The sequence below is a fragment of the Arvicanthis niloticus genome, chromosome 18 (genome assembly GCF_011762505.2).
Source record: "Arvicanthis niloticus isolate mArvNil1 chromosome 18, mArvNil1.pat.X, whole genome shotgun sequence".
Taxonomy (NCBI): Eukaryota; Metazoa; Chordata; class Mammalia; order Rodentia; family Muridae; genus Arvicanthis; species Arvicanthis niloticus.
The window spans coordinates 36,879,027-37,163,481 of record NC_047675.1 but is presented as its reverse complement, the minus strand read 5'-3'; the positions used below and the strand labels follow the sequence as shown (position 1 = coordinate 37,163,481).

Here is a 284,455-nt window from a genome sequence, read left to right as displayed (position 1 = left end):
GACTGGCTGGTGTTGTTGCTTCTGGCCCACGTGCTGGTAATTGTGTGGATCTCTGTTGTCACAGCTACCAACAAGTAGTAGCAGCATTTTGGGTTATCCCTTTATGAGATGGTCTGGTATCTCTTTCCTGCTAGGAAGACCGGCTCTTATAGCTGCATTAGAGGCACTGTATTAAAAGAAAGACCACTGATGTATAATAGACAGTAGTGCCTAGCACGTGTTTCCATACATCACTGGGGCTGGCCTGGCTACTGCTGTTTCTTTTCCTTGTTTGTTTAAGACAAGCTCTGTCTACATAGCCCTATACATAGACCAGGCTGGCCTCAAATTTAGTCATGTGCCTGCCTCTGCCTACCAAGCCTGGGATTAAAGGCATGTGCTACCAGTTACTGGCTTCCTTTAACCTTATCTTACTGTTCTCCTTATCAGGTTCCCTTTGCTGTATCATCCAGCTGCTGGGGTCTTTGCATGTTGTCCTAAGTATTCTTGGTGTCTGGTTTTAAGATTTATGTATTTAATATGGGTGCGTGTTTGCATGTGTGGATGTACATACATATATATGGGTATATATGGTATAACTTGTGTGCCTGGTGCCTACAGAGGGCAGAAGAGAGTGTAGAACCCCCAGGAACTGGTTGTGAGCCTCCAAAAGATTGGTAGAAATTGAACCAGGGCTCTCTGGAGGAGTAATCCATGCTCTTAACCACTGCAGTGTCTTGGCCCTGGCATACTGTTTAGGCTTTGGTTTTTTAAGACAGGATTTCTCTATGTAGTCCTGACTGTTTGGGAACATGATCTGTAGACCAGCCCGGCCTCAAATGCTGGGATTAAAGGTGTGTGCCGCCACCGCCACCACCACCTTGCACTGGCTCAACTGTTTGAACTTTCACATTTTTTTACCCTAACATCCATGTTTGGCGTATATGGGCAACTTGTAGTTTTTACTGTTGGGGTTTGAATTAAGTTTATATTGTGACACAGATGTGGGGACATGTGATGTTGATATTTCTCCATAACTGAATTTGGAATGCTACAGAGTAGAAGGAACACATGACTTGCCTGTGGGGTAATTAATTTTTAGACAATAGTTAGGCCAAATGATGTTTCCATGCCTCAGATATTTTTACAGAAAAATTACATTATTGGACTTTATGTAATCTTGGATATGCTGGCCTTCCTTATTGGATAAGGCTTCCTTATGAAAATATAAACATGTAACTCTGTTATTAAAGGAGCTGTAACAATAAAATGACCCTTGTTTGCAGTTTGTGCTCTTGTGCTCTCTGGCCTTATCCTCTGGTGTCTGTATCAGTTCTTCAGCATTCGTCAGGAGAGTGGCTTTGGCCGCGGCTCACATTTTACCCTGGACCTTTGCTGTCACTGTCTGCTAAGCTAACTCTCACCTCATTAGACTCTATTACCAGTGTGAAGTGGGAAACACCAACCTACAACTCTAAGGGCCGTTCTGAGCACCAGGAGACACAGCCCTAGTCTTCCTTGGTTACTACCTGTCTAGCCCACAAGCCTCATGCTCTCACAGAGTTGTATTTAATGAGGGAGAGTAAGTACTATTTCATGAGTGCTTCTGTGTGGCACTACTGGTGTATTCTTCCTGCATTGTCTGATAATAGTCTTTCTATAGCCATATGAGGTAGACATTCCTAGTAATGTAACAGATGGGGAAATCTGGCTTTCGATCTGTTCCTGGAGTCTGGATTCCCTTCTGGATAGTTGTGTTGCTTAGTTTACAGTTGGTTACAGGTGATTGGGAATGTCTGTGCTAGGAGAAGGTCAACGTGTCAAGGGAAAGGGTTCCTTAACCAAGGTCTATAACATCAGTGTTGTGGGATAGGCTGTGTTCTGAGGAGATGTCTCTGCTCAGTAGACAAGTGGCAGGAACTTTACCAGTTAGAGAGACAGTGCACACAGGTCCTGGGCATGGAGGAGAAAGTTAAGCCTGATTTGTTTGAGGAGTTACCAGTAGTCTACTCCAGCTTGGTGAGAGTTTGAGATGCAAGAACAGTGAGGCCAGAGATAGCCAGCTTGTGAAGGGCTACACTACATATTAAGGATCTTTGACTTCTTCCTGCAAACATCAGCCCTCACTGGAAGGTTGTGAGAAGGGTGGTGAAATAAGATGTTCATTGTGCAAGACTGTTCACTCACGACTGTCTATGGACTGAGGTCTGTGAGAGAAAAGTGTGCATTGAAAGTAGGAGCTACAAGCCTAGAAGCTTCCACATATGTTGGCAGGGGATTTGGAGAGAAATAGATGGATGTGTGTGAGATTTAGGATGTACACTAGACAAGGGAGGTCCTGAGAAATGACTGGAGAAGAGAAAGGGAGAAACCAGGTGACACTCTGGATTCTAGTCTGAGGAGCCCTTGGGGACAGACACAGTGTGGAAGGATGGGGGTGAGGAGGTGTTTGCATTTAGATGTGCTGGGTTTTCCCTGTGGGATCAAGTAGGTGTGGCCATTCTCCACCTGATAAGAGATCTGAAGCTCAGGGTACGGGATTCTTGGGTCAGGCCATGCATCAAGGTGACACTAAAATCGGGAAAGCTCAGGGCAGAAGACAGGCTCCAGCAAAGAGCTGTGACCCAGGAACTATAGAGGAAACCAGGAAGCTGTGTTCAAGTAGGAAGGAGTGGTCTATGGTCTTAGTGGTGTGGTATGTGAGAGATATCCTCTAAACCCAGCATATTGGGTGTTTTTGGTGAGAGGTGTCAGTATTGTGGTAGGGTCAAAGCCCTGCAAGGTGACTATTAAATGAAGAAAACAAGGACTACATGTGTGATGCTTTGTTTAAGGAAGTGTGCAAATGTCCCCTTTTAATAAAGCAGAAACTGCCCAGATTGGTTACCTTCATAGGGCAGGTGTGCCAGGGTTGGGAGCAGTAGGAGTGTGGACACTTACTGTTTACTTTGTGTAGTTCTTTTTGTAGTGCCAGGTATGAAACTCGAGCCTTGTGAACAATAGGCAAGTCCTCTACCACTGAACTATATCTTCAGTCCCAGTTGGTGAGATTAAAGCAAGCACATATAAGTCCCTCTAGGTAAGTAGCAGACACTGTGACCACTAAAGGTGATCACTGGCTCATATGCACAATCCAGGTAAGCTGTGGTATCAGGAAACAAACACAGTCAAGGAGGTTCTATCCAGCTAGTCCTCTGTTGAGGGTTGGTCTGTTGCTATGTATTGTAATGCTAAATGCTGGCCCCCTAGGTCTGGTTGCCTCAGGGGTGTGGACATCTTCGTGTACACCAAATGATGCTGTACAACCTGGATCCTTATCTTAAAACTATTGGTTGACTAAAGATGCTTATAGCTGGGCAGAAGAGAGGCTTCAGTTCCTGGGCTTGGAGTCTGAGGTGAGAACATGAGAAGAAAGGAGACAACGCCACGGGGTAGGTGGATTGTGAGAACATAGCCAGTTGGAGTAGAAGCAGCCAGGTGAAGGTGGCAAGTTCTATCTCAGGGTTATTGACAGGAAAGTAGATAAAATAGCTTAGAGGGCTGATATCTGCACAGCTCTAGTTAAAAGATTATTATAAATATAAAAGTTTTGTGTCTTAAATTTGGGAACTAAGTGGTCTAAGATGGGGAAGAAAAACCCAATTAATTTTTATTACATTTTGGCGGACCAACAGTGTGGTGAGAATTTACTTTAACCCAAATTGAGATTTCAGATTTCTGGATAAAAGACAGGCTGTCCCTTTAAGATAAAAGTCATGATGGTGGCTAGGGAGGCAGGGAGATTTCTTAGCAGTGTCAGTTTTACCCCAAGCCATGGTTCAGACAAGGGTTAGAATGCATGCTGGTTTGGTTCTAGAGGCTCATAGTGTGTGCTAGGATAGGCCTGCCCCCTCCATCCCCCCACTCCCATGCCAGGCGCTACAAACAGCAGGCTTGTCAGGAAGCATCTGTATGAGTGTTATTTCTGTCTGTATGCATCCTCTAAAGCAACTAGGAAAATGTGGAGCCTTGAAACTTACAGGTGACTGAGATTAGCTTTGTGAGAATGCCCAACTGGGACTTGGGTGTGGATGAGTGATAGAATGCATGCTTAACACATACAGGGCCCTGGGTTCAATCACTTGCCCCAAGACAAGTTTCTGTGTTTTCCTTTCCCCCTAAGCAAGGTTTCTCTGAGGCTGTGGTTGTCCTGAAACTCACTCTGTATACTGGCCTCATACCTACAGAGATCCCCCTGCCTCTGCCTTCTGACTGCTGGAATAAAAAGAGCACAGCACCACACCCAGCTCTGTGCATTTCGTATACTCACACCCAAATGCTGAGGCAACGGGAATATGGAGATTCAACCCAATACACGATGCCTTTAAGGTAGTTGTGATTCTGAATCGTAGCAACCCATTGAATACAAAGAGATGGCAATTTTTGGTGATTGTATTTCATTTTGGTGATTGTCTGATGCAAACCTGGGGAGACTATAAGGAAAGAGATCAGGGAGTGGAGAGCCCTCTGGAAGGGTCAGGGGTTGATGTATACAGAGCTAATGCTTCCCGTGAAAATTCTGTATTTGGTAACTTGTATCCAAGCTCCCTTTGGTTATGGAAGAGTGCTTGAGCAGTCAGGATTGTAGGCTTGCGGGCTACATAGAATAGATTCTTTTTCAAGTAGGTCCGTACTTCAGTTGATGTAGACTTTATGGTCTCCTTCAAGAGGGGATTTAGTCTGTGGGTCATAGATGGATGCAAGCAACCAAATCAATAGCAATCAGAGGAGCAGTTAGCAGACTTGTGCAGCTCTATCTAAGGAGTTGGTTTGGGATACAGTCTTACTTTGTTTCTTCAAGACTGCCCTGGCAGTACTGGAACTAATTCTGTAGATCTCAAAACTGAGGGATCCGCCAACCTCTGCACCCCCAGGGCTGGGATTTAAAGGCATACACCACCACTCTTAGCAACAGTTTTAAGTCTTGTGAGCAGTAGCCTAAGGTGGCTGCCAGCTCACTATGCAGCTGAAACTGGCCTTCAACTTCTGCCTTTCAGATGTTGGCATTACAGGTGTATGCAAGCATGTCTGACTAGGTACAAGTTTCAATCCAGTTAGGTCCACCAACAGGTAAGCCGTTCTCTGGCTTGTGGGACAATTGGGTTTATCTTTAATCTTTGTGGGATGGAATAAGTTGAGAAAATTCTTTAAAATTAGGTTAAAGTGAGCTGCCTTAGCATGTAAAAGTGCTAGGACCAGAGTTCAATCCCCAGGAGCCCTCATGGTAGAAGAGAATTGGCAATTTGTCCACAGACTTTCACATGTACACTGTGTGTACAAATACTAAATGTAAATTCCTTGAAATTCTGTTTAGGCCTGGGGCAAACTGGAAGACGTTTCAAGTCTTTTATATTGAAATTTTGAGAAGTTGTTTGAAGAGATTTCTTTTTAGTTAAACGGTTCAGTATTTATTAGGAACACGAAAGTTCTATAAAATACAACTTTCAAGAGCCCCAATATGGTATATTGTAAGCAAAGTAAGTATATGCCTTGGTATGTAAAAATGGCTTTTTTTGTTTGCTTTGGTATTTTTGTTGTTATCATTTAGCTGATTGTTTTGTGACGGGGTCTCTGTACATGTAGCTCTTGCTCCTGAAACTCACAGAAATCCACCTGCCCAGTTTTACTTTACTGTCTTTAAAGACATTTGATCATTTTTACCTTGAAAGGTACAATTAGGCAAGGCTACAATTAAAACTTAGTGAAACAGTCCTTTTTCTTTTCCTCCTTCCCCCACCCCCCAGCAGGGTTCTCTGTGTGGCCCTGGCTGGCCTCAAACCCAGAGATCTGCCTACTCTTACCTTCCAAGTACTAGGATTAAAGGCGTGCACCACTACTGCCAGGTCAAATAATCATTTTAAAAGCATTTTAAGTTTCTCAAAGAATTCTCTTCTTATATTTATATGGACGACAAGTAACTATTGAAACTTCTGCCTTTGCCACTTCCCTAGTGCCAGGATCTCAGGTCCTCACTACTGTGTACAGTTTAACCAGTTTCTAGTTTATATGGCCGACTGAGATCAAAGGCACATTATTTTAAATAGTATTTTTCTCTGGGAGAGGACTTCCCAAACTCCTTTTAAAATAAAACTTTTAGAATGTATTTTTTTGTTTTTGTTTTGTTTTTTGAGACAGGGTTTCTCTGTGTAGTCCTGGCTGTCCTGGAACTCACTCTGTAGACCAGGCTCAGAAATCCACCTGCCTCTGCCTCCCAAGTGCTAGGATTAAAGGCGTGCGCCACCACCGCCCGGCTAGAATGTATTTCTTAATGACTATTTTTTTTTCTTCTTGGAATACTTGCCCAATGAGCTTCTGATTTATTTTGCAGGATGTTACCAGCTGACCTCAGTGGAATCATGTATTTCCAATATTTTGTTATTTGTTACCCTTGGCTCCCCTGCCAGCATAGTGAGGCATTGTATCCCCACTGGGCAGAGACTGGTGTCTAAGACATTTGTAATTGGGACTGGAGATGGCTCAGCAGTTAGGAGCACTGACTACTCTTCCAGAGGTCCTGAGTCCAATTCCCAGCAACCACATGGTGGCTCATAACCATCTATAATGTGATCTGATGCCCTCTTCTGGCATATAGGTATACATGTAGATAGATATATGTAAAATAAATCTTTTTTAAAAATTGAAAATTGTTTAAGGTTTTAGCTACATCATTTTAGAATTTTGCTATTAACCATATCTCCAGCTAATTAACCCTCTGTTCCTTTTACATAGACACGGGCTTGCTTACATGCATGAGGTAGTGAGTGAGTCATGTTCATTCTTACCCAGAAGGTATTCTTTCCAACATCCATACTACACATAAGCCTGTCTCTTTCTCACCTTGATTCCCAAACCCTTTAGCATCAGAGATATAAATGGCTTTATTTTATCCTTTGAGAAGGCAAATAACATGTAACCAAAGGTCATTTAAAGGACATTTCACAAATGAACATTACAATAGCTATGAAAACATCTTTTTATTCATTTATACACCTAATACATGAAAAGAAAATCTCAATTCAAATCCAGCCATCTAGAAATAATTCTGGTCATAAAATACACAATTACTCCATGTGTCCAAAGTCGGCTGAGTTTACTCTTAAGAGAAGTGTTTATTTACTCCAATATCTAGAATGTCCTCAGGACCACATGCTGATACTACACAGAAACAGAAGGGAGCTAAATGCAAATGTAAAGTCCTTTACAGCAGCTGCACTGGTGTCTTGTGTATCTTAAACATTGACCAGAGAGTTAAGTATGAGCTAGAAAAGCTTCCAGTGAAATGAGCTGCAGAACTTTTTATTTACCCCACACCTAGGTTATTCTGAGCAAGGAGGGCTGATGTGGGGGATGAGAACCTACAGACTGAACCTTCGGCTTTCTTCCTACCTCCGTCCGATGCTGGACATCCTGGAGTGTAAGGCACTAGAACTGGCCTGAGAAGTGCCCCAAGCTTCAGTTCTTGGTGTGCAAAAGAAATCTTGGCATAGATCTTTTGAAACATGATAAAAATAATTCCCCCTCCTCTTATAATCTGTCATTCACAGACAAAAGACAAGGAGGTAGATGTTTGCAAAGATTAAAAACAGGTGACTCAAAATATGAAGAAAGGGTGTATAATTATCCAGATATGGACAACTGCTTAGAGGCCAAGAGTCTTATACAAGGAAATGCTGATGTGTGACAGACTGAGACTGCAAAAGGTGAAAACGCTTGATCCTTGGTGAACAACAGTACCTGCGAGAGAAATCCCCATGTTGACATGAAAATGGGGGCTTACAGATCAGCACCTTGGAGACCACACAAAAAAAAAAAAAAATGGCAGAAGGGAGGTGCTGCCAAACCACCTACAGCTCAGCCAGAGCGGAGCTCAGCTCTATCACTCCCCACCTGCTTCTCAATCTGTGTGCCTATAGATGGAAGGACAAGGATGAATATTCTCCAGCATAAGGAAAGTGTCCTTGTGTTGATACTACACTGCTTATCAACATGTGTTGAGGTGGGTGTGTTGGGATGCACAAAATGAAAAAATGACTGGTTGTTCTTCATTGTCCTAAATATAGATCCGTTAGCTTGGCCAAGAAGTTAACCAAGAGGTACAAAGATGAAATTTGTAGTTCACCCCTGCAAACAGGATGATGGAACTGCCTATCCAGGCCAGTCTTCAGGGCTAGTACCAATACTATAAGGTATGCAGTTCTCTCCAAGGATGGTAAAGAACTTTTCCCGAGCTAGCAAATGTGTTCATAAGGTAGAAGACAACCTGAAAATCAAAGCTGTCACCCATATCCAAAAACAGAGCAGTTAATACTGAAATCTACATATTTGTTTTTCATGTTTAGTTTCTTTTCTTGGGTACAACAGCCTAGAATATATTGGTGTAGAGGAGACAGGCCAGAGCTAATGTACTTTCCAACAAGTGGCAAAATGAAGTGGCTAGAGCCACTGCTGCATAAATGGGCTCTTGGAGACCAGATTCAAGCTAGGGTTTAGAATTGTGCTAAATGATCCTGGACTAATAAGTCCAGGACTAATAAGACCTATAGAAACTCACAAGAACCAGAAATGCAGTGGGGAATTCTCACAATTAAGACTTCAAGCCATTCCTCCTTGTCCCTCTTTGCAAGTTCAGTACCTATGTCATGGAAGGGAACTCTGTTATAAGGTTGAGCATATTTCAAATGACTGTGGTAGTTCTGAGAAATAGGCTTTGCATGTGGTATATGAACAGCTAAGAAAAAAGAAAGCCTTTATAATATTTCAATAAGGATCACAGAAAACTTCCAACTCTAGGTTTTCTATATACTTTGTTGCCTTGTTCAAAGAGATTTAATTGCTTCTATAATCAAAAAACATAAAACCCCTCAACTCTAGGAAGCAGATGTCACCTAAAACTGAAGTGTTTACAATCCCTTAAAGCTAACCGGTTCCCCAGTGTGTGTTGTCATACAAGGCAAGCCAAGGTAGCCTCACTGTCCACAAACTTGACATGTGACACAAGTGAGGATGTACAGTGATTATTCCTCTTTAGTCCCTAGATTTTCAGTCATGCCTCTAGAGCAGTGATTCTCAACTTTCCTAATGCAGCGACCCCAACCATAAGATTATTTTCATTGCTACTTCATAACTGTAATTTTGCTACTATTATGAATCATAATGTAAATATCTGTGCTTTCCAGTAGTTTAGGAGCCCTGTGAAAGGCTCAGGTCATTTGACCCCCAAAGGGGTTACAACCCACCAGTTGAGAACCACTGCTCTAGACCTACCACATCTACTTCTTTTTTTGTTTGTTTGTTTTTTTTGAAACAGGGTTTCTCTGTGTAGCCCTGGCTGTTCTGGAACTCACTCTGTAGACCAGGCTGGCCTTGAACTCAGAAATTCACCTGCTTCTGCCTCCCAAGTGCTGGGATTAAAGGCGTGCGCCACCACCGCCGGGCTTACATCTACTTCTGAGAAGCCCAGTAGGCTCTGCCAACACTGGTGGATCAGATATTCTAGGTAAACAGCTCCCTTGACTATTTAAGGTACTTATGACATCAAGCATAGAAAAAACCTGCAGCAAGACAAGCACAGTCTGTAAGCTCTGCTGATATCAGCAACAGCCAGAGCTTCTAGCTTAAGACTTACTAGAAAGCTGCTGTTTCCCTCCAACTTAATAGTTAATTAGCTAGAGATTAACAAGTGCAGAAAAGAATCAAAAACTATGCTGAAAATACTCTTGATGACATTTGTTTCTGAATAATATACTATGACGGTGGTATACACAATTGCAAACTATACTGTTTTGGAAGTTTTTCTGATTTGGAACTTAAGTGGTAACACTTCCATATTTAAAGAGTAAACCTACTGCTTGCTACATTTTTTACTATTGATACATAGGTCAAAAATGTATTGTGTATTCAATTCCAAATAAACTTTCATTTACACAGACTGGAATGTTACAACCAACAGCCATATCTGAGTGAGCACACACTACCTGGAGCTATGCGTGTCCACTCCAGCTCCTCAGCGGCTTACTGCCGCTGCCTGCTCAGCTCTCTGGTGGAGTGTTTCTTTTGCCTAGAAACAGTTCCTCTCGTCTCATTAAATATGTATTTTTTCCCAAAATACTAATTCGTCTCACACCAAATTCTAATTGTGTGTCCTTTTAATCCATTAAAATCTTGGAAGCCAAGTAGGAGTGGCCTAGCTGGAGAAAATAGCAAGAAATGTGTTAAAAGAGCAGGGCTGAGTGGGTAACAGTTCTACAGAAACATCAAAGACGACACTTGAGAACTTTGAGCTGCTCTAAAGAAATGAAAAGATATCTGTTAATATCAGTTTATCAGAACCAATGGTTCCAGGTTACTGAGAACTACAGTTGAATTAAAGGCTTGCACGTGCATGATCGAGCTAGCAGGCTCTCTCTCTCTCTCCCTTCCCCTCTCCCTCCCCCACTCCCCTTCCTGGTTTTTCAGGACAGTGTTTCTCTGTGTAGCTCTGGCTCTCCTGGAACTCACTCTGTAGACCACGCTGGCCTTGAACTCACAAAGATCCGCCTGTGTCTGCCTCCCAAGTGCTGAGAGAATTAAAGGTTCTCAAAAGACTAGGGCAGTTTGTATATGAGAGCAAACAAATTCAGTGTTGATGTTATATACAGCAGCCAGGACATCCAAGTTTCAGCTTCAGAAAACACTGTCACCGCACCTGAAATCCCAGTGCTCAACAGACTAAAGCAAGAGCATCACTGAAAATCTGAGGATAGCCTGAGCTCCAGTGTGAAACAGCAGTACCATGAAATGTGTGGTGCATTTGGTAGGTTCCCCACTCACTTCCCATTCCAAAGATTCTATCAAGATGGCTGGGGGTGGGAGTGTAAGGGAGGGGAACTTGGAAAGAAAAGATGGGAAGCAGTCTCTGGCCTGTACTATACTTTCAGTACTCAGTTGGTTATCTGTTTGTGGCTTTGTTCATGCTAAGGATGTAAAGCTTGGGGCTCTGGTAGCTCTCTGGGATGCAGTGTGAACAGCATGGTTTACTTAATCACCCAAGACAACCCACCTAATCCCCTCTTCCTCTTCTAAAAGGCTAAGAATGGAGGTTGAGGTTGTGGGCAGGCTATGCAGGGCACAGATGAGGCTAGTCATCTGAAGAAATCAAGAAAGGATCGCTTGCTGACCTATGATTGGCTGAAAGAAAAGCAGCACTCTTCTCTAATAGTAGGAACTCAGCATCAGAGTTCACACTGCACCTGCTGGGAAAAGCAACACAAAAGGCAGCATGGGTTGTTTTTCCTTTCAAATGCTGGCATACCTTTTACTCAGCTAAAAAACAATATCATAAGATAGCAGAAAATAAAACTGCAGGCAGGGTACCCTGGCACAAACATCTAAGGACAAAGTTGGGGGACACAGGGTGCCAGATAACTATTTCTCCCTTCCACACAGCAGACAGTATCCATACAATCCCTCTCATTGGTGAGGTAGATGGTTAAGAGGTATCAGGTGGCAACCTCAGCACAGTGGAACAGAATCATCTGCCTGGTTAAGACACAAGTGATTCCCAGGGCTGCATCAGACACAAAGTAATGTACCAAAATTAGCAGGTTACTCTAAGAGTCCAAGCCGAAGGGAAATGGATTTTCACCCTAAGGCTTAAATAATACCAACTTGCCTTACAATGAATTTAAAAATCAGTCTGTCACCTGAATACAACTCCACAAGTGGGTTCTGCCTGCCACTGTGGGAATGTGAGCCTGCTGGAGGGGTGAGAAGAGCCTGGATTACTAGGAGGGGTAACAGCAAATGAGAGAAAATGGGAAGACGAGGTTTTCAAGGAAAAAAGTTTAGGTCAAATTGAAAACCTAGGAGAGGCAAAGGTACCTTCAATGAGGAGACGGACAGAGGGAAATGAGCTCCCAGAATGACGCTCCTCGTGGAGAGAGGATGGGAGGAAGGGAGAAGGGCTTGCATTACTTCCCATGAAAGTCACTCAGCTCCACATCATCCTTTCTACGCTTGTGAGTAAAGAAAGAGGTGACAGGGTAGAGCTTGGCCTTGGCCTGAAAGCGATGTCCTGCAATGTCAATTTCATATTCTCCTCGGTTGATGAAATCCGCTGTCACCACCTGCTCTTCCCCACTGTCCTCAGAAAAATTGTGTACATAACCCAGGCATACATGGCGCTCAAGAGTGTAGCTATAGGCACTACTGGTGGTCTTGCCAGCATACTTTCCGTTCCGGTAAATGGGTTCTCCCCACCAAGGCCACAAGTCCAGGTCTGTGTCATGGTCATCCAGAATGAACATAGCAAGGCGCTTGTATACCCCGGTCTGCTTTTGCTGGAGCAGGGCATCCCGACCGATGAAGTCTATGCCCTAGGAAAGAAAAAAGGGAAAAAGCCCTGAGATACCAGTCGACAAGATGACCCCTGGCATGTAAAGGTGGAGAGTACATGGTATGCAGCATAAACATTTAGCTAGCTTTTACTAAATGAGGTTTGAGGGAGGCATTGTGAAAAGCTGTGTATACAGTAGAGACACCAAAGAACTGTTTTTTAACAGCAGAAGTACATACTTCTGTGAATAGATTTCAATCTCAAGCCTACACGGAACAAAGAATGTTAGAAAAACTGAAAAGTTAAGAATACTTGCTAGAGGGATGGCAAGATGGCTCAGCAGGTAAAGGCTATTACCACATAAGCATAGAAACCAGAATTTGAGCCCCAGAACCCAAGGAAAGTTGGCAGCAAAGAACCAATTCCACAGAGTTGGAGGTAGGTAACCGTCATGTATTTCCAACAAAAAGTCCCTGCATATGTATGTACCAATATACTTATATATGCAGTAAACAAACTTAATAGTGATTATCTCTAATTAAAATACAGGTTATTTTAAATAAGTTAACATTTTCACAGCACACCAAAAAAATTGTAATTTTTTTATGTCTAGTTATATGAAGTGGACAAGATAAGTAAATAATTGAATAAATAAGTACTATCTGGGCATGATGGCACACAGCCTGGGCTACACACAAAGTTCCAGGTCAGTCAGGACAACATAGTAGGACCTTGTCTCAGGAAAAAAAAAAAAAAAGACACTACAGGTGTACCATCAGGGAACTGCCAAATACATTGTTGTAAGTAAAGCAAGGTACAAGTTTAACACCATCTAGGTTGAATCTGAGCAGGGGAAATCATACATTGGCATACTTGCACATTCTAACACTCTAGAATGGAAACAAACTGCTGCTTCTGAGAAGACACTGGTTGAGGTTCCAAGGTGGGAAGACTGTAGAATAACCTCTTGAACTACAGTTTTCTAAGTAATAATACCTGGAGCTAGAGAGATAAACATTCTTGTAGCTGACCCAAGCTCTATTCCCAGTGTCCTCTTTTGGCAACTGCATTCAAACATATATACCTCATGCAGACATACATGCATTCACATAATTAAAAGTTAAAAATGTATTTTAAGAAAAAAAATGGCAGCTGGCTATAAGATAAATATGGATAAATAAGATAAATATGGATAAATATTGTGGTATATTCACAATATATTTGTGACCACAATTGACTAAAAAAACATACGCCAGTGTAAACCGGTGTTGTCAGGGTATTGGGATTTTATCTGAAATATGCATCCCACAGGTAAGTTTCCTGTTCTGAGGATACACTATTCCTTGTGATTTACCTGATGCTAGCTAGCACTTCCCTCCCTTTCCTTCTCTTCTCTATTTGTTCAGCTCTTCCTATCTTAGACACATCACAACTGTCTGGCTAAGAAGCACAAGGGAGATCTGGATAGATAATACCTTCTCTAACTTCACTCGAGACTCTCCTCCACATTCCAGGGGCGTGGTGAGGGTGTTTAAGTCCTGACCCCAGAAAGCAAAAAACTTCTCAATTCGGAGACTTCTGAGGGCGTAATACCCAGCATTCCGGATTCCATATTTCTGTCCAACACTCATCACCTCATTGTAGACATGCAGAGCATACTATATGAAGAGAAGAAGAGTTAGCAACTAGTGAGCTTTCTAGTTAACTGAAGTGGTGCATCCCATTGGTTATTAGGTAGGCTGCAAGAAAAGGATTTTATCATTTTTAACAGTTAATTTTGAATAGATATATTCACATTTTTAAAAAAGATTTATTTCATGTATGTTAGTACACTGTAGCTGTCTTCAGACACACCAGAAGAGGGCACCAGATCCCATTACAGATGGTTGTTGTGAGCCACCATGTGGTTGCTAGATACTGAACTCAGGACCTCTGGAAGAGCAGTCAGTGCTCTTAACTGCTAAGCCATCTCTCCAGCCTAACATATTCACATTTTACAAACAACCTTAAAGCTGCTGAAGACACGCAGCTCAGTTGGCAGACAGACGATCTTCTTAGCAGTTGCAAAGCTCAGTGGTAGAATACTTACGCGCCCAGCATGCATGTGACTCTTGGTTCAGTTCTGGGTAATACACATGCAAAAACCTCACACCATATATCAAATGACAACCTAGAAAAAGGTATCATGTATGGGAGAGATGGGTCAGTGGTTAAAAGCACTCGCTGTTCTTTGCAGAGATCCTGGGTTCAACTCCCAGCACAACTATCTCCATCTGTAACTCTAATTCCAGGGGATCCAATGTCCTTTTCTGACCTCCATGGCCACTGCACCCATGTAGTGCAAAGACCTACATGCAGGCAAAACACCCATACATTATAAAAATTGTATGTTCAAAATATTTAAAGTACCTAGAAATATAAATTAATTTCTCTGCTTCTTCACAATGGATGCAATGTAACTAGTTACAGTTCTGCCACCATAATTTACTGTCCACTGGACAAAACCACAACAACAACAACAAACATGTTATCCCAAGGTACTAAGTACTCCCCCCTTCCCTGTCTTTGAATTTACTTGCATATACATCAAAATTACTGATTAGAAATTAGTAAAATAATGCTACTACATTAGGTTGTTGTTGGTTGATGAGAACTAGTTATGAAGGTGATGATCAGTTTTTATATACATACCTGATTTTATAAGGTTTAAAATATGTTAGTATTCGACTTTTTGGTTATGAGCCTAGACTTTAAACTGAGCCATCTGGATCCCACTGTGTTGGTTTTTGAGATTCCTAGAGTCTCCTGTATCCCAGACTAGATTGAAACTCCTGCTTCTGTTCTCTCAGTGCTAGGATATGGGCATGTGTTACCATGCCCAGTTGATACAGTACCAAGGACCAAACTGAGGGCTGACTGACATGCTAGAAAAATAGTATGCTAAGTGAGCTACATCCCCAATCAAGTTTTTACTTTTTAAGATGTTTAAACATTTTATTTCTATTCCATGTATGTGAGTGTTCTGCCTGTATGTATGCCTTGTATGTGCCTGGTGCCCTTGGAGGTCAGAAGTGGGCAGTATATCTCCCAGAACTAGAGATACAAATGGTTGTGAGCTGCCATGTGGGTGCTGAGACAGAACCCAGTATTCTGTGCTCCCTCCCTCGTTTTTATTTTAAAATGCATGTATCACTTCAACATTAACTATTAAAAATGACGAAACTTCTTCCCTGCAGCCTGCCCAAGACTGGATGAGATACACCATTCTAAACCTGTTGGTACTCAGGAATCTTGGGATCTGGTAGCCCTGCCCAGAGCCCTCTCACCTCTATGGGGATATACAGCATGAATCCTGGCTCTCCTGTGTGAGTCATACTCATCACCCGGATCCCATTGGCATAGCCCACACTCATCTCCTGCAGAGAAAAAGCAAGCAGTCAGCACTAGTCCCTCATGAGTCAGAAGACTGAGTCCCCGAGGGGAACCCTGTCAGTACCTACCCTCTCTTTACCAACTTGTGCTAAAACATTTAAGTTCACCAAGCAGCATTAGAAACAATGAAGACCACTCAGGTGTCTTCTCTGGGGGGACTCTGTAGGCCAACTTCAGGCATCTGACACATGAAGGACAGTGCCCGCAGAATAGAATCCATGTACTCTGATACCAGACTCAGTTTCTAATGCTACAGCTGCTCAGGTGCCTTGAAAGGGTCACTGATACAACTACTGCTCACTCTATAAAGGGAAATATAAGTCCGAGACAGCACTGAAACAAGGTACTTCCACATGAATTCTGACAAGGTAAGGCATTTGCGAGTCACAGGTGTATGGGTTGGATCATTTTTTAAAGTTCAGAGAAGACGTAGAGGGATCTGTTCAGCAACATGTAAGTTTTCTGTTGTTTTTCTCTGCTCAGGAGAACAGAGGAAATTGTTAAACAATTTGCTCTGAAAATCTCAACTCAGGTTTGAACTAAGTTCCTCCATGCATGGTGCATTTCCAAAGTGGCTGCATGATTGCTTCCTGCAAAGCATTCAGTTACTCAGCTGTAGTGTGCGCCAGGCAGCTGGTTGTTTGTTGTATAGGGTTCAGCTATACCATTTCTTCCCTGAAGATGGCACAAGTACAATACTATGTGTATAAAAACAAAAACAGCAAATGTAAGGAGAAAAAAAAAATCTGACCTCAGCGTGCATTTATTGTTACCTTAAGTTTAATTCAGGGGCTACAGAAACCAGTAAGTATATACACCTGACATTCAAAGAAATTAAATATACTTCCGGGAATACTCTAATCCTTACTAAATAAAGCAAGCTTGAAAGTAAAAAATAAAATTTGGTCATTTTGCTGGCTGATTAAAGGTCAAAACACTGTTTAAGTATTAACACCATATTAAGAATATGAACCTGCCATCACAATAAAAAAAACATCTTTAAAAAACAGAGCTGCTAGGAATGTGGCTCAGTTGGCAGAGTGCTGGCCTAGCATGGAGCCATCAGTTTGATTCTCGGCACCATATATACCAATTACACATACACCTGCATTCACAGCACTTGAGCAAGAAGATCAGAAGTGTAAGGTCATCCTCAGCTACATGACAAGTTTGAGATCTGCACACACTACATGAGACTCTGATCACAAACAATAAATGACTAGCACCTACCTTGCAAAACAGAGTTGGAAAGTGGTCTGGAGTCATAGGGGCATAGGACAACTCAGATAGCACATCCACAGCTCGAGGGCCAATCAGATTGAGGGCTACAGGGTAAAGAACAAGAGATGTCCAACCTCTCCAGAGAACAGTCTGTCTCTTCTGAACTTTCCACTGTCCTTGTTTCTTTACCTACTACTGTCATAAATACACTGACAAGGGTTAAGTATAGTTTTCTAGTTTACAGTTCAAGGTCAGTCCATCAAAGCAGGATAGTGAAGGCCTCAGAAGTGTGCAGCAGCAGTTGGTCACCTGACATCCACAATTGGGTACTGGCAAAGGCACGCTGCTGCTTAACTCCCTTTATAGTACAGGATCCCTCTCAGGAAGGCTGCCACCCAGCCGGTGGGTCTTTCTACCACAACTGATATGGTAATTTCCCACAGGCAAGTACATTTATCTCGCAGGTAAGTCTAGATTTTTTTTTGTCAAATTGGCATTTAAATTAACCGTCATATCCACTTAGGACCTGGTCTACAGCTGGTGAATCTTATTTTTAAAAAGTCCCTTTATTTAAGGACCCAAGGTTCAGTGGTAAGTACCTGGACTCTGGCTCACAGTCCACTGACAGACCTGCTGAATGCAGCTGCTGACTGACTGGTGTGAAGAGCCTGGCTAGTGTGGTTCTTCTTGAAAGTTCACCAGAAACAAAAGCAGCGAGATTAGGGTCACGAATCCAAGACCTAACCAAGCGATCACTTCCAGGGCTGGCCATATACAAAGCACTATAGTTCTCTTTCTCTTCCTACATGATGGAAGTAATCCCTATCCCAAAACAGGGTCTGGAGAACTGTCTCTCCACCCTAGACTCTACTGCCTGTAAGTGATCTAGTACAGGCTAGAACGCAGCCAGTGCTCAGTAATATTCTAGACTTTGCCCAGCCAGCATCCAGAAGCTAATCATAACTGCTGCTGTGAGAACGAAGGCCTAGGTAAGATGAATGCAAATCACTTTTCTCCTTCCACCGTGTGGTTTCCAGGGATGGAACTGAATAAATAAAATTAACTGAATGATCAATTATCTGTGTTCACAGTGTCCTATTTTTCTATATTTTTTAAGGGGTATACAGTTTGTTTTTGTGAAACAGCTCTGGCTGTCCTAGGACTCATCATGTAGACCAGATTCACGAAGATCTACCTACATCTGCCTCCTGGTGTTGTGATTAAAGCCAAGCATCATTCCACGTAGCTAAGGATGTTTTACATATATCTGTGCCCCACATGTACGTAGTACCCATGGAAGCGAGCTGCAAGTGAACCAGAGTGCTCTGAAGAACAGGCAGCTTCTCTTAACTGAGCCATCTCTCCCCAGCCCCAAAGATGTTTTTATTTTTATTTTATGTATAAAGATGTTTTGTCTTTATGGATATATGCAGATGCAAACTGAAGCCAAAAGAAGGCATTGGATCTCCTAGAAGAGGAGTTATAGGCAGTTGTGAGTTGCCCTCTGGTGATGAAAACAGAAACCTGGTCTTCTACAGGAGCAGAATGTCATGTTTCTAAGTGCTGAACTATCATTCCAGCTGTGGCATGTTTTTTTTTTTTTCCTCTAAGATTTGTTTATTTTATGTGAGTACACTGTCACTCTCTTCAGACACACCAGAAGAAGGCATCCGATCATTACAGATGATTGTGAGCCACTATGTGGTTGTTAGACTTGAACTCAGGACCTCTAAAAGAGCAGTCCGTGTTCTTAACCACTGAGCCATCTCTCCAGCCCTACCCCAGCATGTCTCTTTAACACTAATTCTGATGCTCATTTGTAAAGTCAAATATAAATAAAGTAGAAGATAATCTGCATCTGCTTCTTTATTGGACTGCCCTGAAAAGGCTGATTGATTACCTGTGTATTTCCAGGTGACATCCTCCAGCAACAAGTTGCTGTCTTTCGGCAAGTACTTGTTAAGCCAGGCCCAACAGTGGACCTGCTGATCGGTTGGAGAAATCATGAAGAAACTGAAAATGAAAACCCCAAAATAATCAAAACCAAAAGGCAGAAAAAGAATCGAGAACTTAGAAACAATCTCTTAACTTTCGGGGAGGGTATTTCACCATTCTAGATTCTATACCAGTAACAGATTTAGTAACATTCATAAGGAATCCTTTCCCATTAGGGTGACTACACCCAGTTTTACACAGTACAACTTCTTTTGTTCTTATGTTTTTAAACAGTGAGTCTCACTCTATAGGCCAAGCTGGCCTGGAACTCCTCATGTAGCCCAGGTTGGCCCCAAACTTGTGTTAAACCTTCACACTCGTGACATTATAGGTGACCCTGGTTTCTTTTCTGTTTGCCTTTGATAATTTGTTTACAGGTGATTAGTGATTTAGACAGGAGTTTATGAAATGATTTCTGGGTCCTTAGGACAGTGGCCTCCTAGTATTAAGTTCTCTATGTCCAGAGCCCTTGAAGTATCAGTTTAGTGGAAGAAGGGCACAGCAGCTCAGCTCACCTGTGTTTGGTCAGGCGTGCAATGCTGCAGTCGTTTTCGTAGCCTCCGTATTCATTGAGCATGCCAGTATGAACAATGTGGCCTACGGGCACATCTAGGTCGTTGGAGAAAAGGTACTGCAGACTTTCTAATGCCTGATCCCCAGTGGACTGCAAGGAAAGAGTGGCAGGGACAGTAAACACAGGAGCACCTGACCATATAACCATGTAGCACTGCCCGACTGAGGAAACTCAATAATACAATACCTATGTGACACCAGTTGCAGGTTTACTTTCCTGTAAGATGCCACAAGGAAAGCTAACCATCAGTACTTAAGATAAATGTGTCTTTCTAGGTTAATTAAAAACTACTATAGGAGCTAAATTTCAGAAATATGATTATACAGATGAAACACTAAAATAGTGTAGAGTTCTTTCAGAATCAGTTTTGAAGTATCAGATGAAAAACAGGTATTTGGGGGCTGGAGAGGTGGCTCAATAGTCAAGAAAACTGCCTGCACTTCCAGAGATTGTTAAGTTCAATCCTAGCAACCACAGGGTGGCTCACAACCTTCTGTAACTAGAGCCCCATGAGATACAATGTCCTCTTCTGGTATGCAGATACATATGCAGACAAAACACTCATATACACAAATAAATCTTTGCTGGGCTGGTGGTGCTCACCTTTAATCCCAGCACTTAGGAGACAGAGGCAGGCAGATCTCTGAATTGGAGGCCACCCTGGTCTATAAAGTGAGTTCCAGAATAGCAAAGGCTACATAGAAAAACCCTGTCTCAGAGAAAGAAAAAGGGAAGGAATGGAAAGGAAAAGAGAAAGGAAAGAAAGAAAAGAAGGATGGGAGGGAGGTAGGGAGGGAGGGAAGAAGGGAAGGAAGGAGGGAGGGAGGGGAGAAAAAAGGCCAGATTAGACCAACGGCCATTTGGAGGCTGGAGAGGTGGCTCATTGGTTAAGAGCACTGGCTGTTTTTCCAAAGGACCTGGGTCAATTCCCCAACACCCACATGGCAGCACACAGGCATTTATAACTCCAAAGCCAAAGCCGCTTTCTCAGGTACTGCATGCACACGGTGCACAGGCATACACTGAAGCAAAATAACTAAACGTATAAAATTTAAAAATAACATGAAAAATACATGAAAGAAAAAAAATTGAGTAAGTAGAAAATGTTTCCCCAGACTTTAATACTTACAGTGATCTCAAACTTTGTGAAAGAGGACATGTCAATGACACACACAGCTTCCTTACAGCATTTGACTTCAGACTCTACAATCTCAAACCAGTCTGGCTTGTAGAAAGTCTTGCTCTGTTCTAATGCAAGAAGGTCTAGAAAACAGAAAAAACAAGGTGGAAAGAAAAGAGTTTTGACACTGAGAAGTCCCCATATATTTGATTATGGCCTACAGACTCTCTTCTTCCTTCGGGAATACATTCTAGCCCCAGGCACTTATAAATACCACTTTTAAGATAGGAGTAGGTGCAACCGTCTCAGTAGTTGAAGTGCTTGCTATGCACACATGAGGGAGGACTTGAGCATTAGGATCCCCAGCATGCATATATAAAGCTAGGTCTGACAGGGAGCCCCTCTGATCCCAGCAGTGATAGGCAAAGACAAGAGGCTCCTGTGGCTTGCTGGCCAGCAGTTTAGCCAATCAGTGAACTCCAAATTCAGTGAGAAAATCTGTCTGAAAAAGTAAGGTGGAAAACAACAGAGAAAATACTCAAATCCCTGGTCTATACAAGGGTGCACATATACACAGACACACACAGCCAAGTGTGTTGGTTTCTGCCTATAATCCCAGCACTTGAGATGCTGAAATTAAGAGGATTGATGAGGATTCAAAGCTGACCTGAAATATAAAGTAAGTTCTAGGCTAAAATGTTGAGATTCTGTCTCAAGAAGACAGACAGACAGACAGACAGACAGACAGACAGACAGACAGACTCACTCATTCACTCTTACCCTTGTTGGGTGGAACAAAGTACTTTGGCCTCTCAAATCCATGTTTCTCCATCCACCTGGCTCCTTGAGCATCCAGCCGGTCATAAAGAGGAGATGTACGTAACTGCCTTCCAGTCTGAAAATCCCAACGGGGAACCTTCAGATCGTATATCAGAGCTAGAGCAGAGAAACAGTCTGTCAGCTGGACCTGGAAGCACAGGCTTACAATTCCAGAGACCTGGGTGGCTAAAGTAGAAGGACTTCAAATTCAAGGTGTACCTGGGCTACCAACCAGGTTCCAGCCAAGCCAAGCCTGGGCAACTTGTGGTGATATGAATTAGAATGGCCCCCACAGACTCATAAATTTGAAAGTTAGGTTCCCAGCTGGTGGAGCTCTTTTGGGAAGGATTAAGAGGCGTGGCCTTGTTAGAGAAGGTATGTCACTGGGGGGTGTGGACTTTGAATTTTCAAAAGCCCACATCAGGTCCAGTGCTTATCTCTCTGCCTCCAACTTGCAGATACAAATCAGCTACTGCCGCAGGGTGGTGATACACGCCTTTAATCCCAGCACTTGGGAGGCAGAGGCAGGTGGATTTCTGAGTTCGAGGCCAGCCTGGTCTACAGAGTGAGTTCCAGGACAGCCAGGGCTACACAGAGAAACCCTGTTGCGAAAAACCCCCCCCAAAAAAAAAAAAATCAGCTACTGTTCTAGTTCCAGTCTTGCCTGCCTGTTGCCATGCTCCCCACAAGTCTCCATCTCAGAGTAAAAAATCAAAAACAAAGCAAAAGACTGAGGCAGATAGACTTGCTTAGCATGCATGAGGCTCTGTCCCCACTACCATACAAAAGGGAGTGGGGTAAGAACGACATCTCTGCAGGTACAGGCCCTGGCTGCCCTTCCAGAGGACCTGGGTTCATTTTCTAGCACCTACATGGTGGCTCACAATTGTCCTTTAACTCCAGTTCCAGGGGATCTGATGTCCTCTTCTGGCCTAGGTATCAGGCATAAAAGTAGTACACAGGCATACACAAAAGCAAAATATGCACACACAAAAAATTTTTAAATAAATTTTAAAATATTTTAAAGCCAAGTGACAGTAATGCACACCCCTTTACTCCAGTAGGTGCAGGTGGATCTCTGAGTTCAAGGTCAGCCTGGTCTAAGGAACATGGTCCAACAGTGAGGACTGCACAGAGAAACTAATTAATTAATTAAAGTAGTGTTCATGATAGTCTCTCAAAATCCAAAGTCACAGACTGAACTGAGAAGAACTGAGCAACCAATTCTATAAAAGCCTGGGATTATTCCAATTCAAAAGAGAATAACTTACAGGGGAATATAGCTCAAGTGTCAGATAACACCCAATGGAACATGTCTGGTTCAGAAGAAAGAAAAATGTATAAATACTGGTACTATCTTGCTAACAAACACTAGGAAGTAATTTACACCTGTTTACATTTTTAGTTCCAAATTAGTAGGCAGAAACAATGGGAGAAAAGTCATGGGTCTAAATCTTGCAAAACTCCAAAGCATAGATGAAGGCTCTATCTTTTTGAGGAGGTGGGGAAGGTGGGATTTTGAGACAGGGTTTCTCCATGTAGGCCTGGCTGTCCTTGAACTCACTCAGTAGATCAGGCTAACCTCAAACTCACAGAGATCCGACAGCCTCTGGCCCGCTCCCAAGTGCTGGGATTACAGGTGTGCACATAGCTTGACGAGGGCTGTATCTAAAGGGGACACAGGAAATTTTGTTTTGTGTGTGTGTGTGTGTGTGTGTGTGTGTGTGTGTGTGTGTGTGTGTGTTCAAAGACAGGTATGTTCCTCTCAGTACCCAAGAAGCAGAGGCAGAAAGATCTCTGAGTTCTAGGCCAGCTAGGAATATAGTGAAAAGCTACCTTGGGGAAAAAAGCAGGTTAGAGGCCAGGCTAGCCAGAACTACCAAAATGTGGTAAAAAAAAAAAAAAAAAAAAAAAGGCACTTGATTCTTTGCTTGTGCTTCGGGGATCCTCAGGGCCTACAGACTTTACCTTTAATGTGTAACCTCTTTTCAAGAGAAAGGGTTAATGACACACCTTCATTTGGTGGTTCTGAAATCTGAGAGGTGACATTATTCACATAACAAAGCTAAAATCCAAATTAATCTCTGTCTCTTTTTTATTTTAAGATTTTACTTTTGGAGCTGGAGAGATGGCTTAGTATAACAGCACTAACCACTCTTCCAGAGGACCTGAGTTCAACCCCTAGACACCTGTGTAAAGGTAGGAGAGGCCAACTCTACAGAACTGTCCTCTGACCTACATCTGCCCTGAGCTGTGACATGTGTACCCACACTACATACCAGACACACAACTATAGAACAGATTTTGAAGGGGGAGAGGGAAGGAGAGAAAGGGAGGGAGAGGGAGGGAGGAAGAGGGAGAGAGGGAAGGGGGGGCAAGGACTGGTGGCATGCACCTGTAACCCCAGCATGTAGGAGGGAGAGGCAGGAAGGAAGATTAGGAGTTTAAGGCAATATAGCAAGTTAAAGACAGCCTTGATTCTATGAGACTTCATCTCAAAATAGTGACAAAACTACCCAATGATCTCAAAACCTAGGTGGGAGGCTGAGGTAGCATTAAGGCCAACTGAAAAGGCTGCACTGCTAGCAGCACACAGGAAGCTGCAATATATTAGCTTGCAAGTCGTAGTCTCCTTTCCTATTCCTAGCATGGTTCAATATGCTGACAGTGCTCCAAGTGTCAAGTGGAGCCTGAGTCCCCATCCTCTGACCTGAAATAGCCACAGAGGAGAAACCCAATTCTAAATAGTTATTAGAGAGGTAAGGGAAAGTCCTGACTGATAAATCAAGCCACTTAAAGACTGCAGAGCCTGGGCTGGAGAGATGGCTCAGTGGTTAAGAGCACTGGCTGCTCTTCTGGAGGTCCTGAGCTCAATTCCCAGCAACCACATGGTGGCTCATAACCATCTGTAATGAGATATGATGCCCTCTTATGGGGTGTCTGTAGACAGCTACAGTGTACTTACAAAACAAACAAAAAAAAAAAAAAAAAAAAAAAAAACTTTAAAAAAAAAAAGACTGCAGAGCCCAATTAAAAGAACACTTACGCATAACTTCCATGACCCGGTGGCGCAGAAAGGTGCGGCTGCTCTGGAGGGCTCCAAAGCGCTGCAGGTCCAATTCCCAAACATTTTCAGAAGGATAGCCATATACCATCCACTCAGCTAGGAACCTGTTTAGATGGAGACAGAAAGCTGTTGGGCCTCAGATGGGACAGACAGAACAATTCAAGTCATATACAATCAGGAACCAATGGAACCACGAGTCTGTGCTGCATAGAAGCTGACCAATTCTAGACAATTTCCTCACATTTTCTAAAACAAACAAACATAGATCCAAGTACTATTCTCATAGAAACACAGTGAGGATTTTTTTTTTTTTTTTTTTTTTGATAGAGTCTCTATAGATAAGCCCTGGCTGTCCTGGAACTCTTGAGGATTCAACAACACCTGGCCACCATAGGCACCTGCACTCATGTGCACACATTTATATATATATAGTTTAAAATAAAAACATATTTTAAAAGAGAAAAACAGAGGGGCTGGAGAGATGGCTCGGTGATTAAGAGCACTGGTTGCTCTTCCACAGGACCTGAGTTCCAATTCCCTGCAACCTCATGGCAACTTACAACTGCCTGCAATCCAGTGCCAAGTGATATGACACCCTCACCCAGACAAATATGCAGGCAAAAAAAAAAAAAAGTGCACATAAAGTAAAAATAAATAAATTATTAAAAAAAGAAAAAAGGAACTAGGTGGTGGGAGTATGCACCTTTTGTCCCAGCATCCAGGAGGCAGAGGCAAGTGGATCTCTTAGTCTGTGGCCAGCCTGGTCTACATAGTAAGTTTCAGGAGGATCAGGGCTACATGAAGAAACTCTCTCTGGAATCCCCACCCTTACAAAAAGGTATACCAGAATGTATCAAATACATATAAATAAGTACTATTTACTAGCAAAATATATCCAAATATATTTTAACATATAAAAATTTCAAATTAGTTTTTTGGGGGATGGGAGGTGGATTTGTTGGGGTTTTTCGTTTTTCTAGACAGAGTTTCTCTGTGTAACAGCCCTGGCTGCTCCGGAACCCGATTTGTAGACCAAGCTGGCTTCAGACTCACAGAGACCCACTTGCCTCTGACTTCTGAATGCTGAGATAAAGGCATATGCCACCATGTCAGGTCCCACTTTCTCACTCTTAACTCAGGCTCAACAGAAATCACTCCGTAGTCTAGGCTGGTCTCAAACTCACTGCAGTCCTCCTCCTTCAGTCCCCTAAGTGCTAGGATTACATCGCCACCATATCCAGATAATCAATTTTTTTTTTAACTTGAGAATAAAGTGTCCTCTGCTGTTGACACAGACTTTGAATTCCTGCTCCTCCTGCCCTTCACCTCCCAAGAGCTGGAACTGTATGCACACAGCTGATTGCCACTGCTCAGTGTGGAGTCAGACACATATGCCCTGCTGTGTAGCCTCTCACAGGCCACTTAGGAGCTCATCCATCCTGCAGAACTGAGAGAGCAGACCTATCTAACATAACTCCACACCTTCTCTTCCCCAGCAACCACTATTTTTCTTTCTGTTTCTATGACTACCCTAAATACCTCATATCCTTCTGTGACTAGTTTATTTTTTATTTTCAAAACAGAGTCTTACTATGTAGTCTTGGCTGGCCTCAAATGTACAGAGATCTACCTGCCTCTGCTTCCCCAGCTGGGATTAAAAGAATTTTTTTTCCACAGGTTGTGGCTAACTAAATGACTAAGTTCCCAAAATATTGTATTCAGTAACACTTATGAAATATGAATAAAGTCATTACCTTGAAGATACTATACTGCTATTTGCTATTTACATTACTATCTGGTCACAGAACATATTAACAATGAATAATCTAAAAGGGAAGAACCTAGCAAGCTGAAGTGTCCACAGGTGACTCTACGTAAAAAGACTTACTTTCCAGCTCCTCCACCCAACGACAGGCCAGCAGAGTTCATCCCTGCCAGGACAAAGTAGCCCTGTACTACAGGAGACTCGCCCATGATGCACTTCATGTCTGGTGTGAAGGTCTCAGGGCAATTCACCAACTTCAAAATCTCCAGAGTCTCCAATCCTGGCATCCTACGCAGGAGGGAACTCAACAGGGGCTCTGAGCAATCAAAACAAACCCAAACAGAGTCCTCACCTTCAGGGAATTAAACTTTTTCAAGTACTTATACTTTTTACTCCTCCTTCCAAAAAACTCTTTAGAGGAGATTTTTCTAAGAGTCATTTGATTATTAGAAAGATGAAAATTTGTAGAATTACAGAATACGCCTGGCATTCAGAGTAAGAAAAATCATACTTTACAAAGGCAAGGAGCCACACAACAAAAGGAACAGAGAAGGCAACAAGCAGTAATCTTACAGGGGTCAAGGTGTGTGGGAAAGGTCTTAAACACCACCTGACGTCTCCATGAAGGATAGTGCTTCCTATACTGAGACGAATATAACACAGGTTTGCACTTTGTTCTATGCTATCTCTGGCCACATCCCATGGGACAGCAGTAACAGATGGAAACAGGATTAACTGGTTGATGGGCACAGGGTTTAGTTTCCCATAAGCAGCGGTTTGTTCTTTTAAAATTCCACCAAGGATAGAAGAAAAATTAGGAGATCTTTTCATACCCTTTCAAATTATAACCATGTAACTATAATAATTATTCAAAAAAGACAAAATTATTTAAAGTCTTAATAAAGACTATATTAGCAAAACAATCTACTTTCACAATTCTCCTGCCTCAGCCTCCTACACGATGGGATTACAAGCAGGACTACATCACAGCATGCCCGGCTTTGTAGAAACCTCTTCAATTTCATTAAGTCTTACTAAAACAAAGTCCTCCTTCTAGTCTAAAGTTTCAGCAGTGATTTAAATAAATACACGATAAGTCAAGTTCATTAAGCAAGCCTGTAGACCCTGCCTCCATGACTGACCAGTGACCACATCCTTAGTTCAGCTCTGGACTACTCTTCATGATTACTGTTGCACTTCCTGGAGCTGTCTTAAAGATACATAAAAAGCTATTCATGAAAATACCTTGAAAATGTAACATCTCAGAGAAGCAGAAGACATTGTTGTTATAATTTACTTCACATACCAAAGTGATCCCAATCTTCACGAAGGTTCTGAATTTCCAACTGGTTCTTGCCTTCAGTGAAAATAGGTTTGGGGTTCTTCTCAAAGCCTCCAGACAAGATGCCACCCTGCCAGTTCCTAATGTAAATTCTTCCATCAGCATCCACAATGGCTGAAGAGAGAAACAGCAAAGAAGTGGGACAAAGGAGAAAAATAAGGGGTTAGAGACCAGGAAGATTTCTAGATAAAGAAAATGGCTTGACCAACAGCACAGCATCAATAAATACAGGCCTCCATTAGTCTTAAATACCACTGAAGCGCAGGCAGCGGTGGTGCACGCCTTTAATCCCAGCATTTCAGAGGAGGAGGCAGGTGGATCTCTGAGAGAGTTCCAGGACAGCTAAGACTACATAGAGAAACTCTATCTCAAACAAACAAACAAACAAACAAACAAAAAACACTGGAAGTCAGGGGGAAGGCTCTTCCCACTCAAGATTTTCTCTGATTATCCCAAACATTAAAAGGAAGCTAAAAGCTTTGCCAATACCTCACGGTCAAACTATATTAACACCACTGTTAATAGCCTAGCCAAAGTTTAACAGGAAAGGGAGGTGTAGAGTTCATTCCCTGAAATGATATCAAAACCCTTCCAAGCTCAGTAAGCCTGCCTCTGCCTCCAAGCCCATGAAAGTGAGTTCTAGGCTAGCCAGGACTACACAATGAGACTGTCTTTAAAAATAGCCAGGCAGCAGTGGTGCACAACTTTAATCCTAACACTCAGGAGGCAGAGGTAGGTGAACCTCTGAGTTCAAAACCAGTGTGGTCTACAGAGTGAGTTTTCAAGGATAGGCAGGGTTATTGTCTGCCTCGAAACATGAAAGGGGGGGAGGGGGAGAGGGAACAAGGGGGGGGGAGGAAGGAAAGGAGTAACATAACCCCATCTTTTCTTCCTCCCATGGTTTGTGACCATCAAACCATTAAGTATATGGACTGTCTGTTCACCTTTTTTTTTTTTTTTTTTTTTTTTTGGTTTTTCGAGACAGTGTTTCTCTGTGTAGTCCTGGCTGTCCTGAAACTCACTCTGTAGACCAGGCTGGCCTCGAACTCAGAAATCCAGCTGCTTCTGCCTCCCAAGTGCTGGGATTAAAGGGTGTGCCACCACCGCCCGGCGTCTGTTCACTTCTACAACTGATACCATTTAAGTTAAAAGCACAAAAGTTATATTCCAAATTCTCAATGAACTACATTAGGAATTAAAATCAGCTTAAAAAAAAAAAATCAAACAAAGAAAGCAGGGTAGTGGTGGCACATGCCTTAAATCCCAGCATTCAGGAGGCAAAGGCTGGGTCTGAGGGCACTCTGAGTTTGAAGCCATCCTGGTCTACAAAGCAAGTCCAGGACAGCTAAGACTATTTCAGAAAAACCCTGTCTCGAAAAAACAAACAAACAAAAACCAAAAAGCAAAAAACGTTCTTAATGGCATCTTCATTTTGGCTATCTTTTCCTAAAAAAGTCATCAAAGAAAAGTTAAAATTAGATTTACCTCCCTGTAACATGCTCCAGAAAAGAAAAAAGTCCTCTAGACATAATGTCTCCATAATGAAGTTTTCCTTTCAAAGGACAAAATACTAGCTAGTGAAGAGATAAAATTATTTTTAAAAAGAAGAATGAAAGAAAGAAAAAATACAAGTCCTCACTTGGTGAGTTGCTCTGCAGAGGGGTGTCCCAGGGACGGGTCAGAAGGTAGAAGTGTTCACAGGCATGTAGCGGGATACTAACCGGCTCCTCGTTGGACAGTCCCAGCTCATATGCCCACTACAATGGACAGTTTGTGGGTGAGAAGAGGAACAGAAACACAGTCAGCAGCCTTCTGACTAGCACGGTACTACTTTACCCAGCGTGGAAATAGACTACCAGTAGCTGTATCTGAGGACTAAATATAGGTTTTTGGTTTAAATACAATTCTAGATTATCTAGTCCAAATAAGCAGTATAGTATCTGGTGTCTCAGTAAAATGATAATCTTACATATCTACAGTAAAAAGTACAAATTTAAATAAAGTCATAAACCCAGTAGTTCTGTTGCCAACATACCTGACCAGCACAGTTCACAAAATACTGGCATTCAATCTGTCCTTTATCTGTCTCCACACCAGTAACTTGACCTTTTTTGATCAGTACATGAAGAACACTTGTCCGGTCATAAATCTGAACACCTATTTCAAAAAAAAAAAAAAAAAAAAAAAGAAGGCGGCAAATTATCAGCTAGGCAGTGATGGTGCAGGCCTTTGATCCCAACAGATCAAAAGCCTGTTTGGCAGGCAGAAGCAGGCGTTATCTCTGTGAGTTCTAGGCCAGCCTGATCTACAGAGCAAGTTCCAGAATAGCCAGAGCTACACAAAGAAACTGTCTCAGAAAACCAAAAAGAAAAAGAAGGCAAATTATTTCAAATTATTTGTTGTTAAAAAATTAATGTCTCTGGGGGGCTAGAGAGATGGGTAAGCCATTAAGAGCACTGACTGTTCTTCCAGAGTCCCTGAGTTCAATTCCCAGCAACCACATGCCAGCTCACAACCATCTGTAATGGAATCTGATGATACTCTTCTGGTGTGTAGGCGTACATACAGATACGGCACTCATATACATTAAATAAACAAATAAATTTTTTAAAAAGTTAAGTTCTCTGAAGCAGGCTCTCTACTCCAGAAAGGTACTGGAGAAAGTGGGTCAATACTTTAACCTAAAAACAGAACCTCAGCATAGTATGGTGACATACAATGGTAATTTCAGCACTTTGGAGTCTAAGGTTTGGCTACATGGCAAGTTTCAGGCCAGCCTGACCTACATAGTGAAACCCTACTTCAAACAAACAAACAAAAGAAAACAAAGACAATACAGCTCAGTAATAGAACATCTGCCTGGCATGCCCAAAGCACTGGGTCCAATTCTCAGCACTATAATAAATCATAAAGTATATGTAACACTCTGAACATTAAGTCTTTCTCTGATTTACTCTGACCATATTTAAGCTATAGATTAAACTCCCAAATCATTCTCTAGCCTTGGCACTTCTCAAGTCCAAGAGCGGGGACTCTCATAAGTCTGAGAGTATGTATTAATCAGCACAAGTAGTTCCTTAGAACAAATGGATACTATTTAAAAACACAGTATATTAGGGTCTAGGTAAAATATTAAGGCCTAGGTAACTGTTACCTGGCTAGCCTGCCATTATAAGGAAACCTTCTCATATGTTTCTGCTGTTACTAGGAAACTTTCTCACGCCCAAGTTGATTACATATTCTGTTATGTTCTGTACCCTTGGAAACCAGTCAAGATAGAAAGAAGTTAGTAGAACTGCACTGTATAGTTACCCACAATAAGCTTGGACCCAAACCAGCCGCCCAGTGGCACTTCCTGCACCTCTGTATATAAGCTTGTACAGTATTTGCTTTTATAAGCTACCCCTGGGATGGACCCTAACATAAGAGAGACACCTGCACCAATATAAGAAACTATTTGGAATAAGACTTTCACTTTGAGTAGGGGTCGAGTAAAGTTTAAGTTCCCAAGATCTCCCTGGGAAATGACATCCTAACTTGGCAAATGAGACGTATGTGGGCAACTGACACCATGGTTGGTGAGTTAAGACATGAATGTTGGACAAGTTTCCTCCTGGTAGACAAGTTAGAACATGAATATTAGACAAGGCAAGTCCCCTGCCTCAGTTGAATACCCCAACCAATGGGAGCAGGATAAGTGTTCCTTACAACAAAGATATGTCCCTAAGAAAATCTCCTATCCTGAAGTCCTGACTGGTGGAATAACTTGGCACAGTGTTTGTAGATTTTAGGCTTAAAAACCTATAGAATCTTAATTCAGGATCACGGTTCAGTTCCCAAATCTAGACCATGAACCTGACTGATCAGTCCTGGGGTGTATGCTCAATAAACTATCCCTGTCTGATTGAGATCGGTGTTCGTGTGGTTTGTGAAATGACTCCTGGACCCTAACACAATGCAGTGGTCAAAACTGGAAAACTGAGTATCTCATAGCTTTCTTTTCCCATACCTAAGCTGGTCTTAGTACCTACTGTGATACACGCGCTTAGATGCTTAGATAACTCCTTCTTTCTAAACTCATGCAAAATAATAATAAGAAGAAGAAGAAGAAGAAGAGGAAGAGGAAGAGGAAGAGGAAGAGGAAGAGGAAGCAGCAGCAGCAGCAGCAGCAAATATATAAACAAACAAAAACCTACTCACCATTCTGGGAGGCAGCACTTGCCAGGGCAAGAGCCACATCAGCAGAGGACACTACTGCATCCTCAGGAACATGCATGGCCCCAACCAAATCATGCACATTGAGGAGAGGGTGAAGTTCAGCCACTTTCTTCGGGGAGATGATCTCAGAAGGGATACCTACAACACTGCCATAGAACACAAGTGGACAATGACATTTATGGGCTCTCTGGCAGAGGTCAAGTATGCAAAGTTGGGAGGGGTGTGTAGTCTTAGTCTAAGAGTATGTAGAGCTCTTACGTACTTCAGCCTTGAGCTGATACGCTTCAGAGAGATCAACCGGTCCTGAGTTTGGGCCAGAGACATTGAGCCTGTCCTTAAGTAACCTGTAAGAAAAGTCAATCAGATGAGCAGGCCAGTGGGATCCACTGGACTATTATAAATCATCTAGCAAAACTTAAACACATCAGAGACATAACTACTCACAGCTCTAGTTGAGGGTCAACTAGAATGCTAACATATATAAAAGCATTCAAAATGATAATGAAAGCTACTATGGCTTTTGCTAAGGCAAGAGCCCATCCCTGTCCTTACTCATGTTCCCTTTTAGTCTTGGTGGGAGTACATTCAGTAGTGAAAGCCATCCGTAACTTTGCTTACCAGAGACAGTCAGATTCCCACCTTCCCCAGTACAGCCAAACAACAAGCTGTTACCTAAACACAGGCAAGTGGGCCTTCTTAGAACATTCAGTCTTGAGTAAGCGGAAGAATGGCTGGAACATTCTCATGTCCTGCAGAAGCAGTAATGTCTGGACAGCTTAGTCATCTTCCCTATATCTTGGCTCCCTAGCCTTCCTACAGCTGGGAGGTTCCTGGAATTAAGTGATTTAATAAGTTTTGATTCCTCTTGAGTGGGAAGGTTTTTCTGAAACCAAGACACAATGCCATCTCTACTTCACCTTCTTTCATGTTGATTTTTTTTCCTTAAAAAAAAAAGTTTTTTATAGCCAGACCTGATAGTACATGCCTTTAGTCCCAGCACCTGATAGGCAAAGACAGATGAATCTCTGAGTTCAAGGCCAGTAGGGTCTACACAGCAAGTTCAAGTCTAGTCAAGGCTATATAGTGAGACCCTGTTGGGAGCCACAGTGAGCGTGTCAACATTCGCCATTACAAGATGGCGCGGGCATCCTGTCCTCCCACTAGAAATGTGCTTACCAGAATTCGTCTCTTGTTTTCATTGTTTCTTGTGAGAAGAGGGATAAATCTAAGACCCAAAGACTTTACAATAGTCTGTGGGCTAAAAGTTATGATTATGCTGGAGAAATTAAAATTATGTCTACTTCCCTCCATGAGTATAACTGTACCTGCTGATAAAATATGGTTCAAATTGTTTTAATTCCTTTATATTCAAAGTTGTTAAAAATGAGATGCCTTGGATTCCTCTAATATATGTAACAATTATTAGAGAATAAGGTTGGCTTTTATCCGATATTCTCATTGGCCAAAAAAAAAAATGATTGGTTATTAAATTAATCCAAAATAAAGTTCAACTTTAAGATTTATATAGCCTAACTTGCCTACTCCAGCTGCCATTTCAGTAAATGCTTATATAAAAGATGTTTTATACCTTCCCTTTACATTTCTGGTAAAGGTGAGAGATTTACAGTTAGTAAATTTATTCATAATTTTTAAGAGCCCATGAAGCGATATTTGTTAAAAATAATTGCTTCAGAAAATGGTTAATCGTTTTACATTTTATATATATAAATATTGTTGTTGCTTTAATACAAAAAATTAAGAGGTTAAATCTTTTAGTGTATATTATTCATTGTGTGATACTTCATTAGTGGATTTCTCTAAAGAAGTTTTCTACAAGCCATTGCTCCAATATAACGAGCTTTAAAAATTTCTTGGACTACTTGTTGCTCCAGAAAGGATTCAAAGGCAGTGTCTTTTCAATATTTGAGACAAGTTGGGGCTAGAGAGATGGCTCAGCCGTTAAAGGCTAGATTTACAATTTAAAATATAAAGGCTGAATTCCCAGCAACCACATGGTGGCTCACAACCATTTGTGGTGGGGATCTAACGCCATCTTCTGACTTTTAATCTTGATTTGCTCTTAGTGATTTTTAAAAGTTGTTTAGAGATATTAATTGGCTAAAACCTCATCTTAAGCTTACCACAGGAGGATTTAAACCTCTGTTTGATATTTTCAAAGGGATGCAAGTCCTAAATTAAATCATATGTGTATTTTTTTGAGTTTATCCTGCTTCAACGCAATTAAATTATGTGTTGTAGCCACTGTTTAGAATGTTAAAAAAGGGTGTATCTGCCTTTGTCTTGTTGAATGGTATATTTCATGAAACACAAAATGTTTCAGCTACATGATCTAATATCTCTAGCCATTTGGATAACATTAAAATTAATAAGGTGTTTAAGAATGCGTCTGCACAACCGGTGTCGGTGTGTGTGGATCCTCCATTTTTCTTTATGTTATCCAACTTTCAGAATAATCCTGATATCTTGGATTGTAAGAATGTTACATGCCTTTTGGCACAATGCTGGAATGGATCACTAGACCTAGCTTTGGTTGTGCACGTGCCTACCTTTGTGCCCATCCCAGTAGAAGCTGATCCTGAAACTCTCCCTACTACATCATTATTGAGACATAAAAGAGACTTTGGCATTACTGCAGCCATTGTCACTGCTATTGCCATCTCTGCAACTGTGACAGCCGACACAGGCATGGTTAATCAAGTTACAGCAGCTACTGTTGTTAATCAAATTTCAGAAAAGACCTCTAAGGCTTTGACCATTTTACAGAAAGTGAATGCGTATCAGGCATCCTGTTGATCAATCAGAGTTGATTTGCTCCAAGCCCATGTGGAGCAGCTCACAGATGTGGTTCAAATGAGCTGCGTGTCAGCAACCCCACATCCAGGTATTACACCTCTGAGATTTGTGAATGATACATTTATTCAAAGCCATAATCTTTCTGCTTATTTAAAAGGGAAGTGGACTAGGAAGTTGGACCAGGTGCAGCAGCAATTGCAGATCCGGATTTTGAGCCTTGATGGAGCGCGGATGGGATGGACCCTGTTACCCTTGGCGATCTTACTTCTTGGCCTACCTCTGCTTTTTCCTTCTTTCTTTCTTTCTTTCTTTCTTAAAGGGTGGGGATAGGCCTGTTTGGTGCAGCCCTATGTTGTGGATTGGTGTTCATGATGGTTGGTCTGTAAGCTCAGAGCCCAGCAAAAACATGACAAGGCCGCTATCGCCCAAGCACTCGCAGCCTTGGAGCAAGGATCTCCCCCTGAAATTTGGCTATCTAGGCTAAGAAAGTAGCCGATGACTGAGACCCTCAGTCGATGCACCCCAAGGGTTCAGCCCATTGCACTGGGTCAATGAGAGGTCTAAGTCCAGCCAGCCCTTGCCTGAATAACTGTGGTACCTGAATATTTAGAGGTGTTTGCGAGTGGGTACTCGACAGGGAATGTTCCACGAGTGTGGATAGATTTCCCAAAAGTATGCCTGATTGCACAAAGGTTTGATGCCAAGAAACCTCCCCTGGTGGCGCCCCAGGGTGGAGGCTCCCTTTCCCCGTCAAAAGGCATCGAGATGGGTATGGGAAGTAAACCCATTACAATATCTCATTTTGCACAGAGGATCAGGCCTCTGCTTTCCCTCACTGAGTTGGTGCTGCCCTTGATAGGCAATAGGCTGTTCCATCTTAAATATATAGATAGGGGGAGATGTTGGGAGCCGCAGTGAGCATGTCAACATTCACCATTACAAGATGGTGCGGGCATCCTGTCCTCCCACTAGTAAACAACTGACTGCGCAGGTGCAAAAGGCAGAAAGCGCGCCAAAGTCACTGCCCATCCCGGGGCGTAATATGGGGTGATGAGTGAACAGCCAATCAGAAGTGAACACGTCACTCTAGGGTGTATTTAAGCTGTGCCTCTTCCTGTCTTTTCGTCTTTCCGCTTCTGCTTATACAAGAAGTAAAGCCTCGTTGTAGTAACCACCCAAACACTGCCTCTCGTGTCTCTCTTCCACAGGCGACGGGGATACGGGAGGTGTGCGGAACAAGACCCTATCTCAAAACAAAACAAAACAAAACAAAACAAAACAAAACAAAAAAACAACAACAACAACAACAAAAAAAAAAAAACCCACACAAAAGTCTCATTAATGTATATAGCTGAGTGGATATATAAATGCCACAGCATGTGTGTGGTAGTTGGAGGACAACCTTCTCAGAAGTCAGTTCTCTCCTTCTACTATGGGTTCAGCAAGAAGTTTTAGCTACCAAGCCATTTCACCAGCTTTCTCTTGTGGGGATACTGTTTTTATGATCCATGGGACGACTGTCTCTGTAATACACAAATGTTGATTTCTGAACCAGCAGAGATCTGATTTCAGGCAAAATTTTGGTACTGTTAAGCATCTCCTGCCCTGGTATTTTGTAAACATTATTCTCCATCACCTTCTGATTGGTTAAAATAAAAGTTTATGGCCTATAGAATAAAGCAGAATAGTAAGGTGGGACTTCTGGACAGAGAGAGGAACTCTGGGGGAGAGAGAAGCACGGGAGATTCAGCTACCAAGAAGTAGATGGATGGAACTGAGGAGCAGCAACCAGCCATGTAGCAAAACTTAGGAGAGTATAAACTGAATAATTGAGTTACGAGCCAGTGAAAAACAATGCCTAGCTATAAGGCCTAGGCATTCATAAATGAATATCAGCCTCATTGTCATTCAGAACTAAGGAAGGCATAGAAAAGGCTCACATGGCTACATTCTCATATTCTCTCTTTCTCTCTCTGAAAAAGCAAAAAAAAAATGCTCGTGACCATTCAACTATCTCTCCAGCTCCCTGTTCTGTTTTTAAAACAAAGTTGTTCTGGAATTCACGGCAATACTCATCCCTGCTTCAGCCTCCCAAATAATGAGATTATAAGTATGAGCTACAGCTTCTATCAGTATTTTAACCTACTGATTTTTTTTTTTTTTTTGATTGTCAACCTGACAGGATTTAGAACTTCCTAGAAAACAAACGTCTAGAGATATCTGTGATATCTGTGAGGTCATTTCCAGGGAGGCTTAATTAAAGGTCAAGACCAATTCTGATGTAGAAGCACATCCCATGGGCTGGGGTTCCACATAAAATAAAAGAGGACAAGTACGACAGCAACACTCATCTCTTTCCTAACTGTGGACACAAGGTAAGGTGACAAGTCACCTCGTGCTGCTGCCACCATGCCTTCCTCACTCTTGTGTACCCACTATCTGTGCCCTCACACCATATGATAAAACAGACCCCTGAGTGGCTTGTCAGGCAGTCTGTCACCAGCAACAAGTAATACACCCTCCTTCTCCAACACCAAAATGCCTGCTTCTCTTTATCTTAATGTATTTATTCTCCAGTTACTATCATATATTACTCATTTGCTGAATCCAAAGATAAACAGAAAAAAAACAGAAGTGTCCACATCTCCTCAGGAAACAAAACTGCTAATTCAGGGTCAGGTCTATCAAATGTATCTATCTTTAGGTTAAGAGGGAACAGTTGACATATCCTAGTCAAGAATGGGCATGATGCGATGCACCTACAGTCTCAGAGAGACAAGACGCTAGGGTGAGGGGGTCACTGGAGCCTGAGCTCAAGTCCAGCTCAAACATAGAAATAAAAAAACATACCATGGTCACAACTTCCCTAGTCTAATTCTTTTACCTTACTTTAGTATAATAGTTACCCACTTAAAATACTGTTGGTCTCTTCCCATCCTTCCAAGACTTTATATCTGAGTATATAAATGTTAAAATGATTCAAAAGTGACGCTGGAAAGATGGCTCAGCAGTTAAAAGCTCTTGATATTCTCTTCAAGGACCTATGATCAGTTCCAGAAACCTACATGTTGCCTTACATCCACCTGTAACTCCAATTCTAAGAGATCCAACAACCTCTTTTGGCCTCCACAGGCACCAGGAACATACATAGTACATATACATACGTATACACTTACAGCAGGCAAAATACTCATATAATAACATGGCAGTCTGAACGAGAATGGTCTTCACAGACTCATATATCTGAATGCTGGATTTGGTTCCCAGTTGGAACTACTTAGGAAAGATTAGGAAGCATGGCCTTGTTGGAGAAGGTCTCACTGAGGTTATTGGGCTTTGAGGGTGTTTTGTTGTTTTTTGTTTTTGTTTTTGTTTTTGTTTTTGTTTTTGTTTTTGTTTTTCGAGACAGGGTTTCTCTGTGTAGCCCTGGCTGTCCTGGAACTCACTCTGTAAACCAGGCTGGCCTCCAACTCAGAAATCCGCCTGCCTCTGCCTCCCAAGTGCTGGGATTAAAGGCGTGCACCACCACTGCCCGGCTTGAGGTTTTAAAAAAGTCCACACCACACCAAGTCTCACACTCTCTCTTCCTCCATTTTGCAGATCAGATGCAATTTCCCAGCTACTGTTCTAGTACCATACATGCCTGCATGCATGCATGCCTGCCTGCCTGCCTGCCTCCTGCCATGTTTCCTCTCAACTACACACTTTATTTTATAAATTACCTTGGTCATGGTCATGACTCACAGAAATACAACAATTACCTGGACATACACATAAAATAAAAATTAATCTTGAATATATATATGTGTGTGTGTGTGTGTGTGTGTGTATATACACATTCATATATATATATATATATGAATGAATTTGAGGGGCAGGGGTCTCATTATGTAGTTCTGGCTGTCCTGGAACTCACTCAGTAGACCAGCCTGGCCTTGAACTCACGAAGATCCACCTGCCTCTGCCTCCCAGGTGCTGGAACTAAAGGAATGCACCACTACACCCAGCTACATATAATTTTTTTAAAGGATTTATTTATGCATTTTATGTGAGTACACTGTCGCTCTCTTCAGACACACCAGAAGAGAGCATCAGATCCTATTACAGATGGTTGTGAGCCACCATGTGGTTGCTGAGAGCTGAACTCAGGACCTCTGGAAGAGCAATCAGTACTGAGTTGAACTATGATTTAACTGCTAAGCACCTCAACATACGCTTTCTCCTTCTCTTTAAGAGCTAAGTGCTTCCACTTACTATACTTAAATGAGTGAAATATACTAACGACTTTCATATCATGACAATAATAATAGGATTTGCAGACCCTGGGTTCAGTACACTCCCTACTCCCCCCTCCCCCAAAAATTATAGAATCTAAAAATGACCTGAGATTACTGATTGCAATCTCTTCATTCTGTAGGTAAAGAAGGTGAAAACAAGCTACATATGACCTGCCGAAAGGAATACTCTGGCTTGAGGCAAATTCTCCAACACAAGTTTGTTTGTTTGTTTGTTTGTTTAGATTTATTTATGTATATGTGTACATAATAGCTGTCTTCAGACACCAAAAGAGGACATCAGATCCCATTACAGATGGTTGTGAGCCACCATGCACCATATGGTTGATGGGAATTAAACTCAGGACCTCTGGAAGAACAGCCAGTGCTTTTAACCGCTGAGCCATCTCTCCAGCCCCCTCCAACACAAGTCTTAATCATCAGATCAGACAGAGTACAGAACCAGAGATGGTAACTACTGAGTAAAGGTTTAGAGACAGGAAGACCAATAAACAACAGATTACCTGCTTACCTGTTTGGATCCCAGTTTCTTGTTCTAACTGATGGTAGAGTTTGTTTGAATAGTCAGCCATCTTTTGTTCAATGCTTGAATGCCTAGCAGTGCTTAGGATGCCAGCACAGAACCTTGTTGAGCCAGCAGCCAGCCTGCAGCACAGAAACAAAATACTGTTAGAAAGACTCACTTGTATCTGTGGATCTAAGTTCAGGTTCCAGAACTAGAGAAGTCTCAGCAGATTAACAGCAGTGGTTGTTCTTACAAAAGAGCCAGGTTTAATTCCCAGCAACCACACACTATCTCACTATTGTGGCTCACAATCATCTATAACCTCAGCTAGGCAAGGAACCACATGCCTTTAATCTCAGCACTCTGGAGGCAAAGGCAAGTAGACCTCTGAGTTCCAGGCCAGCCAGAACAACACAGTGACATTCTGTCTCAGCAGTTAGGACCCTGGTTTAATTCCTAACACCTACACAGTTGCTCAGAGCCATCTGCAACTCTAGTTGCAGTAGGTTATCCAACACACCCTCTTCTGGCCTCCACAAGAACCAGGCATGTATATACTATATATATATAAACACATAAAAATAAACAAAAAAACAAAGGCCTGGGGAGGTGGCTCAATAGTCAAGTGAACTTGCTGTTCTTCTAAGAGAACTGAGTTTAGTTCCCAGCACCCACTCATAGCTTACAACTACCCGTTAACTCCTGCTTATTTGATTCCTCTAGCACCTGCCCTCATGTATATGTATACACACACACACACACACACACACACACACACACACACACACACGAACGATTAAAATAAAAAATCCCGGGCTGGAAAGATGGCTCAGCGGTTAAGAGCACTGACTGTTCTTCCAGAGGTTGAGTTCAATTCCCAGCAACCACATGGTGGATCACAACCATCTGCAATGGGATCTGATGCCCTCTTCTGGTGTGTCTGAAGACAGCTACAGTGTGTTCATATATATAAAATTAAAAAAAAAAAAAATCCTTACCCATCCCCCCAAAAGTAGATGAGAGAATCATACATATACACCCCACACACATATAATAGTATTTTTAAATTTTAATAATTTATGTGCATTGGTATTTTGCCAGCATGCATGTCTGTCTGTGTGAGGGTGTCATATCTTGGAGTTACAGACAGTTGTGAGCTGCCATGTTAATTTTTAAAAACTTATTTTTATGTGTATGGGTGTTTTTTTCTACATATATCTACATATATCTGCATACCACATGTGTGCTTCATGACCAGAGACCAGAAGAGGGTATCGGATTTGCTGGATCTGAAGTTACAGATGGCTATAACCTACCATATGGGTGCTGGGAACCAAACCTGGGTCCTCTATAAAAGTAGCCAGTGCTCTTAACTGCTGGGCTGTCTCTTAAGTCTTGTAAATCTAAAACTATACTGAGTCAAACCAACATTAGTAAAAGACGATGGGCAGGCTGTAAGCACTGTTGTTCAGCTCATGACCATGGGACACAGCTGTGCTGTGAAGAGGATGACGACAGAGAGGAAGAGGAGCTGGGCCGTGAATTCCTGTCCCTTTAAGACACTGTTGAAATTTGCTACCTCTCTACACTGCAGAAAACATGAGTGCTAGAACACAGCTAACCACAGGGCAGACTTCATCCTGGGTCTTCTCACACCAATGAGCAACATCAGATTAGCTATGGGGATGACATTATGAAAAAGACTTGGAGCGACGAAGCCAAACCCCAAGGCAAGTCAATTTGATCCTTACCTGCCCTGCTCCAAAAGGACAATATCTTGCCATCCCATTTTGGAGAGGTGATAAGCCACAGATGTACCCATGATTCCACCTCCACAGATGACCACCTGGGCCTGGGCAGGCAGAGCAATAGAATGTGCCTCGGTAGTTGATGAGCTGCTTCTTGCTGATGACCAGGTCTGCCATCCTGGGCTAGTTCTTTGTCTTTGGACAATAGACAGCAACCGGTAAAGCATCACCACCTGGAAGATGTATTTTCACTCAGCTGAGAAGATCCAAAGAATATGAACTAGAAAGGAAAAAAAAATCATTCCATGTAAGTCAGTTCTCAGGACTAATGAGAAAAAGATTTAACAAAGAACAACAGCCTTCATTTGACATATATTTGAAGACCTATGGTTCAAATTCTGCTAGAAAGAAAGAAAGAAAGAAAGAAAGAAAGAAAGAAAGAAAGAAAGAAAGAGAAAGAAAGAAAGCAAGCCAGCCAAGCATGGTGGCACATGTCTTTAATCCCAGCACTCTGAAAGTAGAAGTGGGCGGATCTCTGTGAGTTCAAGGCCAGAGATTTCCAGGACAGCTAGGACTACAATGAAACACTGTCTCAAAAATAACACACCCACACACACAAAGGTAAACAAAAAACAAGCACAAAAAAAATCTAAACAGGGCCTAGCAGCACAAGCCTATAGACCTAGCGCTTGAGAAGTGGAGACAGGAGAATGCCCAGAAGTTAAAGTCATCCTCAGCTACACTGGAATTTCCAGGCCAGCTTGGGGTGGAGATCTTGTCTAAAGATACTGACAGAAAGACACAGACAGAAGAAAGAATAAGAAACAGTGAGATGGCTTAGTAGGTGAAGGACTCTGCCACACAGAGCCTTATAACCTAAGTTCAACACCTGTAATCCATTAAAAAGAAAGGAAGGAAGGAAGGAAGGAAGGAAGGAAGGAAGGAAGGAAGCAAGCCCAGTGAAAGGTCAGGAAGGTGAGGCATGGGAATAACACTGAAAGATAGAAAGAAAGCAGCTATATGAATGTTTAGACAGAGAGGGCACGGGCCCTCCGCCGTCTCTCTCTATCTGCCAGTTCGAATCCCGCTCCGTCTCATTCGTCTCTGCCCGAGTCTCGGGGAAAAAAAAAAAAAAGTTTGGCCGGGTGGTGGTGGCGGCGGCGGCGGCGCACACCTTTAATCCCAGCACTTGGGAAGCAGAGGCAGGCAGATTTCTGAGTTCCAGGCCAGCCTGGTCTACAGAGTGAGTTCCAGGACAGCCAGGGCTACACAGAGAAACCCTGTCTCGAGAAAAAAAAAAAAAGAATGTTTAGACAGAAGGAATAAGTATATGTAAAGCCCCTGAAGTAAGGCAAACCAATTTGACGAACCCCACCCCTTCAAAAAAAAAGGAAGGCAGTGGCTATAGTATAGTGATGGAAAATGATTAAGATAAACCTGAGAAAAACAGGCAGGAATCAATTCTATAGTACCTGAATGCCATAATAAACAAACAAAATCACTACAGCAAGGTAATCAAGTGATCTTGTATGTTTTTCAAAGGTCATTCTGGCTCCACAGTGGAGAGTGGATGGTAAATGAAAGAAAGATGAGAAAGGAAGATACTCCAGCAGTTCAAGCATACACAATGACTTAGACTGAACATGGCAGGTAACTCAGAAAAATAAACATATTGTTCTGGAAGCAGAAATGACAGAATTAAGCCAGCCATGATGGTGGCACATGTGACCCCAGCACTCCAGAGGCTATGGCAGGAAGATGTCAAGGTCAAGGCAAACCTTAGCAACAAAGAGAGACTTGTCTCAAAACAAAGAGTATGCTCCACTTTTGATGTGAATAGTGCAGCAGAAGAGGCAGGGCAATGCTGGTACAGGAACTGAAGGAAGAACCCAGCCACAAGAAACTCTCAGTATCTGATCTGGTGTAGCCCAGTAAACAAGTCACTACTGGCTGAAAACAAAAAAGGTAGGGTTTTGACAAAATCTAACAGGAATACTGTTAAATCTCAAGAAACTAAAGGCTGACCTACTGGCAGATTATGCCAGCATTAAAAAGCTTAAGACACAGGGTGGCAGGTATGTGGCAATCAGAGAAGCACACTGCCAATAAAGCTGCCACCACCTCAACTACCAGCATCTGGTCTTAGACTCCCCATTTGGACTCCTCTAAGACCAAAGACACATACACACTATCAGAGAGGATTCTCAGAACTGCAATCTTTTTTTAAAACGACTTAGATTTATAAGTGTGTGTGTGTGTGTGTTTTGTCTGCATGTATATCTGTGTACCGTATGTTTGCATGATCCCTGAGGAGATCAGAACAGGGTGTGAGATCCACTAGGACTGGAGTTATAAATGGTTGTGAGCCACCATGTGAGTGCTGGAAATCAAACCAAGGCCTTCTATAAGAACAGCTCATACTCTTAACCACTGACCATCTCTCTAGTGCTCAGAACTACAATCCTGGCAAATGGATTGTAGAAAGAAATCTCATGCAAGTGGGGACCAATTATCATTTCTGCTTCCTATGAGGCTCTATCTTAAGGTTCTTAGTCTGATATAGGGACACACAACTATGGCCCAGCACTTGGGAGGCTAAAGCAGGATTCTGAATTGCATAACAGCCTGGGTTCTGTATAACCATGTCTCAAAACAGTCCAAGACAAAAAAGAACAACAAAGATACAAACTTCTCTGTAGAAGTACATGATCAGTTTCCTGAAGAATCATCTTCATATAACTTTAAATATCTATAACCCAACCTCACCTCAAATTCTCCACTAGGCCCTCTAGTTAAATACACACCCCTTTATTAACGTTCTCTCCACCTCCAGTCCCAATGGAAACACAACTCTTACTAGAGAATTATCTGAGCCCTGTTCTACTGACTGGACATCTTACTTCACTATCAACCATTGCCACCTGGCCATGCTTGGAAAAGACCCTTGGACTCCTTGGTTTTACATCAACTTGACACAAGCCAGAGTCATTTGGGAAGGGGGACTCTCAACTGAGAAAGAGCCCCATCAGATTAATCTGTGGTAACTCTAAATTTATTGGGATTCTGACACAGGACAAACAGCTGTGGCCCCTCCCCGCATCCCTCAGTCCCTATGTGGCATACCCCGCCCTCTATCTTAACTTTCCAGCCCAGGAGCTGGAATTCTTCTCCTTCACCAGAGGCTCTTTCCTATATAATATAGACATTGTGGTCTCTTCCCTCTTCTCTTCTTCCCACCCCCCTCTGCATTCTCATAAACTCTCAGATATTCTCTATCTCTCTCTGCAAACCCACACTCTTTCTTTTCCCCCTTCTTTCTGTCTCCCTTCCAATGGTGACTTTCCTAGCCTTGATCCTTGGGACCAGGGAACCCATCTGAGAGCTGCTTCCCAATAAGCCTGCCTTTATCCACTCTAATCGACTTAAATTGGCTAATTTTGCTGCCAGAAAAATAACTTGTCAATATTTTCTTGATTAATTATTGACATGGGAAGGCCCAGCTATAGACACTGCCACTACTGGGCAGGTGGTCCTAGGTGTTTAAAGAAAACAGGCTGAACAGCCAGGCATGGTGGTCCACAACTTTAATCCCAGCACTAAGGAGGCAGAGGCAGGTGTGTCTCTGTGAGCTCAAGGCCAGCCTGGTCTACATAGCAAATTGGCAGACAGCCAAGACTATAGAGTAAGACTTGTCCCAACAAAGCAAAAGCAGGCTGAACAAGCTATGGGAGTAAACCAAGCAGCAGAACTCATCCGTGGCTTCCACATCAGTTCCTGCCTTTAACTGCCCTGACTTTCCTGGACAATGGACTTGAGATTTGTAAGATGAAATAAATCCTTTCCTCCCCAAGGGTTTGGTTATAGTGTTTTATCACAGCAACAGAAACCCAAAGACATCCCTGCTCCTCTGTGACTCAGGTTAGCTGCCGGTATCAGCCCTAAGCATCTCTACTCATGATTCTGAGCCCACATGCTCTTCTCTCTGCCTCCTCCCTACCTGCTTTCTTCCCTCACTAAGCAGCCTCTCCCAGTTCATTCCTGAAACCTTCAGTAGGCTGAGTGTAGTCTCTCCACAAGTGTTAGAACCCCTTAGCCTTCCTTCTCTGCACCCCAGCCCAATCCACTGGCCTCTTTTACACCCTGGAATCAATGATTCCCTTCCATTTGCCCCTTCTCCTCAAGCCCCTCCTAGGTAATCTAATAAAAGAAACAAAAGATCCCTATTATAATTTTTATTTCAAAAAATTTTAAACTGTACAAACTAGTCTTTGCAAAAAGTCAGAGAGTTCCCATTTCTTAGAATTTTATGTCTTCCACCATCCTGTTGGAAGAGGTTTTTATTTATGCACTGTGTATTCAAAGGCTGATTTCTGTACACAGAGATCTGGTTGCAGGCCAGCATTGTCAGGTTAGAACAAGTTAGTGAAGTGGACATTTCTGGTTTCTTCAGAAAGTCGGCTAATGATCAAATGATGCTAAATGCTAAAGTAGGCACAGGTAAAAGAATGTTTTGCTATAGCAGACACACGCGTGATGTATAAATATGACCGCACAGACAGTGGAATCATCAAACATTGGTTCGCTTTGCTCTGCCTCACTGTTCTTCACTGAGGACAAGCATGCATTGGCTTGCCTTACATTGCATTACTGAGCTTCATTGTGTTGACTTCATAGAAACTCACAAAAGAACTTTTAGTGAGGTTCCTGTGGCTTCTTGCCACTTCAGGACTCCAGCCAGTTGGTGAGTCTCGGGGTTTCTACTGGATTGAACTGCAGTTGCTGATTTGTAGTATCTGCCGAGTGGACTGGTCTCCAGCTACTGATTCATGTTTAGTGTTTGCTAGTGGACTAGACTGAGAACAACGAAGATTGGAATTGCCCTAAAGAACTATTTCTCAACAGGTCAATTTCCCCAGTATCCTAATAACCTTTCTTTCCCACTACCTCTGGTTGGTAGTAGGCTAGAGAAGAAGGAGGTTAAAAAATATATATATATATATGTACATATATATACATATATATGTATATGTACATATATATACATATATATGTGTATATATATATATATGTATATATATATATATACACACATACACACACACACACATCTTAAGAATCTGTCTAGCTATAGTGCCTAAAGATTTCAATAAATATAAAGAACTCTGGGTCATTATTCAGAGCAAGGGCAGGCATAGAAAACCATACTTTTACCCCATCCAAGCCCTGAGTTCCAGTTTCCTCAAGCCTTAATGACTAGACAATGGCTGAGATTTTCATCCTTGTTCTTTTTTTTCAAGATTTATTTATTTTATATATGTGAGTACACTGTTGCTGTCTTCATGCATACCAGAAAAGGGCATCAGATGCCATTATAGATGGTTATGAGCCACCATGTGGTTACCTGGAATTGAACTCAGGACCTCTAGAAGAGCTGTCACTGCTCTTAACCACTGAGCCATTTCTCCAATCTCGTTCCTTTGTGTTTGTTTGTTTTGTTTCATTTTTGGATATTTTCTCTATTTACATTTCAAATGTTATCTATCCCCTTTCCAGGTCTCCCCTCCAGAATTCCCTATCCCATCCCCCCTCCCCTGCCTCTCCACAGCCCACCCACCCACTCCTGCCTTCCCACCCTGGCATTCCCCTACATGGAACATCGTACACCCTCAGGCCCAAGGGCCGCTCCTCCCACTTATGTCCAACAAGGCCATCCTCTGCCATATATGCAGCTGGAGCCATGGGTCCCTCCATGGTGGCCCAGTCCCCAGGAGCTCCAGGGAGTCCAGCCTGTTGACACTGTTGCTCCCCCCTACTCCCCCGCATAGGGCTGCAAACCCCCTCAGCTCCTTCAGTTCCCTTCTCCAACTCCTCCATTGGGGACTCCGAACTCAGTCCAATGATTGGCTGCAACCATCCACCTCTGTATTTGTCAGGTTCTGGCAGTTTCTCAGGAGACAGCCAAAAAGCACTTTCTGGCATCCGCAACAGCATCCGGATTTGGCTACCGTATATGGGATGGATCTCCAGGTGGGACAGTCTCTGGATGGCCTTTTCTTCTGTCTCTGCTCCACACTTTATCTCCATATCGCCTCCTGTGAGTATCTGTTCCCCTTCTAAGAATCTGAAGTTACAGACTGTTGTTGATACCATGTGGGTACTGGGAATTTAACCTTAAGCACTTTGGAAGAGCAGTCAGTGCTCTTAACCATTGAGCCACCTCTCCAATCCCCAAATGAAGTTTTTAAACAAAAATGTATTCTTGAGGGTGGAAGTGGTGGCACACACCTTATTCTCAGCACTCAAGAGGCAGAGGCAAGCAGATCTCTGGCGCTCTTTTGTTTGAGGCCAGCCTGGTCTACATAATGAGTTCTAAGATAGTAATGGCTATGTAGAGAGATCTTATCTCAAAAAAAAAAATCTTGAGTAAGTAAATTTTGTTGAGAGAACAAACTATTGCCCAAACTTAAGACCTTGTGTTTCGCCAGGCAGTGGTGGAGCACGCCTTTAATCCTAGCACTTGGGAGGCAGAGGCAGGCGGATTTCTGAGTTCGAGGCCAGCCTGGTCTTCAGAGTGAGTTCCAGGACAGCCAGGACTACACAGAGAAACCCTGTCTCGAAAAAAGACAACCAAAAAAAAAAAAAAAAAAAAGACCTTGTGTTTCAGCACTATATTAAAATTTTTTGCTGGGCATGATGGCACCACATCTTTAACCCCAGCACAGTTAGGCCGGCCAAGTCTACACTGTCAGGATTATATAGTTGAGACCCTGTCTCAAACAAACAGACAAGACTTTCAAGAACCCATCTTTCATTTGACAGTAAATTATTAAACAGAAAACATCCCTTGTAACAAGAACAGGGCTTTAGCCCTACCACAGCACTGACACCTCTCACCAAAAACACCCAATATGCTGGGTTTAGAGGATATCTCTCACATACCACACCACTAAGACCATAGACCACTCCTTCCTACTTGAACACAGCTTCCTGGTTTCCTCTATAGTTCCTGGGTCACAGCTCTTTGCTGGAGCCTGTCTTCTGCCCTGAGCTTTCCCGATTTTAGTGTCACCTTGATGCATGGCCTGACCCAAGAATCCCGTACCCTGAGCTTCAGATCTCTTATCAGGTGGAGAATGGCCACACCTACTTGATCCCACAGGGAAAACCCAGCACATCTAAATGCAAACACCTCCTCACCCCCATCCTTCCACACTGTGTCTGTCCCCAAGGGCTCCTCAGACTAGAATCCAGAGTGTCACCTGGTTTCTCCCTTTCTCATCTCTCTTCTCCAGTCATTTCTCAGGACCTCCCTTGTCTAGTGTACATCCTAAATCTCACACACATCCATCTATTTCTCTCCAAATCCCCTGCCAACATATGTGGAAGCTTCTAGGCTTGTAGCTCCTACTTTCAATGCACACTTTTCTCCCACAGACCTCAGTCCATAGACAGGCGTGAGTGAACAATCTTGCACAATGAACATCTTATTTCACCGCCCTTCTGACAACTTTCCAGTGAGGGCTGATGCTTGCAAGAAGTCAAAGATCCTTAATACACAGTGCAGCCCTTCACAAGCTGGCTATCTCTGGCCTCACTGTTCTTGCCTCTCAAACTCTCACTACTGGTAACTCCTCAAACAAATCAGGCTTAACTTTCTCCTCCATGCCCAAGGCCTGTGTGCACTGTCTCTCTAACTGGCAAAGTTCCTGCCACTTGTCTACTGAGCAAAGACATCTCCTCAGAACACAGCCTATTCTACCACTATCTCAGTGCAGCCTTTGGGTAAGGAAGTCTTCTGTTTTCTCCCAGGATATTCTACTTCTCCCAGAACTTTTCCTACTCTCCAATTATCTGTAAGGCACTTGAGTGGAGTAGTAATACAGCAACCCAGTGGAAGAATCCAAGATCTACAACACATGTAGATATCAAGTCTCCTTATATCTTACTACCTGAACAACTTTGACCATGTTTTGGTGTCAGGTTCCTTATCTGTTAACATGGGTTAGAAATATCTTTCTCCCATGGTTGTGGAAAGCCTAAATCAAACAATACAATAAAAAGGGTAACTGATGTCAAAGCAGCATTCAGAAGCTAGGGGTGGGGTGGGGTGAAAGAGAGAGATGAAGGAAGAATGGAGATGGGAGAGAGAAAAAAAGAATATTGGGCTGGAGAGACAGCTCAGTGGTTAATAGCACTGACTGCTCTGCTAGAGGTCCTGAGTTCAATTCCCAGCAACCACATGGTGGCTCACAACCATCTGTAATGTGATCCGATGCACTCTTCTAGTGTGTCTGAAGACAGCTACAGTGTACTCATATAAATAAAAAATAAATAAATCTTTTAAAAAAGAGAGAGAAAAAGAATATCATTCCCTCAATAATAAGAACCCCTAGGCCAGTAGACAACTGTATCCTAGCAGTGAGAAGGCAGAGGCAGAGGAGCAGGAATTCAAGATCATCCTAAGCCGTGTGGCAAGTTCAGACTAAAGGAGGCCCTATCTCAACAAACATACATAGGGCTGTGGAAGATGGCTCAACAGGTAAAGCCATATGCATATACTTACATATAATAAATAATAAAAACCTTTGGGCTGGAGGAAGCCAGACAGGAGCAAGGGGAAGAAGGGGGAAAAAAAAAACCTACCACTTATAATTGATACTGCTACTGCTCTCTCACAGGCGTGTTCGTTCTCTCTTTCGTTCTCTCTCTCTCTCTCTCTCTCTCTCTCTCTCTCTCTCTCTCTCTAGGATGTCACTTTGTAGCTAACGGCCTAAAACCTGTTATGGAGACCAAGGTGGCTTAGACCTCAAAGAAATCCACATGTCTGTCCCCCCCATTGAGTTCTGGGATTGAAGGTATGGGCCTGCTTAAACTGCATTTCAAAGAAATCCAGGTGAACAAAGGGTAAAGGGCTGTAAAGCAGAACCAGAAGCTCTTTCCCTGGCTGGAAAAGGAGACCTGCAAAGGGAAAGAGACATAACAGAGAATTCCTCCCTGAGAACCCCTCCCATTCTCCAGTCCTTTGTCACTTTTTTCTCAATAAACTTATGCTCACTCTGCAAGAGAGAAAGAAAAGAACAAACAGGAGTTTCAGGAAAGAACAAAACATGTTTAATGCCCAGCCTGATAAGGCCAAGAAAAAGACTGTTGACTGTGTGATCATCGTGACCTTCAAGAGTGAAGAGACAAGGGCAGAAAAGACTTAAGTACACCAGGAAGGGAAGGCTAGAAAGATGTCTCAGTGGTTAAGAGCACATAATGGTCTTGCAGAGGGCCTGAGTTCGATTCCCAACTCCCACATGGAGTTCACAATCTTTAACTTCAGTTCCAGTGAATTCAATGCCCTCTTCTGACTTTTGTGGACATCAAGCACATGGTGCACAAACATACACATAGGCAAAACACTCATAAAATAAAATGAAAATTACACACACACACACACACACATATATATACATATATCCCTCACTTGAAGGTAGCTAAAAAAAAGAAAAATTTACACCAGGAAGAGAAGTTGTGAGAGTCTACTCCTGAAGGTCTGGCAGCAAAACCAAGCAAGTTTCAGAGGTAAAGCCAGCAAACTCGTTCAAAAGGAAAGGTCAGGAAGTTTTGTATTTACTTGAAATTCGTGAACATAACTGTGTATCTCTACTAGTAACTTCTAAACAACCTTAAAACCCAGACTGACTGCACTCAGATCTTACACCAACAAGGTGGCAGCTCAATCTTGGAGCAATGCTCACACCTGCAATTCCCACCACACTGGCTACTGAATCAGGAGTAATGCCCCAGGCTCCAGGTGAGCCTGGGCCACAGTCGAGACTGTTTTTAAAAGACAGTGACAGTTCTAACAACTCCCGAATTCTTCCTCTTGTTAACAGCATAAGCCACAGGTCACAAAGAACGAAGACTAAATAAATGTACACTGATGCATCCCCCACATATAACTCAGGGGAATCACCAGGACAAGTATAAAAGCAACAGAACACTCTGAACAGTCCTCTGAAACAAAAGCCTCTGAACAGTCTGAGCCTGCAGGTTCAGGATGCAGTATTAACAAATGCACCAATGCTCAAAAGTGTTTTTGAGAAAATTATACAAGTCCCTGCCGCCAAAAAGAGGACCCTTAAAGGACAGACCCTCGACCACATCGCCATCCCTACAAATCAAGATTGCATAAATGTTCGATGTGGGCTTGGAGATCGTGGACTCGAACCTCGGTATCATACACAACAGTCACCCCAAGTCACCCACTGGAAACCCCACCGCCCTAAGTCTCTGACAGGAGTTGGTAAAGCACAGCCGGAACGCAGGTTTCAAGGTGGCAAAGCATTCCACCTGCAGAGATGCCGGGCCACAGCTGGCCGTGACAGCAGCTGCGTGCCCGACCGAGCCGCAGTCCGCCCCGAGGCCCGGCCGCCCTGGGAGAGCCCGCGCGTAGGCCCGCACAGCTCCGCTGGCTGAATTCTGCCGCCCGACCGGTGGCACCGCCTCAGACACCGGGAGGAATAGCCGGGAGCCCGAGACCAAAGCTCAGACGACAGGGGAGTGCGGGGCGCAGGAGTTCACGGGACCAGAAGGCCGCCAGGACCGGCAGGTCCCAGCCGGCTTCCTACCTCACGGGCCCGCGACTTGCGGGCAGCGCGCTCAGCAACGCCCGGCGGAAGTGAAGGGCAGCACAACCGCTGAAGAGGGTCTGCGCCGGCCGGAAAGGGGACGGGGCATGGGGAGGGGGCGGGACGCAGAGCGCAAAGTTCCGGGAGCGCAGGGGCCCGCGACCTTCCGCGCTTTACGGCCCGCGGCAAGGGTAAGGCGGGCGCGCGCGCCAACGCGCCGTGACGTCACTGCGACGGGCCGGCCCGCACGTGGGCTTGTTTGGGTCTCGCCAGGCCCCGCCCCTCCCGCGACGCCTCCTTCTGTGCCTGGGTGGCGGCGTGCGTGCGGGATGCTGCCGCCCGCCTCGGTCCCCGCTCCCGGCCTCCCGCCGCCCTCCGTCGGTGCGTAGAGCCCGGGCATCGGAGCCGGACCAGAGCCTCGACCCAGTGTGAGCAGTTCGGGTGATCTGAGGCCTGAGCCCGGGTCCTGCGCGCTGGGTCCGCAGCCCAGAGCCAGGTCTCTGCCGGTGGTCGCTGTTCTCCGTCCCTACACGTCGCTTAAGGCCTTTCCGTGCTAGACTTTGGCAGAAGTTGTTCTGCGGGCCTGGCCGCACCCATCTCACTCAGGCGGCTGCCCAGAGGGAAAAGCAGTGTTTACTCGAGCCTCAGAAACATCTTCTACCTTCCATCCCCTCCAACTCCCAGTCACATCCCCCAGTTTTCACACAACTCATCACTAGCTTAAATATATGTGTCGCTACGTTCCTTTACACTGGTGTAGATGTGGCCCTCTGATCTCTTGAGGACCTAACCTTACTCAGGTGCAGCTTCTCAACACCTTCAACCCGCGCGAGCACACCATCCAATGTATCCTTCTTTGCACAGACAGCAAGAGAAATGGTGTATCTTGGACTGTGTTCTTTAGTTACCATTCTCTGGGCCAATCCTATCTTGTCTTATGAGCTAGTCTTGAACATTATTGCTAGGCTGTGTACCTTGGTGCTGTCTTGAGTGATCTGGCTAGGAACAAGAAAGAGGGGCTTCTGCTCCTAGTGGCAGAGCTGCAAAAATCTCCTTATCATGATGCCATTCATTCCCCTGCTTGCTTGGTTTATACCCAACTCACTAGGTATAAATTTCTCCAAGACTGCCCAGATGAGATTTGACAGTAAGACTCAATTCTACCCGGCTCTCTCTCTCTCTCTTTTTTAAGTTTATTTGTTTTACTTAAGTCTGTATGTTTTTAAAGGCAAAGTCTCAGTCTAGGCTGGATTCAAATAAATAGCGGATGACTTAGAACTCCTGGTCCTCCTGCCACCACCTGCCAAGTGGCTTGCTTCACCATTCACCCAGTTCCCCCTGTTCTCCTGATACATTAAGCTCAGGACATTTGGAAGCCCCAGCTAGATGAATTCTTTCAAATTTTTGGTTAAGTATTTAATGATACCTATCCAAAAAAAAAAATGAAAAGACACTTACCTATCAAAAATATTTGTGGATAGGTTTTTTTAATTTGGTAATCTGAGGTTTTGAGGTTTTTTTTTTTATTGGTGGTGGTGGTGGTTTTGTTTTGTTTTCTGAGCCATATGCCTACTTACCACTTCCAGACATACAAACTTTGAAGAAACCTAGTTATTTACAGCAAAGAGTGAGTGAGATGAGATGGTGTGTTATATATGTGTCACATGCAGTAAGTGCTTCTCCCTCCCCTAACAGTTACTGACTCTTATTAGAAATTGCTAAATCTATTCAAGTAGTGATGGCATATGCCTTTAATCCCAGCACTTGGGAATCTCGATGGGTCTGAGGCCAGCCTGGTCTACAGAGGGAGTTCCAGGACACCCAGGGTCTACAGAGGGAGTTCCAGGACACTCAGGGACATCTGAGTGAGATGGGAAAAATAACATTTTTTTTAAATCTTTTATTCTTGAAACACTGTCTCAAAAATAAAAGATTAAAAAATGTTAAGTCTAACATCTCTTTGTGTTGTCCATGGTAAGATTTGGTTTTTGTAATCTCTTACTGAGTGCATTCAAAACTAGTGAAGTGGTTTTGGTTTTTTCTGGGGTTTTTTTTTCTGGTACATGGGATTGATCCTAGGTCCTCACACATAAAACCCACTCTCACTGAATGACAGCTCCAGCTATATTTTTATAGTTTTGTCTTCTCTCTCTTTGTTGCCCATAAATCATCAGAGGTGTTCCTTGATTGGCTTCTGACTTCTCTTTGCTGAAAATCCCTTGGAGAATCAATTATTTGGCAATGAAAAATGTATGTTGGGAGATTTGAATGCAGTTAACATCTTGTCCTTTGAAAAGACTTGGCATCCTTGATAATCTGTCAAATACAGAGACTGAGAGAGTGGGAAGATATTTTTAGCACTTGTTTCTAAAGATCCAGGCCAGGGTGTTCTCTGAATAGCAAGAACTGGAATCAGGGCGCCTTTCCATGGGTTGGTTCTAGTGCCTTGCATTCGAGAATGTCAGGTGGCTGCAAATAATAAAACCAAGAAAGGAGGAAAGTTTATTTTGGACTGTAGCCCCCGCCCCTCCTCAGCCCTATGTACAGTCCTTCCTTCCTCAGAACAGATGAAGTTGAAAGCTATGCAGCTTATTTCATGAACAGTTTTCTAGTTTACACTTAACTCTCCGGTCAAATCTTGGTATGTATCAGACACCACTGTAACTTCTTTGTACTTCTGAGTGGTGTTTGCCCTCAGCCCACTTCTGTTCCTGTGTACAGTTGGCATGTGGCATTGAGAACATTCCACATTCTTGAGTAGATGGAATAAAGAAGCTAGCTTGCCAAGCTGGATGTAGTGACTCAAAAGACAGAGACAAGCAGATCTCTTTGAGTTCAGGGCTAGCCTAGTCTACATAGTAAGTTCCAGGATAATCAGGGCTCTATAGAGAGACACTGTCTTGAAAACAACAAAACAGAGGCTAGCTGACTGTGCACACAGGATAACTAAGCATTTCTGCCATCTCTGAATGTGATATTAGCATTGTATATTACTACCAGCCTTCTGGGCTTCATTTAAGATTTTTTTCCCTATTACTAGATGTAAAAATGCATAAATGAATATTTCACATCTTTTGTCATGTTTACTTCAAAATGTCCTATATAGTATCTGATTCTCAAAGGATACCTGTAGCCATCAAGCAGCCATGAGAAACTGGGTTTCCCTGAAAGGGGGGGGGGGGGCTGGAAATGAAAAAAGGTAGGCAGGTGAGAGAAGGATGAAGCCAAGACAAAGTTCTGATCAAGGCTCAAAGTTTAATGTTCAGTTCTGCATTTATAAAGGGAAAAACCACAAACCCATCCCTGCTTCAGCTAGAGTAGGTTGTAGAGCAAGGTCAGCACAGGCTGCCAAAACAGCCAAGTTCCCATGGGAACCTGCAACTGCAGCCGAGGCAGATGCCTCAGTCCAGGCTGATAAGACCTGTCATGGCAAATATTCAAGGTCTGCTTAGCCTGCTCAAGGCGGGAAGGGCCTGCTAGCAAGGCCACAGATCCTTTGTCCATAAAACCATTTGCACCTTGATACTAAAGTGTAAGGTTTGGAAACCAAAGTAAAGAAGATACACATGTGTGTCCGACTCTCCATGCAGTGTTGATCTGGCTGTGGAGAAGGGAGCATCTCCCTTCTTCCTTCTGCAGCTAGCATTACTGCCAATAAATACACTTTATTCCAGTTTACCCCTGACTTACGGGAAGGGCAGAGGAGACTCAGTCCTGTGTATATGTCCACCCCTGTCCTTGTTGATGCTGAATGGAAGGTGTGTGTATTTTCTGCCAGACTCAAAGAAGAGCCTTGTCAGAAAGAAGTAGCTGGTATACATTCGATACAGTAGCTTCCACGTGATCTACAGGGCATTGTGGCAGCACCTGCTGGGTGCTGGGTATCTGTTGCCTAGAGTCTGTGTCCAACTGACTGATGGCCTACAGATGACCATCATCTCTACATCTGTGGCTTCATGGCTTCATGGCTTTTCCCCTTCCCATCTCTCTCCTGGGGCCCATGTAGCCCAGGCTGGCCTTGATCTATTTTTTGAGTGCTGGGATCACAAGCATGAGCCACTATGCCCAACACTCCTAGTAATTTTTTTTTGATAAGGATACCAGTCTTAATTGGATTAGGGCACACCTAAGGACCTCATTTAACCTTAAATACCTTTTTAAAGACCACTTCTCCAGCCAGGCTGTGGTGGCACATGCCTTTAATTGTAGCACTCAGGAAGCAGAGGCCAGTGTGGCCTATACAGCAAGTTCTAGGACAGCCAGAGCTGAAACAAAAAACCCTGTCTCAAAATACAAAACAAAAACAAACAAAACAAGTACACACTTCTCCAAATATTGGCACTCTAGATAATCTAGGACCATGTGAGATGATACTAGGGTCTGGGGTTAGATCTAATCTAGTTCTCTGTCTTAGAGCTGCCTGGAGGAATGTCCTCTTGACAACTTTCCTTCTGTGCTGTGGAAACTTCTGAACATAGAATCTTTTTTCCCTTGTTTTTCTAGACAGGGTTTCTCTGTATAGTCCTGGCTATCCTGGAACTCACTGTGTAGACCAGGCTAGCCTCAACTTCACAGAGATCCACCTGCCTCTGCCTCCCAAGTGCTGGGATAGAGGTGTGCACCACTCTGCCTGGCTGAATTCAAAATCTTAAGAGGCCAGTTGCCTCTACAATTTTTCTGGAAAGACCCTTTCCTCTCTTAAATACTCCATATTCAGTCCATGAACGTTGATGGAACATTTCCTTTCCAGGGAACTGGGGTCCCTTGGTGTTTTCTTTTCTTTCCTTTCTATTTAAAAAGCTTTTTAGGGGGCTGGAGAGATGGCTCAGCGGTTGAAAGTACTAACTCCACTTCCAGAGGTCCTGGGTGTAGATCCCAACAACAACATGGTGGCTCATCACTATCTGTAACTCCAGCTCCAAGGGATCTGACACCTTCACATACACACATTCATGGAGGCAAAACACTAATGCACATACAGATAATTTTTTTTTAACTTTTTAGATTTAGTACGTGTATGTATGTGTATGTGTGTGCATCTTCATGTGTGTGTGTCTATGTGTGTGTGTGTGTTTCCTGTAGGATCCAGAAAGGATATTAGATCCTCCAGAACCAGAATAATAGATGGTTGTAAGCTACTATGTGAGTTCTGAGAACCAAATTTGGATCCTCTGCAAGAGCAACAAATACTCTTAACTGCTGAGCCATATCTCCAACTCTCCTTGCTTTTTTGAGACAGGATATCACTATATAGCCTTGGCTGACATAAAACTCCCTAAGTAGACAAGACTGGCCTTCAAATCAAATCGATCCACCTGCTTCTGCCTCCCAAGTTCTGGGATTAAAGAGACATGCTCCATCACCCCTAGATGTTGCATGAACGTTTCCAGAGACACAAACATCTATTTACCTCAGATAGGGTTATACATGGTTATACATGACACACCAAAGTAACGATGCCACCAAAGTCCAACTGGGCAAAGAAATAAACTTGTCTTACTTGCAGAGTGTGGTTGAGAGGTTACTTACAGGAACTTAAATGACCCCCAAAAGTCTCAATGCAGCACAGGTGACTCCCCCATATCAGAATAAATGGCATTACCTTTTAGTTACTTCCAACCTTAGTAGACCCTCAGCACCTCCCGACACCATGAGGCCTCTTGCAGCTGGTCAGAATTACCTACAGCTGACAAGGTTGTGCAGGAAGGAGCAGCTGGCATCTCAGGTGAGGGCATTTTAAAGTTTATTAAAAGATCTTAAAAGATCGTTTGCCAATCTTAACTGATTAACTGTAATTGGCCCACAGACCAGATGGGACTTGGTTCTGCCTATGTCCGCCACTAGGTGGCGCTGGGGCTTGTGGATTGAAGTGACCTGGCCGATTACTTGGAAACCCAAATCAGACTAATAAAATCCGAATGAAGGCTGATAACTCAGAGTGACTGCTATAGTAGAGAAGGATCAGGGATGAGGAATCCTTAAAAAAGAGAACTGTAATCCCAACAACTCAGTAGGCTGCTGCAGGACTAAAATTTGCTTTGTTGCTATTGTTTTGTGTTTTTCTTTGTTCTTGTTCTTGATAAGGCCATAAAGACAAGGTCTCTTGTAGCCCAACCTGGCTTCTAATTTGCCTTATGGTGGAGGATGATCTGGAATTCTTCATCCACCTCCAGAGTATTGAGATTACAGGCATGTGCCACCACATCACCTTTATGTGGTGTTGGGTATTGAACCTAGGGGTTCATGCATGCTTGACAAATGCTGTAACCACTGAGCTACATTGCAAGGCCAGTCTGGGAAATTCAATGAGACTGTCTCTAAAGGGTGAAAAACAACAAAAGCAGCAAAAACCTAACAAACAAATATACAACAGCAAAACGTGGATGGGAAGACTGGGGATATAGTTCAGTGGTGGGGTTTCCCTAGCCAACATGAGGCCTTAGGTTCAATTCATAGTTAAAAAAACAAAACAACGCCGAGCTCTGTGTGGTTACTTAGACCTGTAAGCCAAGGACTTGGGAGGACAAGGGGATTGTGGTAAGTTTGAGGTGACCCTCGGCTACATATTAAATACCCAGCCAGCCATGACTAAATAGTAAGACCCTGGTGTGTACACGCACACGTGTGCACGCGAACACACACACACACGAGGGCTATTGTGAAAGCATGAGAATACAGGTTCAAAGTCTCAGAACCTACATAAAACATAAAGCTAGACATGGGAGCGTATCTCTATAACCTCAGCACCGGTGGAGACAGCTGGGAAGCAGAGACTGGAGACTCCTCAGAAACTCATGGGCCAGCTAGCCTGGAATACACAGCATTAAAAATAAAAGAACCTGTTTTGAACAAGTTGGAAAACAAGGATTGGCACAGGAAGTTGTTTTCTGACCTCCATACACATACATGCCCTAGCATTCAAATGCCCACATTCACACATAGGGCTACACACAAAAATAAAGGATGGAGTTGGGGGGTAGGGATGGGGGTGGTGCACACTTTTAATCCCAGCACTCAGGAGACAGAGGCAGATGTATCTCTGTGTTCCAGACCAACCTGGTCTACAAAGTGAGTTCCAAGAGTGCAAGGGCTACACAGAAACCCTGTCACACACACACACACACACACACACACACCAAAAAAAAAAAAAAAAAAGGCTGGAGAGATAGCTCCATGGTTAAGAGCACTGGCTGCTCTCCAGAGGGTTCTATTCCCAGCACTCACGTGGTGCCTCATAACCTTCCGTAACTCTAGCTCCTGATGCCCACTTCTGGCCTCTTTAGACACTAGGCACACATGTGGTGCACAGACATACATGCAGCTGAACATCCGTTCACCTAATACAAATTTGGAAAAAAAAATTAAACTAATAAAATGAGAATAGGCCAGGTGTGTGGCTCATGCTTCTAATCCTAGCACTAGGGATGCAGAGGCAAGCAAATCTTCAAGGCCAGCCTGGTCTAGTAAGTTCCAGGCTAGCTGGAGATAGATAGCAAGACCCTGTCCCAAAAGAAATTACAGATAGAAATGAGGATGTGCCATGTCCTCAAGTACATGTGTTTCTCATGTGTTTCCTACTATAGTTATGTCTGGGATGACCCTAACTTTGGACTTGATTTTACCTGGACCTGAGCACAGGTGTTGCCTTCCCCCTGCGTGTGTGTTCTTTTTTTTGGGGGGGGGGGGTTCGAGACAGGGTTTCTCTGTGTAGCCCTGGCTGTCCTGGAACTCACTCTGTAGACCAGGCTGGCCTTGAACTCAGAAATCCACCTGCCTCTGCCTCCCAAGTGCTGGGATTAAAGGTGTGTGCCACCACTGCCCGGTTCCCCTGTGTGTTCTTGTGCCAGGAAACGTTCATAATCCCATAAAAAGACCACCAAGGAGCCGAATCCAATGCAATAGCATTAGGGTCTCTCTATTCAAGCTCGAGCTTAGGATCCCTCCCAACCCTGATACAGCAAGAAGGTGGAGCCCTGGGCCTAGTTTTAGGCAAGCATTTATAGAGGCAAGAAAGGGGAATCTAACCTGGTACACATCTGATTGGGGTCGCCATTATGGCCTTTAACATAATTGGCTGGTGCTGGGAGACAAACCATAAACTTCTGCTTTCCTCCTGATTGATGGTTGTTAGGAAGTGAAGTGGCAGGAGCGGGTTTGTAACCTTGGGGTGCAGATTTGTTGGAGAATAACCTGTATATTGGTGCTAGATGCAGGTTTTGTTGGGGGGGTGGGTAACCTGGAAACTGGTGTTAGACACAGGTCTTATCGGGGGTTAGCCTGAAAACTGGTGCCAGGTACCAACCTGTTAATTAACTTGAGTTCAACCTCAAGTCAGGTTCTCTAAGATGGAGTCTGAACCCAAAAGATTTGGTCTCTCAGTGTGGTCTTAGGATTAGCTGGAGAGTTCTTTAGAACTTAAAGCCCTTACGCCAGCTGACATTTGTAAATGCTCCATTTGTTTGTTAGGGCTGCCATAACAAATTACCACACGTTGTTATTCAGCTTAAATATAAATGTTATTTTCTCCTAGTTCTGATCATTTAAAGGTCAAAACCAAATTACAGACATAGTTGGCTTTTCTGAGGATCTCGATCCTCAGCTTGCAGACAGCCATTTTTTCCCTCAGTAACTGTGTTCTAATCCTTTCTTCTGAACTGGAAGAAAAGATTTACTTTTACTTAACCTTAATTAACCCTGTAAAGATCTTAAATAAGTCATGTTCTAAAATACTAGATTTAGAAATTTCAGCTATTGGGGATGATAAGAATTAATCATGACAAGGACTCTGCGATTTCATTGCCTATCTATCTATCTATCTATCTATCTATCTACCTACCTACCTTAGATAAGGCCTTATTATATAGCCCAGGCTAGCTTCAAATTTGTGTTAATCCTCTAGCCTTCTAGAATACTGGGGTCAGAAATATGAGCTACCATACTCACCTGAGGAATTTTATTTCTAGTCATAAGTTTGTTGAATTTTTTTGGTTTTTATTTCTGCTTTTTGAAACAGAGTCTCTTTACATAGCCCAGACTATAGTCCAGGCTGGCCTCAAATTCACAGAGATCTGTCTGCCTCTAAAGGGCACCACTGCCTAGATGTAGTATGACCAGACTAAAGTGCTGGGTGTACTACCACATCTGTCGGATAATTTTTACAAAGTTTTGTGTTGAGTTTTCAGTTTGTTTGATACAGGGTCTTACTACATTGCCCAGGCTGGTGCTGACCTCCTAGACTCGAATAATCTCTCAGCTTTAGCCTTCAAGGTGACCAGGACAATAGGTTTGCACAACTTCACTGACTACTTTTGGATTTTATCAAATACTTTTCCTGAGCCTGTACCTAGGATCCTTCTTGTTCTAGGCAAGTACTTTATACCCAGCTCAAATGCTTTTTTTAATATTTTATTTGTTTTATGTATGAGTGTTGCTGCATGTCAGAAGAGGGCATCAGGTCCTTTTATAGATGGCTGTGAACCACACCACCTGGGAATTGAACTCAAGACCTCTGGAAGAGCAGCCAGCGCTCCAGCCCCCTCAAATACTTTTTTCTTCTTTTTTAAAGATTTATTTATTTTATTTACATGAGTACACTGTAGCTGTCTTCAGACACACCTGATGAAGACATAGGAGCAACCATGTGGTTGCTGGGAGTTGAACTCAAGACCTCTGGAAGAGCAGTCAAGCAGTCAGTGCTCTTAACCAATGAGCCATCTCTCCAGCCCTACTTTTTCTATCTTTGAGATGACCTTGTGGGTTTTGTCCTTTACATTATTAACCCAGAGTTTCAATTAGTAAGCTAATCTTGCATTCTTACATTAAGTACTATTTAATCATGGTGTTTAATCTATTTTATATGTTGCTAAGTCAGATTATATAGTCTGTTGAGAGAAGATCGAGTCTGTATTCATAATGAATGCTAACCTGCAGTTTCTGCAGTTTGTGAAGTCTACACCTGGCTTTGGTGTTACTACTGACATTCGTAGGTTAAGTTGGAAAGTATTTCTACTTGCATTGGCCAGAGTTCACTGCTGTGTCAAACTACCTGGGATTCTAGGCATGGATCACAAACTCTGGGCTACAAATGAAAAAAAAAAGTTCCAGAGAAACACTGTTGGAATATGAATGTCATCGTGGATGCCAGGCAGTGGGGGAAAGGTCAGGCAGCCAAGGTTGTACAACACCCAGAGCCTTCAGGACTTCTGCCTCAAATAGATGGCCTGACAACTTAAAGCTCATCACATTTAGGAGAGATGGCTCAGCAGTTAAGAGCACTGGCTACTTTTCAGGAGGGCCCAGGGCCCAGTCTCAACAGCAACAGGCAGCTCACAACGGTCTGTATCTCCGGTCCCAGGGGATCTGATGCACTCTTTTGACTCTTCGGACATTTCACACACATGATACATTGGCCATACATATAGGCAAAAACACCTACAAACATAAAATAAAGGGAAAAGCTTTAAAGTTGTTCCATTGGTAAAAATTTCCCTCCTATGCAACCCAAAGCCAAATGACAACAAGCCGCTGGAACCCAGGAGCAGGAATTGAGTTATTTATCACCAGTGTAGAACAGAACTATTGAAAATTGAACTCTAACAGAGCCACCTTGTATGTAAATTAAAACCCTGGAAATGTGAATGTAGAGACCCTAAATTCCAGGTACTGGAATGTACCCGGGACAAGTCCCTGAGACACACTGTATCCTGCTTCTCTAACTGCGGGATGGTATTAGTACCAGGTTGTGGTGATACAAATAAGTTACATTTGTAAACATGCTTTGTAAACTCTGTTAAAAGGGTGGCTCCCAGGCTGTCTCAGTGGGAAACCTTCTTTGCCACCAAACTTGACTGACTCTCTCTCTCTCTCTCTCTCTCTCTCTCTCTCTCTCTCTCATCTCTCTCTCTGACCTACACACACACATGATGTAGCTCCCAGACACACACACACACACACATATATATATAATAGCAATAATTTTTTTTACAAATAAAAATGCAGCTATTACCAATCATGGCTAGGACATGCTATGGTGAGCTCAGGCCATCTACCTGAAGCAGAAGATCCTGGGGCTTTGGGTATTATTCAATACTGTATACCTTGCTGCCTGGCCTTGTCCCCACTGCCTGAAATCCATAATGACATTCATATTCCATCAGTGTTTCTCCAGAAATCCATGCAGACCACCTGTACCCTAGCAGAATCTCCAAGGAGGTGACATCTGAGAGCGTGCTGACTCTAGGATCAGGGACCACACCAGCTTCAGAAGGAGAAAGTATTAGCTTGTAAGGCCATGCTTTAGAATGGCTGAAGTAACCTTTGTGGGCATTTGACTATGGTCTACATGTCAGCCTTTGATTTGGCTGTGCTAGAAATTCAGTAATTCTGGTGGGATGACGTAGACTTCAGCTAGGCCCTAAATACCAAGGTAATTTGCTGCCTTCCTGCTCCACTGCTTCAGTTTGTCTAGAGGCAGGCTTGTTCACAGCAGGACTCAAGTCAGCCAAGGGCATCCATCACATGCCCTCCTCTCTGTCTGCCTTGCCCCAGTCTTAGCCCAAAGTCACATGGGTAAGCATGATGGGCCCTGGGGCTAGCCTCATCCTCTCACACTGTCCAGACATATAAAGCACACCTTTCTCCCTGAAGGTTCAGCCTCAGCTCTCTCCTCTATGATCCCACCAGTGACATCTATCTAGTGAATAGTTACTTCCTTCCTGCTTCATGTTTAATTTATGACTTGGGGTTTGGGATGAGCTTCCCAAGAAAGGAGAGAACTCCCCTGGGGTCTTGCCCAGTTCCTGCCTGCTTTACTGGCCCACTGCCAAAGTCCCAGCCTCCTCCCCATGACTGGGATTGGGGAGTAGAAACTGTCCATGGGCTTGGAGGACATTGTCCCTGCCAGGGTACAACCATCAGTCGCTAATCCTACAGCCCTGGAATGTCTGTAGGCCAATCAGCAGGGTCTTTGGGGGCTCCCTCAGGGTGCTAATAATCCTATAATGATTAGCAGGGGCCACAGGGTCAGTGCACACTGCCCTGCTTTCTGTTGTAGAGCAGGCTGGCCAGACAGAGGCTGGAGAAAGGAAGCCTTTAGAAGGACGGTTCTATGTCTCTTTTGAAGCCAGTGTACCATGGAGGGGAGGCTGTTTGGACACAGTGATGATTCACTAGCCTCCTCCTTTTGTCTGGCAGATTAGCCTGACTCCCTGAGACTCGTGAATAGCTTCACGAAGCCTGGGAGGCTAGCTGGACGGCTGTGAGAAGCCATGTCTGCTGCACCAGGCAGGCCAATGATTCGGCCGGAGCCCTCCCTGGGGTCAGGAAGCCAGAGCCGGTGGCTTGGTCTCTTGCTTCTGCTCCTGTCTCTCCTTGGGATCACCCAGACAGAGGTGCAGCCACCCCAGCTGCCAAAACAAGCTCCCACTCTTCAAGGTAAGGGATACCTGGGCAGAGACAGTAGAGGTGTTGTTGTGAGCCTGAGAAAGGGTAGCAAGGGATTTCTAGGAGTCAGATACCCAGGACTGAGCCCCGCATTATGCTGATGTGATTTGATTGGGGAACCCATTGGGAGGATGGTGGGGAGGATGGAAAGATACTGGGAAGGAAGAAGGATGAAGCAGATGGGTCCAGGGTTGAGGTTTAAGGAAAGATACTGGTTAGAGCCTGTAACTAAGACCTCAGAAGAAACACATTGGTAGAAAGACCTGCTTCTAAACCAGGGCTGAGTTCCTCATTCCCCCAACCCCACCCCCCACCTCCTGTCATCTTCCCACCCCCAAGCCAGTCACTCATGCCATTGCTCTATACTTGGTCCGTCCTCGCCCATCTTCCTGTTTTTCTCCTGGCCTCCCTCCATCTCCATAGTGATGGAAGTTCTCCCCTACACAGCTACCACTGCCCCTCCTCATCTCAGATCTGTGTCCTTGGGGTGGGGTCACCCTCACCTGGCTATGGCAATATCCCAGAAGCCACTGACCATCAGCCTAACCTTCTCTCCTGACCTCCAGCCCCAATCAGGAAGGAGAGTTTCTTAATCCTCACCACGCACAACCGTCTGCGCAGCCAGGTCCACCCTCCGGCAGCCAACATGCAGAGAATGGTGAGTAGACCCAACTGCTCTGGGTCTAGAGGACTGCCAGAGGGGCTGAGCTCCAGAGTGAGCTCAGGAGGTGTTGCCAGTGCCAGAGGCCCTTTGGGGGGTGGGGGGGAGCGCACCTTGATCTTGGTTACTGGGGAGCTACATGCCTTCTTCCTTGGGGGTGGGGGGGAAGCCATTTGTATAAGAGGTCAGGGCCTTCAGCAACTCACAGTTGCATTGAAGACAGATCTGCCTTTCCTCGCATCCTGTCGCCACGGAGATCAACAGATATGGTTGGAGCCAGGGTCTCTCCGTCCCCGTCTCCCTCCCCCGAAAAAGGAGCTATACAAAGGAATCCAGCAGAAAGGGAGAGATGAAGAGAGAGAGAGAGAGAGAGAGAGAGAGAGAGAGAGAGAGAGAGAGAGAGAGAGGAATCCTGCTGGGCTTTGGGGGGACTGGTTTGTGACCAGGGTTTGTCTAGCAAGTACTGGAAGATCTCTCACAAGTTCCTCACTCATTCACTTACTCACACTTTAGAACCTCCATGATGGAGGCTGCAGCAGGGTTGGTTGAGGCTGGTCATCCTGGAGGCTTAGACATGCTGCCTTCATAGTCTGGGAGGTCCCTTCTCCCCTCCCCCATAGCTGAAGCCCATGTGAACAGGCCTGGGAACAAGGGTGGAATGGGTAAGGGAGGGCAAGGTTCCCCATGGCTGCCTCCTATAAAGTCCTCATAGGTGGACAGCCATAGTGGGTGGTGACCTGGAGAGCTCCGGGGTCAGTTTCCCAGGAGGTGGGGGAGGGTCTGCTTCTCTCCTCTGCTCTGCTCTGTCTCCCGGTGGTGCCCACGTCCTGAGCAGCCGGGATTTCTTAAGCTGTAATACCTAGCAGAACCCTGCAGCCTGGGGTTAGATGCTATGATTAGCTGCCTGATAGTTTGTTCCTTTCTTGGGGACCATTGCTTAAATGAACCTGGAAAAATCACATTTGGCCATGTGGGAGCAGCAGAGTTGTTCTGACTGTGCCTAGGGGAAGCACTCTTAAAGGAAAACACAGCCAAACCAGCCTGCAAGTCTAGGCACTGTCTAGGCTCAAATTATTTGACGTGGAACATGACATCAGAAGTCCATCCCCCTTGCCTGCTATTTCCTAGGCAAGGCCAAATACTCAAGATGGAGGCACAATTTTCTTTTCCAGGCATGCCTTAGGCAACTCCAGAGCTCCTCTCTGAATGAAATTGTGGTTCTGTACAGTGAGGAAAACTGCTCAATCATTAGGCAGGCGAGCATGACCCTTTTACTCCATGTGACCTGGCACCCCATGGACACACAGAAACAGTAAAGAGATGGCTGGCTCAATGCCCATTTGCTTCTGTGCTATCCAAAGGCCAGTTGTAGTGGTTAGTTTTGATCTTGCCAACCAGAATCATCTGGAAAAGGAATTTCACTGAACAGTAGTCTAGGTTGGACTGTGGACACATCTGTGGCAGACAGTCTTAATTATACTAATTGATGTAGGAAAACCCAGTTTAAAAATGAGTGGCACTGGTGGAGCATAGTAGTGCATGCCTTTAGTCCCAACACTTGGGAGGCAAAGGCAGAAAGATCTCTGTGAGTTTTAGGCCGGCCAGGTGTGTATATTGAGTTACAAGACAGCCAGGGCTGAATAGAGAGACCCTGTCCCCAAAACACCAAGGAAAAAAACCGGGTGGCACCATTCCCTGGGTTTGAGCCCTGGACTGCAGAACCAGGGAAAGGTGAGCTAAGTACAAGCAGGCATGCCTTCATTCTCTCTGTGCTCCTGGCTGTGGGTGTGACTAGCAGCTTCAAGTTCCTGCCACCTTGATGTCGCTGCAGTGCTGACCTGAAATTGGGAGCCCAATCTATCCTTTCTCCCCTGGGTTGCTTTTGTCTCATAGCAACTGGCCAGGGAACGAATCTATCACCTGAGGATGTCTTGTTTTTGCCACTCCCAGGACTGGAGCGAGAGCCTGGCTCAGCTAGCTCAAGCCAGGGCAGCAGCCCTTTGTGGCACCTCAGCCACCCCAAACCTGGCATCTACCCCACAGCACACCCCACATGTGGGCTGGAATGTGCAGCTATTGCCCGTGGGTTCAGCATCCTTTGTCGAAGTGGTCAATCTCTGGTTCGCTGAAAGGCTGCAGTACAGACATGGGGACGCTGAGTGTGCCCCCAATGCCACCTGTGCCCACTACACACAGGTGAGTATATTTAAGATAAGGCTAGGCTAGGGCACGGTCTCCCCAGTCATCTTACAAGAGGCTATACTTTATCCTTAAAGGGACACTGTCTAGATTTAGATGTTACACACCAGAGGCCTATGCCTCCTATTCTCCTGATGTTCCTTCCCAGATGAACCTCTTTCTCAAGTTCAGATGCATCATTCTTAAGAAAGTTCCCTTCTGCTGGGCAGTGGTAGCGCACACCTTTAATCCCAGCACTTGGGAGACAGAGGCAGGCGGATTTCTGAGTTCGTAGGCCAGCCTGGTCTACAGAGTGAGTTCCAGGACAGCCAGGGCTACACAGAGAAACCCTGTCTCGAAAAAAGAAAGAAAGAAAGTTCCCTTCTATTTCTCCTCTATTCAACAACTATGAATACTTGTTGAGTGTTTTTTACATACCTGACACTGTGTAGTAACCAAGCACAACACTGAATAACACAAACAAAATTCTCAACATGTTTTAATACCTTTAGTATAAATACAATGATAGTGAAGTTGACCCATGAAGTGAGAAAGACTCTTTGTCTCATTTCCTGTTTTCTGGAATAATTTATGATATTTGTTATATAATCTTTCCTTTTTTTTTTTTTTTGTTTGTTTGTTTTGTTTTTCGAGACAGGGTTTCTCTGTGTAGTCCTGGCTGTCCTGGAACTCACTCTGTGGACCAGGCTAGTCTCGAACTCAGAAATCCGCCTGCCTCTGCCTCTCGAGTGCTGGGATTAAAGGCGTGAGCCGCCACCGCCCGGCATAATCTTTCCCTAAAATTATTGAGTCTTATTCCATTCTGTATTTGTGTGTTTTTTATGTGTGCCTGTGTAAATAGACTACTTTTAAATGTATTTTGTGTGTATTGGTGTTTTGCCTGCATGTTTATCTGTGTAAGGGTGTCAGATATTGGAGTTACAGACAATTGTGAGCTGCCACTCGGTTGCTGGGAATTGAACTAGGGTCCTCTGGAAGAGCAGTCAGTGCTCTTAACCACTGAGCCATTTCTTTAGCCCCAATTCTGTGTATGTATAATGCTAGTGATTCAAACTAGAGTCTTGCATTTGACAGGAAAATACTTTACCACTGAACTATAATTCTAGCTCTAAAATTATAAACTTAACATGTATATTGCATAAAGTAAGACATGGTGCATGCCTGTAATCCAGGCTCAGGATTACCTGCCTATTCAGGAGGTAGAAACTGGAGAATCAGCAGTTCAAAGTCCTCCTTGGGTTCATGGAGAGTTTGAGGCCAGCCTAAACAACAATCTTCCCTTTACTAACAAAAGAGTATGAGCCAGTGGACTGGGGGATGTAGCTCATTGGTAGAGCACTTGCCTAGTACATACCAGGCTCTGGATTAAGTCTCCAGCATAAAAGAACAATGTATAAACATGTGAGCATGGTGGAACATACCCTTGATTCTGACATCTGGGAGGCAGAAACAGGTGGAATTCTATGAGTTTGAGGCCAACTTGTTATACATAGTGGTTTCCTGGCCAATGATGCTGCATCCTGCTTAGTAAGACCTTTTCTCTCTCTGTCTCTCTGTGTGCATACACACACACACACACACACACACACACACACACACACACACATATAGAGAGAGAGAGAGAAAAGTGAAGGCTTGTGGCCATTTTCTTTTTCTTTCTTTCTTTCTTTTTTTTTTTTTTTTTTTGTTGTTGTTGTTTTGTTTTGTTTTCTTTTTTTGTTGTTGTTGTTTGTCTTTCGAGACAGGGTTTCTCTGTGTAGTCCTGGCTGTCCTGGAACTCACTTGGTAGACCAGGCTGTCCTCGAACTCAGAAATCCACCTGTCTCTGCCTCCCAAGTGCTGGGATTAAAGGCGTGCACCACCACTGCCCAGCAGGAGGATTTCTGAGTTCAAGGCCAGCCTGGTTTACGGAGTGAGTTCTAGGACAGCCAGGGCTACACAGAAAAACCCTGTCTCGGAAAAAAAAAAAAAAGACGTGCATCACCACTGCCCGGCTGGCCATTTTCACAATCTTACATAAGACCCTTAATATCTAAGTCTTTCTTTTGTCACTATTTCCACCTGTCCATAATCGTCCCTCCTTTTAACACCTAGTAACCCTCAAACTCTACTACCCCCTCCATTCAGAAAGCTTCCATCAATTCTGATGGCTGTGTTCAGCATAGCCACTGCTCCCGGCGTCCCAGGCAAGTAAGGAAGCCATCTGTCCGGCTACTGGAGGCCAAACCCTCCCCAAGTGTGCACTGCCTGTACTGTGATCCCTCAGATTGAAGTAAAACCTGTCTGAAAGGGTTTCTGAGTCTTGTGTTCTCTACAGCTTGTGTGGGCCACCTCCAGCCAGCTGGGTTGTGGGCGGCAGCCATGCATTGTGGACCAGGCAGCCGTGGAAGCCTTTGTCTGTGCCTACTCCCCTGGGTAAGCCCCTCACCACAGGCTGGGTGGTAGCTGGAAGTGGGGTCAGTGAGAGGACAGGGAGGCTGGGGCTGAAGACGGGAGGGGTGGATAAATGACTTTCAGTTAGGATGAGATATGAGCCAAGCCACCCAAAATGCCTTCACCCCTTGGTCTGCATGGGAGACAAGAGGATGAAAGGAAGAAGATGTAGATTCTGGCCATGCAGAGCGGGATTGGTTCATGAATTCTCCTTCCTGGTTGTGCGACCCTGCTCAGAGGGAATGTATCCAGAAAAGTCATCTCTTGTTTCCCAACTGACCTACCACATCCTGAATCCCTAACTGGGCCAGAAGTGCTAAGGGGGCCCATAGGGAAGGGAGCCAGGAGCTATTATTGCCCTGCCCTGGGTCCTTCAACTCTGTCCAAAGCTCCTGCTCCTGCCTTGTCCAAGGCCAGATTCTCCAGACCCTCTGATGCTTGCTCTCACAGAGGCAACTGGGATGTTAATGGAAAGACAATCGCTCCGTATAAGGAAGGCACCTGGTGCTCTCTCTGCACAGCCAGTGTCTCAGGCTGCTTCAAGGCCTGGGATCATGCAGGGGGGCTCTGTGGTGAGTACTCCTCCTCCTGGAGCAGCTGGCACATGAGGGTTTAGAATTGGTGACCCTGTGGTGGGAACTAGCAGTCTGAAGGGCTATCCCTGAAGCCTTGGCCTCTACACCTAGAAAAGTGTCTGCCTGGCCTGCTGGAAGGAGGCCTCTTCTCAGAATTACCTACTCTTCTTACCAGAGGTTCCCAGGAACCCATGTCGCATGAGCTGCCGAAATCTCGGACATCTCAACATTAGCACCTGTCGCTGTCACTGTCCCCCTGGCTACACAGGGAGGTACTGCCAAGGTGAGGACCCAGGGCCCATTCGGGCTGCCCTGCAGGGTAAGCCTGAGGGAGATTTGCCTGTCTTGTGGTGTGAACTGGTATAGTGAGATAGCTGGAGGGCTGGGGTGGCTGGAGACTCAGATGTTCTGAGGGAGTCTGGGTGCATTAAAATTATTGACTACTGGGCTTATGCATTCACTCAATAAAAGCTCAGTGAGCCCCAATTGTGCGCTATTCATGTGATTTAAAATGTTCAGGGCTATAATCCTAGTACTTTGGAGACTTAGGTAGCAGGACTGTCATGAGCTCCAGGCCAACATAGGCTATATAGTGAACGCTAGGTTAGCTCAGGCTATACATAGAGTAACACGCTGACTTTAAAAAGAGAGAGAGGGGGTTAGATTTGGCCCTTTAAGCTATCTATTGGAACAAAGATAGAATTAGGAAACATAAGGGGTCTCTCTGGTCCCATGCCCACTTTCCATGACCTTCTGTCTTAGCTGTTGTTTTGTTGCTATAAAGAGACACCATGACCATAGCAACTTTTATAAAGGAAAACATTTAATTGGGGCTGGCTTACAGTTTCAAATGTTCAGTCCATTATCATCATGGCAGGAAGCATGGCAGCCTGCAGGCAGACATGGTGTTGGAGGAGTTAAGAGTTCTACGTCTTGATTCAACGGCAGCCAGGAGAAGACTGTCTGTGTGTCACACTAGGCAGAGTTTGAACATATATGACCTCAAAGCCCAGCATCCACGGTGACATACTTCTTTCAACAAGGCCACTCTTACTCCAGCAAGGCCACACCTCCTAATAGTGCCACTCTCTGGGCCAAGCATATTCAAACCACCACACCTTCCAAACCGCAGTTTGCTTCCTCTACAAGAAGAATCAAACCAAAGCAGCCAAGCATGGCAGTAGCTGGAAGCCCCATTGTGGGCTGTTTCATCATCTCTGTCTCTGAGAGAGTAGTCTTGCCATAGTTGGCTTGTTAGGGGAGCATGGGGCCCAGGTGGTTTGAGACTGACTACTCCACCTGTCTGCTCTGTCCTGGCAGTGCGGTGTAGTGTACAGTGTGTGCACGGCCGATTCCGGAAAGAAGAATGTTCCTGTATCTGTGATGTCGGCTATGGGGGAGCCCAGTGTGCCAGTGAGTTCCAACTCGAGGTTGTTCTCAGACCCCTCTTAAGTGGGGTGCTGGATCTGACTTTATCAGCTCATAAGAGTCTGTGTGTCAATCGATTACCTACTCTTTGTTTAGGAAAACCACCGTAATATTCTGGAATTGACCACAGTGGGGTATTTATACCAGTGGAATTAGCAAATGCTATAAGCTATGGATCTTTTTTTTTAATGACATTTTATTTGTGTGCATGTGCCACAGGGCAGGTGTTGATGTCAGAGGACAATTTGTGAAGGTTAATTCTCTCCTTCCACAATATGAATCCTGGGGACTGAACTCAGAACATCAGGCCTCTGGGCAGCAAGTACTTTTACCTACTGAGCTATGGTCGCCCACCCTGGATTCCCCAGACCCAACCCCTCTTGAGAGATCTCATGCTTGCAAATTTATCAGCACACTATTGACTTTTGTCCACTTCTAGTTTGGAGTAGTTAACCAGAGGTCGGGGTACCAGAAGCATAGTTCAGCCTGATGGAGAGGGTAAGGATTCTAAGGTCAGCACACAAACTCAACTCTTCCTGTTGCTCCCGGCAGCCAAGGTGCGCTTTCCTTTTCACACATGTGACCTGCGGATTGACGGAGACTGCTTCACAGTGTCCCCCGAGGCAGACACCTATTATGGAGCCAAGATGAAATGTCAGGTGAGGGCCGACCCTTCCCTTCCCAAGGTCTCAAACAGGGTGGCAATGGAGCGGCTTTGGACCAAATTATAGTTCCTTCAACTTCCCCTGGTCTCACTCTCTTTCTTAGTATAAAGCAGGAGTCATAGATTCAAGGCGCATACAAGCCAGGGTCCCACTTAACAGCCAGGAACAAAGCCCCACTCCACTCCTATCCTAGGAGCCGCCTTGACTGAGCTTTGGCTGGTGAATGGCATGCTGGGATGCCAGGTCAGGACGACTAGAACTCGGGCTTTTCTAAAGCCAGAAACCAATATTTTCCTGGTCTTTCTTGACTTGCTAAGGTTGACAATTGATCCGAATCTAGTTAATACACAGGTGATTGAGACAAGTCTCCTGAGAGCAGGAACCAGGCGTGACCTATAAGCTGCCAACTGGGCCATGTGCACACACAGAGGGAAGTCTGTCAAGGAGAGGATGAGGAGAACCTCCATTCTCAGAGGCAGGAACGTGTTGAGGGTGGAGATCAAGACAGCCCAGCCAACACACATATCTGGAATCCTGGCCATGGTGGGGCAACCGAATGTGTAGAAAGTTCTGGGTCTGAACCCTACAGTCTGTCCCATATGACTCGGAGTGGGATTACAGGGAAAAGGTGGGGTGCTAGCCCAGATTGAGAGCCAGAAAGTGCAAGACATCCTTGCCTTCTACCTGGGACGCCTGGAGACCACCAACGAGGTGACTGACAATGACTTTGAGACCAGGAATTTCTGGATCGGTGAGTGCATGGCGGTGGGAGGGTGCTGTAAAGTGGGAGGAACTGGAACCCTACACGTCTCCAGGAAACACAGACTGCGCATGCACTAACAGATAGCAAGGGCATGGATAGGGCTTGGAGCGTGGGTCAGCAGTCAAGACAATCTCCTTCCCTGGGAAGAGTGAGGCAGGGAGGGAAGTACCACGGGGTGAGGAAAATTAACAAGTGGGAGCTTAAAAGGCATTATTAGGCAGCAGGCTTCTGGCTCTCAGATAGTAGGCAACCTTGGCTACCCTGGTCCAGGGCTCACCTACAAGGCAGCTAAGGATTCCTTCCGCTGGACTACTGGAGAACACCCGTCCTTCACCAGTTTTGCCTTTGGACAGCCTGACAATCAGGGGTGAGTCCGGGATATTTACCCTCCTTTGGGGCCACTTCCCACTTGGGCCTGGTTGAGCTTCAGATGCCACTGAAAAACCTTCACCCAGCCTATACAGGTCTGGATCTTACCTAGTTTTTGGTGCCAGGGAAGCCTGGACCCAGTTGATGCAGACACAGGTAAGGGAGACACAGAAGACACAATACATAGAAAAGGGACCCGAGAAGTCTCCATCCATCTATCATTGCCATTTGCACTTGGTATCTATTCTCTACTCCCTCACCTGCCTACTGCCTGCATCAATCCATCATTTCTGGTACCCACCCATCTGCATCCTTCATGCATACCTCCATCAGCTGACCCACCTGCTGTCCTGTACAGAGAACACTCTGGTTATGTGGCATTTCCCTGGTCTTCAAAGCCCAGGAGTGCCACAGAGGCATGGAGATCACCATCTATAGGATCTATTGGAGTCTATAGGATCAACAAGGTCTCCAGATATTCCCCCCAGCACACCCTCACTGCAGTCAGCACTGACTGGACTTCCAGCATATATTTTCTTGGTGGCAGAAGGGTGTGGTCCTGTATATTCCTGCTGTGGCTAAGTGCCAGACTGGAGTGCATGGAGGGTTACAGAGAAGACCTCCCAGCTTCCCTATGGAGAGCTGCAGTGTATGGGGGACACGGAATGGACACTAGCTCCCAGCAGCCCCTTCTGCATGTGATGCACCAGGGCCTCACAGATGCAGGTGGCCTAGTGGGATGAAGGGTTTAAGACTCTACTAGATCCCTACTTTCATTCCTTCACCTAAGCACTCTTTATCCCGGCCCCACAGGTTTGGGAACTGTGTGGAAATGCAGGCATCTGCTGCCTTCAACTGGAACGACCAACGTTGTAAAACTCGAAACCGTTATATCTGTCAGTTTGGTGAGAGCACGCTCTCAGCTCCTTTCCTCTCTTACCTTTCTCCTGATGTGTTAACAGCCTGATCCATGCTACTAGGATATCCAAGCCATAGATGCAGAGTGTGTCTGAGTGCAGAGTTAGCGATGGCTTCCTGCTCAGGGCCTTGTATTTGCAACTATCTCAAGCCGAGGGACTGATGACGGCCCCGCTTTGAATGCCATGTTCATGCAGAGAAACAAGACTGGATCCACATCTTGCTTGGGAGTTTTCCAGGGTTCCTCTCCTTCTATCATAAAAGCTACCACCTGGGGATCTGTCAGATCCCCACTGTGCCTAAATTACCTACAGCCCAATAAGATGGGGGGGGGGGGTGAGAGGCGGCAGAAGGGAAACCTGGGCCAGCATCAGCTCCCAGCATTCATCTGTTAGAATCTGGAGTTTCCCAAACGATCACAGGCATGATGAGTACAGCAGAGTCCTGTGGAGACAGGAGGACTCACTCTATTATGCTTCCTTTCCAGCCCAGAAGCACTATTCCCAGTGGGAGCCAGGGTTCTGAGCCTGGACAAGCAGTTCTTCTGCCAGCCCCTGGATGCACAGATCAGTTTGCTTGACTGCTCACCGGTGTGAAATAAGTGCCTGGCTGGGACTGAATGCCCAACCTCCCAAGAGGTCTCAGGCCTTGCACAATGCTGGATGTTGGGTAGGAAAGTAGTGTAGCCCATGGGAAATAAATAGGGGTCCTAAAGGAGCCTAGCATGGGAAGAGAAGCGCCAGGATCTAAGGATCCTGCTTTTGATGGGAAAGATGGGCTTTCATGGGCTCCTGAAGCAAAGCCAGAGCCAGTGGTCAGAAGAAGCTGTTCTGCTCCATCCAGACCAAACTCCCTTGAGCGGCTGGAGTTTTCCAGACTAGTGGCTTTATAAAGGATTAAATGATGTTATGAATCAGCTGGTTTTGCAATTCATCAATTTTTTCTTTTTTCTTTTTCCCTCTGTGTATTTCGTTTCATTTTTGTGTCGTTGTTGCAGTTATTGTTTTGTTTCTTTGTGTTTACCAAGTCCAGGCTGGCCTTAAATTCACCATGTAGCCCAGCCTGGCCTCCTTCCTAAGCTTCCCGAGTACTGGGATTTCATGCATATGCTATCATGCCTAGCCAGCTGGTGGCTTTGAAGGGCGATTCAGATGGTGGAGATGATCCTGGGAAGACCAGAAAGGGCTGGTGCTTCCCTGTCCCTTTCCTATTCGTCCTCCGTCCCTCAGGCCTGGAAATGTAAAGATGAGATTCTCTCTGCTTCAGTGACTTCTTCTCTTCCTCCTCTTCTCTTTTTTTTTTTTCTCCTAGCAGCTTTCAGCATTGTGCCTCAAGCACAATCTCACTATCTCACATCACCTTATCATCAAATATCATCTTACAGTTGAAGAAATGCCAACAGAGAGGTTGAGTAACTTGCCCAAAGTAACACAGCTGAGAAACAAACCTAGTTAGTTTGGCTATCATTTAATTCTTCGATTTTCTTTCACTGATAGAACCTGTTTAATGAAGTCAGGGCGGGAAGTCAGGGAGGCACGGAAGAAAGGCTGCGGTTCCTTCACAGTGTGGACATACGAGGGGCTAACCATATTCCTATCTTTGTGGAATTTCATCTGGGGACTTAATTTTTCTTAAAGATGGCAAACTCTTCTAGGCCAAGGTATCTGTTTTCCCCAGTCTATAAAAGTTCATTATGTATGTGGTCATGGCTGCCAGGACAGGCCTCAAGCATTGCCCACTGTTTCAGATCCCTGCCTGGACATAGAAGAGCCCTTTCAGATCCCTGCCTGGACATAGAAGAGCCCTACGTTCTTGCCTTAGCCCCGGTCTGTAGTTAGAGTCATATTGGAGGAGGCAAGCAACTTTTTTGGTTTTTCGAGACAGGGTTTCTCTGTGTAGTCCTGGCTGTCCCGGAACTCACTGGGCGTGCTGTTTAAGAGTTAGGTACCAAAATAAACTCCCACTTGGAACCTTGTCCAAGCACCGGAGGCCCCGCCCACTACCCTGGCCCCGCCTCATCCGTGTGGGATAGTCCTGCCCACTTCCCACTTCTATTGGAGTTTGTCACCTGGCCCAAGCTCTTCTGCAGGGAATTGATGGGGAAGTGGCACTTCTGTTGCAGGGTGGGTCCTCCAGGGGAAACCTCGTACGCCAGACACTCCCACCCCAATCTCTGTGCTCAATAGACTGGGCTGCCAGAGGTGGCAGATGTCCAGCAGAAGCATAGTCACTGCTAGGGTTTCAGAGGTGTTCAGATATATATCCTACATAGCCATCAGCCCTAGGGAAATAAACAAGTTTTTCAATAAACATATATTGGCTAATGCATCAGAAAGATTTTGTGCTTTGTAGTAGATTTTCATAGTAAGTTCTGGAAAACTTACAGAACCTTGCTTACCATATGCCTGTCTGTATTTCCATACAGATTTCATCTGGGAACTTTATTTTTCCATGATTCGGAAAATAGGTCTGGGTTTTTTCTCCCCAGACTATTTGGACTGCCGGGCGGTGGTGGCGCATGCCTTTAATCCCAGCACTTGGGAGACAGAGGCAGGCGGATTTCTGAGTTCGAGGCCAGCCTGGTCTACAGAGTGAGTTCCAGGACAGCCAGGGCTACACAGAGAAACCCTGTCTCAAAAAACAAAACAAAACAAAAAGCAAAAAACCCAAAACAAAACAAAAACAAACAAACAAACAAACAAAACCCCAAAAAACCAGACTATTTGGATTCCAGGTGTGGGGGCTCAGTCCTCTAATTCCAGTACTTAGAAGCTGAGGCTGGAGCAATTCAATTATCTCAGGGCCAACTTGGGTTGCATAGTAAGTCCAAGGCCCGTGTGGACTAAAGTGTAAGACTCTGTCTTACAAATAAATAAATAAATTGGGGCAGTGATATAACCCAGCCGATGAAGGTACTTGCTGCCAAGTCTGGTGACCAGAGTTCAGTATCTGGGACTCACAAGGTAAAAGCAAATAACTGACTCCTCTGACTGACATGTGCACACATACATTAAATAAATATAAATAACCATAGTGCTGCCTTTCTGTGTTGGGAGAACCGACAAGAAGCAAGGATCTGGTTCTTTCAGAGTTTCTGCAAGTAGCTTGGGTTTAGTGTTATATAACTGTTAGCTCAGTGTTCAAGCATTTAAGGCAAGGAGATTCTGCATTCTGGGCCAGCCTGAACTACATAGTAATTGGGTTGGGGAGGCTTTAGTTTGCCTTTCCAGGGATAGGAGGGAGATAACAGCAGCTGAGTGTGGCCCAAACCCAGAGTAAGCAGTTCATGTCCAAGAGCAGAGGAAGAATGGAGAACAGACCATCCGGGCTTCTCAAGAGAAAGATATGTTTTCCTTGGAAGCAAGCAGATACCTCCTTGGTATACTTTCTGGCTTAAGCTGCTATTCTAAATGTGGTTCTAGAAGGTCCTTTCTGGGCCAGAAGCCTGGTGGCTTTGCAGGTTTGGTTTCAAGCATCCGTCTATAAAAACCTGAACATGCTTATATATTTGCTAATGAATTGTGTCCATATAATGCAGTACTCATATGATACATATATTACAAAAGAGGCATAAATAAAGACCCCAAGGAGTAAATATAACGAGGAATGTAAATGTCTTAATTAGTTTTTTTTCCCGGTACTGGAGATAAACCTCTCACACATGCTAGGCAAGCACTTCACTGAGCTGTGTTCCCAAAACACTTACTAATATTTTTGCTTTGCACCTGATGAGACTGTCTTGGGGTGCTTGGGCAATGTTCCATGCTTCCTGGAGACCATATAGATGATCTTTACTAACTAGGGCACTGTGCCCTTCCCCCAGGCCTGAGCAGGCCTGCAAAGTCATTTACCACAATAGACCAAGCAACAGTAGGACCTAGGAGATGCATTGCATTACCAGCCTTGGCGCCTTGGAGCCTGCTACCTGAGCTAAGAAGAATGGACTGTCTGCTGAGCTAGCCTTGACACCTTCCGGACTGCTATCTCCTTGCCCAGCCCCTGGGCTGAACCGAGAAGAGACTCTGGGGGGTGGGGCTTCCCCTTTATATGTGAAAGCAAATTATTAAACTTCGGGCCTTGATCAGAATACTTTGTCTTGGCCCCACGTTTCTCTCGCCCTCCATTCCCGTTCATTCCTAGGCTTCCTCTCAGGAGAACCCGGTAACCTATAGCTGCAGGCAGCTACAGGGCACTAACAGATGGGGCTCTCCAGGGGGCATCCCTTAACTCTATAGCCATTAGCACAACCATTCTGACTTGGCTTCAGTATGATCTCTGTACTTTTCTGGCAGGACCCATTAGGTCCGGCAAAGCTTTGCCTTTGCTGAGCTCTTTGTTCTAAGGGACCATGGGATTAACTGTCTTACCACAGCATGCCATGGACTGCTGGAGTTTCTTCCCTTAATACTAGCTGGATTTTCACTGTCCTCTGGCTACTGACAAGCCTTAGTCTGCCCACTATTTCTGCAGGGCTTCTTATCACTCCATGTATTCTCAGTCCTGAATTTGTATGAATCTTGGTTGTAAGCTACAGAAACCAATTCTGACAATTCTAAGCAGGAATGAGTTTGTGGAGGACATTTGTCAGCCCCCGGGGCTGTGGAAGAGTAAGAGACTCAGGTCTGGAAGAGATGACGTGGCATAGCTGGCTTCGTGAAAAAACTCACTGCCTCTGTAGCTACAACTGACTAAAGTGGGAGATGCCACCATTTTGAAAGCTGGGCCCTTAGGTCTGATTGGAAGTCCTAAGTCATGTGCCTTAAAGCCTGACTTTAAGGAAGGCTGGGAAAGAAAGGTAGAGAGAGATGTATATTCAACTTCTTTCAAGGATGTAGGATCTGTTCTAGTTTGGTTCCATGTGGTGAGAAACAGACTCCTACAAGTTCACATGCACAAGTGTGAAGATATACGCACACACATGTACAAGATAGATAGATAGATAGATAAATAAATAAATAAATAAATAAATAAATACCAAGTTAAAAATTAGAAATGGAGCCAGGCATGGTGGTATATGCCTTTAATCCCAGAACTCAGGAGGCAGAGGCAGGAGGATCTCTGTAGGCTGGAGGCCAGTTTGGTCTACAGAGTGAGCTTCAGAACAGCCAAGGCTGTTATACAGAGAAACCCTGTATTGAAAAATCAAAAAATAAATAAGTAAATAATAAATAAATAAATAAATAAACAAACAAAATAAACAAAAATGAAAAGAATTTTAAAATAACAAGATTTGAAAGTTCTCCTAATGGGACTCTTGTGTGACTGCACAGGTTAATGACCACCAAGCCTGCCCTTGCATTTGGGAATATGGGATGGGGTCTCATCTGTTTTGGCTATCGTTGCACACCAATGGGTCAAAGGAGTCCCAATTCAGACCCTTCGTTGCCTATACTACTATCAATGTGAATTTAAACAATGCTGAGGAGACTTGAGTCCCTTGTTGGACAGCTGCCTCCCAGGTCACAGTAGAATCTGGGTCAGGACTGAGACCACACCCTCCAGCTCCCATCTGCGTGATGATGAGGGGAACCCAAGGTCCATAGCACCCTCCTCCCAGGCTTGCCCCAATCCTCTGCTATAGTTCCTACTAAATCCACTGAGCTCAGCTAGCCCACACGATCTTTCCATGGTTTCAAGGAAGATACGTGATCCTTCTGTCCACAGTACCAGGAGGCAATGTAACCATAACAACGACTGAGGGCTCTTTCTCCAGATAGAACTTTGTTCTCTTTTTCCTTGACCCTGGCATATCCATCAGGAGCAGTCTGCAGAACATGGGGCTCCTTGTATGTTCTTTAAACTGTTTTCAGCTGACACTTGACTGGTATGTTTAACTGGCAACCCTAACATGCCTCATAACCCTTCTTTTACAAATGCATGTTGTAGGGTAGAAGAAAGATGGCTCAGTGGATCGGAGTGACTCCTGCAGTTCCAGATTCTTGCAAGCATCACGGCAGGCAGGAGAGTGAACCAGGAAGAGGTGAATATGAAAACTGGGTTCAGCCCACCTTACTCAGCCAGGCTGGACCAAACTTCTAGATCTGATACCAGGTGGTTTATTGTAAACATAATAAAAATAGAATTTTAAACATAAACACAATAGAATTTGGAAAAGAAAATTCTCAGGCAACAATAATTCCAGTTTAAGGTGTCCAATAAAGTTTAAGGCATGGCTGCTCAGAAACTCCTTTGTGAGGAGCAGGTGGTGGTGACGTAGGCCTTTAATTCCAGCATTTGGGAGGCTGAGGCAGGCAGATCTTTGAGTTTGAGGCCAGCCTGGTCTACAGAGTGAGTTCCAGGAAAGCCAAGGCTACACAGAGAAGCCCTGCCTTAAAATAAACAAAAGAAAACAAAACAAACTTAAAAAACCAATCAACCAAACAAACAAAGAAACAAAAAACCTCATCTTTGTAAAGGCCTAGGACAGTGGTTCTCAATTTTCCTAATGCTGTGACCCTTTAATATAGCTCCTCATGTTGTGGTGACCCTCAACCGTTAAATTATTTTGTTGTTATTTCATAACTTTAATTTTGCTTCTGTTATGAATAGTAATGTAAGTATCTAATATGCAGGATATCTGATATGTGACTCCTGTGAAAGGGTTGTTTGACCACACACACACACACACACACACACACACACACACACTGAGAACTGCTGGCCTAGAATCTGGTGTGATCTATAACCAAGATAACACAGAGGTTAGCAGGCTATAAAGTACAGTTGACATCTCCCCTAAGGATGGAGTCTATTGACTGAAAGTTAAAGATAAAAGTCTATTTGAGGGAGAGTGTGGGATGACCACTCTGAGAGGATCTGAGTGAGGTCTGGCTTTACTGATGGCAAAGGGTCACCAGGTTGTTGCTAATACCCACTCCCAGCGCTCTGGCTAGAATGCAGCTATTTTATTCCCTCCTCTGAGGAGTCAGTCATTTGAATGACTTGAATGAATTGTTTACATTTGCATCCCAGCAGCTACATGAAAAAACAACAACAAAACCAGTCACCTCCTTATAACCCCAACACTTGGGGGTTGGGAATGGGAAAATTGCTGGCTGCCAATCTAGTTCCAGGTTCAGTGAGAAACACTGTCTTAAAGGCATAAGATAGAGCTGTGCAATGTGAGCCAAGTCATTTTGAATTGAAAATTTTTCTTGGGCCGGGCGGTGGTGGCGCACGCCTTTAATCCCAGCACTTGGGAGGCAGAGGCAGGTGGATTTCTGAGTTCGAGGCCAGCCTGGTCTACAGAGTGAGTTCCAGGACAGCCAGGGCTACACAGAGAAACCCTGTCTCCAGAAACAAAAAACAGAAACCCAAAACCCAAAAAACAAACAAACAGAAAAATTTTCTTGGTATGGTGGTCAATGCCCGTGCCTTTCTGGTGGTTGACTCACTAAAGAGGGTCATGAATTAGAGGTTGGCATGGTCTACTAAGTAAGACTGTCTTACATAAGCAGGAAGAAAACAAAGAAAGGAATGAATGGACAAGAGGAAAGGTGAGAGGCCCAGAAGCAGAGTCAGCACAAATGTCATCCTGTACAAGTTGGACTATGGGGCTTGATTACACATGGGCAGAAGCAGCCCCAACTCTTAGGTGATTAGAAAAGCCAGTAATGTTTATGAAATAAAATTAAAATAAATTAAACAGATCTGTAGTCCAGGCTGTCCCTAAACCCTCCGTTCTTGCCCTGTCTTCAGAGTGCACAGTCATGTGCCCTCTTTGAGTTAAAAATACATATACATCATATACATCACATACATATACATCATATCATATACAAACACATCATATCATATACATATACATCATATCATATACATATTCATCATATACATATACGTGTGTGTGTGTGTGACTGAAATTTGGGAGGTTATTTATCTGAAGGCAAAAATGAATTTAAGATTTTTTTTTTAAATTCCTTTTTGAGGCCAGCAAGATGGCTCAGTGGGTAAATGTAACTGGCTGGCCAAGCTTGACAAGCTGAGTTTTATCCACATGACTCCAGCAAACTGTCCCACCTCCATATGCACTCTTGTTATGTGTGCCCTGCCCCAATAATAAAAAAGAAACTTTAAAATTCCTTTTGTTTCTGGCTCCCAGCAACTCTGGCTCTTTGAAGCTTAGCACAGAAGCAGGTGCTGGACGTGGGCCTGGCAGTGGTGGCTAGGGCCAGGGTGGCTGGCCCAGTCACTCTCCATCCCTGCCTGGTAGCAAGAGGACATTAGGTCCAGGGCTGGTGTCTTCTCAGAGGACACAAGAACCATAGACATTCTTCCTCCTGTGTTTTGATGGTACCTAAACTCCAGGGCCTGGGCAGTGAGGTTAATATGACTGTGGATTTGGGTCTGAAGGAGATAGGGCAACCTTTCCAGCTGTAGGACATTTTGGTTTTGAAAAAATGAAAAGGGGACACTTTTTCTCTTTGTTTTAGGGAACTTCCAGGATGACTCTCTGGAGCTTGAGCAGACAGCCCTAGATAGAGGCTGCTAGGGTTTGTCCAAGGCCAGGCTGAGCACTGACCCATGCATGTGACCCACCCTCTTACGACCCTTTTTTCACCCCCTTACCTCTGCCATACCCCTCTCTCTCCATTAGATTGAACATGGCTGGAAAGCCCAGGTCTGCAAGTGTCCATCTAAGCCCGAAGAGACCACGGGACAGGATCATCTTCTGGTGAGTCTATCCTGTCTGCAAGGCAGGCTGGTTGTCTACTTGTATGCGAAAAAGGAATCTAAAAGGTTTCCTAAGCATGCTGCCCACCCAGCATCCCAGCATCTAAGACTTATTCCAGAGTCTCGGGCTTTGTCTCTAAGTGACATAACCTGACATCCTCCTGACTTAGGAGGGTCCTCCTTTTCTAACCTGGAGTCAGGGAGTCCATCAAGGAGAACCTACCTCGTCTGTGGAGGAATCAGAAACTTTTTTCTAAATATAGATGTTTGGGAACCTTTCTAGATGACATCTCATCCTTACTTTGGCAAGTCTAAAACAGTTTTTAGGAAAACCTCTTTTTTGTTGTTGCTTTAGAATTTTTAAAAAATTATTAATTTGCATATGTGCATTCATGCATGAATACGTATGTATATATGTATGCATGAAAGTGCACATGTGTGTCAGCACACACAAGGGCACATGTACATGTTTCATGGCTTCTGGGTGGACGTCAGAGGACTACTTGCAAGAGTTGGTTCTCTTCTACTGTATGGGTCCTGAGGAGGATCAAACTTGGGCTGTCACTGTTGGTGACATGCTCCTTTACCTGCGAGGTCACCTTACCACCCAGTTGTTCTGTTTTGTATGTGTGTGCATGTGTGTTTATATACATTTTTATTTATTTTGAAGACAATATTTTTGATTCTTTAAAAGTTCCATATAGCCGGTCGGTGGTGGCGCACGCCTTTAATCCCAGCACTTGGGAGGCAGAGGCAGGCAGATTTCTGAGTTCAAGGCCAGCCTGGTCTACAGAGTGAGTTCCAGGACAGCCAGGACTACACAGAGAAACCCTGTCTCGAAAAACCAAAAAAAAAAAAAAAAAAAGTTCCATATACATGTATACAACACACACTGATCGTTCCCATCCACCCCCAATCCTCCCATCCCGCCTCTCTTCCTTCCTCTTATTTATTTATTTATTTATTTATTTATTTATTTATTTATTTAACTTTTAGACAGGATCTCTCTGTGTAGCTCTGGCTGGCCTCAACCTTGCAGAGATCGTCCTGCTGCTGTCTCTCAAGAGCTGGGATTGAAGATTTGGATACACCCACCCTTCCTGGAGACAATGGGTGGAGTAGGGACTCCCTAAACCACATGTAATTTACTATGTAGTGCTTGGATAGAGGACATATCAGATAATAAAACAGTAACTGGCTGGGCATAGTGGAGTTTCTCTTTAAACCCAGCACTTGAGAAGCAAAAGCAAATGGATCTTTGTGAGTTTAGGCAAGCCTCGGCTACATAGTGAGTTCCAGGACAACCAGAGCTACACAGTGAGACCCTGTTTTGAAAACAAAACAAAAATAAAAAGAGCCCGGCAGTGGTGGTTCACGCCTTTAATCCCAGCACTTGAGAGGCAGAGGCAGGCGGATTTCTGAGTTCGAGGCCAGCCTGGTCTACAGAGTGAGTTCCAGGACAGCCAGGGCTACACAAAAAAACCCTGTCTCGAAAAAGAAAATAAATAAATAAATAAATAAATAAATAGATAAATAAATAAATAGAATGATAACTTGAATTCAATTACTGAAGCCAAGGACACTAGGCTTCTCTGCTAAAAGGCTCAGAAGCAGTCGACCATGCTTATTAACATGGTCATCGTGGGGTCAGTTCTTGTGGTCCACGCAGAGGGAATGAAGTAGGGAAAGGCGGGGTTGGTTTTTGTCTATAGAGACACCTACAAAATGGTGAATTTTTGGGTTTCTTAATTTCTCTCTTCTTCTTCTTCTTCTTCTTCTTCTTCTTCTTCTTCTTCTTCTTCTTCTTCTTCTTCTTCTCTCTCTCTCTCTCTCTCTCTCTCTCTCTCTCGATTTATTTATTTTATGTATATGAGTACACTATTGTTTTTTTCACACACACCAGAAGAGGGCATCAGATCCCATTACTGATGGTTGTGAGCCATCATGTGGGTGCTGGGAATTGAACCACTGGAAGAACTGTCAGCACTCCCAACCACTGAGCCATCTCTCCAGCCCCTTTCTTACTTTACTTTCTCTTTCTTAATTTCTCTCTCTCTCCCTCTCTCTCTCTCTCTCCCCCTTCCCTCCCTCCCTCTTTCTCTCTTCTTCTTCTTCTTCTTCTTCTTCTTCTTCTTCTTCTTCTTCTTCTTCTTCTTCTTCTTCTTCTTCTTCTTCTTCTTCTTTCTTCCTCTTCCTCTTCCTCTTCCTTTTCCTCTTTCTTAAATTTTCTCTTAATTTCTTTAATTTTCTTCTTCCTTTCTTTCTGTGTGTGGGAAGACTGACGATTTTAGATAGACTGCCCCTGTTAGCCCTGGTGCAACCAGATTGCTCCTCTTGGAGGAAAAAGGAAAAGCCAAAAAGTAGGGTCGGTGCACTCCATTCAATTCAGGGAGGGGCTCCTTCTTGCAGTCGAGGTTGAGGCTGCAGAAGTACAGTCCAGTCTTGTTTTATTTTCCATCAGCTGAAGTTTTGAGTTTTTTAATGCGCTCTTTTCTGATTGTTTGAGAAAGCTGTTTAAGAAAAGTGTGCATTGGCCGGGAATCGAACCCGGGCCTCCCGCGTGGCAGGCGAGAATTCTACCACTGAACCACCAATGCCTTCTTGCAAAAGTACTCTTCGCTGGTTCAGTTCAGTTTCTGAGGGTCTAGTGCACGTAGCATCATTATTTCAGAGATCTTGTATCTGGGGCTCTGGATACAACACTCTTCAAATCTGATCTACATTGCTGGAGAGAGACGCGTGCCTTTTCCACGGTAACCTGCGCTTGCCGGATTTTTCTTTCTCCTACCGGCCGGAATCCGAAGCAGCCCCGAGTGTAACCGCCCACCCAGACCTCCAGATGCCAGGAAGCAGAGGTGGCCGGAAATCTCATCACAATTGTGGGGACCCTGCAGGCTGTAAGGGCAGATGGGCATCCTATCCTTCATTTCACGGAGTCGCACTAGAGCCGGGCACGTAAGGCGACAGCACCAGGAAGTTTTTTTTTTTGTTAACTTTAGACCCGACTCCAACTCTAGGAACTCACCGGCCTCAGCCCAGGCAGGCCCTAATGCTTTGTGTATTCGCACCAGCCACTCATGCTCTGGAAAAGAGACCCAGTTGTCTGCATAGACACTTCATCCCTCTCCGTATGGAAAAGGGGTGGGACCGCCCTTAAGAGCCCGGCATCTTTTCGGAGCTCGACCTCTTCCATGGCTCGCAACCAAGGGCAGGCAGGTGGCTTGGTGGCAGCCTTAACCTTTCTTACTAGCCTCTCATATGCTGACCTCTGCATTCTGGCAATTCCCACGCTAGGATTAAAGTCTCCACACCCACACTGCAACCTTGGGCTCTGGTTTATCTCCCCTTTCATCCTTTGCCGAACAAAGATCCTGAAGATCAGCAGTGCCTGGCTCAGGCAGAAGAGCCTTTGGCTTGGCGGGCCAGGCTCTGGCTGCACAACCGGCTGGGTTGTCGCCCTGCTGCTACTTGGAACCTGGTGTGGGGCGAGGGGGCGGGGAGCGTGGTGGTGGCGGTGGTGGTGTTAAGAGTCCAATCAGGGAGAAGCTGGTTTGTTGTGGTCTCCCAAAATGACTTTGGGCAAGAGCCTAGGGTGTCTTCTGAGGAAGAGTCCTGACCTTCAAAGGAAGAGCTGTAGGTGTAGGCAGAATGGGCAGGAGTTCAAAGTGAGCCTTAGCTACATAGAGGTTTGAGGCCAACAAGGGCTACATAAGAAAGGGAAAGGAGGGATTGAGGGAGGGAGGGATAGAGGGAGGGAGGGAGGGAGGGAGGGAGGGAGGGAGGGAGGGAAGGAGGGTATACTTTCTTCCAAGTTCAGCCAAGGGCCAGGCCGACTCTGGATTTCCCTTACCTGTGAGTTGAACTGAGTCGAATAGAGAAGGCATACACTATTAGTTAGTGTATACCTATGTCTCTGGGGTAGGGGCTGGATAACTTGACTGCTCCCGCTTCTGTCTCTTTAGGGTGGATGAAAGCAAGAGGACCCCTCTACTCATCAGTCAGGTGCCAGCCAAGAGCCGAAGGACCTATCTAAGTACAGAGGTCAAGAACACCTACAACACTCACAAGACCTGCAGGAACAGTCATCTGCCCCTGGCGCAGATAAAGTGTGAGTAAGGGGCCCAGCCCTCACCTTCAGTGCTGGGGAGGAGCTGGGTAGCCTTATCTGAAGTGAGGGAAGGTTGAAAAGCCAGGATGGTGCCTGCTCTCAGTCCCCGTGGCCATGTGGGCATCAACTCTGCCCCCTCTTAGCAGACCAGACTGAGGAGCTGGATTCCATCCGGAGGGAGCTGAGCAAGATCAAAGCCCAGGTGGACAGCCTGTTGGAGAGTCTGGAGTCCATGGAGCAGCAGAGGGACCAGCACGTACGTGAGGCAGGTACTCTAGGGGGTGCCCAGGCCACACCACACTCTCCATGGGTCCCAGTTTTTCCTGCTTCTGAAGATACCAGGGTATTTGGGGTTCTTCTATTTGTGGCTTTCTCTGACTGTAGGTCTCCTTTACCTACATTGGACTTCATTTCCCTTGGCTGTTCCCATGGCCAGGGGACCTCTGTGACCTCTAGGTTGTCCTGGTTCCCTCCAGATGTCTGGGGTCAGAAGAGCTGTGTCATTCTCCCTCTTGTTCTTTGGAGTTCTAGATTACTGCTAGGCCCCTGACTGAGTCAGCTGGGACCTCTGAACTTAGACTATTGGCTCTCTAAAACAGGAACAAAGGACGTGAAGGAACAGTGAAGGGAACAGGTGTCCTGGGAGTGAGGGCTCTTCATGCCAAAATAAAGAACCCCAAGTGTCCAGGGGCCAGAAGGCATACCCAAGAGGCAGGCAGCTCAGTCAATACACAGACAAGGGGTAACCAGGAAGTGTTCTGCTCTCCTTTACCCTACTAGGGTCCTTGTGGCCTCTCTACGAGCAAAGTCAAAGCCCTTGGTTTATGTAGGATATAGAGTAAGGAGTAGGGTGCAGCTGGGCTTACAGCCCATACCTAAGAGCAGTGCCTAGGACAGCCACATCTCCTTTCTCTGCTTTTTAGCCCCTTGACTCTGGGCTTCGTTGGCTCAGCTCTACCAGGATCTACTGCCAGGTATTTGGACACTTGGGTTGTCAGCTCTTGGTTGAGATATCATCTCCTGGAAAGGAAGCAGACTTTGTACAGTACCATAGGTTTGCTCCGTATGCAGAGCCTCCCCTCCCCCCCCTTAAGCTTGTTAAAATTTGATTTCTTAAACCAGGAGGTGGTGGCACGAACCTTTAATCCCAGCACTCAGGGAGTTAAAAGCCAGGTGAATCTCTGAATTCAAGGCTAGCCTGGTCTACAGAGTTCCAGGATAGCCAGAGCCACACACTAGAGAAACCCTGTCCCCAAATCACAACAAAAAATTGAACTTCTTCCCCCTTTCTGGCCTCATCCCATTGGTGGCTTCCCCAGGGCTGTGGCATGCTAACAATGTTCCTAGGGGAAGACAATCCAAATGTGGACTGATAATGGCCCTGTGTGTAGCAGTGAAGGACCTTCAATTTTCTCTGTCCTCCCCTATCTTCCTCCATTATCAGTGAATTCCCTCATAATACCCTGCCTAACTCAGGCTGGGTGGGCTCAGGAAGGTCCTTCCTGCTGCCTATGGCCTGAGTCTCCCTGCCCTGGAAAAATAATATACTACTTGGAGAATGTCTGCTCTTGCCTGCTGGCTCTGCGTTTCCAGGCTTTAGCTTTAGTGTTAGTGGGCATGCTTAGACCGGACACTCTCCAGCACCCTTCGCATCCCCCAAAGAATCTAGAATAGCCTCAGACTTCCCAAAGTTCCCAAAGCAGGGGAAGGAGAGGAGTTGGAGGAACAAGATTTTAGCAGGTGGCCGTCTTTCCTGGGCTGTACCTCCCATCCTCTAAGCGATCTCATTTTCTACAGGTGAAGAATCAAGCATCGGACCAATATAGCCAGTAGGAGGTGGGAAACCTTCCAGACTTTCTTCAGCTGGTACTTCTTGGGTACCTTGTTTCCTTGCCTTGTATTTTTGGAAGGTCCCTAGTCACTCCCATGCAACTTGAAATCACCTTTCTGAAGCATGGTTCTGGTCCAGGCAGCCCACTCAGAAAACCTCCCAGCGAAACGTGGGTTTAACTCTTTCCCACAAGTCCTGTTGTGGGCAGGGTAGGGAAGCTCCACAGACCAGCAGTATCTCACTACTCTCATTCAACTGTGGTGGTCTTGCAGGAGGCACCTGACAGGGCCCCAACCCAAAGAGCACCATTAGCTCTCACAGAATGAAGACTGCCTCTTTTCCTCTTTGCTCACGCACCACTAAACCTGGTGGTGTGGAGACTTTCCTGCAGCCACAGCAGTGAAACACACTTGTATCCCTGCAGTGACTCTGAGCTATAAGGTTGTGTGTGCCCACCTAACTCACCTCTTCTGGTTAAATCCACCAGGTACCCTACAAAGCCGTAAGCCATCCTTCAGAATAGGGGAGCTTTTATGGCCCTCTATCTTGATTCTCACTAGTATAACACTAATTTTGGATCTGCTCTAGACAGTCATGTCAGAAGGGGAAAAATAAAATGTGTATTTCTTCTTCTTGGTCAAGAGTTCTTACTCTGTTCTCATAAGCTGAGCAGACAGACACCCTGGAAGACTTAAGTTTCACACAGCTTCCTCCAATTCAACCTTAAGAGAAGAACAGGACAAGTCCCTATACTGTCAGTTAGGCCTGCTCTGCCTTAAGGAATAGCCAGGCTGTAAATGGTGCCACAGTATATAGGCGGTCTCCATTTGAGCAGTCCATTGCTGCCCAGAGCCTTGTTCCCAGGAGCCAAGCCTGGACAGGAGCCACCAGGATGGGACCTGGCTTCCTTCCAAAACATGATGCTTTTCAGTTACCCAATGCCTAGTCATTGTTTTGTTCTAAACGAAAGGATAGGGTGCACCTGGGCTTCTCCTTTTAACTCTCCCCAGTTTATTTTTTTTCCTCGAGACAGGGGTTTCTCTGTGTAGCCCTGGCTGCCCTGAAATCTCCTCAGTCTTGTCCCCTCAGCAGCTGCCCTAGAAAAACGTTCGAGGGGTAGGAGGTTTCTTCTCCAAAGTACATAACCCTTTCTTACTTACAGTGGGCTAATAGGAACATTTAAGGCAGTAAGCGAGCCCTTGACAACACATGCCCAGTTCAGAACAGCATTGTTTCTAACTCTAGTATCAAGAAAACAACCACAACAGATGTATTTCCAGGCATAAAAAAATGTCTTTATGTTTTACTTCGAGTAGTGAGAAGGCAAAGTCCCCTTGTCCATCCTCTCAAAAGAAACAGTTTATTATATATTGGAGCCGATGGCTGGCCTGCACAGGGTCCATCCCTTACAAGACCATAGTTCCAGGTCTCATTTACTAGGTAAATCCAGCCCAAGTCCTTTCCAACTTAGGAGTATGGCTGCTTTCAAATTTCTCCAACTAGTTCGTGTTCCCAAAGGCCTTTAAAACCCTTCCGACACAGCTGTGCAGCTCTGGTTCTGTGTGCACCACTGCCCCACTCTCGTCCTCAGCTCAGCGACGTCAGGCGACCATCAGCGCTGGTCCTTTTGGGAGAGAAGGGCGATAGCTCCTCCGCATCCTCGTCGCTCAGGTTTTCCAATCAGGGCGGGGCGGCGGCACCCCTCCGGCGGGCAGCCCGCACCAAGCACTGCTGCAGCACCGGGTAGAGGCGCTGGCAGCCTTCCAGGCCCAGGCGCACCGCATCGGTCCAACTCTCAGTCTGACCGCCTTCCCCACTGCCCAGTAACCCGGCCACCTGATTGAGCACGGGCATGAGCGCCACCGTGAGGCCAGCCGCTGAATGCTCCTCCTCGAGCCGCGTGGGGTCCAGCAGCCAAGTCGGGGAGGGTCCCGGTGTGAGGCTCAGGCCGCAGCCCACTACCAGATCATACATCTCCACTCCCGCGTCGGCCAGGGCGAGCGCAGCAGCGGTGAGCGCGGCGGCCAGCGCAGAGCCGCCGTCCTCCAGCAGCAGCGCGGACACCTCGAGCTGTGCACGAGGGTAGCGTCCCAGCCGTACCGCGGGCTCCAGAGCCTCCTGTAGAGCCAGACCCAGCTCGCGATCCTCGCCGCTGCCCTGGGGCGCGCGACGCCGGCGACCGGAGAAGGGAGCGCGGCGGAAGTCGCAGAGCAGGCGACCCCGAAGGGCAGCGGGGGCTTCACCGCCCGCTCCCGCAGGGCCGCCGCCGCGCTCGCCGCCCTCCGCCTGCCGCGGACCCGACACGGCGCACAGCACCTTGGTACCTCCCGCCTCCAGGTAGGCCGAGCCCTTGGCCTGGCTCAGCAACCCTGCGCGCGCGTACACCGGTCGTAGCCGCGTCGGGTCGCGAGCAGCGGGCGTCTCGTCTTCTTCGGCCGCGTACAGCTGCGGCGGCTGGGACTCCTCCGGCCCACGGATGCGGCGGTGGTCTCCCGGCATGGCGGCTACCGGCGTACGAGCTACTTCCGCCTGCTGGGCTGCCTTGCGCACCCGCTCTTCCGCTCGCTTAAAGATACGCGCCCGCGCTCAGCCTATCGGGAGAGCGGTAGGTGTCCGCATTGCCACCTAGCGGAGTGGAGGAAGATCGGCGAGGCATGGCTGGATTCCTCTTGGTATTTGAGCTAGTACTAGGGCCTTACCATTTGCTTTCTTTCTCTCTCTTTCTTTCTTTCTTTCTTTCTTTCTTTCTTTCTTTCTTTCTTTCTTTCTTTCTTTCTTTCTTTCTTTCTTTCTTTCTTTCTTTCTCTCTTTCTCTCTTTCTCTCTTTCTCTCCCTCTCTCTCTCTCTCTCTTTCTTTCTTTTTTGGTTTTTTCGAGACAGGGTTTCTCTGTGTAGCCCTGGCTGTCCTGGAACTCACTCTGTAGACCAGGCTGGCCTCGAACTCAGAAATCTGCCTGCCCCTGCCTCCCAAGTGCTGGGATTAAAGGCATGCTGCCACCACTGCGGCCTTATCTATTGTTTTTCCTTAAATTTTGCATTCAGATTGTTTTACTTAAGCTTGCCCAAGGTGAGAACTTTTTGTTCACTCCTGTACTCAGTCCCCTGGCTTGCTTCAACATTTGCTTAATAAATGGACAGAATCTCTCTTCCTACAACTGGATAATAGTATTTCTGACACTTCAGGAATTGTCATAAGCAGGCAATATCTCTGCTTCCAGACCCTGCTGTTTGTAGATTCATACCACTTGCATTTTAAGGCTGGGCCAGGGTCTTGAACCTACTTTAGGTTAAAGAAGCAGGGATGGGGCAGTTACTAGGAGACATCCACATGTTCATACCTTCTGTATTAGTTGTCTGACCTCTGACCTCCTATCAGCAGCTTCAAAGGGGGGCACTCGGACATGCAAGATGTCAGACATTATGAGGTTGATCCAGGAGACTAAGAACAGTGCTTCTCCACTGGAAGCAACTCAGGAGAATTTTCCTCAACCCCTTCCATTAAATGCCTCAATTTCAGCCTCTGTTCTCCCAGGGGCCATTCCTCAAGTTTAGGCGCCTGGGGCTGAATTCTGTGATAACATCAATTAGAAACCAGCTGGAACCATAGCCTGCATTCTGCAGATACACAGGGAGTCCACCTCAGGAGAAAAAGCAGAGTGCATGGCATCATCATGTATTGCACATGGTCCTTTTTATTCTCTGCAGCAAAAAGGCTTCCTTCCTCCTCGCAGACCTAGAAGCCTCAGGTCGGCAGAATGACCTTATCTAGACGTGATCATGATGTTAAGTAGCATTCATGGGTAGTGATTTTAGACGGTGCTGACATGAATGGCTCAGAGCAATAATGGAAAAGGGCAAAGAATCACGGGACAGCTCCAGGCGTGTTACAGTTACTGCTGGATCAGGACGGACAGGGCTGCTAAAAGGTCCCAAGACTCAAATGTCTTCCTGGCAGGAGAGCTCCTGGCTGGATTCCTGCCTTCGGCCATGTCTGGTTGATGGGGAGATGCTTTCCCGAGAGGGTTTCCCTCCCATCAGTTCTTCACATCTCCCAGACGGAGCTGGGCAAAGGAAGTAGCCAGCTGCAGTGCTTCCTGAAGGCAGCCAACATTCTTGCCAGTGGCCTGGGCAGACACATCCTTGCCACCACCTTTACCATCCATCAGGCCTGAAACCTGCTGGACCCACTCGCTGGCTTTCAGCCCCCGGTTGGCTGCATTCTAGAAGACAGGAAGGGAACACAGTAGTCAGAATAAGAGATGGGATTGAGGTGGGGAATGGGAGGAACCCCCAACACCCATTTGTATCATGGGTGATGCTACCACGGGCAAGGCTAACTCTACAGCTGTTAACAGGAGAGCAGCTATGGCCACTGCCAAGGTGAGGAAAAAAAGCAGCCAGGCATTAGCCAATAGTGAATACTTTCACCAAAAAGAAAGCCTGAGGGGTAAAAGGCACCAAGGGGAGCGACAAATGATAGACAGATCAACAGCTTCTAATGGGGGCTGCATGCACACATTGTCTTAGCAAATACTGTGAAGAAGCCGTCTTTGAGAAGCTACAGAGAGTGTTTCCCACTGGCACAGGGCTTGCAGGCTTTTCTTTAGACTGAGGCTGTAGGAAGTTCTGACCTGGGGGACCTGACATAAGCATGTGATCTTGCCGGCCTCATTGTCCACTGTGAACAGCATGGCAGATGTCTGAGGAGAATGCGTCTTGAAAAGCTTCAAAGCTTCATTCAGGGCCTGTGGGGAGAACCGTGTTAGGTCACTGGGGCAGGGAGCCCTGCTTTCTACAAGGGAGTCTGTGGTATCAGCCCTCAGAGTACCATCCCATTTCGTATTAAAAGCAGATGCCGTTCCCAGGAGCCCATCCATGCGCCCAGTGGCAGGACCCTGCAAACACCCTGCCTGAGGTCTGCCTCCTACCCCCAGAAGCTCCTCCTTCTCAGGCCACCAGATCTCTTCATGGCTCAGCCTAACTTTAGTACTAAGCAGCCCAGAGTTAGTAGAGGGCTGACAAGGCCAGAAGGAGACACCCCCTCAGCTGACACATAGGGCAGCTCCGGCCCTCTCCCTGCTTGCCTTGGCTGACGCGCCACTCTCCATCTCCAGGATGACCAGAGGCTGGTTGGGGTTGCTGTCAATCAGCTGCTTTGTCTTCTCTAACACCTACAAGAAGCCCAGGAGACAGGCTTAGGGCAAGGGCCCAGACTCCAAGCCCCATCAGCCTCTCCCTAGGAAAACCTTTGGGCTCTCATCAAGCTGCTAGCACTGCCAAGACTCACTCGCTTCTGGACATCAGCTTTGCTGGCCCGGTCTAGGTCATCCATGACTTTCTTCAGGGATTTCAAAGTCTCTCGTTGTTCATCTTTCTGCCACTGGGGGATGATTGCAGTGGCCAGGGCCTGGAACCAGAACAGAAGACCATCTGGGGTCTGGGCTAATAGGAGGTAGGGTAAAATTCAAGCCCACTCTACCCCACCCTCTGTCTCTGAACCAAAGTCTTCCATGGCCAGAGTCTGAGAAAAAAGAAAAACACACAAAGATATCTGCTGGGTTTGACTATATTCATGCAGCAGCTGTCGGTGGACAGAAAGTAGCATGAGAAAGAGGGCTTCCGTTGAGACCTGGTCCTTACCAGCTGTGAATACAGCCAGCAAAGACTTGCTAGAAGCCCAGCATACCAAGAATACCAGCTGTTCGAGGGCAGTATGGATGGGTATGATATCCTTTCTTAAACAACTTGACACCCCAGCTCCCCAACCCCCAGCATGTGGCTCATGTTTGCACCTGACACCCCAGCTCCCCAAGCCCCGAGCATCATGTTTGCAGAGACATGCTGAGGTCAGAGAACAGCTGCAAATCTAAGGCCAGCTTGAGCTGAATAGTGTGTTTCAAGCTAGAGTGGGCTACAGAATATAACCCTGTCTTTAAGAAGCACAACAAATAAAGGAACACTACCTCACCAAGGTCAGCAATTTCCTTCTGCACATCCTTGTTGGGTGCAGTCTGGGCCTTTACTTTGGCCTCCATGTCAGAGAGAGATTTCTGCAAGGTTTCTGACTTCCTGAGAGCCTAGGAAGAGAACAATCAGAGCTATAAACACCAGTGTTCCTTTCCTTCAGGAAGCGAGAGCTCTGGCTGTACACCGTGGCCAGCAAAGGCTGCACCATAACTCCTGTGCAAGGCTGGTTCACGTTCATGAGCCAGAGCCCTTTCACCTGGGGAAATAACCATTCCTCAGGATCTACCACAAAGCTGAACGGCTCTCCTTGGTGCCACGCTCCTCACTGTAAGTCCACCCCTGGGATATGTGGAGGGGAAAGGCATGTGAAGCAGAAGGAGACTCTGGCTTGCCCTCACACACAGAGCTGTACTGGGAGGAAGGCGCAGGATTTATGTATTGTTTTCCTAGACGCTGTTTGTTTTTTGGAACTTTCTATTATTTTATGTGTGCTGTGTATGCATGTATGTGCGGTATATGGGTGTGTGTACATGGTACATATATGGAGTCAGTTCTTTCCATACATTTTATGTGGGTCACTGACCACAACCTCAGGTTGTCAGTCTTTGTGGCAAGCACCTTTTTATACTAAGCCATGCAACTGGCCCCCAAATATACAAGATTAACAATGATGGCTAAAAACCTAGCATAGTGACAGCTTTCCTCAGACAGGCAGGACCCACAGGCCAGCCTGACCTGCTCACCTTCTGGGCTTCAGCACCTGTGACAGCAACAATCCTCCGGATACCCTTGGCAATAGCTTCTTCAGTCACTATCACGAAAGCTCCTGCATGGCTAGAATTCCGTAGATGTCTGAAAGCAGAACACAAAAGAAGAGGAAGTTTGTGGAGCCCTGGGTGAGATGCATCTGCACTAGGAAGCAATTCTGAGACAGGGTGTCACTATGCAACCCTGGCTGACCAGGAACTCTGTAGACCAGGCTGGCTGCAAACTCAGAGATCCATCTGCATCCCAACTGCTGGGATTAATGACATTTGCCACCCTACCCCAGTAGCCTTCACTCTTAAGGGATTTTATTAGCATAGTTTAGAAGCAAAGGCAAGAAAGAGAAGGAGCAGAGGGGGGAAGAAAGTTGGGCTGAGGCCAGAAACCAAGACTTCAGAATGCTGAGATAGCAGGACGCCATTTCTCCAAACCTCAGTTCTCTCAAGTATGAGAATGGGAGAAGTCTGCCTGCCTCACCAGACGGTTATGAAAATCAAACAGGACTTCTTCAAAATGCCAAAGTCCCTAATAACCAACTCAGTAACACTGCTATTAGCCTGCATGTGACATTTTGATGTTTTGATGGAACAAGAGCTTTATCTTAATATATGTAAAAATGCTCCTTGTGTAAGACCATTAGAGGACTACTTTTCAAAATCTTAATACAACCCTTAAACAAACAGATATAGAAATAGGTCTTATTCTCTAGTTGCTCAGAGGAGTCAAAGTGCATTAACTCACAGTCTTTTGGGGGGGGGGGGGGGGGAGAGGTTCAAGACAGGGTTTCTCTGTATTCTCTGTATACCTGTGGCTGTCCTGGAGTTCCAGGACTCTGTAGACCAGGCTGGCCTCAAACTCAGAAATCCGCCTGCCTCTGCCTCCCAAGTGCTGGGATTAAAGGTGTGTGCCACCACTGCCTGGCTTTCGCAGTCACTTTCTGAGAGAATGGTACGAAGTCTTTGAAAGCCATTCCTGAAGGTGTCAGTGAATGTGTGTGTGTGTTTGAGTATAAGTGAGACTCACCTAAAGGGCTGGGTCAGTTGGAAAGAGGCCTGGAACTGGATCTCTCAGGTCACTTGCCCTCTTTGTACACTTTAAATGTTTCCTGCTGGCCTGAGGCTTGCAGGAGGCTCTGGCTGGCTTAATCAGGCCTTTAAGAATATGTTTTCTACTATGGTTCTTTTGGAATCCCAGCTTGCAGAAGCAAGTGGTCCAGAGCAAGCCGAGCTAGGTCTTCCACATGGTCTACTGAGGAGCTCTCAGACAATGGATTCAGCTTCCCTTCCCAGATGCTGCTCAGGCTGGCAGAGGTGATCAAGGAGCACAGGTCTAGAAGGACCTGGGGCCAGAGCCGAGCTCCGTGAGCTTTATTTAAAGCCTTGCTCAATCCTGACTTCCCACAGCTTCATTTTTGAGCATAAACTCAGGGAACAAGAGCCAGCAATTAAGAATGTGCAGACAGCGGGTTGGAGAGATGGTTCAGCGGTTAAGAGCACTGACTGCTCTTCCATAGGTCCTGAGTTCAATTCCCAGCAACCACATGGTGGCTCACAACCATCTGTAATGGGATCTGATGCTCTCTTCTGGTGTGTCTGAAGACAGCTATGGTGTACTCACATACATAAAATAAATAAATAAATCTTTAAAAAAAAAAACAAAAGAATGTGCAGATGGCAGACAGTGTCCTCATCTCCTCATTCTGGGGAGAACATTTCATTAGAAACCCAAGACATGGAAATGTTGAATACTGAGGAGTCTGACTGGACCACCAGGCTGTGAAGATTCTTGGAAATCTTATTTGGCAAGTCCATTTCTGAGGACTTCATTTTAACCTTAGAGAAATGGAAGTCTGAGACTCAGTGGAGGAAGACCCGTTTAGCATCTGTGAGGCCCAGAGTTCCATCCAAAGCACGGCAAATAATAAACACACACAAGTAAATAAGGGAAGGACACGTGGCCTAGTCTAGTTTCCCATCCTCAGAGGGGGATGCCATAAGCAGGGGAGCCCATCTGTTGCTGTCCCTGCCAAGGTACTCACGTTCCTCCACAAAACTCAACAGAAGTAAGGGAGCCGGCAGGTCCAGAGGGGTCATCCAGCAGTTCTGACACTGGGACCCCAATGGAGACAACTCGCACAGGGTCAGGATAGGTCTCATCAAACACAGCTCGAAGGCCCTGGATGGCTTTTGCTGCTGCCAGGGGACAATCCTGGGTATAGACAGGCTGCCATAAAAAGAAGACAAGAGAGAAAAAAAAGCTGGAAAAATCTCTGAAGGTGAGGAAGCAGCTGGTGAGAATATGAGCCTGTATCCAGTCCCTAAAGTTGTAACCCCACTATGTCTGACACACATCCTGCGCTCTCTGAAATAACAACCCATGTTAAAGCAAAGAAAACCAGACAGGAATTTCTTCTAATCTTTTTGTTAAAACTGCTAGGCAAACCTGTATATAACTACAAGAACGCTGGCTTGTTGATGGAGGCAGGAGACCAAAGACACCACCACTATAAAGGCAGTTGGAGAAACACTGCTTTCAGCATCTCTGAGAACAGGTCAGGACATGCTACAACAGAGTGGGAACATCTGGATCACTGAGCCCCCATGACAGAAAGCCATAGTACAGGAAGAGTGCGCCTCATGTCCTAAGAACTCCTCCAACATGGGTGAGCCTACCTTAGCGGTGAGCCTACCTTAGCAGCCTCAATCATGCCATTGACAATCTCCTCAGCCTTCTTGATTTGCTGAGTGGACATGGCGCCCTTGGCAGTGAAGTCAAACCGGAGGCGGTCGGGCGCAACCAGTGAACCTTTCTGGTCTGCTTCCCCAAGCACTGAGCGCAAGGCGAAGTTCAGGATGTGTGTAGCTGTGTGGTTGCTCATGACAGGTCTCCGCCGAGGCTGCAGAGGGTAGAGATGGCTGCTATGGAGCTGTCCCCAAGTACTTACTAGAACATTTTGTAGAATATAAGGGTGCTCATGTTAAAAACAGTTTTTCCTAGCTTTCCTTATAGAGTGGACGTAAAACTAAGTTCTGGTCAAAAGGATGTGAGAAGTGAGGTACGAACAAGCCCTCATCTTTCCTCTGCTTAGAGCAGGAATAACAAATGAGGGCTGACGGGCCACACCTGACTGGCTGTCTGTTTGGATTTTGTTTTCTATGAGATAGGCCTGGCCCAGAACTCAAAGACCCATGTGTCTCTGCCTCCTGGGATTAAAGGCTTGAACCCGCAGCCTCCTGTTGGTTTTGACACTGTTTTGTAAATAGGATTGCTGGAACACAACCACACTTATCTTTTACACACATTAAACATACAGTACCACATCACCGCTGTGAAATTGTGCTTGATACTATACGTCCTGAAAAGCCAAAAGTATTCACTTGGGCCTTCTAAAAAGAAGCTTGTCAACCCAACCCCTGGCCCGAATAATGCATCTTACAACTACTGTTTTGGTCCATGAAACTAAATCCTGAGCAAACCCTAGGGATGAGCTATAAGCAAAGAGAAGCTAGCCCTGTATCATTTGTATAATGAAACACATATTGCCGCCTGCTTTTGAGCTATTACTTTAGTGTTCTGTCTCATGCAACAGAACCTAGATTTTTTTTTTTTTTTTTCTGTTTTTGAGACAGGGTCACACTATGTAACCCAAAGGCTGACCTCAAACTCTTGCTCCTCCTGCCAAGCACAAAGATGTCAGGTGTGTCCATACATTGCCTGAGTTCCTGGTTCTCAATAGAAATCAGCTCCTTGACTCCTGAAAAAGTTCCCAGAGTTTGAAAGGTGATGCATGGAAGAAGGGGGTGTTTTAGAGGAGAGAACCAAGGTAAATGATATACATGTGTGAAACTGTCAGAGGTAAATAACACTCATGGAAAGATTAACTGGGGACCAAATAGGCTTGAGGGTTAGCTTCATCCCAGACAATCTACAAAATGCACCTACATTTACTTTGATAACAGTGTCACTTAGGAGGGACCAACAAAATGTCTCAGTGGGCAAAGGCGCTTGCCACCAAGCTTGACAATCTGAGTTCAATATCTGGGACCCACTTAGTAAGAACTGACTCTTTTGGGTTCTCTTCAATCTCCACATGTGTGCTGTGGCATGTGCACAGAGACAAAAGATTAACAATAGGTGGACATAGTGGTGCTCGCCTTTAATCCCAATACTCAGGAGGCAGAGGCAGGCAGATCTCTGTGAGTTCGAGGCCAGCCTGGTCTACAAAGTAAATTCCAGGAAAGCCAGGGCTCTATAGATAGCCTGTCTCAAAAAGAAGCCAAAAAGAAATAAATAAAAATATTAAAAATAATTAAAACCAAGACTAAATGGGGAGCTGGACAGGGTGGTGCAGGCCCATGATTCTAGCATTTGGGAGGCAAAGAGAACAGGATGACCCTAAGGCCAGCTTTAACTACAAAGTGCTCAAGATACTGTCTCACTAAGTGAGTAAATAAACATCAAATGTGGACCAGCATATGCAACTTACCTCGTCAATAAACAGCCGGACTTGATCCCCCACTTTCAGGTTACCATATATCGTCCCTATGTGCAGCACATACCCGCCTCGGACCTGAGCATTCTTCACTGTAAACTCAGTTTTCTGCAGAGTCAAAGACACCAACGAGTGAATAAAATTTCCAGATATATCGATTCTCCCTTCCTGCGCATATACACCCCTACTGTCAGGTGATGCGCAAATGCCCTTTCAAGTACGGGGTAGCCTAGAGCGAACTTGCCTCTTAACCTTCCTGTCTTCTCTCTCAGGTGCTGGGACCACACGTGCACAGCCCCACTCCCAATTTTATACAGTGTGGGGACAGAGTCCAGGGAGTGTGCATGTGCATGCTAAGGGAGCACTCTGCATAGGCAGCTACTTCCTCAGCAAGGGCCATCTTAAAATCCTATGAAATGGATCCTATCCTATCTGTAGGAGTCAGCTGCCAAAGGAAACCAACTGACTGACTCATCAGGACCTAACAGCCAGCAGTGGTCACACTAGAGGCTGAGCTTTCTAAGAATGTTTGTCCTTCAAGAGTGGTCTCTGCCAGGCATGGTGACGCCTACCTCTACTCTCAACCCAGGAAAGGCTGAGGCAGGCTTACTGAGACTTCAAGACTTGACCTGGGCTTTAAGTGTGAGCTCTGCTTGAAAAGCCCAACAAGGAATACCAATTAGCAAGTGCAAACAGAGTCCTTATCCTTATGCATAAGGAAGCAGATGTTAGCATCTGCATCCTGCCTGCAAGGATCCCTCAGTACCTAAGAACTGAGACAGCAACAGGTATAAGAAGCAGTCCCCTTGGCTGCAGAAGAAATACCAACAAAAGAATAAAATCCAAACATCTGTCAAGTCAGCGCCCCAGGCTCAGAGTGTGAAGGAGAAAGAGAAGGCGCCCGCTCCACGCTTCCTTCCACAGCTAACAAGGAGGTTAGCCTTACATCCTCACTGCTGTCGTCGATCTTCACCAAGTAGCCTTCGTCGTAGATCTGCCCTCCTTGTTCAGCATAGAAACAGGTCTTGTCCAGCACCACTCCGCACTCCTGGCCAGTGACCACCTCATCCACAAACATCTTTTCCCTACGCAGAGCGAGCACGGTAGCCACTGTGCACTCAAACACTGCTCACCAGATGCAGAAATAGTGGGAGACAGGTCAGTGACTCTGGTGATATATATATATATCTATTTTCCTACATCTGTGCTGAGACTGAAGATTGAACCCAGACCCTCACATACATTCCCCAAACATGCTTCCATGCTCCCAACCCTAGTCACATATTCTTTTTTGTTTTTTGGGGGACAGGGTCTTAGTATGTGGCCCTTGCTGGCTTGGAATTCTCTATATAGACTTGAATAGCCTCCAACTCAGAGCTCCACCAACTTCTGCATCCTACATGTAAAGATTAAAATCATGCATGGGCTGGAGAGATGGCTCAGAGGTTAAGAGTACTGACTGCCCTTCCAGAGGTCCTGAGTTCAATTCCCAGTAACCACATGGTGGCTTATGACCATCTGCAATGGGATTCAATGTTCCTAGTATATCTGAAGACAGCTACAATGTACTCGTCATGTAGATAAAATAAGTAAGTCTTTAAGAGATTGAAATCATGCAACACCATACTTGGCTCCAATTTTAGCTGCTTTTTACTAAATTCTTTTGTTCAAAATTGAGGTCCTAGTTGTCTATTTGGATTTTGAAAACCAGCCCATTAGATCCTATAAAAGAACTAGCACACTGACTTTCCACTAGGGAATCACTGCTCCAGTTTCTAGTTTCTAAAACTCAGGGGTTTCCTAGGGTGCAGACTTTCAGTGTTAACACTGGGGCATTTCTGAACAAACTGGACAGTTGGTCACCCTGTATCGTGGACAGAAACTTGGTAAGTCTAATTCTGTCTCATATAATTATAGTAGTCTCTAGTTCAAATTCACTCTCTCACACACCCACACACCCACACACATACAGACATGTACACACACACACACACACACACACACACACACACACACTTAAAGCTAATGGACTTAGGCTGGGCATAGTGGCACATATGTTTAATATTAAGCACTTGGGAGGCTGAGACAGGTGGATTTCTATGAATTCAAGACCAGCCTGGTCTAAATAGGAAGTTCTAGACTAGCCAGGGCTACACAGGAAGACTCTGTCTCAAGGAAGCAAAACAAAACAAATAAACAAATAGCCTCACTAGATAGATTTTGGTATAAGAAGAACTCTGCCAGGCAGGCCACGTATTACATATCCATTCATTTATTTAAATGTTCTAGAATTCTGTTATGCCTGTGCAGAGTTCAGCAGCTACTAGGCTGTGACTATTTCAAGGCCAAGTGTCTTTTTTCTGTTACCAATTAAGGGAAATTGGTTTAAGAGTAGCTAGAACCTCCCTATGATTTTTTTTTAGAAAAACAACTTTCTGTAACTATATGTCAAAATAGTTAAGGAGACCACCAGCCAAGGATGCCTATGAGTGCAACGGTACAGCACGACCTGCTGGGCACCCTGGGACTGATCTCTTGAAACTCCCAAATAGAAAGACAGCCAGCATGGAAGTGGAAGGCTCAGCGTACCATAGCTACCACTGGAGTCCGAATGGTAGTTATACTTGGGAGAATCATCCGTGGCCTCCAAGCCCTGCGCCCGGAGCTCTTCAATGGCGTAGATGTCCAGCATGATGAGGTCTTCCCCCCCTGCTCCCTTGCCCTGTGACTTCAGCTGTCAAAGCAGGAGAAAAAAAAAGCCTTAGTTACGGCAGCCTAGGAGAAAAGAGAGCTGAGACTTGGCGAAAACTATGGCCAATGAAAAACTAGAATAAGGTCTTTAATCTTCATACTACTTGCATTTGGGGCTAGCCCAGCCTTCTTGCACTCCAGGACACTGAGCATCTCGAGGCTCTGCCAACAAGATGACAGGGAACATCTGCCCCTAGTTGTGAAAACTAAAAGTCTTTAACACATTTGCAAACTGCCCAGGGAAGATGCCTCCAGCTGACAGTTACTGGTCTAGGGATGGGGGAGACCTTAAAGGAAAGGAATCCAGTTGCCTTGTACCCGAGCAGATGTTAACTTTGATCTCATTCCGCATATTTTCTTTGTTGGTGGTAACAGAAATAGAGGCTGTTTCTTCTTCAGAAAGAGAAAGCAGCCCCGAGGGTGGAAGTGAGCTAGTGAGACATGAAGACAGGTACTTAGAAGTCACTCCTCACATTCCTTACCTGGGCCAGTTTCCTCTCTTCTTCAAAGCCATCCATATCTACCACCAGGCCCTTCTCTTCAGCAATCAATCCAGTGAGATCCACTGGGAATCCGTACGTATCATAGAGGAGCCAAGCAGTGTCGCCTGCACATTACAAAGGAACTGTGTCAAATGACATGGACAGACCCTTTCCTTCCCATGCCAAGCCCTCCCAGGGCGCTGCTGGGAAGGACACAAGTGAACATTTAAGGCAAGACAAACCTTTTAGGACTGAGCTATAAGGATGAAGGGTCTCCTGGTAAATTTCTGTTTCTTAATCTGAGCACTGTGAATGAGTTCTTTAATCTTTCTCTTTAAACATTTCACTCCAGTAAGAAGGAGATAAGCAGAACTAAGGAGAGCTCAGAGGTTAGGAGCACTTGTCGCTCTTGCAGAGGACCTGGCTATCCATCTAGTAGGCTACTCACATATCCCAGGGGTTCCAGCGCCCTCTTCTGTTCTCTGTGGGCACTGTACTCATATGCCACCCCCTCATAATCAAAAAGCAAAACATTGCAGAGAAAAAAAAAACTTTAAAATTAATTTTCTCAGCTGATGAAAGATAATGTGGACTCCCCATGTTATTTTTATGTGCAAAATATGCAAATATGCAGACATAAACACCTATTTGCAATTTCATGCAAATAGCTAAAAATCCTGAAGCACTGGTTACACACTAAAATCTTTTTATGTTGTTTTTCATTAAGATAAGCTTTTGTTATGTACCCCAGAGCCTGGCCTTGACCTTGTGATCCTCCTGCCTTGGCAGCTACAGTGCCGAGATTACAGCTGCTATCTTGCCAACTCCTAATAGTTTACCTCTGAGAAACGTATTTAGAAAAGGTTTTCACTTTTGTATTGTTTAAGTTTTACCACAGTAAATTCTTTTATAATTCATTTTGCTCCAAGTCTTACTTTACACCAGAAGCAGTTTAAGTAAAGTACATTCAACCATGTCAGAGGTGAGAACTGGGCCTCACCTGGGATGGTTTTGCAGTCTCCTAAGCTCTGAATTTTTCGGTCCAGGATGCGCCGTCCTCTGCTGAGAGTCTTGAGAAATTGTACCTCTTCCTCATTAATGATGTCCTTCACCATATCTGGGTCTTTCTTCAGCTCAGGAAAAGCATCTCCCTGACAGAAAAGGTTCAGTGTGGCCAGACTATTCCACGATACACCCCCTTCTTTTTTAAGATGGATTCATTCTATATGCAGTCCTGGCTGGCCTACAACTTACACAATGCAGATCAGGCTGGCCTCAAACTCATCTACCTCTGCCTCTCAAGTTCTGGAATTAAAAGTGTACACCACCATACCTGACCTCCGTGATCTATCTCTTAAAATGTCCATTCACAGTATATTACCATATCCCTCTTAGACTATGGCTTCAGCACAGAAGCTGAAAGCAGGGATTTTCTACGTACCAGGGACTGAACAACAACATCAACTAATGTAGCGAAGAATCCCCTGCTGGCATTCAGTTTCTCATGGGAGTATCGAACAGCTCGGCGAAGGATCCGTCTCAGCACATACCTGTGAGAGGCAGAACTTAGCGTTAGCTAGGAAACATCCCCGGCTGAGGGTCCCATGGTAGCTCCTTTAAAACTTGAGATAAGATTTTGTTATGTACCCCAGAGCCTGAAACCCTCAAAGCAGAGCAATATCGGCTTTTTGTTTCCTCTGCTTATGCAGAGAGTTTGTCTAGCAACCCAAGACAAAAATCAGACTGATGTAAGAGGTCACAGGCCCACCTAGTCAGGAACGCAGTTTCCTGGGCTGAGTCAGGCTCTACTCCTACCCCACCAAGACCAGTCTGATAGTATCAATGCCAGCTTTACCTCAGTACTTAGTAGAATCTATTAAATAGCACAGCCTTAAAATACATTAAAAACCTCTTTAGCTGTTAAAGAGGGGAGGGAGGGGATCCCTTCACTACACACACGATAACAGGAAACAGAAGTACGTCTTAGAGCTCCAGTCAGAACACTCATGGTACCAGCCCGAACCCTGCCCACAGTGTGACTGACTCACCCCCGTCCTGTGTTGTCAGGACGGCCGCCATCAGCCAGCGCCACAGTGATGGTCCGGGCGTGGTCAGCCAGAACCCTGTAGGCCATGTCGATTCCATCAGCATCCTCAGCACCGACCTTCCCAGTATACGGCCGGGCGCCTGTACCCTACAGGTGACCAGAGAGAGGACCGATCAAACAGTGCTGCTCCTGCTGCCTCACTCGAGCAGGCTCCTAGAGGGTGAGGCCTGGGAGAGGATGACTGACTTGCCATAGGTCACAACTGCAAGGAAGTGATAGAGCGAGCCCAAGAGCCTCAAGCCAGGCCCTAGCCCTGGCGAATAGCGTAGCATGCCTTACTCAGAGCTGGCATGCTGACAGTAACAAGTACTTTGGGCTGTAAAAGCACATGGCCATTCATGTATGACGGCAGTGCTAAAGGTCCATCCTGAGGCCTCCACAGAAGCGTCCACGCTGGCAACACGAGCAGTACCTTCTGAATGGCTTCGAAGTAAGGGACAAAGAGGTCAGTGTCATAGTTGGACATCTTGTTCTGTAGCACAGACACAAGTCTCTCTAGGCCCATTCCTGTGTCGATGCTTTTCTTGGGAAGAGGTTTCAGAACACCATCGGATTCCCTGTGTGACAGACACAAAAAGGACGCTGGAGCACGTCCCGTGCTGCTCCTTTCTGGGCCCTGTTGGCTAAAACTCACTTAGCATTTTCGGAAAGTTGTTGTTATTCACCGTTGCCACTGTCTGGTTTGTGGAGATGGGGGTGAATACATACCCAGCCTCCTCGTCGTATTTGTCATTTGGGGAGTGGGAGTGGTATTGAGATAGGATCTCTCTACATAGCCCTGGCTGTCCTTGAATTCACTATGTAGACCAGGCTAGCCTCAAACTCAGAGATCAACCTGCCCCTCCACACACAGAGCCTTATTCTTAAATAGAAAGCAAATGGTTCAGGAAGACATAGGAGATAAGGTTAGTTTTTAAATAGGTCCATCCCTGTCCCAGGGAGCAAACAGAAACCTGACAACACAGTGCCACAAGATCCCAGGAGCATCTGAAGCTCAGGGCTGTTCTTTGGCTCCAAAAATAAAGATTGCAGACAATCTTGGGCCAAGAAAGTTTGGTTAAAGAAAAAGAACTGCTCTCGGCAGGAAGAAGGGCCCACACTAGAACTGCTCTCAGCAGGAAGGAGCAGGCCCACACTACCTGTTATACTGGATGAACACGAGGTTCCAGATCTCCAGCACGTTGGGGTCATCCTGGTTGACAAGGTGTGCAGCGTCCCTACCACCAATTCGGTCATAGTGGATCTCACTGCAGGGACCACAGGGGCCCGTATCACCCATCTCCCAGAAGTTGTCCTTCATGTTGCCAGGGAGGATTCTGGCTTCATCCAGTCTGCACAGAACAAGGGAGAGAAACCCACTTGAAGCCATCAATGGAAATCCCTCCAAGACTAGCTTCTATGATTCCTTATGAAGAAATAAGTCCCACTGCCTGGCAATCACTCATTTAATTTAGAGATCACATTTTTCTTTATGTTTTTGAGACAGAGTCAAGCTGGTCCTAAACTCAGGATCCTGCTACTTTTGCCACCTCAGTATAAAGATTACAGGTATGTCATCAAATCTGGGTGTCACACTGAAATTTAATAATTAAATACCAAGTGGCTGGGGTATATAGTTGAGTGGCCAAATGTATATTTGGAACTCACTGTAAAGAGGGAAGAATTGGGGTGCGTGAGTAACCATCCTGAATCTATCTTTCTTTCTTACTTTCTTTTTTAAAAGAGAATTTATTTAATGTATATGAGTGCTCTATCTGCATGCACACCTGTGTGCCAGAAGAGGTCATCAGATCATGCTATAGATGGCTATGAGCCACCATGTGGGTGCTGGGAATTGAACTGAGGACCTCTTGAAGAGCAGCCAGTGCTTTTAGCAGATAAGCTATCTCTCCAGCCTGATTGTCCTGAACTTAGAAATCTCTCTTGGTGTAGTGGGTTATACTCTTATCTGTACCACCTCTCCCCCCTTCTTCTTTAAAGAATTTTTAAAAAATTCTGCAAGAGCAGTATAAGCCCTCAGCTACTAAACCACCACTCTAGTCCCCTCTTACCCTAAATTTTCCCAGATCTGTCTACACTCCAGATCTGGCTCTAGGCCAGCTGCTTCATCCCCACCGAAGTAAGTGACATAGAGTCTTTCAACTGGAATACCAAACTCCTGGGTAAGAAGTTCCAGGGCCATCTTACATGCCAATTCCTATGAAAAGATCCAGAACACAGATTCAAAATGACAATATCTTTATTATAAACCACAAAAAATCAACTTATATAGGAACTAGAAACTGAAACATCAAATGATGCACATTTTCTAGGAAGTCTCAGAAATATTAAATGCCCTTCATTCCTGAATCTTCTAAATGACATTTCATGTTTTAAAACAATCAAAATTAAAAACACTGTCCCTTTTGTGAAAATGAACCTTGTGTTAGAAAAAAATCTAAGTCACCTATGTTGAGCTTACCTTGAAATAGTCCCCAAAAGACCAGGAGCCCAACATCTCAAAGAAGGTGTGGTGGTAGACATCTTTGCCCACGTCATCCAGGTCATTGTGTTTGCCCCCAGCGCGGATGCATTTCTGGGTGTTGGCAGCTCTGCTCAGCTTTGCCATAGGGTGAGATGGGTCTATTGTATTTAGGAAGATGGGTTTGAACTAGAGAGAGAGAGAGAGAGAGAGAGAGAGAGAGAGAGAGAGAGAGAGAGAGAGAGAGAGAAACAGCTTGACTTTTAAACAGTACAGGTTATGTCAGGTGTCCATAACCTACAGGATGCGGTTCCAGGTCTCAGAGCAGTGCTTCTCACCCTTCCTACTGCTGTGACACTTTACTGTCGTTCCTCCTGTTGTGGTGACACCATCCATAAAATTATTTTGTTGCTACTTTATAACTGTGATTTTGCTACTGTTATGAATCATAATATAAACATCTGACATGCGACCCCCCACAAGGATTAAGAACCACTATCTTAAGATCATCCCAGAAGAATTCATGTGATAAATGAATATGCTCACTCGGGAGTAAAGGTGACAGAGTGTGCTGAGATAAGCGTGATCCCCACTAGCTGATGAAGGACTGGGTATGTGGGTTTGGTGTCCCTGCGCTGGGGATTTAACCATTCACACTGATGTGTCATTGCTAGACACACAACTCTGCCTTGCTGTTCTCACCAGGCCCGTCAAATTTGGTGTTTTCCAACTTGGAAACCAGTAGCTACTTGTGATATGACAAATTAGTTCAAATTAAGTAGGACGGCCAGAGAGCTGGCTTGGCATTTAAAAGATTTTGCTACTCTTGCAGAGGCTCCAGGTTCAGTTCTCAGTACCCACAGGGCAGCTCACGTGTCTCTAACTCCACTTCTACAGGACTCAACATTTTTGTTTGGTCTCTGTGGGCATTCATTGTGTGTACATGTACATAAATACGTGCAAGCAATGTATACATAAATAAATCAGTCTTTAAACAGAGATTTGAAGGGGCTGGATGAGATGGCTCACGGGTTAAAACACTTGCTGTTCCTACAGAGGATCCAGACTCAATTCTCAGCACCCACATGATGGCTCACAGCCATCTGAAACTCCAGTTCTAGGGGCTTTAAAATCCTCTTCTGGCAGGCACACGTGGTATACAGAGAGAATACCCATACATACAAAATAAAATAAACATTGAAAAGAAGTTAAAAAAATGTTTGCCAGGGCTGGGTTTGATGGTCCATGAATATAATCCCAGCTCTTGGGAGGCAGAAGCAGGTTCTAGCCCAGCCTGGTCTATATCATGAGTTCTAGGACAATTAGTACTATGTAGAGATACCCTGTCTCAAAAAAACCCAAACCAAACAAAAGGACAGCTGTAGTGATTAGCTACACTTCGAGACCAAGGCAGGCAGATCTCCGAGTTCCGGAGCTCATACGTTATAAGAGGGCTGAGGATAGAGAGTTTGCTGATTACGCCGTGAAGCCCCAGGTTCAATCCCCAGTAAGAAAGGAAAGAAAACAAATATTTTTAAGAAAACTTTTCAACTTTATTTTTTATGTGTATCAGTGTTTTGCCTTTATATGTCTGTGTATCACATGTGTGCCCCAAAAGCCAGGAGTACACTGGATCCCTAGAAGTGAAGTTACAGATAATTGGGAGATACCCTGTGAGTGCTGGGAATTGAACCTGGGTCCACTGGACAAGCAAGCAGCCAGTGTTCTCAAGTGTTGAGCCATCTCTGCAGCCCCCAAAACATTCCAATAAAAATAGGTTTTTTCCTCAGAAGAAAGGGACAATGAAGGCCGGGCAGTGGTGGCGCACGCCTTTAATCCCAGCACTTGGGAGGCAGAGGCAGGCGGATCTCTGAGTTCGAGGCCAGCCTGGTCTACAGAGTGAGTTCCAGGACAGCCAGGGCTACACAGAGAAACCCTTTCTTTAAAAAAAAAAAAAACAAAAAAACAAAAAAACAAAAAAAAAAAAAAAAAAGAAAGGGACAATGAAAAGATGAAAAAATAAAATCTTAAAACAATCTCTTTTTTTTGGCAGAGGGAGGGTAATAGCTTACAGATCTATAACTACGTACTTAAGTCTACCCACTTTCTCAATGACTCAGGACAGTATGGCTTCCTTTTCTCCTCTCTCTCTGCTCTAGCACACTCTCAACAACCTGCACTTCATTACTCTCCCTGTAAAGCTCTTCTCCCTGCCACATGGCTGACTACCATCCATGACTGTTCGACACAACAGCATGGCTGTTTATTTCCTCTTCTCGTCTCCATTCTCCTGTAGGAAACTGCTGCAGATATACTTTGCCTATCCTGGGGTTTTCTTTGAAATGCTTCAAAAAAAAAAAAAAAAAAAAAAAAAAGTTACCCTTGAACTCAAACAAAGCAAAACAAACAAACAACAAAACAAAAAAAAATTTTTAAAATTTTTTTTGAGACTTGGTCTTACTATGTAGCCTACTTTGGCCTCAAATTCTCTTTAAAGTTTTCTTCCTTTCCTTTCCTTTCCTTTCCTTTCCTTTCCTTTCCTTTCCCTCTCTCCTTCCCTTCCTCCCTTCCTTCCTTTCTTTGTAACCCTGGCTGTCCTGGAATTCACCATGACCTTGAGTGGAGACCCACCTGCCTCTGCCTCTCAACTGCTAAGATTAAACCTTGGGCCACTACACCAGGACTAACACCCAGCCTATCAGATTATTGATCTCGAATGCCATAAAAGAAAAGAATCTTTCCAAGCCTCATTTAAAAACAAATTTCTCGGCCGAATGTGGGAGCCATGTTCCCAACCCGTTACTAACTTCTAACCATCACACAGAAGCAGTACTGTTCTTTTCTTCAGAAACTCGGGCTCACCACGGAAAGTCTCACAAGTTTACCTGCTGTGTGACAGGTTGTACTTTCCCACCAATCCGATGCCCTCAGCCAGCCAGTCAGGCATGAAGAAGGAAGATCTTTACCTGGTTCATGCCTGCGTTGGCAAAGAGCAAAGTGGGGTCATCCAGAGGGATGGTGGCGGACGAGTGGACATAGGTGTGCTCATTTCGTTTGAAGAAATTTATAAACCGCTCTCGGATCTCTCGTGCTGTTAGAGTGGAGTCCATCTCTGAAGTCTCCTCAGGGAACTAACCGGAAGAAGGAATGACGGGAAGTCAGGGAAATAAAACTAAACGTGAGCATTACACAAGACTCGTGGCGTCTCAAGCCAAGTCAAAGAATGACATAGGTTTTTGGGTTTTGTTTTTTTTTTTTTTGTTTTTGTTTTTTTTTTTTTTTTGATCCTTCGTGTTGCAATGTCCCAGATCACAGTCACCCTCACTGCAAAATTTTGGCTGCCTTAGCAGAGTGGCTCCGGCTGTCTTCCCCCTGCTGACCTCAAGTGAAGCAGGACTCTTATTCATGTTTCCATTCATTAAACAAACACACACTGAGTATTCACTGCCAGGAATCAGTGAGGGTTACCTTAACAAAAAAGGGGAGTCTGTATCTACCGGCCTCTGAAGAGCTTCCAAGCTCTTAGTTAACCTACAGGCTCAGGGTTGTACAAAGTTCCATATCCCCAAAGGCAGAGCTGCTACTCTTGCAGGTTTGGGCTGTCACAGTGTCAGCGGCTGTGAACCCAAAGATAAGCCCATCTGTGCCACGGACAACCCTAGAGAATCAAGAATGTACCAACCTCTACATAGCCTAAACCTCCAGAACCCTAGCAGGGAAAGGGCTGGGTTCTAGCCATGAGATTACTAAGAACTGGGGCCATATATAGCTCAGTGGTAGAGCATGCATTATTTCAAAATGGGCGTGCCATTAAAAATACAAGCCCAGGGACTCAGAAGAGAAGGAGATTGGAAAAAAAAAAAATCAAGTTTATGGCTTCAAAACGTTTTTATGTGTATTATCATGTCCCTGAAAGGCAGGGTGTGTGTGGGGTGGGGATGACCGGTTTTGGTGAATGCACCAATCACTGTCTAGTGTTGTGGCGCTCCTCTGCGCTGGGTGTCCAGACAAATGAGAATTGTCTAGTTTGTGACATCATCTCTGGAATTCTAGACCCAGCTCTAACCTTAACTGTGTCACTTCAGCCTGAATTTAGTCCCTGTGTGGAACAGGACCTTGTGAGCATCAAAAAAAAAAAAAAAAATCGAATACTATTTACATCCATCAGCCATCAGCACAGAGTTTCTAAACACACTAGCAAAGCATCCTGACTCAGAGGCAACCACAATTCCAACGGATCTGCTAGTCACCATAAGGAGTCAAGGTTTTCAGAAATCTTGTCACACCGCCTTCTTTTTTCAGCCCTCCTTAACAATGGCTACAAGACTTTACCTTTATAATCATAGCTGCTAAAGAAAACAGAACTGCTTCTCTACACAGACAAGCTGAGGTAAAGTTACATTCCAGAGCACATTTGAACTTCCCATTTGGCCTACTCATTCAACGTAACGAACGAGGACTATGTGCTGAGAACCAGTGGCGAACCAGTGCCCTCCAAAGGGAGGCCACTCCATACAGATACCACCAGTGTTGTATACTGGGATCTTAATATGTTGGCCACTACCTTATGGAGACTGAAGACTGTTCAAAGCTGTGTCCCCACCCAGAACAATCCCAGAGCTCAGGAGGCTGAGGAAGGAAAATTGAGGACTCCAGATCAGAGACGCCAACCTTAATAGTTTCCAACATTACAACCTGTTCTTTCCTCAATACACATAAGAAATCTGTAGCACAGAGACAGGACTGCAAACAGCACAGCCCAGCAGGGGATAAAAGGTCTTCAGGACCTTTATTTATTTGTATTTGCAAGCTTGGGGGTCAAACCCTGGGCCTTGAATTACAAGGTGACTTCAGCCACAGGACCTTGTAACATATTTCCATTTATAAGCTAGGCATTCTGCCTGACCACTCTTTTCCCCTCTTCCTAATGACTTAGCTTTGATCAATCGCAAAGAAACGTACTTAAGCAAATCTTTTCTGTCTTCACCAGGTTTCCCCTCTTTTACTGTCTCCTTGCCTCCAATGGTCATTTGCTGTGACCACTTAATGGTCATCTCCCAAACACAGTATATGTTACATCTCAGTAGGAATCCTGGCTGGTTTCGGTTCACCGTTACAGTGTGTTTTTAGTACCTAGTAGAGTGGTCGTTAAACGCATGCTCATGATTAATTATATTAATCGTTAAATAGCATGCTTTGCATTAACATACTTCAAAGCACACCAGGAAACTCACGACTGAAAAATCGCTGAATACACTTGTTCGGGTGAACCTGAGGGTATCAACTATTCTGTTGTTATTATTAAGAATGGAGACGGGCCGAGAGTCGTAGCAAACGCCTTTGCTCCCACCACTCAAGAGGGTCTCTGTGAGTCAAGGCCAGCCTAGTCTACATAGTGAAACCCTGTCTCCAAACATAAAGAATCGAGTCAGGAGTGCTGGCTCACGCCTGTAATTCCAGCACTCGAAATGCTGAGGCAGAAGAACCGCTGCGAGTTCAAGGCTATCCCGGAGTTGAGTTCAGGCCAGTCTGGGGTAAGGTGTGAAAACCTAATAAAGAATGAATGGAGATGCCTCTTAGAAAGACTCCATCCATCTTGGTCACCCTGCTCTTCAGGCCTGGTTCTCCAACCCCTAAGGGATAAAAATTAGAGGAGACAAACCCTTAGGTGGTGACTGGAGAGCAACCGCGATCTTCCCAAGGTCTTGGTCCTCCGCAAGTCCACCCAAAACCACACCACTTTCAGTGCTCCGAGGGAATAGCAAAAGCTACTCTCGTGTTCCTGCGGAGCCGGGGTCCAGACCCTGGCCAGGGGCGGGATCGCCCGGCAGGCTGCTGCAGCCGCCCCTCCCCCTCCAAGCGCCGGCTCTTCTCCTAGAGCTCTCGAGGCTCGCTTGCTTTACCCCAGGGTCAGGGTCCCCAGGTCCTTACCCAGAGCCCACTGCCACTCGCTCGCAATTACCTGGTCCCTCAGATACGCACACACAGCTAGACCCACCCGCCACAACCGGTGCCAGACCCGTACCTCACCATCCAATCAGAGCGCTCTGATGAAAAGTGACCCTCTACGCCTTGCCATCCACTAAAATTATTGGTCCACTCAAATGCCAATCATTCGGAGCGCGAATGAGCTAACAAGCCGGCTTCTGGGAAGGCTCCTGGGCTCGGCTGATGCAATGCTCAAGAAAGCTAGGACATGGGATGTCACGTGACACGGTTGGCTATTGGCTTCAGGAGGCCGACATTTTGGGTTCTATTGGCAAGGACCTAATAGTTGACAGTTAACAAGAGGGATGAAAACATGGATTTGGTGGCGATCACAGATTGGTATAGAACTCCTGTTTTACTGCAGTGATATACGTATCTCAAAGTTTCATTTTTCAGCCTTTTGAAACGGAGCAAGGTGGCCTTGAAATTAGTATTAAGTGGACACCAATCAATTTTTTTTTTATTTTTTATTTTTATTTTTGATTTTCGAGACAGGGTTTCTCTGTGTAGCCCTGGCTGTCCTGGAACTCACTCTGTAGACCAGGCTGGCCTCGAACTCAGAAATCCACCTGCCTCTGCCTCCCAAGTGCTGGGATTAAAGGCATGAGCCACCACTGCCAGGCCAATCAAATATTCTTATTACCACGTATAGACTTGTATGTTTTGTTTAACGGTACTCTGGACTGAAATAAGTGCTTCAACCATGCTCAAGCGCTGTAGCAGTGACCAATACCTCCTGTTCTCTCTTAGAGACAGGGTCTGGATACATTGTCCAGGTTAGCCTTGAATTTTTCACTCTTCTACTCCAGAGTAGGCGGGAATATAGTCCTGTGCCACCAGGCATAGCTTTATATTTGTCCTTCAGGTCCCAATTTGAAGAAATTCAGGTCTTGAATTTGAAGAGGAAGAAACGACATAACCCAAGTTAAAGGACATCTGTCCCTCTGTTTGCTTTAGAAAAATAGTGAACATTCTTCAGAAAAGCCTATAACGGTAACGCACATCCATATTCCCAGCACTTGAGAGACAAGAGAATCAGGAGTTTAAGGCCACCCTTGGGCATTGGGCCCAGTCTCAAAAATACCACACACAAAACCAAAAATCTATAGGCAAGGTATCTCACTAAAAATTTCACACACCGTTTAATTTTTAAACTGTATTATCAGGTCTGCTATTATCCTCTTTTCACAGGCGAGGAAATCCCCCAAATGACACGGGAACTGTTTCATGATCTTGTACGGTTTTACAGAACAAAGTCATAAATCAAGGTAATTTTAAAATATAGTGGTGGTTATATCCGAGAGGTGACTATAGGAAGATGGAAAGCTTTTCTATAGGCCCAAGATGTTATCTGATGGCATCTTTAGCTTTTTTGGTTGGTGGAAGCTAGTGGTCTAGTAAATTAATAGATTCCAAATGGCTTCTGTTAGTACAAGACTTTAGTTTCAACACAGAAATGGACAAAGAATGGCTGTTTTCTTTCTTTCTTTCTTTCTTTCTTTTTTAATTTTATTTATTTATTTATTTATTTATTTTTTGAGACAGGGTTTCTCTGTGTAGCCCTTGGTTGTCCTGGAACTCACTCTGTAGACTAGGCTGGCCTCGAACTCAGAAATCCGCTTGCCTTTGCCTCCCGAGTGCTAGGATTAAAGGTGTGTGCCACACCGCCCGGCTGGCTGTTTTCAAAAGGCTAGAACTAGTCCAAGAAAAATTAGCCTCTAGACCTGCGATATTCCTCTCTCCACAGTACTGACTTCAGATCTAATCAATCTATCTGCAGACACAGTCTCCAGGAGTTTTTGTTCACAGCTATATAGCAAGACCATGTCTTTTATTTTTTATTTTTATTTTCTTGTTTTTACGTAGCCCCTGGCTATCCTAGAACTCAAAAAATAAACCAGGATGGCCTTGAACTCAAAAAGAGATCTGCCTGCCTCTGCCTCTTAAGCGCTGGCATTAAAGACAGACGCCACTTCACCTGGACGGGATCAGCATTTCTTTAAATATAGACACTACTGCTGTGAAGGAATTTCTACTCATTGGTCAATTCTGCAACAAATGATAAAGTTGAAATTTCAAGCAACCTTCTGGCGGGAGGCGTCTATGGGTTTTTGGAGGGAACATTCTCAGTGCGCAAGCGCGTGCAAAAGCCATTCCCTGGCCCTCGTATGATTGGCTGGGAGGAGTCAACTTCAAAGCCTCAGCCAATGGTGCTTAGGCTTGGCTTGGACTGTGAGTGGCCGTTGGGGAAGCCTAACCGCCATGTTGAGCCGCGATGGCCGTAGCTGCTGGCCGGGTCGAGCCCGAGCCCGAGCCCAAGCGCGGAATCCGCTTTCCCTGCCCCTGACTGGTGTGAGTATCTGTGTGGGTAGCTTTCCTTCTGTACCTTTAGGCGCTTTTCTCGCTGCTAGAAAGAAGGCAGGGGGATGAGTAAAAGCTAAGGAGACGTGACCATCTGCAAAGCACCAAGCCCCAGGCCTTTGAGATCTCGCAGTACCCAGATTGCCTACCATGAGTTAGGAAGCAGGCTGGCATCGGCTACATGGAAATAAGTACAGGAGACTGAACTAAAAGTGCCTCATTGGTCTTTCTTCTCACACCGCTTTGGACACCATGTTTTCTCCTCAGAAGTCTAACGTTGCTCAGCTAGGTTGAAGGTTGACCCTGAGAGTCTAGATTTTTTTTTTTTGTTTTTGATTTTTGAAACAAGGTTCGCTGTAACAGCGCTGGCTGGCCTCGAACTCAGAGATCCATCTGTCTCTGTCCCAAGTGCTGGGATTAATTAAAGGCATGCGCCACTATGCCCGGCTTAGATTTTTTTTTGTAGAGAAGATAAAACACTAAATTTAATTCAGGATAGTTGGTCCTCCTGTGATGGTTACAGAGGCTGCTTTTGGTATTCTTTGTTGGTACTCTGAACAGTGTCACTAGCCCTAGGCAGGCCTTCAATTCAATATATAGCCAACAATAATCTTGAACTGGATCTTTCTGCTTCCACCTCCCAAATGCAAGTAAGTATTCCAGGGAGGGAGCCACTTGCCTTGGTTTGGAGATTCAGCTGAAATTTCATGTTTATGTTTGAGTTACCAGACATCATTCAGGTTCTAAAATGTGCTGATAGGCAACAGCTTTTCTTTCTCTCTTCCTTCCTTCCTTCCTTTCTTTCTTTCTTTCTTTCTTTCTTTCTTTCTTTCTTTCTTTCTTTCTTTCTTTTTTGTTTTTTGTTTTTGTTTTGTTTTTCGAGACAGGGTTTCTCTGTGTAGTCCTGGCCGTCCTGAAGCTTACTCTGTAGACCAGGCTGGCCTTGAACTCAAATCCTCCTGCCTCAAGAGCTTTACTTTCAATTCCATGTTTTATTTCTTGATTCTGGTGGTAGAAGCCTAAGTTTGTGTGTATGTATGTTGGGGCTAACTGGCTTTTAAATTACTTTTTGGCAATTTCATAAAGGGTCATAGCAGTCTGGTCACACTGGTTTTCCAACTCTTTAACCCCCCTTCCATCCCCTAGAAATTGAGGTATTTGATGTTATTTCCTTTGTTGTTTATCTGAAGTAAAATTTGGTGGGGCTTTGTTTTTGGTTTTGTTTGGTTTTTTTTTGTTGTTGTTGTTTTTGAGACAGGGTCTCACTGTTTTTCGTCATGGATAGTATGGAACTATGTCTACCAGGCTGGCCTCAATCATAGAGATCCACCTGAGCTTCCTGAGTGCTGGGCCTATTTAGAATGGCTTACTTTACCAGGTGTGTTTTGTTTAGTTTTGATTTTTGTTTTTCTTTTCAACCTGGTGGTGATGGTGCACACCTTTAATCCTATCACTCAGGAGGCAGAGGCAGGTGGATCTCTGTGAGTTTGAGGCCAGCCTGGTCTGCAGAGTGAGTTCCAGGACAAAGGTCTTGTTGATTTCCAAGTCCTTAGTCTTCTGCTTCCAGCTTATCACTGGGATTACAGGTTTGTTTGTTTAATGAGATTCTGTCTCAAAAGAGCACGAGGAAATTAATTTCAGAGGCTAAAATGAAATTGCAGATGGTGGTGATGGTTCATGCTTGCAATCCGACGGCTGAGGCAGGCTGATGATTGTGAGTCCCTGTTAGTTGTATTTCTGATGACTTTAATACTGTGTACACACCTGTGTGAGTTTGGTTTGTTTTTCTGGAACAAGTGGAACCTATTCTACTGTATTGCATCTTGCATAACTTAGTATTTGTGTGGATTTAACCTTCTGTATTCTGGAAAAATACAAATAACCTAATTTTTTTAGCTGATTTTCCCCGGGATTTCTTCTGACTTAAAATATGATCATGGCCTTGGCTTGCCCCTGCCTCCACCCCAGCCTTACCTACTCACCATTTCTTGTGGTTAATTTATTATCATGAAATATTAGTAAAATGTTTTCATAGTTGCAGGAAGATGCTCAGTTTCTTTCTATGGAATACATGGGATAAAGGCCTATTTATCCCCGTTAGGGGGAAGCAGGCATTTCCTTCCGCCTTTGTTTTTCTGTTCTAAAACTAGAGCTATTTCCTCCTTTTTAAAGTTACCCAAAATTAAGGCTGGAGAGATGGCTCAGAGTTTAAGAGTGCTTAAACTCTTGCAGAGGACCTGGGTTCTGTAACTCCACTTCAGGATATCCAACACCCTCTTCTGACTAGGTACCAGAGACATGTGGTGCACATAGACATGCAAGCAAAACACTCATACACATAAAATTAAATGACTAAATCTTTAAAATATTCATCCAAAGGTAATTAAATAAAATGCCAACGACAAACCTTTACATAGGAGAGGAGAGCTGGCCATCTGGAGAAAGCATAGGTAACTGCAAAAGTCATGTGTTTTGTTATTAAACTGCTCTTGGCATTTACTTCAGGAAGTAAATTGGTTTGATTGAACAAACAGCTTTCTCTTTCTGGTCTCTGATACTCTACCAAGAATTTTCCTTGGCACCTTCCTTTGGTGTTTCAAAACTCAATTTGGGGCATAGCATTGAGCACTTAACCCTTTGTTTCACGGGACTGATTGCCAATCCTTAGACATCTTATTAAATTGAAAAGAACAAATACTATTTTGACTGTAGCTAAAAGTCCGGTAATGCAGTTTTACAATGAGGCAATTTAAACATCCTGAAATGTTAAAACACTTGCTTTTGTATTGTGACTGTAATAGTTATACGAGGGCCATCTATGCCACCATGCTGGGTCGTGAATGTGATTTTTCGCCTTTGGTCCAAGAGCTAGCTACCTCAGTTGGGTTGTCGGGCGATTTGCAGCAAAGGGTGAGGGGTGGGAGCCCGAAGAGGACTGTAGTGGCGCGGAGCTGACGCGACTCTGACGACACCGTGGCGCGCCGTTTCCGGTGATTGATTTCCCCCGGGGCGGTGCTGGACCTCTCTGCGACCCACCTGAGTCCGCGGTCGCACCGCCCAAGCGGGCAAGCCTGCCATCGCTGCCCCGACACCGGGGACCATGGCCACGGATTCTTGGGCCCTAGCAGTGGACGAGCAGGAAGCCGCAGCTGAGTCTGTGAGTTGTCACCAACCGCTGGAGGACCAGGGTCTAGTGCCCGTCAGGGTATCGGTCCCTTGGAAGGACAGTTCTTAGGTTGCTTGGAACTGGGCAGATGACCCTGGCGGCGTGGGGCCTGGACCCAGAGCTGTCTTTGGTTACCCAACCCCTAACACCTTGTGTAAACTCAAGTTGGATGCTCTGTTCCCCATAGTGCTCAGCTACCTGCCTGTCTTCCTGGAATCAGGGCTGCGATTGCACCCACAAACTCGGATGGTAATCTGTGTCTTCAGATCTGAGTTTCTTGGGCTCAGGGAGGTTGTCTTACTCATATTTATGAGTTCTCCAACTTGGTTATTGGTAGTGAATGACTGACTGAGTCTGTCAGTAAATCTTTTGGTTGGCTTAACTAGTTTTCTGAACCTGATACATAATAACAAGATACGAGTTAAATATGGAGTTAACTTACAAACATTCTGAGTTCCAGTATAACTTTGAACCTAACTCTTAATATATATGTCTTAAATTTTCCAAGAATTAGGACTTTGTTCGTTTTTTTTTTTTTTTTTTTTACTTTGAAAAAGTAAAGGTTTGAACCTGACACTATGGCATGGCACCTCTCATCCTATCTCTTGGAGGCTTAGACAGGAGGGCCAACTCAAGTACCAAGCTAGCCTGAGCTGCATAGTGATCTTGCTGCAAAAACAAAACAAAACAAAAAACCAAATACAACAAAGAAGTAAAGATTCGTTTTGGCACAAAGCTTAGTTTAAAAAAATAGTATTTTGAGCTTTGTGCATTGAGGAGTTATTTTTATTTATATTTTTTTATTTTTTGTTTTTTTGAGACAGGATTTCTTTGTGTAACAGCCCCAGCTATTCTGGAACTTTCTTTATAGACCAGACTGGCCTCAAACTCAGAGGGGATCATCCTGTCTCCTGAGTGTTGGGATCAAATCTGTGCTCTACCCACACCCAGCTTTTTTTTTTTTTTTTTTTTGAGATAGGACCTTGCCCTGTCTGTCTGTCTGTCTGTCTATCTATCTATCTATCAATCAGGGTGGACTGGAACTCCTGATCTTCTACCTCTTATTTCCTGGGCAGTGGCATTACAGGTCTGCACCACTATGCCCTGCTTGCTAAAAAAAAATGTGGTGGGTTTTTGTTTGTTTGTTTGTTTGTTTGTTTGTTTTGGGGGGGCAGGGTTTCTTTGTGTAGCCCTGGCTGTCCTGAAACTTGCTCTGTAGACCAGGCTGGCCTCAAACTCATAGACACCTGCCTCTGCCTCCCAAGTGCTGGGACTAAAAGTGTATATCACCACGCCCAGCACATTATTAGTATTTTGTTTTGTTTTGTTTTTTGAGACAGGGTTTCTCTGTGTAGCCTTGGCACATTAAATTTTTTAAATTATATTCATCTGGCTTTTGTGGTGTGAGGGGAGGGATCTTGCTGTGACACGTGTGTGAGGGCTAGAAGACAGCTGCAGGAGTTGGTTCTTTCCTTGTTCCATGTGGGTCCTGGGGATTGAGCACCAGTCTTCGGGTGTGGGAGCAAGACTTACTGAGTCTTCTGGGCAGTCCCCTTACTTACTCTATAAAACTTACTTTTCTTGGAGTGTTTAATTGCTTTGTGGTTTCTGTATTTATTAGCAGTCCACTCACTAGCTCTGTGCTGTCAGTCTGTATATCAAGATGTCCAGATGCATTAGCATCCTAACAACTGTTTCTGTCATAACCTTTAGTCTCATTCAAACTGATGGGCCACTCCGAGGTTAGAGCACGTTTTGTGAGGTGAAGGGAAAACAGCAGATTTGCTTTCAGTCTCATTCTGAGGGATTCCTTCTTTCTCTTTAAAGTCTCTTCTTTCCTTTGTCTAGACACAAGGTCTCATGTAGCCCAAGCTACGTGGCCCACACCTGTGATTCAACAGGTACCTCCCTGAATCACTGAAGATGTGTTTTCCCACACCTGGCTCAATAGCTCGCTCTCTCTCTCTTCTCTCTCTCTCTTTCTCCCCCTCTCTCCTCATTAATCACTTTATTCGTTTACATTTCAAATGATATCCCCCTTCCTGGTTATCCCTCTACAAATCCTTTCATCCCCCTTCCCCTCTTTCCCCTCCCCTTGCCTCTATGAGGGTGCTCCTCCACACATTCACCCACTCCCGTCTCACCACTCTAGCATCCCCCTGCTCTGGGGCTTCAAACTTCCACAGGACCAAGGGCCATCCCTCCCACTGATGTCAGATAAGGCCATCCTCTGCTACATATGTATCTGGAATCATGGGTCCCTCCATGTGTATTCTTTGGTTGGTGGTTTAGTCTCTGAGAACTCTGGGTGCTCTGGTTAGTTGATGCTGTTGTTCTTCCTATGGGGTTACAATCTCCTTCAGTGCCTTCAGTGCTTCCCCAGTAGCTCTCTTTTTAAAGGTCCCTGAGTACTAGAATTAGACCATGTTCCTGGTAGCATACTGGGGAGCGCTTTAGCGATGGCCTCAGTGTGTGAAGTGCCTTCTGCACCACACAGAGGCTTCGCGCTTATGGTCAGTTAACACGTTCTTGATCCCCAGAATGAATGAAGTATTTTTACATGTTTATCCTTTCTACTAATCCCTCTAATTTCCTTTGTCTACTCTCTCCCATATGTTCCTCTCTGCTGCTTGGGAACACTAAAGCAGACAGATTATAGATTTTATTTTAGTTTCCATGAAGACAAATGGGGTTCCTCCATCTGCAGCTAACCACCCATTCAACAACTTTTTTCTTTCCTGCCTTCCTAACTCCATTCACCTTTTTTTGTTTTGTTTTGTTTTGTTTTGTTTTGTTTTTGCTTTTGGACTTAGAGAAAAGACAGAAAGAACCTTTCTGTGGTTTAAGAAATAACCATTTCTTTGTAATGATTTTCTATTCTTTTTACCCATTACTAGATGATAGCTGAGTCTTCATTTAATATTTCATGATTAGTCTAACTGCTTTGTGCTGGATGCGGATAGTCCCTGCCATTAAGATACTTACATTCTCATGGGTAGATTTCTAAATTTATACTGTTAGACAAAGTCCTGATAATAATTCTTGCCTTGAAACATTTCTCTGATCTGTTTCTTCTTTATTGTCCCACCTCTGCCTGGCGTGGACAAGTTTGGTTATGTCTTGTATTGCAGTGCTCCAAGATGTGTCCAGTTAAACTGTCAGACTGCAGCCCGAGGCAGCTTGAACTTGAGGCTGCATGTAGTTGTGATCTGGTCAGACCTAACCAGACATAACTAGTTGTATCGATGACACTCTGCCCATGGTCCTTCTGTCCACTGTTGGCTGTCTAAAGGAGACTGCGATTGTTCAGTCTTCACATTTCTTGCCTTTCAGGACTTGAGAAAGTGACAGCTCTGATGAAATCTCACTGAGAAAGTCTTTGTAAATCAAAGCATTAAGGAAACTTACAAATTATAATTCTGCCTAGAAGTTGTAATTAGGAAATCCGAGTTTGGGGCTACTATGTCATTCCAATTTTTTTTCTTTCCTATTACTGTATTTAGGGGAAATTTTGTTATTCTCTTTCACCCATTTGGCAGCAAAAGGAACCCAGCAGAACAACCTAATGCATCATTTTACTGAGTGTACCTAGGGAGTAGGTCTTGAGGGTAGCTCTCCTACTCTAGTTTGGGAGGCTCTGTTGATTCAAAGGTTTTATGTGACTTTGCTGACACTTTCTGTTCCCCCCACATGTAGTTGAGCAACTTGCATCTTAAGGAGGAGAAAATCAAACCAGATGCCAATGGTGAGTAGCTAAAGTTAGTTTATAAACAAATGTAATTTTTCTTTTGTATTTCTATATTGATGGGGCAACTACCTGGATAATTAGTGCATTTATACTAGACAAAGGACTAGTGAATACTGATATTTGTTTGACTTGGGTATCAATATACTAGCTTGTTTAGTTAAAGAATGTTTAATAGAATGACTACCTAGCTAGCATGTAAATTAACAGAGATGATTTTTTTTTGTTTTTTTACTTTTGTTTGTTTGTTTGTTTGTTTTTTGGAGACAGGGTTTCTCTATGTAGTCCTGGTTGTCCTGGAACTCATTCTGTAGACCAGGCTGGCCTCAAACTCAGGAAATCCGCCTGCCTCTGCCTTTGCCTCCCAAGTGCTGGGTTTAAAGGCGTGTGCCACCACTGCCTGGCCAGAGATGATTTTTTAAAAACTGTTTTTCATCTTCAGTTTGGGGTGAGATACATAAAGTTTGAGTAACTTGTCAGTTTTTATGTTCTAAATAGCATCCTGAATTTATATATGTTAAAAAGTGTAAGATGGAGGAGTGGGGCTTTAGCTTAATGGTAAAGTGCTTACCCTGGTACACAAACAAGGTGGTAGGTTCCCCAGAACCACTGAAAGAAAGAAAAAAGAAAGGAAGGAAGGAAGAAAGGAAGAAAGAAAGAAAAAAAGAAAGAAAGAAGAGAGAGAAGAAAGATCGATCGATCAGGGCAGTGGTAATTACCTTATTCTTAAAACACAATCTTGTGTATATTTTTCCAGAATTGCAATGTTGCTTACATATATATTTCTATTAGTCAATAATTTACTACATGGAATTTTATGGCATTCACATTGACATGATTATAGATATTTTATTGAGCAAAAAGATGCTTTCTAATTAATGCAATTATAGTTATCATTCTGTATTTCAGAAATGTCACTGTTGTGACAGAAGTATGCAATTGTTTTTAAACTAGGACAAGGGGATCTGGAAATAATCACAGATGGTATCTCTAAGCTTTATGTAGAGAAAATAGTTTTAGTAGTGGCTTGGTTTCCTCATTTGTTTTGCTGCAAACATTTGATAATTTCTCCCCCTAGAATTAGAATTGTCTTGGTTGCTAGACATGGGATAACATTTTGAATGACATTTCTATTTTGTATGTGATCAAGGTGCTGTTGTTAAGACCAATGCTAATGCAGAGAAGACAGAGGAAGATGAGAAAGGTAACAGCGTTTAAGTTACGAGTTTCCATGTTCTAGGAAAAAGTTTATAGAGGCCTTATTCATACTGACTTATTAAGTTTTTTTTCAGACAAGACTGTGTATTCCTTGCCTAGAACTCTGTGCAGTTGAGTTAGCCTTGAACTTTATGGTAGTTTTCTTTCTTCTATCCTGAGTGCTGGGATTGATGGCATGCGCCATGTGTGGGTGGGGACCTGTGAAGGCCTGGGGATGGGTGTTTGAGGGTGTGGGTATGTGTGGGTGAGAGTAGGGGTGTGGGAGTGTGGATGGGTGTGGGTCTGGGTATGGGGTGAGGGTTTCGGGGTAGGTGTGTGGATATGGGGGTAGACCAGAGATTAACTACAGGTATCTTCTTCAATCACTTTCTACCTTCTTTTGCACTTTTTTTTTTTTTTTTTTAAGATTTTATTTATTTATTTTATGTAGGTGAGTACACTGTAGCTATTTTCAGACACACCAGAAGAGGTCAGGTCATCAGATCCCATTACAGATGGTTGTGAGCCACCATGTGGTTGCTGGGAATTGAACTCAGGACCTTTGGAAGGGCAGTCAGTCCTCTTAACCACTGAGCCATCTCTCCAGCCCCTGGCTCTGTCATCTTAGTGCTGAGATCATGACTGGCCTTTCCACCTTATATTTTGAAATGGTGTCTCACTGAACCCGGAACTCACTCACTGATTAAGCCAGACTGCTGGCTAGCAAGCAGGTCCTAGGTACCCTCTTGTCTGCTCGCCAGTGTGAAGCTTTACTTTTAGACTCAACTGGTGTATCGGGAGATATTTAAAACGGCGCACCCCAATATATATGGCTTGTTCTCAGTTAGCTGCCATCTTGCCTCTTGCCGACTAGACAAGGCCTGTGGTCACTAGATGGCTCTGCCAATCTTCCATGCTGTCTCCACAAGGCTGGGCTGAGCCCAGACCATCCCGCCATCCATGCGGTACCTGGTATGAATGAGACGCTAATGCTTAGATTATCCAGAAGCTTTATGTTTGTTAATGCTCAATAACAAGATGCCCACACAATCAGAGGTGTAACCTGATACCCAACCTAGATATACCAACTACCTTAGACTGCTAGAGACACGTGCATATCCGCTTCCATGTTCCCTCTCTCATCTCTCCCTCTCCCTTCTTCCTTCTTTCCTCTTCCTCTCCTTTCTCCTTCCAACTTGAGGGGAAAATTTCCCGCTACAAACTGAGGTGACATTGAATAGGCATCACAGTGCTAGGATAAAAGTTCAGTTTACTCACTATGTAAAAGAATTATTGATGGTTATAATTCAGAGAAATTTTCCATTTTTTATTATATTTTAAATATTCCACTTGAGGTATTTATTTGTATGAAGAACTCTAGTTCACATATGTTATTACTTAAATTACTTATTGACTGTTAAATTCCTGGACTTTTTTTTTTTGAGACAGGGTTTCTCTGTGTAGCCCTGGCTGTCCTGGAACTCTCTGTAGTTGGCCTCAAACTCATGAGACATCCACCTGCCTCGTGTGCCACCATCACTGGCAAATTCATGAACTGTTAAAACCTCTCGTGCTTTCTCTTCCTGACAGAGGACAGAGCTGCTCAATCCTTACTCAACAAGCTGATCAGAAGCAATCTTGTGGATAACACCAACCAAGTGGAAGTCCTGCAGAGGGACCCAAGCTCTCCGCTCTACTCAGTGAAGTCCTTCGAAGAGCTTCGCCTGTGAGTAGTTTCGTACTTGCATTCAGACAGAGACCATGGGCTGGCTACACATTTTTCACACAGCATTATGTTTACATACATGAGATTAATAATAACATGCATGTAGCTGCTTTGAGTGTTATGTAAAGACTTCAGTGTTTAGGTGTTCTCAGCTACATCCTGTGTGTATCAGTGAAATGCTGTGTTCCACAGTCTCAGTGACTCTTATCTTTAATGGCTTTTTCAGGAAACCACAGCTTCTCCAGGGAGTCTATGCTATGGGTTTCAACCGCCCTTCCAAAATACAAGAAAATGCATTGCCTTTGATGCTTGCTGAACCGTATGTAATTCAATATAACTACATCTTTCATTTTTTATTTTAAAATGTTTTTAAAGAATTTAAGCCTATTTATGCCTATAATCTCAGATATTTAGGAAGCTGAGGCAAGAGGATGAAAAGTTAAACGTCTCCTCAAGCTATAAAGTGAAGTAAAGGCCAGCTTCACCAATTTTTTTTTTTTTTTAAATGCCTACCAACTATTTGTCTGGCTTTTAAAAAAGAATTTCCTTGCACTTATTTTGTGTGTGCATGTGCACATGTATGCGCCATGGTATGTACCATGATATGTGTATGGAGATTCGAGGACATATGGAGGGAGACAGTTCTCAACTTCTACCATAAGGTTCCCAGAAAAATCAAACTCAGGTCATCAGGCTTGGCAGCAAGCACCCTTACCCATTGAGCCATTTTGCCAGTTCTCAGTTGTTATTTGTAAGCTGAACATATTGTTAGGAAAGGCTTCCCATGTTCAGTTATTGAGGCCCACACTGCCCAGCTTGGGGGCCACTGTGTCCCACCCGAGCTGCTGCTCCGGTCCGAGGGTCAGGGTCTAGCAAGAGAGAGAGGGGATGGAAGGGAAGAGACTGGAAGAATGAAGACAAGCCAGAGTGTGTGACCAAGTCTTGCTTCTCGTTTACTAAAAAGGAAAATCCTAGGTATTTATACACTTCACCACGTGCCTTGTAGTCGTAGACAAGCAGGGGCACACAGCTGAAGACTCTTTACCACATGTGCCTTGCAGCTAGGGGCACTAAACAGCAAAACAAGCTATGTGGGATAAACAAGATGTTTATCAGAGTGTGCTTAGCTATTGTAGGCTGTTGAAAACAAGTCTCTTGTTAGTGTGTATGGCTCAAGATGGCTGCAAAGATGATAGCCGCTTTCTGCTGGGAGTCAGCCCCCAACATTCCGTGAACTAGAAAGGACTTTATAGGGAAATGTCCATATGCCTACAGCCTAGATTCTACCACTAGCATTTTCTTCTTCTTCTCATGTATCTGTCTACTCATAAATAGATCTTTCTGATGTTTTTTGCTTGCTTTTCGTAGAGTATGAGGTTGATTTTGGAGATAGTAATAGTGTTGTTTTGAGACAGAATCTCAGTATAGCCCAGGCTGGCCTCAAATTCTCTTACGTTGTTGAAGATGATTTTTTTCTTTTTCTTTCTTTTTTCTTTTTTTTAAAGATTTATTAATTTTGTGTATGTGGGTACACCATCACTGTCTTCAGACATAGGATCTCATTACTGAAGTTGTGACCCACCATGTGGTTGCTGTGAATTGAACTCAGAACCTCTGGAAGAGCAATCATTGCTTTTGACCGCTGAACCATCTCTCCAGCCCGACTCTTTTCTTTTTTAATGTATCTGCTTGAGTGTATGCTACATGCATACAGGTACCCTTAGAGGTCAGGAGAGGGGGAGTTACATCCCTTAGAGTGGGAATTACAGGTGGTTGTTAGCCTATTGACGGCACTGGGAACCAAATTGGTATCCTCTAGAAAAGCAGCAAGCATTTGTAAATGCTGAACCATCTCCAGAGATGATGATTTTGAAATTCTGATCCTCCTGCCTTCATGTCCCAAGTGTTAGGATTATAGGCATGCACAGTCATGCCAAGTTTATGCAATGATTGGTGTCAAACCTAAGGTTTCCTGCATGCTAGGCAAACAGGCTGCCAATTAAGTCACATCCCCAGTTCCCCAAATTCCTTATTTTTGCTTGTGATGACACTTCCCTGGTCTTGACTTATATTTTCTCAAGGTTTTTTTGTTTTTGTTTTTGTTTTTTTTTTTTTGAGACAGGGTTTCTCTTTGTAGCCTTGGCTGTCCTGGAACTCACTCTGTAGACCAGGCTAGCCTCGAACTCAGAAATCCACCTGCCTCTGCCTCTCAAGTGCTGGGATTAAAGGCGTGCACCACTGCCCGGCCCTGTCTTCTCCTGTATTAATTGACAAAATAGTGAGTTTTGTTATGATATTTCCATACATGCATTTGATGTAGTACTTTGATATATTTACATACACACACCTTTTGTTTATGTCTGAAAGCCTTGTGTTTTTTCATTTCTTTTCTATGACTGCTTCTCGGGCTATGTTAGCGCCTTCATCCTGCTACCTTCAAGGAACTGAACTTGGTACTTGCCATTCTTTGCAAAGACCTTGCCACTTGAACCCCTGGTCTTGTGTTTTAAGGTGTTTTAAGCTAGGTTACACCTTGTAAGGGCTTTTTCGAGTTTTAGGTTGATAACACCTGAGTCTTTCTAGGAAGGAGAGGAGATACGATTGTTTCAGGCAAAGTATAGCTAGTGCAGAAGCCCTAAGAGGGGCAGAGCTACATGATGACTGTTGTGGTTTTAGATGGGGGAGACTGGGAAAGATAGACAGAGATGTGCGCTGAGAGATACCAAGGAACCAGATCAGGAAGAACTTTAATGGACATTAAAAGATCTGAATGAGGAACTGGAGAGAGATGGCTCATTGGGTAAGTTTGCTATGCGCATATGAGGACCTGAGTTTGGATCCTTAGCATATACATAAAAGGCTAGGTGTAGCAGTTACCCATGCTTGTATTCTGTCTTCATGCTTATAGGGGGAAGGGCAGGGGAATCCATGCTGACCAGTTTAGCCAAATTAGAGAGCTCCAGGTTTAGTGAAAGACACTGTCTCAAAAAATAAAAACAGAAAGCTACTGAGGAAGATAATCTATGCTGATTAGCTTCTTTCTGAGCTTCACATAGGCTTGGATCGTCTGGAGAAAGGGAAGCTTAGCTGAGAAAATGGCTCCGTCAGCTAGGCCTATAGACAAGTCTGTCTGAGGGGACTTGTTCTTTTTAATGATTGATGTGACAGAGCCCAAGCCAATGGGTGGCACCACCCTGGGCATGCGATTCTGGATTGTATAAAGAAGTAAACTGAGCCGGGAGGTGGTGGCACACTCCTTTACTCTCATCACTCAGGAGGCAGAGTTAAGTGGGTCTCTGTGAGTTTGAGGCTAGCTTTCTCTACAGCCAGGACTCACCAGTGAAACCCAGTCTCAAAAGGAAGAAAAAAATCAAGAAGAAGCTGAGTAAGCCATGGAGAGCAAGGCACTAAGCAGCACTCCTTCAGTCTGTGTGCTTCAGTTCCTGCCTCCAGGCTCCTGTCTTGACTTCCTTCCATGATGGTCTGTGACCTGGGAAGCATAAGCAAGATAAGCCCTTGTTTCCCAAGTTGCTTTTAGCTATAGTCTTTACCACAGCAGTAGAAAGCAAACTAGGAAAATACCTGATATCAACTTCTGCACTTCCTGTGCACATATGTGTACATACATGTATATATGTGCACATACTAATATAAGAATCTGGGTGAAGTAAGGCTTGATTAGTTTTTGAGCTTATGACACAAGTCACATTTTATTGAAATCACTGGCTGCTTTAACTATAGGTAAAGATAGAATGCTTAAAAATCCCACCACGAATCTCTGTGTTACTCTGCACGTGTGAAGCTATCAAGTTTAACTCTGCTATAGAAGCCAAGGTCTCCTTTTGTAAATAAAATTTTAAAACCCATTTTAAGCTTTATTTACTTTTATTTTTGAAAAACTTTTTAAAATTTCTGTGAAAGCATTTTGCCTGTGTGTATCTCCTGCATACCTGATGTTCAAGGATGTCAGAAGAAAGTATCAGATCCCCTGCAACTGGAGTTACAGACAACTGTGAACCACCATGTGGGTGTTGAGAATCAAATTCAGAACCTCGGCAAGAGAAACAAGTGTTCCTAACCACTGAGCCATCTTTCCAGCCCTTTGAAAACTTATTTGATAGTTGTCTAGTTACGGTTTCTATTGCTGTGATGAGACACTATGACCATGGCAACTCTTCTGAAGGAAAACATTTACTTGGGGCTGGCTTACAGTTTAGAGGTTTAGACCATTATCATCGAAGCATGGCAGCATGCAGGCAGACATGGCGAGGTAGCTGATAGAGTTCTACCATCCAGGTCAGTAGGCAACAAGGAGAGAGACAGAGACAGAAACGGACAGACACTGGGTCTGGCTTGAGACCTCAAAGCCCACCCCCAGTGACACACTTCCTCCACCAAAGTCACACCTCCTAATAGTGCCACTCCCTGTGGAACTATGGGAGCCATTTTCATTCAAACCACAATGAATTGAAGCTCCTAAACATTTTCTTTTTCATGCAGCCCACAGAATTTGATTGCCCAGTCTCAGTCGGGGACTGGTAAAACAGCTGCCTTTGTGTTGGCCATGCTCAGCCAAGTAGAGCCTGCAAACAACTATCCCCAGGTAAGGGCATTGGGGAGTCAGGGATTGGTTTCCTACTAACATACAGTCTAAGGGGATGATACTGTTTCTGGACCGAAAGCTGTGGGTAGTCAAGGTTATTTACACTTGTAATCCCAGTAAAGGGTAGGCAGGGGCAGGAGAGTTTGAGGGTAGCATATGCTATGTAGTAAGTTCTAGGCTAGCTTGGGCTACAGAGTGAGACCCTGTCTTTTTTTTTCTTTCTTTTTGAATGGTCAGTCCTGAAATGTATACATACAAGTAACTGGACTGAACAGGTTTAGGAACGTACCTAAACATGCACACATACAGACACACAGGAACACATACATTTAACAACAGTTAAAGAAAAAAAAGAATGAGTTTGAAAGCGAGCAGGAGTGGGGTGTGCGGGAAAGTTTGGAGAGAGGAAATGGAAGAGGGAAAAGTATAATCTCAAAAATTAAAAAAGTATATAATAAAAAATCTTTTATTGAAAGAACTTTCAGGTAAAAAATATTATGCAGTGAGACTAGCCAAACCCAAAGTTAAATTGATTTTTTTTTTTTTTTTTTTTTTTTTTTTTTTTTTTTTTTTTTTTTTTTTTTTTTTTTGGTTTTTTGAGACAGGGTTTCTCTGTGTAGCCCTGGCTGTCCTGGAACTCACTCTGTAGACCAGGCTGGCCTCGAACTCAGAAATCCGCCTGCCTCTGCCTCCCAAGTGCTGGGATTAAAGGCGTGCGCCACCACCGCCCGGCGTTAAATTAATTTTCAATGATTTTTTTTGGGGGGGGGGGGTTCGAGACAGGGTTTCTCTGAGTAGCCCTGGCTGTCCTGGAACTCACTCTGTAGACCAGGCTGGCCCCGAACTCTTCAGTGAATTTCTGTGTAATTAGAAAAGTCAGGCTAGGGGAATAAAATCTGGAGTGTAAGAAAAACAAATAAATAATTAAAAGAAAGAAAAATCATTCTGAAGCATAGACCTTTACACTGGATTTCTTTCTTCTTTTAAATTTTATGTTGAATATTTATGTATATGCAGGTGTGTGCTTGGTGCCTACAGAGGCCAGAAGGAAGTGTCATATCCCTTGGAACTGGAGTTTAGAGACAGTTGTGAGCCACAGTGTGGGTGCTGGGGATAAAACTCAGGTCCTTCACACTTTTTGTTTTTGTTTTTTGGGGGTTTTTTTTGTTTGTTTGGTTGGTTGGTTTTGGTTTTTTCGAGACAGGGTTTCTCTGTGTAGCCCTGGCTGTCCTGGAACTCATTTTGTAGACCAGACTAGCCTCAAACTAAAAAATCTGCCTGCCTCTGCCTCCCAAGTGCTGGGACTAAAGGCGTGCGCCACCACCACCCAGCACCTTCACACTTTCATTATCATATTTTCTCTTTGTTTTATTTTTGAGACAGGGTCTCTATTATGTATCCTGGCTATCCTAAAACTTATGTAGACCAAGTTGGTCTTGAACTCACAAAGATCCACCTGCCTCTCTTTGCATCCTGAGTGCTGGGATTAAAGACATGTGCCACTATATTATATACTATAGCAGCTGCCAGCTTTATCTTTATGTCCTTATCAACACACTGAAGAAAATTCATGACAGAGTTAAAACTAAAAGACTGTTTTATATCCTCTTATATGACTTATGTGTTCCGTACTTGGATTCTGCCCTTTCATTATCAAAGATTTACCTTTCTAAATGTTACACTGTATCCACATGTATGTTCACTCACAGGCACGAATGCACACATGTACATTATAGGCAGAATCCCCACTCCATCCATTTTCCTGCAAACTTTAAATAGTATTTCATTTCATATTTTCATTATATGTTCATCTTAAATAAACTAATAAATTTTTATCATTATTTTAAAAAGGGTCTCCTCCTCCTCTTCCTCTTTTAAGGCCTCACTCTGTAGTTAAAGCTGTACTGAAATTTACAGTGTAATTCAGGCTGACTGATTGCACAGCAGTCCTCCTGAGCTTCTCATGTACTGGGAATATAAGCATCTGTCTGACTTGATTCCTTTATATATAAACCAGAACTCAAGTTGAACAGCAGTAGAGTGGCTAATCTTTCAGGGACTACACAAAGCTTACTGCACTGCCTGTGGTGTGCAAGTCCTAGAGTACTTATTGCTAAGAAGCTTGGTGCTTTTACTTGTAGGAAAAAACATAGTTATTATTCTCATAGGTTTGAATGTTCTGACAACTGTCAGGCATGGTGGTACATGCCTACAATCCCCAAATTTGAGAGGCTGAGACAAGTTGAACTTAAATTTAAGACTAACCTGGGCTACATAGCCATCTGGAGGCCAGATTGATCTATGTATATAGCAAGACCTTGCCCTGGAAAAGAAGAGAGGAAGAAAAAGAAGAGAAAGTTCTGAGAATTTTCTAAGTGAAAAGAAGCTAATCTTCAGCTAGACAGTAATATGTTTAATCCCAGCACTTGGGAGGCAGAGGCAGGGGGTTCTCTGACTTCGAGGCCAGCCTTGTCTACAGAGCAAGTTCGAGGACAGCCAGGCTACATTGAGAGACTCTGTCTTGAAAAGCAAACACTCCCCTCCTCCCAAAACAAAACACAATCAAAAAACTAATGTTCAACTGGAATTTGAGAATGAATCTTGATCATGAACAGTTAAAGAACAGTTAAAAGATCATAACAGATCTTGATCAGTTAAAATCCCCTAAGCGCTCTGCATGCCTCTGCTGAGTCTGTGTGGTGTTTCTGAGATTGAGTTTAATTAGAGGAAGCAAACCAACCTTGAATGTGCATGACATCATCCCAGACTGAATTACAGGGAGTGGCAGGTGCTGTGCAGTGGCAAGGCACTGGCAATTGTGTCTCTCTGCTTCCTGACTGCAAGTGCAGTGAGTGCAGATACTTTATCCTTTTAACAGTTACTCCTGACTCCTCTTGATGGACCCAAAACTCCAGCCTTTCCTTCCCGAAGGTGCAGCTGCTCCCCAGAAACAGAAAGACATGTAGCTAGTACAGGATTAAAGGTGTTTTTATGGTGCCTAGCTGACAGTCGCTGCTTTCAAGTGTCTTTACCTAGCCATAGTCTGACCCCTAATGACCCTGCAGTTTTAAGTGAAATGGTGTGGTTGGAGAGATGGCTGAGCAGTTAAGAATACTGGCTGCTTTTCCAGAGGACTCAGGTTCAATTCCCAACAACCACATGGCAGCTCACAACTGTCTGTGATTCCAGTTCCAGAGGATCTGACACCTTCACACAAACGTATATGAAGGTAAAATACAAATGCACATAAAAGTTTTTTTTATAAAGATGAGTTCTGTATACTACATATATTTATTTACCTTTGGCTTCAGATGGATGAGCGGGTTGGTTCTTAAGGAGAACCTTGGCCAAACAGATGCTGTCAAGAGCTCTCATTCCGAACTCTGATTTTTCCTCTAGTGTCTCTGCCTCTCTCCAACCTATGAGCTTGCTCTTCAAACAGGAAAGGTGATTGAGCAGATGGGCAAGTTTTATCCTGAACTGAAGCTAGCTTATGCTGTTCGAGGCAACAAATGTGAGTAGACGTATGGGGCCTAGATCATAAACAAATTCAACGACTTTATTTCTGAAAAGTTTCAAAACCTATCCAGGAGTTAAAACAGTTCAGTGAATACATGTATACCGCTTGCTAGGTTCAGAAGCTTAACATCTGCCACACTTTCTTTATTGATATGTTTGTATGTTTTTGTTAAATGCCAGGCAGTAAATTGTCAGGGTGGAGAAATGGCTCAAAAGTTAAGAACACTGGCTGTTCTTCCAGAGGTCTTGAGTTCAATTCCCAGCATCCACATGGTGGCTCACAACCAATTATAATGAGATCTGGTGTCTTCTTCTGGTATGCAGGCATACATACATGCAGGCAGAACATTGTATGCATAAAAATCTTTTTTTTTTTTTTTTTGTTTTTGTTTTTTTGTTTTTTTCGAGACAGGATTTCTCTGTGTAGCCCTGGCTGTCCTGGAACTCAATCTGTAGACCAGGCTGGCCTCGAACTCAGAAATCCGCCTGCCTCTGCCTCCCAAGTGCTGGGATTAAAGACGTGCGCCACCACCGCCCGGCGCATAAAAATCTTTAAAAAAAAAAAAAAAAGTAATGTCTTATTGTAATTCATTCTTTCTGAATCTTTTAGTAGGTACCTCATATGGACATTATATAATCATAATGCCTTTGTTACAACCAAATAAATTAACATTCCCTAAAACACTAACATCTACTTTATCCTTGCCCATTTGTACCTAAAATTTTCTTTATTTTGCTGAAGTATGGGTTGGTTTTGCCCTCACAGCCCTGCTTCAGCCTCCTGCGCTCTGGGTTACTACTATTTCTGGATCCTTTTTTTTTTTTAATTTATTTTTATTTTATGTGCATTAGTGTTTTGCCTACATATGTGTCTGTGTGAAGATATCAGATCCTTGAAGTTATAGACAGTTGTGAGCCACCATGTGGGTGCTTAGAATTGAACCTGGGACCTCTGGAAGAGCTGCCAGTACTCTTAACCACTGAGCCATCTCTCCAGACCTTCTGGCTCTATTTATTTGTTTGTTTGTTTGTTTGTTTGTTTAAAGTATATGAGTACACTAGCTATTCTCAAACATACCAGAAGAGGGCATCGGATCCCATTACAAATAATTGTGAGCCACTATGTTGTTGCTGGGAATTGAGCTCAGGTCCTCTGGGAGAGCGGTCAGTGAGTGCTCTTAACTGTGAGCCATCTCTCCAGCCCCCTTCTGGCTCCTCAAAATTATTTTTAATCATCATTTTTTGTTATAAGCTTAACATATAATTTCATTAATTCACCAGGCGGTGGTGGCACAGTTGTTTAGTCCCAGCACTCGGAGGCGGGGGCAGACAGATGTTTGAATTCGAGGCCAGCCTGGTCTACAGAGAAAATTCTGGGACACCCAGGGCTACATGGAGAAATCTTGTCTAGAAAAACAAAAAACAAAACAAAAATAATACAATTTTAAAAAGAATTTTATTAATCCTAAAGTTGATTAACTATGTGCCCATTAGATATTATGGTAGCGGGCTGGAGAGATGGCTCACAGTTAAGAGCACGAATTGCTCTTCCAGAGGTCCTGAGTTCAATTCCCAGCAACCACATGGTGGCTCACAACCATCTGTATTGGGATCTGATGCCCTCTTCTGGTGTGTCTGAAGACAGCTACAGTGTACTCATGCATAAAATAAATAAATCTATTTAAAAAAAAAAAGATATTATGGTGGCATCTTAAATTTTTCCTAAAATATTAACAGAAAATCATTAGTATTAAATACAAAGGAGCTTCAAAATATCTCACAATGGAAAGCTGGCCTTGCCCTACCTGAAGAAAACTTATCTTTCCCACAGTGGAAAGAGGTCAGAAGGTCAGTGAGCAGATTGTCATTGGTACCCCCGGGACCGTCCTGGACTGGTGCTCCAAGCTGAAGTTCATTGACCCCAAGAAGATCAAGGTGTTTGTTCTGGACGAGGCTGATGTGATGATAGCAACTCAGGGCCACCAAGACCAGAGCATCCGCATCCAGAGGTAGGAACGAGAGGCAGGAGGAACTTGCCAGAGCTGCTCTTGCATCTGTGGGGTCTTTGCTCTGTGCAACTGCATTGGTCTAGTGGGCCATCTGCACAGCAGCTGTCACCATGCTCCCAGCGTGGGTTGAGAAGAGAGACCTGGGACCCTGACTCAGCCCCAGTGCCATGCTGGGTCTGCTCCTCCTTCCCCAGGATGCTCTCTACCCAACTCAGCCTGCTGGGGCTACAGCCCATCCAGAATGGGGAGGCTGAGGTAATGTTCCTTCTGGCTATAAAACCTTGGAGTCTTGCAAAGTGCCTGGGCCTCCACTTGCAGGATGCTTCCCAGAAACTGCCAGATGCTGCTGTTCTCTGCCACCTTTGAAGACTCAGTGTGGAAGTTTGCCCAGAAGGTGGTCCCAGACCCCAACATCATCAAGCTGAAGCGTGAAGAGGAGACTTTGGACACCATCAAGCAGTATTATGTCCTTTGCAATAACAGAGAGGAGAAGTTCCAGGCCCTGTGCAACCTGTATGGGGCCATCACCATCGCCCAAGCCATGATCTTCTGTCATGTGAGTAGTTGTCCCAGGCCTGCTCAGATGCACTGCCCTTCCCTGCTGTGTATAGGTTGATGAGTCGCTACCACCTGGGGGAGGTAGCCTTCTCTACCACCAGCTCAGGAGGTCTAGATCCCACTTCGTGCACTGCAATGAAGGGAAATCACGAGCCACATCCACTGCCTAGGCAATAGTCTCCTTGGGTTTTTGAGTTTAAAGTCAGTTTGGTTGGTTATGCTTAGAGATTTCATTAAAAAAAAGAGATTGCCCAATACTGAGCTGTCAGTGTAGCTCAGTGGTAGCATGGTTGAATAGCAGACATGGTCCTTTGGATTCCATGCTCAGCACCACAGAACCAAAACAGAACAACACAAAAACCAAACACCCACCGATAATTTTTTTTTTTTGAGACGGTCTCATTGGCCTTGAACTCACAGAGATGCTTCTGCCTCTCTTCCTCTCTGCTTCTCTGCCTCATGGTAGAATGAAAGCATGTGCCACCATGCTCAGTTTATACAATTTAAAAGTTTGTATTTTATTTTTGCTCTATGTATGCATCTTGTGCATAATATATACAGAAAGCAGGCGAGGCGTCAGGCCCCACTGGAGCTGGAGTTAGAGGTGGTGGGGAGCCCCTAGCATGGGTGCTGGGAACTGAACGCTGGTCCTGTAGAGGAGCAGCAAGTGCTCTCAACCACTGAACCATCTCTCCAGCCCTGGATACAATACAATTCTTTTTTCTGCTACAAATGTTTATTATCATTATCATTGTTGTTATTATTAATAATATTATTATCATCATTGTATGTATGATAAATGTGTTGGTGTATGTATGAAATTTAATGGATGACTGATGATCTGAATTTAATTCCTAAAACCTATAAGTTGTCTGTGTATACTATGCCATGAACACGTACACACATATACACACATATTAATACATAAGTATAAAATTAAAAATAATTAAGCTGCCTATTTAGACTGGCAAAATGACTCAATGGGTCAAGGTGCTTGCTGCCAGGCCTCAGTACCTGGATTGAATTCCTAGGACCTGCATGGTGGGGCCTGAGAACTGAATCCTGAAGTTATCCTTTACCTCCTCCTGTGCTCAGTGGCATACTCGTGTCCATTTCCACCCTCCCAATCAAACACTACATAAATCAACTTAAGGAAATAAAAAATAAGGCCAGCCATGGATAAACAGCGAGACCTTGTCTGATAAATAAATAAGTAAATCGTATGTCTGCGTGCACGGGAACAGTGCCGTGAGGTGGTTAGAGCAACAACTCATAGTGTAGGCTCTTCATCCTGTACTTGTCACTGGGGCAGGGTCTTTCCTGCTGTTTGCTGCTGCACTGTGTACTTCCCGCTCACTAGCCTGAAAGCATATGAATCAGACTCTGAAACAGGCTCCAGGGATCTGTGTTCACGTTGTCAGGATTGTACCAGTAGGCCCTTTAAATACTCTGAGCCATTTCCCAGACATGCTACACTTTCTAAAACATTTTTTAAACTTATTTTTTTAATGTATGTGAGTAGTCTGCATATATATTTACATTCCAGAAGAGGGCATCAGATCATGTTATAGATGGTTATGAGCCACCATTAAGAAGTTGGGACTTGAACTCAGGACCTCTGGAAGAACAGTCAATGCTCTTAACTGCTGAACCATCTTTCCAGCCCTCCAGCCCCGTTTTAAACATTAATGATATGTTCTATTTAGAAATGAAGATAGTTGGTCTCAGATGAAAAAGTAACAGTTGTTAAGCAGTTCATCCAAATGAATACTAAAACCAAAATTCCATGCAAGAAACATTTAAAGAAATTTATTTTTTTGTTTTGTGGTGTGTATATGTGCTTATGTGTACATGTGTACTTGCAGGTTAGAGGCATCAGATCCCTCAAGCTGCAGTTATAGGTGGTTGTTAGCTGCCTGATGTGGGTGCTGGGAACTGAACTCAGGTCCTCTGCAAGAGCACTATGTGTTCTTAATCACTGAAACATCTCTCTAGCCTAGGGCAAACATTTTTAAGTGTTTCTATTTTTTGAGCGGTGCATACATACACACGGTGTATTTGGATCACATTCATGTCCCACTACTCCCCACCAAGGCCTTCTCCTGACCCCCTCCCCAGGTCTCCCTTACAATCTTATGTCCTCTCTGTCTCTTTTTTTCCTTTTATAACCCGATGATGAGTCCACTTAGTGTTGCTTGTATATTTAGGTGTAGCACCATCCAGTGGCGTATGGTCAGCTCGTGGGGACCACATCCCTAAAGAAGCACTCACCCTCCCCTCCTCAGCAGCTGTCAGTTATCAGTAGCTCTTAGCTAAGCATGGTGGCTCCTGTAAACCTGCTTCCAACATTTCAGAGTGTTGACTGGTTTGATCTTGTACAGGTCTGGTTCAGGCAGCTACAGCTGCTCTGAGATCATGCATGCAGTAGTCCTGTTATGTCCAGGAGACACTGGTTTACTCTAGTTCTGTCCACCCTCTTGGCCTTGATATTTCACCCAACCCCCATGTGAGAAATTTAAATCCTGGACAGCCCTCTGAATTCAGCACGCTGAATTCATTAGTCTTCACCTTTCCTAACGACAACAACCACCTTTTTGTGGATATCTTTGTTTCTGTTCTTGTTTTTGTTTTACAGGTCTCTCCATTTAAAAACAATTCTTTTCACTCCAGACCCGCAAAACAGCTAGCTGGCTGGCAGCCGAGCTCTCAAAAGAGGGCCACCAGGTGGCGCTGCTGAGTGGAGAGATGATGGTGGAGCAGAGAGCTGCTGTGATTGAGCGCTTCCGAGAAGGCAAAGAGAAGGTTCTGGTGACCACCAACGTGTGTGCCCGTGGTGAGCAGAGACTGACCCGTTCACCAGGCTGGGGGGGAGGGGGCAGACCCCGTGAGCAGGAAGAGTTCTTGTGTCCATGGTCTCATGGAGGTGGGAGGGTTTGAGGGACATTCCTTCCTAGGAGAGGGTGATTCCCTTTGGGTGGAAGGGAAGCCAGCAGTCCTGCCTTGGTGGGAAGGTTTCCAGATGCTCCCTGACTTGGAGAGTGTGTCCTTTGGCCTAGGCTGAAGCCTTCTTTAGTGGTGTGCTCTTTAGTGGCCACATGGCAGACGTGTCCTGTCCCAGCCGTGTCTCCAGTGCAAGTGGGTGTGTGGCTGATGGTGCCCCCTCCTTTGTCCCCTGCCTGCCTCCCTCCAACCCCTGTGTACAGGTATTGATGTTGAACAAGTGTCTGTGGTCATCAATTTTGACCTTCCTGTGGACAAGGACGGGAACCCAGACAATGAGACCTACCTGCACCGCATTGGACGCACGGGCCGCTTTGGCAAGAGGGGTCTGGCAGTAAACATGGTTGACAGCAAGCACAGCATGAATATCCTCAACAGAATCCAGGAGCATTTTAGTGAGTCCCTGAGTTGGCCCTGCCTGCATTCCTTTTCAGAGGGGGACGTGGGAGAGGGAGGTTTCCATGGTCCCTAAGGCGGGCTCTGTCCCTGCATCTTCGGGGCTCAGGGCCTGGAGTATCAGTGCCCTGGGACCAGGCTGGGAGAACCTGACTCCCTGGGAAGTTGATATCAGTGACCCTGGTGCCTGCTGCTCAGGCTCAGGCAGCCTGCCTTGTGTGTAGAAGGAAGCATCACTGTCCCACAGGGAGTGCCTCCCCAGACTGCCTTGCTGTCCTCGGTGAATTCTATCGAATTTCCACAGGAGTTCATGGTGGTCTTCCTGTCCTTTCTTTTCCCCCTCAGATAAGAAGATAGAAAGATTGGACACAGATGATTTGGATGAGATTGAGAAAATAGCCAACTGAGGAGCTTCTCCACGGGCTGCTGCCACCTCAGCGCTCCCTGCCTGGGAGTCTAGTGCTTTCATGGCATAGGCCTTGATGGGCACCTCAGAGACCATGGTCTGAGTAGAGACTACCTACCTCATTCGGAATTACGTTTGGACTTGACAAATTTGTGCAAATGATGAGGGATGGTAGAAAATTTGTTTACACACTTTGGAAGATTAGGCATGAATACACAGAAATTTACCTTTTACAAGTCCCGTCTTTTTTTTTTTTTTTTTTTTTTTTTTTTTTGGACAGTATTTTGTCATCATTACACTAATCTAGATGATATGCCTAAGACTCCTTATGACAAACCTTAGCTGTTCCTGACTTGGAGTGTGCAGACCTTGTGGAAGTGACAGCACAGAACAGAGAGCACATAGAGGCAGAGTCCCCAGGTTGGAGAAGGATGTAAGCCAGCCCTCGTGTCAGGCGGATGGCATGAGGTACTTGAGTTGGCCTGTGGACTTGTGCTTAGGGTTTGGTGTGCAATGGCTAAGCTGGATATTCCCAGGCCCCTGCTGACACACTTTCTAGGAAACTGTTTGCTATGTTGGACCAACATGCCCTTGGGCCCTCTCTATTAAGCTTTGTGGCTCAGGATAATGGACTGTTCTTTTCAGCAGGTAGCAGTCTATAGGCAGTGCAAATCTGGTTATTAGTGAGATCTTGGCTCATGCTTCAGCAAGACCTGTGGAAATGTCATGGAGAATTAGTGGCACCTCTGGTTTGCTATAACACCTGGATCATGGGTACTGAACCATCATTTTTACATCTGTAACAACACTTGACCAGTAGTAGTCCCAGGCAAATAAAAGGGGACCTGAGATTTGGGTTCCAAGTGAGTACTGCAGCTTCAAGTTTCTGATGGGCAGGCAGCCTCTATCTGAGCAGGTAATCTATGGTCAGCAGTTGCCAAAAATCCTTGCTTTGTTTGTGGGTCCCAAAAGACTAGTCCTGTCAGAGCTGGGGAGTGGTTACAAACATTGGGCATCGTGATTCTACAGGGATTCTGATGGCCTGTGTTCACAGTGCCTGCAGTGAACACAGTGAGTGATGAAGGACAGGATGGAGACAGTAATCCACGACAGAGTAGTCGCCAAGCGTTTGCTCCTTTCTACCTTAGCACCTGTCAGAGTAGGAAAAGCCAACAATAGAAACAGAGTTTCTCACCCTGGCTAGGCCATAGATTTCCACAGAGTGACAGCAACTTGGAAGGAGCGAGGTGCATCCTCTTCAGTTCTTTGACTTGGACGTGGGGTGATTCCTCTCTCTGGGGTTTATTCTGTTGCATGCATTTGTTGTGCTGGGACTCAAACCCAGAGCCTTGCATTCTGCTACCTAAGCACGTTACACTGAACTATTAGTCCCAGCCATGGTAGAGGAATGTTGTGTTGAGAGGTATCTTAAGGCCGGCTCCGTCACCTGGGAAAGGAGAGTGGGTGCCATGGCTACCGCCTGGTGGTGGCTCCATATCACAGAGAAACCAACAGCCTGCCAGTTCTCCACTCATCCAGTGGGGATTTGAATAGAATTCTCTGTGTATTCCTGGCCAACTTCAATCTGTATTAGGAGTCTTAAATGGAGAAAATAAACTTTTTCTCCCAAAATACTGTGGACCAAACTTGAAATAACTGAAAACAAGGACAGTTGGAGAAGTGTGTTGACTCTTCCCTGAGTCTGAGGAGGAGAATGGGGAAGGCAAGCAGCAGCCTCTCCAGTGGCTTCTGGTGGAAATGTATGCAAATCAGCTCTCCTAACCTAGTGTCCTGCACCTTGGAGAATTTACTGGATGAGCTTCATGGTGTCTGAAGTATATACATTAGTTTAAGTTTTGAAAACTTCTTGAGAAGACTCCCAAAGGATTATCCACCTTTTAAAAAGGCGAGTCCTGCATTGTGGATGGCTCTGGCATGTCACTGGTGTCATATGGACTATATTCCTTCACAACCCACACTTGCTCCTGCCACCACCTATCCCCCAGGGCCAGGTTAGCACTGTCAGGCGTCTTAAGAATGTATTGAGTTTGCAGAGCCTTGGTCCCAGGGATTTGACTGATGTCAATAAACTTATGTATCTATGATGATAATATTGTGCCCTCGGACACAGGAGCTCAGGGAAAGAAATATTTTTGTCTAATGAAAAGTTTTGTGATGTTCACTATCCGCAGATTTATATTGGATTTTTATTCTTTGACCTCAAACTTAAAATCCCTGCCTCAGTTTCCTGAGTGCTAGAATTATAGGTGTGTACTGTCATGCCAGACTGGGGTATTTTTGTTCTGAGTATCATTTATTGGTTGTATGCATGCATAAGATCTGATAAGTTGTTGAGACATAGGGATTTGGGGCTTTTGTTTGTATTGTTATTTTGAGACAGGGTTTCTCTGTGTATCCCTGGCTGTCCTGGAACTTGCTCTGTAGTAGTCCAGGCTGGCTTTGAACTTTAAGATCCACCTGTCTCCCAACTCCTGAGTGCTGGGATTAAAGGTGTACACTACCACACCCTGCAAGATATATTTTTTGCTGGTGTTAATTATGAACAGTTCATGTTACTAAGACAGTAATGATTAAAAGAAGGAAGTACCATCTTGTGGTTGTTGATACATTAAGTAAAGTTAATACCACCTTAGGCTAGTATTAGTCTATGTTAATTGGTACTGTTCTAACATGAGCAATGAGGGGATCTCCATAGACCCAGGATTCTGCTCACTTGCCAGATAGACACAAACACACCACACACCCTTACTCCCTTACTCCAGTTTAGTAAAACAGGATGATTTGGTCACTGCCTGTAAAGTCAGTCTGTGGATGCATCCTCCAGGAGTGATGGTATACACCAGTCAGTCCAGCACTAGCAAGAGTGATCTCAGCATTAGCAAAGCTGAGGCAAGAGGGATTTGAGTTTAAAGTAAGCCTAGGCTACATAGGACCTGCCTCAAAAAAACAAACAAAACAAAACAAAACAAAACAAAAATCTGAGCATGGTAGTTCTGGCATTTGTGATATGAAAACAGGAAGTTCAGGAGTTCAGAACTAACCTAGGCTACAAGAGATATTCTACCTGGAGATAGATCTTTCCCATTTATTACAAAAACCAGTATCCAGGACTGATACAAAATTTCCAGAGGCTGGAGAAAGTTGAATAGAGGAGTGATGTTTGTATATGAGGAAGCAGTCTTGTGAAAAGATTGCCAGGGAAAGGAATTATCTTCAGGTGCCAAGAGAATTTGAGGCTAGCCTGGCCTACATTAGGCCCTGTCTCAGCAAAAGACTAAAAGGTACTAGGTACAGTGGTGCTTTTATATAATTGTAGCACTCAGGAGGCTGAGACAGAATTGCTGAGTTCAAAGCCAGCCTGGGTTACTTAGAAATAAGCCGTCCATAGCTATGTTTGTTACTTTGAGTCAAGTTGACAAGGGTAAAAGAGATATCCTGGGAACACAGCTCAGGTGACCATGTATGGGAGAAGAAAGTCAGGATTCACAGGATAAAATGTTGCTGCTGCTGCTGTTGTTGTTTGGTGTTTATTGTGTTGGGGATAGGGTCTCACTGTTTAGCCTAGGCTGGCCTGGAAATCAAAGCAGTTCTACCTCAGCCTCCTGAGGGCTGGGATTCTAAGCAGGAGCTACCAAGACCTGGTAACTACATTTTGACTGTATCACAATCCAGTGTACTGCTGTGACAGAATAGCCAGGGCTGGGTAGTCTGAGGACAGGTGAGCCTGCAGGCCTGGATGCCAAGACATCGACATCACAGCATCAGCACCAGGATGAGGGATTCTGAAATCAGTGGAGCCAAATTGGCTTTCTGTTGTTGGAGGAGGGAACTAGACTACCCGCCTCCTCTGCCCACACCACCTGAGGTAATGAAGGCTTCATGGACTCTCAAGTTTCTCTTGGTCCTCATTAGAGACACCAGATTCTTGGGAACTCTTTGCAAGTTTACTTGGCTTTGCTTCTCTGCCTGAGAATAAATATCCTGTGTTCTGTTGCCTGGCTGTTATGATGTCTTCTAAAAAGGACCCTGGGGCATGAAATTAACCCAAGAAACTTATGCTGAGACACATACATTGCTTTTCTTATCCTTAGCTGAGATAGAGCTTTCCTGGAACTAGTGTGAAGATGCGGACACATGCTTTTTTTTTCTTGGCCTCCATACTGTCCTGGCTTTAGAATCCAAAGTGGCAGGGAGGTGGCTGCTCTGTTGTAGTTTCAGTCATGTCGTGGGGAATGACTAGAAGGTGGAGGAAGATGTGGTGGCACACAGCTGTAATCTTAACCCTTGCAGGGCTGATGGTTAAAACTTTGGAGTAGTTAGGACTACAGAGGTCTGGACTGTGTAGTGAGATCATGTCTCATTTAAAAAGGTCAGGTCAAGCTTTACAGTGATGCCTGAACATGCCTGCTGTCCAGATGAACCATGTCTCCCCTCTGCCTCAACTACAGTTAATGGACAGAGACAAGGGTGAGAGAGCAGACCTTTTTGTGTCTTTTTGAGCCCAGGACTGCTGTTAGCGTTTGCCAAGGTAAGAGATAGCTTTCCCTACAAGAGTGCTGCTGTTCAGTGTGTTTTCCACATTCCAATTTTTCAGCAGCCTACTGAGTGTAAGTTACTGTAATTATTCCCTGAGGGCAAGCCTCCCCTTTACTCTTGAAGGAACAAGTCAAGTTATGTGGCCAATTAAGCCTGTTTTTTTTTTTTTTTTGGTTTGGGTTTTGTATGTGTGTGTGTTCAGTTCATTTTGCTGGTGGCAGTATCTGCTAAATATGCATAGAAATTACCAAGATATGGCTACTGAGATGACTGGTTATTGTAGATCCAGTTCCAAAAGGTAGGAGAAAACTAGCTAGCCTCAGGGAGTTGTCCTTAGACCTCATTAGTGGGGCAATGGTGCATAGCCACACACAGATTTTATTTTTTAAGATTTGCGCATCTTTTTAAATAAATATATTTTTTAAAATGTGTATGAGTGTTTTGTCCGCATTACCTTTGTGAAGTGTCTGAGCGTTTCCATTGCTATAAAGAGACAATCGACCAAAGCAACACTTATATATAAATCATTTAATTGGGTCTGGCTCATATTTTCAGAGCTTCAGTCCATTATTATCATGGTGGGAAGCATGGCAGCATCCAGGCAGACATGGTGCTGGAGGAGCTGAGAGTTCTACATCTTGATCTGAAGTTAGCCAGGAGAAGATTATATCTTGTAGGCAGCCAGGAGGAGAGTCTCGTCCGCACTGGGTGGAGCCCGAGCATGGGAGACCGACCTCAAAGTCCAACCCCACAGTGGCACCCTCCATACCGCCTAACCAAGTATTCAAACACAGCACCACATGCAATGTCTGTGCAGACTAGCAGAGGACATTTGGTCCCTAGAATGATGGACGTTTCTACTCATACTTGATTTCCCAGCAGTATTAGCAGTACTTCCTGGAGGAACTAGTGGCACTCTAATGTTTACTGCTGGAACACACCTGCTTCTTGGGCTTTTCTTCTTTGCCACAGGCAACTTTGTTCAATTTTGTTTGCTGGAAACCCCCCAAATCTACCCCAACACCTGATTGTTGAATTTTGGGGTAGGCTTGTAGCTGGGGTGTTTTCTAGTTGTGTTAACAACATAGAGCCCAGCAAACACTACCAACCCAAACCCTAAGTCCTGCTCTTGAGTTTCCCTTCCAACTTGACCTCACAACATGGCATGACAGTTGCCTATTGCTCAAGTTAGAAACCTGGAATTCAACATGGATCTTGCTCCCTGCTCCTCACCCAATAACATACCAAGTCCTTCAGATGAGTTGACCATTGCTGTGTGACAAGTCTCAAGACAATGGCTTGTCAGATGTGGCAATGCCTGGCTTTAATCCTAGTCTTCAGTAGGCAGACTTCGGTGGCCTACCATAAATGAACTCTTCACAGCAAATGTGTTATGATACCTGTTTCACAGATGGGGAACCAAGCACAGAGAGGCTATGTGAATTCCCCTGCAACTCCCTGAGAGTAAGAGGCCTGAATTTCTGGTTCCAGGCCCCACACTCTTAACATATTTGTCTCATGCCATTTTAGAACTGATTTTTTTTTTTTTTAAGATTTATGTATATGAGTGCTCTATCTGTAAACTTGCATGCCAGAAGAGGGCATCAAATCCCAGTATAGAAGATGGTTGTGAGCATCATGTGGTTACTGGGAACTGAACTCAAGACCTCTGGAAGAACAGACAATGCTCTTAACCGCTGAGCCATCTCTCCAGCCCCCGGAACTGCTGCTTTAGTATATGTTCTCCCTTGTACTCTAGTCCAGTGAGAGTAGGCAAGTATGTCTTTACTACTGAATTCTGAGATTGCAACGGCAGGGGTTGCAAAGAACTGTTCCATGTTAATGTGTCTTCAAGGGCTGGAGAGATGGCTCCTTGGTTAAAAGCACAGACTACTCTTCCAGAGGTCTTGAGTTCAATTCCTAGCAACCACATGGTGGCTCACAACCATCTGTAGTGGGATCTGGTGCCCTCTTCTGGTGTTTCTGAAGACAGCTACAGTGTACTCATGCATAAAATAACACTTAAAATAATGTGTCTTCAAGTGTTTAGTCTTGATAAAATGACCCAGTCTAGGCAAGTGCTCTATGATGATTCAACTACATCTCCAGCCCTTTAATCCCCTCTTTTTTTTTTCTTTCTTTCTTTTCTTTTTTTTCTTTTTTTTTTTTTTTTTTGAGCCCGGGGTCTCTCTGTAGCCTTTACGGGCCTGGAACTATGTAGACCAGGTTGGCCTCAGATTCATAGAGATCTGTCTGCCTCTGCCTCTCAAGTGTGGGATTAAAGTTGGGTGCCACTGTGCCCGGCTTGCTTTATATAATAATTTGAAAAGCCAGTTATTCTAGCACCTGATATCCCTCCTTTATTTTCTGGATCTTTATAGCATCTTGTTGCCCCTTGCCATCCTGTTGCTTACTATATGTAGAGGCATCTGGAATGTAAAGGAGCAGGAAATCAGCTTACTGATTTGCTCCCTCCCTACCTCGAGCACCAGTTATTGGGTCCCACCGTGGGCAGACTGCATGGGATCCAATGGTGAATCTGGAACTCACAGATGAGGAAAAGGTGACAGTTCCAACCAGCAGGTAATTCAGCAGCAGTCCTAGGCCCAGGAGCAGATAAGTGTCCAGAAAAGGATGAAAATGACGTTGTCCTCCAGTAACTGGTTGGCTTATTTGGCTTTGGCCAGTCAGATGCCAGCAAAGGTCTAAGATGCATACTTACTGAGTTGGTTAGTGTGAAGAAAGCCAGCCACTTCTCTCCCAGGTTTTGGGTTTGTGCTGTAGAACTGAGTTGCCCTGAAATCAAAGGTCAGATTTGCCAGCTAAGATTTTTTTAAGAATTATTTTATGTATATGAGTACATTGTAGCTGTCTTCAGACACACCAGATTAGGGCATCAGATCCCACTACAGATGGTTGTGAGCCACCATGTGGTCGCTGTTAATTGAACTCAGGTCTTCTGGAAGAGCAGCCAGTGCTCTTAACTGCTGAGCCATCTCTCCAGCCCTTATTCTTGTTAGAATTAACTTCTGGAACTTGAGTTTCCTGAACTGGGAAGTGGAGATGACATAAGGAATGCTGAGAACTAAATGATTCAAATAAATTGTGCATAGTGGGTTGTTTGTTATTTGTTTTGTTTTGTAGATAGGGTTTCTCTGTGCAGCCCTGGCTGTCCTGAAATTTACCCTGTAGACTAGGCTGGCCTCAAACTCAGATCTGCTTACCTCTGCCTCTTGAGTGCTAGAATTAAAGGCATATTTGACCATGCTCAGTTTAGAATGAAGGTTTTTAAAAAAAACTGTTAACTTGTTACCATTTCCAGGCCTCCTGGCTGAAATGGAGTGTAATCATGTTACCACGAACAGATGAGTCAGAACTTGTCTCAGCACAGGCTATTTGGTAGGAGCTATCAGAAAGTGCCTTCTCTTTGGCCTCTAGTGTGGAAAAAGGAGTCATTATGGGTGTACTCCTTTTGAACAGGCTAGCTGTGGGCTGGGAATGAATGTTCTGGCAGAAGATAAGGTATAACCCAGCTATTGTTTCCAATAATAGCTGAGTTCCTTCATTGTTCCATTTGGGGCTTCAGCCTAAACTGCCAGAAATCAACCTCATAGTGGATGCGGGTGGTTTGAAAGAAATATTTTTTAAATTCATTAAATGCAGGAGTGGTGGTGGTACATGCCAGCAATCCCAGCACTTGGGAGGCAGAAGCGGTAAAATTTCTGAAAGTTCAAGGCTATCCTGTTCTACATTGAGAGTTCCAGGCCTGAAGGAAGGAAGGAAAGAAAAGAAAAGAAAAGAAAAGAAAAGAAAAAGAAAAGATTAAGAAAGGAAATAAGTCAGTTTGGTATGAGAAGGCTAGGCTGATTCCATGACAGGCTTCAAATAGGAAGTTAAGGAGACTAGGCCTAACTCTCTGTTTCCAAGAACCAGGCAATTCCAGGCCTCAGAAGCTGTCCAGCCACCTAGCCTGAGGCAAGAACAACAGGTCAGCAAAGTTTCCAGACTTCTTCAGCCAATTCCTCAGCCAAAGGTTTCCAGACCTCCCCAGCAAGTTTCCAGCCCCAACACTCCAGCAATGGAATGTCCGTAGAGATGGACCAACAGATTAACATTGAGGTCACCTAACCCAGAATTCCCTAATGTGCTTTAAATTAGGCCTACAAGCTCACTTGGGTGTCTATCTTGGGAATGGGGAAGTCCCAGCAACTGCTGCAGAATAAAACACTCTCTGAGTTTACATACTATTTGAGTCCCAGGTGTCATTCTTCAGTGAATCATGGACCCTTACAGGTGGTGATGGTGCCCACCTTCAATCCCAGTACTCTGGAGGCAGAGGCAGGTGGATCTCTGAGTTCAAGGCCAGCCTTGTTTACAGAGTGAATTAGAGGACAAGCGAGGGTTACACAGAGAAACCCTGCCTTGAAAAACTAAACCAAACTCTAAATATCTAGCAAACCCACAACTCAAAACTTGAACTCCCTAATTGTTGCCAGACACCATGTCTTCTCTAAGAATCGTGTCCCAGCAGATACACTGAAGAGAGAATCATGGTTTTTTGTACTAGAACAGGTACACTTGCTAGTGAAATTTCAAGACAATGGACAGCTAGACTCAAAATATATGTGTTTTGAGACTAGGTCTCATATAGCAGAGACTGGCCTTGCACTCTCAATCTTCCTCCCTACACCTCCCAGGTACTGGAGTTAAAGGTGTTCACTATCATTCCTAATGCTGTTTTAAGAGCGTCCTTTTTGTGTGTGTGAAGTGTCTGTTCAAGTCATCCAAACAGCTTTACACAACTATCATGACCTAAAATGTATCCCAACAGCACAACAGGGAGAAAGCACTTCTCTTATCCCAGTATTTGGGAGGCAGAGGTAGGAAAAAAAAGGGGGGGGGGGGGCACGGAGTATGTGAGATTCTTGTCTCAAAAAACAAAAACTAAATACATACCCACACACATAGGATGTATTTTTAAGTGTGTGTATGCATGTATGTGTATGACCGCAAAGACCACTAGAGAGCGTCCGATCCCTTGTAATCTTGGCGTTTGAGACGATTAAGGAAAAAAGCGGAGTTCAAGATAGACTTCTTTCAAAACAAGACACCTTGTTTCAAAACCAAATAGGGAAGTATTTTAGTATGAAATGGAGCGATGGAGCCAATGCTAAGTAACTCTTTGCAGACTCTAGAGCGTTAATCATATCCCACCTAGCGAAATCGGATTTTTTTTTTTTTTTCTTTTTGTAGCTTTTCGAGACAGGGTTTCTCGGTGTGCCCCTGGCCGTCCTGAAACTCTCTCTGCGGATCAGGCTGGCCTCGAATTCAAAGACAAGCGAAGTAAAACCTTAAAAGCACTACGCTAAGCACCTTTATATTCCTGGGCGGGCGGAGCGAGGGTGGAAGGCGGCTGCGCGGGGCAGGAACTGACGTCAACTCCGCGCAGGTCTTTTTCCGCCCGGCGCGAGTGGCACTTGGCGCGGGCTGGGACTCAACGCTGGTGTTGGCGGGTTGCGGAGCCTCTCTGCAGGTCGGCTCGCCTTGGGGACCATGGCCACCGACTCTTGGGCGCTGGCGGTGGATGAGCAGGAAGCTGCTGTCAAGTCGGTCAGTGGCCTGGCGGGGATAGGGGACTGAGGCGGACATGGTTTCCTGCACGGGGACCTCCGAGTCTGGCCGGCCCCCGCTCGCCGGGCGATCACTTAGTGCTAATTTGCTCCTTCACCAAAGAAAACCCGCAGCCAGCTTCTTATCCGAGTTTGGACTGAAAAGTTGGTTCCCGTGGTGACTCTGTCCTCATTATGTGTGTGAGGCCCCAAACTGGTCCTTCTTTTGATCTCTTAAAAAGAAATGGCAACATAAACTCTCTCTCTCTCTCTCTCTCTCTCTCTCTCTCTCTCTCTCTTTTTTTTTTTTTTCATTGCTGAGGGAGAGTTTTTGAGTAAGTTTATGCCGCTTTTCACCTAACAACCCCTACAATCATGCTTAACTGCCAACTGGCAATTTGTAGCTCTTCAGAATAACGGGTTTTGTTTGTGTGAATGCTTCACTTAGCAACAAATACAAACGGTTTGGTTACTATTTAAATGACGTTTAGTTTTGTTAGGTTGTTTTGTTTTTTGGGGGGGTGGGTTCGAGACAGTGTAGCCCAGGTTGGCCTCTGACTTGCTATGTAGCTGAAACCGGCCTTAAGAGCACCTGAATTCCTATCTCTCTGCCTCCTGTATGAGTTACAGGTTTGCTGCCTTTGTTTTAATTTTGACACAGCCCAGCTGACCTCACTCTTTAACTCAAGAGTGGCCTCAAATACTTTCTTTTAATGTTTTTTTTTTAATGTGTGAGTATAGGTATTTTGCCTGTATGTATCTACACACCAAACTTGTGCCTACATATGTTAGAAGGGGGTATTGGATCCCCTGAACTGAGAATTACAAACTGTTGTGAGCTACCATCTGGTGCTAAAAAGCAAGCCCTGGCCCTCCGCGAGAGCAGCAAGCTCTCCTAACCCTTGAACCAGTTCAGCAGAAGAACCAGCAATTGTTCTTAAGAAGTTCTGTTTTAAAAAAAAAATTAATTGGATTTGCTTTGTGTATGCACATGTATTTTGAGCATACATGTGCCATGTTGGAGGTCAGGAGATAACTTGTGAGGGTAGATTCTCTTTAATTTGTCGGGCTTGGTGCCATGAAATACCCACTGAGCTATCTTATGAGCACTATCTGAAGTTTCAAATCTAGTGATTATTCTTAAAAGATAGTGACTGAAAATTGTTTTTTTTCAATTTACTTATGTGTGTAGTCCTGGGTGTCCTGGAATTTACTCTGTAGACTCAGAGATCCACCTGCCTCTGCTCCCTGTGTGCTGAGACTACAGCCTGTCATAATTACATGTTTTGAGAAAGGGGATCTTACTTTGATGTCCAATCTGGCTTCAAACCCCTGAAATCCAGGAATCTTCCCGTCTTAACTGGACTCGCAGGCGATGGACTCGCAGGCGAGATCGCCATGCACACCTTTTTGGCTTTTAAAAATGTACTGTTAAAAGCTGGGGAGGTAGTTTTGTAAATCACGGTTGCCTTGCCTGAATAAGACCCTGGGTTGGACACCCCAGCACTACAGGGGTTTAAAAAAGATATATGTCCCTAATCTCATTATGAGAAGACTGTCACTACAGCCACTTAACACATCCTTGGCATTTGTCGTAACCATTCTGCTCATCAGGAAGCTGATGTAAGCCCCCTTGAGCTATGCTTCACCACCACCCCAGCAAGCACATACTGTTCACCACATAGAGTTGTGAACACTTCTGTCCAGAGAGGCAGGATTAATCATCAGAATCTATGTGGGAAGTGGATCCAGAACAGAGGACGATGGGCCGTTTATTGGCTGGCCTTTCCCAGGTATGGTTACTCTTGACTCTCAAGACAGGCATACTTGTCTACCAGCATTTCTTCCCTTGAATACAGTTGAGTAAACGCTTTTTTGACATTCTTTGGCCCCTCAAGAGAGAGCTGTGTGTTAGCACATTCGTAACCAATCATGGTTTAATGAACTTGTTCTGTTTTTGTGTGTGTGTGTGTTTTTTTTTTTAATCAGGCCTTCTGGAGGCTACTCTAATTAATGTGGTTGAATTAGGAAACTCCAGATGGTCTTAATCAAGTGTTCAGACCATTCCAGTTGTATATTTCTGTTGGTCCATGTGCATAGGAGGATTAACCAACCAATAAGTTTTGCTGTGTGATGCCTTTCCCAGGTTTGTCTGCTTTCTCTCAGACTCTTACCCCATTAAAGGAAGAATTGTGTTCACCTGCTTTTTCTCTAGAAAACCCGGTTCCTAAACTCTTTTACTGTCGTGGTGGCTTAAATGAAATGTCCCCATAGACTTAGACATTTTAACACTTGGTGCTGCTGTTTGGGAAGTCTTAGGAGAGATGGCTTTTCTGGAAAAAGTATGTCCCTGGAGGCAGGCCTTGTGAATAAAAATTGCCTGATTTCGAGTACAGTTAAAGACGCAAGCCTTCATCGGCTAGTCCCAGTCACCATGCCTTTGCTCTGCTTCCATGGGCTCTTAGCCCTTGAGTGACTCTAGAACCACAAGCCCAAGTGAACTCTTCGTAAGTTGTCCTGGTTATGCTGCTTCGTCACAGCAATAGGAAAGTCAGTAACACACATGAGAGTGCACATCTCCATTCTCAGAGACCTACAGTAGGACAGTTGGAGAGGGCACCTTGGGGAGGACATTACCACTTAGCAAAATATAGCAAGTCTGAGATCAGTACAGTGGCTCTAGGAAGAGTAACAGCACCCAGGTGTGTTGGGTCACACTTTTAATCTCAGCACTTGGGAAGCTGAAGCAGGTGGATCTCTTGTTCAAGGACAGCCAAGGCCATGCACAAAGACCCAGTAACCCATGATGTTAACTTGGGGATCTTGGGGACAGGCCCAGGGCTCTGGGAACATAAATCATCTGTCTTAGTTGCTTTTGTCTTTGCTGTGACAAAACACATATACATGACAAGAGCAGAGTTTATCTTGGCTGGGTGATGGTGGTGTACGCCTTTAGTCCAGCACTCAGGACACAGAGACAGGTGGATCTCTGAGTTTGAGGCCAGCCTAGTCTACCTGGTGAGTTCTAGAACACCCACAGCTACACATAGAACCCTATCATAGGAACACCCCCCTCAGCCCCCCAAGATAGAATTTTTGGCTCCCAGTTTAAGAAGGGCACATGGTCTGTAATGGTGGAAGGCATGGTGCTGGAAACCACACTGTATCTTCAAGTCAGGAGGAGGAGGTGCTGATGCTGCTTCATTCCCTCCTCATTCAGTCCTGGGCTGGGAAAGGTGCCATGCGAATTTCAGTTTAGGTCCTCCGACCTCGGTAAACCTCTCAGGAGTTGTCTTCCATTGTACATACCAGCAAGTTGGCAATCAAGATGGTCGCACCACCTTCAGACCACACGCTAAGCAGTTATATGTTACTAAAATAAGTATGACCATGACTGTTAAATTCGTAACTCTTATGTGGCACACGCTGGCTTCTAACTCCTGATCCTCAGCTTCTGATCTTCCTGCCTCCATCTCCCAAGTGCTGGATAAAGGCCTGTTTAACTGCACCCAGCTTATGGTGATACATTTTAAACTAACTTACATGCAAGTGGTCGATAGGATAGATAAGATAGATAACGTGCTGTTAAGTTTGGGGTTAAAGAGGTGAGACATGCCTTAGTGGCAGCACAACTATCCAGTTTGTTTTGTGTTCTGACCCTAGCTTCACTAAAAATCCAAACACACAGAAACTTGGAGACATTTTAGAAAAAGTGTAAGTTAGAAGGACTTGTCCCTGTGTCCCCATACCATTATGGTTAACCCATGGCCACTCCTCTGTTTATGCTGCTGAGCAAACATGAGATGGTTTTGCCCAGGCCATTAGTGCTTCTGTATTGAGTAGAACAAAGCAGCTCTGCAGTAGTTTGTGCTAACCTCTCATCAGGCATCCCCACTACCCTCCTTGGTTGTGTCCTGTGCTAACTGTTTCCTTTTATTCTTACTCAGATGAGCAGTTTGCAGATCAAGGAAGAGAAAGTCAAAGCAGACAGCAATGGTGAGTCACTGGTAACCACAGACTAGGTCCCCGGTCACTGCAGTGAGCAGTGACTGTCGTCGCAGACATGCAGCACACATCAGCCCTGGAATGGAGCCCAAACTAAGAATTGGGGGGAACCTTTCTGAAGAGGGAATGTTTTCCAGGTTTTTCTAGCTTCTGATGCCTTAAAAACAAAAATCACTATTGTATTGTTCTCCTGTTTGATGTTTGAATCCTGTGAAACATGACTGGGTTCAGGCATTGTGGCTCCCGTCCGTGAGTCCATGCTCAGGATTGTCGGATTTTTAGTTCCCCCTCCTCCGGGACATAGCAAGACCTTGTATCAGAAACAAACAAACAAAAATGAACAACTCAAAAGTATAAAAAGGCACAAGGTCCCCCTCCACAGTTATAGTGTTTACTGTTCTCACACCAAGCTGTCCATTTGCTGGTCCCCTCTAGCCTCTAACAAAGCACCTCAAAGGTGTGCTGTTTAAATCATCATAGCTACTGGGTGGTGTGGGTCTGTGCTCCCAGAAGAAGCAGAGGCAGGTGGATTTCTGAGCTAGAGACCAGCTAGAGCTACAAAGTGATACTGTTTCTCAACAGACAAAATCCAACCCAGAGCCGCTTATTGCCTCAAAACTCAGGAGATCAGAGAAGATCAAGATGTCACTTGTGAGAGCTTATAGAAAGACCTTATTCCAGGCCTCTCCACTGACTCCTAGTGGTTTGCTGGCAGTCTTTGGTATTTTTTGAGTTATAACAATGTTACCCAAATCTCTGCCCTCACTTCACATGGCATTCTCCTAAATAGCATTCCTTCTTCCACTGATTGATTGATTGATTGATTGATTGATTGAAAATGCAGGGCATCAAATTCAGAGTCATAAACACTTGAAGCAAGTGCTCTGTCACACCTTAGCCCTAGGGTACCCCTTTTTATATGGGTCCAGTAACATTGGATTAGGGTACACTTAACCAGTGGTATCTGCAGTGACCCCATTTTCAGATAAGATCCCTTTCTGAGGTACTGGGGATTAGGACAAGGATAGATGAATTTTAAGAGTACTGGGTTCAGTCCATGACACAGAAATGATGACTGTTGGTGACGTTTTGTCTTAGTTTTATTTCTCTTGGGTTGGTCCTTCATGTGTGTGTGTTTACTTTTGGTTGCAGGGTCTTGCTATATAACTGAGGCTTGACTTGAATGCACAGTATTCCTTTAGCCTTGGCATCCTGAGGCCAGATCACAGATTTGTGTCACCATGCCTGGCTCTGAATTTTTAATGTTACTGCAAAGTTCCTTTTTCCTTCCAAAGTTTCTTTATATAAGGCAACATCAAAGGAGGATTCAAATTTCATTCTTTCTGGTCTCCTGGTCGTCTTTCCCTGTTACTCCCTGCCTCTGAGAGGTGACAAAATAGTGTACAGCATACTTGACCTTTTCATGCAACAATAGTTCTTCACAAGCTCTCCATATTGAACTACACAGCGTTCCCTTATGTTGATTGTCATTTATCATGTTTGGCTCAATTTGGTATCATTATAAACAGTATGTCTTAGAATAACCATGAGCTTAAATACTTTATATTGTGTAATGTTTTTGTACAATAATTTACTTAAGATATATTTTCTAGGTCAAGAGTATTTGAAAAAAAAAAAAAAATGTGGCGTGCCTGAGAGATGGCTCCATGCTTAAGAGTTAGTTCTCAGTGCTTTGCAGAAACCCAGTTGTGTTCCCAGTACCTGTCAGGTTACTCACAACATCCTGTAACTCTCCCTCTGACCTCTAGGACACCTGCACTCATGTGCATGTGCATAAACATAATTTAAAAGAAAAAAAAATTTTTGTTTTTTTGAGACAGGATTTCACCTGCCCCTGCCTTTCCAAGTGTAGGGATTAACATGTGCCACCACCACCAGGCTTGAAAATAAATCTTTAAGAAATTTTATTATAGTGTGTGTGTATTAGTGACAAGTGTCACATGCCCATGTGGAAGTCAGAACATAGCTTACAGAAGTTGGTTCTGTCCTGCCAGGTGTGACCTCGGATTGAACTCTGGTTTGACAGCAAATACCTTTATCCAGTCATTCACAATTTTTACAGATATTTTCAAAACCCAGATCAACCCTTAACACCATGTAGCCAGTCACACTGTTGCTGTTCTTGTAATCTAAATACGAGAAAGCAGAAGCAGGCCGGTTAGAGGTTCAGCAGCATCCCCTGCTGCGTAGCAAACTCCAGGCCAACCTAGACTACAGAAAAGTCTGTCTCAAAAACAAAACAAAGCACCCTCTGTAAAATTGTTTTATTGTAGTGTTTTGAACAGGGTCTCAATATATAGCCTTGACTGACTTGGAATTTATATACAGACAGGCTAGCCTCAAATTCTGGGTGAGTTTGACTCTGCTTCCCTAGTCAGAATTACAGACTTTCAGTACTACGCAACACTATAACTGTTCTGCGATTTTGAACCTCTGTCATGAGAGCGTGAAAGTGCCTGTTTCTATACAGTCTCATCACAAAATGTTGAGTCAGACTTTTAAGAGTGTTTCTAGTCTTATAGATAAAAAATAGAGACTAGAATTCAGTGTGCAATGCTATGCTGTATTTTAGAATAACCAAGTAGGATTCTGATTCTAAGCTCAAATTTAAGTTTTTCTTATGCACTTAAATACTTTGTAGACATCCATTAAACATGAAGAAATGCCAGCTCATTACATTTGTTCACTTCAATAGGATTTAATGTTTACATTGTCCCTGCCTTTAGGTGGGTTTCGTGATTGGCTTTCTGATGACAGCTGTTTTCTTGTATAGGTGTTATCAAATCCAGCACCACTGCAGAAAAGACAGAGGAAGAAGAGAAAGGTAACCATTCTTTGAAGTATGTTTCAAGAGGCTTTGTGTGGCCCTGCCTAACTGGTGGAGCTAGCGACACTCTTAACTTATGGGAACAGGGAAGTGAGGGGAGATGAGGAGTGTGCTGCCTCTGAAGCTGGAGAAAGTGTCTTCAGATCTGGGAAGATGGCTCATTCAATAAAGTCCTCCCTGAAAGCGCAACCTGAGTTGTACCTCCAGTTTGTAGTGTATGAAAACCAGGAGCAGCAGCATGTGTCTGTAAGCCTAGCACTGAGGGAGGAGTGGTGTGACACGGCAGGTCACCCCTGAGCTCTCCGCCCAGCCAGTCTAAACAGTTACTCAGCTGCAGTCTCACAGAGACCCTGTGACAAGACAAGAGGTGAAGAAGCAGTTGAGGAAGATTCACAACCTCAACCTCTGACCTTCACATGTGTGTGCACCTTTGAATTTATACAAACACATACATCACACACACACACACAAATGCAGAACAGGTGTGTGCGTCAAGCGGGGCATGTACCTCAAGGACAAAACACTTGTCTAGTGTGTGTTAGGGCATGAGTTCTATCTTCATCACTGGAAAAACAAAAAACAAAAGGGAATCATGATAACTAATAAGGTGATTGAGAAAAGAAGCATTGTGTGCTTGTGGTCTCAGCTATTTGAGGGGCTAAGGCAAATGAAGTTTTAACAAACAATAGCTTAGTCAGTGCAGGGATAGAAATCCAGGTACGTAGACCCTGCAGCAGGAGGATGCTCTGAGTTCAAGTAAGACCCTATCTCCAGTTACTTAAAATGTACAGGGAGTGGCTTTCCTTCCACCATGAATGCTTGTCAAGGTCTCATGCAGAGATGGGGAAAGCATTTCCTCATGGGTGGGAATCACCCCCAGTGGATGAAGAAAACCTGCTCTCTTCCTGACAGAGGACAGAGCTGCTCAGTCCTTACTCAACAAGCTGATCAGAAGCAATCTTGTGGATAACACCAACCAAGTGGAAGTCCTGCAGAGGGACCCAAGCTCTCCGCTCTACTCAGTGAAGTCCTTCGAAGAGCTTCGCCTGTGAGTATTCATCAATTTGAACAGCTATTCCTCAGTCCCAATTAGTCAGTTCTCAAAACTTGGCCTGGTATCACATGCCTCTAATTCCAGCACTTAGTAGGTAGAGGCAGGGGATCTCTGAGTTCATTCTGGCCAAGACTATGTAGAGAGACCCTGTCTCAAAGACAACCAAAACAACAAAACAAAACAAAACAAAAAACTCCAGCATTTTGGATTCTTCTGGATTTTTATTTTGGCTTTAAAGTTTTAAAAACAAATCATATTTATGTCTTTGAGTGGGTGATAGTCTACATAATTAGAGAGTGAGTATGGGAGGGTCGAGGTTTGTGGCTCAGGTAGTGGTAGAGGGAGTGCTTGCTTAGCAAATGTGAGGTCCTGTGTTTGATCCCTTGCGCTGCACAAAACAAGCATTAAGTGGCATGCTATAATATAATAATTCCAGCATTTCAGAGATCTTACAGGCTGGAGGTCAGAACCTCGAGGTCATTCTAGGCTACACAGCAAGGTTGAGGCCAGCCTTGGACAAAGGAGACTATATGTATGTGTATACAAGTGATAGTGTTCTAATTCTCATGGCTACCCTTTTTTTTCCAATACAGCTTTCTCTTTTTCTTTAGACACTGGATCTCTGAGTGGTCTGGTGGTAGTGCAGGCCCATAATCCAGCTGCTTTGAAGGATCAGAAGTTGAGGATCTGCCTGGGCTACAGAGTAGAGTGCATGTGGGATCTTACTGTGTTGTCCTTGCTAGCCTTGGACACATGGGCTCAAGGATCCTCCCACCTGAGTAGCTGGGTACTACATGTGCAGGTGCACCTGATTTCCTTAGTAGAGACTGAAATGCTACAGATTTATTTATCATAGCTGAAAGTCTTTCCTTTTTGTTTTTCTTTTATACTCTTAGAACTTTGAATAAAATAGTGGCTGACAGGTGATTTCTGGATGTCAGGAACATGTCTTATTTATTAGGTAAGCCCTTTGGAAGACTACAGGGTTTACAAACATTTTTATCTGCTTTTAGAAAGTGTCTGAAGAGCCTGGATTCTGGTACTGTTGGGGTCTGGGGTTGCTCAGATAATGAGGATAGAACCTTCAAAGTCAGAAATAAGCCAGAAACACCTTTATTCACTGTGGGAAGACTTCTAGCTGGCTAGGGGGTGCAGTCAGATTCGGGTGCTGAACTGCTTCCCTGAAAGGAGCGAGCAGGCTCGTTTAAAGCATAAAACCACAAGCAGATGTTCTGAGGATGATGGAGAAGGAATCTGTTGAGGGGGGGTCAGTCCTTGAGTGACGACCTGTCCCAGAATGTGGCTGATAGCAGGGTGGTTATACAGGCTCGAGGCTTTTTACATAAGGCGTAGGTCTTATTTCAACTTTTTGGGGCTGATACAGGCCAGATGGTTTTTACTGCAACTGAAGAAAATGTAGGGCAATGACATTCAGTAGAATGGAGGCAGCGGTCCTATGCTTGGAGTTACTCTAGGCTCTTCAGTACTGAGGATGCAATGTAACCTTTGATAGGCCAGGCTTTGAGGGAAGGGAGTGCCTAGTAATAAAATATACTAGCTCTCAGAAGTGGTTTTCTTGTTTAATTATTTGCAATGAGGCTGGGCTGTTTAGCGCTGTGTCTGTAGTCAACACTGCCACATTGACTACTTGAAAATGTAGGATGGATGGAGCTTTATAGCAAGTGCTATGTGTGAGAGAGAAATAGACTTTTCTCTAACCTGGAGCACATCCGTGCAGCTAGACATCCCAGGGATCCTCCTGTCTCTATTATTGTCCTGCTGTCCCTGGTGTTACAGGCATAAACCACTACTCGGCTTTTATGTGCGTGCTGGGCATCTCATGCTTCTGTGGCAGTACTTTACCAGCTGGGCTGTCTCGGCAGCCCATTCATATCAGGTGTTTCTGTGATAATCTTTCTGGTTTGGTTTGGTTTTTTGGTTGGGCAGTTGGTTGGTTTTGGGTTTAGGTTTTTTAAGACAAGGTTTCTTTGTATAGCCCTGACTGTCCTGGAACTGGCTCTGTAGACCAGGCTAGTCTCAGAAATCCACCTGCCTCTGCCTCCCAAGTGCTGGGATTAAAGGCGTACGCCACCACTGCCTGACCAAAAAAATTTTAATTTAGATATTTTATGCATGAGTGCTTTTGCCTGCACATATGTATATGCACCGTTCGTGTGCCTGATGCAGGTGGAGGCCACAGAAGGCCTCAGATCTCCGGAAACTATAGTAACAGATGCTGAGTCACCACCATGTGGGTGCTGGAAACAGAACTCGGGTCTTCTGGAAGAACAGCCAGTATTCATCTCTGAACCAGCTCTCCACCTCTCCCCCTTCTGAAGGTCTTACTACACAGCATGAGGTAGCAGGACCGACTGAGTTAGAGTAGGTTAGTCTAGGACTCACAGTTATCCTCCTGCCTCAGCCTAAGTGCTAGGATTACAGATGGGAGCCAGTCGTCTCAACCACATCAGGGTGGTTTGATGTACTCAGTTTGCTGAGTCTTACTGAGTTCTAGCTCCTTTCCTTTGAAAGAATTGCACTGTCAGTTCAGCTCTGATGGATTGGTGTCTGTCTGAAAGAACCTAGCTATGAAGCCACGGCTGGCCTGAACTTACAGAGATCCTCCTGTCTTAGCCAGCCAACTGTTCCACTTACAGAGCTGAGCTACCATTTAGAGCTTGAATTGTGCTCTTAGGTACGTTTTCTCTTACTTAGTTGTTGGACAGTAAATGGATGGAACCTAGATCATTGCTGCTGGGGTTTTTTGTGCCTGTGTGTGGGAATGAATGTGCACACACTTGGGTAGAGATTGATATTGAGTATTGTTGTGTCATTTCCTGCCTCTCACTGAACTCACAGTTCACAGTTGGCTAGACTGGCTGGCCAGCAAGCTGAGGATCCAGACCCCACTCCCCATTCCCATACAGTAGGGTGCAGCCACAGACCACCATCTCAGCTTGGGTTGTTTTATATTTACAGATCTAAAATGCAAAGAATACCAAAGGGTTTTGTTGTTTTGAAAATTAGCTATGTCTGAGAACCTACATATGCCAGAAGAGTTTACTTTTTAAAGATTTGCTCATCTTTTAAACATTTTTCTTTTTTTGGTTTTTCTTTTTTTCTTTCTTTTTCTTTTCTTTTCTTTTTTTTTTTTTTTTTTTGGTTGTTGTTGGTTTTTTTTTTTTTTTTGGTTTTTTTCAAGACAGGGTTTCTCTGTGTAGCCCTGGCTGTCCTGGAACTCTGTAGACCAGGCTGGCCTCGAACTCAGAAATCTGCCTGCCTCTGCCTCCCAAGTGCTGGGATTACAGGCGTGCGCCATCACCGCCCTGCCTAAACATTTTTTAACATTTTAAGTTTTACCATTTTTATCTTAGTAAAAAAATTTTCATTTTATATGTTTTGCCTACATACACACATTGTGTATGTGGTGTGGTAGGGGTGAGTGTGTGAGTGTGAGTGTGTGAGCGCGCACGCAGCCATTAGAGGCCAGAAGAGGGCAGTCAGTAGGATCCCATAGAAATAGAGTTACAAATAATTGTGAGCTACCACATGGATGCTGAGAAGCGAACCAACTTCATTCGGAAGAACAACTAGTGCTTTTAGCTACTGAGCCATCTCTAGTACTTTTGTTTTTAATTGTTTTTTTATTGCATATATCTCTGTGTGCATGAGTACAATTGCACAGAGGCTAGAGAATAACTTGTGGGAGTCACTTCCCCTTTTCTTTTTTCCAAAGGATAGTTTTTTTGTTTTTGTTTTTTTAATTTATATGAGTACATTGTAGCTGTGTTCAGACACACCAGAAGAGGCGTCAGATCCCATTACTGAAAATCCCATTTTTCTAAAGAAATTCTACATTGCAACAGTATAGCAAGCAGTGTTTACTTTAGAAATTTCCTTTATAACTTATTTCATGTAATGAATTAATAGATATCACTTTTTCTGTGTCCAGGGAATACTTGCCATCCAGATCTGACCAGATGGGTGGGTCTGCTGAAAGTGTGGATTCTCCCATCTATCTAAGACTCTAACTACTCTCAGGGTAGCATTTAATAGGGGTTAGATGAGACTTTGGATTTAGATGGGTTTGAATGGTGTGAGGGCTGGAGAGATGGCTTGTGGGTCAGGACCAGTCGCTGCTGTTGCAATAGCTTCCACTTCCAGCAGCTCACAACTGCTTGCTCTAGTTCAGCAAATCCAGTCCCTTTTCCTGTCTTTCATAGGCAGCCACACATACCTATGCATACACATATCAATTTGTACACATGGATAAAAATAAATCTTTTTTTAAAAAAGTTTGGAGTTGGTGAGGTGGTTAGTTGGGTGAAAGCACTTGCCACCAAGCCTGATGCCCTGAGTTCAATCCCTGGACCTTCATGGTGAAAGAAGGACACTGACCTGTGCAAGTTGCCCTCTGACCTCCCCCTGTACGTCATGTCATGTGCACACATACAGGTATACATGGAGAATAGCCAAATGTAAATTTTAGAATGATAAGCATCACATCTAGGTAGGTATATCCAGGGAAGGTGATAAGCCTCTAAAAACATTGTAATTGCTGGACACCTATCTTATCTCTACCCTTCCTCCTAGGAAACCACAGCTTCTCCAAGGAGTCTATGCCATGGGCTTCAACCGACCATCCAAGATCCAGGAGAATGCTTTGCCCATGATGCTGGCTGAACCGTGAGTACAGACCTAGCTGTACCTCTTCATAGTTGGTTTAACTGTTTCATGAATGGCTTTCTTTGTTACTGGGCACAAAATGGGCTGTACATTTGAGAAAGCTGGGACATCCTGCTTTCTCAAGAAAAGAGCTTCAAAAGTACAGAGAGAATCAAGGGGATTTGAACATATGTCTTGTGAGGGAGGAATGTTGAGACAGGGTTTCTTGTGTAGTTCTGGCTATCCTTAAACTTCCTTTATAGACCAGGATGGCCTAAAACTCAGAGATCTGCCTGCCTCTGCCTCCAAGTGGTGAGGTTAAAGGCGTGTGCTAACTAATACTCCTGGCCTTTGCTTGGCATTCTTGATGACCTAGATTTAATCTCTGCTTCTTTAAAACCAAAAACAGATATTTTAAGGAGCTGGAGAGATGGCTCATCATTTAAGTGCACTCTTCCAGAGGACCCAGGTTTAGTTCCCAGTAACCACGTTGTGGTTCACAACCACATAGATGATTCTAGTCCTGGAGGATCTGATGCCCTCTTCTAACCTCCGAGGGCACCAGGCACACAAGTAGTGCACAGACGTGTAGGCTAACGATCCATACACATAACATAATTTTTTAAAAATACTACTTTGAAATTTTTTAGCTCTACAACAAAAATGTATACAGAGAGATACCAGGAATATCTCTCTAGCTTTAGTCAGCATGTAATATATAACATTAATCCAGTTGCAAGTGGAACCTTCCTTAGACTCTTCCCAGCCCTCGTCTACCTACCCCATCTCAAGGAAATGCCTTCCTGACCTGGGTTATCTCCTTGTGTGTCTTTAAATACTTGCACTATGTGCATAGGTTTCTAAGGCTCTGAAGGGTGGCTTGCATATTTTTAAAACCTAGATAAATGGTATTATATATTATAGAACTTTTTTTTATCTCAACTTCTTTTTTTTTTTTTTTTTTTTTTGCTTGCTTGTTTGCTTATTTTGAAATAGAGTATTACTATATAGCTTTGGTTGTCCTGGAACTCACTCTGTAGAGCAGCCTGGCCTTGAACTCACAGAAATCCACTTGCTTCTGCCTCCTGAGTACTGGAATTATAAAGGCATGCACCACCACACTTGGCTTCAACTCTTCTTTTTTTTTTCTTTCTTTTTTTTTTTTTTTTTTTTTTTTTTTTTTGTTTTTCGAGACAGGGTTTCTCTGTGTAGTCCTGGCTGTCTTGGAACTAACTCTGTAGACCAGGCTGGCCTCAAACTCAGAAATCCGCCTGCCTCTGCCTCCCAAGTGCTGGGATTAAAGGCGTGCGCCACCACCACCCGGCAACTCTTCTTTTTTTTAATGACAAAACATCAGGGTATTTGGTTGGGTGATGTAGATTATAAAGGTTCCTTCTAAACACCTGTTAGACCTAGTTATGAACTCAGTATGTAGAAGTAAGATCATGGATCATGAGTTTGAGGCCAATCTTGTGGACTATATAATAAGACTCTGAAGAAAGAAAGGAGGATTAGCCAACTGAATCAGTGTCTTATATTATCTGTTTACTTGGGAAGAGAAAGTATCCAGAAAGCTGAAATTCAGGGACAGGTTATATCTCAGCAGAAAACCTCATCAGGGCTTCTGTGGCCTAGATCTTACTCTGTAGTCTTGATTTCTCTGGAATACTTGGGGCATTAAAGCTAGAACACTTCAGAATCTGGAATGAGGATTTTGTTGGTGTGAACTCATCAAAATAATAATACCCTTAAAAAAACCTAACAATGAAATGGAGCTATGAGGTAGCTCAGAGTAAGTGTACATTCCAGTACTGACAGTTAGATGGGTCCTGGGGCCACGTGGTAAAAGGAAAGAACCAACTCCTAAAGACTGTCCTCTGAGTTCACACTTGTATATCTCCACTCCCCAAAACACTAAGCACATAAACATAATTTGTAAATCTTTGAAAGGGGCTGGAGACCTGTCTTAGTGGTTATAAGAGCATTTCCTGCTCTTCCACAGGACCCAGGTTTGGTTCCTACTACCCTGTCAGGTGGTTCACAACTTTCTGTGACTTGTGACTTGAGTTCTAGGAGATCTAATATCTGATTCTGTCTTCTGGTGTATGTGTGCACTCAGTCACACATACATGGCAGACACATACAGATAAACAGACATACATAAATGAATGAATAAGAACATTTTTAAAATGTAGGAGTTGAGATGTAGCTTGGCGGCAGATTGCCAAATGAAATCATATATGAAAGTTAATTTCTGTTCAGTGCAGAAACACAAATAATAAAAAGAAACTTAAGTGAATGTGTGTGTGTGTGTGTGTATGGTTTTTTTTGTTTTTTTTTTTTTTTTTTGTTTTTTTGTTTTTTGTTTTTTTTTTTTTGAGACAAGGTCTCACCGTGTAGCATTGACTGTCAGGACTTCTGTCTGTAGACACTGCTGTGCCTGCCTTCTAAGTGCTGGGATTAAAAGCGTGCATCACCACACCTTGCTCCAATAGTAACTTTATTTCTGTTCTTGGTCAATGCAGCCCACAGAACCTGATTGCACAGTCTCAGTCTGGTACTGGGAAAACAGCTGCCTTTGTCCTAGCTATGCTTAGCAGAGTGGAACCAGCAGACAGATACCCTCAGGTGAGTGTTAGAAGCCTGGAGGCTGTTGGCTTGCCTGCCCTGAGACCCAGTAGTGTCATCTGATGACGTGTGACTAATGTTCGCACCTTAGTCTTTGGCTATCTCAAAGCAGGTCAGTGCTTCAGGCCTTGACAGGGTAGGATTCTTTTGGAGACCTCAGCTTTAAGCATTGATTTTTAAAGGCCTCCACCAATACCGAACCCGGGCTCCCACTAATGCAGGGCTCCTTACTGACAGCATTTGTTCAGCAGGTGAGAGGGTCTGCTTGAGGAGTAGGTCCCCTGCACTATTTTAGGAGGTAATCACATCAGTGTGCTAGTGGCTTAGGCCTGTTGTCTATCACTAAACTCAACCTGTGATTTCTCTGCCAGTGTTTGTGCCTGTCCCCAACATATGAGCTGGCACTGCAAACAGGAAAAGTGATTGAGCAGATGGGCAAATTTCATCCAGAATTGGAGCTAGCTTATGCTGTTCGAGGCAACAAATGTGAGTATAAGGGAGGAGGCCTAAACGGGCGGAATGTGAGTATAAGGGAGGAGGCCTAAACGGCGGGATTTGTGCGATTGGGCTGCCATGCCTGACCGCTGCCTTAATTTCTTACAATGGAATGTTAACGTGAGCATGAGTTAGTTTAAACATGACCTAGCTGACGTTTCAGAGAGTGTGTCATGGGCATGTGTGTTTTAAACTAAAAAGATTTGTCCTTAGGAAAACTAGCTATACACATAGAATGTTGATAGACCAGAAAACAGAAGAAAAGGTCTGCCAGGATCCTTGACTCAGCTACCAACTTAGGAGGAACTGAGTGAACCTCATGGGAGAGTAGATGGTAGTAGATTATATGAAACAACACATAGAGTTAAAGAGGAATTTCATGACACCAACTGTGGAGAGGGCTGGAGAGATGGGTCAGTGGTTAAGAGCACTAACTGCGCCAGGCGGTGGTGGCGCACGCCTTTAATCCCAGCACTTGGGAGGCAGAGGCAGGCGGATTTCTGAGTTCGAGGCTAGCCTGGTCTACAGAGTGAGTTCCAGGACAGCCAGGACTACACAGAGAAACCCTGTCTCGAAAAACCCAAAAAAAAAAAAAAAAAAAAAAAAAAAGAGCACTAACTGCTCTTCTAGAAGGACCCAGATTCAATTTTCTAACATCTACCTGGCAACTCACAACTGCTGGTAACTCTAGTTCCAGAGGATCTGCCACTCCCATCTGGACTTTGCATGCAGCAGGCACAGAACTCTACCCTTTACCCACATATATACTAATTGAAGTTTTTAGGAGAAACTAGAAAGAAACATGCACTGTTTGTGTCCACAGTCACCAAACAGGTGTTTTCTTCACAGCTGAAGAAGTGAGGCTTGAGAATGGCCCTCGTGTGTTTTATTTATTGTGGTGGAACTGCATGTAGGTCAGAGGATAATTTGTGGGAGTCAGTTCTTTGTTTTCACCATGTGGTTTTCAGGTATTGGACTTAGTGCTTCGGATCTGACAGGAGCCTTAGCAAACTAAGCCATCTTACCAGCTTCCCACATATTTTGAAATCTGAAATTGACTTGTTCTGACACTTCCGAGACAATGTAGAAGATTTTTTTATTTCCAGAACTGGCTTTGTCTTTGGAATGCATAAAGAAAACTTATCTTTCCCACAGTGGAAAGAGGTCAGAAGGTCAGTGAGCAGATTGTCATTGGTACCCCCGGGACCGTCCTGGACTGGTGCTCCAAGCTGAAGTTCATTGACCCCAAGAAGATCAAGGTGTTTGTTCTGGACGAGGCTGATGTGATGATAGCAACTCAGGGCCACCAAGACCAGAGCATCCGCATCCAGAGGTAGGAACGAGAGGCAGGAGGAACTTGCCAGAGCTGCTCTTGCATCTGTGGGGTCTTTGCTCTGTGCAACTGCATTGGTCTAGTGGGCCATCTGCACAGCAGCTGTCACCATGCTCCCAGCGTAGGCTGAGAAGAGAGACCTGGGACCCTGACTCAGCCCCAGTGCCATGCTGGGTCTGCTCCTCCTTCCCCAGGATGCTCTCTACCCAACTCAGCCTGCTGGGGCTACAGCCCATCCAGAATGGGGAGGCTGAGCTAGTGTTCCTTCTGGCTATAAAACCTTGGAGTCTTGCAAAGTGCCTGGGCCTCCACTTGCAGGATGCTGCCCAGAAACTGCCAGATGCTGCTGTTCTCTGCCACCTTTGAAGACTCAGTGTGGAAGTTTGCCCAGAAGGTGGTCCCAGACCCCAACATCATCAAGCTGAAGCGTGAAGAGGAGACTTTGGACACCATCAAGCAGTATTATGTCCTTTGCAATAACAGAGAGGAGAAGTTCCAGGCCCTGTGCAACCTGTATGGGGCCATCACCATCGCCCAAGCCATGATCTTCTGCCATGTGAGTAGTTGTCCCAGGCCTGCTTGGATGCAGTCCCTAGATCATTTAGCTCCTCCCTCAAAAGGACCAAATTCTCTGTAGCAAGGAACTAGCTTGTAGGAATGGAGAAAATGGTTTCTTTGGTGATTTTCTAGGGTTATATAGCTGTAACACAACATTCCTAGAACAGTATCTGTTAGTAGGGGATATGTTGCTGGAAAATCCAAAGTTGCTGATGGCTTCTAGGAAAAAGGAAGAAATGTAACAAGCTGGTTACTTGTCACAGGAGGAAGCACTCAAGAGTAGTGTCAGGAGACAACAGGACAGGTCCTCTTCTAGTAGTACGAAACATTCTGCTGTGATTTTATTTGGTGCTAGGATTTTTTTGTTTTGTTTTATTTTGTTTTTCAAGACAGGGTTTCTCTGTGTAGTCCTGGCTGTCCTGGAACTCACTTTGTAGACCAGGCTGGCCTCCACCTCAGATCCACCTGATTCTACCTCCTGAGTGCTGGGATTAAAGTTGCAGATCTTTTTTGAACTTCTGAGGCATCTTTCTAGATCCTTATTGCTTTTTGTTAGCTTAAAATTGAACCAGCCAGTAATTGCTTAAGTAGTCCTGTCTCAAGACTCCTCTTACCCAGAACTGTCCCTTCATGTCTCTGACATGGCATGTCTGACATGTTTCTTCATGACAGGGACATCTCAAGAGAATGAATCCAGGTAATGGGGTAATATATTGTAGAACTTCTCTGATTTCCCCTACTCCTTTTGTGACCCATTCAGATGGTTTTTGAGATAAATGTCTCACTGTGTAGCACAGACTTGTTGTCAACTTCAAGGTCTTCTACCTCAGATTCCCAATTGCTAAAATTGTAGGGCTTGTTGTTGTTGTTATTATATTTACTTATTTATTTTGTGTGTGTATATGGCACAGCATGTCAGGATATCTGAGGAGTCTGTTCTCTTAATCCACTGTATGAGTCTCTGGAATCAAACTCAGTCATAAGCTTGATGGTGAATCTTTGCCCACCGAACCGTTTCATCAGATCTTAGTGTATTTTTGTAGTGGAAACTTTGTAAAATTGTTTCTCTTGTGCCACTTTTGTTTACTATTGTACTGTCGGGTTGGCAGTTTTACTGTATTTAATGTTTAGCTGGTTACACTCAAGATCCACAATAGTCTCTACCTATTTGTTTGCTTGTTTTTCCAGACCCGAAAAACAGCTAGCTGGCTGGCAGCCGAGCTCTCAAAAGAGGGCCACCAGGTGGCGCTGCTGAGTGGAGAGATGATGGTGGAGCAGAGAGCTGCTGTGATTGAGCGCTTCCGAGAAGGCAAAGAGAAGGTTCTGGTGACCACCAACGTGTGTGCCCGTGGTGAGCAGAGACTGGCCCGTTCACCAGGCTGGGGGGGGGGGGGGCCCAGACCCCGTGAGCAGGAAGAGTTCTTGTGTCCATGGTCTCATGGAGGTGGGAGGGTTTGAGGGACATTCCTTCCTAGGAGAGGGTGATTCCCTTTGGGTGGAAAGGAAGCCAGCAGTCCTGCCTTGGTGGGAAGGTTTCCAGATGCTCCCTGACTTGGAGAGTGTGTCCTTTGGCCTCAGCCTGAAGCCTTCTTTAGTGGTGTGCTCTTTAGTGGCCACATGGCAGACGTGTCCTGTCCCAGCCGTGTCTCCAGTGCAAGTGGGTATGTGGCTGATGGTGCCCCCTCCTTTGTCCCCTGCCTGCCTCCCTCCAACCCCTGTGTACAGGTATTGATGTTGAACAAGTGTCTGTGGTCATCAATTTTGACCTTCCTGTGGACAAGGACGGGAACCCAGACAATGAGACCTACCTGCACCGCATTGGACGCACGGGCCGCTTTGGCAAGAGGGGTCTGGCAGTAAACATGGTTGACAGCAAGCACAGCATGAATATCCTCAACAGAATCCAGGAGCATTTTAGTGAGTCCCTGAGTTGGCCCTGCCTGCATTCCTTTTCAGAGGGGGACGTGGGAGAGGGAGGTTTCCATGGTCCCTAAGGCGGGCTCTGTCCCTGCATATTCGGGGCTCAGGGCCTGGAGGATCAGTGCCCTGGGACCAGGCTGGGAGAACCTGACTCCCTGGGAAGTTGATAAAAGTGACCCTGGTGCCTGCTGCTCAGGCAGCCTGCCTTGTGTGTAGAAGGAAGCATCACTGTCCCACAGGGAGTGCCTCCCCAGACTGCCTTGCTGTCCTCGGTGACTTCTATCGAATTTCCACAGGAGTTCATGGTGGTCTTCCTGTCCTTTCTTTTCCCCCTCAGATAAGAAGATAGAAAGATTGGACACAGATGATTTGGATGAGATTGAGAAAATAGCCAACTGAGGAGCTTCTCCACGGGCTGCTGCCACCTCAGCGCTCCCTGCCTGGGAGTCTAGTGCTTTCATGGCATAGGCCTTGATGGGCACCTCAGAGACCATGGTCTGAGTAGAGACTACCTACCTCATTCGGAATTACGTTTGGACTTGACAAATTTGTGCAAATAGTAGGGGGAAATCTAAGGAAAGTTACATTTTAGAAAATAGTCCTAGCTGGGTGTGGTCATGCACATCTTTAATCCCAGCACTTGGAGGGCAGAGACAGACAGGTGGATCTCCATGAGTTTGAGGCCAGCCTGATTTATGTAATGAGTTCTAGGGCAGCCAGAGCTACATAGTGAGCCCGTCTTGAGCCAAGAACTGGGTCCTCAGCTCTATTCCTCTTTAAAGCCACAGTTTTCTCCTGGATGGTGACACAGTGGCTGTTGCTGAGGCTTGGGCCGCAGGCCTTGACACCCACTAGCCGGCTCCCTGTGTTTTGACCAACCTTCAGCCTTGAATAAATGAGAGGTAAAGGCAGTTCAGAGAGGTCAGGAGAGACGCTGCTATAGCCCACCTGCCTCGGACAGAACCAGTAGAGACTCTGTTCTCCACTCAGCCCCACTCTACCTCCTCCCCCTTCCTCCCTGGTAAGCACCTTGGTTATGTTGCTATCCTTCAGATTGGCAGACAATGGAAATCAGCAAATCACAGACTTGGGGCATTGGTCTGTTGGTGACACTCCATTGACAATGGAGGTGTCTTTCCTCCTGTTCACTTCGTCTATTATTCTGTGCCTGGCTCCATTGTTTGGTTCCAATCCATGGGGTTCCATGCTAAGTAGCAACTTAGAAAGGAAGTTATGACCAAGCAAAAACTCTCAATTATGCTGTCAGCAGACTTGTGGGTTACTTCATACATTGTATGAGTAAGATTGGATAAATCAGTGATAACACATCATTCTAAGAAATTTTAAAGTAATTATGAGAAACGTTTTGCTAATCATGATTTGTTATTTGTATTTTTCTGCTTACTAAACTAATATATGCTCATTAAAAATGTGTATAAAAGTGCTGTGTGTACACTTGAGGCACCATAGCTATCGGCCTACAACGTGTCCAACTCTCCTGCCTTCCATATATGCTTCAATTCTGCACAAGTGTGAACGCTTCACACTATTTTGCAACCTGAGGGTTCACTTGTACTGTTTCCCTCTGGAAAGGAGCTGTCACCTAATGTGTAACCACCCTGGCATACATTTCAGCATTCTTCAGTGATAAGTAATAAGGATGTCTAGCATGTTCCATTTCCTGTCGTGACAATGACCGGCTCACTCCCTGTCTTGGGTCAGAGTTGGAGCATTTGACATAACAATTCACTACCAACTCTGTGGTATCCTACTTTTTGTTGGTTTTTGAGATAGGGTCTCATTGTGTAGCTCTAGATGTCCTCGAGCTCACAAAAATCTGCCTGCCTCTGCCTCCTAAATGCTGGGATTAAAGGGGTTTGTTTATATTATCGAATTTTAAACTATTATTTATACAGTGTTTGTACTATATGCCTGCATGCTAAAAGTGGGCCCATTGCAGATGGTTGTGAAGCTACCATGTGGTTCCTGGGACTTGAACTCAGGATTCTGAGTAAGCTGCAGCCCATGCTCTTAACCTCTGAGCCATCTCTCCAACCCTTATAGTATCAATTTTGAAAACTTTGCTAGTCTGGGAGCTGGAGAGATGCCTCAACAGTTAGCACTTGCTGCCCTTATGAAGGTTTGAGTCCCAGCAACCACATAGGTGGTTCACTGCTGCCTGATACTTCTAGTTTCAGAGGAATCTGATGCCTCTGCTCTTGGGTACCTGGCAGTCATGTGTACTCCACTCCCAGAGACATAAATTACCTTTAATCCCAGCACTCTGGTGGCAAGATCTCTTTAGTTCCAGAATATCCAGAGCTATATTAAGAGAACATGGCTCAAAAACAAAACTAAAAGCATCTTTCCTTGAGAGTCATGTTTATGTTCATGTAGATCTTAAGATGACTGAGCCCGGAATTCAGGGATTTAGCCTATACAACAACAATAGGAAAGGAAAAAAGAGAAAACATGTTTAGACACTTTTGTATCTGAAATGTTTTGGTTCCACAGAAGAGAAGTACCAGTATGTGGGCTAGAGTTTTAGCCCTTGAATGAGGGTAAGCACGGGAGAGCAGGTATGAGATTAATCAAGATCAGCCTGGGAAAGGAAGTGCAGGAGACAGCAAGGTTTGCATGTGTGTGTGTGTGTGTGTGTGCAGGTGTCTGAGCACTGTGGGTTAGTTTCAAAGAAGGGGAATGGAGTGAGAAGGCACAAAACAAGATGGGATGATAGTTACCGCCTGCACTGACCCAAATGGTGACACTGAAAATGAACATAGGTCTCAAAAATAAGGCAGAAAGGGCTGGAGAGACAGCTCAGCAGTGACATCAGTGGCTGCTCTTCCAGAGGATCCAGGATCAATTCCCAGCACTCACATGGAAGCCCAGAACTGTAACTACAGTTTTAGGGGATCTGACACATGCAGGCAAAACACCAAGGCATGTAAAGTTAAAAAAGGGAGGGGGCCAATAGCGGGGTAGTGGTGGCACACTCCAGCACTTTCAGAGCAGAGGCCTACAGATCTCTGGGTTTGAGGCCAGCCTGGTCTGCAAAGCGAAACCATGTGAAAAAAGCAAAATAATAATAATAAACCCTCAAGGCAGATAGTCTGGACTAAGAATAGAGCAAAAATGGCTCATCCCCAGGCCATGGCTGTTTTACCCAGTTACCCTAGTGTCATCCTTTTATGTTCTGTCCATGAACATAAAACTAATGCTGCCCCTCTACATTGGTCTATTTTAACAGAACAGTCCTCCCGCCCCAGTTTCAGAAACTTATCATGGTTAAACAACCAGAGGGCAAAACCTCATGGACCAAGTTATCAAGGAAGTGTCTGGTGTCTTAGCTTTTTGTTAAATAGCATGCCCCCTAGCAGGATAGTAGTGGCTCTATCAGGAACTGATAGTTCCTGAACTCAGGAGGCAAAGCTGATGAATTTGGGAGCAGCCTGTCTACAGAGCATAAGTATATGACAGCCTCTCAGAAAGTAAGTTTCATACACCTCAACGTCCTGAAGACTAGGAATGAGTCACAACAGCTGGGGTAGGGGAAGAAATCTATCTGGACAGTGATGATGCACACCTGTAATTCCAACACTTGGGAGGCAGAAGCAGGAGGATTTCTGCATTTCAGGCCAGCTGCAGAGTGAGTTCTAGGACAGCCAGGGCTACCCAGAGGAACGCTTATCTTGAAAAAGAAAAAATGCCACTGACTGTGGGGTTTTTAAATTTAGTTCTGAGATTCATATGACACCTATTTTAGTAAGTGGTTTAAGGTGCAGACCCAACATTTCCCCCAGTTTTCCAGTCACCCTACTGGTTTATTTAAGCATTTATCCTTAGTGATAGGCAAAGCTCGGAGAGGCACTATCCCCAGCAGCTCCCCCAGAGAACTGTTCCTTTGCATAGCACATTGTACTGGCAACAAGCTGTGGGCCACATATAGTATGGTCAGAACGGACTAAGCAGAAATATGTCAGAACTCCAGAGAGAACTCACTGGAGTCACAGGGAAAGGACTGCATTATGGGTGCTGAGATGAACCAACATAAGCCTAGCCCTGTTTACAAAAGGCCATTTCAGTTGAACCAGAAATTCTTCCCAAGTCATTACTCTTTTAGAGTAATCCAAATAGGGGAAAATGAGTTAATTTTTGCTCCTTTTTTTCCCCCCTTGAGAAAGGGTCTCATGTAGCCCAGGTTAGCTTGAAAGTTACCATATAGTTGAGGCTAGCCTTTAACTTATTTTCCAGCCTCAGCCTCCCAACTGCTAGGATTAAAGGCACATGCTACCATGCCTGGCATAATAATTGAGTTTTTAAACCATAATACTCAGAGTCCTTTGGGGGCGGGGGGAACTCCAGAGAGCAAAGCCCATGAACTAAGCTCTTCAGTCTTAAAGAGTGTATCAGTTGCTTTGTTCTCCAGAACATCCTTGCCTCCTCAGAAACACCTAGGATGGTACAGTTCAGAACAGATGAGGACTCTCCGGACTTTGCTCTTTTTAATTCAGGAAAAGAAACAGAAGGAAAAACTGAATGTTTAAATAACTATAGAAGAAAAGGATGTGGGTGCTGGGACCTACCTTTTCTAGAATGGGGATTCATGGTTTAAACAAAACAAAGGGAAGAAAAATAAATTATTCTTCTCAATACTGTTTGGCATAATTGCATTGCTTTCCCACTTCTCATCCCAGCAGCTTCTTGAGATGAGCAGAAAGGAAACAGGCAAGAACAGAGCCACTGGTACCGCGACTCTGAGGATGGTTAGAGCCCTGAGAGGTTCTGCTACAGTCCTGCTCAGTATACCCCTTTTTCCTCCATCTGTGCTTTTGAAACTGGGAAGGAACAGACTCAAGCAAAGTTCTCCATGTATTAGTTTTTAGGGGTACTTGTTGCCTCATCCCAAACCTATTAATATTCTATGTGTGACTGTCCCCCGAAACCAGGAGGCTGCTTGGTAATGTCAACTCATTACGAATGGGAAATATTCAATGTGGACACGGCAGGGAAGTGTTTTCTGGGGCCTGAGACGTTCACTGAAGCCCTTTCTCCCAATGAATCTCAACTGCGACCTGGGTCAAGTCATGCAAGTAGCTTCCAGTTGTAACCCCTGATTCTTGACTCGCCAGCACTTTAGGAGCTGGAAAGTAGGTTAAGAACAGGCGAGTAAGCAGGGTAAAGGTGCGGACAGGAGGAGGCATGCGTGGCAGCCACCAATCCGCTCCTCCCCAGCAAAGCTCTGAGCCATCTGCAAGGCCTGCAAAGAATTGTCAAGCAATCTTGGTTGGATAGCCATCCTTGGCAGCTTGAGGGTAACTAAAGCATGAGTCCAAAGCAAATCTTATCCCCAAGCAAGAGGCTGCCTGCTCCTCTTTGGGGTGACAATGAAAGAAAAAGGTACATGCACAGGGCTCTCCTTTCCAGCCTACTGTCCAAACGTACTGCTCTCTAGGGCTAAAGACATGGGCCATGTGTGTGAGAGCACAAGCAACGGAGTCCCGGTGGTCTCATTTTGTCTCCAAATCAACAGGTGAGCTGGAGAGGAGGCCCAGAACCTAAGGACAGACGCTGAGAAGGTGGTGGGGAACAGGAGTGAGGGCACACGTGAGAGAAGCACCTTGCATGTGACCCGGTGGAGCTTCCTACCCGTTCCTGACACTAGTGAGGCCCTAGGACGGTCAACCCACCTCGGGGTGAATACAACTCCCTCCTAGCTGGTGAGCCACGGAATGCCCTGGAGAGTGTCTCACCGGGACCACATTTCTTTGGAGGGCTTCACTCACCCACCGGGCCTAAGCTGGAAATGAGCAGTTCAAGGCGCTCCTGCCCAGCCCCAGCCCGGACCCTTAAAACGCAGAAAAATTCTTATCCAAAGCAGGGTTGGGGGACGGGGTCGAGGCCCGCCGCCTCCCAAGGCCATGATTGGTGGAGACGGCGGCGCCGGAAGTTCTCCTTGAGTTGCATGATTGGCTAAGAAAGAAGCTCCTCCCAACTGCAGCACTGATTGGTTGCTGGGGACGGCGCAGTGATTGGTGGGCGGCAACCGGCACTTGCCGGACCCAGAAGTGACTGGTTCTGCAGGCGTCCGGGGCTGCTCAGTTCCCTCGGTAGACCTCGATCTTGCTGGCCTTGGCCAGCATGTCAATGATGTGGGCTTCGAAGTCGGCATCATGCACGCCTGTCTTCCGGAACTCGCCCGCGTACCGGTTGTTCTCCCAGTAGTGGTGCCAGTTGCCACGGCTGTCGGCCCCGAACCCATACACGTTCACCTGTGAGAAGGGTGGCACAGGGGTCACTGGGAGTCAGGGACCATGGTGGGGGACACCCAGGCCTGGCACAGGGACACTGACTCAGAGGGGACTGCTGCCTCTTCTGTCCCTTTCTCATTTGTGTTTTGCTTTTCCACGACAGGGTCTTATGTGGCCCATGATGGCCTCAAATGATCCTCCTGTCTCAGACTCTCCGTATCCGATTACAGGTACCACCATGACCTTGCTATAAATTTGCCTTTTTATTTTGTTTTTGTTTTTTTGTTTGTTTTGTTTTGTTTTGTTTTCGAGACAGGGTTTCTCTTTGTAGCCCTGGCTGTCCTGGAACTCACTCTGTAGACCAGGCTGGCCTCGAACTCAGAAATCCGCCTGCCTCTGCCTCCCAAGTGCTGGGATTAAAGGCGTGCGCCACCACTGCCCGGCAAATTTGCCTTTTTAATGAAGTAGTTTTGTTAGTAAGTTTAAAAAGGTAATAAAAACGGGAAATGCAAATATATTGTTTATAGGAATATAACAGACATGAAAAAACCTAACCTACATGGTTTCTGTCTACAAAAACTACTTCCCTGGAACCACAGCTAAGATGGGGAAAGGGCTGTTTCCTGCTTCTGGGTTCTATTTCCGCTCTCCACTGGCACCGACTGCCTACCTCATCACACACATGTAGTGCAAAGAAGAGCACCAGCATTCCTGTGGAGGGGTAGCGGCCATGGTGCTCGGTCCACCTGTCATGGATGTACTTGAAGAAGGCTGGGTTGTAAATCTGGACCTACAAGGAGAGTAAGAGGCACGTGAAGGGTTTGGAGGTCTGGCGATTCGGGCCAGGCTCTGAACAGCTTCTAGTAGTTCCTTGGGAATGCTGCACATGTGTTCTAGGTTCCTGTGGTCAGTACAGGGGTCAGGCATACAAGCAGATGTGGGATCCCCCCACTCCCCCAAGACAGGGTTTCTCTGTGTAGCCCTGGCCATCCTGAAGCTCACTCTATAGACCAGGCTGGCCTCGAACTCAGAGATCCACCTGCCTCTGCTTCCCACTACTGGGATTAAAGATGTGCAATACCACCACCTGACTCACAGATGCAGATCTTGATGGTGATGGCTTACCTTCAGTAAGCCAGCATAAATTCCATGATGGTGAGGGTCAAATGACCAGGGGGTAGGGAACTTACCTTCTCTTTGTCCACTCGAAGGAAGGACTTCACTGGGGCATAGGTGCTGCAAGAAGACAGGAAAAAAAAAAACCTTTCAGATGGCAACATATCTGCACCTTATGACCAAATGGTGACACCCTCACCGTTTCTAGACTGATCTATTCTCATTGCATGTTTACTGCTGCAGGGCCTTGATCAGAAACCTTCAGTGGCTTTCAGGATAAAATTGGGATGTTTTAGTCAAGCCTAGGGACTTCCAGTCTCACCCTTCCCTAAGCTGTCTGCTGGGGAACTCTGCATCTTAGATTAACTCTGCATCTTGGGTTAGCTGATTTGAGACTCGCCATGTGTGCTGCCTACTTTAATATCAACCTGACACAAGCTGGTGGCATCTGATCCTCAAGAAGATTCCTCCATAATTCCTCAAGCATTTTCTTGATTAGTGATTGATGAAGGAGGGCCCAGCCCATTGTGGGTGGAGTCATCCCTGGGCTAGTGGTCCTGGGTTAGCAGGATGAGCAAGCCATAAGGAATAAGCCAGTGCTAAACCACCTTCTTACTATTTAAAAAAAAAAAAAAAAAGATTTAGGCTTTTTTTTTTTAACGTGTATGTCTACACGTACACGCCTAATATTTTCAAGGCCCTGGGTGTGATCCCCAGCACCACTAATCAAGTAATATAGAGTGCCACATGACTAAAGATAAAGAAATGGGGACCACAGCCAGTAAGTGAAGACCATCCATATGTCCATATTGATAAGTAGAAGAACAAAATATGGTGTGTTCACCACAATGATGGAGTACATTTACTTTCAATGGAAGACTGAAAATGTGTCATGAATAAGCAGAAAGTCATGCAGACAGTGGAACACAGGTGGGCAGGAGCAGGTGGAGACCGTGTAATGTATAAAGGACACAGTTCCTTTGTGTGATTGTGCGTGGCTTGTATGAACATTGACCTTATTGAATGTCATACATCAGCAAGGATTAAAAAAGTGGTTTTTATAATATTTAACCACATATAAGGTTAGTCAGAGTAAACCATGTGGTTGTTTAGGACTGGGGACGGGGAAGACAACTAGGTTATTGTGGCATCAAAGACCTTTAGAACATGAAGACATTTCTAACGTTAATTGCCGTGTTTACAGCATTCTGAATTCATCAAAATGCTATTGGTTTATACATTTTAAAAGTTTTTATTTCATTTATTTGTGTGCTGGGGTGTACAAGTGCCGTAGCATGCAAGTCTGAGGACAACTTGCAAGAATGGGTTCTCTTCTACCATGTGGGTTCTGGGGGACTGAACTCAAGGGACATGTTCACACCACTTCTGACATCCTCAGGCACTGGGCACACGTTCATACATCTAAAATAAATACAATTCTTGTTTGTTTGTTTTTAAGATTTGGTAGGTAGGTATAGTGGCATATCCTTATATCCAAGAATTGTAGAGGTGAAGGCAGGAGAATTAGTTCAAAGCCAGTCTTGACTACATGAGACCCTGTCTCAAGAAACAGACACACACTAAACAAACACACAAGCAAACTAGGTAATTAAATAGAAAAAGCACGGGGCTGAGGTATGGTTCAGTGGTTACAAAGCCTTCAGTGCTCTTTCAGAGGAATCAGATTTAGTTCCCAGCACACACATGGTAGCTCACAACCACCCATAACTCCAGATCCTGGGAATCTGATGTCCTCTTCCAACCTCCTTGGGCTCCTGCACACATATGGTGCACATATATACACTCAGTCACATACACATAAATAAATACATATTTTTTAAAAATGTAAACCTGACAATCCTTTCATAAACTACACCTTGTGACATAGACCTGGAACCCTAGCTAGTGGAAAAGCTAGTGAGGACCACAAGCCCAAGGTCTGCTTCAGCTGCACAGAAAGCTTAAGGCCAGTTCTAGTGGCTTATCAAGAGCTTGTCTCAGAAATTAAAAAAAAACAAACAAACCAACAACAACAACAATAAATAGAAAAAGCAACCAGGGCTGGAGAGATGGCTCAGTGGTTAAGAGCACTGACCGCTCTCCCAGAGGTCCTGAGTTCAATTCCCAGCAACCACATGGTGGCTCACAACCAACTGTAATGTGATCTGATACCATCTTCTGGCTCTTATACATAAAATACATACATACATCTTAAAACAAAAGAACAAGAATGAACCCTCAGTGAAATGGATTGCCCAGGGTTCCCAGCTGTGATAGAATTATGATCTCAAAGACAATTTAGGGAAAAGAACCCCACAGTCCAGAGCTGCCTCCTCAAGAGACCAGTCCAAACTGGGCAATCATAGTTTTGCCACAAGTACACCAAGCTGCACCACATAGGAAGAGGCACAGAATGAGCTATGCCTTCAGCTAAGCCACCATTTGAGCCTCTACTTCTCACTAATTCTATTAGAGAATATTTTGAACTCAGAGACAAGCCCTCCCAATGGACTCCTGGCGCCCATATGCTACTCAGCCAGCAAAAAGGCTCACAATCGGATCTGTCCTGTGGAGAGGGCGCTGGCAATCCACATTAGGTCCAGGGCCTTGAAGGGGACCAGCACGAAGCTGACATTGGCAGGCAGGTTCTTGGCACTCTCCGGGTACATGAAATGGTGAGTTGTTCGGCTGCCAACATCCTTCTCAAAGCCCACAGTTGGTGCCTGATTCATCCTAAAAAGAGGAGAGAGAGAGAGACAGAGACAGAGAGAGAGAGAGAGAGAGAGAGAGAGAGAGAGAGAGAGAGAGAGAAGTGGTGCATGGGTTTTAGAGGATAATTTGGCACTCATCAAAAATAAAAAAGGAAGCTCAGCATGATGGCTAATGCCCATAGTTCCAGCATTCAAGAAGCTAAGGCAGGAGGATTGCCACACATTTGAGGCCATCCTGAGCTACAGCGTAACACCTGTCTCAAAACAAAACAAAACAAAAAAGAAAGAAAGAAAGAAAGAAAAAAATGTATAAAATGATATATACTTTGACTCAGCAATGGCTGCTTACGTAAAGATAAAAACTATTCTATTAATCAAAGAACTGGTGGGTACACTTTGTGCATTCATTAACTGAATACCACTTAGGTACCAGGACAGGGTACATTTTACATGTTGGTAACAAACCCAGGTCTACTCAGTGAAACATCCTAAGGGTGGAAAGTCCCTCCCCCCGCCCCATTCCTTTTTGAGACAGGATCTCAGACAGCCCAGACTGGTTTTACATTTACTGTGTACCTAAAGTTGGCCTTGAACTCCTGACCTCCTGCTTCCACCCCCCAAGTGCTGGGATTACAGAGATGTACCCCTACATCACGGCAAGCCTCCCATTTTGGTAAACATCTTATGTCACAGGCTCTAAGCAGGAGCTTGTTGGTCTTGTTTTCTGCTGTTACGGGGACATTTCTGTCCCCTGAGGACAGAGCGCCTTGTGACATCATTTCTACCACAGCAGGGTGACCAGAAGCTCTGCTCTTTCACTATGGCACAGGGACCCAGGAGGGAGGAACCGTCTCCATGAACCTCCCTAGCTTTCAGGCCAGCTCTACGAAACTGTACAAACTTCCCCTGTCTGAGTGCCTGGCACCATTCTCTTGTTTGGGTGTAGGCTTCCTGTGCCACAGAGAACCTGTGCTGTTTGCCTTCTGTTCCTCTCCCGGTAACAGAAGTGTCAGAGAAGGTAAGGAAATACTTCAGTTGCCTGTGGATAGAAAAGGCAAGAAGGACATGGAAGAATTCTTCGGCTGGTGATACTGGGCTGGGCAGATGCTGGAATCCAGATTTATGCTTCTGAAGACCTAAGCAGCAAACTTTATCTTTTGTTGTTATTTTAGTTTTTGTTTGTTTTCGAGACAGGGCTCATCTGTGTAGCCCAGGCTGTTCCAGAACTCACTCTGTAGACCAGGCTGTCCTCTAACTCATTGATCTGCCTGCCTCTGCCTCCTGAGTGCTGGGATTAAAGGCATGTGGCACCGCCACCCAATACCAGAGACAGACCAAGCCCTGGAGATCAAAGAACTGTGACTATCCAATTTTAGGGAAAAAAGGGGTTGAAAAGATTATTTGAGAGGACGAAGCAGACAATTATAAAGAAAGAGGAACAAGAGAAGTTAATGGTGGATGACTACAATCAAAACTAATTATATATATATATATATGAAAATATTGAAATAAAACCCACTGTTTTGTGTAATGGGGGAAGGGAAAAAGTATGGTTGCCCTAGGCTGGCTTTTACAGGCTCACTGCTAGCTTTCTCCACTGATTAGCCAGTCTACTTAGAGTCAAGAAGTGTCCCCTTGGACCTGGCGGTGGGACCGTCGGCTTCCTTCACTCCTCTTCTACCTGCTTCAGGTCCCAGGCAGCTCGAGGGTGGGAATGAAGGTTCAAACTAAAGTCCAAGAAGATGTCTCACAGCCTCCACAGGAACAGGGAGGAACATGGCATTCTTTTGGAGACGCTGACTCAGTCTACATAAGTCCTGGAAAGGGGCCAGAAGATGACATAGATCTCTGGGACATGGAGCCATGTATTCCAGAAACCTATCTGCTCCCAGGTGCCCTTAGCAGCCAAAGAAAGGCTAGGCAGGGTGGCTCACTCTTTACTTGGGGCGAAGTGCTAACACCATGCATCCTGTCACCTGACAATGCCAGGAGCTAGATGGATCAGCTGCCCAGGGGAGGCAAGAAGTGCTCAACTCCAGTTATGTCATAAGCTGAGAGATCAGAGAATTTACAGGGGGAGACAGCTGGAGGTGAGAAGACAGCTCTGTTTCACTGCTCGCCCTGATTCTGGGATGAAAGGCTTCCTTTCTGGTTCCCAATCAAGAGAGATCTGCAAACAGCCACCAATACTGCCACCTGGCTCTTTCTATAGACCACCGACAGCCAACTACCCTCTGGGTCACCGTTTCTAAAAAGCAACTCTAGGGACCACTCCAAACACTGTATCTTGATCCTGCCTCATGTGAAGGAGACTCTGTGGGTGTGTCTGCAGCTTGGACACCCACATGTCAGAAGAAATCACAGCTTTTAGGCTGCAGGCTTTGACCCCTGAGGTTTCCCAACCATCACCGAGGAACCAAATGATAGAGTTGGCCAGAGAAGCGGGTATTCGGCTATCTGAGTTTCCTTGGGCTGTCAGAGTGTCCCGGAGCTGAAGGGAAGCCATGGAAGCCTCAACTCCTGATCTTGTCCACCTTCTCTCAGTAGACAGAGTTCTTGTGGCAGCTTCCAGCTTCCTTCCCTTTAAAGTGCCAGGAGCTGGAAGATGAGGGTAATCCAGGTGGCTCTGGAGCTCTGGGTGGAAGTCAGTATTCTATTTCCACATCCGTCACCGTTTCTCATCTTGAAGAAGATCTTACAAAAAAAATATGGAAAGCCTCAAGAGATAAATTGCTGTGTTGGCGTTGCTATGGAGACAGCAATGGTTTCTACGACAAAAGCCTTCTGCCTCTCGGGAAATCTGGTCTTTCTGCAATGCCTATCCTAGGCAATGTTTAGAAAAAACCTGGCATTTTTAGTATTTTATTTACTCATTCATTCATTCATTCATGTGTGTGTGCGCATATGTATGTGTGTGTATGTATGTGTGTGTTCATGTGCATTGACAATGGGAATCTTCTCTTGATTCCCCTTTATTTCTTTGTGTGTCCTTGTTTGTGTATTGGTGCCCATATGCCATGGGACATGTGTGGAGGCCAGAGAGCAGAGTCTGGATGTCAGTCCTCACCTTTCTACCTGAGACAGGGTCTCCTTGCCATGGTGTTGGCTAGGGGAATGGGTGCTCAAACTTCTGGAGAATGTCCAGTTTCTGCCTCTCAGCTCCCTATAGGGGAACACTGGAATCAAAGAAGCCTGTGCTACAGCATCTGGCTTTTATATGGGCTCTGAGATTCCAAACTCAGGTTGTCAGAGTTGCTCAACAACTGCGTTTATCACTGGGCCACTTCCCCCACCTCACATCTCATTATTTAAGACAGGTTTTCTCCCTGAACCAAGACTTAACAATTTTGGCTAGACTTGCTTACCAGCAAGCCTCCAGGATCTACCAATCACCATACCACCAGCACTGGGATACAGGTGCACGCTACAATGTCCAGCTTTTACATGGGTGCATTTAAACCTGAATGCTGGTTCTCCCTAACCCTCTTCACTGATTTTTGAGACAAGGAGGGCCTTGTGTATCCCAGGTTGGCTTTGAACTCACTAAGAAGCTGAAGATGAACTTGAACTTCTTGCCTCTTACCTCTATACAGGTGTGTGCTGCTATGCTGGGCCTCAAACCCAGAGCCTTGGCACCCGGGCAAACACTCTACCAACACTACAATATCCTCAGCGTGTGGTTTTGGGGTTTTTGTTTTTTGAGACAGAGTATCACTATGTACCCATGGTTGGTTTCAAGCTCAGAGAGTCACCGATTTCTGCATTCCAAGTGTTAGGGTTTAAGGTGTGGGCTACTGTGCCTAGCTTTAAGATTTTTGTTTTGTTTCTTTGTCTTTTGAGACAGAGTTTTTCTATGTAACAGAGCCCTGAGTGTCTTGGACTGGCTTTGTAGATCAGGCTGGCCTGGAACTTACAAAGATCCGCCTGCCTCTGCCTCCCAAGTGCTGGGATTAAAGACATGCACCACCATGACTTGTTTTGAGATTTTTTTTTTTTAAAGCCATAAGCTTACTGTGGAACCTGAGGCTGGCCTTGGGATATTTCAGCCTCAGCTTGCAGGAGCTAAGATCCATAAATGTGTGCTACCACAGTCACCTCACCCTTTTTAAAAGAAGATAAGTTGATTTAGTGTACCACAAGGGCAGTAGAATGGATAGCAACAAGAACACCTCCTGCCTCCAGGTGGTGGTAGATCTCTGGAGTTCAAGGCCAGACTGGTATACACATTGAGTTCCGGGACAGCCATTGCTACACAAAGAAACCCTGCCTTGGTGAGTAGGGAGGGAAACAGGAATACTTCCTGCCAGTAACATTGTTTTTTAAATATATATTTATTATTATTTTAAATTATATATGCATATTCATATTATATATATATTGTATATCTATATACATGTATCACATATATATGTATATATTCAAACACACACACACACAGATGACTTTTAGCTGCCATATGGATGTTGGGAACCAGATTCCAGTCCTCTGCAAGGACAGCAAGTGTTCCTAACCACTGAGACACCTCTCTAGCTCCAAAAATGTGTATTTTGAACACTTACTCCACACCCAACCTTGAAAACCTGGGAAGAGAGACCAGGATTATTAACTGAAGCCTCTGGGTGCCGGTGTCCCTTGGCACACTGGGCAACTGGTACTTGTACCCTAGCAGAAAAGATCAAAGAAGACTGGCAAGATGGTTCAGTGGATAAAAGAGCTTGCCACCAAACCTGAAAATCTGAGTTTAGTTCATAGGACCCATGTGGTGGAAGCACTCCTACAAGCTGTCCTCTGATAGCCTGAAAACTAAATAATGTTAAAAACAATCCAAACCAAGCAAACAAACAGAAACCAAAGAGACAAGGATGCCTTATGGATTGTCTTCCCTGTCCCTCTGCCTGTTCTATGAGAGCTCACCTCATGATAAAGTTGTGGCTGTCCACTTCTTGCCCATAGCCAGAGCCCCGAAGGTTGCCTGAGTTCCCGACCACAGCACAGCGCCGGCACTGTTGGGGGTCCCGGAAGCGGTAGGGGTTCTCACCAGGCACGATCTGAAACAGCTTCTCCAGCACTTCGTTGGTGTTGTGTGACTTGAATTGGGGTTGCAGCATCTGGGCAGGGGAGATGCCTGTGAGGGTGGAGAAATTCTCACCTCTTCAAACTTCCCCTCCAGTCAGAGCCGTACAGCCCTCCTCGCACAGGGCTGTCTGGGAATACCTTTCCCAAGCCCTGAGGAACTTCTCTTCATGGTAGCAACGTCTTGACTCTCAGTCAGTCTCACTATGGAGATAACAGTACCTAGCACCCTGCCTGCCAGTCATGAGCCGCCCCTCCAGTGCTTTAGAGAGGCTTGGGGTGTGGGTGTCCCAAGTGCTATCTGAGGCATTTTGAAGGGGCTTATGGTCCTAGGCCATAAAGCAGAGTAATGTACTTCAGGAAACTTTTCCAAAACTGGGTTCCCCTCTACAGCCTGGTCTACAGCCTGGTCTACAGAGTAAGTTCCAGGACAGCCAGGGCTACAGAGAGAAACCCTGTCTCGGAAAAAAAAAAAAAAAAGAAAAAAGAGCTGGAATCCAAACTGCTAACGATCAACAAAGACTCAAGTGAATGAGGTTAGCCTTGAAACCCTTCTGTTTCTGCCTTCTAAGTACTGAGTTTTGTTAGAGACAAGGTTTCAGCATGTAACCCTGGCTGGCCCTGTACACAGTGTTCCTCTCACTTGACCTCCTGAGTGCTGGGATTACAGCATACCACCATACCTGCCACAGTACAAATGTTCAATGGGGTTAGGCCAGTGGCACACAGGAATAAAGGAGGTGGGGTACACAACAAACAAAAGATCACAGGCTTATCAGGAAAAAAAAAAAAAAAGGAAATCTACGGGCCACTGAGATGTCTCAGGTGAAGGCACCTGCTGCCGTGCCTGATGACCAACATCCAAATCGTAGGACCCATAAAATTGAAGGAAAGAATTGACTCTGACCTCCACACATGTGATGTGACATGCACATGCTACACACACACACACACACACACACACACACACACACACGGGGGGGGGGGACTAGGGAGAGAGAGAGAGAGAGAGAGAGAGAGAGAGAGAATACATTTTTAAAATACTTAAAAACCAGCTTGTTGCCACATAAGAAAATTTCCAGGAGAAACTAAAAATAGATATTTCACATGAAATCCTCTGAATGTTAAATAGTGGTAATATAAATATTTTTAAAAAACAGTGGACTGGACTTGTTCCATGACATAGGGCCATCAACTAATACTTTGAAATTAACACTTTAAAATACCATAGACAAAATGAAGCAGGCCTGCCTGCTCTACAGAGCAAGGACAGGCAGGACAAAACAAAACAGAAAAACAAAACAGAATAAAGTAAAAAATGCCGTGAGCTCTCAGAAGGCTGAGGCCAGAGGATCCTAAGTTTGAGGCTGCCGGGAATACATAATGAAACCTGTCTCAAAGAAACAGAGCAATGTCAGGTATGGAGGCACGTTGCCCCGGTACCCAGGAGACACAGACAGGCAGATCTCTGTGAGTTCAATGCTAGTTTGGTCTACATAGTGAGTTCCAGGCCAGTCAGGGTCATATAAGATCCTGTCTCAAAGCAAAAACAAAACCAAGCCCAATGTGATGATATATACCTACAATCCCAACATTCAAGATTCTAAGGAGAGTCAGGTAAAAAAAAAAAAAAAAAAAAAAGCTGGGAGACAGAGGCAGGCAATCTCTGAGTTCGAGGCCAGCATGGTCTAGAGTGAGTACCAGGACAGCCAGGGCCACACAGAGAAACCTTGTCTCAAAAACAAGCAAGTAAATAAATAAACAAACAAATACAAGAAAAGAAAAGCTGTGGACCAAGAGCTGAGAGAAGACGCTCTGGGATGGAGCGTTTGCCTAGTACATCCCAAGCCCTGGCCTTAGACACTCAGCAACAACACTGCTGTAGAATGAGGCGCTGGGTTTGTGGGCAAGCAGGAGCTGCTCAGGGAACCAGAGATCTTTCTGGAGCAGAAGTCTGCCTCTGAGATAAGAATTCTCAACTTTGTGGCAAAAGGGGCGTGGCTGTGGGGAACAGGAAGATGTGTGGGTTGAGGAACATTGTTCCTAAACAGAATTGCATTCCTGTGACCAGAGGCCTGTCTCGTTCCCGGGGAATAAGGCCAGTGCTGAGACTGTAACACCAGGCAGACACTGAGCGCGTTCTGAACCTTGATTTTTCTCCATAAAACAAAGTTGTAGCTGAAAGTGACAGGCAGGACTCTGCTAGAAGGTCCTGTGGGGCTCCTCTGAACCTCTGCTCTACAGACGCTGGTCTCGGAGGACTCTAATAGTCTGGGCCAATAAATAGGTTCTGGATAGCTGTCTTGATAAATGTGTGCATCCTCACATCCATGAAGAATGAGAGGAGAGGCATCTTGTTCCTATACTGGCAGGAGAAACAGGGACCAGGAACTGCCTCTCCACGCCAGGGAGAGCAGGCAGCCTACAAGGTTCCATTCTTGGCCCAGGAGGCAACCAGATGGCCCTGCAGAACCTGGGAAGTGATGCTCCGGTGATGCGATGATGGGGGCAGGGTGGAGGACATGAAAAGCAAAAAGATCTTAGGACCTAGCAAACCAGGAATGGACCTGTTATAGGCCCCTCTGAGGCTCCGGTGCTCCAACGCTCCCTCCCAAGCCAGAGCAATCTTTTCCAGCAACTGTAAAGCACCAAGAGGAACTCCTGAAGTGTTTATAGTTACTCTGAGCCAACATTTACCAATTAGAATATGCAGTCTTAAAATCTCTTATTTCTGGAATACCTCAGCAATAAGAAGCTATCATACAAACAATGAGGACCTGAGTTCCCCAGCACCTATGTAAGAGCCAGATGGGGGAGTGCATTTCTGTAATATGGTGCCAGAGATATACAGACAGATGTCTAGAATCTCACAGGCCAGCCAGCTTAACCAAATCACCAAACCACCAAGCTCCAGATTCTTGAGACCCTATCTCAAAAATTAAGGTGGAATGGCCAGTATGGTGGCACATGTCTTTAATCCCAGCACTCAGAAGGCAGAGGCAGGTGGATCTCAAGTGAGTTCAAGACTAGCCTGGTCTACAGAGTGAATTCCAAGACAGTCAGAGCTACACAGTGAGACTCTGTCTCCTAAAAACAAAAGGAAGCAAACAAAAAGACCCACGACAACAACAAAAATAAGGTGGATAGTGATTAAGTCAATATTTCACAACGTCTGGCTTCCAAAAGCATAATTCTGCATGTATGCACACACATAAAACTTGCACAGCACATACAGGGGCTGGAGTGATGGTTCAGCCGGTAAGAGCACTGGCTGCTCTCCAGAGGCCCTGGGGTTCAATTCCCAACACCCATATGGTGGCTCACAATTGTCTGTAACTCCAATTCCAGGGGATCCAAAGCTCTCTTCTATCCTCTGAGGGCACAGAAACACATGCACAAAGAACATGCATTCTCATACTAAAATAAAAACGTATATACACTGTACACACAGATTCAGGCTCCTGGAGTCTGGGAAGAGAGGCTGGAGGATGGCAGACAAGAAGACTGGGGAGAAATGGTGCTCGCTGCACAAGCCTGGCGACCTAAGTTCAATCTCTTCCACAAAGTTGTCTTATAATCTCTACATGTACACTGTAGTACCCGCACAGCTCCTACTACATACATCATACATGTACACACACACACACACACACACACACACACACACACACCAAATAATAATAAGAATTTTGGAAATATAAGATGCTGGAGGGAGAAGCATGAGGTACCTGCCAACAGGGCAGCACTTGCTGCAGCTGTGGGGTGGCTTTCTGCCTCCTAATAGGCAGGGCTCTATCTAAGCATGGCCTCCAAGTCACCACTTAGACTGGTCTGGCCATTGGTGCTGCCTACCAGAGCCCAGAGCATTTTGGGGGCAGGGTGTCTACAATGGACTCCTACAAGCACCACAAATAGTAGTTCTCTCTCCTTCCAGGTCAGAGCTCATTCTGCCTGTCAGCAACCTGTGATCCAGGGATAGGGCTCAGATCAGATGGGCTTCCTGCTTTGTCAGGGTGCTGGGAGAGTCAGTCATAAGACGGATACCCTAAGTCCAAAAGGGGGCTCTGATCACAATGGCTCCAAAATAAAGAGGACCAATTCCGGAAATCAGACAACAAAAGGAAATTAGGAGGGGGCCGCAGTTCTTACCATCCACCACCGCTGGACATCCGGGGGGAGGTTCATGTTATCTCTGGTCCAGACCGGTGAGATGTTACTGTCAAAGTGGCTGTCAAACCATTCAGAGGTGCCGGCATCACCCATGCAGCGACTGCAGGCACAACTTTTCCCCGAAATCCCCTCCTTGCCGAGGCGCTGTAGTCCAGTATAGCCTGGTACCAGCTTCACCCGGTGTGTGCCACCCAGAGCCCCCGAGTCCAGGTAGGGCAAGGTAGCCATGCTGTGGTGTGAGTAGGTGAAGAGCAGAGACATAATGAACACCAACAGGAAGGCCATAGAAAGGAACCACACACGAAGGGAGCACTTCATTGTGCTGGCCACGGAGCAGCTGTCACCGTGGCCAATCCTTTCCCGGCCCACTGTGGGGCCAGCCACGGCGCAGCCTGCTTGTTTTGGCAGCACGTAGAAAGGGCATAGGGGCACGAGATGTGGCAGGGGACTCTTGCCACACCTTCCCTCAACAAAAGGAGAAAGCAGGAATAGCCTCCCTCCCTCCCCCCGTCCCTGAGCCACTGGAGCCTCTGCTCAGAACTTCATCAGGTCTCTCAGTCACTAGCTGGGCCACAAAGGCTCTGCGTCTTCTGCCACCCCGTCAAGGCAGAGGTCAGTCCATCCCAGCCCTCTAGTCCCTTGTGAGTGCTGGCAGCCAACTCCGGGGACCCCCCTCTTTGGTGGCTTGAAAAGGTCCAGTCTGGAGCAGTCTGGGTCCTTGTGGTTCATGAGCAGACGCTAAGGCAGCCCCTCCTCCCCTGCAGTGGGGAATCCCTGGAACCCTGATTACAGCGGAGAGCACACGGGCTTCAGGGGGCCTGCATTCCACTCACGAGTCCTCTGTACACTTGCAGGCCGTCCTGGTCCAACTCCTTGGCCAAGGGAAAAGAGCCTGACTCAAGGCCAGAGAGAAAACCAGTAGTCTTCATGGGCGTCAGGGCTGCAAAAACCAAGACCTTCTCCGTAGCATCTGGCCTGCTGCTTCCCATGAGAGGTGCTGCTGGTCCCTTCTCCTGGAGATCGCAGCTCCAGCTGCAGGGCACAGTAGATCACAATCACCTACACATCCTGTGGGGTCCTCTGGAGCTGGGAACGGCCGCTGCTCAGCAAGGTGCCGGATTCTAAGCCATGTGGGTCGGCAGAGCTTGTATGAAGCTCCTAGTTAGGACTCCAGACTCCTTCCTGGGACTGTTGGCCTAGGCAGGGCAGCTGTCCTGCCCACCCTTGCTTCTGGGGTGAGGCCGTCCTGCCCTTGGCTCCTGCCAGCCAGTGATCCCCTGGCAGGCTCTTTCTCACCTGTCAGGCGCCAGGCTGCCACAGCATGACCCTGAAATTCAGAGAGGAAAAAGAATATGCAGCTAGACAGTAGAACCTGAACATACATACACATGCTCTCTCTCTCTCTCTCTCTCTCTCTCTCTCTCTCTCTCTCTCTCTCTCTCAATCTCTCTCCCCTCCCCCCACCCACACAGAGGCCCCGCCCATGGTCTCAGAGGAGACAGTCACCAGTAAAAGAGATGCCAGTCAACAAAAGGGTAGACAAAAGAAAAGGCTCTTCCCTCAAACCGTCCACGGATAGCATCACTTTGTCTAACTCCCAGCCTCAGAGGACTGCACCTTCATTAATTAGCCCGAGAATAAACAAGGAATAAGTTAATTTCCCCTGGGTCCAATGGCAAGGGCTAACACACTCCATTTAGAAAGCCTTGTCCAGCTATGTGTAGTTAGTTACTTTTGGACAAAACTGAGAGGAAATTGGCCTAGGGAGGATCCCAAGGTCTGAGAATAATGGCTTCCCCCACATAATGCTCTCAAGGAACTTGTAGTGCCCATAGGAAGCTGGCAGAAACTAGTCTCTGATTTCTCAGGTGTGGACTGTCCAGGCAACATTTCTGATTGGTTCGGTGAACCATGAACAATCTTTCCTGCTCTGATATACAGGGAAAACATGTCAAGAGAAGAGGTTTCTGGTCTCGGAACAACCACCAACCAGCCCCCTGGGTAGCTGCCTTCATCTGTGTATTAAGGACAGAATGAACTTCTAGAGTCCCATCCTGTTAGTGCCAGCGACCCGAGGCTCTATGCTGTCCCTAGCACACAGCAGGGAGAAGAGGCTACAGGGAAAGGAGTCTGAATCCATGCTCAGGGCATCTCGTAAACCATCTCTTTAAATGCAGCCAGCCAGAGTAAGCTCTGATGTGACCCGCAGGTCTTGCAACCCTATCCCTCCGTTGTTGAAGGCTGTGGACAGATATTCTAGGGTCCTCTGGCTGCTGTGGAAGCTGCAGGCAAAGTCTTAGGATCTGTGTTAAAAAGACAGAAGCCTGCAACCCCAGGAGGAAGCAAGAGGAAGATGAGGAGCTGGGGGATGTTCAGTAGTAAATCTGAGACCAGCTAAGGGGCCACAAGAGACCCGAGATTCTGCCTCAAAGTAGTAACAAAAACAAAAATAATAATAAAAAACAACCCAGCAAGATGGTTCAGTGTAGCCGGGCGGTGGTGGCGCACGCCTTTAATCCCAGCACTTGGGAGGCAGAGGCAGGTGGATTTCTGAGTTCGAGGCCAGCCTGGTCTACAGAGTGAGTTCCAGGACAGCCAGGGCTACACAGAGAAACCCTGTCTTGAAAAAAAAAAAAAAAAAACCAAACCAAACCAAACCAAACCAAACAAACAAACAAACAAAAGATGGTTCAGTGTACAAGTTTAACAGCCTTTGTTTAATCCCCGGAGCAGACTTAAAAGAATCATCTCTACAAAGTTGTGTGCTTCTGATCTCATGTGAGAATGAAAGATATAAAAAACTTATGAAACTATAGGAAGTTTTTATGACCCCTAGACCTGAGCAAAAGAATGCAGGTTCACTAGTTTAAGGAAGCAGAACTGAATGTAAGATTTTAGGCCTTCACTGCCCCGGAGTTACATTCCAGGAGGGGTACATTATCCCTGAGTCAGAGGACACTTGCTGGATTGCATTCCTCAGACCTTGGAGAAGAGAACCCACCTGTGGGTGGGGAAGGCCCAAAGTGGGAAGACACATTCCTGACCACAAAGAAAGATGCAAGTCATCTGGGTGGTCCCAGAAACTGGCTGACTGCAAGATAGATGGTTGGGCAAGGTTACAGTCTTGAGAAAGATGAGTATACAAGATGTTTCCGCATGACTCTGGCTGAATTACGAGTTGGGGCTTTTTGAGACTTTCTACTGTTTTGTGTTATGTTTCCTTGGTTACCCCCTCTACCCCTATGGTTTGTGGTTCTTCCCTGTATAAGCCCTCCACTCCCAGCCGATGGGGTCGACACTCCTCTGCCCCTGTGGGAGTCTCGGCATCAGTCGACTGACCCCAAAACATACCTCTTGCTGTTGCATCAAGAATGGTGTTTTGTGAGTAATTGGGTGGCCGTGAATTCCTGAGGTTTGAGGGAGGTCCTCCCTTTGTGTGTGTGTGTGTGTGTGTGTGTGTGTGTGTGTGTGTGTGGTCTTACATTTTGGTGCATGGGCCGGGAAATTGAGACCACCCTAATCTCCAAGAACCCACTTGGAGGTAAGATTTCACCCATGGTTTTCTTTCTGGTTGCTGTGTGGCTGTTTGTCTAAATTGTTTGGTTTCTCGTGTGCCCGTTTGTCTGAATTGTTTGGTTTCTGAAAAGTGCACTTTTGGTTTGGTCAGGCAGTTGTTTTGGGAGAGAGAGTAAACCGTTTTTTTTCTGTCTCGGGAGGAGACAAACAGGTGACCGGCAGATGTGCTGTGGGGTCATCGGCTGCTGTGCCCTGGGAGATGTCTCAGGAGGACAGGGTGCCGGAGAGGATGCGGAATCCTTCTCGGCTGGCACTAGTGATTGAGACGGGTTTTTGTTAGTCTCTTTGTGTGTTAACGATGGGGCAGAGAGAAAAGGTCAGGAACGACCCTTTTCCGTTCGAAAGTGGCGCCACCTAGGGCGGCATTTGTTGTGCTCTCATGGCAGTGTGTCTATTTTTGTGTTCATTGCTGGCGTGTCAGAAATCTGTTAGACTTGGTCCAGCATAGGCTGGCCAAGTCGTCTGAATCTGTTAAATTAGGTCCAGTGAAGACTGGCCACGTTGTCTGGTTATTGGAGTCTTACTTGGGAGGCAGAGGCAGGCAGATTTCTGACAGTCTTTCTATGTCCTGATTGTGTAACTTGGTCTCTGCGCCTGTGGCAGGGGCGAGAACTGTCCATATCACCTGGTTTATGCGCCACCCGTGACAGGGGTGAGCTGTCTGTGTTGTTTATCTCTTTTCTTGGCAAATTGTCTGTGTGTTAGTTGTTCTTTGTGTTCTTGGACTTAGACTGACGTTATTTGGACTGAATCTACTGTGTTAAACATCCTGAGTTAAAAAGAGGTAACATGGCCACCAGCAGAGAAAGAGAGCTGCTGGTACAAGAGAGCTGCTACAGAGCAAAAGGCAGGCAGATCCTTTGGCGAGGGGCACCTCAGTTTGGGTTAGGGCACTGCACGTAGGGTGTTCTCCAGGTAGCACTGCATGGAGGGCGCCCTCGCCCAGCCTGCTCCCGGTGGGCGACAGCTCGAGGCTCCCCTAGCACAGCCCCCTTGAACCACCCAGCCATGCAAGTTGGCTGCCAAGAGAAGAAAGCTCTGTTACTCTGCTGTCAGCAGAGGCTGTGGAGGGGGCAGTGTGGGACAACTGCCTAGTTTGGCATGCATGGCTGTGCTGGGGACCTCGGGGGTCACTGCTATAGCAACTCGGCAGTGTCCCACCTGCCGCCTGTGAAGATAGGTAGGGTCCAGGTGATTAAGAACCTGGCAGAGAGTGAACAAGCCGTGGCACACAGCTTTGGCGGTTCGAATCCCACATCCCCCGTGTGACTCTGCCTGAGTCTCATTGGAAAAAAAAAAAAAAACAAAAGAACCTGGCAGAGGAGAAAGACATCTTCCTTGAGCCATGGAAGCTGGACAAAACAGCCCCAGCAAGATTATTCACCCGAGAGTTATAGTTATATATTTTTTATTTAAAAAATAGTGAGTGAGTAGCGCTGAGACAAGTCACATGACTCCAGCTTAAAAACTCTGAACCAACAAAACTGCTTGCAGGCAGGTCAGGCAGGTTGCCTGTTGTAAAAAGTTACAGGCTGTTCTGAGTCAGACAGCCAAAAGAATAGGCCTCCATTTTGGTAGAGATACAAGTTTATAATAAAAAATAAGTTAGTTACTCTCTGCTTAGGATAGCCATCCATAAAGACCTTTGTACAGGTGATCAAATCAATAGATAGGCCAGGATCCCTCGGGCACCCAGACCAAATGCCCAATATAGTCACCTAGATAAATCTAGTGGAGGAATACCCTTCCCCCGATAAGAGCCTTTCTTCCCCAAGACCCTTGTAGGTTCTGGATTTCAGGAGTGCTCTTCCCTTTGGGGGGGGGGTATCTTACGAGTCCACCTGTGACCCCAACCCATCATACAGACACAAACAACAATTAAAAAGGGGACAAACTAGAGAGACGGTGAATTGTACTGGACGTTTTTCCAGAAAACCTGATCCAGTTCCCACCAGCCACAGGGTGGCTCACAATCATCTGTAACTCCATTCCTAGAGGATCCGTTACCCACTTCTAGCCTCCTGGGGCACCTACCTGGCATGCATATGATATACAAATATACATGGAGACAAAACATCCAAACACATTAAATAAAACAATAAATACATCTTTTGAAAGAGGAAAGGAAAGAAACAAAAGCCCCGCCCCCTCCATTTGTGATGGCTCAAATTTCTTCAGTGAAGCTAAACCCTAGAGCCATCAAGGACCAGTATTAGCACGATATAATAGGAAAGACATAATTCTAGATCAGAAAAATGGTGTTTATAGATGTGAAAGTACTTGCTTAAGGTAACGACCTTACGAGTGGCAGTGAGCTTTGAGACCTGGCCTGATTCAATGTCTGAGACAAGACAGAGTGCTAGAAGCCCGTGAGCCACTGCAGCTGCACAAGCCTCAGGGGAAGAAGTGAAAGGCAGAGGTTCTGAGATAGCTCAGAAGGAAAAGGTTCTTTCTGCCACACCTACTGACCCAAATCCAATCCCTGGGACCCACATAGGAAAAGAAAAGAACTGATTGCCTAGCTTGGTGTAGTGGCTTAGGCCTTTAATCCCAGCACTCAGGAGGCAGAAGAAGGCGGATCTTTTTGAGTTGGAGGTCAGCGTGGTCTACAAACAAGTTCCAAGACAGCCAGGACTCTGTTACACAGAGAAACCCTGCCTCACAAAACAAAACAACAAAACAAAACAAAACAAAAACAACTGACTCCCTTAAGTTTTCTTCTTATGTCCAAATATACATACACAAATAAGTAAATAAATACTGGTTTGTTTTTGAAGCTTCAAGCCAGGCCTGCCTATAACCCTAGCATTCGGAGCATAAAGGCAAGAGAATGATTTGAGTTAAAGCCATTGTGAGTCCAGGACAGACAAAGCTACACAGAGAAACCCTGTCTCAACAAATTGAGAAGAAGGGAGGGAGAGAGGGAAAGAGGAAAGGAAGGAGGGAGGGAGGGGGAGAGAGAGGAGAGAGGAGAGAGAGAGAGAAGAGAAAGAGGGGAGAAAAAGGAGAAAGAAAGAAGAAAGGAGAGAGAGAGAGAGAGAGAGAGAGAGAGAAGAGAGAGAGAAGAGAAGAGAGAGAGTAAGTAAAAAACAAAAAAACAAAGCCAGGTGTGATGGCATACACTTTTTATCCCAGCACATAGGAGGCAGGATCTCTCTGAGTTTGAGGCCACTGTGGTCTACAATCGTTAAATCCAGGCCAGCTTGGGCTACATATCGAGATCCTGTCTAAAAAAATAATTTCTAGAAACCCAGTCTGTCTCTTACCCTTCCTCCTAGGAAACCACAGCTCCTCCAAGGAGTCTATGCCATGGGCTTCAATCGACCATCCAAGATCCAGGAGAATGCTTTGTCCATGATGCTGGCTGAACCGTGAGTACAGACCCAGCTGTACCTCTTCATAGTTGGTTTAACTAAGTGTTTTCTGAATGACTTTAATTGTTTCTGGGCACAAAATGGGCTATCTGGGACAACCTGCTTTCTCGGGAAAAGAGCTCCGGAAGTGCAGGGAGAATCAAGGGGATTTGGATGCAATTTTCTTCTTTCCCACTTAACAGTAAAAACTGATATGGTTAGTGATTTATTTTAGACAGTTTTCTGGGTTTTAGCAATTACTTTGGAGCTAGGGTGGTGGATCATACCTGTGACCCCAACAATGAAAGAGTTCAAGGCCAGACAGGGCTACCAGACATTAACACACTGGGCCAGAAAATGGCCGAACAGGTAAAAGTGCTCATACCAAGCCTGGCCATTGGAGTTGAGGGACCAGACCACAAGGTAGACTTTGAGAACCAACTTCCCACAAGTTGTTCTCTGACCTCCACCGGTGTGTGCGTACCCCATTCCACATACAAACAAACAAGTGGAGGGAAGTTTTAACTGTATACTTCAAATGGGTGAATTACATATGGGGGTGGGGGAGGGTGGACACCCACCCTCCCAACCAAAGACACTGTCTCACTCTGCAGCCTGAATCTGGCTAGCTTGAAACTTGTAGCAATCCTCTTGCCTCAGCGCCTCAAATGCTGAGATTGTACGCATGCACCTCCGTGCCAAACTGTTTCATTGCTATGGCTTTATAAAAAGGTTTAAGACCACAAATTTTGTAAATTGGTGTGGGGAGGCACCATGTAATAATAATCATTTCCATGAGACCTAACCAGTCTCAGAGAAAGTAGCACCCAGGAGGCTGAGGCAGGAGGTCAAACCTTGAAGAATTGGATGGACCTGCTTCCTCTCTTCCCCCAGCTTTTTATAGTCAGGAAATCCATGGCCAGAGGAGGCTCCCACAGAACAAATTAAAAATGAAAGCCCAAGGGAGGCTCTCAGTAGCACAGTGCTAAACGCAGCAGAGGGTGCTGGGAAGGGGAATATACCGTAGGCTACAGTGTCTTCAGAGCCCATCTCGGTCAGATCCCAGGAGACCAGGCACAGAAATAACCTAATAAAACGCAGGCTAGTAGAGCTTCAGATCAGCACAGCTGAACACAGCTTGCAACCTTCTTGGCAGGCAAGACAAGAAAAGTCAAAGTAAGACGTGAAGGACCAGGGAGCGTGGAGCAGAGTTCGCTCCCTCCATTCCCGCACTGCCTGTGTGTCTTAAAGCGTCCTCCTGAAGACAGCAAATCACAGTCTACTACTGAAACGTCAGGATGCCTTCTGAACCCCAGGCACATTTGGGGCTTCTCATTTTCCTGATCAAGAATTCCAGGACTAGCTGACCAGGTCTGCCAGACAAAAGTGAATACTTTAAGACCATTGCTTCTTCCATAAACCTTTCTACCAACTGGGGTATCCCACCAAAAGTTCTTTTCTGTCAATTCCTGCCAACACACTGTTAGGGGCCAACTCCTGCTTTCTGGGTGAGGCAACAGCCAAAACTTGACAAAGGATGCCCTCTGGACTCCATCATTATCTTGAGTAAGAGACCCAGAGCCCTCCCAGGATGACTCAGTGTTTGATGGTAAAAATGATCACTATAACCCACGAAAAAGTGGAAGGAATCGACTCCACAAAGTTGTTCTCTGGCTTCCAGTTAAGAGGCCCTTAAAAAGTTTTTTTTTTTTTTTTTGAGCTGGAGAGATGGCTCAGCAGTTGAGAACACTAGCTACTCTTCCAGAGGACCCAGGTTCTATTCCCAGCATCTACATGAAAGCTTACAACCATCTGTAACTCCAGTTCCAGATAATCTGAAGTTCTCTTCTGGCCTTCCTGGGCACAATTTACACATGGTTCACAGACACACATGCAGGAAAAACACACCATGAAATATGGACAACTTTTTTAGGTGTCCGGGTGACCAACAAGATGGTCCACGTTTTGTTGTAAATTATGTTTACTTATGTAAAGACCTTGCAAAGAGTTTGATTTCTTCTTCCACAATTCGGGTCCTGAAGATGAAATCCAGGTCATCGGGGCTCGGCAGTAAACACTTGTACCTGCTGACCCATCTCATTGTACCTGTTCTGTCTATTTTATCTGCATGTATTTGTTTCACATGTTATTATCTTACTTTGCGTTTTCTCTACTGTTTTTTTCTTTGGTTTTTTTTTTTTCTTTTCTTTTCTCGGTTTTCAGTGAACTGACATATTATATCCTACCCATACCCACTTTTTCCTTTCTTGGTTTAAAAAATAAATTCCTCTTCTTACAATAATAATAATATCTTAAAAAATTGTTAGCATACCTGCATTTTCCTATTGAAACCTGAGTTTGAAAATGACAGAAACTTGGTGTGACTTAGTAATTAAACTCTATCTTTTTTTACTTTCTGCCTGAGTGATGCACTTAACAGTTCTGGCTTCCTTCTTTCCTTCTTTCTCTCTTTCTTTCTCTCTTTATTTTTTAAGTTAAAAATCTAATTTGAAGGCTGGAAGGTAGCTCAATCAGTAAGTGCCTTCCCATGCAAGGATAAGGACCTGAGCTTGATTTCCAGAAACCACAGTTTTTTTAAAGTATTTATTTATTTATTTATTTATTTATTTATTTAATGTATATGAGTGCTCCTTCTGCATATACACCTGCATGCCAGAAGAGGACATCAGATCCCAGTACAGATGGTTGTGAGCCACCATGTGGTTGCTGGGAATTGAACTCAGGACCTCTGGAAGAGCAATCAGTACTCTTAACCGCTGAGCCAGAAACCACATTTAAAAAAAAAAAAAAAAAAAACCCGGTGTAGTAGCAAATACTGAGACAGATCCCAGTGCCTTGTCTCAAAAACAGAGGAGATGGTTCCTGAAGACTCTCTGAGGTTCTCCTCTGGCCTCCACACAGATTCCCATTCTCCCCCCATCCCACCCCTGCTGTGTGTTTGCCACGAGTGGCAGACACTACTGATTAGCCATTAACAGTGCCTCTCTTCCTTTCCTGCCAACAGAATCCTGACCTGTTTAGGAAGCTGAGACCTACACCGAGAAATGAAGCAAGACTGACCAAAGCCAACCGTAGCCAGAGTCTCTCTCTCTCTCTCTCTCTCTCTCTCTCTCTCTCTCTCTCTCTCTCTCTCTCTCTGTTTATTTAAACAAGGCACTGGGATAAAACATAGTCCAATATAACTTAAAGAAGGAAGGAGTTATCTCTTAGGGCTGCCTGGGAACTGAACTCTGGTCCTCTGTGAGAAAAGTTCGCTCTGAATCCTGAGCCATCTCTTCAGCCCCCCCCCCCCCCCCCCCCCCCGAGCATCTCTTTCAGGCATGCTGGTGACAGTCTTTCTACGTATCCAGGCTGGCTTTGGACTCAGCATCCTCCTGTTCAGTCCAAGAGCTAACACTACAGCCACTCACACCTGGATCTGCTGCTCTTCACATTAAAAAGTGAGATTAGGCCTCAGTAGATGAACGAAGGGCTTGAGAAGAGCCAAGCCGGCCTTTCTTCAGAGCATCCACATGGCTGTGAGCGCTCTCGCTGGCCAGGTGAAAGGCTGGAATCATACACTATGGGAGCATGGAAGTGTGGAGTCTGATTCTGGCCGTGAGTTGTTTTTATTTTAAGGGGGGGTGGGGGAGGGAGGCTCAAAACGGAGTTTCTCTGTGTAGCCCTATCTGTCCTGAAACTTACTCTGTAAACCAGCTGGCTTAGAACTCACACCAGCTCTGTCTTCCAAGTACTGAAACTAAAGGCATGCGACACGTCCCCTGGCTGGTAGTTCTTATCTTGTTCAAGTCTTATCCGAAAGATCCCATTTGTCCCTAGGCACAGCCTGCCCCTGCCTGCTGTGAACTGGACCAAAGGGGGATGGAACAGGAGAGCGGTGTTAACTGGTGCTTGTCAGTTCGCCCCAGGGTGTAATCAGTCTGCTTCCTCCGGTGTGCTGGCTAGACTTCTATCAATCTTGTTAGAGATGGTTTGATATTCCTTCCCAAGAGACAGGTATTGGCAGGGATGCCCAGTTCCCTGATATGAATAGTCTATCCAATGCATCTCATCAAGATGGTATTGTAAATCTATACTCTAAACACGGCAGTCATACAAAAAGGATAAAATTCTAAAAACAGCAACCCAACCCCCCGCCCACCCCCAAACTCTCACAGCCACAGCCACTAAGCATTGCATGGGTAAGAACCAATGAAATGAAATCAGAACCATGAAATGACCAGAAACACAGAGGACAAAGCAGGGTTGAAGCTCACAGGCCTGCTGGGCTGAGCCTGGAAACAGAAACTTGGGCAACTATACAAACTCGGGGCCAGGAAAAGCAAGCTGAAGACTGTCTTGGAAAAAAAAACAAAACAAAAACAATGAGGGGGTGGGGTGGCAGGAAGGGATCTGTTGAAGGAGGAACAGCTTGCCAATGCCAATAGTTAGTGTAGAAATTGACACACTTTGTCTGATCAGATGGCACTGTGGGTAAAGGTGTTTGCTGCCAAGTCTGACAACCTGAAGTAGACTCCTAGAACCTACATGGTGGAAGTTGAGAATCAACTCCCAAAAGTTGGCCTCTGATCTCTACAAATCTACTGTGACATGCCTGACCTCTCCCTCCAATAAATAAATGTTAAAAAAACAAAAAAAAACCATTTTTTTCAACTGGCACGTAGTGTACCATCCATTATGGCAGTTGTCACAGTCCCACCTCTTTGGGAGACTAAAGGGAGGGAACTGCTTGTACCCAGACATTTGAGGCTGTTTTGGGCAATTCAGGGAGAAAGGGTGTGGGACAGAGAGAGACTGAGATTTAGATAATGATCAAGTAACTATAGTTGTGTCTGGGGTCGTGGCTTGGTGGCAGAAGGCCTTAGTGTGTCTGACGTCCTGGTTTAAATCCTGAGCCTGTGTACCCATAGGCTTGAATTAGTTGACAAGGAGAAGCAGGGAAACATAAATTAGGGTCATGGTGTATCAATATGTATCACTATGTATCAAAATGTATTGAAATGTACCCTGTATCTTTTTTCCCTAAAAAAAAAAAAAAAAAAAAAAAAAAAAAGGTCAGGGGAGAAAAGGAAACTTTCTTTTCATAGGCTCTATGCCTGGTAGCTTACAATCAACTGTAACTCCAGTTTCCAGGGATATGACATTCTCTTCCGGACTATGCATGCACATGTGCACAACCCCCCAACCCCAAGCACACATACAATTTTTGAAGTAAAGTAAGGTTTTTTTTTTTTTTTTTTTTTTTTTTTGGTTGCTTGGTTGATTGGTTTTGTTTTGTTTTTGAGGCAGGGTTTTTCTTTGTGTAACAGAGCCCTGGCTGTCCTGGATTCACTCTTTGGACCTTGAATTCACTAAGATCTGCCTGCCCCGCCCCTGCCCCTGTTCCTGCCCCTGCCTCCTGAGTGATGGAATTAAATGTGTTTACCACCATGCTAAGTCTTTTTTAAAAGGGGAGAAACACTGTGTCCCTTACTTTGGTGATCAAATTATTGAAACAAGACACTCCAAGGGGTTGGAATTACCCCCCAGGAAGCTCCTACAGGGAGAAAGAAGAAGGCTTCAAGCCTGCTGCTAGCCAGCGTAGGAACCTGTCTCCCTGAAAGAAATGTCCTGCCAGGCTGACAGCCTGTCAGGCAGAGAGACCTGGCAGAGAAACTTCTCAGACAGTGATGGGAAGGGTAACTTGATTGGGTCTCACAGCTGTGCATCCTAACTTTGGCCCTCTACTCACATGTAAACCTCACAACAGGGCCCAAGACAAGTAAGTATAGGGGGAGAGGTCACTGGATCTCTTTTGTCTTTTTCCCAGTGCAGCCATATTGAATGAATCTCCTCTTCCTGCTTTTAACTGGCTAAAAGGATTCAGGCTGAGCCTGGCTCATTAGGGCTGCCAGGTACGGGTGCTGGTGCTGACACCACGTGGCTCTGGGGACACTGTCTTTGCTTAGGTCACTTCTATTTGTTACTGCTGACCACTCTTGACAAGTAGCTATAAACACAGTCTCTCATCTCTTGGACCGCTCTCTTTCCTTCTGCTTTTTACCGAGTCTCTCCACACATTCTGAAGGGTTGGGCCTCAGTGCTTTTTGTTTCTGTGCACCATGTCTTTTCCAGCCCAAGAGCCTGCATTCCTGACTGTCTCTGTGGCACATCTACATGACACTTCAGACTTTACTCATCACTTTCTGCATGAGGCCAAGGTCACACTCGTGATCATAAACAGCAACCAGAGATCTCAAAACCAGGCTTATGTCCAATCATACCTTACCCTCTTGGGATATGAACTCATTTGAATCACAAGCAATATCTAGTCTACATTTACTGGATCTAAACTAGAACTACAAAAGAAAGGGGGAGAGAGAGAGAGACAGAGAGAGAGAGAGAGAGCGAGAGCAGTCTGGGCTACAGTGAGACTCCACCTCAAAATTAAATATATTAACTTTAAAGGCACAGTAACTGTATTTTTTGATCCATCATCTCTTCCTACTGTCTGATCCAGTATAATCTTATACAGAATAGGCATTAAGGGGACTAGAGAGAGATAACTGTTAAGAACACTGATTGCGCCGGGCAGTGGTGGCGCACGCCTTTAATCCCAGCACTTGGGAGGCAGAGGCAGGCAGATTTCTGAGTTCGAGGCCAGCCTGGTCTATAGAGTGAGTTCCAGGACAGCCAAGGCTACACAGAGAAACCCTGTCTCAAAACAAACAAACAAACAAACAAACAAACAAACAAACAAAGAACACTGATTGCTCTTCCAGAGTACTTAGGTTCAGTTCCCAACACCCAGCTCACAACCCTCCCTAACTCCAGTTCCAGGGATCTGGTGACCTCAGCACAGCTCACATGTGGTACAGAGACAGACACACAGGTAAAACACCCATACAGATAAAAATATTAGAATAGGCATCAATAAATGTTTGCCCAACTACCGTCTCTGTATAACCACAAGCTACAAGAACCAGAAAAACACTGACTACGAAAATGGTTTTGAAACCTTATTTGGAGATAGGGTTTCATGTACCCTAGGTTGATCTAGAACTAGCTACGTCACCAAGGGTGCTCCTGAATTTCTCAGCCTCCTTCCTCTGCTCAGACTACAAGGAGGGCTAAGACACCTGGGGCTTTATATATGCTAAACAAGTCCTCTATAAACCTACGGACACCCAAATTACACCCCACTTTTAGTTATTGAAACAAAGTTTCATGTTGACCTAGAACTCACTGTGTAGCTAAGGATAACCCTGAAATCCTGGCACATGCCAGCAGGTCCATCTGAAATATTTTTGTAAATATGAAGATACGAAGGGATAATTACATTCTGCCCCCCACTTGTTTGTCCCTAAAATACAGAAGAAAGAGTTTTCTCTATTTTTTTAACACTTGGTAGTAGGGAGTTACACATGCTAGCCAAGTACTTTACCACTTAGCTATTATCAGCTTTTCCCCTGTATGCTTATAAAATAATTAAGACTAAGTTGCTTAGAAATGTCTCAAACTCAGGTCCTTCTGCCTCAGTCTCTCGAGGAACTGGCAGAAAAAAAAATCACTCCTCTATCCACTTAAGCTCAAAGCCTCGAACTAAGTAAGTACCTAGCAACATCTGAATTCCCATTCTGACATTGCCACTGGTCCCCAATTTAACCATTTGACCTCTCTGATCTAGACCCATGTCTATAAGGTGAGACTGGCATCCTTTCAAAGGATGTTCTGAAAACATCAGAAGCAAAAGGCTCCCTGTACACCAACTGTCATCCTGGGTAGGGCAAACTGAGGACCACAGTTCATCTACCTTCCATTCAATCTGGGTAATTCCTAGCCTATATCCCCATAACCCTGGAGAGCATACGGAAGCATAAGCCCTGCACATGACCCCCTCTCTGACCAATCACAGGCACTGTTACCCCACAGTGATAGGTAATGGCTTCCAGGAACACAGTGATCTCAGAGGCAGATGTGCCTTGGTCAACTCTTACTCCTACAATTGGGCAAAAGCCTGTGCTCATTGTGTGGCAGTTTGTTGGCTTAGCCCAGCTGCCACAGAAATTCTAAATAGTTCCCTGAGACTAATCCCATACCTGTAGCTCTCTAGTCAGCTAAGTCAACAGTAGGACTCTAGGAAAGCCTGGAGGGTTCCCCCTTGAGGTCTTAGACATGAGGAGAAGCAGAGGAAATCCTAAAGGCAGGAGAGAGGGCAAGAAATCACGAGACAGGACACATTCAGGGTATGGCTGAAGACTGAAGGAGAGAAGACCCAGGCTCTCTGGAGGGTTTTTGGAGGAAGTGGAAATTAAGATGAAGAAATGACAGCTGAAGGAAAAGCCAGACAGAATCTTGAGTGGCCCAGACTTGAGGTTTCCATCTGCCACCCGAGCTCTCTGAATACCTGCAATGAGCAGTAACACCTGGCCACAGCCTCTTCAGGACGAAGAAACTAGGGTACTTTTCAGTTTTCATTTCAGACGGGGTTTGAAGCACTAGGTGCTACAGCTGTTGATTCACTTCAGGACTGACGGCAGCCGGATGAAGAGCCATGGAAAAGCTCCAGGGTCCTCACCCCGAAGCTTTCCCACCACCCAGAGACTGCTCTGACTCACAGGAAAAAGAAGCAGAGTGTGAGGTCATTCAAGAAGTATTTATTTGGTTCCATACCAAGACTGGCGGCCAGCCTGCCCTAGCATGTCCTTCCCTGTTAAGCCCTTATCACTCCTCCCTCCACCAAACTTTGGCTCCTCTCTTACAGCAATGATATCAGCTTCCTCGGTCCAGGAGCAAAGCAACAGGTTTGCTCTGTTCTGAGGACTCTGAAACTGTTATTAGCCAAGCTTCGTCCAGGAGGGCAGCCCTTCCACAGGCTAACAGACAGGGGACTGAAGACTTCAACTCTCAATCTCCTTATGGAGCTGGTGATGTGTTCCCAGCTTATCCCACACAAATAAACAAACACTTGTGGGACACTAACACTGAGGGCAGAGCCAGGGCATCATGAAGAAGTGAAGGTACTCCTCGGTGGAAAGGGCCATGCTTTACCTCCGTCAGGGTAGCATAGCAAGTAGTCAGGCCGATACTCCCAAGCCCCTCCCTTCCCAAACGCACACAGATTCTTTCTCCTAGTTTTATAAGATTAAAAGACAGGTCAAAGAATAAGTTAGATGTGGTGGCCCCAAATCCCAGTGCTCAGGAGCCAGAGATAAGAGGATGGTTGGCCGGCATGGGTGGCTTGATAAGGTCCTTTAGATACAGACAGACACTCAGAAAATAAAACCTGATCACATTCCAACCACTCACTCTGGGAGAAAAGGGATCAAAGCAAGCAGGGCAGGTTGTTTCTCAGCTGGTTACCTGGCTATTCTCCAGCCCGTGTGCCCACAGGTCAGGAATCAGATGGTCACAGGCCTTACCACACCACAATTCTCAGCAAGGACACGCAACCAAGGAAGGAAGAGCCAGCAGTTAAGGTCACAAGGTAATTGTTTGCCTAAATTACCCAATCTAGCCATGATGATTCATAAAAAATGGTAGGTGGGACAGGAAGAGCTCTTCCTGGATTTCAACACTAAAGAATTCCTAAATTACCAGATACGGTGGTAAATGCAGAAGAGGCAGGCAGATCTCTGTGAGCTCAAGGCCAGCCTGGTCTACTTAGAGAGTTCCAGGGCAGCCAAGGCTACAAAGAGAAACCTTGTCTCAAAAAAAAAAAAAAAAAAAAAAAAAAATTGCTAAATCTTTTTTGTTTGGGTGAGCTTTTAAAAAAAAAGATATTTGTGTGTGTGTGTGTGTGTGTGTGTGTGTGTGTGTGTGTGTGTGAGACAGACAGACAGACAGACATAGTGAGTTTATGAGAATACCTGAGGAAGGCCAAAAAGAGGGTGTCATATCCCTTGGAACTGGAGTTAAGTTCCTGGTTTTGTTTTTTGAAACAGTCTTCTATGGCACAGGTTGGCCTCTAATTCACTATGTAGCCAAAGATCATCCTGATCTCCTGATCCTCCTGCCTCTATTTCCCAAGTGCTAGTATTACACGTGTATGCTACCAGTAAGTACTGGAAAAGGCTCAGGCCTGCTGGACCCCATCCAGGGCTGACGGGCAGGGCTGATGAGTGCTGGACTTATACACAAACAACTCCAGGCAATGTGTATCTAGGAAGGAGAACAACCTATGCTCTCAAAATGCTCCAAAACAATTTCCACAGCTCAAAAATCTAGGCAGGCTTCAGCCCGGGCCTGAAGTTGAAGTATATGATGTATAAAATCAACTTCTATCCCCACATTCTCTATGGAAAACAAACCCAGAAAACCAACCAAAGTCCAATACTGTCCATCTGTAGCACACAGGCTCAGGAAGCCAGATGGACAGCTTCACTGGAAAAGAAAGCTACAAGGCAGAGTCTATGGACTATGGACGGGTAACTCAACATGTGTAACTCAAGCCTTCCCAGACCTCTCGGGACAGGCTTGGTCTAAAGTTGTGACACATTGGACATACTATAGCCTTTGAGACTACTAAAAGACCTCCCGGGACACGAGGCCCCCAAAGCCTCAGTGGGCAGTAGCCTTAGTCCAGTGGCCAAAGGTCAGGGGCAGCCTAGATAGTTCCAGGGTCACACTTTAGAGATGAAAGCCAGACACTTCCGATCCCAGTACTCAGGATTACAGGAGGCTTGCCAAGAGTTCAAAGCGGGCTTGAACTACAGAACAAATACCAGGCCTGCAAGGGCCACAAAGACAGATAACAGATGAGAGTTAGGTTCTCTGTCATCAACCCTAGTAATGTGCCGTAGCTACACTGGGTTAGTACAGCTTCGATGTGGCACCTTCCATATTCGGGGCTCGGCCATGTTACTCGGGTAGAATGTCCTTGGTGGGATGTACTGCATCTGAGACCAGGTAGTATCAGATGATAGCACAAGCCCAGCATGGAACCCAGTACTCCGAAGTCAGAGGAGGGAGGATCAGGAGTTCAGTTACGCTTAGCTGTGTAACTAGTTTGAGATCTGCCTGGGCTACCATGAGACTCTTCTCCAAAAGCCAATAAAGAGGCCAGCAAGATGATTCCATGGGTAAAGGAGCCTTCAGAGAAAGCCTGACAGCTTAAGTCCAGGCTTCAGAACTGACATAAAGGTGGGAGGTAGGAACTAACTCCACAAAGCTGTCACACATACACACACACACACACACACACAATTAAAATTTTCTTTCAAACCAATAAAAATTGTAAATATTCTTTTTTTTTTTTTTTTTTGGTTTTTTGAGACAGGGTTTCTCTGTGTAGCCCTGGCTGTCCTGGAACTCACTTGGTAGACCAGGCTGGCCTCGAACTCAGAAATCCGCCTGCCTCTGCCTCCCTCCAAAGTGCTGGGATTAGAGGCGTGCGCCACCACTGCCCGGCTTGTAAATATTCTTTACCATTTATCACCAGTAAATGTTTGACTCATCCACCTGTTTTATATGTCTATATAGAGATTCATAAAAGTCTATCAAGTGAAATGGGATCGTGAGCACAGTGAGTTTTAGAAGACCTGTTCTGGGGCTGGAGAGATGGCTCTGGGCTTAAGAGCACTTACTGCTCTTGCAGAAGGCCCAAGTTCGATTCCCAGAACCTACGCAGCAGCTCATAACCTTCTGTAACTCCAGTTCCGGGGCAGTCAATGTCCTCTTCCGGCCTCCTTGAGCACCGTATGCCCATGGTCACTTACTTACATACATGCAGAAAAAACATTCATACACGTAAAATAAATAAAATCCTTGAGCAACAGCAGACACAGCCAAGCACACACCTTCAATCCCAGCACAGAGGTAGGCAGACCTCTGGGAGTTCAAAACCATTCTGGTCTATATAGTATGTTCCAGGCCAGCCAAAGTGATAAGGTAAGCTCCTGTCTTAAAAGAGGGAGGAAGGAGGAGGGAGGGGAGGGGGAGGCCCTACCTTGAAGGGTTCTAAAACTAGCTTCAGGATGAGAACAGCATTCTGCCTCTGACAATGTAACTTCCTCCCTCTTTTTTGACTCAGGATCTTGCTTGTACAGTCTGAGTGTCTACAAACTTGTGAACCTCCTGCCTCAGTCTTCCAAGTGCTAGATTACAAATGTGTATATCTATACACAATATTTAATCTCTCCTGTTTTTTTTTTTTTTAATGCATCCTGTCTTCACATTCCCTGAGGCAGAGTTTCTCTGGATTTCTTGTGACTCCGTATGAACATCTGGCTTGTACAGAGTACCATATCCTTTGGGCAACGGTCTGGGCTCTGGAAACAGGTCTGGCTCTTGGGCCCCATCCAATCAAAGGCAGGAAACAGCACTGTAGGCTGGAAACCGAGCTTTGTGGTCAGGCTCCTACCTACTTCCTTCATCAAGACCACATGACTTCAAAGTACTCCCCCCCACCCAAGTCTAAAAAAATCCTTCTGCCAACCCACCCACCAACCAAGCCAACTTCTTATCAGTTTCTATTCTTGTGACCCAGTGGGAGGAAAGAACCTGGTGGAGAGACCGCCACAGTTCCTGCCAACATCGGTTGCTGAAGAACCACCAGCACTTTCATTTGGCAGCTTGTGAGATTATCCAGGGCTGGAGTACTGTGTCAAGAGTAGGCATAGTGAAGGCTCACCCAGCAGAAGACATTGCCAAAAGGCACAGCTATGTAAATGCCGATCCCTTGGTAGACCAAGGAAGAAGCCCCCCCCCCCCACACACACACACCCATACACAAAGCAAAGGAGCTCTGGCTAGGTAGGGGAGGTAGAGCAAAGGCAAGGTTATCGGTGGTATGGGTGACTGAGGGTGTCTAGACAGGCACACTGGCACTGGGCCAGAGGGTGAGGCCAACAGGCATGCTGAGGTATGCTGGCCCTAGAGGTAGCTGTCTGTCTCCAGGCAGTGACAAATCAAAGCAGGGTCCAAATCCTTGGAACAGTACTCTGTGGGCCAGGCTGCCGTACTTTCTGAACCCCCTATCTTTAGCTGTCTTTTGTTCTCCTTTTATATTTAGTAAAGACTTTTGAAAAGGTTAGCCTGTGGTAGTCAGTCTAATAGAAACTGGAAGATGGCTGCACCCATGCTAGGACCGGACGCTTTAAGAGAAGCAATGTCGGGCTGGTGAGATAGCTCTGCGATTAAGAGGACTAACTCCTCTTTCCGAGGTCGTGAGTTCAAATCCCAGCAACCACATGGTGGCTCACAACCATCCGTAATGGGATCTGATGCCCTCTTATGGGGTGTCTGAAGACAGCTACAGTGTACTTACATATAATAAATAAATAAAAACCTTTGGGCTGGAGTGGGAAGGAGCAGGAAAAACAAAAAGAGAAGCAATGTCAACCCCACCCCACACTCCACCTCACCCCACCTTACATTCATGTCCCTCTGGAGTAGAGGCAGATAGCGGCCCAGTGAAAGGAATGAAAGAGACTAGAGTTGGGGGCCTTGCTCAGTCACCATTTTGCCAGCAGAGAACTCCAACATTTTCCTTAGATAGGGTGTGGTAGCACATGCCTGTATAGAGAGATCACTGAAAATCCAAGGCCAGCGGGCGCTACACAGCAAGATCCTGCTTAGAAAGAGGGAGCCAGAAATGGAGACTGAGAGCAAGAGAGGGTAAGCAAGCAAGAGAACACAGACTTTTCCTACAGGCAGCCATGGGGTATGTTCTAGAACCACCCTGCAAGGGGCACTTGTAGCCCCTCTGCCCTGTGCCCAGATTTTCTGTACTAGTTCATGCTCAGATGTCGGGGTCGGGCAGAGGCCCAGTTCAAACTCTTCTCTGCTCCTCTGGCCATCTTCCTCCTCTTCACTGAGGAGCTGATGCTATGATGTGATGTATTCCACAAGCCTCCTGGTTGCTAAGTTATCACTTTCCCACTTCTGGAAAGCGGCAGCGGCAGCTGCCATGAGGAGGCACAAAGGGGACCTTCTCCTTGCTTCTGACCCTCACCTCCAGGTTGCAGGAAGAAAGGGGTCCTCCCTGGCTCCACTGCCCATCCTCAGCGATGACCCACTGTCCTGGATCTGTCCTAAGTTCTGAACTCCTTGCCAAAATGATATCCGTGATGACAGGCATGAATGCTGCCAACTGGTGTGGACTGGGGGCAATGGCTCCCAGAAAACAGACTTTATCATCTAGACTATGACAAGGATTTCCAACATCATGGTGCCATCAGAGACCCTGGCACAGGTGACCTGGGAGCAGCCCAGAGCCAGGTCCAGCGAGTGTTTTCTGAGGCCTTTGTCTTCCCTCATAAGGCAGGAGTGTCTTCACCTCAATACTTGTGTGTGAGCATGCCAAAGGGTGACAGTGGGTGTCCGCCTCTACTGCTCTCTGACAGGGTCTCTCGCTGACTCTATCACATACCACCTAACTGGCAAGACTGGGAGCCAGCAAGCTCCAAGGATCCACCTGTCTCACACACCACGACTCACACACTAAAGTTATAGGCGGTGTGTATTCCTGGCTTTAAAAAAACAACAGGGTGCTGGGATCCCAACCCAAGTCTCATGCAGGCACTTTTCCAACTGAGCCCCCATCCCAAACCCAGGACTGACATTTTATAGTCAACAGTAGGAACAAAGGACCTAGCAGAGAGTGATAGCCACAGCTGCAATCTCTGCTCCTGTTACACAGAAGGATCAGGAGTTCAAGGTCATCCTCAGCTACATAGTTAGCTTGTAACCTACTTAAGCTACATACAGGCCCCATATCAAAAAAAAAAAAAAAAAAAAAAAAAAAAAAAAAAGCAAAACAAACAAACAAAAAAGACCTCCATTCCAGCCCCCCCACCCCAGGACTGCCTTTGCTACACAGTTATGTGTCTTTAAGCAAATCACACCTTTCTGATATAGCCTCAGGACCTTCATCTATCGTAGTGAGTGTGATAATGGCTGCCCCCCCCCCCCCCGCTAATCTAACAAACTTCTATCAAAGATTAAATATGTAACGGTTGTGAACTTTAGAGGAAGCACAGGCAGCAAGAGATTCTGCATGTAAGCCTAAAGTGACGGGGGACTGAGGCAGTCCCAGGCACTGGCACAAAACTAGCTGGGCAGATAGAATGTACCTACAGTTTTGGAAGACTGTGCAGGAAAGAACTAGCTGCCTACAAACATCTGAAGAGAAGGGAAGATTCATGCCAGGGAAATGGGTATAATGAAAGAGGAATTCAGACCAACACTCAGAATAGCCTACCTCACTGTTTAAGAACAGAGGAGCTGGTGAGAACTGCCCCCAGTGCTCCTGGGTCCTGTCCTCCAGCACTATGTTAATATAAAATTTCATGTCCTCAAATAGACCAAAGTCCCTCACAGGAATGTTCTCTTTCTGAGCCTGAGGCCCAGGCACAGTCACCTGGCTAAGGCAAGAAGCCTATTCAAGATTGAACTTGAGGTCTCCTCTTGCCAAGCCTGAAGCTCAAAACCTAGGGCACACTGCTGAGATCTCAGAATTTCCTGGCTGAGGCAAGCTGATTCAAAAATCTCTCAGATTGGAAGTGACAGAGAACTGAGGCTCAAGGGGTGCTTGTTTTATCTCTCTGTCCAAATCTGTCCCACTGTCCTGGATGTTCTATTTCAAAGACACCGGAGGGGTATGACAGTCCCCAGTAGGAAATCCCCAGAAAATTTTAGAAAGTGCAATAATATCCCTACAGCCACATCCTGATATACCTCGCAATAATAAATACCGAGGAGGGAGGCACCGGGGCAAGGAGCTGGCCTCAGGGTAGAATGCAGGCAGAGCTGGGCCAAATCCTGTTTCCTGGGACCTGGTTGAAGCCATCATCAGCAAGGGTCCCCACCTCAGACACATCCCTTTGTAACACCAACCACCACAGAAACTACGCTGGGTCACAGGAGGAAGGCGACATTGCTATAACTGGCCTATGTTAGCTTTTTCTCTTGTAGTGCATGGAAAGAATGACTCTGAACAAACATCAAGACAGGGAAGTGGCTTCTTTCTATAAACTGCCACTGACTACTGGACCCCTAGGGCTACACTGGTTCTTAGTTCTTCACCTACTGTCCTCTGATGATTTTCCACAAACTCCCACCCTGGCTGGCCTTTAAACTCCAGATCCTCCTGCCTCCGCCTCCTCCCAAGTGCCCAGATTACAGGAGTGTGCTACTGTGCCCTGCTAACATTTGGTTATTTTGAGAGGTCCATGCTATATAGCTGAGATTGACCTGAACTCCTATGTAGTCTAGGCTGGCCTTGAATGCATGATCTTCTAGCTTTCATCTTCTGATTCCTATGATTATAGATGTGTCCTTGCTAGCATTCTATTATTCTTGTTGTTACTATATGCCACCAATGCCCAGCCCTAGCATTCAATTTTTAAGAAGGTAAATTAATAAATAGTAAGAAACACGATAAATTTACCTACAGTGGTTACTGATGTGTTAGGTCACAGAGCTATCATCAGGTCTCCATGGACCCAAACGCACACCAGACACTTTAATATACAACGTCTTCATAATGAGCATAAAGGAAAAAGCAGCTTTCCTTTAGAGACTCAGCTCTCTTCAAATTACTCTCTCTTATGTCATGCAACCCGGCCAGGCCCAGGCAATAAAATCACCAATTGCACTGCAAATGCACTCAGCCTAGAACTTGGCTAGGCCAGGACTGAGCACGAGTCTCAATTTAGAATTCCCTCTAGCAAGCCCAGGAAGGATGCTGGGAGGATGGGGCCAATAATAAGGTATGTGAATCAACATACCTTTTCTCTTCTTTTCTTGAGACAGTCTCATGTATCCCAGGTTGGTCTCAAAATGATTCTATGACTGAATATGGCCTTGAACAGCTAATGCTTCTGCCTCCAGCTCCCAAGTGCTGGGATTACAATTGTGTGCCATCATATCTGGGTAAGTGAGGTGGATTTTTTTGTTTGGGACAGGTTCTCTATTGTGTAATTATGTACCTCTGGCTATCTTGGAGCTTGCTATGTAGACCAGGCTGGCCTGGAACTCACAGGGATCCAGGGATCTACCTGTCTCTGCCTCCTGAGTGCTGGGATCAAAAGCATGCATCATCACTCCTAACAACAGATTCTATCATCTATCTATCTATCTATCTATCTATCTATCTATCTATCTATCTATCGTATGAGTGCTCTATTTGCATGTACACCTGCATGCCAGAAGAGGACATCAGATCCCATTTTAGATTGTTGTGAAGTACCTTGTGTTTGCTGGGAATTGAACTCAGGACCTCTGGAAAAGCAGCCAGTACTCTTAACCACTGAGCCATGTCTCCAGCCTCAGCAAGGAAGACTTTTATGATTGAAGTCCAACTGGTGCAGTCTCATTCACATGTACAGTCATTTTCCATTTCTTAAGCAATTTTAGAAAGCCCCTTAATTGTTTCACTTGCTATCTTACCTAAAAACAATGACCTGAACTTCCACTTAAATATCATGTGTTTCACAGGTCAGCCCGGCTCAGAGGCTCACAAGCTCAGCAGTGGTCTGGGAGCTGATATTCTAAGATTCCTGGTAATGTCATGGTTCTGGCCAGGACCAAAGTCCTTTTCCAACCAGGGCCACTACTCTGTACTCCTTAAAGGTGGCTATGGTATGTATGACTTTCTAGAGAGGTCTGGATCAGCAGTACCCACTGCCAGAATCCCCCAACACAGGGAAAACTCAACAGAAAAAGATGTTTGTGTCCCCTCCTCTCTTCTGGGAACCGAAACCAAGTGCAGCTTCCCCATTTCTTCTAGGAATTGAACGTAGGACCCTGAGCACATAAGGCAGGAGGTTTTATCACTGGGTCACATCTCAGTATCTGTGCCATCTAACTATGGTAATACCTTAAACCAGTTGATACTGTCAAAGACAAAAGAGCATGATTCTGGCTGGCTGGAAATGTAGCTCACTGGTAGAAAGTTTACCTCCCATGCATAAATAAGGTCCTGGTTCAAGCTCCAGCACCAAAAGGGGAAAAAATAAAGAAATATAAATCTGGATATGGCCTATAATGTGGAGGGATGTCTTTTCCAAAACTGAGTCTCCACCAGTAAGAATCATCGCTGGCTTTTCAAATGCTACAAATAATGCTACCAAATGCCTGAGCCATCCATCCATTAACTAACTAACTCCTTGATATTGTCCTTTTGTTGTTTCTTTTGCTTTCTGAGACAGGGTTTCACCATGCAACTCTTGCTGGCCTAAAACCTGATGTGTGGATTAGGCTAGCCTCGAACACAGAGCTTAAAACCTGATGTGTGGATTAGGCTAGCCTCGAACACAGAGCCTCCCGCCTCTGTTTCCTGAGTGCTGTTACTAAATACATCCAGCACTGTGTCTGACTGGATACTGCATCTAAAATGTTATATTTTATAGTATCCCAAACTACCCTATTTGGTTTCAGGCTGCCTCAAATAAACTCACACATGATCTAGGCCCCTGGCATCCAGCTCTGTTTCTTTTTTGTATTCCTAGTTCCTGGGAAAGGGACTTGATCATCCCATTTTATCATGAAATGTTGAATCACCAGTGACCTTCCTTCCCGTCCTTAGCCAGTCTAAAGTCTAATTGATTTGACTACCTAAGTCTCCCTCATCTTCCCACTTCATTCCACATCTGCAGCGGTCCATTCTATCCAAACAGTTGTCATTCTCCACTACAGACATCCCAGATCTACTAAAGAGATCCCCTCAAACTTCACCTCCACAGGGAATCTCAAGAAATCTCCAAAATGTAAACCCCACCCCACCCAGAAACAGCCACACCTCCTAATGTTCCAGAGCAGAAGTAGGACTCCCCAAATGTCTGCAAGTTGTCATCAGGTCTGCCAGGTAGAACAGCAGAGACCTTAAAACCAAAACAAGCCAAGCAAAGACACCTGTAATAAAAAATAAAAACAAAACAAAACAAAAAACTTGGGGAGACAGAGGACAGAAGAACACAAGAATATTGTCACTCAAGGACAATCTTGTCCAAAATTAGAAAGGTCCAGGCCAGCCTAAGCTATGGAATGAGACCTTATACATCAAAGCAAAACCAGTGGGTAAAGGCACTTAGTACTCCAGCTTGACAACCTGAATTCCATCCCTGGAACCCATGTAAGGATGGAAGAAGAGAACTGTCCACAAAAGTGTCCTCTAACTTCCACATACAAGCTATGGTACAAGTGTTGACCCCACCCCCACCCCATCATACCTGAATAAAACAATAATAACAGATTAAGAGAAAGACAGGCACCAAACAATGTAAAATGAGGCAGGTAGGTGTGGGAGTTTCGGTTCAGGCTGAAGACCCTGACCCCTCTCCTAGAGTGGCTTCAGACTTCTAGATCAAGCTCAGAATTGGCTGCTTGTCACCCCACAGTGAAGACCTCAGCTGACCCCAGATGGGAAAGGAAGCTAGCATCCAGGCAGGGAAACCCAGCTGGGCTGAAGCCAGAGGCTGTGTATTTCAGAAGAGCCAGAGGAGCCACACAATAGCCTGTCAGGAACTGTTGGGCTGCCCAGAGCAGGCAGCTGTCTGCGTGTAAAAACCAAGGGATCTGTTTCTTCTTCCTTATCACACTGACCCCTAGCAAGCTGCCAAGCTGCAAAGAACAAGACCTCCCACACTTTCTAGCAGACACAGTCCTCTGTGACCAGCCCAGCACAAAAGCTTGCCTCCTCTCCTTGACAGGGTAGGGCACGGAGGCCCTGTCTGGCCAGACCCTTTAGTTCTTTGTCCCACCTCCTTGGATAAAGAACCAAGAAAGTCTATACTGTGCTTCCATATGCTTTTGTGTTCGGACTTTACACCTTTATATGTGTATCCCTTCCTCTCACACCTTCCTCCTCTACTGAGATCCTACCAATGCCTATGCCAGGCAGGTTCCCAAATCCTGGCAGATATCCTACCTGCTGTGATCCATCTGTAATCCCAACTCCCACATGGGCTTAAGGAAAACCTGGCTTAAGCAGAGCTAAGCGTAAAGAACAGAGAAGTAGGGTGCTGGTGGCAGTATAGGCCTTTAATCCCATCACTCGGGAGGCAGAGGCAGGCAGATCTCTGAGTTCAAGGCCACTCTGGTCTACAGAGCATGTTCCAGGCCAGCCAGGGCTACACCTGTCTTGAAACCCTGTCTTGAAAAACAAAGAAACTAAACAAAACACAACAACAGAAAACTTGAAATGAATAAACAAGAATCGTATGAATTAGCTTCCAGGACTTATGGATGGCCAGCCTAAGAGAAGGATGAACCATTCTATCTGAACCTCAGATTACCATAAGGATTGGGGGTGGAGTGAGACACAACAGGGCAGTAGCTCCTCTGGCTTTAGGAATCTATGTTCTCCACAGAAGCCAGAACTGCCTGTTTGCTGCTTAATGCATCCACTAAGGTTAAGAGAAAGGTCAAACCAACTTCCAGACGTCTGGACCGCACAGTGCATTCTGGGCTCCCACTCTATCCTCCTACTCAGAATGTGGTACTCCTCGCTTGGGTTGACCAGATGGCTTAAGAGTGAACTTCTCAGAAGCCCTCCGAAATCTCTATTTACATGTGAATCCTACATCACAGAGGAGAATAGTGATTTGCCTTGGGTCACACAGTACTGTAGAGAGTTAAGGGTATTTATATTTTATGTGCAAAATACACAAAACGCAACCCTGAAGGATAAAGTTTTGCTGCCCTTAAATTGAGTAGCTTCCTCTTTGCAAGAACCAAATAGTTCAAATCCCAACTCTCTAGAGGATGCTTGGAGGTTGCAACAAAGGGATTGCAGTTTGGCTTTCCTTCCTGTCCTACATAAAATGAATGGCAGGGATATACAGATCAGGAATATCAAGAATTGCCAGATAGATTGTGGTGGAGCACACCTTTAATTCCAGCACTTGGGAAGCAGAGGCAGGTGGATTTCTGAGTTTGAGGCCAGCCTGGCCTACACAGCGAGTTCCAGGACAGGTAAGACTACACAGAGAAACTGTCTTGAGAAACCAAAAAAAGGGGAAAAAATTTTGCCAAGACTACAGTATGGGTGGAAAAGTCACCCCTCAGAATGTGGATGGCTGGGTGTCCCCTATGTAAACCATTATCCCACTTGAGATTAAAACTCATAGTAATCCTAGAGGTTTGCACATATGGCTTCATGGTCAAGTATATCTTGCTTTACAGAGGCTGATGACACAGCTTCATCAAATGCCTACAACTCTAGCCTTGAGCTGATCCTCCCAACAGAAACTATCTGCTCCCCATTTCACAGTGGGCCTGAGAAGTACCTCCTTACCCTAGAACAGGGTCCACAGTTTTTACCCTCTTCAGTTTTCTGAATCTAAAATCATGTCTGGGGCTGAAGAAATGACTCCGCAATCACAAGCCATTGCTACTCTTACAGAGGACTGGAGTTTGGTTCTCAGCACCCACACTGGGCAGCTTGTAATCACCATAATCACGCCAGCTCCTGGGGAACTGACCTCTGGCTTCTGCAAGCAAGCAAGCAAACACACACACACACACACACACACACACACACACACTAAATCTTTTGAATCATTTTCCCATACCCCTGGCACCCAGGGCATTCCCCTAAGTAATACTAAAGAAAAAGCCAGAAGCTAACTAACACAGGCACAGGTCCATAGGAACATCAAGTCCCTGGGGCAGGGAAAAACCGAGATGGCTAACCACAGAAAACCCAGTGGGCCTTCCTGGCTTCCTAAAGAACAAGAGAGCTGAATGCAAAGTAGATCCCAGGCCTCTCTCACCACATCCCCTTGAGCTGCTTATCTGTTCTATGCAAAGCCCAAGGACTCAATACAGGCTCATGGAAACTTTAATTTCCTCCTGGCATTTTATCTCCAAGTCACCGCGTACTTCAAACAGCTGGTACGGTGCCTTTAACAGGATATGGGTGGGAATGGGGGTCAGAGACAAGAGACTCAGCAGTCTACTAGTCTACTTTTACAAGGTTCCTCTTGAAAGCAAAGGAACCCTATGGAAAGAGGCAGGAGGGAGCAAGGGTGGGGAGGTACTGTGGGGGAGGGGTTAGACTAGTCGGGTGGCAGGAGCAAGGAGGTCATCTCATCCCTTCAATTCTCATACCTGGTTCACTATTACAATCCACCTCCCAACCCCTCCTCCCTTCCAGCACTATCCCCTGCACATTCCCTTTAACCACAGAAACAAATAACTTGTTGATTTTTCCTGCCGGAGCAGTTCCCTCTAGACCAATTAGCTATCTGTATTTGTTGTTGATTTCCTTCCTCTGAAGGCTGCTAACCTCCTAAAGCTCAGGAGCTGGGGTCTCTTTACTGGGCTAGGACTCTTTCAACACCTGAAAGATTCACAGCAAGAGAGGTCGAACAGTGGGGGCTGCTCCTCAGGGTCCCCAGGTTATGTCCCTTGAGCCGAACAATGCTGCTCTTTCAGAAGGCAAGAAGCCTCTGCCTGAAGATAGCCTCAGCCCTAACCACAGAGCAGAAGGTGGCCTTCTGGGGCTGTCTGGCATATCCTCATTCTGATCCCAGTCAAAAGAGAAGGAAAGAAAAAGGAAAAAAAAAAATGCTATTGGACATGGTGGCTTAGGGGGCAGACACAGGGGGACCAATGAGTTTGAAGACAGTCTGGGTTACATAGCTTGTTAAGATGAGACCAGTCCTGTCTTAAACAAAACAAAAGGATGACAAGGGGCTCAGTTTATACATCAAGCCACAGGAGAAACCAAGGCTTGCTGGGTAAAGATCAACGCCACAGAAGCAGAACATCCTCCAACAGCTCAGCAGGAGTAACCTTTCTCATGACAAGCCACCTGAAGGAAGAGGCCAGGCTGAGAACCTCCCTTAAGCGTTTCAACATCTTTTTGTTCATGTGTTTGTTTGTTTGTTTGTTTGTTTGTTTGTAGACAGGGTTTCTCTGGTAGCCGTGGCTATCCTGGGGCTCACTCTGAAGACCAGGCTGACCTCCAAACTCTGCATACCTCTGCCTCCCGAGTGCTGGGATCAAAGGTGTGTGGCCACCACCTCCTGGCTGCTTTTCAATCTCTTATGCCAGAACGATGTGTGCTATGTTAATATTGATATTGTCCAAATAAAAGGTTAGCATCCATGGGCTGGAGATACGGCTCAGTGGTTAAGAACATCTTCTGGTTTTACAGAAGACGCAAGTTCCGTTTCCAGAACTCACATTAGACAGCTTAGAACTGACTGACCTCTGTGGGAACTGACATCTGCGTGCACATACCCACGTACAGCCACACAAGCACGAGCAGACACATAGTTAAAAACAAGAAAATACATCTCTAAACAGTTTTAGGGACCATATCAAAAGAAACAAAAATTACATTCCCTTCCTCTATATTTTCATTTCTCCCTCTCCCTCATCTCCCTTTTAGTTCTGTACTAAAAGTCAGGGATATATCACAAAGATCTGAAGTGACAGAAACACACCGCTTTGCTCCAGGAAGATAGATAGCCTTCTGCTCTGGGAATCTACAGGAATATTCTTCTGCGTGTCACTTGAGTGGACTCTGTTCCTGCCCTCCTGCTCAGTCCCACAGGAGGAACTTCCCCAGGGCTTAGCTAGAAATCTGGGGTGGCTCAAAGCCCAGCTGTGCCCCAGAGCCCTAGATGAGGTCCGTGATGGCAACATGAACGCTCGATTGACAATATGTTGTAATTACAATAATGATTTATAAATACGCAAAGAGAACTACTTGAGACCGGCTGGCCGGGGACACAAGCAGCTGTCCCTGGTGAGCCTCGCATGGTGAAAAAAGAGCCTGCATTCTGTAAATGTAGACGAAGTTGAGATTCTTTCCTTGAGAAACACTATTTGGAGAATTCAACCCTACTAGTTAAGAAAGACTTATTAACATGCATTCTGAGCAAAGAGCAAGAAAATACAAGTCTCTAGGGGAAATGGGCCAGGCCCTTTAGCTGCTAAGGACTCGGGTATGCAGGAACACGGGGTAGAGAAAAAAGCTGATGGGAAGAGAGGCTGGGGTACAGAAACTGAGAGAGGAGCAAAGTGGGGTGAGGAGGCCATCCTAGGCTAAGGAGAGGAGGTGAGAGACTGGCCACAAAGCCCCAGCAGCTCTCAGGTTACTATAAAGGGCCTCTGCGGCTTGAGGCACCAAACCTCAGCCAGCCTGGGATCAGGACTGAGGCGATGTGCTGGGTATGCTGTTTGTTGGTAGCTACACACGGCTTCTACAAAACAGCCCACATTATGTCCTGAAAACGTCCTCTTGGGTGGTCCCCTTCAGCTAAAGGAGGCAACCTTCATCACTTAGGCATCTAATGTGAGACTTCGGGGAGTATTTTTCCAGAAGACGATACTGACTTTTCACAGCCCCTCCCAGCCACCTCTTTTCCATTCCTACTGCCAAGTCCAGCCTTCAGTACATCTTACTCCGGCACTATCTTGTTTTCTGTAGCATCCCTCTCCTCCTTGTCCCCTGATGACCCAGCCAGACCAGGTTGCCTATCAGGCTGCCCTTGGCTGGCTCAGAAACCTGTCACACTAACCTCCTTGCCACCTGCCAATTCAAGTCCTTGCCTGACACTTTTGGGGTCAGTTTCTTAGGGCATCTCCAGTGTCTATTTCCCCACTCTCTAAATGACAGTCTGGAGGGACTGCCTCTTCTGCCACCAGACCTGTCCCCACCAATGGGAGACATATGGCCCAGATTGGGATGGGAATCTGGGCACAGCCTCGATTTATCCCAGAGACCACCACACTACACTCATGAGGCTAGACTCGGTTCCTTTATATCCCCTCTGAGACCCTGAAGGGGATGTCCCAAATCACAGCTCTGATTGCCCCCTCACAGCCTTCCAGGGGAGCCCTTCCAAAGGAATACTCTGAAGGGAAGCTCTCAGAAGCAACATTTCATTTCTTCCTGGCTTTCTCTTTCCTCTAACTTTTGTTCTTCTTTGTCCCTTCAAAGACAGCCAAAGAAACTATGTCTTTTTTTCCCAAGGCATACTGTAGAGATCAGAACCCCCAGAAATGAACAACAAATTAGGCCTTTTTTTTTTTTTTTTTTTTTTTTTTTTTTTTTTTTTTTTTTGGCCAAAGTAAACTACAAGACCTAAAATGTCATTTTCATCGCCCTAACCATCCACAGAGTAGCAGCGCTCTGGCCCACCTTGTCTCGCAGGAACATAGCCATAAAGAAAGCGCTCTGCCCTGTATCCAAAATAAATAAAAAATAAAAAATAAACTAATGCCATCACTGGCTACGTAGCAGCTAGCAGGCATTAGGCCAGCTTTGGGGTTTTTAATAATTTATCTTTTATTTTTATATGCATTTGGTGTATGGTCTGTGTGTGGGGGGGTCAGATACACTGGAACCTGAGTCACGGACAGTTGTGAACTGCCATGTGAGTGTTGGAAATTGAACCTGGGTCCTATGAAAGAACAACCAATGCTCTTAACCACTGAACCATCTCTCCAGCTCCAAGCCAGCCTTTTTTTTTTTTTTTTTTTTGGGGGGGGAGGGCAGTCCCAGTCTTATTTCTTCACAACTGTCTAAGCTTCCTCAATCCAAGCATAAAAATGGAGAGTTCATCTATGTCTTGTAAAACTATGATTAAATTAAAAACAGATTTGTTAATATACTTTTCTCTTGTTAGCTTTTGTTATTTTGGTTTCTTCGGATAAGGTCTTGTGACAGAGCCCAGACTAACCCTGAACTCAGGACCCTCCTACTTTCTGTTCCCAAGTACTAGGCTTGCAGATAGGCACCACCATGCCTGTTTTTATGTTTTTTATGAATTCATCTCTATGAATGTATGTGTGGGCGTGTGTCGGTGTATGTGCAGGGCATTCATCTCCTTTAGGTAGGTCTCTTATTGGCCTGGAGCTCACCCATTAGACCGGGCTGGCTGGCCAGTAAACCTCAGGAATCCTCTTGCACTGGGATGACCAGTACGCAGCAGCGCCACGCCTGACATTTCTTTACGAAGGCGCTGAGAATTTAGATGCGAACTCAGATCCTCATGGTTGCAGGACAAGCTCTTTACAAATCATCATCTTGCCGGGCAGTGGTGGCGCACACCTTTAATCCCAGCACTTGGGAGGCAGAGGCAGACGGATTTCTGAGTTCGAGGCCAGCCTGGTCTACAGAGTGAGTTCCAGGACAGCCAAGGCTATACAAAGAAACCCTGTCTCGAAAAAAAAAAAAAAAATCATGATCTTTCCCCTGGGTCTGGATATTTTACTTTAAATTTCATGTATGAAATATTGACAATGATGTTAACCTTGCAATATTGCCATGAGGACTCCCCTACATCCTGGGGTATCTACTGCAGTGCTGGGCTAGCAGTGAGCACGCAACGAGCCTGCTACTGGAGCTGTTAGAAAGACTGTCTTAACAGATGGGCTGGAATCAGGAGTCCTTTTGCCCCTCACTCGCCCTACCTGGGTCTATCTCTGCCTGTTTATATCTTTCCATATATCTCTATCTACTTCTCATTGACCTGTAAATAGATAGAAAATATTTTCAAGACACTATGATAAAACACTATGAGACTCCTCCGGCTTGTCTAAACTCCAGATTCCTGGGCACCTTGTCCAGTGTGCAGCCATAAGAGGACTTCACCTGGCAGGCACTCTCTAATCCTCTCAGTCTGGAAAATCTACATGGAACAGACAAGGGTCTGTCTCAGTTACTGCTCTACTGTATACAGGCAGCCACCATTTTTCAAAGTCCTAGTTCCTAAACATCCTTTTTGGTCATGAGGCCTTCTTTCCAAGAACAACGGAACTGTGGTTATAGTGGGACTTACAGCTCACCTCTCCCCCACCCTCACCTCCCCACCCCCCAAGCCAGGTCTTTCACTTAACCTAGCCCTGGGCATCGCCAGAATGAAAGAACAAGGTAAAAGGTACACCTGCCACCACAAGCCTTGGTAGGGAAATAAGGTGGAAGGAAGTCTGAATTAGCTAACCATGCAACTATAATGGTTCAAGACAGTGTCTTTCAAAATGGTAGCCCCGAAGAGCTGAGGAGAGATACAAATTCAGACCAACTGAATCAAAAACCTCTCGCAACATGGAATTGGTACCTGTGTCTTAACCAACTCTCCAGGTGATTTCAAGACGTGTTAAGTACAAAGAAACCAACCCTACACCTTTAATCATAAGCCTCCCTACTTGGCCAGACACAGTGGTACAAATCTGTAACCCCAGCAGTCAGGAGATAGAGACAGGAGGATCACGGAAAGTTCCCAGCTGCATCAGACTACATGGTAGGTTCTGGGCCAACCAGGGCTACGCAGTAAGATACCACTTCAAAAAACAAAAGCAAAGGCAGGCGAGAAGGCTTGATGGATAAAGGGGCTTGCCGCCAAACCTGACCACCTAAGTATGATTCCCAGAACCCACACGGTAGAAGAAACACACACAAACTAACGCCTGAAAGTTCTCCTCTGAACTCCACACATTCGTCAACACACACACACACACACACACACACACACCCTCCAATTAATTACTTTTTTTAAAAAAATGAAACAAAGCTGGAAAGTGGTGGCTCACGCCTTTAATCCACCAGGTAGTAGCACATGGTTCTCCCAGTTCGAGGCCAGCCTGGTCTACAGAACAAGTTCCAGGACAGCCAGAGCTACACAGAGAAACCCCGTCTGAAGAAAAAAAAAAGATATATATAATATGTAGCTAAAACAACAACAAAACCTCTGCTTCAACTTTCCTGAGCACCTACTATATGACAAGGACTGAGAAGATGAAATTATTTCAGAAATGAAGATGTATTTAAAGAACTTCCACAAGATCAAGTGCACAGCTCAGCATCAGGGGGCACACTTGGGATCCTAGAACTCCTGCAGCAGAGGCAAGAGAGTCATGTGTTCAAGTCCACCTTCAGCCACACATGCAATCTGAAGACACCCTAAACACAGGTAAGTCTTTGCCTCTAAAGCAAAAACAAACAAACAAACAAACAAACAAAATGCAAATACGTAAAACCACTACAAGGCAAACAAAATATCTTACAGAATAACCAAGGAATCCATTCTCCACCCTCCTCATCATACCGTATTCCCTATACCATCTCCTGCTATTAAAAAAAACAAACAAACAAAAAACCAGAACAGAACTCAGGTCTGGAGAGATGATGGCTCAGTGGTTAATAGTACATGCTGCTTTTGCAGAGGACCAACTTTAGTTCCCAGCACCCACATCAGGTGACTTACAACCATGGGAAACCCAGTTCCTGGGCATGTGATACCTTCTTCTGGCACCCACATGTACAGGCTCAGACACACACACACACACACACAGAAAAATGACACAAGCCTGTGAGAAAAAGAAACTCAACCTAAGGAAGGAACCCAGCTGCCTCGCTTCTCCCACACCCTGAACAAGAGGAATAATCCTTGTCCTGAAGCCAGGCTTAAGGGGAGAACTCAAGTGGGAACAGATATAATGGTTTGGTTGGATTTTGTAAAACTGTATGTGAGGGCATGCATGCCGTTAGACTTGCCATAGACTTGTGTGCAGAGGGGGAGGGGGAGAAGGGGGTATTGTCAGAGGACAACTTTTATGGAGTCAGTTCTCTCCTTCCAATTTATTTGGGATCCAGGTACTGAACTCAGGTCACCTGTGTTGTTTGTCAAGTACATCTCATAGATCCCTTTTTGGGGTTTCTGAGACATGATCACATAGTCTAGGGTCCCTTGAAACGGTGGTAATCCTCTTGTTAACCTGAATGCTGTCGTGACAGGTGTGGCCACCCTGCCTGATTCAGGGTGACTCTTATGGGCTTCAAAACTAGTTCTATCTTTTGGGCTCTCAAAGTACCCAGGGCTTATCATCACACCACAGAACTCTACAGTGGTCTCTGGGGCACCGACACGCCCACAGGGCCCTGGCAAGCTTGCAGAGTGCACACATTTGGATATAAACATCCACACAGACAGTTGGCCCCCCGGCCTCCCTTCTCCAATCTCAAGTTACAAGGTTAAAAGCATCCTATCCACAACCAAGGGGTTGGGGGGCAGGGAGCATGGGAGGAACCACGAGGGAGCAGAGAAGCATCTGGTTCAGATCAAGACTGCTCATTCAGGACCCTTCACAAACTTCTGAAGAATCTCTTCCCTCCTTGATGGCCTCACAGGTTTCCCTCCCTCCCTTCCCCACTGGGAGTCTGGAGATAAGGGAAGAAAAGTGTGACCCAAAGGAAAAATCAGCTGAAGGAAGACGGCAGAAAACAAACAAAAACTGAAATATACAGGCAAGTCTGTGTACCCTCCCTCCCTCTTCAACTCAAAAACACCAGAACTAAACTAGAGATCACTGCCTACAGACACAGTGTCTTCCTTCCTCCACAAAGCGCTCAGAGCACACACACATCAGGCATCCCCCGCCACCCCCCCCCCAGAAGGGGCAACCCCTTGCAAAGTTAGCAGCAGGAGCCAGATTAGCTTAGAATGGTGACCAGAGTCCTCCAATGCCATCATCTCCATAAAGGTAAATGGTCCCTTCCAATCCAGACTTCTGAGCCCACCAAGCATAAGGAAGAATAGATGGCCAAACAGTTTCTAGACATTTGTAGTCAGGGTAGGAGTATGGGTTACTGACTAGGAATGACCACTTCCCAGGGGCCCTAGGGTTCCCTGAATTCTTCTTACTGTACAGAAAGCAAGAGGCAAAATGGGAGGAGACAGATGCAGTTGGCAAGAGAGAAACAGAAAGGCTAACTTGAACGAGCAGCAAAAGGACGGAGAATCCTCTCCAGGCGGAGGGCTTTGCAAAGCAGGGACAACAGAAGTAGTGGAAGAACTAAACAGGGGATACCGCTATGAGCTCAGGCTGGGGCTGTATAAGGGACTGGGAAGTTTGATTCAGTCACCCTAGGGGCATGACTGGAGGGAAGTAACATGTCTTACATGGCAAAGGATGGAAGGAACAGGAGACACAAGGGACAGTACTCAGGCCAGCGACCAGAAAGGGCGGGCACACCAAACCAAGTTTCCGGTGGGTTCACGCCTCAGTTTCTCCAAAGTAGGAAGGGGGTCAAGCTGTCAGGTCTTATTAGAGAGAGCTAGGCCACAGAGCATGGCTAGGGGTCAGTGCCAGGTAGGGGAAAGGCCGAAGGGAAGAGGAAAGAAGTGAGGATGGTGCAGACAGCTTGTGACCAAGAGAAGTGGGGCAGGGGGTTCCGGATGGAGCGGGTTCGTTCCCAAGCGCCCGGGGGCTGGAGGTACCAACACAACCTGGGGTGTGAGAGTGTGGACAAGGACAGAGAACTCAAGGGTTGAGGCTGGGGGCTGCCAGCAAGGAGTGTCACAGGAGCGCCTGAAAGGCTGGGGAGCGGCTAGATGTGCAAAAGCAGAAGGCGGGGATCCGGATCGAGGCCAAGGCATCGGACCCCCGCCCACACGGCGCCCAGACCCGAGGGAAGTTGCTGGGCTGGATCCGCTGGATCTGGGCCTCTGGGCCAAGCTCGCTACCCGTACAGAAGAGGACAGGGGCAGTACGGGGCCCGGGGAGCCCCGCATCCCGCCCTCTCTCATCCCGCCCGCGCACCTCAGTCTGCGCTGGGCGCCGCGCGGGCCATGCCTGCCGCTCCTGCCGCCGCCTCCGCCCGTGCAGAGAGCTGCCGCCGCCGCAAACGCCGCCGCCTCCCGCACCCGGACCCGTTAGCTTCACCGCTCTCCAGTCCGGCTGCCTGGGGCCAGTCCCGCCCTTGCCTGGCCCTGCCCTCCCGGAGCGCCGCGGCTGCAGCTCAGCCCGGCCCCTCCCCCCACCCCTGCCCAGCTAAAGGGAAGGGTGGGGGAAGGGGGCGGGTGCCCCCTCCCCATTCACATCCTCCGGGGCTCTCCCCTCCCTCCTGTCCCCAACTCGCTCAGGAATGCTGGGATATGTAGTCCAGTCTGGCAGGACCCGCCAGCTGCGTTCTGCATTCGGGACTATTGCTCCCAGAAAGCAATGCACTCTGGTATCTAGGATCATGGTCTTTGTAGTTCTGCCCGAATTTAGGGGGTTAAGGCGCAGCACTAAGGGGTGTCTTCTTCAGTTTCCCAGCCACGCGGCTCTGGGCTGCTGAAGCCTGAGAGGTGCAGTCTGTGGTACCCCAGCCGGGCTTTGATACCCGGTTCATCAAAGGATGCGAGTAAGCTGAGGATGCCTCTCTCACAGAGCTGTGATCAACTGCAGCCAAGCCCAGCTCAAGGGAACTGGTTGTACTTGCTCTTGCCAAGAGCCACGACCTGAGCCAGCTGGGTTCATGCCCTGGCCCTGCAAGCTGCAACTGCAGTGAGGCCTCTAGGTCCAGGCTGTTGGAAAGAGGGGCACCAGCAACGATGTAGGAATGGGTTTTGCCCCTATGAGACTGTGCACCTCACATTGCGAACTGTCTTTCTTGTAGGCACCCTACAGCCCTCATCCATTAGGGCATCTCCTGACTTCAGACTTCTGACTCTTAGATGCCTTTAGGTTCCTATTCTCTAGGGTAACATGCACACCTTTTAAATATTCATCCACATCAGTGTTAGCCAGTCCTTTCCTCAACTTTCAAACCTAGCTCCAAACCATTAGGAAGTTCCCAACTGATGACACATCCATTCTCTGATGACACATCCAGTCTCTGACTGGCCAATGATTGTCAAATGACTTCTGGTTCATTAGCTCTGGGACCCTAGAGTCTTAAGTCTGTGCATTCTTTCTCTTATTATGTAACCCAAGGTAGTCTTACATTCCCTTTGCAAGCCAGGCCTGTCTGGAATCAATGATGGATCCTCTGGCCTTGGTATTATAGACATGAGCCATCACACCCTGCAATGCACTTAGAGCAAATCTTTTGGGTTCAGACTCCATCACAGAGAACCTGACCTAAGATTGAACTCAAGTAAACTAACAGGCTGGTACCTAGCACCAGTTTCCAGGTTATTCCCCAACAAATCTGCCCCCCTCCCAGGTTACAAGCCCACCCCTGGCACTTCACTTCCTAACAACCACCAATCAGGAGGAAAGCAGAAGTTAAGCTTATGGTTTGGCTCCCAGCACCAGCTAATGATGTTAAAGGTCATAATGATCCCCACCCCCAATCAGATGTGTACCCACTTCTTGCCTCTAAAAATGCTTGCCTGAAACTAGGCTCAGGGCTCCACTTTCCTACTGTGTCAGGGTTGGTGGGAGGCGGCAGGGGGTGGAGGCGGGGGGAGGTGAACTCAAGCTTAAATAAAGAGACCCTAATGCAATTGTATCCGATTGGGCTCCTTGGCACTCTTTTCGGGGTTCACGAACATTTTCTGGCACAACATTACAACTCAGGAGAATCTCAAAGACCAAAAACCTACTTCTTTACAATGGAGTCATCAAGAAGGATAGGCATTCTATCCCCAAGTCCTCCAATCTTCTATGAGAAGCTAGAGTCTAACTTCTTCGTCAGCTGACAGATACCAGGAAGCCAGGTGTGACACCTACTCATTGCCCCTCCTTTTAAAGCACCCCGGCACGAATCCAAGCTGACTTCTTTTCTTCCTAAATTCTTAGTCCAAGGGTTTGTTACTAACTAAAACCCATCCTTACCTCTTTAACTAGTCTCTAACTTCATTTTTGAAAAGGTGGGTAAATATCTATTTTAAGTCCAAAAGGTCAGTCTCTAGCCTCCCCTATCCCAACCTAACCCACTCCATTCACCCAGCAGCAAAGGGTAAGTTCTCCCTACACTGTGGACACGCAGCCAAATGACTAACAGAGGCACTGAACCCTGACTAAAACTGACTCAGGAATGTTTGCATCAGTGTCTCCATCACAGGCTCTAAGGAGAGGGAGTACTTGGGAGAAAGGGTGGTTGGGCGGATTTGGGCGGATGGGACGAGACAAAGTCATCCCTGTGCAGTTCAACTTCTCTCTCTATCCATAAAGTTACCAACCAAGACCTTTTTTGCAAAAATGTTGCCACTGCGTTGCAGTAATTTGCAGTGGCAACAACTCTTACAGGCAGGTGTTAAGTGTATTCTTGCTTTTATCACCCATCCATTACCCGTTTATTTAAGAAGAAGAAGAGGAAGAAGAAGAGGAAGAAGAAGAAGGAGAAGGAGAAGGAGAAGGAGAAGGAGAAGGAGAAGGAGAAGGAGAAGGAGAAGGAGAAGGAGAAGGAGAAGAAGAAGAAGAAGAAGAAGAAGAAGAAGAAGAAGAAGAAGAAGAAGAAGAAGAAGAAGAAGAAGGAGGAGGAGGGTGCTGGGAATTGAACTCAGAGCCTTGTGTATGTTCACTGTGTGCTCTGTTATTAAGTAATACAATCCTCCCAACGCCCACGTTTCTGTTAGCAGAATACTGAGGAAGAATCCAATGTCCCTTCGTCACCCTTCCCTGAGCAGAGAGATCCTCTCTACCCTTTCCCTCCAATAAGAACTCCCACCATCTGACTACTTCCCAACTAGGGTCAAGTCAATTCTCCCCCATTTGGGATTTTTGAGAAAGTTCTCTCCAGCAGTCTCAGCTTAGCTGGATTTTTTTTTTACCTTATTTTTTATTTTTGTTTTTAAGACAGGGTCTCACTATATAGCCCTGGCTGTCTTAGAACTCTCTGTAAACCAGGCTGGCCTTGAACTCAGAGAGATCCACCTGACTTTGCCTCCCCAATTTTGGGATTAAAGGTATGTATCACTATACCTGGCTAGGCTTCTTTTCCACCTGGTTAGTCTTCTTTTTCTTTTTAAAAAATTTTCTGCCTTTAATCCCAGCACCTGGGAGGCAGAGGCAAGAGGATTTCTGAGTTCGAGGCCAACCTGGTCTACAGAGAAACCCTGTCTTGAAAAACAACAACAATAATAATAAAAAAAAAAAAACCTGTTTTAGTTAGTGTTCTTTTTTCCCCTACATGTTCTCATCATTTGTTTTTTTTTTTTTTTAAGTTTTCTATTGCTGTAGTAAACACCACAAAAACTACAGCTTAGTAAGGAAAGGTTTATTTCATTTAACAGCTTATAGTCTCCATCCTAATGGAAAATTAGGGTAGAAATTCATGGCAAGAACTGAGGCAGAGAGCTGGACAGTGGTGGCACATGCCTTTAATCCCAGCACTTGGGAGGCAGAGGCAGGTGGATTTCTGAGTTCAAGGCCAGCCTGGTCTACAGAGTGAGTTCCAGGACAGCCAGGGCTACACAGAGAAACCCTGTCTCGAAAAACAAAAACAAACAAACAAACAAACAAAAAAAGAGCACTGACTGTTCTTCTGAAGGTTCTGAGTTCAATTCCCAGCAACCACATGGTGGCTCACAACCATCTATAATGGGAGTACAGCTACAGTGTACTCACATAAAATAAATCAAACTCCCCCCCCCCCAAAAAAAAAAGAAAGGAAGAAAGAAAGAAAGAAAATGTCCCCATACACTTGCCCATATTTGAAACCAACAGAGGCACTTGTTTAACCAAGATTCCTTCTTTCCTAGGTGTTATCAAGTTGACAACTGAGCTAACTATGACACCTCCTCTTTTCTTTCAGTACATGTGTGTGAGCCTGGGTGTGGTGGTGGGTGTCTTTAATCACAACATTTAGGAGGCAGAGGCAGGCAGAAATCTGTGAATTTGAGGCTACTCTGGTCTACAAAACAAGTTCCTGACCAGCCAAGACTGTATGGGGAGACCCTGCCTCAAAGAGATAGATAGATAGATAGATAGATAGATAGATAGATAGATAGATAGATAGATATAGACAGACAGACAGTGTGTAGTATGTGTGTGTGAATGGAGGTGTGTGGAGATCAGAAGAGACTTCTGTGTACTTGGTTTTCTACTTTCACCTTTATGTGGGTTTTGCTGAATACTTCAGGTTGCCAGGCTTGCAACGCACTGAGCCATTGCACTGATTTTGTGTGAATACCTTTTCTGAGAAAGGTTATCAGAGAATCTGGGCTGGCCTGGAACTTGCTGTGTAGCTAAGGAGTACCTTAAACTCTGATCCTCTGCTTCTACCTCCAAGAATTAGGATTACAAGTGGTGCACACCTTTGATCTCAGGGCTTGGGAGGCAGAGGCAAGCAGATCTCTCAGTTCGAGGCCAGCCTGGTCTACAGAGTGCTGGTTCTAGCAGCAAGTGCTACACTGAGGAACCCTGAAGGGGGAAACAAGGATTGTAAGTGTGATCCACTTCCACAACTGCCTATGATTCCAGAGAATCCAATGCCCTCTTCTGGATTCCCCTGGATTCCCCAGACACCTGCAAGCATATCTACCACCAAACACATACGCATAACCAAAAATAAAATAATTTTGAAGAAGACCTCAACATCTGCCTCTGCACACACCTGGCATTTCCTTTTATAATTGTGATAAATGATACAACAGAATTTACCATCTTAACCATAATAGCCATTTTTCAGTGCACAGTTGAATGGTATAAAGTCTATTTATATTGTTGTATGATTACCACTGCCCTTCATCTCTGTAATTCGTATCATAAGATTACAAAACATTAATTGGCACTCTGCCTCCTCCCTGGCCCCTGATATCTGCCATTCCCCTTCCTCCCTTAATCCTAGCACTGAGGGTAGAACACAGAACCTTGATTGGCAAGTACCCAACTCAGCTATATCCCCAATACTCTACTTACTGCCTGCCTTTCTTTCCTCTTTCCTTTTGTTTTTTGTTTGTTTGGTTGGTTTTTGTGGGTTTTTTTTTTTTTTTTTCCAAAACAGAGATTTTCTGTGTAGCCCTGGCTGTCCTTGAACTTGTTCTATAGATCAGGCTGGCTTTGAATTCACCGAGATCCACTTGTTTCCACCTTCCAAGTGCTGGGATTAAAGATGTGCACCACCGCCACCCAGATTCTACATTCTGTTCCTGTGGCTCTGAGTACTTTTCTAACACATGCAAATGGGAGACTGCATTAGAAGAGAATGAGAGTCTGACTCCCCCGCTTTAGGAGAACCACACAGAACCACACACACAGTGTTCTGTTGCTGCTGTTCTTTTTGTGAATGGCTTATTTCACTCAGCATAGTGTCCTCAGGGTTCATCCATACTGTAACATATTTCAGAATTTCCTTCCTTTCTAAGGCTGAATAAAATGCTATTGTGGGCACATACCAACATTCTCTTTATCCATTCACCAGCGATGAATTGCTTCCATCTCTTGGCTGTCTTGAGTAATGCTGTCATGAACATGAGCATACAAACATCTCCTTTGAGTCCTTGCTTTCCATTCATTTCTTATTTCTTTGGTTAGTTATTGAGTGCATATGTGTGTACCACGTGTGTGTGTAAGAGGTGGATGCTGAGTGTCTTTTCCAATCACTCTTCATTTTAATTTTTACACGTGTGTGTGTGTGTGTGTGTGTGTGTGTGTGCGTGTGCGTGTGCGTGTGGACATGTGCTATGTGTCTACTTGCTATGTGTCTTGCTATGTGCTAAGTGTCTAAGTGCATGGCATGCACTTAGAAGTCAGAGGATGACTTACGGGAATCAGTTCTCACCTTCTACCACATGGGGCCTGAGAATCAAACTCAGGTCACCAGGTTGACAGAAATTGCCTTTACCCTCTGAATGATTTTTTTCCCTAACCCTTTATCTTATTTCTTGAGGAAAAAGCTGCTCACTCAATCTGGAATGCTCTGATCCAGCCACACTGGGCCAGCAAGCCCCAGAGAGTTTGCAACCACCCCACCCCTACTCTCTGCCGCAACTTCTACCATACCTGGGACTCAGGTTTGCAAGCTTTCTTGGCAAATACTTAATGGCTGAGCCCCCCTGCCTTTCTGAGAAACGGTCCAACTTCCTAACCCAGGCAGGGCTTAAATGTAGGGCAATGCCTCTGCTTCACGCTCGCAGTGTTAGGATGACAGATGTGAACCACTCAAACCGTCGGGCCTCACTTCATCCAAACACCTGCAGTGTGACCACACCGAGGACCAGTCTCCAAGTTCCACTATATCTATTCTGCCCTTATCCTATACCTTATCTCGATTATCAAAAAAGAGGAAGAAAAAAAATGGAGATTCTTAGCAAGCTTTTGAGACATAACTTGAGAGATACCGAAAGGTGTGTATGGCTAATACTAAGATAACTGGTTGCTTGCTCTCCCCCTTGAGCCTGTATCTATGCCTGGATGCATTGTACTTTCTGTGACTCATCATACTCTGCAGTGTGCTGACTTTCTTCTTCATGCTTCTTTACCCTTGTGCTTAAACCTATATTAAAGTTTCATTAGTAAAATCTCCACTTATGCTTCACCATAAACTGGCTACTTCTGAAATTCTTTTCAACACCAGTGCCAAAAAGCCCTGTTTAGCCTGAGTTTAAGTGCTTAAAAGCCTCGGAAACACTCATGCTGCTGAAAGTGACAATATGGAGCAGTGTCTATGTCCTTTGGCCCCAGTGACACAGAACTGTAATCCCAGCATTAGAAAGGCAGATACCAGAGGCTCAAAGTAGGTTTCAGTCTATCCTTGTTACATAGTAGGTACCAGACCAGCTATGGCTACATAGAAAATACACTGTATTTATCTATATCTTAATAATACAAAATATCTAAATGTTAATAGGTGATTAAAAAGGTGGTCTATGCCTTTAATCCCAATAGTCAAGAGCCAGAAACAGGTGGATCTCTGTGAGTTTGAAGTCAGCCTGGTTTACATCATGAGTTTCAGGACAGCCAGGGCCATGTAGAGAGAACCTGTCTCAAAAAACAAACAGAATAAAATAAAACATGGTTTGGGAGTCTTAGCCTAGTGGTAGAACATTTGCCTAGTAGATATGAGGCCCTGGGTTTGATTTTTAGCGAGATAGATGGATAGATAGATAGAGGAATCGGAAAAGCTTCAGCTGGAGACTTTGTTAGTTTGTTGCTATCGCGACAGGGTCTCTCTATGTAGACCAGGCTGAACTTGAGCTCAGAGATCTTCCTGCCTTTTGCCTTCTGAGTGCTGGGACTAAAGGTATGAACTACCATGCTTGTGTCTTTTTTTGAGACAGAGTCTTGTTATGTAGCCCTGGCCTTAAACTTGCTTCAAGAGTTGCTGGCCTGAACCACCCTGCTCAACTATGTTGTCTTTGATCATTACTTTGTTAGAAATCATATGAGTTTGTTGTCTTATACTATAATCTGGGCATTGGAGGGATGGAGCCAGGAGGAATGTATGGAGTTTGAAACCAGTCTGGGCTATGTAGTGAAGTGAGTTTTAGGACAGCCTGGATTACTGTGGGAGATCCACAGATACAGCACAATTATAGAACAGTTGTTTAGCATGTGTGAGGAGCTAGGTTCAATTCCCAGTACTATAAGAACAACAACATCAAGGCAGAAATACACAGTTATATAGGAAGAATTAGTTCTTATGGTCATAGTAGGACCACTACACAATAATTTATGATGCTTTTCAAAATATCCAGATAACCCTGAGGATTCTGAGAAATTACAAATCTCTCTCTCTCTCTCTGTCTCTCTCTGTCTCTCTCTGTCTCTCTCTGTCTGTCTCTCTCTCTCTCTCTCTCTCTCTCTCTCTCTCTCTCACACACACACACACACACACACACACACACACACACACACACACGATAAATGTAGTTTTAAAGTGTGGTATGAGATGACTTACCACACATCCCTGGGACCCTTATAAGAGAGAACTGTCTCCTGTAAGTTGTCCTCTGAGCTCCCATGTGTGTTGTGGCATTCTGGTATTTATTTTCCCAAAGAACAAAACAAATAAGGGGCTGGAGAGATGGCTCAAAAGTTAAGAGCACTGGCTGCTCTTCCAGAGGACCCTGATTAGATTTCTAGCACCAGATGGGAGCTCATGTCTGTAACTCCAGTTCCAGGGATCCAACACCCTCTTATTATATCTGAGGGCACAGGCAAAATATCATACACATAAGAAAAAAGTATTTTTGGGGTGGAGGGGAGTTGAGACAGAGTCTCACTATGTAGTTCTGATTGTCCTGGCACTCACTATATAGGCCAGGTGAGCCTGGAATTTACAGAGATTTCCCCCTGCCTCTGCCTCCTGAGTGCTGAGAATAAAGATATGCACCACCATGCCTGACTTATAAATCTTTTAAAAAAGTAAATTAAAGCCAGGCAGTGGTGGCACACGCCTTTAATCCCAGCACTTGGGAGGCAGAGGCAGGCGGATTTCTGAGTTCGAGGCCAGCCTGGTCTACAGAGTGAGTTCCAGGACAGCCAGGACTACACAGAGAAACCCTGTCTCAAACAAAACAAAAAACAAAAACAAAAACAAAAACCCAAAAATAATAAACAAATAAATATAATAATAAAAAGTAAATTAAAATATAATAAAGAAATGATAAATTCTTGAACTGAAAATGCTTATTACTTTGTGTGTGTGTGTGTGAGAGAGAGAGAGAGAGAGAGAGAGAGAGAGAGAGATCTTTATACTGAATCCAGGGTTTATTTACACATGCAAACATGATGTTAAGGTTAATTTTTTTCAATTCCTATTTTTAATGTTGGTTCTCAAATGGTTTAACCTCCCTTTTAGCCCACCACCCACCAGAGGTAGTGGAAAAGAAAGACTATGAGGGAAATGGACCTGCTTAGAAAAGTTCTTTGGAGCAACTCCCCTCTGTGCTATCTGAAAATTGGCAGTTCAGGTCACAGGTCAGCAGCAGCAGCTTGATCCACTTGGGAACACTTCACAGATACAGGAGCAGGCCAGTTCGATAGAATCCGGATAGCAAACACGAATCAGCAGCAGTGGCACTACCTAACAGAGACAGCCAGGCCTCAACCTCTGCTAAGTCAGCAGTAGGGACCAGGAGGGATGTCAGGAGTTCTCAGCTGTGCCTCTTTAAGTGAGAGACCCACAAGCTTTGTAAGCAAGCCTAGCTCAGCCTCTGTCCCTGGCCATTGAGTCCAACTTATAGCATCCAAACATCATGTGTCCTCCACGGGTGTTGCTCAGCACATGCATCTGTCTCAGATGACATCATTCTGCCAATCAGTCAGAGACTGAAGTGGCAAGAAACTGTAACACACCACCAGAAGGTTTTTTGGTGCATTTCTCTCTACTGAGTCCTGACAAATTCAGTTCAACTATGTAATGTATGGCAGACCAATACATGTGTGTCGTTAGCGAAGAATTCTTCATCGTGTGCTTTCACGAGCTTGCTCTAGCCGAACATCCTCTCCCATATATCTGCTTCAGTAAAACATTTCTTCACGAGTCTGCCTTAATCTTTCACCGTGGCCACTTCAGCTAAACGTTACTTCACGTGTTTGCCCCAGCAAAACACCAGCCAAATGACTTTCCAAAGAACCCTTAAGTTTCCACTTTACACAAGCTTTACTTTACACTGGTAGGCTTTACCCTGATTTGATCATTATATAATATATACATGTGTCAAATCATTTTACTAACCCTAATAAATAGGTATGACTCTGTGTTGATTTAGAACTACTTACTGAGATGTTGAGGACCACTTTCCCTGAAAACCTGAGGACCAGAGTTTGGATCATTACCCAGATAAAAGCTGGTCAAACCCCAGCACACATTAGGCAGAGGCAAAGATTCCAGGGGCTGGACTTTCTGGCTAGCTAAATTAGCCAGAATAAGCCAACTCTGGCTCAAAGAGACCCTGCTTCAATAAAGGACATGGAGAACTATTGAAGAAGATACCTGATATCCACTCAGGCCTCAACATGAATGAGCACAGGTTCACATGCACTTGCACTTGCATGTGTGTGCACGTGTACACACATCCACCCACACCCCCCCCACACACACCCCTTTACTGGTTAATTATACAAAAACTAGTCACCCGGAAAGAGGGAACCTCAAACTGAGAGACTTCTTCCATCAGATTGGTCTGTGGCACTTTGTGGGGCATTTTCTTGATTGGTCATTGTTACAGGAGGGTCCAGCTCACTGTGGGATAGTCTCACCCCTGGGCAGGTGGTGTTTGGTTGTGTAAGAACTCTGGCTAAAGCTAGGCATAGGGCTGCATGATGTTAATCCCAGGACTCGGGAGGCAGAGGCAGGCAGATCTCTGAATTTTGAGACCAGTCTGGTCTACAGGTTGAGTTCTAGGACAGCAAGGGCTATACGGGGAAACCCTGTCCCCCCAAAACCCAAAAAAATAAAATAAGACTCTGGTTGAGTATGACGCACAGAGCACAAGCCAGAAGGTGGCATTCCGTCATGTTCTGCTTCAGTTTCTACCCTGTCCCTTGATAGGATTTTAAGCTTGAAGTGTAAGCCAAAGAAATCTTGCTTTTTTTTTTTTTTTTTTTTTTTTTTTTTTTTTTTTTTTGAGACAGGGTTTCTCTGTGTAGCCTTGACCATCCTGAACTAAGCTCTGTAGACCAGGCTGGCCTGGAATTCATAGAGATCTGCCTGCCTCTGCCTTTCAAATGCTTGGATTAAAGGTATGCACTGCCACCTCCCAGCTTCCAAAGTTGCTTTTGATCAAGGGGTTTTATCACAGCAACGGAAAAATAAACTAGGGCAATAACCCCTTCAAAGAAAAAGAACCAACTGTCTGAAGGGCTGGAGAGATGGCTCATCCAGCCTTGGATGAATTGTGAGACTCTTGTTTCAAAAAACAAAAGCAAAACCATCACAATAACAAATAAATAGGGCTGGAGAGATGGCTCAGCGGTTAAGAGCACTGACTGCTCTTCCAGAGGTCCTGAGTTCAATTCCCAGCAACCACATGGTGGCTCACAACCATCTGTAATGGGATCTGATGCCTTGTCTGGTGTGTCTGAAGATAGTTACATTGTACTCATACAAATAAAATAAATATTTTTTAAAAAGCTTGAAAGCTGTGTTCTGTCCCCCTCAGAGTGTCATATACTTGAGGCTGTCCTTCAAGTCTTGTTGGGGTCCACACTAGCCCCACGTTGGGGCGGCCAAAAAACGTCGCAGCCCAGGCAAAATGTTGAGGCCCGGGCCAACCCACATTTGGGCGGCCACTGTATCCCGGCCCAAGCTGCCGCTCCGGTCTGCGGGTCGGGGTTCAGCAAGAGCGAGGGTGAGGGCAGACTCGAAGAATGGAGACCAGACAGGGTGTGATTCAATCCCGTTTATTCTTCAGTCTCTCTTCCTCTAAGTGTCTGCTTCTCTGTCTCCTCTGTCTGCTGTGTCTGACTCTGTCTGGAGCCAAGTGTCTTCTACCTAATGTCTGATGTGTCTGATTCTCTGATCTCAGTCTGATTTTGATCTGTTCTGTCTCTGCCTTTTATATGTCTCACTTCTAAGCCACGCCTCTAAGTTACACCTTTAATCATGCCCTTAGGTCTTGTCTCTAACTCTGATCTCTATACTTCTAAGTCATACTCTTAAGTCACACACCTTTAATCTCACGCACCTTTAATCTCAAGATATCTAAACCAAGATTATCAGAGTGTGCTCAGCTGTTGTAGGCTATTGTAATCCAAGTCTCATGTCAGGGTATATGGCTCAAGATGGCTGCAAAGCTGATAGCCGCTTTCTGCTAAAAGTCGGCCCCCAACAAAGTCTTGAGCCACTGGTTCTCCTGCCTATACCTCCCAAATTCTGGGATTACAGACACAGGCTACCATGCCCAGTTTAAGACAGGGTCCTGCTATGCACCCTGATTGCCCTAATACTCACTCTGTGTGCTAGACAGGCCTTGAATTCCTGCTGAGTCATCAGCTTTGGGATTTCAGGTTTGAGCCATCAAGTCTAGCTTTGATTCCTTTTCTTGTCCTTTTAGTTATGTCACTTGAGGCTTTTGTATGGATTCAGATAAATCAACAACAACTCTGTCCACCTCTTCTTTCCTTCTGTGCATGTGTGCAGTGAACTCGATGTGTGCATGTGTGCAGCCAGGTATACACATGGAGGTAAGAAGTCAATAGCCAGTGTCTTCCTCAATTTTGCTTCTCATTTTATTTGTTTTTTTAAAAATATTATTTATTCATTTTTATATGAGTACACTGTAGCTGTCTTCAGACACACACCAGATGAGGGCATCAGATTCCATTATAGATGGTTGTGAGCCACCATGTGGTTGCTGGGAATTGAACTCAGGACCTCTGGAAGAGCAGTCAGTGCTCTTAACCGCTGAGCCATCTCTCCAGCCCTATTTATTTGTTATTGTGATGGTTTTGCTTTTGTTTTTTGAAACAAGAGTCTCACAATTCATCCAAGGCTGGTTTGGAACTCATTATGTAGACCAAACAAACCTTGAATGTGTAATGGTTCTTCTGCCCTCTGCCTCTTTATTGCTGGCATTACAGGCTCCTATTTTTTTTTTTTCTTTTTTCTTTTCTCTCTCTCTCTGTCTCTCTCTGTTTCTCTGTCTGTCTCTGTCTGTTTCTCTCTGTCTCTGTCTCTCTGTCTCTCTGTCTCTCTGTCTCTCTCTCTCGTTCTCTCTCTCTGTCTCTCTCCAGATAGGGTTTCCTGTTAAACTTAGAAGCAATGCATTGGTTTAGTTAGCCCGGCTGGCCAATGAGTTCCAAGGATCTCCTGTCTCTGCTTCTCCCAGCACTGGGAGATGTATGTTACTATGACCAGCTTTTATGTAGATGCCAGGGATCCCATTTAGCTCCTCGTACCTGACTGGCAAGTGCTTTACCAACTGAGGCATCTCCCCCTCCCCAGCCCCCAACCCTTTTTTTTTTTTTTGAGACAAGATCTCACTGGGCATATGCTTTTAAACCCAGTACTCAGGAGACAGGGTCAGGCAAATCTCTTGAGTTTGAGGTCAGCCTGATCCAGAGAGTGAGTATCAGGACAGTCAGGGCTACACAGAGAAACCCTGTCTCAAACAAACAAACTAGCAAATGAAACGGAATCTCATGCAACACAAGCTAGCCTCAAATTCATTATGTAGCTAAGATTGGCTCTGGACTTCTGAGCCTTCTGCCTCTACCTGCTAAGTGCTGGGATTACAGCCCTGTAGCACAAATCAGCAAGAATCTCCTTTTGTTAAAAAACAAATAGTAAAGTGATTTATGAGGTGCACTGCTTAGGTTTCCAGGTTAGAGAGGCATACAGGTTAAAGTCACAAGTCACTTGCATTTCGGCTCTAAGCTGTCACGATCCATTTGTTTTTCTTTTTCCCTTCCTTCCTTCCTTCCTTCCTTCCTTCCTTCCTTCCTTCCTTCCTTCCTTTCTGTTTTTGTTTTTCGAGACAGCATTTCTCTGTGTGAGCCACCACTGCCCAGCCCATTTGTTTTTCTTTTTCTATTACTTTCATGTGTCTGAGTGTTTTGCCTATGCACCATGTGTGAGCCTTATGCCTGTGCATGTCAGATGCTTTGGAACTAGATTTACAGATAGTTGTAGCCACCATGCAGGTGCCGGGAATCAAACCCAGGTCCTCTGCACGAGCAGCCAGTGCTCTTAACCACTGAGCCATTTCTCCAGGAGCATCCCCCACGGGTTTTCTTACACTCTTGAAAGCTATCTTTCAGGATTGTTCTCATTGTAGGCATTCTTCCCCGGTTTTGTCAACTATATTGAAGCTCTTGACTTCAGTCAGCAGGAAATGCAACCTGTATCATGAGGGGAGGACCTTCTTGTCTTTTGCATGGCCCCTTTATTTTATTGATACTGGAGAAACTGAGGCTGTACACATGCTAGGCAAGAGTTGTTCCACAGAGATAACCCTTAGACCCAAATGCTTCTTCCTTTGCTCCCTTTAAAAAGAATTGCATTTTTATTTTTTATTTATGGGCCGGGCAGTGGTGGTGCACGCCTTTAATCCCAGCATTTAGGAGTCAGAGGCAGGCAGACTTCTGAGTTCGAGGCCAGCCTGATCTACAGAATGAGTTCCAGGACAGCCAGGGCTATACAGAGAAACCCTGTTTTGAAAAAACAAAAACATTTTTATTTATGCATATGTGTTGTGGTGGTTTGAATGAGAATGGCCCCCACAGGTTCATATATTTGCATGCTTAGTCTCCAGTTGATGACTGTTTGAGAAGAATCAGGAGGTGTGGCTTTGCTGAAGGTATATCACTGGGAGTGGACCATGAGTTTTCGAAAAGCCCATGCTGCCGGGCGGTGGTGCCGCACGCCTTTAATCCCAGCACTTGGGAGGCAGAGGCAGGCGGATTTCTGAGTTCGAGGCCAGCCTGGTCTACAAAGTGAGTTCCAGGACAGCCAGGACTACACAGAGAAACCCTGTCTCAAAAAACCAAAAAAAAAAAAAAAAAAAAAAAAAAAAGAAAAAAAAAAAAAGAAAAGCCCATGCTAGGCCATGTGTCTGTCTCTGTCTCTCTCTCTCTCTCTCTGTCTCTCTCTCTCTCTGTCTCTCTCTTTGTGTGTGTGTCTCAGCCTGCTGCCTGAAGAACAGGATACAAAACTCTTAACTATTTCTCCAGCACCAATCATATCTGACTGTGTGCTCCCTGATAGGACACTAGCACATATGTATACATCTGTGTGAGTATATGTCACAAGTATGTGGGTGTCCAAGGAGGCCAGCAGAGGGTGTCAGATTCCTTGGAATTGTGACCAACTGATTTGGGTTTGGGAATTGAACTCTGGTCCTCTGGAAGAGTTATCTCTCCAGCTCTGCTTTTTGGGCCTCGAACTTTTTTCTTAAAAAAAAAAAACACACACACACACACATGTATATATACATATATATATGTATGTATATATGCTGCGGTAAATCTCTAGCCCATTGAAGTCCAGTCAAGGAAGACACAACTCAATTGATTTCAAATGTATGCTGCAAGCCTAGATTGGGCAGATTTACCATTGAACTACTCTATTCCCCAGCTATGAGATCTCTTACTACTTGCAGTTTCCTAGGTCAAGATCTTCTCCATCTTCTCTCCTTCCCCCAACTGCCCACTCCCAACGGCTCTTCTCCCTCTTATCACTCTTCTCCTGCCTCTGGCTCCTCCCACTCCTCTTCTACTGCCCAATCACTGGCTCTAGCCTTGATTTAACAAATCTGATTGGACAGAAGGTTCACAAGATTCACTCCTCCTTCGCAGCCCCTCCCAGGAGTGGAATTACCATGACAACAAGAGGCTAGGGCTATCCACAACATTTCCCCCTTTTTGTCCAATTAAAAAACTCTCTTACATTTCCCCCTTTTTGTCCAATTAAAACACTCTTTTCTCTCAGATATTCAACCTTGTGACAATCATAAAGATTTCTAAAGTAAACAGAACCATCCACCCCAACATAAGGAACTGGGACGATGATCTCCTTTTGTCTGCTTCCTGCTGAATTGGGGCAAAGAATTCCCATCTGGGGGCCCAAAGGGAAATAGGAAAATTGGCGTAGTCAAAGGAAAGCTAGCTGGCATCATTTGCCTTGAAGTCACTATGTACTAAGAAAGTTCATAGCTTAGCTGACACCAGTCAGAAAGGCTGGACAGGCAAGCTAGCTGTTCTGGAAAAGTTCTGGAAGCAAGTCTTTAAAAGAAGCAGCTTCGATGTAGTTGCAGTAGAATCAAGCACGAAGCTGGAATAGAAGGTCCCAGAGACTCAGCATCCCCGAGTATGAATCTTGCTAGGGCTGTGTTTCTCTTCTTTCATCCTGTAACATATAAAACTTAAAAGCAGCAGGTAGTTTTATAAAGACATTCACATGGAGCATATAGGGCATACAGCTTGGTCAATGAAGATTAGTTCAGGTTAGTTTGATCACTTAATCAAACTATAATATAACTTTGTATACATGCCCTCATAAGGGATGGCATGCATTAAGTATGAGAAATTAGTATCACTTAAATGTTCTTGGCTTTATATAGACATTTTAGTCCCAGTCAGTTAAGTCCATATAAGAGACATAAACAACACCATATATACATCACCCATTTGGTTGGTTGTGTTAGTCTCCCTTTTCTTCTGTGTCGAGAGGTCTTCAGGGGGTCTCCCTTTGTCATTTCTGATCATTATCAACTTGGAAGGAACCCACAGTTTTTCTATTCCTGTGGAGACATAAACATAACCTCTCCCCCAGCGTAACACATTTCCCGCTTTCCATTCTGAAGTCAAAATATCCTTAATATAAACAGGTTGTATATATATGTAAATTATATGTAGGCATATTGCGGTTTGTGAACACACATGTAGGTACCTGCAAAGTCCAGGAAAAGGCATTAGATTCCCTGGAGCTGCAGTTATAGGCAAGTCTGAGCTGCCAGATGTGGCTGCCGGGAACTGACCTCAAGTCCTTAGAAGAGCAAGAAGTACTCTTAACCACTGAGAAATTTCTTCATCCCTTCCTTTTTTCTCTTTTGAGGTAAAGTCTTAAAATACAATCTAGGCTATATTATGGCCTTCTGCCTCAGTGTCTCTGTTGTGGTTACAGCCACAAGCTGCCACCATGCCAAACCAAGGAATTCTTTCTTTTTAAACAGGATTTACTGATCTATTTGTATAGACCATACTGCCTTGAACTTTGCATGATCCTCCAGCCTCTGCCTCTGCCTCCTGCATGCTAAGATTATAGGCTATGTGTGAGGTATCACATCTGGCCAGGGATAGGCCTCCAGCTGTGGAAGACTTCCTTGAGTGGCTTTGCCTCTCTGGCTGGACAGTGCTATAATAGAGCAGGTCTGGCAGTATGGACATCATCTAGTCACACCTGTTTTTCAGGATGTGAGTGAAGGCCTTTGCTCCGGAGCTCTTGGGGGACACATTCTGTTTTATGGAACCACTGCCAACACTGCAGCAGCAGGCATCTCTGCTTCTCACTCCCTTGCAGAGCCTGGGATCTGCATGGATGAAGCAGCAGCAAGAAGAGGTACCTCATCACCTGCGAGAGATGTGGCTTCCTCGGTTCTTAGACACAGAAGCTGGGGTAAGGAAGGCTTGGGTCAAATGGATAGAGGGGATGACTCCCATAGGAGCTGGGCAGGGAATGCTTTCATTTCACTTTCATTCCACGGTTTCTAACCACTTACAATATCCTAGGTACTGTCCTAGAACCTGAAGATGCAACAGTGGACAATCCAAAAATCCTGCTTTAGAGAGCAGGAAAAGTGAATTGACAATAATAATGGCTGATTTCCACCCCTCCCCCCATCACACTGTTCATTATGGAGTCAAGTCTGCATAAAAAATCACAAGCATCGGGCATTAGTCTTAACTCATCTTACAGACAGAGACAGGAAGACACAAAGACACAGCTATGTAACTGGTCAAGTTACAGTAGTCTTGCATTCCTGCTGGGACTGACTCTGTCCTCTCAGGCTCCTTGGCTCAGGACACCAAATGTGGAAAGCACATTCTTGTAAGAAAACCTCAAATACAGAGAGAGTTCATGTTTTCTTTGCCCATCCTCATCTGTACCTTGTAGCCTGAATGCTCTGTCCCATGATGGGTTCCTTTACATGTTTTAGGGATGTTTGGGGTCCCAGGGTCTCTTGGATGCTAAGCAAGTACTCTAGCACTGAGCAACACCAGCAAAGCCATGACACATTGCTTCCTTCTTTCCCGAGGAGATTCTCAAATTCAGGCTGCAACCACAGTTGCACTAGGACTGCTGATTCTGTCTCCACCTCCCATGATGCAGTACTTAAAAAATACTTTTAATTTCATTTCTGTATGTTCTGTTTTAGTCACAGTTCTATTGTTGTGAAGGAGACACCATGACCAAGGCAATGTTTATAAAGGATTTTAATTGGGAGCTTCCTTACAGTTTCAGAGGCTTAGTTCTCTATCGTTATGGTAGGGAGCATGAGGGTTCTCAGGCAAGCATGGCCCTGGAGCTTTACATCCTGATCCCCAAGCAGCGGGAGTGAGAATGAGCCTGGCATGGGCTTTTGAAACCTCAAAGCCCACCCCCAGTGATATACTTCCTCCAACAAGACCGCACCTCCTAATCCTTCTAATCCTTTCAAATAGCTAGTGACTGAGTATTCACATATATGAATCTATAGGGGCCATTCTCAGCCAGCCCACCATATTCTACTCCCTAGCCCCCTATAGATTTGTAGCTATATCATAATGCAAAGTACATTCAATTCAACTTCAAAACCACCCGTAATCTTTTATAGTCTCAACACTGTTTAAAGTCCAAATCTTTTCTGAGACTCAACTCTTAACTGCAACCCCCTGTAACATCAAAGTCAAAGAGCAAATCACATACTTCCAACATATAATGGTACAAAATATACATAACCATTCCAAAAGAGAAGAAAGGGCGCATAGCAAGGAAGTGCTGGGCCAAAAGCAGGGCCAAAAGCTAGCAAGGCATTTTGAGTTGGTTCTCTTTTCCCACCTTTATCTGGGTTATGCAGGTGAAGATGACGTTGAATTCTCGATTCCCCCCACCCACCCAACTGCTGGGATTACAGGCCTGTGCCACCCCATCCAGCCTTACAGGAGGTCTTGAAGATAATTCATTATTGGGCATATATATCAACCATATTCTAGTTATACCTACATAAAACATAGAACCCTAGACAGGAATGCTGGGGTGTTTTTCAGTATTGGACTATGACAAACAATGCAGTCACACATAGCTTTTGTAAAGTTCTGCTGCAAAGTTTTCCACTGTAGAGTTGGAGGTTTCTTCCAGAAGAATCCACCTGAGAAAAACAGGAAAACAGTACCCCAACTGCCAATCCAATTCTAGCTGCATATGTTCCCTTCTCAACGACAGTGGTGAGCCAGCCCCTGCTTCTTCACAGCTCTTGAGGAAAACAGAAGCTTTGGGCTCCTTCCAGGAGAAAGAAATAAAAAATTTTTAATAGAAAAGAAAGAAGGGAAAGAAAAAAAAAAGAATCTGAAGAAGTTGGGTCATGGTGGCGCACGCCTTTAATCCCAGCACTGGGGAGGTTAGGGCCAGCTTGGGCTACATAGGAAGATCCTATCTAAAAATTAAAAAAAAAAAAAAAAAAAGGCTGAAGAAACGAATCAGCAGATGGCTGCTCTTCTAGAGGGCTTGGGTTTGATTCCTAGCACCCACTTCATGGTAGCCACAATGGTCTTTAACTCTAGTTTCTGGGGATCCAACACCTTCTGGCATCCTCTTCTGGAATGCATGAGGTACACAGACACATATCCAGGCAAAACACTCATGAACATAAATTGATGGTGTTGACGGTAACAATAAAAACAAAATAATTTTTATAATTATCTATTTTTAATTTTATATGCAATGGTGTTTTGCCTGCACTTATGTCTGTGTGAGGGTGTTGGATCCTGGAGTTACAAACAGTTGTAAGCTGCCATGTATGTGCTGGGAATTGAACCCTGATCCTGTGGAAGTGCAGTGAGTGCTCTTAACCTCAGAGCTATCTCTCCAGTCCCTAAAATAATAATTTAAAAAAAAAAACCTTTTATAAAAGGTCAAAATCAGGGGATTGGAGAAATAGCTCTGCAATTAAGAGCACTGACTGCTCTTCCATAGGTTCTGAGTTCAATTCCCAGCAACCACATGGTGGCTCACACCCAACTGTAATGGGATCTGATGCCCTCTTCTGGTGTGTCTGAAGACAGCTACTTGTACTCATATTGAATGAATGAATGAATGAATGAATCAATCAATCGTTAAGAAAGGCTTAGCTTTAATAAAAACACACACACAAAAAAAGTCAAAATAACAGACAGGCGGTGGTTCTACACTCAGTCAGTAGGCAAAGGTAGGTATTGAGTTCCTGAATAGCCAGGAATCCTGTCATGAAAAAAAAATGAAAAACAAAACAAGAAACTGGCGAGTGTCAAGACACCCTGTTCTCTCTGGCGGTTGTAGTTCTGGAAGTTGGTACACGGAGCGCTCCTTGTAAATCTCAGAACTTTTTTCCTTCAGTAAGGCGGGGCTGCGAGCAGGTTCTGCGGACTCTGGCGCGAGGCCGAGTAAACTCCATTTCCCAGAATGCGCCGCGCGGCGTGCGCAGCCGCATTAAAGAGCCGGCTCTGCGAGCGCTGGGCGGACGCAGGTATGTGGGTCCGCGGGGTCTTCAGTTCTACTCTAGTTCGGGGCGACTTCCTGCGGGTCTCCCTGATCTCTTCTGTCGCCCCCAGCGCTAGTTAGCTGTAGGGGACCTCTGCAGTGCAGCTTCCTCTTGATCTGGGCTTTCAGAGGGAGTCCCGGAGACTTGCGGACACCTGGCACTCAGAGCGACATTCCCTTGAGCCAGGGAGCTCTAGATGCCAGCGTTGCCCTGCTCTGATTTTGATTCCTGCCCCAGTTTATCCCACTAGGTACACATTTTATGAACTCATTGTTTATTATTTGGTTTTACTTCCAGCCAACTTCTTTCTGCCTCTTGTTCTTCAGAAAGCCACAAATTAGAGTCTTCCTGGGCCTGACGGACACACACACACACACACACACACACACACACGCACACACGCACACACACACAGACATTCAACTTTTAAAGTTTAAAAAACGCTGAAATGTGCATAGTCTCCACTTGTACCATCTTTCTTCAATGAGCATAATATGAGCTGGCACAGGGGCCCAGGCCTGTAAACGGAGTATTGGGAAGCGGAGGCAACAAGACGGAAAGTTTGAGGCCATCTAGGGCTACATAGTGTGAGCCTGTCTTAAAAATATGTACTTGGAGTGCGTGTGTGTGTGTGTGTGTGTGTGTGTGTGTGTGTTCGTGTGTTCGTGTATGCATGAGGGGCCTTATTTTATTGTCCCTGGGTATGCTCACTATCCTGTAATTTTGCTGAGGATTCCTAGCACTAGAAAGCAAACAAAACTAAAAGTACAACCAAAAACCCTTGACTAGGTGAGTTGGTGCAAGCCTTTATTTAGAGTACACAGGAGGTAGAGGAGGAAGATCACAAAGTTTGAAGCCATGCTTGGCCATGTAGTGAATTAGAGGCCAGGTTTGCTTTGTAGAACCATGTTGCAACTCAAAAAAAACAAAAACAAAAACAAAAACAAAAAAACCATAAACAGCCCCAGCCCCTTCAAAATCAGTAAACTGATTTTCTGCGGTGAGACTGGTAGGTATAGGATGGCCACTCTGAAGAAGTTTCAGATGCTGGTTCCACTGAATCACGGAGAAGGTACCTTATTTGAAATTGTTGGAGAGCTTTCGTATTGAGTACCTAGAAGATCCAAAAAGAACGGATGTGGACCCTTCCCTAGTGCAGATCATGTTTGGTAAGGACGGAGAGCACGTCCCGCACGTGGAAAGTATGTTGCGATTCTTGTGAACCTGTGGAGCCCTGAAAAAAAACGAACGGAGATTTGGATGTTCGGACTGCCTTATTTGGTCAAGGACGTTGCTCAGATGCTCTCTAATGTGGCTCACTATTGCCGCATGAAACTGATGGAAAAGGAGGCTATGGAGGCTGGAGTTGAGCGTCTTCTTATGGCGGCCTGTAAGGCGGTCACCAAACCAGCTCCTGTGAAGGTCCGAAAGGCTGAATGCATGCCGACTCCCGTGGAGGTCGCTGATGCTACCCAGTTGGCTCAGTTGAAGGCTTGTGAAGCCTTCTCCCAGCGCACTTCAGGGGAGGTCCACCTCCTATTGAAGTCTGTGAGGCTGCCACACAGCAGCAGTCTGTAGATGTCTGTAAGGCCTTATCCCCTTAAGGATAAGGATATCCTGTAAGGATAAATGGTACACAACTGCAAATCCAGAACCTAGAGGCAGGAGCCTAGCTTGGGCTGAGTAAGGCAGTGGTCTTAAACCTCAGTCTGCCTGAGACTCCCTTCATCTTTCTTTCTGGTTGTTTTTGCCCTAGGGATTGGGAAGAACAAAGTAGAGCTGTTTTGTTCCCGGCCCCTGTGTGTTAAATGTTTGCAAACACAATTTAAAGAATTCTAATAAAAATTGCATTTAAAAAAAAAAAAAAAGCCCCAGCCCAAAAAAACTCCAACTTGGATTGGGCATGGGCATCAGAGTGCTGCAATAATCTTTCTGTGTATTCTAAGATCACTGTGCAAATGCCACGTGTGACACGCCAACTGCTGGACCATTCCTCACCTGTGACTGAGAGCACAGACATCGGGACACACCCAGCTGTTCGTGCTAGCTCTACCTGACCTTAGGCATCCTGTTTACTCTTTAAGCCCGGTTTCTTTCTGTGTGTGGTGTGATAAGATCAACTATTAGGGCTAGTGAATGGCTCCTTTGAGCTGTCACTACAATGCCGTTGGCTTGGTGCCTGAGAAATGCTCCCTAAGTGTTAGTTACTGTCTTGGCTGATCTGACCGGGAATACTCCGTAGCCTTGCTTGATTTCTTGTGACTTTTTCCAGATCTTCCCCTACCGTCCGTCATCCCCCAACCCCACATAATTCAGAGTTGTCTAATTTTGCTTTTCTCTTATTATGATAAAACTACCAAAAGCAACCTGGGGAGGGAAGGGAGGGTACATGTCTTAGACTTCCAGGTCAGGAGCTCCAGGCAGGTATTTGGAGCAGGAACCATGGAAGCATGCTGCTTACTGGTTTGTTTTCTTGATTGCTCAGCCCTTATATGACCTGGGACTTTCTTAGATGCCTAGGGATGGGGCCACACACAGTAGGAGAGGGGACACCCCTCCCACATTAGCCATCAATCAAAACAGTCTCAATAAGACATGCCCAAGGGAAGCTGATTGAGGCAGGTCTTCCTTCACAGGTGACTCTATGTTATATTAAGTTGACAGTTAAAACCAGGACTATGGCCTTTGACCCAGAGACTATTTCAGAGCCTTCATTTCCTCCTAAACAGGGCTGGGCTAAAACTCTCTTACTCCCTTGTTATCCTGGAAAGATGTGTCATTCACTTAGCTCCTGTCGGTTGCCACATATTGTTTTGCAGAGGGGGACATTTCGAATCATGTTTTTTTATTTTTTAAAGATTTATTTTTACTTTATGTGTATTGGTGTTTTGACTGTATGTATATCTCTGCAAAGGTGTCAAGATCCCCTGGAACAGGAGTTGCAGACAGTTGTGAGCTGCCATATGGGTACTGGGAATTGAACCAAGGTCCTCTGGAAGAACAGCAAGTGCTCTTAACCGCTGAGCCATCTCTCCAGCCTCTAAAGTCATACTTTTTATTTTAAAAGTCAAGTGAACAAAGTTAAGGATAAGGAGGGGCTGGAGAGATGGCCCAGTGGTTAAGAGCACTTGCTGTTCTTGCAGAGGTCTTGAGTTCAGTTCCCAGCATACACGTTATGGCTGACAACCATCTAGCGTTTTACACTGAACTCATGTGGTACAGTATACATGTGCAGGCAAGACACTTACACACGAAATGTAATAAAATTTAAAAGGAATCTATGCTGATGTTAAAGTTCATAAAACTGTATTCCAGAAGGAGTCACACTGAAGTATGACCTTCAGAAACATTCATGTATGCTTATACATTGCTGTTTCAGGAAGCCCTTCCATTTTGGCCAGAATGGACCAGCCAAAGGGGGTCAACTGGACAGTCATTATCCTGACATGCCAGTACAAGGACAGTGTCCAGGTCTTTCAGAGAGGTAGGTGACATGTTCTCCTATCTTTTTCTGTTTGTTTGTTTGTTTGTTTTGTTTTTTTGAGACAGGGTTTCTCTGTGTAGCCCTGGCTGTCCTGGAACTCACTCTGTAAACCAGGCTGGCCTTGAACTCAGAAATCCGCCTGCCTCTGCCTCCCAAGTGCTGGGATTAAAGGCGTGCGCCACCACCGCCTGGCTCTCCTATCTTTTCCTTATATTAGAACTCTCTCCCCTCTCCCTTACCAGACCCCTGCTGCACTGGTAGACCTGGGTTGAAATGCAGACTTTCTTTCTACTCTTGTGACTTGAGATACACATCACGTCATTGGTCTTCAGTTTTTCTATCTGTAAACTGAGGATTAACAGTACTTAATTACCTCAAAGAATATTTAACTACCCGCTGTATGAAAAGCTAAGTCAAGGTCAAAGTAATCAAATGACTCTTAACAGGTTTGCTCCAGTCCTTTGGGTCAGGGCAGTCGAGTGTGAGGTGACTGTGTGTGTCCCAACCTTTATTTTGTTCACAGAGCTGGAGGTAAGGCAGAAGCGGGAGCAGATCCCTGCCGGGACGATGTTACTGGCTGTGGAGGACCCCCAGACTCGAGTAGGCAGTGGGGGAGCCACCCTCAACGCACTGCTGGTGGCTGCGGAACACCTGAGTGCCCGAGCTGGCTTCACCGTGAGTGCTTCTGAGATGCTGCCCCTCTGGCCCGTGTTCCGGTTTGGAAGTCAGATAGTTTCTCCGACTTCTAGACCTTCTGGTTTGCTCTGTAAGTTGGACAGGCTCATTTCTGCCCTGTCATTCTGCTCTTAGAAGGCTCTCCTGGTCTTGACAGGTGGTCACGTCAGATGTCCTGCACTCAGCTTGGATCCTCATCTTGCACATGGTAAGCAGGACTCAGGATGTGGGCTGTGCAGAGGTTCTAGTGATTGGATGGGACTGGAAGGGTTGTTCTACCATGGTGTGTGTGCAACGTGTTCATTGTGTAAATCCAGAGGGATCTGAATGAAACAAAATGTCTGGAAGTTGGAAGTTGGTTAGGTATGCACTTTAGACAAATTAAAAGGTCCATCTGGAGATGGAGAGAAAGCTCAGTGGGTAAGAGAATTTACTGTGTAAATATGAAGATCTGGGTTCAAATCCCCCAACACCATGTAAAAGCTGAGCATGGCTTTGTGTGTCTGTAATCCCAGGAGCAGAGAACATGCACTTGCACACATATGTGCATGCAACATACATACACACACATATAGACACACGTGCATACAACACACAGATACATGTGTACACACATGTGCATGCAGCACATGTACATACAACACACGTGCCTACAACACACAAATACACACAAATGTGTATTTAGCACACACACACACACACACAAAATAATAAAAGAAAGAGGTCCATCTGGGGCTGGCAAGATGGCTTAGTGAGTGGAGGCTTCTAGTCCCAAACTGGACAACCTGAATTCAATTCTAATTGGAATTTTCATCAAGATAAAAATGTACATGTAAGAAATAATACGGAGTTTGTTGTTGTTGTTGAGTTGTATGTATGTATGTATATATGTATGTATTTTTGCCCACATTCCCCCAGTAGTAATACTTTGTAAATGGCCAGAATATTGTCATTGCCCATCTTACTCTCCAGTGTTAGTTAAACCTTCTGGACCTATGTGACTCTCTGCTGTTGTCTCTGCACTTCCTTCCTTATCTTTATTTATGCTTGTATGTGTGTGTTCCTGCTCACGGAGGTCAGAACAGGGTACAGAGGGTAGAAGAGGACATTAGGTTACCACAGAACCAGAGTTACAGGAGGCTGTGTGGGTGCTCTGAACTGAACCTGGGAACCTGGGTCCTTTTTAAGAGCAGCAAGTACTTTTTTTTGTTTTTTGTTTTGTTTTGTTTTTTTGTTTGTTTGTTTGGTTTTTTTTGTTTGTTTTTTGTTTTTTTGTTTGTTTTTGTTTTTTTTTGTTTTGTTTTGTTTTTGGTTTTTTTTTTGGTTTTTTGAGACAGGGTTTCTCCCTGGCTGTCCTAGAACTCACTCTGTAGACCAGGCTGGCCTTGAACTCAGAAATCTGCCTGCCTCTGCCTTCCAAGTGCTGGGATTAAAGGCGTGCGCCACCACTGCCCGGCCAGCAAGTACTTTTAACCGATGAGCCATCTCTCCAACCCTGTTCCTCCCTCTTCAGCACAATCTATGTTTTTTTTTTTTGGAGATTATTATTATGTATCTATAAAGTTTTTATTATATTTATTTATTATGTATATGTGCATTTGCATACACACATGGAGGTCAGAGGGCAACTTTTGGAGTTAGTTATTTTCTTCTACCATATGAGTTTAAAGACTCTGAATCACCTTTCAGGCTTGGTGGTAAGTTCTCTTACCCACTGAACCATCTTATTGGCCGAGACTTTATTATTAAATCTTTAAATCAGGACCTCATGGGGTTGGAGAGCTGGCTTAGTGGTTAAGAGTGCTTGATACTCCTGCAGAGGATTCAGGATCAGTTCTCAACACCTATATTGGGCAGCTCACAACCACCTATAGTTCCAGTTTCAGAGGATTTAATGCCCTCTTCTGGCCTCTGCAGGCACCTGCATGTACACGATACACATGCAGATAAGTAGGTACTCACATTTAAAAAAAAAAAAAAAAAAAAAAAGGAGGGTCTCATGTCTCTTTGGCTTGCTCCAAACTTGCTGTAGAGCTGAGAACAGACTTGAACTTCTGATTTTTCTACCTCCCAAGGGCTGGAATTATAGGCATGTGTCACCATGCTCCATTTATAAGATCCTGGGATTTTACACCTAGGCCTTCATGAATACTAGGTAAGCACACAGCCAACTGAGTCACATCTCCAGTTTATCCAGCTGACGATTTTTTTTTTTGTTTGTTTGTACCCTGAGGCACAGGGTACAAACCTTGTAGCCCTGTCTGGCCTGGAACTCATTATATAGACTAGACTGGCCTCAGACTCACCAAGATCCACCTGCCTCCGCCTCTCAAGCCCTGGGACGGATGGCATGTTCCATCATGCCTTTATCAGCTTATGTTTGTTAGAAAACAAGGTTTGGAGAAAGTACGAATGAAAGTTGGTTGAAATGGCTCAGAGGTGAAGGCGCCTTCTGCCAAACCTAAGTTTGACCCTTAAGACCATGTGGTAGGAGCAGAGATCCCGCCCCTTTCGTTCTTGGACCTCCATTACCTGTCCCGTGGCACATACATGTGCATGTACACACATACAGACACTTAAAACATGCAAAAGAAATATTAATGAAAATGTGATGGGATATACCTCAAAATAAAGACAGCATTTAGTGCCCCTGAGGATTTTTTTTTAAATTTTGTATATGTATGCTTTGTAATTTTGCACAGTAATCATGATAGTTGTAAAAATTCAAACAAGAACCATCAATATGACACTTTCTTAAAATCTCCTTTACTTAATGCCTTTTGCCCTTGTACAGTGGAGGTGTCCCTGTGTCCCGGCTTCCCTGGAGCAAGGACTCCCTCTCAGGACATTGTGTTTCCCCCACCTAGGGCCGAGACTTCCCCTTCGATGACTGTGGCAGGGCCTTCACCTGCCTCCCTGTGGAGAACCCACAGGCCCCTGTGGAGGCCTTGGTATGCAACCTGGACTGCCTGTTGGATATCATGACCCACCGGGTAAGGCCAGTTAGTCGACCCACAGTGGGTCCTCCTAGATGAGCCAGTTTGCACACACTGAGCCACCAGTGAGGGTCTGCGTGGCTCAGATGGGGAACTCCGGGAAGAAAGGTCTGTAGCGGGCACAGTAGAACTTCAAGAAGTCACTTGTGGGGCTAGGAATGGTCATGAAGGCCTTTAATCTCAGCACGCAGGAGCAGAGTCAGTCAGATCTCTGTGTTCCAGCCCAGCCAGGTCTATACAGAGAGACTCTGTCTCAAAAACAAAACAAAACACCAAACAAACAAGAAGTATGGAAGGAGGTTGAGTGGGAAGGTGGTTAACACTGACATCGTGGCACCTGAGAGGCCCTGATGCTTCGATGGCAGACGCTTTTCAATTTTAAGTGGCTGGAACACACAGGTGGTGGGGGTGGTTGGGTGGGGTGGTTGGGATGGGGGATGGTGAAAGAGTGGAGGAAGGGCTGGGCCAGGCTACTAGCTAAATTCTTCTCTTTTCTTTCTTTCCCGTCCCCTGCAGCTGGGTCCAGGTTCCCCACCAGGTGTGTGGGTCTGCAGCACCGACATGCTTCTATCTGTTCCTCCAAACCCTGGTGAGCATGCGTGGCCTGACTGCCTTCCCTCTTCAAGTCTGTCTCAGCAGCCTATTTATAAAGGAAGCATGGGCAGACCATTGGTCTGTTGAGCCTCAGTCTGCCCTTCTGCAGACTTGGTAGCTGGTTGTGGTGCTTATCCCTGTAATTTTAGCCCTTGGGAGGGCAAGGCAGGAAGATTGCAGGAAGTTGAAGCTACAGTGAGTTCTAGATCAATTTACACCCCAACCCCCATGGGGCGGGGTTAAATAGGAATGACCAGAACTGCCCCCCCCCCACTTTGGCCTATACTGCTTTGTGGAAGAACTTTAAAGGAGAAGGGGCTGCCATTTTTCCCAGGGGACTGTCCACTTGGTCTTGGAAACTATATTTCCCTTTTAGAGCTCCCTAGACGCTGCCGCTCTGGGCTAGTTTCCTCATGTCTGGGGCTCCCTACCTTGCCATCCTGATAGTGCCATCCCATAGGGATCAGTTGGGATGGCTTCCGGGGAACCAGAGTCATCGCCTTTCCTGGGAGCCTGGCCTACGCTCTGAACCATGGTGTCTACCTCACTGACTCACAGGTATTGCTCCTGGTACAGCCAAGCTGCCCTGGGATCGGGGTGCTTGTCCTGTCCTGTTCTCTGGGACCTGTGTTCTTGGTATCTGTCATCCTCGATATTCCATTTGGTCTCGAGCCTGAGTTCTGATGCTGCTCACTTGCCTAGATGTTAGGCCGTGTACTCAGGGGCTGAGGCTGTGACAGTGACTAAAGCCTGCCCTCCCCTCCGCCTTGTATAGATAGAAGTCTGCTGCTTTGTCCCCACAAATACAGTGGTACCTGCCAGACTTGCACTTTCTCACATGGAGACCATTTGCTGACTCTCACAGCTGTGCCTGCTCCCTGGCCTTTTCGTGTTCCTGGTGCTAATTCTGTTCCTCTCTCCCCACAGGGCTTGGTTTTGGACATTTACTACCAGGGCACTAAGGCGGAGATACAACGGTGTGTCAGGCCCGATGGGCTGGTACCACTGGTATGGTTCACTGGGCTTGGGACGAGGGGTCCTGGGGACTTTTGGGAATAGGAGAGGGACAGTTTCCCTTTCTTTCTGGGGAAGAGCCCCACTCTTTTTAAGATGATTCCAGGCCAAGCTAGATCCAGAACCTAAAGAGACATTCAGGAGTGCAGATGAGGCCAGAGTCTTTGGAGCAGGTAGATGTGGAAGCTCAGGGTCTTGCCTCGGGTCAGAAGTGTGAGCAAGGTTGTGAATGTAGTAGGAGATTAGAGGCAGCCTGGTGGATATGAGTAGTTTTGGGAAAGGGTGTTGAGCTGGGTTTGACAAAAGACCTGAAAATTGAGGGCGTTCTATTAGGTACTTTGGTAGAAACTGTCCAAACCTGGAATCTGGGGGCTGGGGTGGTCCAAAAAGTCCATGCCTTTTATGGTACCACACCTCGTTTGGCTCATCTGCTTGTGCCTTCCTCAATTCATGGCTGAGCTTGGCCCCAGGGTTTCCCCACGTGTGCCTTGTGGGTCCCTCCAGGTCTCCGGGGTCGTCTTCTTCTCTGTGGAGACTGCCGAGCACCTCCTAGCCACCCACGTAAGCCCACCGCTGGACGCCTGCACCTATATGGGCTTGGACTCTGGAGCCGAGCCTGTGCAGGTGACTAAAGGAAGCAATTGGGGTCCCCTAGCTGGGGGTGAGAGGCTGAGTGACCTCAGGACAGCCCTAACCCCTTTCTGGATTAGCCTCTCCACCCACAGATGGGACTACCTCAGCCCAGCCGTGGGATTGTGGGGCCCAGCTGCTGCCCTGCCAATAGCCACACTTCTCACCCTCACCCAGCTGTCTCTGTTTTTCGACATCCTGCTCTGCATGGCTCGGAATATGAGCAGGGAGAACTTCCTGGCTGGGCGGCCCCCGGAGATGGGGCAAGGTGACAAGGATGTAGCAAGCTACCTGAAGGAAGCCCGGGCCCAGCTGTGGAGGGAGCTTCGAGATCAGCCCCTCACTATGGGTGGGTATCTCTTATTGGCCCTTGGGTAGAGAGAGAGTTTCCTCCTGCACTGTGGACTAGGCAAGCTAGCTCATGAGCTGGACAGTTATGCTCTCCCCATCCAGAGCTTTCCCGCCAAGTCACGTCCCTTTCCCGTCTTCCTGTTGTCTCTTTTTTGGCTCCTTTCCTAGTGTGTCCACCTGGTAGCTGTGAGCCTGAGGCAGGTTGCATATACTCTGAACCTCAGCTTTATAACTGGCCCAAGTGGCTCACCCCCATGCCTGCCTCTTTAGTATCTGGTGAGGATGCTTGTTGGTGACCGCCTGACCTTATACCAGAGCTGCAGCAGGCACAGGGTTGGAGTCAGTGCTCTTAGGAAAGATTTATATATGTGGGTGCTGGAGAGATGGTTCAGCGATTAAGAGCACCCACTGCTCTTCCAGAGGTCCCAAGTTCAATTCTCAGCAACCACATGGTGGCTCATAACCATCTGTAATGGGATCCGATACCCTCTTCTAGTGTGTCTGAAGACAGTGGCAGTGTAACTCACATACTTAAAATAGATAAGTCTTTTTAAAAATCCTATATGAATGTTAAAAAAACTGTATATATGTTTGTGTGTCTGTCGATTGGTATGTACATGTGGGTGCAGGTCCCCTAAGAGGCCAGAAGAGGGCATTGGATCCCTTGGAGCTGGAGCCACAGGTGGTTGTGAGCCGCTTGATGTGGGTGTTGGGAATCGAACTTTGGTCCCCTGCAAGAACAACTAGGACATCTCTCGAGCCCCTGGGGTCATTCTCATGTCTTTACAGTGTATGTCCCTGAAGGCGGCTACAGCTACATGACCACTGATGCCACTGAGTTCCTGCACAGACTCACGATGCCTGGAGTAGCTGTGGCCCAGATTGTTCACTCCCAGGTGGAGGTGAGACCTGTCTGCCCCTTAATAGGTGCCTGCTGAGTACTTGAAGTCAGGTGAGATGTGGGCTTCAGAGAGAAAAACCCCGTGCTCGGAACAGTTTACCTCTGAGTTAAGGTATTATTAGCTATCTTTCTTTCCTATTTATTTATTTATTTATTTATTTATTTATTTATTTATTTGAAGCAGGGTCTCCTGTAGCCTGAGGCTGATCTCAAATTCAAACTTGATATATCTTCAAGGATGACCTTAAATTTTCCCCACTCTCCCCTACCCCCACGTCACCAGACAGGGTTGGTGTTGCCCTGGCTGTCTTGGAACTCGATTTGTAGACCAGGCTGGTCCTGAACTCAGAGATCTGCCTGCCTCTGCCCACTGTTTTGTTGACCTTGAAATTTTTATGTAAGACATTTATTTTTTACATTTTATTTATTTATGTGTGTGCTGTGTGCATGTGCTGTGTGCATGTGCACATGCCATAGCACACATATAGAAGTCAGAAGACAACTTAAAAGAGTAATTTTTCTCCATTATTTGAGAAACTCAGGTCTTCATGCTTGGCAACACCTGCCTTTATCCCCTGGGCAATCTAGTGGTCAGACTTTGAACTTTTTTTGTTTTGTTTTCTTGAGACAAGTGTTTCTTTGTGTAGTCCTGGCTGACCTTAAGGTCCCAGAGCTCCTCCTGCCTTTGCTTCCCAATTTCTGGGATTAAAAGCATGCACCACCACACTTCAATATCCCAGAGACACTGGAGGTGCAGAGAAGCCAAGATACTTATTCAAGGCTACAGAGTGGCCAGTTAACGGCTAAGTTAGAAGCTAGGGAAGACCTTGCTGTGGATTCTTTGGGGAGCCATGATGCTGGGGGACTAGACAGATGGCGTCCAGAGGTGGCCTTAGGGTAGGAATGCTGGCTAGACTAGATGGAATGGGAAAAGTTCTTTGGCTTGGGCCAGGACAGGTCTGGAGGGATATCTGGCTGGTTAAAGTTCCTGGAGTGTAGTGGGTCTTTATACTTCCCACCTAGATATTTGCTTCCAAGTAAGAATTGAGGTGTCCCGGCCCCTGGCCTTCAGCTTTACTGGTTTTCTTCTCTGGCTTCACAGGAACCACAGCTGCTAGAGGCTACGTGCTCTGTGGTCAGCTGCCTGCTGGAGGGTCCTGTGCACCTGGGGCCTCGAAGTGTCCTGCAGCACTGTCACCTGAGGGTGAGCCCTGACAGCATGGGCAGGGGGAAGCAGACGGGGTGCCATTGCTCTGGACTCGTATGGATGCCCTGTGTACCTGCTCCTCGTCACCTCAAGATACCTGCCCCCTTCCTTTCAGGGCCCCATTCGTATTGGTGCTGGCTGCTTTGTGAGTGGCCTGGATGTAGCCCACTCTGAGGCACTGCATGGCCTGGAGCTTCATGACCTCATTCTTCAGGGACACCATGTGCGGCTGCATGGCTCCCTGAGTCGTGTATTTACTCTTGCTGGCCGTCTGGACAGCTGGGAAGTAGGCATCTCCCTCACATTCCTTTGTCTCCATCTTTAGACATTGGGGAGCCCCCTAGGATCTGGCTCTGTCCTATTACAAGGGTCTCTGAGCACTGGCTTCAGGGATAGACTGGGGCTTGGGGTGGCCAGACATCTCAATAGACTTTCGAGAGCTTTATCCCCATATTAGAGGCTGGTGGTTGAGGTTTAGAGGAGGTAACTTGCTTTTGGTCTTTTGGCTAGTAATGGCCCCCATCAGGAGTGGAACTCAGGATTCTGATCTAAATCCTAGGCATTTGGGTAGAAGTGTTAAAAAGTGGTTTAAAAGAACCTGTTCCTGTATGTGTGTCTCTCTCTTCCAGTCCCCTTTGGAGCATCTGTTCCCCAGTCTCTGGCCTGGTGTCCCCTAGTCCCTTTCAAAGGCCCCTGCATTCCTGACTGCTTCTTCCTCTTCCCCCAGAGACAGGGGGCAGGCATGTATCTCAACATGTCCTGGAATGAGTTCTTCAAGAAGACACGCATTCGGTAAGTAAGCTGGCTGCTCCCGCAGGCCTCTGTGGGCCTAGGCAGCCAGTGTGGCTGCTCCTTTGTGGCTTTCCCCTGAGTAGCCCTGTCCAGCCCTCTCACCACCCTGCTAGGCCTGCTACAGTTTGGAACAGCTGGCTTTTCCCAGTACTTTTCCCTGAACAGCTCTAAAGTCCTGGCTGTGCTGTGTCTATACTTTGGGATCTTGTTATTCAGTATCTTAGGCAAGTTGACAGGCAGCATAGCCTCCCTCCCCTAGTAACACACTAGGGCCACTCATGGGGGAGCGTGTCCTGTACCCATGAACTGACAGACAGGCTTGGATAGAAGGTAGGAACTTTTCTTCCTACTAATGCACTTTTCTGCACCCCAGAGACTGGGACCTGTGGGACCCAGATACACCCCCCTCAGATCGATGCCTTCTCAGTGCCCGCCTTTTCCCTGTGCTCCACCCCACGAGGGCCCTGGGGCCCCAGGATGTGCTGTGGATGCTGCACCCCTGTAAACATAGAGGTGAGGCCCTGCGGGCCTGGCGAGCCTCTTGGCGTCTGTCCTGGGAGCAGCTGCAACCTTGCCTGGACCGGGCTGCCACACTGGACTTCCGCCGGGATCTGTTCTTCTGCCAGGCCTTGCAGAAGGCAAGGCATGTGTTAGAGGCCCAGCAGGACCTCTGCCTACGTCCACTGATCCGGGCTGCTGTCGGTGAAGGTTGCTCTGGGCCCCTGCTGGCCACACTTGACAAGGGTGAGTATGCTAGGTGTTAATAGTAAGGAGTTAGACTATGGTACCCTGCCCTGCCTGCCCCTCCGGGCCATCAATTGAAAGGACTAGGAAGCCATGCAATTCTAAAATAGAAGAGACATTAGAGTTTTGTTTTCTAGAAAGCTTCATCCTTGTTAGCAAGGCTGTTAGTGGGAGGTTGGTGCCTGGTTGCTAAGACTCTGGGTCCTTACAGCATCTACAGGCCTGCGTGTTCTGTACTGAGTGCCAGGATAGGGGCACAAAGCTCCAGCAGGGACCTGGCATATAGGCAGCTCTCCCACACTGTAGATGGACCATATGGCCTGGTGATTAAGAGTCTTAGCTTCATAAAAAGTGACTCATTAGTCGCCCTGAGAAGAGTGGAATCTTGTCCCAGTTAAAATCACTCCCCCACGTCTAGCTGAGATGAAGACTTGAACCCAAGTGGTTTGACCCCTAAACTCTTTTTAAAAATCATTTATTTAAGCCGGGCAGTGGTGGCGCCCACCTTTAATCAGAGAACTCTGGAGGCAGAGGCAGGCAGATCTCTCTGAGTTTGAGGCCAGCCTGGTCTACAGAGCAAGTTCTAGGACACCCAGGGCTACACAGAGAAACCCTATCTTGAAAAACCAAACCCAACCCATCCCATTATGTGTGTGTGTACGTGTGTGTGTGTATGTGTGTGTAGGATTAGAGGACAGCTTGTTCTCTCCTTTCCTCATCTGAGTGCCAGAGATTGAATTCAGGTTGTCGGGTTTGGCAGCAAGTGAGTTTACCCCGAGCCTTCTCACTGACTCAAGCCTGAACTCTGAGGCACTCTAATGCCTCAGGCAGCAGTGGGGGGTACATTTGGGTTGGAGCTAGCAAAATAAAACCTTTGCCAGGCAGAGTAGGGTGCACTCACAGGCAGGGGCACACCTTCACAGAAGCTTGAAGGAATGAGGGCCCAGAGTAATTTGGGGACTGTTAAGCCTGGGGTAAAATATTAGAGGCCAGAGCCTTCTCTTCTGAAACCCCTAACTTCTGGTCCCTCAGTTGCAGCTGGGGCAGAAGATCCTGGTGTGGCAGCCCGGGCTCTGGCTTGTGTGGCAGACGTACTGGGCTGCATGGCAGATGGCCGAGGAGGCTTGCGCAGTGGGCCAGCTGCCAACCCTGAGTGGATTCAGCCTTTCTCATACTTGGAGTGTGGAGACCTGATGAGGGGTGTGGAGGCACTTGCCCAGGAAAGAGAGAAGTGGCTGACCAGGTGGGTGTTAATCAAATTAGAACCTATCGAGAAGCTGCCTGTGGAAGGATCTCCTGATAGTGGAGGCTCAGAGAGGACTTTCAGATTGACCAACTCCCAGCTCGGGGGTTCCATGAGACTGTCTTCCCTCCTGTCAGGCCTGACTTGCTGGTTCGAGCTGCCCGCCATTATGAGGGGGCTGAGCAGATCCTGATCCGCCAGGCTGTGATGACAGCTCGGCACTTCGTTTCCACCCAGCCAGTGGAGCTGCCTGCACCTGGGCAGTGGGTGGTGACTGAGTGCCCAGCCCGTGTGGATTTCTCTGGTGAGTTCCTTGGGTTAGGTATGGGTAACCTCAGTCAGGTTGGCAGGCTCTGTGACCACTTTGTTGAACTGCTATAGGGGGCTGGAGTGACACACCACCCATTGCCTATGAGCTTGGTGGAGCAGTGTTGGGCCTGGCTGTGCGGGTGGATGGCCGCCGGCCTATCGGGGCCAAGGCACGCCGCATTCCGGAGCCTGAGCTCTGGCTGGCAGTGGGTCCTCGACAGGATGAGATGACCATGAAGATAGTGTGCCAGAGCCTGGATGACCTGCAAGATTACTGCCAGCCTCATGCCCCAGGTCAGGACAATTAGAACATCTTCAAGGAGGGATGGCAGCCAGAGCCAGCTGGGATGGGGCAGAGCTTGGATATCCATCCACAGAGGACTGCAGATTATGGGGGGAGCTGACCTTAGGGCTAGCCAGTATGTTTGAGGAGCTCTGAAAGACTAGGAAGGGCTGACAGTTACCCTTCTTAGGTAACAACTATCACAGGACAGGTGTACTGGGCTGTCTGCCCTTTTATGGTTTGAGGATGTGGCCTGCTCTGTCCTACCAGAGGAACTCCATCTTGAGCTGGAAATTGCGGGGGGGTGGTGTGTTGAGTGAGGCTAAGATGGGCCTAGCAGTATAATTCCTTTCTTTGTGCTCATCCTTCAGGGGCCTTGCTGAAGGCAGCCTTTATCTGTGCGGGTATTGTGCATATCCACTCAGAGCTCCCTCTGCATGAACAGTTGTTACACTCCTTTAATGGTGGTTTTGAGCTGCACACATGGTCAGAGCTGCCGCACGGCTCTGGTCTTGGTAAGTCCTGGTTCCCTGTTGTTGTTACCTTTCCCCCTCAGCTCTTCATTCTTGCTTGTGGTCCTGGTCCCTGGCCTCTGTCCAGCAGTGTGAATGGGACTGGACGGAAGGTCTCATGACTGGTGCCTTCCTCTGTGTCCTGCAGGCACCAGCAGCATCCTGGCAGGGGCTGCCCTGGCTGCCTTGCAGCGGGCTGCAGGCCAGGCAGTGGGCACGGAGGCTCTCATCCATGCTGTGCTGCACCTGGAGCAGGTGCTCACAACAGGTACAGTGGTCCAGGGTGGTGGTGAATGCTGACATTTTTCATAGACCCCGTAGGCTGGGCTCCAGTCCCTTTGATATATAAATACCCAATCACAAGGTCTCCAGTTCTCTGAATCTTACCTTTGTACTGACCCAAACCCCACAACTGGCAGTAGATTCTCAAAAGTTAGATATCAGAGCTTTCAGTGTCCCTTTGAGGTATGCCATTTGAGTTCTTCATTTGGTCAACATACGTTTATTAATAATTTTTGTTGTTGTTGTTGTTTTTCGAGACAGGGTTTCTCTGTGTAGCCCTGGCTGTCCTGGAACTCACTCTGTAGACCAGGCTGGCCACGAACCGTTTATTAATAATTTACTCTATTGGGGCCTAGGGATAAAATGAGCAAAAATATGTCTTAGTCTCAAAAGTCATAGGACATAAGGGACATAGGCACTCATCAATAGCCACTGGGGTGAGCGCAGCCTTTGCAGCTGCACTGAGTGCTCTGAAGAAGGGCATAGTCAAGTTCTTGGTTCTCTCTGCCCTCTCTCTCCATCCTCATTCTGTACTTTAGATTCTTAAATACCGAGGTACTGAAGGTTAGAGAGATAGATTGGTGGGTAAAGTGCTTGCTGTGCAAACATAAGGACCTGACCTTAGATCCCCAGCACCAGTACAGAAATCTAGGTTTGAAATCATGCACTTATAAACCCTGTACTGGGCACAAGGACTTCCCAGGGCCCAGTGGCCAGCCAGTGTAGCTAACTGGTGAGCTCCAGGTGGTGGAGGGGCTGGAGAGTTCCTAGCTCACAGCCACCTGTAAACCTAGCTTCAGGTGATCTGACACCTCTCTGGGTACTGCATTCGTGTGCACATACCTACACACACACACCAATTTTTCTTCAAGATAGTCTTATTATGTAGCCCTGGCTGTCTAGAACTCGCTCTGTAGAACAGGCTGGTCTTGAGATGGCAGAGATCTGTCTGCCTCTGCCTGCCAAATGCTGGGATTAAAGGTGTCTGACATCTCTATCTGGCTTTTTATTTTTAGGTTTTTTGTTTTATATATACAGGTATTTTGTGCACTAAATGCAGAGGGCAGAAAAGGGTGTTGGATTCTCTCTGGGACTTGAGTTATTAACATCATATGGGCACTGGGAATTGAACCTGGGTCCTCTGGAAAAGCAGCCAGTGCTCTCTTCAGCCCTCCTTTTTTAAAAAGACATCTTATTTTTATGTATGTGTATCTCTGTATGGGTATGTGTACATGTGAGTGCCTACGGAGGCCAGAAAGCATCTAATCCCCGTGCTGGAGTTACAGATGGGTGTGAGTTGACAGATGTAGGTGCTAGAAACCAAATGCTGGCCTTCTGCAAGAGCAGGAAGCACTTTAAAGTACTGAGCCATCTTTTTGCCTCTATGAACTTATTTTTCAAGGACTCTTAGAAGACATCTTAAATTTTGGGGTACTGGCAGATTACGTGGAAGTCTACTAATGTATCTTGTTTCAATTCTAATTACATGTTAGATCTGCAACAAAACTTTCCCTTTCTGGGACTGGCCTGGTGTCATGGCTTACTAGTCTCAGCCAGAGTTGGAACAAGCTGTATTCTCTCATTCTGGTTCCAGTTAGAGATTCAGGGCCATGAAACAAGGCTGGGTGGGGTTGGGCCACTTAGGGCTCCAATAGTGACAGGACTTTGGGCTCACAGGAGGTGGCTGGCAGGACCAAGTGAGTGGCCTAATGCCTGGCATCAAGGTGGGGCGCTCCCGGGCCCAGTTGCCCCTAAAGGTGGAGGTGGAGGAAATCACTGTGCCCGAGGGCTTTGTCCAGAAGATCAATGACCATTTGCTCCTGGTTTATACTGGCAAGACCCGACTGGCACGGAATCTGCTGCAGGTGAGCTCAGCCCCTCAATAAGGAAGGCAGTTTCCAGGCTGAGCTTGGCTGGAGCCAATTCTCACTGCACTGGCCATGTCCCGTCTGCAGGATGTGCTGAGGAACTGGTATGCTCGGTTGCCTGTTGTGGTACAGAATGCCCGAAGACTGGTGCGACAGACTGAGAAGTGTGCTGAAGCTTTCCGCCAAGGTGAGCTGTTTATCCATTCCAACCTAAATCTTGTCTTGGGCCTGACACAACTGCACATACTGGGCCCTCAGAGACCTTGTTTTCTCCTCGTGGGAGCCCTATCTCAGTATAAAACTTGTCTCATGGGAATGGCTCTCTGATTCCATTTACCAGGAAACAGGAGGAAGAGGCTCTGCCTTGACTGAGTTGCAGGGAAGTGGGGGCTGCCCAAGCCCCAAGGATGAGGCTATAGAATACTGACCGGGCACCATGCTAGTTGCTTTGTGCATGTTAGTCCTCAACCTTGTGCAGTTGGTGAAGACATGACTTTTGACACTCCCTTCCCCCTGAAAAGTTATCACCTGAGTATCTAGGCCCAGGCAAATCCTCCCGTCTCCCGACCCCAGGAAACTTGCCTCTGCTGGGACAGTACCTGACCTCATACTGGGAGCAGAAGAAGCTTATGGCCCCGGGCTGTGAACCGCTAGCTGTGCAGCGAATGATGGATGTCCTGGCCCCTTATGCATATGGCCAAAGCCTGGCAGGGGCAGGCGGTGGGGGCTTTCTCTATCTGTTGACCAAGGAACCCCGGCAGAAAGAGGCTCTGGAAGCTGTCCTGGCCAAGGCTGAGGTATGTGCTGCTGTAAGGGTTGGAAGCTGGTTGGACCGAAATACCCAACTGTGGCCTCATGGTCCTCCTGGCCCTGTACCAGTCAAGCTTGCAAAAGGCCTGGGAGTTGTCTAAAGCCTTCTTAACACCTTCTGTCCTATCCAGGGCCTCGGCAACTACAGTGTCCACCTGGTGGAAGTGGATACTCAGGGCCTGAGCCTGCAGCTGCTAGGACATGACCCCCATCTTTGTGAGGCTGGACCCTCTGAAGCGGGCAACACCTAGAGCTGCAGCGGCACTGCCCTTCAGTGGAGGGCAGTTCACCATTCCTCACCTACCTCTTCAAGTCTGCTGAGAAGGAAAAGCAAGGCTTGGACAGAAGAGGCAGTGTTTGCATACAGTACTGTACTTCACAGTGGGCGGTGGCTAAGACTTGACCTCTATTTTATCTGGATTAAGGGAGGTCTTAGTCACAGTGTCTCATGTGGACATACAGGCCTCCTAGGGCCCTGAAAGGGGTGACAATCAAACCAACTCTGAAGAGACACTTTCAGGCATTCCCATATCAACTTTGACCCTCAGCCTTCTACAGCAGGGGGCAGGGAAGAGTGGAGGTGTGTTCTCAGGTCTGTGGCAGTGAAACACTTCCTGCCACAGTCTACAGCAAGTTTTTGAAACCTAAGCTATTCACACAACACTACGGTGTCAAAGGAACCTGCTGGTAGTGGGTTCTCAACACCGGCATCCTTGGAATAAATTTTAATTTTCAAGTTTGTCTTCAGAAAACTGTTTTTGTTGGAGAAATTCTTACTTCTGGCACTGTGAGAAGCTGCCACACCTGGATTGATCCAGCTCCTGGTGCTCACAACCCAAGAGAGGGGTGAAGTCCAGAACTGGATGAGGGTTCCCGTTGTTATGTGACTGGGGAGGACTTGACTGCAGGTTCTAGGGCCACTAGTGGAATGGCCTTGTTCAAGCAGCCAGCCCTTCCTGGACCCAACACATTGGCACGTCTCCAGGTAGTGTCTTTATTCTGAGTTTATTTGTGAACATCATAGCCTTGTCTTTAGGTCCCCAGGTGCCTGCCCTCAAGCTCTATGCTGTCAGGGGCATGTGTGCTGGAGTGTACAGGCGAGAGAGTGACTGCTTATGGTACGGATGGCTGGGCCTATGCTGCCTGCTTGGTCCCCACTTCTCTGTTGGGAAAGGCTGTCCTAAAGTAGCCCTCCTTTTGCCTCCAGCCTCAACTGCTCCTGGGAAGAACTTTGCAGCGAGTATACTCCTTGCTTCCTGGTTTCTGTGCAGTGGTGTAGTCTTACCCAAGCCAGACAGCTTTGCACAGCTCTTTGGCTGTAGCTACTTAGAAAACAGGTCCTGAAGTCTGGTGGGCCCCATGGCAGGCCCCACATGGCAGCTACAGGCGCAGCCTCTTGATATCCTCACTGCGGAAGTCGATGCGCAGAGCCAGCACCTGTCGCACTTCAGCAGGGGTGAGGCGCCATGTCAAAGGGCCAGAGTTAGCACCCCAGTAATCTAGTATCTCGGTCACCTGTGGGGAAGAATAAACTAGTCAGCAGAGATGAGTCTATTCTGAGGGAAGTGCCTAGGCTTTACTAAGACAAGGCAGGGACATGTAGGAAAATGGGGGTGCCTTGTTGAACCGTGCTGCCAGCAAGTGAGGGAGCAGGGGGTTCAAGTCACTTTTCTAGGGTGGGCTGAGGGAGTCACATACCCGCTCCAGATTAAGGATTGTAGCCATCTGGGAGAGTCGGGCGAACTTGTCTCGGATGGTCCAGGTTGTCACAGTGGTAAGGTAAGCAATGAGTGACCTGAGCTCCTTGTCAAATTGCAGACCGCCTAGCTACAGGAGAACAGACATGAACCTTATCTCTGAGGCCTAACCCCATGATGAAACAGAACTAGAATTCAGTGGCCCCCAGAACTGGGAGGCAAAGGCTGAGGAGATGGCTCAGCAGGAAGAAGGGCTTGCTACCAACCCCGATGGTCTGAGTTTGATTCCCAGAAACCACATGGAGAACTAAAACAGCTACAGGTTGTCCACATGCACACTGGCACGTGCTCCCCACCAAATAAATAAATGTTAGCAACAACAACGAAAGAAAGAGCGAGCCAGACAGAACACGGCCTACATGAGCAGAGTGTGCTGGTGGCAAAGAGGATATGAATTCTGGGATGGCATGACTTACTAGGAGAAAGCTGTAGGCCCATGTTCCTTTGAACTTACCCTGTTGAAGGTAGATTTCAGAACCACTTTTTCCAGTTCAACAGCAACAAGGCTGGTCATGAGGCCAGTTAGGCTGTCATAGATGACTGGGGACAGGCTGGCCTGCAAAAAAGCTTGTATCAGTAGGAGTCCTGTCAAGCTCCTCTGCCTTTAATACTGAGAGTCTTCCAGTGAGACAGACACGAAGAGGCAGCGTCTCCATCTGCTGCCACTCAGTACGGCCTTTGGATCTACACCAAGAGTGGCAGGCCATGGGATGCTGGTGAAGGCATTATGGGTAATTCCACAAACCTCACCTTGAACTCTGCCATCTGCTGTTCCAGGTTGAGGATGAACTGCTGTACCCAGGGGTCATTGGCCTCATAGTCGTTGAATTCTTCCTATTGTGAGAAGTTAAGTGGGAGTTGCCAAGGGCCTCTTTCTATGAAGTACCATTTACCCTCATCCTTCCTCTGCCAATTTAAGTAAAATCAGCCTGCATGGGCAGGCTTAGAGGCTGAGGCAAGATTGACCTAAATTTGATGTCAGCCTCAGTTATACAGGAAGATGAGACCCTTGCCTAAAAAACAAAAATAAATAAAATTATCCCCCTTTCAGCCAGGCAGTGGTGGTGCACATTTTTTATCCCAGCACTCGGGAAGCAGAGGCAGGCAGATCTCTGTAAGTTTGAGGCCAGCCTAGTCTACAGAGTAAATTCCAGGACACCCAGAGCAGCTACAGAGGAAACCCTGTCTCAAAATGCCCATTCAAAACCAACACCCAAACAAACAACCCCTAACCAAACTCAGAAAACCAACTTCAGTCCCAGGCTGGACCATGTTCCTGGATCTTATATCAAGATAATGAATAGTTCTGGTTGCAGCAGTGGTTCATATACTGGGGCAAGGCTAGGAGGATAAAGCTCTTATATGGTTGGCTGTGGTGTCAGAGCACTTGGGAGACAGAGGCAGGCTGAGCTCTGTGAGTTCAAGGCTATCCAGGGGTCACTGAGACTCTCTCTCAAAAAAAAAAAAAAAAAAAAAAAATCAAACAAGACTCCCAGTAAAATGGGGGTAAAATGTGCCTCAGTATTAGATGAGTCACAAGAAGCTAGGGTCCCTTCACATGTCTCTTTGAGCCATTATTATGACCACAAGCTGCTCCCTGGAAGGAGTCTAGTCTTGGATGGGGTGGAGGTGGGCTGGGATGTGGTCTTGGATGGGGTGGAGGTGGGCTGGGATGTAGTCTTGATGGGGTGGAGGTGGGCTGGCATCACTAAAGGTCTAGTCTGCTCAGATGATTCACTGCCTTTGATGACTGCTGTGGTCAGACTGACCTCCTCGATGCTGTGCGAGACTGAGAGGAAAGTGTTGATCCACGGTTGCACTTGTGGCTTGACTGCTGAACTGTTGAGCTCCGTCAACCCTTCCTACAGCAGGACAGACAGACACGTCAGACTTATGCTCCACCTCTTCTTACCGTATCATCCACCTCTCTCTTTACTCCTGCAGCTGAGGGTCCCAGCAGGAGCTTCAAGAATCATAGTGGAGGTCACGATGTAAGAGCCAGGAATGTGCCCCTTTCCAGATCTGTGCAGATTCAGGTCCAGAGATAAGGTACTGAGATTGTCTTAGTAAAGACATCTCAAAAGGTGAATGCTTCACGTAGGACACGGCAGTGCCTGTGGCTACAGTTAAGTATCACTGAACCACGTGGTCAAATTCCTCTGGACATCTTTCTGAGGGTTCTTGTCATCTTGGGGCCAAGCAGGGAATTCTAAAGGAACAGATGCTAGCTTGTTCATGTTATACATGCTAAAAAAAGGACAGTGGGCCCTTTAGTTCCAAAGGCTATGCATGCCTTCAGTGTCTGGCATGCTTTGCCCTCTCCTCTCCTCTCTTCCTTTCTTGTACACAGTGAAGTCCATGGTAAGTCAGCTAACAGTCTTCTCAGACCATCATGGCAGCAGCCAGAATTTAGGCTTACCTGTAAGAGCTCTCGAAATTTGTTGGATACAGCAGCTAAGTCAGAAAGGCAGCTGTCAAACTTGGCCTGGGCCTGTTCCCCTCCAATGCCCTGATTGAAGAGCTTGGTGCAGTCACTCTATGGGGAAAATACAGCTTTAGAAACTGACTGCCCATGTCATCATCTGAGTAGGGGCAGAGCGAGTCAACATGCAAGTAGCCGTTTGTCCTTTGCAGTTCTCTGAGATTTGTTTATTGGTGATTCTCTACTTTTCTCTCACCCCTTTCTAATCTGGGGGCACTAGTGTCTGAAGAAGAGAATAAAAAACAGAAATGGCACTTTTTATTTTTATATGCTTAAGGCTAACATTTCTAGGTTCAAGTCCTGGTTCAGTCATATATTTCTTAAATATATTTGTTTAAATATAAATTGTTTGACTTCAGGCAAACAATTCAGCTGCCAAGTGTCAGCTTTCTATGAAAACAGATACATACTCTGGTGACAATTTTGGTTTCTTTAAAAAAACACAGAAATATAACAAAGTATTTCCATTTAATCCCAGGTGTGGGATATCTGGCTGCCGAGGACTGTCCGAAGCGGCTGAGTATGATCTGCCTCCTGCTCTACCAGAGGCGTGGTTTTGCCAGCTATAGATAGTTTCTGTGACCATGTGACATTTGGAATTCTGGGAATTTTTCAGAGGGTATATAAATGCTAGGGCCCTAATAAGTGGGGGTTGGAGGCTGTTCAGGGGTAGAGGGTTGGTTGTAGTTTGCCTCTATCCTTGTTTCTCTCCTTTCTTGAGACAGAGGGTGAAGGGGGAGTGGGGGGGGGGGGAAAGCCACAGAGTAGCAAAGATCAGCTTCAGCGCACCTCCCCCACCTTAACATAGGTTTTCTCTACGTAGCCTTGATTGTCCTGGAATTCATAGATATCCTCCTGCCTCTGCCTCCCGAGTACCTTCCGAGCCCCACTATTGCCAGGTTACAGTACACCTTTAACCCGGCACTCAAAAGGCTGAGGCAGGAGGATCTCTGTTTCAGGCCAGCCAGGGCTGCATAGTGAGACCCTGTTTCAAAACTGAAAAATAAGGAACACAGAATCCCGGTCCCTTGATGGATGAGTTGTGTAAGACAATACACAAAGTGCTTAGCCTGGTACATAGTAGGCACTGGGATACACTGCCTATGACTTCACAGTTTCTGTTTAAATATTTGGTCTTATGAGTCTGGTGAGACAAATCTGCAGGTAAGGGTATTAGCCAATTAAGTCTGGTGTTTAATCCCTAAGAAACACAGAGGAGAACTGACCAGAAAGTTGTCCTTTGATGTCCATGTGTGTTGTGGCATGCATATCCTGTCTCCCTATTATGCACATACCTAACAATAAGTAAGGAAGTAAATTAAAAAAAACAAGCTGGGCAGTGGTGGCTCACGCCTTTAATTCAAGGATTAGAGGCAGAGGCAGGTGAATATGAGTTCAGGGCCAGCCTGGTCTACAGTGAATTGCATGACAACTGAGCTACACAGAGAAACCCTGTCTCTAAAAAACAAAAAGACCATTTTTGGTTTTTTTAGTCTGGCTATCAAAAGAGAGATGACCATAATTTCAAGTCCTCAAGGGAGGAGGGCCTCTTGTGGGTGGTGCTATCCCTGGGCTGGTAGTCTTGGGTTCTATAAGAGAGCAAGCTGAGCAAGCCAGGGGGAGCAAGCCAGAAAGTAACATCCCTCCATGGGCTCTGCATCAGCTCCTGCTTTCTGACCTGCTTGAGTTCCAGTCCTGACTTCCTTTGGTGATCAACAGCCATGTGGAAAGCGTAAGCTAAATAACCCCCACACACACACACAACTTGCTTCTTGGTCATGATGTTTGTGCAGGAATAGAAATCCTGACTAAGACACCCTTGTACCTCCAGAGTCTTCTTTAGAGTTGAGATATTTTCACTGCAGACTTCCACATTATTCAGAGTCACCTGGAAGATGATGGAAAAGGAATGTTACTTCCTGCTCACTGGGCTTGCTGCCCACTCAAATACCATCCAAATGCCTGATAGTTATGTTTCATGAACTCAGAGAACTGCAAGCATAAGTGTGCAGCCTGAGGAAAGCCTGCACCACTGTTATTGGGTAGAATGCTCAGATCTTGGCTCAGAATGGTGAGCCAGGCTTATGCTTTCTCCTGTTCCCAATACCAAAGCAGAAAAGCTACACTGACTGCAGAAACACCACACCCCAGGCTCCATATTACTTATGGGACATTTCAGGCAACAGGTATGTGGTAAGTACTGGACCCTAAGGTGGCAGGGCTTGGTAAAGATTGCAAACACATACTGAACACTTGTGATAAGAGAAACAACACAGAAGCAAAACAGGCAACTTATACCCATTATAGCAGGCACTATACTTTAGTGATAGTATGTGTGCTTAGCAAGAGCAAAACACTGGACTCAATTCCTAGCACCCAGCCCTGGCCCAGCCTCCTGCCCCTGATACTCATGATATAGTCAGGCAGCAATAAACACTATAATAAAAAATAAAACAGGGATGTAAACAAATTCACAGTGTAAAGCTCACAACACTAAGAATTAGATAGAATCCATGAGTCCCTAGTGTGGAGAAAGGGCTCCTTCTTTCATGACTCACATGTCTCTGTGAATGGTTATAAAGCAGTATGGGGACTGGAGAGAGACCTCAGCAATTAAGAGATCGGACTGCATGATCAAGGGGAACAGAAGCTGCATGTCAGCACCTACAGCTCCAAGTGCTCCCAAGTCCTCTTCTGCACTCTCAGAGGCACACACACCCTGTTTTCCCATGTGCATTTAATCTCACAACACACACACACACACACACACACACACACACACACACGCAGTAAAGGGACGTGACTCAGTTGGTAGAGTGCTTACAGAGATACATCTAACCCTAGGTTTGATTCTCAGCACTGAATAAACCAGGTATGGTAGGGCTCACATAATTCAAGTATTCAGGAGGCAAAGGCATGAAAATCAGAAATTCAAAGTCTTCTTTGGTTGTATAGTGAGCTAAGGCTTATGTGGACTTTATGAAATCATCTTTAAAAAATGGAGACAAAAGTGATAAGGGACAACTATGACCTTCTGGAAAGCACCTTTGGTTTGAGATACTCGGGAAGGCTCCATGGCGTAGATGATGGTTGAACTGAATTTACAAAGCTAGAATGCTCACGTTCCACTCATGGTAACTGACAGGAACACCTCACCACTTTATCAGACTCTCCTCAGCTCACTGTCCTACGCCTTTCTTCCCAGCTGAGGTTCGAAGGATCAGATGCAGGCCGTGTGAGTAAGTCCTCTGCTGCTAAGGTACACCCCAGGCTTCGCTTCCCCTCCTTGAGGCAGTCTCATAGTCCTGGCTGGCCTCAAACTCCCTTTATAGCCAAGGATTACTCACTGCCTCTATCTCTCAAGTACTAGAATTAGAGGATTAACGTATTTGGGAGAATCTCACTGCCCCTCACTGGTTAGTGGGTGGCATAGCCCAGGAAGACAGGGCAGGAAGGAGCCACAACTGAGGAATTTAGGGGTTTTAGGGTAAAAGGGGAGATCCAGATCCACATGGGTTTGGACTGGGAAGTCTGCTGTCTTTGGGGGTACTTTTCTTGTTGACATCATGCAGTCAATACTGAAGAACCACGCTGCTGACTGCGCCGCTTAGACCACGCCTAATGGGGCTGGGTAAGGGAACTAAAGCCATAACCCAGGCCTGTTAACACTGAATGTTTCCAGAAAAGCAACTATACTGTATGACAGCTGAAGGATAAAGGTCACAACATGATTCTCAGGGCACCAAGAATAATTGTCATGAGAGGAAAATGGATTTGAGTTCAAACAGCATTGATTTTTAGAGTTTCCCTTGGACTGACAATCTCTGTAAATGTGGATTCTCTGGGTTCAGCCCCTGGATATAGAAAATGGGATTTCGGTAGAGTTGGGGAATTCATTTTGACAAATGAATCAGTGTCATACTAACAGGCTTCGTGGGGCTGGAGACATGGCTCAGTCAGTAAGGTTAGGTTCACAACCAAAATGTCAAAATAGAATTTGTAGTGGGAATAATGATATTTTAAGGGTTTGGAGCCAGAAAAACTAGAAATCTGTCACTAGTCACTTAGCACCGCCTTTCTCATGTGGGTCTCCCAACAATGAAGTTGTCAGCCTAGTGACGGTGGCGCACACCTTTAATCTCAGCACTTGGGAGACAGAGGCAGGCGGATCTCTAAGAATTTGGATCTCTAAGGCCAGCCTAGTCTACAAAGAGAGTTCTAGGACAGCCAGGGCTACATAAAGAGATCCTGTCCTGAAACAAACAAACAAACCCTCTAACAAAACAATGAAACTGTCTAAATGGAAGGGCCCAGAGAACAATGAGTGAGAGCAAAGGCACTCAGTGGCCAGCCATGGGGATGTGAGAAGTCATGTGGTTGAAAAGAACTAGAAAGGCAGATGGGTGAGGTTAAGAGGCGGAAACAAAAAGACCAACTAGGCTTGTGGCCTGTGCCAGTAATCCAGCTGCTCAAAGGCTGAGGAAGGCAGGTGTAATTTCAAGACCTGCCTGGGCTATGGAGACACTAGGCAAGCCTGAGTAAGTTGGTCAGACGCAGGCTCAGATCAAGCATTGGGAGACATATCTTGGGGGCAGTGTGTTTGCCTGGCATGTGTGAAGCCTTATGCTCAATTTCTAGCACTGAAAAAAAACAAAAAATGAGCTGGATAGATGGTTCAGTGGTTAAGAGCCTGCTCTTCCAGAGGCCCTGAATTCAATTCCCAGCAACCATAATGGTGGCTCACAACCATCTGTAATGGGATCCAATGCCCTCTAACTGGTGTGACAGTGTACTCATACACAAAATAAATCTAAAAAAAAAAAAAAAAAAAAAAAAAAAAAAAAAAAAAAAGACAAAAAAACAAGCAAACAAAACCCAAGTAAAACAAGCAGATGCCTAGTCAAAGACAGAGCGCTAATGTAATAGGTCCCAAGAGGCCAATGAGTCCAGCTCATTGCCAGCCCAGCATGGCAGTGAAAGACAGAGTAACCTCATCAGTGTGACACTGCTTGTTGGGCCTTTGTGGCAAAGTTCTCAAAAGGCAATATGTTTCTAAGTAAATATTTTTAGAGCTTCTCTTTTAAACTAGAGTTATTATTTGTTTGTGTGTGTATGATGTGAGCAGGTGGATGTGCCTGGCCCATGTGTGGTGGTCAGTGGACAACTTTGTGGAGATAGAGATGGTTCTCTCTTTCCATCTTTATATGGATCACAAGGATGCTTTCTGTTGGCTTGTTTGAGGCAGGGTCTCGATATGTATGTAGCGCTGGCTGTCCTAGAATTCTCTATGTAGACCAGGCTGGCCTTGAGCTTACAGAGCTGATATTAAAGGTGGGTACCAGTATTTCCAGCCTTCCCTCCCACTCCCCCCCTTTTAAAAAGACACAGTCTTATATATAGTAAGCTGACTTTGAACTTCCTAAATAACCAGGGTTGTTTTTCAACCCATTCTCCTGCCTCCCAAATGCTGGGATTATAGGTGTATACTACCACATTTAGGTTGGTCCTCTTTTTGGACAACACCTGTGATATCATACAGCAGTTGGATAGATGGAACTCATACCAAGGGAAGTATTTTCTGTTTTTTGAGACAAAGTAACCTTGGCTGGCTTGGAACTATGTAGATCAGGCTGGCCTTAAATTCACAGAGATCTGTTTGCCTCTCTCTCCTGAGTGCTGGGATTAAAAGTTTGAACCACTACACTTGTGTCAAGGAAAAAATTTTTCAATGTCAAGAAGAGGACAGGGAGCTAACAAACCATATTGGATGTGTCTGGTGACTGGTTAGTGTGACTTCCTTGTAACAGTTAAGGTTTCGGTAAAGCTGCAGCTAATGTCTCTGAGATCAAGAACCTGAATCCGAGAGAAGCTGGACCCTAAGAACTGCATGGGCACATTTTTGTATTCAATCCATCTGTGGATTGTTGACTGAAAGTTCAGCTTTGGTGTTTCCTTCACTGTAGGCCTCAGGCACGAAGCTCAAGTCTAGTGGATGTGGAGGACAGAAAACAAACGACCACGACAGTGCTGTTGCCGTCAATTCCAGTGAGCATGTGCCAGGGAGACCAGATCATCAGCTTCAGCTCCTTTTCTCGGTTCCTCAGTATGTTACACACTCTCTGCTGCCCTGTACAAATGCTTCCATCTTCTCAGTTACCACACAATGGGAAGGCCACTGGTTTATTTTCTCTCTTATTTGTCTTTGTGAGGCTAAATGGCCCCTACCCTCCTTGAAATAGTCTCCATTGTAGCCCAGGATAACCCTGAATTCATGAGCCACCTTTCTCAGCTTCCCAAATGCTGAGATTACAGGCATGTTCCAAAGAGGAAGTTACTAGAAAAGCAGTCTTGGGAGGTAAAAGGATCTAGATTGTCAGCCTTCCCTCAGAAAAGCAGTATAGAAGCCTGTCACGGATGTTAGAGTTGGTTTTGGTGGACGCATACGCTGTGGAGCTCCTTAACAGCTTATAAGAACACTGAGAAGTGAGGAACCTAGGCTTTTAGAAAAAAGAAGGAAAAGTACATATTCTGCCTCTGGTTACTCAAAGCAGACTTCTGGTAAGAAGTGGTTTCAGAACCTACAGAAACTTTCCTTAAAGGTGTTTTTCTTTTCAATTAAGTTCTAGAGAAAAAGTCTTCACCCTGAGGCTTTTATGATATGACTAAGGAGTTGCAGTATAACCTTTCAAGGAGTCTGGGCCTGTGGCTCAGTTAATAGAGTGTACTCTGTCCTCCACTGTAATCCTAACACTCCAAAGGCAGAAGCAGGAAGACTGAAGTTAAAGGTCATCCTTCACCATGTACCAAGATCAAGACCAGCCTTGGCCACAAAGCCTATTTCAAACTTACACTAAGTAACCTTAAGAAAATCTGCCCCAGCTGCCGGCCTGAGGGCCACCTACCAGGAAGGACAGCTTGGCTTCATCAGTGCTCTCAATGCCTTTGGTGTCAAACTTGCCCTGCTGGAGGCTGCTGTGCATGATGTTCACGGCACTCGTCACCCCACGCTGGATGTCCTGTAAGGTGGTGGCTGGGAAGCCCATTCTTAGCTTATTACACAGAACATCCCTGTGGGGCAGAATGGCATATGCAGAGTGTTCAACCTGGCTTACAGGACAGCAAGAACAGAGCACCCACTACCCTGACTCAACAGTACCAGCTGCTCTTTTAGGGTGGAGACTACTGTAGGAGACCTCAGGGGCCAGGATAGGACAGCGACTGGTACTTGCTCAAAGATACTAGGATTATAAAGGAGACTGGTCACTTTTTTAATAAAATATGAGAAAAAAGAAAAAGACCAGCCATCATGTATTGACAGCAGAGCTGGGGAAAGGGTAGGATGGACCCCAGTCTTCAGCAACTGCCTTGTCCATGACGGTCCTGCCAGTGTCACTGTGGTTCTAGCTAATGTTTACTTCATCTTCAGGCTTTCAGTTATTGCCATGGAGCTTCAAGGAGGACACAGTGTAGCTTAGTGAAAGGCAGCACCACATAGGGGCTGAAACACATTGTCAGTACCAGCTTCTCTGTCCTACTTCTTAAGAGGTTGTGACCCATGACAAAGAGTCACAACTGATCTAAGCCCCAGTTCTACATCTACAGAACAGAAGGCATGGTTTTTCTACCATTTTTTAAATATGTATTTACTTTGTGAGGGGACCACATGCTATAGCACATTGGTGGAGGTGAGGGAACAACTTGCAGGAACTGGTTCACCTCCACGCCTTGTGATTAGACTCAGATCAATAGATTTAGCAGCAAATATCTTTACCTACAGAGTCATACTATCTGCCCTACATCAAAGTTTTTATACAATAAAAAAGGGGGTGGGAATAGGCATGGCGGCACATGCCTTTAGTCCCAGCACTCAGGAGGCAGAGGCAGGCACATCTCCAAGTTTGAGGCAAGACCAGTTTATAGAGCCAAGTTCCAGAACAGCCAGGGCTACACAGAGAAACCCTGTCTCAAAAAACCAAAAACGATGAGGGGGAAAGGGGAGTGTGTGCAAGTGCTTGGCTTGTAGAAATGGAAATTATGAATGTCATTAAAACTACTGATTGATTTTATCTAAATCACATACTTTTCTCTGGGTCTAAGGGTAATGACAGCGTCAACATACTTTAGTGAATCAGGTTAAGTATTAGAAATTAGGAACTTAAGGTATTTGGCTGATAGACAGTTTCTCCAAGCTAAGGATGTCGTATTTGGAATAGATCGATTGATCTATCTATCTATCTATCTATCTATCCATCCATCCATCTTTTTTTTTTTTTTTTTTTTTTTGTGACAGGGTTTTTTTCTGAGTCTTTGGCTTTCCTTAAACTCACTCTGTAAAGCAGGCTGGCCTTGAACTCAGAGGTCTACCAGCCTCTGCCTCCTGAGTGTTGGGATTAAAGGCATGTGCCATCAGGCCCAGATAGCTTAATCTCGTTTAGAACTGAATTTGACCCATAAAGAAAAAAGGAAAGAAACAAATAAGACAAGGAATCAAATACAACTAGAACCTTTATGCCCATACAGCAGAAAGGACGTCAACAGTACCTGAAGTCAGCTTCCAGCTCTCTGGTGGCAAGGTTAATCATGGCACAGAGACAGTCAATGTTAGAGCTGGACAGAGCCCGCCCAATGCACTTTTTAACAATGTAGAAGACATCATCCACCATGCTGGATGTCAACTGGCCTTTCTCATAGGTATCCAGAGCCACAGCCTATCAAAAGGCAAAATCCTCAGTGAGTATTGAAGTTCTGATGTTCTCGATAGTTCTGGTTATATTAGCCCCATCTCCAAACCATCTCTTATAATTTATCCATGTTGGTCACAGCTTGACCAAAAAAAAAAAAAAAAAATCACTTCCCTAACGATCACTACATTAGAAAACAGTATTTGGGGCCTTTGCTTTGGTGCTGTCCATTACCTGGGATGTCAGACATAGGAGAGGTCCTACCCCGTACATCTGCAGGGAGGTGGGGAACAAGCAGGCTCCATGGGAGCTAAGCTGTTCTTTTGTAATCATTGGGAAAGACCCAGCTCGGAATGTGAGGAACATGACAACTTCAGAGATGCTTTCTTACTACATTCAAAAGTACTCTCCAAGCAAGACCAAGAAATATGACAGGACCCAGCAATTTCCTTCAGCCTGGCTTCTTGGACAGGAAGCCCCATTTGCAAGAGATGTATCCTAATGTCCTACCTTATTGACAGTCTCTCTCATGAAGTACTCCTCCATGGTAATATAGAAGCCAATTAGCTCCTGCATGGTACAGCTCAATAGGCAGTTATTGAGGAGTTTGTCCAGGCACTTCTGGTGCTCTAGGGGACAGCCAAGAAAGGAATATTCACTTTTCCCCCCGAGGGAAAGAGCAATGTTTTCATTTTTAAGTTCCCTTCTAGTCTTTGTACCAAACAGGTGCATATTCTCCGTGACTAAAATCAGTACAGATAGTATTTTTCTACATCTTTTTTCTGTAGCTTAATTTTTTTTGTTTACTTATTTATGTGTGTACACTGTTGCTCTCTTCAGACACTCCAGAAGAGGGTGAAGATGGTTGTGAGCCATGTGCTTTCTGGGAATTGAACTCAGAACCTCTGAAAGAACAGTCTCAGTGTTCTTAACTGCTGAACAACCTCTCCAGCCCTAGTTTAATTATTTTTAAAGACCTATTTGATTATTTATGTATATGTATGTGTCTGTTTGTGTGTATGCAAATGAATGATTGCAGAGGCCAGAAGAGAGCATTCCCTGGAGCTGGAGTTACAAGTGGTTGTGAGCTGCCCAACAAGCCTTAGGAACCTAACTCTGGACCTCTGAAAGATCTGCAAGCACTCTTACCCACTGAACTACCTCTCTAGACCCTTAATCATTGTTACTTTTTCTCTTGGAATGCTAGGAGGAACCCAGGGCCTTGCACATAATAGATGATTCTCCTGTCTTAGCCTCCCAAGTCCTGGAATTACAGACCACTATTCCCAGCACCACTGGACATTTTGTTAAATAATTTATATTATTTTAATTTAAATGAAATTTTAATTTCATTTGTTTATGTTTTGAGACAGTGTCTTACTACATCTAGAACCATTTTGTCTTGAACTCACAGAGCTCTATCTGCCTCTGCCTCCAGAGCACTAGGATTAGAGGTGTGGACCACCATCTACAGCCCCAACTCCAGTTTTAGACACCTGGTTTTTTTCCTTTCCTTTTTTTTTTTTTCCTTCTGTTTTGGTTTGAGACAGGGTTTCTCTGTATATCCCTGGCTATCCATAGAATTTGCTCTGCAGACCAGGTGGACCTTGAACTCAGGGATCTGTCTATATCTGCCCCCTGAGTGCTGGCATCAGAGGCATGTGCCACCACCCCAGCTAACACATGTGTTATTTCTAAATTTTTCTTTCACAACTGAAAAAATCATAATAATCGAAGAAAATAGTGAATATTTTCGAAAAAGAAAAAAAGATTTACTATTGTGTATGTGTACGGGTGTTTTGCCTGCATGTAAAAGTACTGTATGAATGTCTGGTACTCGTGGAGGCCAGAAGAGGGAATCACTTCTGTCGTACTGGAGTTACAGATGGTTGTGAGCAGTCACATAGGTACTGGGAACGAAACCCAAGTCCAGAGTTCTTAACCGTTGACCCATTTCTCCCATAGTGAACAAGTCTGTACAAATAATTTAATTCCTTTTTATTAGTTTCTCCAAGATGACAACACAGAAGACTAAAAATGCATGTTTCCAGGGTCAAGACCAAAATACAGTAGATATAAGTATTTCATCCTCTATATCAGCACTGCCTAGCTGCTCAATAGGAGTGTCTGTGATGGCACAAATTCTAATATATTTTATTTATTATTATTGTGTGTGTTACTAATGTGTGGGAGTGTGGGCCATACATGCCATATGTTCTTACGGAGGTCAGAGGACAATGGTTAGGGAGACAGCTCTTTCTTTCTATCATAGGTTCTAGGGATTGAACTCAGGTCCTAAGGCTTGCAGGGCAAGCATTTTCATGGTCTGAGCCATCTCAACAGTCAAAGACATGTTCTATAACTATGCTGTCCAATGTGGTAGTCAAAAGCCATGGCATGGCTGGGGAAATGACTCAGTAGGTAAAGTGTTTGCTATACAATCACAGGACCAGAATTCAGATTCTCTGCCATCATGTCAAAGTCAGAGGAAAGTGTCAGGGAAGATGGCATATGCATTCAATTCCAACACTCATAGGCACAGGTAGGGAGATCTCTGTAAATGCCAGAATGACCTGGTCTACAAAATTCCAGGCCAGCCAGGATTACATAGTGAGACCCTAATTCAAACCAAAACCAAGTCAGGGGAGTGTGGCAGCCTGCTTGTAATCCTATCTGGGAAAGGGAAACAGGGGATCCTGAGAGCAAACCAATGAGGGCTAGCCAGTGTAAGGCTCACTTTAGGCCTTCACACACATGTGAACATACACACATATGGGGGGAGGGACTCATGGCTTATTATTTTTCCCCATCAATGAAGCCTTGCTATATAACCTAGGATGGATTGGTAGCCCAGGGTACACTCAAGCTTGTGGTGGTACTTCTGTCTCAGACAAGTGTTGAGGGCTGGACTAATCCAAGTCTTTCTCTTAAGGCCCTGATGCATAGAGAAGGAACTTAGCTCCTTATCTAAAAACAGGAATATGCTTGCAGAGCCAGTAATAGCCTGGAATCAGGGCCTTGGGAGATACTCCTTGAGGCTCTGATTCAATCAACTAGAAATATGCTTTAGCAGAGCTGGTAATGGCTTGGGGCCTGGGCCTTAGGGAGCTATGAATGGCTTTGGGTCCTGAGAACCCCACTCTTCTCTCAAGGGCCCCATCTACTTGGTCTGTAATGTTCTGGAAAAAAACCTGTGTTCCCTTAGTGAATCATCCTTTGATTGGTTTCCTGTTGACCTGGTCCCATTTCTCCCTGAAAGTAGCACATAAGATGCTGTACTTAATATGCTTGCCTGGCCTAAGACATACTTTATGCAAGATCTCCTAGCCCACCTGTTCTATCTTTTTTATCTCTGATCCCCTGGATCTTCCTTCTTAGGACCCTGTCACTAAACAATGACTTTCTGGTCCAGGTCTGCCAAATACTGGCATTATCAGAGTGTACCACCATGCCTAACTTCATGGCAACTCTTGAGACTTCAAATATGGCTAAGGACCAAGGAACTGAATTTTAAAATTTAACTTTAATTAAACTTATTTACTTGTTTATTTATTTTTTAAAACAGGATTTTCCCTGTGTAGTCCTGGCTGGTCGTGAACTCAGAGACCCACCTCTGCTTCCAGTGTTGGAATTAAAGGCATGCACTACCTGCCCAATTTTATTTTAATTAAATCTTAATTTCAGGAGGCTGGAGAGATGATTGGCAGTTAAGAGCACTTAAGTGCTCTTCCAGAAGTCCTGTGTTCAATTCCCAGCAACCACATGGTGGCTCACAACCATCTGTAATGGGATCTGATTCCTTCTCCTGTACATGAAGACATATCACTCATGTACATAATAAAATACATGAATATATAAATCTTAAAAAAAAACACTAGGTAAATTTTAATTTCAATAGTCACCATATGTGGCCAGTGGCTACTATACCATACAACATAGGTCTGAATAGTAGAATTACAGGCACATGTGGCCATGCCTGATTATTTATTTATTTTGAAACAGGGTTTTTCTATGTAGCCCCGGCTGTCCTAGAACTTACTATGTACACATGGCTGGCTTTGTACTCACAGAGATCTGCCTGCTTCTGCCTCCGGAGTACACCAACACTACCCAGCCTTTATTATTATTATTGTTATTATTATTATTACCACTTCAGATCTTCATTTTGTGCGGCAAGCACTCTTAGCCAGTGAGCAATCTCTGACACTGCTAAGTACCTAACTCCAAATAAATATGTAATTCCCTTTAAACAGCTTAAGTACATCTCCTGCTGTGTTTTAGTGACATAAGCCACAAAGAATGTCAGATACTACATGAGTCTCCAGGTTACATAACTCAGCATGTGGACTAGAGGTGTGTAATTCTATTTTGGAGTCAGATGCGCTACCTTTGCGCAACGAGGTCACCCAGTGTAATTCTATTTTGTTTGTATTATATACTTAAGTTTACTGAGGTGTAACTTCTAGTCTACAGAATTTACCATTATATGTGCACAATGCAATGATCTTTAGCAACTTACTATATTTGTGCAACAATGACTACTATCCCGATTCAGAATTTTGTCATTTAAAAGTTCACTAGTATAAACAGGTCTTTTGTATTACTTAAATCTTTACATAGACACATTTCCCAAGTCTAGCTATAAACCAGAGCTGGCACAGAGAAAGGTTAAGAAATGAAAGGCCATCAGTTTTCCTTGTTTTTATATAAAGTGTCCAGAAGTTTCAAAATCCCAGTCCAATTCTAAAATGTGGCACACTGAACAACCCCAGGAAGAGCCAACCCATCAAGAGAGGTTTTCTCAGTAAGAACTCTGTGACTTGACTACAAGTCAGGACCAACTGCTTATGCCATTCCTCCCATCAAATATGAGAAGTATGTTTTACCTTGCTTTACTTCTTCTGAAGCCATGGAGTCCCCCACCTCAAAATCTGCGCTGATCCTCTTCCTGAGGAAGCGTAAGTACAGTTCACTTCGAGCGTTCATCAGGGTGACCTCAGTCAATACGGGGTCCAGCTCCCTGAGACAGAGCACAGGGAATAAGAACACTCTGTCCCTGTAAAGGCAAGGCTACGGGGTAAACAGACTCCCTGCTCCTCACCCAGGGACATACCGGTAGCTCTGTCAGATGATGGCTGTGCTGCGTGTTTGTTACAGAGACAGCTATCGATCACATTTTCTTCTTCCTTCCTTCCTTCCCTCCCTTCTTTCTCTCTCCCCCTCCCCACTCTCCTCTCTCTTTCTTTTTCAGTAGGGTCTCTCCATGTAGCCCTGGCTGTCCTAGAACTCACTGTGTGGACCATCTACCTGCTTCTGCCTCCCAAGTGCTGGGATTAAATGTGTGCCACTACACCTGGCTTCACCCACACTTTCCACTTGCCAGAGGCTGAATCATTTACCTCCAATGTGAAAATTACCTCTGCTTCTATGAAAGAAAATATATTTCTCTAATCTCAAATTGAGCCATGAGATTTAGGACACACCATTAAACTATGCTCCATTCATCTACCTCAGCGAGC

The 284,455-nt window shown here is 45.4% G+C and overlaps 10 protein-coding genes and 1 non-coding gene across 15 annotated transcripts in view; 5 read left to right on the top strand and 6 right to left on the bottom strand.

Annotated features, from left to right (window-relative positions):
- Positions 1 to 10,145: 10,145 nt before the first annotated feature.
- Pdpr (pyruvate dehydrogenase phosphatase regulatory subunit) lies at positions 10,146 to 52,061 on the bottom strand. Its single transcript, XM_034523025.2, has 18 exons — positions 51,863 to 52,061; positions 41,250 to 41,526; positions 39,505 to 39,638; positions 32,147 to 32,228; positions 31,867 to 32,030; positions 29,702 to 29,823; positions 29,306 to 29,423; positions 27,631 to 27,780; positions 26,448 to 26,640; positions 24,539 to 24,663; positions 21,454 to 21,609; positions 20,683 to 20,816; positions 19,495 to 19,643; positions 18,885 to 18,997; positions 16,994 to 17,088; positions 15,658 to 15,747; positions 13,807 to 13,989; positions 10,146 to 12,371 (listed from the first exon to the last, which is right to left on the bottom strand). Exons 2-18 carry the CDS (start codon positions 41,471 to 41,473, stop codon positions 11,967 to 11,969), a joined length of 2,637 nt encoding a protein of 878 aa, XP_034378916.1. The 5' UTR covers positions 41,474 to 41,526; positions 51,863 to 52,061; the 3' UTR covers positions 10,146 to 11,966.
- Positions 52,062 to 63,889: 11,828 nt separating this feature from the next.
- Positions 63,890 to 75,230, top strand: LOC117722891 (C-type lectin domain family 18 member A-like). Of its 2 annotated transcripts, XM_076915896.1 has the most exons (13): positions 63,890 to 64,294; positions 64,870 to 64,961; positions 66,915 to 67,160; positions 69,481 to 69,578; positions 70,047 to 70,168; positions 70,347 to 70,454; positions 71,492 to 71,584; positions 72,152 to 72,258; positions 72,886 to 73,015; positions 73,298 to 73,394; positions 73,944 to 74,122; positions 74,210 to 74,301; positions 74,802 to 75,230. In XM_076915896.1, the coding sequence occupies exons 1-13, from the start codon at positions 64,129 to 64,131 to the stop codon at positions 74,892 to 74,894; spliced, it is 1,623 nt and encodes a 540-aa protein (XP_076772011.1). In that variant the 5' UTR covers positions 63,890 to 64,128; the 3' UTR covers positions 74,895 to 75,230. The 2 variants fall into 2 exon arrangements, with proteins under 2 accessions (XP_076772011.1, XP_034378052.1); XM_034522161.2 differs by lacking the exon at positions 73,944 to 74,122.
- A 10,283-nt stretch (positions 75,231 to 85,513) lies between these two features.
- Trnag-gcc (transfer RNA glycine (anticodon GCC)) lies at positions 85,514 to 85,584 on the bottom strand. The gene has a single exon. It is a non-coding gene; the product is annotated as a tRNA-Gly (tRNA).
- A 478-nt stretch (positions 85,585 to 86,062) lies between these two features.
- On the top strand, positions 86,063 to 89,060 carry LOC143434980 (uncharacterized). 2 transcript variants are annotated; one of them, XM_076915895.1, is made up of 4 exons: positions 86,063 to 86,465; positions 86,950 to 87,095; positions 87,242 to 87,351; positions 88,893 to 89,060. In XM_076915895.1, the coding sequence occupies exons 1-4, from the start codon at positions 86,065 to 86,067 to the stop codon at positions 88,926 to 88,928; spliced, it is 693 nt and encodes a 230-aa protein (XP_076772010.1). In that variant the 5' UTR covers positions 86,063 to 86,064; the 3' UTR covers positions 88,929 to 89,060. The 2 variants fall into 2 exon arrangements, with proteins under 2 accessions (XP_076772010.1, XP_076772009.1); XM_076915894.1 differs by having other exon boundaries at positions 87,242 to 87,364.
- Positions 89,061 to 90,199: 1,139 nt separating this feature from the next.
- On the bottom strand, positions 90,200 to 91,569 carry Exosc6 (exosome component 6). The gene has a single exon (XM_034522615.2). The coding sequence runs from the start codon at positions 91,423 to 91,425 to the stop codon at positions 90,607 to 90,609; it is 819 nt and encodes a 272-aa protein (XP_034378506.1). The 5' UTR covers positions 91,426 to 91,569; the 3' UTR covers positions 90,200 to 90,606.
- A 1,029-nt stretch (positions 91,570 to 92,598) lies between these two features.
- On the bottom strand, positions 92,599 to 113,990 carry Aars1 (alanyl-tRNA synthetase 1). Of its 3 annotated transcripts, none has more exons than XM_034522592.2 (21): positions 113,883 to 113,990; positions 110,918 to 111,082; positions 107,952 to 108,140; positions 107,542 to 107,687; positions 106,630 to 106,821; positions 105,903 to 106,047; positions 105,432 to 105,577; positions 104,825 to 104,933; positions 104,384 to 104,534; positions 103,384 to 103,508; positions 102,740 to 102,884; positions 101,097 to 101,275; positions 100,145 to 100,258; positions 98,348 to 98,554; positions 97,697 to 97,881; positions 95,637 to 95,745; positions 94,890 to 95,003; positions 94,214 to 94,333; positions 94,011 to 94,097; positions 93,558 to 93,671; positions 92,599 to 93,146 (listed from the first exon to the last, which is right to left on the bottom strand). In XM_034522592.2, exons 2-21 carry the CDS (start codon positions 111,059 to 111,061, stop codon positions 92,961 to 92,963), a joined length of 2,907 nt encoding a protein of 968 aa, XP_034378483.1. In that variant the 5' UTR covers positions 111,062 to 111,082; positions 113,883 to 113,990; the 3' UTR covers positions 92,599 to 92,960. The 3 variants fall into 3 exon arrangements, with proteins under 3 accessions (XP_034378483.1, XP_034378484.1, XP_034378482.1); XM_034522593.2 differs by having other exon boundaries at positions 113,914 to 113,984; XM_034522591.2 differs by having other exon boundaries at positions 113,614 to 113,960.
- A 5,210-nt stretch (positions 113,991 to 119,200) lies between these two features.
- On the top strand, positions 119,201 to 140,861 carry LOC117723146 (ATP-dependent RNA helicase DDX19B). Its single transcript, XM_034522590.1, has 12 exons — positions 119,201 to 119,457; positions 123,163 to 123,211; positions 124,362 to 124,415; positions 125,999 to 126,134; positions 126,361 to 126,453; positions 130,635 to 130,737; positions 134,137 to 134,251; positions 136,088 to 136,265; positions 136,584 to 136,821; positions 139,494 to 139,656; positions 140,027 to 140,218; positions 140,565 to 140,861. Exons 1-12 carry the CDS (start codon positions 119,401 to 119,403, stop codon positions 140,624 to 140,626), a joined length of 1,440 nt encoding a protein of 479 aa, XP_034378481.1. The 5' UTR covers positions 119,201 to 119,400; the 3' UTR covers positions 140,627 to 140,861.
- Positions 140,862 to 150,629: 9,768 nt separating this feature from the next.
- On the top strand, positions 150,630 to 171,738 carry LOC117723513 (ATP-dependent RNA helicase DDX19A). Its single transcript, XM_034523138.2, has 12 exons — positions 150,630 to 150,792; positions 154,739 to 154,787; positions 157,591 to 157,641; positions 158,557 to 158,692; positions 163,292 to 163,384; positions 165,889 to 165,991; positions 166,363 to 166,477; positions 167,642 to 167,819; positions 168,138 to 168,375; positions 169,566 to 169,728; positions 170,103 to 170,294; positions 170,635 to 171,738. Exons 1-12 carry the CDS (start codon positions 150,736 to 150,738, stop codon positions 170,694 to 170,696), a joined length of 1,437 nt encoding a protein of 478 aa, XP_034379029.1. The 5' UTR covers positions 150,630 to 150,735; the 3' UTR covers positions 170,697 to 171,738.
- A 3,042-nt stretch (positions 171,739 to 174,780) lies between these two features.
- On the bottom strand, positions 174,781 to 227,214 carry St3gal2 (ST3 beta-galactoside alpha-2,3-sialyltransferase 2). Its single transcript, XM_034523139.1, has 7 exons — positions 227,049 to 227,214; positions 189,598 to 190,945; positions 185,290 to 185,483; positions 180,218 to 180,397; positions 177,739 to 177,784; positions 177,219 to 177,338; positions 174,781 to 176,569 (listed from the first exon to the last, which is right to left on the bottom strand). Exons 2-7 carry the CDS (start codon positions 189,934 to 189,936, stop codon positions 176,396 to 176,398), a joined length of 1,053 nt encoding a protein of 350 aa, XP_034379030.1. The 5' UTR covers positions 189,937 to 190,945; positions 227,049 to 227,214; the 3' UTR covers positions 174,781 to 176,395.
- Positions 227,215 to 247,242: 20,028 nt separating this feature from the next.
- Fcsk (fucose kinase) lies at positions 247,243 to 266,752 on the top strand. Its single transcript, XM_034522253.2, has 24 exons — positions 247,243 to 247,306; positions 250,701 to 250,805; positions 251,329 to 251,480; positions 251,638 to 251,688; positions 254,348 to 254,473; positions 254,993 to 255,065; positions 255,531 to 255,628; positions 255,998 to 256,078; positions 256,589 to 256,708; positions 256,892 to 257,063; positions 257,855 to 257,967; positions 259,069 to 259,170; positions 259,289 to 259,459; positions 259,901 to 259,965; positions 260,339 to 260,709; positions 261,742 to 261,952; positions 262,090 to 262,256; positions 262,334 to 262,555; positions 262,916 to 263,059; positions 263,205 to 263,324; positions 265,016 to 265,203; positions 265,294 to 265,393; positions 265,780 to 266,003; positions 266,148 to 266,752. Exons 1-24 carry the CDS (start codon positions 247,243 to 247,245, stop codon positions 266,265 to 266,267), a joined length of 3,360 nt encoding a protein of 1,119 aa, XP_034378144.2. The 3' UTR covers positions 266,268 to 266,752.
- Positions 266,753 to 267,002: 250 nt separating this feature from the next.
- The window catches only part of Cog4 (component of oligomeric golgi complex 4), a 32,746-nt gene continuing 15,293 nt past the window's right edge, over positions 267,003 to 284,455 (bottom strand). The window contains exons 9-19 of the mRNA XM_034522255.2: positions 283,823 to 283,956; positions 279,447 to 279,565; positions 278,797 to 278,963; positions 277,158 to 277,323; positions 272,081 to 272,143; positions 270,193 to 270,309; positions 269,543 to 269,635; positions 268,524 to 268,607; positions 268,228 to 268,329; positions 267,715 to 267,843; positions 267,003 to 267,531 (exon numbers count right to left, since the gene is read on the bottom strand). Of these exons, the coding sequence (XP_034378146.1) occupies positions 267,397 to 267,531; positions 267,715 to 267,843; positions 268,228 to 268,329; positions 268,524 to 268,607; positions 269,543 to 269,635; positions 270,193 to 270,309; positions 272,081 to 272,143; positions 277,158 to 277,323; positions 278,797 to 278,963; positions 279,447 to 279,565; positions 283,823 to 283,956 (1,309 nt within the window). The 3' untranslated portion in view covers positions 267,003 to 267,396. The remainder of the gene's footprint in view (positions 267,532 to 267,714; positions 267,844 to 268,227; positions 268,330 to 268,523; positions 268,608 to 269,542; positions 269,636 to 270,192; positions 270,310 to 272,080; positions 272,144 to 277,157; positions 277,324 to 278,796; positions 278,964 to 279,446; positions 279,566 to 283,822; positions 283,957 to 284,455) is intronic.

Coding starts and splice junctions, on each gene's coding strand:
- Pdpr (XM_034523025.2), bottom strand. CDS start 41,473: ATGCTTTACCGGTTGCTGTCTATTGTCCAAAGACAAAGAACTAGCCCA. Junction 21,610..24,538: donor CCGGGTCATGGAAGTTATGC/GTAAGTGTTCTT, acceptor TCTCTGCTCTAG/CTCTGATATACGATCTGAAG. Junction 12,372..13,806: donor CTCGAGTGAAGTTAGAGAAG/GTATTATCTATC, acceptor TTTCTTTCCTAG/GGCATAGACTTCATCGGTCG.
- LOC117722891 (XM_076915896.1), top strand. CDS start 64,129: ATGTCTGCTGCACCAGGCAGGCCAATGATTCGGCCGGAGCCCTCCCTG. Junction 64,962..66,914: donor CAGCCAACATGCAGAGAATG/GTGAGTAGACCC, acceptor TGCCACTCCCAG/GACTGGAGCGAGAGCCTGGC. Junction 67,161..69,480: donor CCTGTGCCCACTACACACAG/GTGAGTATATTT, acceptor TGTTCTCTACAG/CTTGTGTGGGCCACCTCCAG.
- LOC143434980 (XM_076915894.1), top strand. CDS start 86,065: ATGCTCTGGAAAAGAGACCCAGTTGTCTGCATAGACACTTCATCCCTC. Junction 86,466..86,949: donor CTGCTGCTACTTGGAACCTG/GTGTGGGGCGAG, acceptor CTGTCTCTTTAG/GGTGGATGAAAGCAAGAGGA. Junction 87,365..88,892: donor CCAGCACGTACGTGAGGCAG/GTACTCTAGGGG, acceptor CATTTTCTACAG/GTGAAGAATCAAGCATCGGA.
- Exosc6 (XM_034522615.2), bottom strand. CDS start 91,425: ATGCCGGGAGACCACCGCCGCATCCGTGGGCCGGAGGAGTCCCAGCCG.
- Aars1 (XM_034522592.2), bottom strand. CDS start 111,061: ATGGACTCCACTCTAACAGCACGAGAGATCCGAGAGCGGTTTATAAAT. Junction 106,048..106,629: donor GTGTTCATCCAGTATAACAG/GTAGTGTGGGCC, acceptor TCTGTCACACAG/GGAATCCGATGGTGTTCTGA. Junction 94,334..94,889: donor AAATTGCTGACCTTGGTGAG/GTAGTGTTCCTT, acceptor TTCTGGTTCCAG/GCCCTGGCCACTGCAATCAT.
- LOC117723146 (XM_034522590.1), top strand. CDS start 119,401: ATGGCCACGGATTCTTGGGCCCTAGCAGTGGACGAGCAGGAAGCCGCA. Junction 119,458..123,162: donor AGGAAGCCGCAGCTGAGTCT/GTGAGTTGTCAC, acceptor CCCCACATGTAG/TTGAGCAACTTGCATCTTAA. Junction 123,212..124,361: donor AATCAAACCAGATGCCAATG/GTGAGTAGCTAA, acceptor TATGTGATCAAG/GTGCTGTTGTTAAGACCAAT.
- LOC117723513 (XM_034523138.2), top strand. CDS start 150,736: ATGGCCACCGACTCTTGGGCGCTGGCGGTGGATGAGCAGGAAGCTGCT. Junction 150,793..154,738: donor AGGAAGCTGCTGTCAAGTCG/GTCAGTGGCCTG, acceptor ATTCTTACTCAG/ATGAGCAGTTTGCAGATCAA. Junction 167,820..168,137: donor CAGAGCATCCGCATCCAGAG/GTAGGAACGAGA, acceptor CTCCACTTGCAG/GATGCTGCCCAGAAACTGCC.
- St3gal2 (XM_034523139.1), bottom strand. CDS start 189,936: ATGAAGTGCTCCCTTCGTGTGTGGTTCCTTTCTATGGCCTTCCTGTTG. Junction 177,785..180,217: donor TCCACAGGACAGATCCGATT/GTGAGCCTTTTT, acceptor GTCTTCTTGCAG/CACCTATGCCCCAGTGAAGT. Junction 177,339..177,738: donor TTCGAGTGGACAAAGAGAAG/GTAAGTTCCCTA, acceptor CTCTCCTTGTAG/GTCCAGATTTACAACCCAGC.
- Fcsk (XM_034522253.2), top strand. CDS start 247,243: ATGCGCCGCGCGGCGTGCGCAGCCGCATTAAAGAGCCGGCTCTGCGAG. Junction 257,968..259,068: donor TTGTTCACTCCCAGGTGGAG/GTGAGACCTGTC, acceptor CTGGCTTCACAG/GAACCACAGCTGCTAGAGGC. Junction 263,325..265,015: donor GGAGCAGGTGCTCACAACAG/GTACAGTGGTCC, acceptor TTGGGCTCACAG/GAGGTGGCTGGCAGGACCAA.